Source organism: Marmota flaviventris, chromosome 1 (assembly GCF_047511675.1).
Source record: "Marmota flaviventris isolate mMarFla1 chromosome 1, mMarFla1.hap1, whole genome shotgun sequence".
Lineage (NCBI taxonomy): Eukaryota > Metazoa > Chordata > Mammalia > Rodentia > Sciuridae > Marmota > Marmota flaviventris.
In genome coordinates, this window is record NC_092498.1 from 89111778 (window position 1) to 89329835 (window position 218058).

At 44.0% G+C, this 218058-nt stretch overlaps 3 protein-coding genes and 1 non-coding gene across 6 annotated transcripts; 1 reads left to right on the forward strand and 3 right to left on the reverse strand.

The window, feature by feature from the left end:
* Positions 1 to 16428: 16428 nt before the first annotated feature.
* On the reverse strand, positions 16429 to 24316 carry Ggct (gamma-glutamylcyclotransferase). Its single transcript, XM_027939689.2, has 4 exons — positions 24056 to 24316; positions 20400 to 20545; positions 18881 to 19016; positions 16429 to 17514 (listed from the first exon to the last, which is right to left on the reverse strand). Exons 1-4 carry the CDS (start codon positions 24194 to 24196, stop codon positions 17365 to 17367), a joined length of 573 nt encoding a protein of 190 aa, XP_027795490.1. The 5' UTR covers positions 24197 to 24316; the 3' UTR covers positions 16429 to 17364.
* A 67988-nt stretch (positions 24317 to 92304) lies between these two features.
* On the forward strand, positions 92305 to 133286 carry Gars1 (glycyl-tRNA synthetase 1). Its single transcript, XM_027939627.3, has 17 exons — positions 92305 to 92605; positions 101695 to 101796; positions 102713 to 102815; positions 104204 to 104345; positions 105749 to 105837; positions 106213 to 106289; positions 111728 to 111873; positions 114151 to 114300; positions 118029 to 118191; positions 119043 to 119207; positions 121318 to 121425; positions 122831 to 122976; positions 125645 to 125730; positions 127637 to 127746; positions 130420 to 130513; positions 131181 to 131371; positions 132993 to 133286. The coding sequence occupies exons 1-17, from the start codon at positions 92372 to 92374 to the stop codon at positions 133116 to 133118; spliced, it is 2232 nt and encodes a 743-aa protein (XP_027795428.2). The 5' UTR covers positions 92305 to 92371; the 3' UTR covers positions 133119 to 133286.
* Positions 133287 to 146514: 13228 nt separating this feature from the next.
* Positions 146515 to 193479, reverse strand: Crhr2 (corticotropin releasing hormone receptor 2). 3 transcript variants are annotated; one of them, XM_071608289.1, is made up of 13 exons: positions 193363 to 193479; positions 181807 to 181900; positions 174552 to 174677; positions 163049 to 163134; positions 161474 to 161583; positions 160997 to 161114; positions 159082 to 159235; positions 158369 to 158429; positions 155692 to 155764; positions 149288 to 149373; positions 148941 to 149076; positions 148478 to 148519; positions 146515 to 146750 (listed from the first exon to the last, which is right to left on the reverse strand). In XM_071608289.1, the coding sequence occupies exons 1-13, from the start codon at positions 193444 to 193446 to the stop codon at positions 146610 to 146612; spliced, it is 1311 nt and encodes a 436-aa protein (XP_071464390.1). In that variant the 5' UTR covers positions 193447 to 193479; the 3' UTR covers positions 146515 to 146609. The 3 variants fall into 3 exon arrangements, with proteins under 3 accessions (XP_071464390.1, XP_027795455.2, XP_027795454.2); XM_027939654.2 differs by lacking the exons at positions 181807 to 181900; positions 193363 to 193479 and adding an exon at positions 174838 to 174940 and having other exon boundaries at positions 161474 to 161580; XM_027939653.2 differs by lacking the exons at positions 181807 to 181900; positions 193363 to 193479 and adding an exon at positions 174838 to 174940.
* Positions 193480 to 204684: 11205 nt separating this feature from the next.
* Positions 204685 to 204785, reverse strand: LOC114096243 (small nucleolar RNA U13). Its single transcript, XR_003583390.1, has one exon. It is a non-coding gene; the product is annotated as a small nucleolar RNA U13 (small nucleolar RNA).
* Between the last annotated feature and the right edge of the window lie 13273 nt (positions 204786 to 218058).

Sequence of the window (218058 nt, forward strand, 5' to 3'; positions counted from 1 at the left end):
ACTAATCAGCTGACTTTGAGATTGGAAAATTATGCTGGATTATTGAGATGGGCCCACTGTAATCCCAAGGGTCCACCTAAATGGAAGAAGGAGGCCAATAAGGACCAGAAAAATAGCAGCCTGAGAAGGAACTGGCCAACACTGCTGGCTTTGAAGATAAAGAAAAGGAACTGTGAGCCAAGAACTGCTGTTCTGCTGACACTTTGATTTTAACCCAGGAGACATATTTTGAAAAGCTGACTTTCAGAACCATAAGATAATATTAAAATGTTATAGTTAAAGCTTCATCCTGGGGTTTCATAAACTGATTTCCAGACCACTCACGTATAATCGAATCAAGCCTTTATTGAAGCACACCAGTGGCGGCTGACCAGAACATAAAGCTGTTCCCCTGATCAGCCCCGAACAATTGCAAGGGCGCTCCTTATAAGCCTGAAAACCGCAAAAGGAATGTTGGGGGGTCCAGCCAATGCAAGCAAGCCAGGTTACAGAAGCGGGAGAGTGCAGTCTAGCGGCAGGAAGCCTAACCAATCACAGCCCAGTCACCCCAGTTACAGAAACAGAGCCCCATTAGGTAGTCCCATGTTCTTAAAGGTGTCTATAGCAAAAGGAAAAGAACATCTTGCCCCAGTCATGACCTTTCTACTTGGCATGGTTGTTTTACAGGATGAAGTCATAAAACAAAATGGAGTCACATTTGCTTCTACTATCACAAAAATATTAAATTTATGGTAACTTGGAATAGCAATAAAAAACAAATAACAACAAAAATAGCAATAAAAAACAAGTCCTTAAGTCCTTAGAGGAAGAACGTTCACCTAACATGCATGAGTCACTGGGTTCGATCCTCAGCACCACATAAAGTAAAATAAAGACATTGTGTCCACCAATAAGTATAAAATAAATTTTTAAAAAAGTCCTTAATTTTAACAATATTTATTTTCTAAGTTTTTTTTTAAGTTCTATTTCTAGTTTTCTTGTTTGTTTTGCAGTGGTGGGGATCAAATTCAAGGCCTCATACATGCTAAGCACACCCTATACCACTGAGTTACACTCCAGCCCTATTGTTTGTACTTAATAGTCTCCTGTTCTTTGCTGAATCCATAATTTAAAAAAAATTAACAGCTTATTTCTTTTGGTTTTTTTTTATTTGAGATAATTATAAATTCACATGTAATTCGAAGAAAGAATGCAAATGCATGTACCCTGTTTTCCCCAATGATAACAACATACGGCAAAGCTAGGTATAACAGTACAACCAGAACATGGACATTAATATAGTCAAGATATAAAACATTTCTACCACTACAACCACACACTGCCTTTATACCACTTCAACCCTTCCTTAACCCCTGGCAACTACTAATCTGCTATCTATTTTTATACTTTTGCTATTTCAAGAATGTTAAATACATAGAATCATATATTATGTAATAAGTTTGGGAAAGATTTTTTTTCCACCTAGCATTATTCTATGGAGATTCATCCAGGTCTTTGCATGAATCAATAATTCTTTCCTTTTTATTGTTGATCAGAAATTCCATGGTATGAATTTCCATAGTTCATTTAATCATTCACCCATTCAAAGGACATCTGGGGCTATTTTGAATATTGTTGTTATAAGAATTCATAACATAATGTATGTGTAAACATAAGTTTTCATTTTCCTTGGTTAATACCCAGGGGAGCAACTATCTTCCAGAATGGCTAATTTTACATTTCCACTAGCAACTGGATGAGTAATTATTCTGTAACATTCTCACCAGCATTTGGTGCTGTCAAAATTTTTCATTTTAGCCATTTGGATAGGTGTGTGGTGATAGTGATACATTATTATTGTTTTACTTTCTCGTTGAACATTTTTGCATGTGCTTATTTGCTATCTGTATTATTATTATTATTATTATTATTATTATTATTATTATTACTATTATTTGTACTGGGGATTAAACCCAGGGGTGCTGAGCCACATCTCAGCCCTTTTTATTTTTGATTTTGGGACAGGTCTCACTAAGTTGCTTAGGGCCTCAATCATTTCCTGAGACTGGCCTTGAACTTGTACTTGAACTTATAGTCTTCTGCCTCCCGAGTTGCTGGGATTACAGACATTTGCCTCTACACCTGGCTGTCATCGGTATCTTAAGTGAAGTGTATCTCTTTGTCTCTTGCTTATTTTCTAATTGGATTGTTTGCTTTTTTTTCCCCTGTTGAGTTTTAAGATAAGTTTAAGTTTTCTATAAGTGGTTTGTAAATATTTTCTTCTACTCCTTGCTTATCTTTCCATTCACTTATTACGGCCTTCATAAAGAAAAATATTTTTAATTTTGACATGGTTCACATGTTAGCTTCTCTTCACTGTGACCAAAATACCTGACAAGAACAACTCAAGAGGAGAAAAAGTTTATTTTGGCTCAGAGTTTCAGAGGATCAGTCTGTGGATGGATGACTCCATTGCTGTGGGACCAAGAAGCAGCAGAACATCACGGTGGGAGGGTATGGTGGAATAAAGCTCTTTAGCACATGGAAGCCAGGAATCAGAGAAAGACCTTGAGGAGCCAAGGATAAGATATAAACACCAAAGACCTGCCCCAGTGACCTGCTTCCCCCAGTTATACCCTACCTGCCTATAGTTACCACCCAGTAGTCCTTTCAAATTATTAATCTATCAAATGGATTAAACCACTGATTAGGTTACAGCTCTCAACATCTAATCATGAGCTTTTGGGGGATAGCTTATATCCAAACCATAATACCCCCACCCCTGTGATAAGCTCGTGCCCATATCACGATGCAAAATGCCTTTAGTTAATCTCCAAGAGTTCCCATAGTCTTCACAGTCCCAGCATTTTCCAAAAGTCCAAGTCCAAAGTCTCCTCTGATATGAGCCTCTGTAAAGATCAAAAGCAAGTAACGTGCTTCTATATAACGGCACTGAATAAACATTCCCATTCCAAAGGGAAGAAATAGGGACATAGAAAGAAGGGATGTAAAACTGAAACCCAGCTGAGCAAACAAGTCCTGTAGCTCTATGTTCAGTATCTGGGAAAAATGGTGGTGAGACTGGGGTCCAAAGGACTTGGGAAGCCCTGCCATTATGCCCTTGCTGCTTGCAGCTCACATGGCCTCTCTCTTAGGTTGGCTCTGCTGCATCCAAAAGCTTTCTTTTGCAGACATACGTTCCTCATTACTGGCATCTATTAATCCCAGGAGTCTCCACTGCAGCTTTGACTTCCTTTTTGTAGCTTCATGAATCACCCTCTCTAGGCAGGGATTCTAATCCTGCTACATCTTGCCTGGATTCCCATGCCTTTCTCTGAAATCTTGATAGAAACATGACCCCTTAACTCCGGCATCCTACATTCCTGCAGAACCAGTACCATATGGATGGTGCCAAGGTCTGTTGCTAGCTTGAACAGTAAGTAGCTGGACCCCCTTGTTTGACAGCTGTATCGGTCTCCAAGTACCCGGAAGAGCATGGTGAAACAAATCCTAGAGAAACAACTTCCTATGCACCTGTGTGATAAGGGTGCCTCCATGGTCTCTTAACTGTTTTCCCTTTTATACCCTTAAGCCTGCCATAAATATGGCCATGCTGATTCCTGAGATGCCCTCAAGACATCTGTCCTATTGTCTCTGTGCAAATACTCAACTTCTTTTCAGGAGTTGGTAATCTCTTCAACAACCACAACTTCCTTGGATCCAGTTTTACACATGCTTTTCTGGCCCAACTGCAAGTTTTTTTTTTTTTTTTTTTTTAAAAAGCTTTCTTCTCTGCTTCCTGCCAATTCTCACAATAAATCTGGCTAAAAGCTGTTGGCAATATTGATGCTACTGCCTGAGTGTTGTGCTTTCTTGAACTTTCTTCCACTAGATTACGTAGTCCAACACCTTTAAATTCATACTCACAGAAAGTTTCAGGACAAGGGCAAAATGTAGACAAGTCCTTTGCCAGAATGTAACATAAACGGCCACTGGTTCAAAGCCCAATAGAGTCCTAATTCCCCTCTGAAACCCCATGAGCATGTTACTCTCCGCATTCCTATGGGCTTTCTGGTCTTCTGAGCTCCCATTAGAATCACCCATTTTGCTCTGCTTACAACATTCTAAGCCTTTTCTAGCCTGCATGTCCAAACTTTTCCAAACTCCATCTGCAAAGCAGTTCCAAAAGCTTCTGAACCACATGTCAAGTTAGTCACAGCAACAACTCCCCTCTTGGTACCAATTTGTGGTTGTCAGCTTTTCATTTCTGGGATAAAATACCCAGCAAGAACAATTTCAAGAAGAAAAGGTTTATTTTGGGCTCATGGTTTCAGAGGTTCAGTCAGAGTTGTCTAGCTCTGTCACCATGGGCTCAACGTGAGGCAGAACATCATGGAAGGAGAAAATAGGTCACTGGGGATGTGCTTTTGGGATTATTTATCTTGTCCTTGGCTCCTTGTGCTCTCTCTCTGCTTCATAGCAGTCATGAGCTTAGCAGCTTTCCTCCACCATGCCATTGTACCATATTTTCTCCCTCACCTTGGGCCCAAGGCAGTGGAGCCAGGTGACTATGGACTGTCCTCGGAAACCATGAGCCCAAAATGAAATTTTCCTCCTTTAAGTGGTTCTTGTTGGGCATTTTGGTCACATTGATGAAAAGTGACTTAACACAGTGAATTTCATTAATTTTCCTTTTGATGGATCATACTTTTGGTGTTAAGTCTAAGAACGCTTTGCCAAAATCTAGAACTTAAAAAGATTTTCAAATGTTATTTTGTCCTTAAAGTTTCTACAGTGTAATGTCAGATTTGAATTTTTGATCCACTTTAATTTTTGTAAAAGGCTTGAAACTCAGGTCAAGATTAATGTGTCTTCCCTCCTCCTTACTTACTTGGTTTGAGTGTCCAATCGCTGACTCAGTACCATTTATTGAGACGGTGATCTTTCCTCCATTAAACTGTCTTTGTACCTCTATCTTTGTACAAATATACCAAACTAAGTTTTGGTATATTTGCATGTGTCTTTTTCTGAGTTCTCTATTCTCCTCTATTTATCTATGTTTTTAATCCATTTGCCAATAACATGCAGTCTTAAAATTCAGTATATTGAATTCTCTCATTTTATTCTTTTTAAAAATCGCATTACCTATTTATTCTAGTTTCCTTAACTTTCTATAAAAATTGTAAAACAATAAAAATGCTTTGTTTTTGATAGGAATTTTTTTAATCCTGTATATCTAGTTTGGGGGATGATGAAATCTTTACTATGTTGAGTCATCCAATTCATGAACATTTATATTGCCATTTATTTAGACCTACTTTGATTTCTTTACTGGTATTTTGTAATTTTCAGCATACAAGTCCTATATGTTTTCTAAGATTTACAATGAAGTGTTGTCATTTTTTAAAAACAGCATTTGTATATATTACTTGTAGGAATGTAAAATGGTTTGGCCCATCTAGGAAATTTTGGTGGCTCCTCAAAAACTTAAATATAGGGCTGGGGCAGAGCACTTGTCTAGCATGTGTGAGGCACTGGTTTGATCCTTAGCAGCACATAAAAATAAATTCATAAACAAAGATATTGTGTGTTCCTCTATAACTAAAAAAATTTTTTAAAGTTAATTGTAGAATTACTATATGATTCAACAATTCTACTTCTGAAGATAAACCAAAAATTATTTAAAATAGGTACTCAAATACATGCACATGAGAGTTCACAGGAGCACTATCACAATAGATAAAAAGTGAAAATAGGTCAAATATTCATCAATGGATGAAAAGATAAACAAAATTATACAATACCATAAAACAAATATTATTCAGCTATAAAAACGAATTAAGTACTGATACATGCTACAACATGAATGAATGTCAAGACATAAATGAACGAAGCCATAAAAAGTCACATCTTGTATAATTCCATTTTTATTAACTATATAGAATCATAAATCTATAAAAACAAAGCAAATTGGTGGGTGGCAGGATCTGGAAAGAGAGGGGAATGAGAAATAACTTTCTAATGGGTACATGGTTTCCTTTGGAGGGAGGAAAGTGTGGAAAATATAAAGAGTTAGTTGCACAATGTTATAAAAATATTCAATGCCATTGAGCTGTTCACCTTAACATGATTAGTTTTGTTATGTTAATTTCATTTCAATAAAAATTAATTAGAAAAATAGTAAATTGAACCATATTTTTAATTTCAATGTCCATGTGTTCTAGTATATAGGAAGTACAATGGTTTTTCTTCATTCATCTTGTATCCTGTGACCCAGCCGAACAATTTGGTTCTGGGTTTATTTTAATATAGATTACTTGGAATTTCTGTATAGATAATCATATCAACCCTCTGTAAATAGGAATAGTTTAATTTATTCCTCTCTGATTTGTGTGTTTTTTATTTCCTTTTCTGCCTTGTTGTACTGGCTTCCAAAACTTAAAGCTTGCAGAACTTACAGAACTATGTTAGGTAAAAGTGGTGAGAGAAGACATCCTTGCCTTGTTCCCAAATCCAGGGGAAAGCATTCAGACTTCTATTATTAAGAAGTAATAATATTAGTAAATAATATTAGTGATAGGTATTTTGACAATGCTGTCAAGTTATTCAATTCCTCTCTATTCCTATTTTTTCTGATGCTTTTCTGAATCAATTGATATTTATGACTTTTCTTCTTTTTTTTCTGTTAACACAGTAGCTTACTTTGATGACTTTTCAAGTGTTGAAGTAACATCACATGTCTGAAATAAACTCCACTGGTTATGGTCTGTAATTCTTCTTATGTATTGCTGAATTCTATTTGATAATGTTCTGTTAAGCATTTCCCCCTGCCTTTGTCCATATGGGATTTGTTATTACATATTTGTAAGTACATTCAATATAACAATATAATTTGGCCAATATCACTCCCCAGCACTTCCCTCCTCTCTTCCTACCTTACATCTCTTGGTTCCTTTCTTCTACAGAGCTCTCTTTGATTTTTAGGAGACTTACCCCCCACCTTTCTTTTTGTTTTTCCTCCTAGCTCCTGCATGTGACAGAAAACATGACCCTAAACCTTCTGAATTTGATTTTTTTCACCTAACATGATGGGTCTCTAGTTCCATCCATTTTCCTGCAAATGACATTATTCCATTCTTGTTTATGGCTGAATAAAAATCCATTGTGGGGATGGGGCTGTGGCTCAACGGTAGAGCATGTGTCTCGAATGTGTGAGGCCCTGGGTTTGATCCTCAGCACCACATAAATAAAATAAAAAGGTATTGTGTCCACTTACAACTAAAAAAAAAATTTTTTTTTAAGTCCATTGTGTATATATGCCACATTTTCTTTACTCATTCGTCTGTTGATGAACACCTAGGCTGGTTTTGGAATTTGGCTATTGTGAATTGTTCTGCTATAAACCTGGGTGTGCATGTATCACTATAGGAAGAGAACTTTAATTTTTCAGGATAAATATCACTGAGTAGTACAGCTGGGTCCTATGGTGGTTCCATGCCTAGTCGTTTGAGGAGCCTCCATGCTTATTTCCAAAGCAATTGTATTAATTTACAGTCCCAACAACAGTGTAAATAGTTTCTTTTTCTCCAAATCCTCTCCAGCATTTATTATTATTTCTATACTTGATGACTGCCATTCTGCCTGGTATGAGATGAAATCTCATTGTAATTTTGATTTCCATTTCCCTAATTGCTGATGATGTTGAATATTTTTTCATGTATTTGCTGGTCATGTGTATTTCTTCTTTCGAGAAGTAGCTATTTAATTCATTTGCCCATTTATTAATTAGGTTATTTGATGTTTTGGTGCAAAGTCTTTTGAGCTATTTATATATTCTAGCTATTAATCCTCCATCAGAAGAGTATCCAGCAAAGATTTTTTTTCTCCATTTCTGTGGGTTCTCTCTTCACATTTCTAATTATTTACTTTCCTGTGCAGAAGTATTTTTTTTTAATTTGATGCTGTCTCATTTAATAACTCTTGGTATTGTGTCCTGAGCCTTAGGAGTCTTGTTGAGGAAGTTGTTGCCTGTGCCTAAAAGCTGGAGTGTTGACCCTAAGTTTTCTTCTTGGAGTTGCGTAGTTTCTGGTCTAATTTTGAGGTCTTTGATCCATTTTGATTTTATTTTTGTGCAGGGTGTGATACGGGATTAATTTCATTCTTCTATATGTGGATAACCAGTTGTCCAGCACCTTTTATTTAAAAAGCTGTCTTTTCTTCAATATGTGCTTTGGGCACCTCTGTCAGGATCAAATGACTGTAAATATGTGGCTTTGTCTCTGTCTTTTCTATTCTATACCATTGATCTATGTGTCTGTTTTTTATGCCACTACCATGCAGTTTTTGTTACTACAGCAGTGTATTATAATTTAAAGTTAAGTATTCTGTTTTTTTTTTTCTTAAAATTACTTTGGCTATTCTAGGTTTTTTCTTTTTCTTTTATCCTTCCACATGAATTTTAGGACTGTTTTTTCTAACCCTGTGAAAAATGCCATGGGTATTTTGATAGGGATTGCACTGAATCTGTATATTGCTTTTGGTAGTATGACCATTTTAACAATATTAATTCTGTTTATACATGAACATGGGAGGTCTTTCCATCTCCTGAGGTCGCCTTCAATTTCTTTCTTCTATGTTAGTTTTCATTATAGATATTATAGATGTTATTCACCTCCTTGGTTAGATTTATTCTTAGGTTTGTTTTTTTAGGCTATTGTGAATGGAATTTTTTTTTCCTGATTTCTTTCTCAGTGGATTCATGGTTGGTATATAGGAAAGTTACTGGTCTTTACATATTAGTTTGTAACAGGCTACTTTGCCAAATTTGTTTATTATCTCCAGCAATCTTTTGGTGGCATGGATCTTTTAGGTATAGGATCATATCATTTGTAAACAGTGATAATTTGACTTCTTCCTTTCCTATTGTTATCCCCTTTATTTCCTTCTCTGAGTAATTGCTCTGGCTAGAACTTCTAGCACTATATTAAATAGGAATGGTGAGAATGAACATCCTTGTCTTATCCCAGATTTTAAAGAAAATTCTTCCAGTTTTTCCCCATTTATTATGAGGTCAGTTTGGGATTTTTCATATGTAACCTTTATGATGTTAAGATTAGGTTCCCTCTATGCCTAGTTTTGTCAGTGTTTTATGGGTGCTGAATTTTGTTGATGGCCTTTTCTGTATTTGTTGAGATTACTAAATAATTTTTGTCCTTAATTCTGTTTATGTGATCAGTTGCATTTATTGATTTGCATATATTAAACCATACTTGCATCTCTGGAATAAAACCAACTTAGTCAAAGTGTAAAATTTTCTAAATGTGTTATTGACAAAATTTGCTACAATTTTATTAACTATTTTTGCATCCAAGTTCATCAGGGATAATGGATCTATAGTTCTCTTTCCTCAATTTGTTCTTACCTGGTTTACATACAAGTGTAATTCTAGCTTCATAGAATGAATTTTGTAGTGTTCCATTTGTTTATTTCATGGAATAATTTGAAGAGTAATGGCATTAGTTAGTTTTTAGAGGTTTGATAAAATTCAGCTGAGAATTCATCTGGTCCTGAGTGTTTCTTTGTTGGAAGGCTTTTTATTATGGCTTGTATCCCATAACAAATTATTGGTCTGCTCAGATTTTCTATGTCCTCTTAATTCAGTTTGGCAGACTGTATTTATCTAGGAGCATAGCCATGTCTTCCAGGTTTTCCAATTTATTGGCATATACATTTTCAAAATAGTCTCTAGTGATCCACTGGATTTGTGAGATGTCTGTGGTTATTTCTACTTTTTCATCTCTAATTTTATTAATTCAAATTTTCTCTTTTTCTTTTATTTAGTTTGGCTAAGGGCTTATCAATCTTGTTTATTTTTTCAAAGAATCAACTCTCTGTTTCATTAATCCTTTGTATTATTTTATTATTCTCAGTTTCATTGATTTTGTCTCTGAATTTAATTATTTGTTTCCTTCTACTGGATCTGGAATTGGTTTGTAAAGGGCCTTGAGTTGCATCATTAGGTTGTTTATTTGGGATCTTTTTGATTTTCTTATGTAGGCACTCATAGCTATAAACTTTTCTCTTAGACTTCTTTTATAACATTTCAGAGGTTCTTGTATGTTGTATCACTTTTCTCATTTGAGTCTAAGAATTTTTAAATTTCTTCCTTGACTTTTTTTAATCACCCATTCATTGCTTGAAAGTTTATTGTTCAATCTCCATGTGTTTATATAGTTTCTGTATGGTTTTGTCATGTTGATTTCTAATTTCATTCCATTATGATCTGAGGAATTATATCAGTTTTTTTTAAATATTTTCTTTTTGGTCTAAAATATGGTCTATTTTTGAGAAGGTTCCATGAACTGCTAAGAAGAAAATGTACTGAGATGTTGTAAGATGCCTTATTCCACAGATGTCCATTAACTCCATTTGATTTATAATATCTTTCAGGTCCAAAAAGTCTTTACCAAGTTTATGTCTGGATGACCTATCTAATGGTGAGGGAGGTGTGTTGAAACACTCAGTGTTATTGTACTGGGGTTTATGGAGTTTGTACTGAGAAAGTGAAAGTGATTCTGATTGGCTTGCCTCCAAATGTGACCTGACATTTTTCTCTTGTGGCTTTTAAAATTCTATCTTTGTTCTGTAGGTTAGGCATTTTAATTATAGGATGTCATGCAGAAGTTCTTTTTTAATCTTGTCTGTTTGGGGTTCTGAATGCCTCCTGTATCTGGATGTCCTTCTCATTCTGAAGGTTTGGAATCTTTTTTAATTCACTTCAGCAGCAGAGTTTCTACCCTGTGAACTTGTAGTGTCCTTGTCGTTTCCCAGAACCTCACAGAATAGGGAGAAACAAATAACAGCAACAACCAATGCAAATAATATACAGCATTAAATACTTGGTTCCTACTATTACATCTACAATGTTAATTGCCACAAAACCCAGAAATTATAGGGTCAGCAACTGCCAACAGCAAAAAACAATAAGCATATGAACTATATGTGGCATTAAAACAAAAAAACAGGTGTCAACTGTGTCACCTACAGCAGTAATAACTGCTATAGCATTAATGGCAGGGACAGGAGTTATATACAGCAATTAGTTCTAAAAGATGATAAGAGCACAATTAAGAGAAACTGTAAAAACAGAGCGAGAAATGTGACACAAAGATAGAAAAGAATTTACAATTTCATGAAGTGACCAGAGAATGCAGAAGAGAGGTAGCATGTGATGGTTGTAATAAAGGAGGAGAAAAAAGAGAAGTAACAAAGTGAAGGGAAAGTGAAAAAGAGAACAATAGAATTTGTCAGTTAGAGAATAAAAGAGAGAAAGAGAAAGATATAAATGAAAACAATAAAAACAAAAACAAAATATACTAATGAAAACATCTTGTTGGGTGTGTTGGCACATGCCTGTATTCCCAGCAGCTCAGGAGGCTGAGGCAGAAGGGTCTTGAGTTGAAAGTCAGACTCAGCAAAAGTGTGGTGTTAAGCAACTCAATGAGATGCTGTCTCTAAATAAAATACAAAACAGGGCTGCGGATGTGGCTCAGTGGTTGAGTGCCCCAGAGTTCAATCCCTGGTACCAAAAGAAAAGAAAACCAAAACCAAACCAAATCAAAACAAAACAAAAAACAAACCTTAATCCTCAAAAGACAAAGCAAGAAAAAATAACCACATTTAAAAAATGCTAAAAATGAGAAAAAAGGAACAAATATGTATATATGTCCATGGACCAAACAGCACAGAGAACACACCCACACAAAACAACAAAAACAAAAAGAAAAGATTTTTAATGAAAAATTCAAGAATCCTCTGCATCAAAGTAGATTTTGATGAGAATGGATGGTTACTGTCTATGCCTGTCTTTCTTTCTTTCTTTTTTGAAACTTCATTTTGTTGGCTTTTTTATGTGCTACTGAGGATCAGCGACTCACACATACTAGGTAAGCACTCCACCACTGAGCCACAACCCCAGCCCCTGTTTCTTCTTGAGGTATGTGCTAGAACAAAAACAAGGGGCTGGGGGTTGTTAACCTCTTCCTCTTTTTGTGTTGGAGTGGCCTAAGACTGCAGATGGTTCGAATAATTTTCAGCTTCTCTTCTCCCCAGTATTGACACACCTCCCTGGCTGCCAAGCCATGCAACAGACCTACTGGTCTCTGTCAAGAAGTGGCAGCACAGTGGGTGGAGTGGCAGACTCAGTCCGAGTGGGTTAGAGTGTGGGCAGCAAATACAGCCCTCAGCTGCATGTAGCCAGCTATACAGGTGCAGTGGGCCTAAGGGACTACAAGCCAGCACCAAGGCAACCAATGAATACCAACCTGTCATCCTCCAGTGGCCAGGACTGGGCACAAGTACAAATGCCTACTTCAGCAGCATACTCCATGCAGTGCCTGCAAGCATAGACCATCTGACGCCCTCAACCTCCTGCTTCCTAATCAGCAGCCAGAAAATAGAAGTGGAGCAGAGCTGAATGGAAGTCTATAGGACTCGAGAATTGACCAATAGTGTCAGTACATTTCCAAACCCTAATTAGCATAATTTTGGACCAATAGCAATGACCCACATGTTATATAAACCCTTAGGCTAGCATGCTCTGGGGGAGAAAACCTATCTGGTCCCCTCTTGCACTGCAAGAGTTCTGTTCCTGTTTCTTTTCTTCAATAAGTACTACTCTTACTCTCACTCATCTTGTTCTGTGGATTTCATTTTTGTTCTGTGGATTCACAAGAAGCCTGAAAGAAGAAATTGACAAGTGAACTGCTGGGTCTGCTGCAACATTAGAGGGCTTGGTCCACCATTAAAAGCTGCAACACTTCTCTGCTGTAGAATCCTGCAGCTTGTGCAGATCCCACCCACCAACAGAAGCAAGAATTGAGTCTCATCTCTAAACTCTGGTTTCAAAATGAGGTAGGATGGGATGGGAAGTGCTGTTAGTTGAAGATTTTTCTGCATAGACCCAACTGATGCACTCCCACGGTCCAGTGTCTGCAGAATTCTGAGGGTAGAGTTCCAGCAGGTGAGAGCTTAGGTCTAATCAGGCATTAGGGGCTTTGGTGGGTGGTGTCTGCTCTGGAGAGATTAGATCAACACCCCTCTAGGGCCTGGCAGTTGCCAATCTCTCCTGGGAGTCTGGAATTTTGAAGCTTCCCAAGGATTCTACACATGGGGTGGGGGAGTCAATCCTCCACCCCCTCTGCTGACCATGAACACAGACTTTCTAGGCTTAGTCTTCGAGTGCATTTACACCCAACTCTTTACAGATTCCCAACCTGCTTCAGCTGGTAACACGAGCCACCAGACTCAAAGGTGGGATCAAGCAGATTCGCCTTCACTTTTCTGACTTGAATACTCCTGGGTAAAATATTCTCTCTGTTTGCTCCCATTCTGCTAGATATACCCTAGGCTATACAGAAGCCTGCCAAGATGTTCTAGCCTCTTTGCTCAGATCTTCCAACTCCTGTGACAGCAACTGCAGTATGGCCACCTCAGGATGGCTCCCGCCTCAGCTCTCCATGGCCATCTGGGAAACAGAGGGCCTTTTTCAGGCACTAGTGCACAGTGTACCCTCTAGATCAGCTAAGGGCGGGTTGCTTTTTTGATGTCAGATTTTTTCATACTAAATCTGTTCATTGTGTTTCTGTGTTCTCCCTCCCTCTGTGCTGAACCAGAACCAGTGCCCCTACCAAATCTGCCAGTGTTACCACAACTGGCTTGGCTCCAAGTGCTCTTTCTTCTTTGTTTAATGGAGCCAAATTTTTGAGTCTCTAAGACATGCTGACTGTCCAATATTTTAGTGAAATCCCTCTTTTAACCACCTCACAGAGAAGCAGTATTCCTGTTGCTTGAATCTGGAGTCATGGAGTGACAGGAATGCGGCCTTCATCTAGCCCGCCATCTTGAATCCTCCTGTTAAGGATTTTTGCATCTACATTCATGAAGGATAGTTTAATTGTTTTTGGTATTATCTTTGTATGGCTCTGAAACTCACTTTACCTGATAATAATGCAATCATTTATTCTTTCCTTTGATTAATGCCTGAATCATGTATCCTTTTCCATTATTTTACCTTTAAACTGCTTATAATAGTTGATATATCTTGTAGACAGAATAAGGGTAGGTCATGTTTTTAATCTGCTCTGCCAATTTCTCTTTTAACTGGTATACAATTTATATCCCATGCAATTATTGATATGTTGGGACTAAAGTTCGCCACTTTGTTTTTTGTCTTCAGTTTGTTCTCTCATTTCTTTTTCTATTATACATTTTAGTAATAAAATTTTCACTTGGTTCTTCCTTATATCTTCTATTTCTTCACTGAGGCTGTCTACATTTTCACTTGTTTCAAGCAAGTTCCTTAACACATTTTTCTGTTATCAGTTTTAAATCTTTTTTTTTTCATTGTAGATGGACATAATACTTTTATTCATTTGATTTTATGTGATACTGAGGATCAAACCCAGTGCCCCACACATTGAAGGCAGGCTGCAATACCCTGAGCCACAACCCCAGCCCCAGTTTTAAATCTTTTAACACATAATTCTAACATATTTGTCTTCTTGGTTTTGGCCATCTATGGTTTGTCTTTTTACATTTTAATTTGGGATCTGCTTTTTCTCAGAATGAATGACGTTCAACTGAAACTTGGGCATATTGGAGATTATGAGACTGTGGACTGTATTTAAATCTACTTTTGCGAGTTTACTCTGAAACCACTCCAACAGGGAAGGCAAACAGGTATTGTTACCATCAGATGAGGGTTTAAATCCAAGCTTCCCACATGATTTTCTCTGACACACTGACAGAGGGAGGCTTATTGCTCTGAGGAGGCTCCCTCAAAGGCCTTTTCCTACTACTTTGGTGGTGACAGGTTAGGGTGCCTTGCTTCCAGTTCAGGGGGTATGGAAATCTAAGCTCCCTGCTTGGCCTCTGCTGGCAGAGGTAGAGATGGGAGCCCACATTTTTCTTCTATGATAACTGCAGTTAGAATGCTTATTCTCTAAGTTGTCTTATTAGGTTGTCTCTCTCGGGCCTCTGCCTAGAGATAGCAGGCTTTTCCTGTCATGTGTGTTCACATAGTACTTTTGGGTCACTTTTTCAAACCCAAGTCTGTGACATGAGGGAATTCAGCACCACACTGTCTTGCCTGAGGTCCCTAGCTAGGACTCTGCCTTCTCTCCACTTTTTAGGGTCTTCCCATTATATTTTATATTCACAGATTTTAGTTGCATTTAACTAGTGAAATATGGAACCGTATCTCTACTTCATCCCAGAACTCAAAGTCTCCCTACATACTTTATTGTCTGTTTTTCTGATTTTTTTTTTCAGTTGTAGTTGGACACAATACCTTAATTTTATTTATTTATTTTTTATGTGGTGCTGGGAATTGAACCCAGCACCTCCCACGTGCTAGGTGAGCTCGCTACCTTTGAGCCACAACCCCAGCCTCTGTTTTTGATAATATCTTAAAATCTTGTGGATTTTTAAAAATTTGATTTTTAAACAAATCTCGGTTTTTTTTCTGCTTTTACTTGCAGGAGGCACTGCAGCTATCACTTGGGGACCATAGTAGTTCCTCTTCAAGGGTCCTGGTTTCTCAGATTGTTTTCCTGTCCATTGGCAGGAGTGCTCCGGAGCTGTAGTCCAATTCTGGAGCTGCCTTTGGCATTTGAATCCCAGGACATCAGGGTCACTTCAGTACAGTCTGTTCTTTCAACTCACAGTTCATCTTCCTTCTTTCTGTGGGGAAGGGGCTGGTCCACCTTGAAGATACCCTATGTTTTCTTACAACCCCAGAAACCCTTTTCAAAACTATGGCTTATCCAGGATCTGGTTATTTTGTGGTTAGAGGGTCAAAGTCTCTGGTAGAAAGGGAAATCCAACATATGACATTTGGTGTTACCTTGAAAACAACTGGAAAAAGTGTGCCTCATGAGTATCAGATTTTCGTTAAAAGGCCAGACATGAAGGTCTTGGTGTTAGCATTGTGAATCCTTAGTGGAAGTTGCTATCTTTGGTGAGACAGATTATTAGAGTAATATTCAGGTCTTAGTATCTGTAGCAAAATTGAGCCTTACTGTCACTGGTTTCTGGGTTGCTGACAAACTTGGTCTTCTGGGGAGAAGTTAAACCACAATACTGGAGGGTATACGGAAAACCATGAGGTATGACAGTTATGAATCGCATCTATCTGTGGTCTACAGCTCAACTTCACTACAGAATAATTGCTGCAACCTGAAGGTGATTTGGGCCTTACCTCAAAAGAACAAATCACATTTTATTTTATGTTCCTGTGCCCAGTTCATTTCCATTCAAGTTTAAAAGGACAGCTCACTGCCCACCACACAGACATGAGTTTCTGATAATCAGTATCGCTTAATTTGTGAGTCTTCTTTCCTCATTTATTCAGTAAATAAGTTTAGTGATGTTACCATTTATTTTTTCAATGTTAACTGTTTCTTGAAAAGCCAAAACTCAAATGGTAACTATCCCTGAAACATTCCTTCTTTCATAATCCTGACTCTTCTATTTTAAAATCCTGTTCCAAGAATGGCCATGTACAAACTGAATTCTTTAAATGAGGACAATAATGATTGTTAATATTTATCACCAGGCTTTGACCTAAATTTATTACATGTTTTTACTTGTCCCTCCAAACAATCCTGAAATATTGATTATCCTTACCCTGTGGGTGAAGAAATTCTTTACTCTATGGGTAAGTCACAGAGCATCAAATAAACTAAAGTCTCATAGCTAGAAAGTGGTGGGACTGATCACTGAACCCAGGCTGCTTGGCTCCAGAGTCTGTGCATTTCTCCATGCATATAGACTCCACATGGCCAAGACTGGCTCCAGCATGTATGATGATTTGTCTAACAGCACAATGGAAAGGAGTACTTTGGTAGGGAAAACGGGTTAAACCACCACTACATTTATTCCTCTTAGGACGGTGTCCCATCTTTCTAGTTTCCAAAATTTTATTATCAACTTGCCATTAGTTTGCTTACTCTGATTAAACTGATTTTTTTTTTTTAAAAAAAAAAGCCCAGACAGAGCAGATCAATTCACCAGCACCATCACTGAGCAGAATGTAAATCTATTCTTGTCACAGAGCAAGAGGACACTTAAGATCAACCCAAGACATGAGCTTTAAGTGTCCACAGGAGTACCCACATTTACTTGTCACTCCAGAATTGCATAGTCCCTTTTTGTCTAACTCTTAACCCAGCTGCTTTTTATAGTCTGAAAATATAGAATCACTCAAGTGAGGTACCCCTTCCAAACATTGGTGAAAACAGATGAGACATAGTGATATCCCAGATCCCTGTTCTTAAATGTTACAAATATTTTATATTAGTACACAAAATATTCTTAAATATACTGTTATGTTCTAAAGAGTTTTTGTTCCTCCTTTTTGATAATGTCTTCCATTTCTTCTGAGACCTTTCCTTTATAGTCATTTGGTTCTATTGCTTTTAATCTCTCTTGATACTCCAGTGGCAAACCATTTTCTTTTGCACCCATGCAAATAACCTAGAAATGGTTAAAATAAATAAATAAATGGCTTTTAGTTAGGAATATTATTTTAATTTAGCAGACTACACCTTCTTTTGTATTATAAAAGCCTGAGATATTAGCTTTCAGGTAACTACAGAATAATTATAGAACAAAATTGAGAAATAGCCATTTCTCTCACACAGTAGGAATGAATAGGGAGTTTTCAAAGCTGTTTGAGTCATCTTTGCAGAATGTCAATTTTATGCAATAACATGATTTAACATATTTTTATATTAAGACAAAAAGTTTATTTATATAACCTTTTAAGAAAAAAAATTATAAAAAAAAAAAAAGTAAAGCTTTCGTTTTAATCCCGTTGTCTACTCTTGCTTTGAATTAAAAGGCAACTGTGTCCAGTGGCACTTTCAAGATCCATACCAAGATCCATAATAACTCTAGGATCCATACTAGAACATCCCTGACTAGGTCTGGGAACTATGTTAACCCTCCACAGTGCCGTGTTCTAATTGACCTTGCCAGTAAGCACTTAAACTTGGGTTTCTAAAAAGGCATGTCAGGGTCTCTGCCCCACATTCTTGTCTTATGCTTACAAGGGTGATTTCTCTGATTTTAAAAGGCCCAGTGACTTTTCTTTTTCCATCTAGGGTTAAAAAACAGTTCAGTATTAGGGAATATATTTTTCCCCCAGAAAAATGAATCCTGGTGTTCATGAAACACTGTTTTGTGAAGGGGAAAGAAAAGAAGATTATAAAAACCATGTATAAAATAAATCTATTAAAAATATACTCATTGGGCTAGGGTTATGGCTCCATGGTGGAGCACCTAGGCACTGGGTTCGATTCTCAGCACCACACAAAAACAAATGAATAAAGGTCCATCAATAACTAAAAGTATATTAAAAAAATATAAACTAAAAAAATAAAAATACCCTCATAAGCCGGGCACAGTGGTGACCACCTGTAATCCCAGATACTCAGGAAGCTGAGGCACGAGGACTGCAAGTTCAAGGTCAGCTTCAGCAACTTAGCTGTCTCAAAAAATAAAAAGTGCTAGGATGTAGCACAGTGGCAGAGCACCACTCTGGATTTAGAACCCAGTGCCATAAAAAGGAAAAAAACAAACAAACCCAAAAAATCATATGCTTTTCTACTTTAAAAAAGAAAATACATGTCTAGAATTGTGACTTATATAAATTTATAAAGGCTTTTTTTAATGAACAGTTTCAGAAACAGTTCTATCATTACACATAAATATGCACCATATTCTAAAATTTGCCCATCATTTTTGTAAACACACAAAACCTTAAAAAAAAAAAAAAGATATTCTGTAGTTTATCTCAGTGAAAATTACAAAGGATTCACCAAAAGTCCAAGTAGCTTACCTTTTTATATTGTGGAGATGGGGGAGCAGGCTCATAATTTGTCATCAGATAGCTTCGACAGGTTACTTCTTTCCCTTCTTGAGTTGAAACTTTCACTTCTATTACAACATATATTCCACTTTTAACCCCTTCTTGCCTGAAACCAGAAGAGTGAAATTTCAACCACATGTGACACAGGCAATTTAGGACTTTTAATCAAGTCAGATACAGTATTAACAACTTAACTATACAGATGTAGTTGCTCCCTATGTTGTTAGAAATATAGTGGAACATATAACTACCATCACATCGAAAGGACTTTAGTGTTTCAATTAGAAAGCCTGAGACTTAATATTATAGTTGGCCCAATGTATCCATGGGTTCTGCATCCAGATTCAACCAACCCCAGATTGAAAATATTTTTTTTTTAAATTGGGTCTGAACTAAATATACACAGACTTTTTTCTTGTCATTTCATAAAAAATACAGTATTAAAAACTACTTACATAGCATTTACATTGTATTAGGTATTATAAGTAATCTGCAGTTGATTTAAATTATACAGAAGATGTGCACAGATTGCATGCACATACTCCACCAGTTTTTATAAGCGACTTGAACATTCTTTGATTTTGGAATCTTCAGGAATCCTGGAACCTATCCCTAGAAGTCACCTAAGAACAACTGCAGGTGGTATACTTCCAACAGATCTGTGGTAATCATCTTAGAATATTTGCTTAGATGTACCTATTTCCATTTTTAAACTCCTGAAACATGGTTGTCTAGGCTACAAAAAAATTAACTGAAGTTTTCTGACAGCAGAATATCCATTCAGAGAAGAGCAGAGGGAGTGTGGCTGGTTCTTATGTGAGTTACAGTATCAAGCATGTCAGATAACATGTTCTTCTCAAGGTCCACTCTTTTGACTCGTTCTCTTTGTATTTGCTCTGCCAGGGCTGGAGTGGTAGAGTGCTTGCCTCACATGTGTGAGGCACTGGGTTTGATCCTCAGCACCACATAAAAATGAATACATAAAATAAAGGTATTGTGTCCATCTACAACTAAAAAAAATTCTTTTAAATGCTCTGCCATACAACTCTGAGAGTTCTTATTATAACAAGTATCAAATTTCTAATATGCTGTTAGATGCTTTCACAAATTGCTATTACTGACTGACTCAACTACCATCTTCAAGAATTGTTCTTCAAAAAGTGAATCTACTTGCTTTCAAAAAATCAATAAAAATAGGTAACAATTACAAAAGTCTTTATGCCTTTTCACAATCTGAAACTACAAACATAAATTTTTATAAAAAAAATCAGAGCTCCCATCTTTCTACATAAGAGATTACAAACATCACCCCAAATCTCAACAGAAATGTCATTCTTTAAAACTCACTATTATACCCTTTATGTTGGTTCTAAGTGTAAAGAATACATTTGTAGAATATGGTTTTGAAAACTAACACACAAATACACATGCTTACACACAATTCACTTATGAATCAGTTATTTTAAACTTATAATTAGAAGTCACCTACTCATCCAAAGAATTTAAATTGCTTTTGTTCATTTTCCATACTACTCCCCACACTTCATCGCCAGGACTTTGAAAAATGGTAGCTATACCTCCATGCCACCTCTGACTTGTTTTGCCTTGGAAATTGCCAAAGTCAAGCTTAAAATCCTGCAAAGGAAACCAAAGCGATATAATCAATATCCACTTGAACCCCCATTTCCCTTCTCAAAATAAAAACGATTTACCTTGAACTCCATGCAATTAAAGCATTCAATAAGCTTTAAGTTCCTTCTATATAAAAGCAGCTGTGGAAAATACAGAGATTAACAAAGACACAGATCTGAAGAACTATGTTTTTTTTCATAGTTTCCATTAAAAAAAATGAAACATGCTGAATCAGTACAGGCATCTTAGCATGCAAAAAAGAAAAAAAAAGACTTAAGAAAAAAACCTCATAGCCCCACTACCTTAACACAACCTGCATGCAAATTATTCCCCAGTTTACTTACGTGCACATATATAATTTTACTTAGAGAGAAACAGGTTGATGGCTACATGGGGGTTATACTTTGATGTCTGCAGAGTATCCTAGCAGCCTATATCACTATATTTATCCTAAGGGAACTGGCATGTGAGGGTGATTTGTATACTCAAGACCATTACTCTAATATTCATGAAGTGTATTTATTTATCCACAAAAATCATAGGAGCAGTTAACCATGGAAAGTTATTGGGCACTATAAACTATATTCTGAGCTTTATGTGGACCATCTCCTTTTGTCCCGCAGAAACTTTATTTATACTTATTTTACAGCAAGACAAACTGGCTGAGAAAGACTAGGCAACTTGCCTAAGGTCTCACAACTAATAAGAATGGAGCCACGGTTCTAGTTTAGATGCTTCCATCAGAGATGAGCCATCAGGGGATAAGTCCTGGGGAAGACTGAAAATTCTAACTTGGCTTGCTTGGTCTAGGAAGATTTCTTTCCATCTCTTCAGCAATTCATTCCCTTAATAGTAAAGTGAAAGAGGTTGGAATAGATAATAACCTAAGGTCCTTTCCACATTTATAGTTTATCCCTTTAGCCTATTTTCTCAAAAACTGTGTCACACATTTCGGAAAAAAGGATGGTTCAAATGCCCAGTACCTTCAATTGCCATATGGGTGTTCCAGCGCCAAGCATCCCTGGCGGGTAATCAGAGATCTGATGAAAATTACAACCCACACCAGGAACTGGTCGTCTATTGCTAAATCCAATGGACCATTCTCATTTCTCATCTTGCTCTACTTCTCAGCTGCTTGTGACATGGCTAACCACCCTCACCTGTCTGCCTTCTATTCTCATTTTCAGGCTGTTCCTTGATCTCTTCAATTCCCTTTGCCAACTCCTCCCTGACTACCCTATCTTTAAACACTGGGGTTTCTCAAGATTCAGTATAGGCCGTTTTCTCTATCCATTCAGCAACCTGCCCAAGACAATCTCATCACCTCCAGTGGCTTCAAATACCATCTAAACTTTCAGATTGATTAGACTTTCATACTGATAAACTGATTATCTTTAAACCCAGCCCACCTCTGAGATTCAAAAGTGCTTAGAACAGGGCCTAGTACATAGTATGTAGCTAACAGATGTCCACTAGTACTTTTCTGTTCACTTGGCTTTGGGACAAGCATTTCAAACTCAGCATGTTCAGATTTTTCCCTCCCAAACTTGATCTTCCTCTTCCCTCTGTCATCATCAACATTGGTCTTGTGCAAAAACTCAAGTCCTATCTTCAGACTCAATCACCAAGCGTCAGCAACGTTATCTCCCAAATATCCCTCTAATCTATTCAAATCCATTCAAGGTGGCATTTGGTATCTTTGGCATGAACTAATGTAAAAACTACCTGACCTTCCCACTCTTATCCCCCTTTAAACTCATTTTCCATAGTGACCAGGATGACCTTTCAAAGATCTAAATATGATCTTTCATTTGCTTCCATTCTGCAATGGGTCTTCTCATTGCTTTTGAGATACAGTCTAAAATCTTATTAGGCCTCTGTGGTCCTGTTAGGATGTTGTCCTTTCCTATTCCTCTAGTCCCATGCTTCTTCTTTTCTCAGGTCCTTTGTACATGCTCTTCTATTTTCTCTCCACCTCCCCAATCATTTAGGCCTTAGCTTAAAAGTCACATTTTTTAAAAGGGAGGGCTTTCCTGAACATCCTGGGTAGGACAGGTCCTCTGGTTATATATTCTGTTAGACCTTGAAAGTCTGCATGTGTGTGTATATGTGCTGCTGGAGATTGACCCCAGGGCCTCATGCATGCTAGGCAAGCACATTACCACATACCTACACCCCCAGCCCTGAATATCTCCTTCTTAAGACTGATCATACTCGTAAATGAATAGCTCTTCCTTAATATTACTTCCTTCTGCTCCGATTGTAAGCATTTGAACTCTCTTTCCACATTTGGGATGTTCCATATTTTATGAGTTTGGGGTATGAGGTACCACAGACTGAATACCATTTTTGAAGCTTCAAAAGTAAGGTGGTCAGGCACAGATCTGCAGCCAAGACTTAAGCCAATCAGGACATCCACCTGGGGCTTTGAATTAGAAGCTAATATTCAGGGTGGACAGGGACTCCACCCTAGTGGTGTGAGTTTTGGGAAGTTCTGGGATGCAGTACAGTGGCTGGGTACTGCGCAGGTGGTGATGCAACACACAGCATCCATATTTACAAGTTCAGCAAAGGCGCAACAGTGGCTGCCTGCGCTGGTTCTGTTGTCTATCAGAGGGGGCCGCACCTCCCTTTATGTCTGTCTCTTTTGTCAGCTTTGTACTCCTGCCTTTCTAGTCATTCTGTGAGCTCTCCAGCAGCCTTTCAACACTTTTTTTTCTCTTTTTTTTTGCTTAAATCAGCCTATTTCTGTTGCTTGCAACTAAGAACTCTGACGAGGTTAGCAAAGATCATGCTTGTTTAGCTCAACACTGTCAAAAATGTTTTGCACATAATATGCACCTGTCTCCTATAGATCAGGAGGTCCTCAAAGCAGTAACATTACTCAATTATCTTTGTATCGTCAGCGTTCAGTGCCAGAACAGGTGCTGAATGAATGAAATATACTGTCTCCTAAGGTCCTTTGAAGAACAATGATTTACCAAGGTTGGTTAAAGTTCATCCAGTCACTTGACCTAACTGAACACAGCTGTTAGTATGAAGACAGGGTTCCAACTTTCAGGACCTCCTAGATCAGGAGAGAAAAACGGGTAAATAGATTTTTACAATACCATGTAACAAAACAACTAATTCTCTGTCTCAGGTCAGAGAAGGCTTCTGTAAAGTACCAACTGAATGAGCTCTATGAGGATGTCCCTAAGTGGAGAAGACAGAAGGGGCCAAAGCTATGCAGTGAACAGCAGTGGTGGAAACGTCAAGAGGGAGAAAGCTCAGGGCAGCTTGAGAGGATGCTGCTGCAGGGGTACACAGTCCAACGGGGGTCAAGCACAGGGCCTTGAAAGCAGTGGAGGCGGGATCCAGATCCCCCCAAAATCCGGACGTCCACGCCTCCGAATGAACTGCATTCCTGGCCCATTTTGCCCAGGCATACCCCTCAGGACGCGCCTTCGGGGAGCCTGGTCCTGACGTGTGCACCACCCGCCCGCCGTCGCAGGGGTAGGATGGACCACTGACCTGCAGGCGGGCCACGCAGCAGAACGTGGCCGAGGGGTTTCGGTGGTGGATCCTCTCCGTCAGTAGGTTGCTGCCATAGGCAAAGTACAGAAAACTCTCCTCCTCCTGGCCCACGCCTTCCTCGCAACACGAGCTAGCCATATCTCACCAGACGCCTGCACCGTCCTGGGGGGGCGGAAAGCAGGAGTGCAAGAAGCCCGCAGGAACCTGGCGCTGCTGCCAACGACCAGAAGCCGGTCTCCGCAGCGCTGGCCCCCAGGGGATCGGGAAGACTCCACGCGTGTGCCGAGAGCGGTGGAGCGAGCGCTCTTCTGATTGGCTGCCGTCCCGCCTACGTGAGTCGCTCCCTGTGATTGGCCAAACTCCACCGCTCCCTCTCCGCCCTCCGCGGGGACTCTGAAATGTTTTCTCCTGAGGCGACCCGAAGCTGACTCCTCATTGGATGCGCTCCTCTGATGGTCCCGACCCCTGCTCAAGGCTCCTTCTGATTGGCGGGAGTTTAGTGCGAGTGGCGCCCGCTGAGGGTCGCGGCGCGCAACCCGTTTCCCACCTAGCGGTTGATCCACTCTGCGCTGTGGGAAGCGCTAGTCAGATCCAGTCCAAACGGCGGCCCTGGGTGCTCCCCGATGGCTCCTTCGCCCTGCAGCTTGCTCCCGACTGTCCTCCTGGAGTCGGCGGGACCTTTCTGTTCATCCCGCGGCTTCCCGCACCCAGCCCTGATCATCAACCTGACACCTTTTCTAAGGACGCTCTGCCACCTGAAGAAGGCCCTCTGAATGCTCTGCTCCCTTCCTGGAGGAAGAACGCCTGGGTTCAAATCCCGAGGCTGCCCTTTACTAGCCATGTAACCTTTTAAAATAGGTCATAAAATAAGTTATCTCAAGTAAAAACTTGTGTTAATTTTGAAGTGGGGGGAAAAAAATGAAGAATATGAACTCAAGCCCAGAAGTAATAACTATCCCTAGCACCCGGATGTTGGTTTCTGAATACCACTCATGGTTAAAAGGGGCTCCTGGAGAAATGACTGACGTCAGTTTGGAAGCTGAGAATGGTTAAGTAACGCTTGGAACATTTAGCAGAAAAGAAGAAAAAAAAATGTCCTTTCAAAAGGACAGCCCACTGGCCAAAACTAGAACAAGTGAGCATCAAAGATAACAACAAACTGTAAAATGATTTTAAAAATTAAATGAATAAAAGTCACTTTCCCTGAAAATTAAGCCAAATTAAGGAGGCCGGGAACAATCTTTATTGAAATTTGTAATAGTCACTATTAAACCAATTCTTAATCTGAAAAGTGGTAATTTAAGAAAATAAACATTTAATCTGCCTTTCCAGTAGCAGCTGTTTTTCAGGGTAACCAAGTAGCACCACTTGATGAAGGCGAAGTTCTCTTTAGAAACCTGCTAAGTTAAAAGAATGATAGAAAGTTGTTATTAGGAAATAACTGATTCATGCTAGGGTCATCAATGAAACCATTTGGTGAAGGGCCATAGTGAGTGGGATATTTACACGGTGCCAAATTATCTCTGGAAAAACAACCAACTGTGGAGAAATCTGGTCCCTCCTACCTTATCCCAGATCAATCAGATCACTAACAGTGGACCAGCCTACCATTATGTTTTCTGATGTGTTGCAATATGAAGCTCCAGCATCATCCATGAAATATCATTTCCAAACATCTTTAACCTCTGCATAATCAAGCCTTTAACATCCATCTTTCTGTCTCAGGAACTACCAGCATAGAAGAATCAAATAACATCAAATGCAGAACAATCAGGAAAACCAAGAACAAATGATAGGATACCCTACTGACTCTTTAAGTCATGGTTATGGTGGCTGATAGGGGTAATCCCAGTGAGTTGATGCCAAGGCAGGAGGGACTGTAATTCAAGGCCAGCCTGGGCAACTTGGTGAGACCCTGTATCAAAATGTAAAAAGTGACTGAGGATGTAGCTCAGTGGTAGAGCACCCCTGGGTTCAATCCTAGTGCCATAAACAATAAAAATTTAAAAACGCAAGGCTGAGAACAAGCTGTCATGCTTTATAAAAGATTTAAGAAACTAAACAAACATAACAGTGAGTGCTTGGTTGATTCTGGTTTAACAAAGCAGAAAGAAAAGACATTTGGGGGACAAGGGAAGATATTTCCATTTGAACTGGGTATTGGATGATACCAGACAATTGTTATTAGGTGTGATAATGTTGTCTTATGCTTATGTAGAAAAATGTCTATTTTAAGCATGCATACTGACATATTCAGAATGAAACATTTTAAAATAATTCATAAAAATAGAAATATAAACTGTTAAATTGGGGCTGGAGTTGTGGCTCAGTGGTAAAGTGCTTGCTTGGCATGTGTGAAGCCCTGGATTTGATCCTCAGCACCACATATAAATAAATAAATAATCCACTGACAACTAAAAAAATTTTTTTTAAAAAGTGTTAAATGTTGAATGGAGTGACGTGTATATGGATGTTCACTATATTATTTTTTTCTTATGTCCAAACATATTCATGTTAAAAAGAAATGAAAAATAGGTGATATATTGAAAGCACATGGCTTATAGTGAACCCTTTATAAGCAATAACATTATAATTGTACAATCTGCAAATCTGAAGATTCATATCTTCTTCTACCTCCAGATATCAAGGCAAATCTTGAAACATGTATTTGGTTATTTCAGGGAGAAAATTGCTTTTCTTGGCAAATCATGCTCTATTTCACCAGAAATTATCAAGGTCTCTGCTTTTGGAACACTGTCATTTAAAATGTCCTGATTTTAAAATTGCGTTTGAACATCTAGAATGTATTATTTATTTTAAAAGATTTAATTTCTTGCTCTGTACTTCTTGCTAATTGCTTAATTTCACAGCAGTTGATTTTTCTCAATACTATTTTGCAAAAAAAAAAATCTGAAGTTAAGCATTGATGTTTTATTCAACACTAAAAATCTTTCCTTACCTCAAACATTTATTTAGCTAACCCATGTAGAGTGTACTGTACTGATTCATGTTGACCAGCAAGGGGCAGGGGTAGCAAGGTTAGTTTTATTTTTTTGTTTGTTTTCTCAAACATAACTAAAGCCAGATTAATATTAGCATTCGCCAAGCACTTATTTTTTAATCTTTATTATTCTCATTTGTGTGTGTGGCACTAGGGATTGAACTCAGGGATACTCTACCACTGAACTACATCTCCAGCCTTTTTTATTTTTTATTTCAAGACAGGATCTTATTAAATTGCCTAGTCTGGCTTTGAACTTGGGATCCTCCTGCCTCAGCCTCCACAATTGTTGGGATTACAGGGATGCACCACCACACTCAGCATTGAGCACTAATTAAAAGCACGATCTCGTCTAAATTCTTGTATCAGCTCATTTAATCCTCAAAATAGCCCTATGCAAAATTATGCTATGCTAATATTATCCTCATTTTATAACCAATGAAACTGAGGGAAAGTAAATTAACTAACTTGCCCAGGTTGTAGTTATGACTGAAGCAGAGATTGAGCTATGCAGTCTATCTCTAGAGTCACCACTGGGGGCTACTCCCAGATTTCCCACAGTTGTAAAGCCCTGGTGCTCTAGATGTGAGTGGTTATTAATAACTCAGTTTAAAGTACAATCTTTATGTCATACAAAAGGATATTATGAAATAAGGAGAGTAGCCTTTGATCACTTGATAATCATGATAATGAAGATTTCTTCCAAATGCCATCTCTTAATTTAGTGGTCCTTAAAGTCTTTTTGATTGTATCATTAAATATTTTTTCAGCATTCACAGACACACACAAAAAAACTAATGCACATTAATATAATACACATAGAATAGTATTATATCATAATTATATTTTAATATTAATATGCTAGTATATAAAGTGCATTAGTAATAATCACAAAATAGAAATTTAAAAACAAAAAAAATTTAACTGTCATGTTAATTGTGATAGTTTCATTCAATCATTAGCCAATCTCAAGGAAAATGCACATGTAGGTCAAAGTTAATTGTAAATAATACTGGGTACAAATTCATATTGTAAGTAGTCCTGAAAATTTTCCACATTACGATGACCCTGTCAGATCGTACTAGAACATCATTATCTTTACACCTCAATGACTATGATGAGGCATTAGAAGTCTGAAAAATGTCAGCTCTGTCCTTTTCTTTTTTCTTTATTTGTGCTTACAGATTTAGTAGGAGCTCTCTTCTAGTTCTTTGCAGGAATCTACATGTTTCCATTTTGTGAGAATTAGCTACTTGTCTATAAATCCATTTAACCAAGCATGATGAATGACAATAAATCCCAAGACATGGTAAGTGAAGAAATGAGGGCCAGTGCCATTGTCAACCCTTCCTCCAGAAGAGGCACTGCCATCCCTCCCCCAGGACACTTCATACATCCTATGGGAAAGATAATGATGAACTGATAGATGGTTGTATAGATACAGTAAAGCTGTAGTAGTGTGTATGTTTATTTATTAAGTACAGTAAAGGAAGAGTAACATATAGGTCAGTCAGGGGCAGTAGTATTTTAGTGGAATAGACAGACTATCTTATGAGTCTGTCTCTTAGCTCTGTGAGTTTAGAAAAACAATCTCATTTGTAAATTGCCGCAGTCCTGCTGGCTGCAGCAAAATAACGGGGGGGGGGGGGTGACGAATAACTTGTGTACGTTGATACAGCAGGAGTAGGAGCCATTTATTGCAGGACAGGAGCGGTATTTATACATTCCACACAGCTTATCTAATTAGCATAAACTAGATACATCAATCAACCAATAAGAAATCTCCACACATAATGGCTCGCTGGGGTTACTTCACAAACCACTCCCTCTGGCATTTTGCCAGGCGCCATCCAGACTTGTTTACAGACTCTAACATTTGCCAGGCGCCATCCTGACTTGTTTACAGATTCTAACAGTAAATTCACACTAAGTTGACTTGTCAGAGATGGTTGTACACATCAGAATGCCAATTTGTTGATGTATGATGAAAACTGTATCAGATAAATCATATACTTGTGTTCACAGATCAATGCATTTTCTTCCACTAGGAAAATAAGTCCACATGGGGCATGAGTTTAACAAGGTTGAGCTACAAATGGAGGTCAAGGGGCCAGTGTGGAAGGCAAGTACAAGATGAGTGGAGGTCTGAAATAAGGTAGAGATTTGACAGGGGCAATGTCACAAGGTTCCCTAAAGGCCATGTCAAGGAGTCTGGATTGTGTTCTAAGAGATCAAAAAAAGCTATAGGGGTGTTTTAGGCAGGGATGGGGTCCAAGTTACACTTCAACAGAGTAATTCTATATACTAAGTGGAGAATCGATTCTAAGGAAATAAAAAGGATAGGTGGCAGAGAAACTACTGTGTGAAAGTTTGATAACTTCATTCTTGTGGTCTAGGATCTGTTCCAGGGTCTTGAACATGGCAGGCAAGCGCTCTATCACTGAACTACATTCCCAGTCCATTTTTGCCAACTTTGGATGGTGGCTTGGACTAGGACGCATTTGGAATTCTCTTTTATGGTAAAGCAGAAAACAGAACAGACTTGCTGAAGAATTGGACATGTGATTGATTCCATGTTTGCTTACCAAATAGTCTTCTAACTATAATTTACCTTCTTAGTGGATTTTCCTTCTGAAGAAGAAGGAATCAGGGGACACAAGGATCAGATTTTCCTGCTAATTCTAGCTTTTCTCCCTGAGAATTTGTACCTGGTTCTAAGAGGGTTGAGTTACCCTCTGAACACTTAAATTATAGCTTTTAACACTCCTAGCTAGTCTAGACTTGTGGCTGGAGAGGTGGAGGAAGATGATTCTACTAACATAGGTGAGGAAAACAGACACAGCCAAAGCAGAGAGGAGCTGGAGAAAAAAATCTGAGCACCCACAAGTGCCTGCTCTAGCTGTTTTTTTAAGACCTCTAGCTCCCAAAGCTTTATTAGTCATGCATTATTTAAAATAAATATATAAATATTCATTAGTAAACTAGAGTAGATATCATCGTTGATTACAAATGGTCCTGGGTTACACAGGCAGTATGAAATAAACATTAACTTCCAATAACTACGAGGACATGGGCCCTGCAATTGTTAAGAACACCATTTGCTGCTTAAAACCTAAATGAGTTGCCTCTTACTCAGCTCTCTCCTTCCCACCCCACTTGTAATCAGTCACCAGGCCCCAGGAGGGGGCTGCTCCGTCTGTGTCCGCCCTCCTCTCTCTTCCCACACTCCCAACCCTCTCCCTGGTGTGGTCATCTCACACCTGGATGACTGCAACCAGCTACTCCAGGGCTGGTTCCTCTGACTGGCTATGGAGATGGGAGGGTGCTGAGTAGGGGATGGGAGGTGGCGCTGGCAAGGAGAGAATGTGAATCACAAGAGGCTGGCACAGAGGTGGTTTTGGGGAATGGTGAATAGCTCAATTTGAATACAGTACAGGGTTCATCTTAGGAAATGTGCTACAAGTCTGGAAGGATATTAGCATAGTTTATGAGAGGACATTGAATTATTCTCAAAAAGTTCAGACTATTTGGTGGTCAAAGAAGAGTCAGTTTTAATTTTAAGCAGAGAGGGTCCCTCTTGCCCCTGTGGAAAAGCAATCTTGTGGGTATGTGTTCAGGATGACTTGGGAGAGGGTAAATTGGGGAGATGGCAGGGTGCTGCATACAAGTTCATTACGAGAGGGCAAGGTCATGAAAGTCTGAGCCGGGGCAGGAGTGATGGAATGAAAATGAAAGGCCAGGAGGGAGTGAAGACATTGCTCACTTTGATTTTGTCATGTCCCTTCTTTCTGTTAAAAAACAAATGAACAGGGGCTGGGGTTGTGGCTCAGCGGTAGAGCGCTTGCCTAGCATGTGCAGGGCACTAGGTTCAATCCTCAACACCACATAAAAATAAAATAAAAGATGTCGTTTCCAACTACAACTAAAAAACAAAAACAAACAAACAAACAAAAAACCCTCAAAACCTCTGGAGGCTGACTTTGATTCATCCCTTTACCAAATTCAGGTTCTTGTGCAAGCTCTTTTTATGTAATTCCATTCTGTCTGCCCAGCTGATTTCTCAGTAGATGGCAAACCCTTTGGAAGCAGAGACCACACCTTCTATTTCTATATGCCTATAGTGCTCACCCCAGCACAGAAGAATAATAAGTATTTGCTGATTACCTGAACCAGAGTCAAAATCTCCCTGACTTCACACCGACTCCCAAATCCTTTCGTCTCTAAGAATTTGTTCCTCTTTTCTAGAGTTTGCCTCTCTGTAATGAGAAGGAATTATTCTTTAACTCTGGTTTATGATTTAAAGTTTTACATTAATGCTTTATCACATTCTAAGCAAATTTTATTAGATGTGGTGGTATTCATATTTACAGATCCTTCTATCTGGGGTCTGGTACATGCAGAAAGCCATAATATAGGAAATCAGCGATGTTCTGGAGGTGGGGATGTATTAAAATTCTATTAGGCTGCAATTTCTCAGGATGTTTGATAGATAATCTGTATTCTTGTTTTGAGAGTAACCTTGATAATTGGTTCCAATATAGTTCATTGTGTAGGGCTTAGAAAATAATCTCCTTTTATATCTCTATAACTACATACTTTGAAAAGGTTTGCAGTAAACTTAGCTGTGCTCACCACAGGGAAGGAAAATAAATTGGACAGGTGGGAAGTAGGGAAGCAAGCTGAACAAATGCTTTTGTTTATTTTTTATCCTGTATTTTATTTGTCATACTCTTGAGTATGAATTCTTATCTTCTATTGTTTTAAATATATATATCTATATACACTATATATACATACATATACATGTACACACACTATGAAAATACATATATTATTAAAATTTAGAACAAAAGCCAGGCATGGTAGTGCATGCCTGTTATCCTAGCTACTCAGGAGGCTGAGGGTAGAGGATTGCAAGTTCAAGGCCAGCCTGAGCAACTTAGTCATGATTTGTTTCAAAATAGAATTTTTACAAAAAGCTGTGAATATAATTCAGTGGTAGAGCATTACCTTGCACATATGAGGCCCTGGGTTCCATCTCCAGTACCACCATCACCAAAAAAAAAAAAATTAAAATATTATGGAATTTTTTGTAAACACCACAGAATATACTGTGAGGAGGATAAAGAGAGTAATGGCTAAATTTCCCAAAGAGAAAATAGTTGCATGAGTGCATTATCAAGTTGGTTTGCCTCTCAATATATCAATCAGTAATTAAGGCAGACCCTCGTCAGCGCTGCTGCATGGAAGAGATCTGTTTTACCCTGAGAGGCCTGCAGTTGCAGAATCTCACGTTCAGAATCTGAAAGGCACATTCTCTCTTTGCCCATTGAGATGTCTATGAATGTAAGAACCAGAATTTTCCCAGTTTGGGTTAGGAGAGGAATGCATGCTCCAGGACAATGTGTATATGGTCTAGATCCCACTGCTAACTCCACTGTCACTTCCAGAAGGTCCTGGAAACACAATTCAGCAATCCTATGTCATTACCACGGCCATGTTAGATTGTGATGTACCAGTCTCAAGATTAATACTTGTCCATGTCTGACAAACTGCATCACCATCGTCACATTTATTTCCTTAGCTTATATACTCATGGTATTTACAAAACTTTAAACTCAGTTGAAATTACAATGTAAAAGAAAATTTTTGCTGCATGTATCTATTACTATATTGCTATCTATTGTTAATAATACTCTCTAAACAAAAATTTAGATTTTACTTAAATGAAAAAGCCCCATGCTTCTCTTGAGTATAGACCACATTCTTCTTAGAAATTTAAACTCAGTCAATTCTTAATATCACATATAATAATTAGATAAGAGTCAAGAGCTTTTTAATACCTCCATTAAAAGAATAGATTTGGAATGAGGCCCAGTTGAAGACTTAGAAAATGTTTATGGAAAATGAGAACTACACTTGAGGGTTTCTGCTTAATTAATATGCTTGTGTTTCATGTTGCCAGTGTATTCAATGATATTAATCAATAATTAACTATTCTCAGAGATACAGAGCTTAAATGAAGCACTTTAATTGACTATTTAAAAAAGAAAGTTTGGATGTTTCTGGAGCTTTTCGGAATAGCTGACCCAGTTCTAGTGTTACCTTTTCTCCTTTATTTTCTGCCTTCACATGAATACAAAAGACATCTCTACTTACTGTCTTTGTTAGACTCTTATTGGCAGAGAAGACAACAGAATAACAGAAACGAATGACTCACTGATAATGAGTAGTTCCTCATGGGAGAAGCAAATATGTTTCGTGTAGCAAGAAGAAACTAGCTTCAGCAAGTTATTCTCTCAAAGCTTCTTGAAGAGCTGGGCGTGGTGGCCCACGCCTGTAATCCCAGTGGCTCCGAAGGCTGAGGCGGGAGGATCTCAAATTCAAACCCAGGACTCCTGCAAGGTAGGCGGGCCTGCGACCCACCGGCAGAAGAGGAGCAGCGGCCTGCTGAGAGGCAGAGGCGCCCCCTCCCCCTGCGCCGGCAAGGTAGACGGAACTGTGACCACCCACAGAACAGGCCCAGTGGCCTGCTGAGGGGCAGAGCCGCCCCCCACCCCCCGCGCCTGCCAGGTAGGCAGAACTGTGACCACTGACAGAAAAGGCCCAGTGGCCCGCGGCGGGACAGAGCTTCCAATCACTCCTGCAAGGTAGGCGGGCCTGCAACCCACCGGAAGAAGAGGAGCACCGGCCTGCTGAGAGGCAGAGCCACCCCCCACCCCCCGCGCCTGCCAGGTAGGCGGAACTGTGACCACCGACAGAAAAGGCCCAGTGGCCCGTGGCGGGACAGAGCTTCCAATCACTCCTGCAAGGTAGGCGGGCCTGCGACCCACCGGCAGAAGAGGAGCAGCGGCCTGCTGAGAGGCAGTGTCGCCCCCTCCCCCTGTGCCGGCAAGGTAGACGGAACTGTGACCACCCACAGAACAGGCCCAGGGGCCTGCTGAGGGGCAGAGCCGCCCCCCACCCTCCGCGCCTGCCAGGTAGGCGGAACTGTGACCACCGACAGAAAAGGCCCAGTGGCCCGCGGAGGGGCAGAGCTTCCAATCACTCCTGCAAGGTAGGCGGGCCTGCAACCCACCAGCAGAAGAGGAGCAGCGGCCTGCTGAGAGGCAGAGCCGCCCCCTCCCCCCGCGCCTGCAAGGTAGACGGAACTGTGACCACCATCAGAACAGGCCAGACCTGCAACCGACAGACAGAACAGGCCCAGTGGCCTGAGGAAGTGTAGAGCCGCCCCGCCCCCCGCGCCTGCAAGGTAGGCGGACCTGCGACCCACTGGCAGAACAGCCCCAGAGGCCTGCAGAGGGGCAGTGCCGCTGCCTGCGCCTGCAAAGTAGGCAGAACTGCGACCACCGACAGAACAAGCCTAGCGGCATGCAGAGGGACAGAGCCGCCGCCCGCGCCTGCAAGGTAGGCGGACCTGCTACCAACCGGCAGAGCACGCCCAGTGGCCTGCCGGCGTGGTAGGCACATTGCCCCAATTGGAGGAGGGGCAGAGCCGCCGCCCGCGCCTGCGAGGGAGACGTTGCAACTATACAAGACCAATATAAATATATAGGGGGAAAATTCAATAGCACAACAGTTTCACCAAGTAGAAAGGAACGCGAACAGTATGAAGAGACAAGGAAAGAAAGGACCACAAGCAATGCAGGTCAACTCAACGTTAGAAGAGGTAATAGCTGCAGCAGATGGAATGTCAGATAAAGAATTCAGGATATACATGCTTCAGATGATCTGGAGTCTCAAGGAAGACATCAGACAGCAAAATCAGACAATGAAAGATCACTTCAACAATGAATTACATAAACAAATCCAAGAAGCAAAAGATCAATTATACAGGGAGATAGAGGTTATAAAAAACAAACAAACAGAAATCCTAGAAATGCAGGAAGCAATAAACCAACTTAAAAACTCAATTGAGAATACTACCAGCAGAGTAGAACACTTAGAAGATAGAACATCAGACAATGAAGATAAAGTATTTCAACTTGAAAAGAACATAGACAGCTCAGCAAGACTGTTAAGAAACCATGAGCAGAACATCCAAGAAATATGGGATAACATCAAGAGACCAAATTTAAGAGTCATTGGGATACAGGAAGGGACAGAGTTTCAAACCAAAGGAATGAGCAATCTATTCAATGAAATAATACGAGAAAACTTCCCAGACTTGAAGAATGAGACAGAATCCCAAATCCTAGAAGCCTACAGGACACCGAATGTGCAAAATCATAAGAGACCCACACCTAGACACATTATAATGAAGATGCCCAACATACAGAATAAGGAGAGAATTTTAAAAGCTACAAGAGAAAGGAAGCAGATCACATTTAGGGGTAAGCCAATCAGGATAACAGCTGATCTTTCAACACAGACTCTGAAAGCTAGAAGATCCTGGAATAACATATTTCAAACACTGAAAGAAAATGGGTTCCAACCAAGAATTGTGTTTCCAGCGAAATTAAGCTTCAGGATGGAAGATGAAATTAAAACCTTCCATGATAAACAAAAGTTAAAAGAATTTGCAGCTAGAAAACCATCTCTTCTAAACATCCTTGGCAAAACATTACAGGAAGAGGAAATGGAAAATAACAATGAAAACCAACAGTGGGAGGTAGGACAGTAAAGGGGGGAAAAATAATCAAAGAGGAAAACAAACCATGTTTAGTAACATAAATAAACAAATATGGCTGGAAGAACAACCCATATCTCAATAATAACCCTAAATGTTAATGGCTTAAACTCACCAATCAAGAGACACAGGCTAGTAGAATGGATGACAAAACAAGACCCAACAATATGCTGCCTACAGGAGACGCATTTGATAAGAAAAGACATACATAGGCTGAAGGTGAAAGGTTGGGAAAAATCATATCACTCATATGGACTTCGGAAACAAGCAGGAGTGTCCATACTCATATCAAATAAAATAGATTTCAAGCCAAAGTTAATCAAAAGGGATAAAGAGGGACACTACATACTGCTTAAGGGAACCATACACCAACAAGACATAACAATCATAAATATATATGCCCCAAACAATGGTGCAGCTATGTTCATCAAACAAACTCTTCTCAAGTTCAAGAGTCTAATAGACCAGCATACAATAATCATGGGAGACTTCAACACACCTCTCTCGCCACTGGACAGATCTTCCAAACAAAAGTTGAATAAGGAAACCATAGAACTCAATAACACAATTAATAACCTAGACTTAATTGACATATATAGAATATACCACCCAACATCAAGCAGTTACACTTTTTTCTCAGCAGCACATGGATCCTTCTCAAAAATAGATCATATATTATGTCACAGGGAAACTCTTAGACAATACAAAGGAGTAGAGATAATACCATGCATCCTATCTGATCATAATGGAATGGAACTGAAAATCAACGATAAAAGAAGGAAGGAAAAAGAATACATCACTTGGAGAATGAACTGTGGTTACTGAATGATCAATGGGTTATAGAAGACATCAAGGAGGAAATTAAAAAATTCTTAGAGATTAATGAAAACACTGACACAACATATCGGAATCTATGGGACACATTGAAAGCATTTCTAAGAGGAAAATTCATTGCTTGGAGTTCATTTCTTAAAAAAAGAAAAAACCAACAAATAAATGATCTCATACTTCATCTCAAAATCCTAGAAAAAGAAGAGCAAAACAACAGCAAAAGAAGTAGAAGGCAAGAAATAATTAAAATCAGAGCTGAAATTAATGAAATCGAAACAAAAGAAACAATTGAAAAAATTGACAAAACTAAAAGTTGGTTCTTTGAAAAAATAAACAAAATCGACAGACCCTTAGCCATGCTAGCGAAGAGAAGAAGAGAGAGAACTCAAATTACTAGCATACGGGATGAAAAAGGCAATATCACAACAGACAATTCAGATATACAGAAGATAATCAAAAATTATTTTGAATCCTTATACTCCAATAAATTAGAAGATAGTGAAAGCATCGATAAATTTCTTAAGTCATATGATCTGCCCAGATTGAGTCAGGAGGATATAGACAACCTAAACAGACCAATATCAATTGAGGAAATAGAAGAAACCATCAAAAGACTACCAACTAAGAAAAGCCCAGGACCGGATGGGTATACAGCAGAGTTTTACAAAACCTTTAAAGAGGAACTAATACCAATACTTTTCAAGCTACTTCAGGAAATAGAAAAAGAGGGAGAACTTCCAAATTCATTCTATGAGGCCAACATCACCCTGATACCTAAACCAGACAAAGACACTTCAAAGAAAGAAAACTACAGACCAATATCTCTAATGAACCTAGATGCAAAAATCCTCAATAAAATTCTGGCGAATCGGATACAAAAACATATCAAAAAAATTGTGCACCATGATCAAGTAGGATTCATCCCTGGGATGCAAGGCTGGTTCAATATACGGAAATCAATAAATGTTATTCACCACATCAATAGACTTAAAAATAAGAACCATATGATCATCTCGATAGATGCGGAAAAAGCATTCGACAAAGTACAGCATCCCTTTATGTTCAAAACTCTAGAAAAACTAGGGATAACAGGAACATACCTCAATATTGTAAAAGCAATCTATGCTAAGCCTCAGGCTAGCATCATTCTGAATGGAGAAAAATTGAAGGCATTCCCTCTAAAATCTGGAACAAGACAGGGATGCCCTCTCTCACCACTTCTGTTCAACATAGTTCTCGAAACACTGGCCAGAGCAATTAGACAGACGAAAGAAATTAAAGGCATCAAAATAGGAAAAGAAGAACTTAAATTATCACTATTTGCAGATGACATGATTCTATACCTAGCAGACCCAAAAGGGTCTACAAAGAAACTATTAGAGCTAATAAATGAATTCAGCAAAGTGGCAGGATATAAAATCAACACGCATAAATCAAAGGCATTCCTGTATCAGCAACAAATCCTCTGAAATGGAAATGAGGACAACCACTCCATTCACAATATCTTCAAAAAAAATAAAATACTTGGGAATCAACCTAACAAAAGAGGTGAAAGACTTATACAATGAAAACTACAGAACCCTAAAGAGAGAAATAGAAGAAGATCTTAGAAGATGGAAAAATATACCCTGTTCATGGATAGGCAGAACTAACATCATCAAAATGGCGATATTACCAAAAGTTCTCTATAGGTTTAATGCAATGCCAATCAAAATCCCAATGACATTTCTTGTAGAAATAGAGAAAGCAATCATGAAATTCATATGGAAAAATAAACGACCCAGAATAGCAAAAACAACTCTAAGCAGGAAGTGTGAATCAGGCGGTATAGCGATACCAGACTTCAAACTATACTACAGAGCAATAGTAACAAAAACAGCATGGTACTGGTACCAAAACAGGCGGGTGGACCAATGGTACAGAATAGAGGACACAGAAACAAATCCACAAAACTACAACTACCTTATATTTGATAAAGGGGCTAAAAGCATGCAATGGAGGAAGGATAGCATCTTCAACAAATGGTGCTGGGAAAACTGGAAATCCATATGCAACAAAATGAAACTGAATCCCTTTCTCTTGCCATGCACAAAAGTTAATTCAAAATGGATCAAGGAGCTTGATATCAAATCAGAGACACGCCGTCTGATAGAAGAAAAAGTTGGCTACGATCTACATACTGTGGGGTCGGGCTCCAAATTCCTCAATAGGATACCCATAGCACAAAAGTTAATAACTAGAATCAACAAATGGGACTTACTCAAACTAAAAAGTTTTTTCTCAGCAAAAGAAACAATAAGAGAGGTAAATAGAGAGCCTACATCCTGGGAACAAATCTTTACTCCTCACACTTCAGATAGAGCCCTAATATCCAGAGTATACAAAGAACTCAAAAAATTAGACAATAAGAGAACAAACAACCCAATCAACAAATGGGCCAAGGACCTGAACAGACACTTCTCAGAGGAGGACATACAATCAATCAACAAGTACATGAAAAAATGCTCACCATCTCTAGCAGTCAGAGAAATGCAAATCAAAACCACCCTAAGATACCATCTCACTCCAGTTAGATTGGCAGCCATTATGAAGTCAAACAACAACAAGTGCTGGCGAGGATGTGGGGAAAAGGGTACACTTGTACATTGCTGGTGGGATTGCAAATTGGTGCAGCCAATTTGGAAAGCAGTATGGAGATTTCTTGGAAAGCTGGGAATGGAGCCACCATTTGACCCAGCTATTCCCCTTCTCGGTCTATTCCCTAAAGACCTAAAAAGAGCATGCTACAGGGACACTGCTACATCGATGTTCATAGCAGCACAATTCACAATAGCAAGACTGTGGAACCAACCTAGATGCCCTTCAATAGATGAATGGATAAAAAAAAATGTGGCATTTATACACAATGGAGTATTACTCTGCATTAAAAAATGACAAAATCATAGAATTTACAGGGAAATGGATGGCATTAGAGCAGATTATGCTAAGTGAAGCTAGCCAATCCCTAAAAAACAAATGCCGAATGTCTTCTTTGATATAAGGAGAGTAACTAAGAACAGAGTAGGGTCGAAGAGCATGAGAAGAATATTAACATTAAACAGGGATGAGAGGTAGGAGGGAAAGGGAGAGAGAAGGGAAATTGCATGGAAATGGAAGGAGACCCTCAGAGTTATACAAAAGTACATACAAGAGGAAGTGAGGGGAAAGGGAAAAATAATACAAGGGGGACAAATGAATGTCAGTAGAGGGGGCAGAGAGAGAAGAGGGGAGGGGAGGGGAGGGGGGATAGTAGAGGATAGGAAAGGCAGCAGAACACAACAGACACTAGTATGGCAATATGTAAATCAATGGATGTGTAACTGATGTAATTCTGCAATCTGTATATGGGGTAAAAATGGGAGCTCATAACCCACTTGAATCAAAGTGTGAAATATGATATATCAAGAACTATGTAATGTTTTGAACAGCCAACAATAAAAAATTTAAAAAAAAAAATTCAAACCCAGACTCAGCAATGGCAAGGTGCTAAGCAACTCAGTGAGACCCTGTCTCTAAATAAAATACAAAATAGGGCTGGGGATGTGGTTCAGTGGTCAAGTGCCCCCGAGTTCAATCCCTAGTACAAAAAAAAAAAAAGAGCTTCTTGAAGGTGGTATATTTTATATCTATTAAAAATTATGTCTCAAGCTAACTAAATCATAAATGATTGGAGTTGCCTTAGGATGTCACAAAATTGTTGTGGCAAAAGTTAATTTCTTAAAAAAGCAAAAACAAAACAGAACTTTATTTCTGTGTCTCAGCAATTCCACCTGGGTCTATCTCCAAATGAATTGGGAAAAAAAATGCTCATACACAAATCTTCATAGTAGGTCTATTCACAATAGCCTAAAGGTACAAATGCCTATTGAGGATGAATGAATAAACAAATTATGGTACATAAATACAATGGAATATTATTTAGCCATAAAGGGAATGAAGTCCATCACACTCAAGTCAGAATGGCAATTATCAAGAATACAAGTAACAATAAGTGTTGGCGAGGATGTGGGGAAACAGGTAAACTCATACACTGCTGGTGGGACTACAAATTGGTGCAACCACTATGGAAGGCAGCATGGAGATTCCTCGGAAAACTTGGTATGGAACCACCATTTAACTCAGTTATCCCATTCCTCCGTTTATCAGCCAGTACTGATATGCTCCTTCCCTGGGTCTTCTCCTTTTCTTTCTTCTTTTTATTCTCCTTCTCCTTCTTCTTCTATGACTTTATTTATTGATACCGGAGATTGAACTCAAGGGTGCTTAACCTCTGAGCTACACTCCCAGCCCTTTTTATTTTTTATTTTGGGACAGAGTCTCACTAAGTTTCTTAGGGTCTTGCTGAGTAGCTGAGGTTGGCTTTGAACTTGCAATCCTCCTGCCTCAGCCTCCCAAGTTGCTTGGATTATAGGCTTGTGCCACCATCCTGGGCTGGTCCCCTTCTTACAGTGTCTAGTGCTCCACTAATAATTGAGGTTTTGAGGTTGAGGGCATAGCTCTGTGGTAGATCACTTGCCTAGCATGTACAAAGGTTTTGATTCCCAGAATCACAAACAAAACAACCCCCCCCAAAAAAATTGGGGTGTTTGAAAATAACAGAATTAGGGGTATAGCTCAATGGTAAAGCACATGCATGAGGCCCCGGGTTAGATCCCCTGCACTATAAAAATTAAAACAAAAAAGTTATAACTTGAACAGAAGTATTTCCGAAAGTCTGGCCTGTGGGACATTGGACACACCACATGGTGCTCAGACACAGCTTCTGAAGTCAAATGAGTTAGAATATACAAATATAATCACCCTTGATGTCCATGGGGACTGGTTCTAGGACCCTCTGTAGATACCAAAATTTTCAGAACTCAAGTCTTTTATATAAAATGATGTAGTATTTGAGTACATCCTGCTTATACTTTAAATCACCTGTAGATGACTTATAATACCTAACACAACATAAATGCTCTGCAAACTGTTGTTCTACTATATGTTTATGCAATCATGACAAGAAAATGTCTGTACATGTTTAGTACAGATGGTCTTTTCTCCCCCCGTATAGGTTCCATGAGAGGGGGGTTGAAATCTAGAATGTGGAACCCCCAGATGCACAGGGCCAGCTATCTGCTGTATTTCTTGGAGATTAGTAATGCACGTGGCCATGTGAAGGGACGTAAGGAAGCCTTAAGCAAGAAAACTGGTGGAGTCTGTGGGGCCCCACACTTCAGGGGTCCCACAACCTCCTAGATATGAAAAGCCTAGTAAGGAGCATGTGGGAAATGCTGCTCCGTGTGACGCATTTGGCCTTGATTTAGTTAAGGTGATTTTTCAGTCCTTGAAGAATTATCTTCAATAGGATCCTAAATTATCCCACAAATTGAAACTAAGCTATATATTGTATTTGCTATCGAGAATTCCAAATCTTTGCACTATTCTGTTTTGCCACTGACTGTCTCAGTGGGTGGTAACCTTTTATTACAGGATTGACTCCTACAAGTGGTACACAGTTTTGCTGGTTAAATATTTTGTAATTTGCTGGGCATGGTAGCACCCGCCTGTAATCCCAGCAGCTTGGGAGGCTGAGGCAGGAGGATAGCAAGTTCAAAGCCAGCCTAAGCCAGCCTCAGCAAAAACAAGGTGCTAAGCAACTCAGTGAGACCCTGTCTCTAAATAAAATACAAAATAGGGCTGGGATGTGGCTCAGTGGTCGAGTGCCCCTGAGTTCAATCCCTGGTTCACCACCAGCAAAAACAAACAAACAAACAAAAAAACCTTGTAATCAGTTTGAACCTGTGGTGTTATGTTAAAAATACACACCAACCTCTATACTAGCGGTGCAAAAAGAACCGGATTGCTAGGCCAAGTGTATAAGTGACAGAATCCCAAATTGATTTGGCTCTTTGGCTTTCTCTTCCCACTATTTTTTTTTTTACTTTGTTCCTTTTTGTTTCTTTTATGATTGTCCAAGTAGTTTATAGGTTGAATAGAACAGGTTGGGTAACTTCAGAGAAAGGTACCTAATTAGCATTAGTAATACTGGCAGCTCTTGCTAGACCAGTAGTTTCTTCCAAATGCTTAAGCTTACTCATTAAAACATTTCAGTGAGTGTCAGTATTGATCCACGTTTCTTTTTGCAAATAAAGAGTTCTTTCTGAATTCCAATTTAGAGGAACCTGTTGGCTTCGCAAGCTTGTCTCCCTGGTGTAATGTGATTTTCTGTGCTGTCATGCAATTAAGAATTTTCTCAGTGTACTTAATCACTAGTGAATTGATAGTGACAAATTAGATTACTGTATTTTGCTGTTCCAAGTCCTTCTGCCATTTTGGTTTAGTGTGTACCATGTCTGACGGTTCCCTGAACTGCTCTGAAGTACGAAAAGAACAGTAAACATGGGGAAAATTTAAAAAACAGAAAAAAATAAAGGAAAAAGAACAGTAAACACCAATCTGGTATGGAATGGGGGGTGGTGTGGAGTTCTGAGTTCTCAGGTGTGAGAAAAAGTTAAGAGGTAAAGGAGACCATCTGTAAGGAAAAATATCTTTCCCCTGGTTTAAAAGCAACATTTTACACAAAAAGTAAAAGATTCTCTCAGGAAGAAACTTGGAATATTACCCCCTTTTTTTCTTGAATTAATTTCATCCAATCTGTCAAAATAATCTGTTTTATAGAGTAGTTTTGCATCTAACGTTGCCAACCTATCACTGCTTTGGGAGCAAAAATAAAATTAACATGGATGTAGGGGAAAAGGTACATTCATGCATTGCTGATAACTACTTGTACACAAGTCTTTATAGTGGGTCTGTTCACAACAGCCTAACGGTACAAATGCCTATCAAGGATGAATGGATAAATAAATATGGTACATAAATACAATGGAATATTATTTAGCCATAAAAGGGAATGAAGTCCATCTCACTCCAGTCAGAATGGCAATTATCAAGAATTCAAGAAACAATAATGTTGATGAGAATGTGGGGGAAAAGGTACACTCATACACTGCTGTGCAATCATGTGGAAGGCAGTAAGAAGATTCCTCAGAAAACTTGGAATGGAACCACTATTTGACCCAGTTATCCCACTCCTCAGTATATAACTAAAGGACTTAAAATCAGCATACTACAGTGACGCAGCCACATCAATATTTATAGCAGCTCAATTCACCATAACTAAACTATGGAACCTAGCTAGGTGCCCTTCAACAGATGAATGGGTAAGAAAATGTGGCATATATACACAATGGAATATTCCTCAGCCATAAAGAAGAATGGAATTATGGCATTTGCTGGTAAATGGATGGAGCTAGAGATGATCAGGCTAAGTGAAATAAACTAATCCCCAAAAAACCAAAGGCCTAATGTTCTCTCGGATATGCAGATGCTAACACACAATAAGAGAAGGGGAGAGGAAAGAAGAGAAGTTCACTGGAGTTCAAACAAATGTCACCACCTCTATCAAACCATCCCTAACTTCTAGGTAGATGCAATCCTAAATAATACTTGATTTATTCATTCAGTATTGCACTACATTATTTGTTTACATGCCTCCTTCCCCTACTTGTCTAGGATGCCCGGAGAGGGCAAGAATGATTATTCAACATAGATTTGTTAAGAACTTACTTAGTGCCTCCATTTTGCTCCTCCTAAAGGTCACCACAGTTACTTCCCAACTTTAGTACTGAGTAGGGACTCAAAAAATGAGTTATTAAGTAATTGAATGCCTGAGTAAGTGAAAGTAAAAACCAATAAATAGACCCTATTGTGTAAGGTAAAAATACACCAGTTTTTGCAATCAAGTTTTAGTTCCCCAATTTCCAAGTGGAATCTGTATATGGAGAGGTTAAGCTATGAAGAGGAGCAGGGTTGTCATTCTGCAGGGAGATGCATTGACTCAATTTGTGGTAACTTTAAAGTAACTTTTTAGGAGAGGGCAGTTCTGGTTCCTTTCATGTGCTGGAATTCTACCCTGTTCTGATAAAAAAAAAAAAAAAAAAAAAAAAACAAAACTTAAAATTGATGGCTGGCTGATCCAGAGAAAACTCAGGGCTCTTCTGCTAACAACCAGAGTGGAGAGAGTTGGGGGAGAGAGAGGAGAGGGAGGGAGAGAGGGAAAAAGAGAGAGAGGAGGGGAGGGGAGAGGCTGAGAGGAGAAGGGAGGGGAGACTAATAGACAGACAGACATTGGACCAAAGAGGAAAGAATAATGCCACTTGAGACATTTGAAACACTAGAATTTCTCCTTACTGCGATATGCTTGCTGAGAAAGACACAGGTTTGTTGATTTTTCTCTTATAATACTTCCCTGGTATTCTCTCTCTCTCTCTTCATAAATAATATGGCAGTCTCCATCCAGCTGTTGCAAATCACTGTTGACAGCAGGGAGTACTTTTCCAAGATGCGTCTGAGCATCTTCAGCCCTGAACTCACTCATCAGTAATTTGCCCACACACGCGACCTCTGCATTGGCTCAGACAGACCGCTCTGTCTCTGAATTTCACACTTGGGACCAAGGCTTATTACGCGCAGTCTGATCTAGTTCCATTAGCAACTGTGATCTCTGCAGTTGGGTTTGACATAAAGGAAAGTAGGCTCAAAAGAAAACCATCAATCTTGTCTGTGCCTCTTGTCAATTGCATTTCCTATTTTCTGCATGGCTATTCCAATCCCTTGCCTGTCTCTTCAAGCCACCTCATCAGCAGATAACAACTTCACGTTTAATTTTACAAAGAAAATTGAGACCATAAAGCATTCTCCTTTCCCTCCTTCCCTATCACTCATATCACTCTCTGATTTCCTTTTGCCTTAGAGAAAGAGGGTGTATTAGTTACCTGTTGCTGTGTAACAAATTATCTTCCCAAGTTTAGCAGCTTAAAGGAACTAATTGCATTTATTATCTCACAGTTTCATGAGTAAGGAATTTGGAAGTTGTTTAGTTGGGTGATTCTGGTTCAGAGTCTTTCATGAGGTCCTAGTCAAGATATCAGTGTGGCTGCAATCATCTGAAAACTTGAGGATCAAATCCAAGGTGGCCATTCATGGGGCTGTTGGCAGGAGGCATCAGCATCTCAACTCCTGGGCCTCTTCAGAGGGTTACTTGACATTACCCCTAGATTGAGCAATTCAAAAGAACAAGTGTGGAATAAGTTGCAAAGCCTTTTGTAAATTCAAAGTTGCATATCATCATTTCTGCCATGTTTTATTAGTTAGAGGTGAGTCTGTAAGTAACACCTGCACTTAGGAGAAGGGAATTGGGTTCTATCTTAGGAAGTTTATAAAAAGGGTACCAAAGAATTTAGACATATTTTAGAACCACCACAGAGGGATCCCTCTTCTCTTTCCCAGGTAATTCCTCCACCTGAACTGGATCCTCTCCTTTCCCACCTGGACTTGGCTAATCTATTCCACTGTTTCTCCACTTCTTAACAGGAGATTCTATCCATATGCATTCACTGTGTCGTGGTCACTGTGCCAAGCATTTTATATGGATAATCTCAATACTACGAAACTCCCTAACTTGGGGGACGCTTATCCCATCTTTACAAATGAGAAGACAAAAGCTCATCTCACTTAAGTGAGATGTCCAATGTCACAAGATTGGTGAATAGAAGTTACTATTCAAATTTATCCCTGACGCCATAGCTATGCCCCTCTCTACGGATTTATTTCATACTGTCTCATATGACCTTTAACCTTTACTTCCCTACCAGTTTCTTCTATTAACTTGTCCATCAGCTTCCTGAGTTTCCTTAGTCTTCAAACAGGCTGAATTACCTTCCTATAAATCCTGCCTATCTCAAGCTTCATCACTTCTTCCTATCACCAGAAATTTCCTGCCACAGTGGTCTGCATACCATCCCAACTTCTACACCTCCTATTTGCCTAAACCCACAGCCCTCTAGTTCTAGTGAGATGGATTTCTCTAGGCAAGGTCACTAGAAACAGTAATGATTACATTATTGGGTTGTGATAGGATCATTTAAATGTCATTTTACAGCCTAAGAACTTAATTTAGAAATAATAAAAGAAGAAGACAAATAGTAAAATGTAAGTTCTAATTATGATTCTTAATCTGAAAGTCTTTGGTAGAAACCATCTCTATGTCATAGCATCTTTTTTGGGAGACGGGGGAGGTTACCAGGGATTGAACTCAGGGACGCTCCACCACTGAGCCACCTCCTCAGCCCTATTTTGTATTTTAGAGACAAGGCCTTACTGAATTGCTTAGCACCTTGTTGTTGCTGAGGCCGGCTGACCTCTCGATCCTCCTGCCTCTGGAGCTGCTGGGATTACAGGCGTGCACCACTGCATGCAGCTGTCATATTGTCTTGATCCATTAATTTTTTGAGGAGCTATGAGTTCCCAGAGCTGTGTACATCTAAAAGCATTTCGCTGAGTACCACAGTGATGTATCTCCTGTGGGACTGGATGTCCAAATTGTAGATTCTTTAGCATAACTTTATACTGGGACTCATGAGCTCATGAGAACATGTACATCCTGGAATTTAATACTAATATTTATGGTTAAAAGTACTTAGGGGCTGGGGAAAGAGCCCAATGGTAGATTGATTGCCCTGGGTTTGATCTGCAGCACCAAACACACACACAAAAATATTTGAGATGAATCTTCCAAGGCTGATGTCTTCGAATCCTATTCATGACACCCAATTTCCCAACTTTATATCATGTAAGAATGTGTCCGACGTCTCTTTCAAAGTGTAGCTTGCATCCACTGGCATGTGGCTATGTACACAATACTAGTTTTGACAATAACTGACAATATCAGAATGTAACAAGGAAATTATGTTGGCAAAGGAGTTATTCTTGGCCCCATGGGTCCATATGAATTTCACATGGAGAGAGGTTGAGGTTTCATGGTATACATCACATTATACCATGAAATACATCACATTAGGACAGGGGTAGAACTTTAGGCTAAACAAGATTAAACTCTCCTAAAAATTGGACAGTTTTGATTTGGTTTGGATTGGTTTTGTTTTGGCAGTGCCAGGGATCAAACCCAGGTCCTTGTGCATGCTAGGCAAGCTCTACCACTGAGCTACACCCCCCAGCTCCTGAACACTTGATTTTGATTACATTATTAATTTGTTTTTCTTTCTAGAACATAAGGGATAATGTGGACAGTGAGGTTTCTGTTTTATTTGAAGATTTTTACATAGTTCCCTAAGTATGGTACCTGAAAAATAGTCCCTTCATCCAAGTGGGAGAAAACGTCCAAGTTTTCTTGCTGTCAATTAAAACATCATTTTTTTCAGCAGAAGAAAACCTTTTTCTGTTTGTCATGCTAGTGACTGAGACCAGGGCCTCACACATGCTAGGTAAGCACTCTACCACTGAGCTACATCCCCAGCCCAGAAGAAAGCTATTGTCCCGACCAGAAAAAGTGCAGGCTATTCCTGAAACATATGGAAAGCTTTGTTGTCATTGGGCAATAGAATGAGTCCATTTGTAAGTATTCATGATTCTTGAGATGGGATTCTAAGCCTCACCCCCTACTTTTGTCATTTTTTTCTAGGTTTTGATATTTATGCATAAAGGAAGTTTCAGTCACTTGTTCAGCCATGGGTACAAATTTCTCCACCTCTATTTTTGTATTTTGGACAGATCCATCCTTGGCATGGCAACTATAGCTGCTTCTAGGTAACATTGGTAATAAAGGTCTGAAGATGTACTTAGGAGCCACCAAGTGGCCATCCTGGGAAGTCTAACACCCAAAGCTCCCTAACACATTTCTCCCCAAATTTTTAAATTCATGTATTATAACTATAATACATAATGTACATAATGTTTGGGTTTGTTGTTACCTATTTGTACATGCACACAATATGACAACATAATTTGACCATTATCATTCCCTAGGATTTCCTCTTTCCCTCTCCTCCTCTCTCACCCCATCAGAGTTTGTAAATCACCGTCTTCTCCCTCCTGTATGGTTAGATAATTGTATTGGAATGAGTCCTTCTGGATTGATGAAATCATATTAATTAAATAACTACCATGGGGGAAAGTGGCTGCTCAATTTGCATAGTGGATAGCTAGAGCATTTCCTTTCCTTTCAGAAGTGTAACTTACAGAACGTTCTCCAATTTTAGAAATTATATTGCTTCTTTCAGATGTTGACTTGCCTCTAACAAGTCTTTAGTTCATTGCCCATTTAAAAATTTTGTTTATAGTTTTAGATGTACAGCATACCTTTATTTTATTTATTTATTTTTATGTGGTGCTGAGGCTCAAACCCAGTGCCTTACAAGTGCTAGGCGAGCACTCTGCCACTGAGCCACAGCCCCAGTCCCTTCATTGCCCATTTTTGATTCAAGTGTCCAAGGAAGTCAGACAACAAACCCGTATGCTTTCATACCATGTCTACAATCCTATCTGCTATCAGTGAGCGGTTGTGAATTCTTTTATCTTTAATTGGTGGTATGCTCTTGATGAGAGGCAGAGAGTTCAGAAATTACAACTTATATAGTACAGGATGAACTCGGATTATTTTTGAGATAAGAAACATGAAAAAAATATAATATGTCAAGAGAATGCTAATCAGGACAGGGACTGGCTGGATCTGGGTTGGAGAGGTGCTTGACAATTACATGGGAAGCAATGGGAAAATGTCGAAGATGAGAAGTGGATTTCTACTATGGATGATTTTGAAGCAATAACATTTGAACAGGACGAGGACAGCAAGTGGAAGTAGGATGCCTGCTGAAACACCCACTAGCTTGACTGTCTCTGCCACAACTGTAAACAAGGCAGGTAAACCATCCCAGGTAGGCAATACACTTGTGATGAGTTTTTGGCTTTGGTTTTAGCGCTTTTAAAGCACATCGTGGGCTGGGGTTGTAGCTCACTGGTAGAGCTCTTGCCTAGCACTTGTGAGGCACTGGGTTTGATCTTCAGCACCACATAAAAATAAATAAATAAAGTTTTTATGGAATTTTTTATTTATATATGACAGCAGAATGCATTACAATTTTTATTACATATATAGAGCACAATTTTTCATATCCCTGTTCTATACATAGTATATCCACAACAATTCGTGTCTTCACATCTGTACTTTGGATAGTAATGATCATCACATTCTACCATCATTAATTACCCCATGCCCCCTCCTTTCCCCTCCAACCTCTTTGCCCTATCTAGAGCTTATCTATTCCTCCCATGCTCCTGCTCCCTATCCCACTATGAATCAGCCTCCTTTTATCAAAGAAAACATTCGGCATTTGGGGTTTTGGGGATTGGCTAATTTCACTTAGCATTATCTTCTCTAACTCCATCCATTTACTGCAAATGCCATGATTTTATTCTCTTTTATTGCTGAGTAATATTCCATTGTGTATATATGCCACATTTTTTTTTTATCCATTCATCTATTGAAGGGTATCTAGGTTGGTTCCACAGTTTAGCTATTGTGAATTGTGCAGCTATAAACATTGATGTGACCGTGTCCCTGTAGTATGCTGTTTTTAAGTCCTTTGGATATAGACTGAGGAGAGGGACATCTGGATCAAATGGTGGTTCCATTCCCAATTTTCCAAGAAATCTCCATACTGCTTCCCATATTGGCAGCATCAATTTGCAGTCCCACCAGCAATGAGTGTACCTTTTTCCCCACAGCCTTACCAATACTTATTGTTGTTTGTATGCATAATAGCTACATTCTGACTGGAGAGAGATGAAATCTTAGAGTGGTTTTGATTTGCATTTCTTAGTGATGATGAACATTTTTTCATGTGTTTGTTGATTGATTGTACATCATCTCTGAGAAGTGTCTTTTCAGGTCCTTGGCCCATTTATTGATTGTGTTATTTGTTTTTTTGGTGTTTAGCTTTTTGAGTTCTTTATATACCTTAGTGATTAATGTTCTATCTGATGAGTGAGGGGTAAAAATTTGCTCCCAAGATGTAGGCTCTCTATTCACATCACAGATTGTTTCTTTTGCTGAGAAGAAACTTTTTAGTTTGAGTACATCTCATTTATTGATTCTTGATTTTAATTTTGTGCCACAGGAGTCTTATTAAGGAAGTTGGGGCCTAATCCCATATGATGGAGATTAGGGCCTACTTTTTCTTCTATTAGACTGGTCTTTTTTTAAATCCAATCTGCTGGTCTATGTCTTTTGATTGGTGAGTTTAGGCCATTAACATTTAGGGTTATTATTGAGATATGACTTGTATTCCCAGTCATTTTTGTTTATTTTTGGTATTTAACATGACTTGGTTTCTCCTCTGATTAGATTTTCCTTTAGTGTAATCCCTCCCTCTGCTGATTTTCATCATTGTTTTTCATTTTCTCTTCTTGGAATATTCTGCTGAGGATGTTCTATAGTGCAGGCTTTCTAGTTGTAAATTCTTTTAACTTTTAATTATCATGGAATGTTTTTATTTCATCATCAAATCTAAAGCTTAGTTTTGCTGGATATAAGATTCTTGGTTGGCATCCATTTTCTTTCAGAGCTTGGTATATGTTGTTCCATGATCTCCTGGCTTTGAGGATCTGGGTTGAAAAATCTGCTGAGATACAAGTTGGTCTCTCCCTATATGTGATCTAATTCCTCTCTCTTGCGGCTTTTAAGAGTCTATCCTTATTCTGTATGCTAGGCATTTTCATTATAATGTGTCTTGGTGTATATATGTTGTAATTTTGTACATGTGGTATCCTGTAAGCCTCTTGTATTTGGTTTTCCAATTTGTTCTTCATGCTTGGGAAATTTTCTGACATTATCTCATTGAGAGATTGTGCATTCCTTTGGTTTGAAACTCTGTGCCTTCCTCTATCCCAATAACTCTTAGATTTGGTCTTTTGATGCTGTCCCATAATTCTTGGATGTTCTGTTCATGGTTTCTTACTCTCTTCACTGTGCAATCAACTTTATTTTCCAGATTATACGTTGTCTACATTATCTGACATTCTTTCTTCCAAGTGATCTAGTCTGTTGGTTATGCTTTCTATTGAGTTTTTTATTTGATTTATTGTATCCTTAATTTCAAAGGTTTCTGATTTTTTTTTTCAGGGTCTCTATCTCTCTCTTGAAGTAACCTTTTGCTACCTGTATTTGCTCTCTTATCTCATTGTTGGAGTGATCAATTTTTGCTTGTATTTGCTCATTTAGGTCATTCTTTAATTCACAGATCATTTTAACTATGAACATTCTGCACACCTTCTCTGACACTTCATCAACTTCACTGTCCATGGGTTCTGTTATTATAGTGTCCTGGTTTGTTTGGGGCACTTTCCTCCCTTGTTTTTTCATGCTGTCTATGTGTCTTCCTTTCTTGCAGTGTGGATCTGAGGTATTACAGTTTCTCCCCTATATTCTTATAGTACCCATGTAGATTGTCTGTACCTCACCTTGATATTGGGCTTCCAGGCCCTGCTGGTGTCCCTCAATGGATATTACTGCATCCTGGGTCTGGGACCTGCAGAAAGTCGGAGTGGGTGGATCTGGGCTGCTGGGCTTGACCTCTTTTGTAGTCTACTGGTAGGAAGGGGCGGTCCTGCGCCAAAGTCTAGGCTCTGGAGAGTGTCTGCCCCTCTGGGAAAGGGGTGGACCGGGCCTGCTGTGTGCCGGGCCCTGCAGAGGCCAGTGTGGGTGGATCTGGGCTGCTGGGCTTGACCTCCCACCATAGTCTGCTGGTAGGAAGGGGTGGTCCTGAGCCAAAGGCTAGGCTCTGGCAGGATCCCCCTCGTGGGCTGGTGTAGGCAGTCTGTCTGGATCTCGGCTCTCATGGTAGTGCCTTTTTTTTTTTTTTTTAAGCACATCCTGCTTTTTCTGTACAAACAACTTGAAAGGTACAGCATGGTCAGGTCATCCAAAGTCTGGAGTTGCGTTAATGTCTTCCAGAAAGGAGAAGTCTTATTTAATATCTGGATAGAGGGGCGTTGCATTGAACATGTGTTTAGGTAATTGTTATAGTGATTAAAACATGGAATGAACATGTATCTGTGCATATCTCTAGCATACCTTCCAGGATAAAGGAGTGCTTCCTTCCATGGTAAAGGAAGTTATGCTAGAGATAAGTACAGATGTGTGTTTATTCCATGTAGGGAGACCAATGCTGGTGCTACACAATAACCTTCTGCTGAGGGTCATGATTGCAAGAAATATCTAACAGCTTTGCTATTTTGGTTTTAGAACTTGACTATGGGAAATGCAAAAATTAAAAAAAAAGAATATCAGATAAGTGGACATACATAAAGATAAAAGCATAAGTAAGAGATGTCCAAAGATAAAAAAAAAATCATTATAGTCTTGGTCAGATGGATGGACAATACTTAAAATAAAAATGTCAATAAATAATAATTATTGGGAATCCTAACATTGTAAAAGTGAAGAACTTTTGTGCAAAAATGATTCAGAAGCATGCCAAAACCAAAGAAAAGAGATAGTCAAAGATCAATCATTTTCTGGGCTATCTTTACTATTCATAAATTTTGTTTACTAATTTCCATGCCTTTGTATGTATACGTGCAGACATGCACATAAAGTTCAATGGTACATTAATAGCTTTCTACCTAGCTGAAAATCATACCACATCGATATATCATGCAAAGTAGATAAATACCACATTGAACTCACAGTAATTTATTTGAAATCCAACAAACATATCCATCACCTTACATATTCGAATCTGCATTTACTCTTTTAGTACCCATTTTATTACAGTTTTTAATCAAACAAATTTCGGTTGCCCCTTGGGTAAGGGAAAAGATGGGAAGTAAGTAGCTGTGCTCTGTTGGGCACATGTGCCCAACAACCCACAGACGAGAGCTCTAGGATGAGAGTTCTCATGTGCCACAGGCACCCACAGCGTGTTCAGGCTGTGTGTTATTGACAGAGCAAATGGTAATGTGTGCAAACATTACACAAAAGCATTTGAGCTTCACTTTAATTCACTAACTGATGGTCACTCTCTAAAAAATAAAAACAAGAGTCAAGTGCATATGTGCGCCAGAGGTGGTGGCACATGGCTTGATCCCAGAAACTCAGGAGGCTGAGGCAGGAGGATTGCAAATTCAAGGCTATCCTCAGCAAAATAGTGAGACCAACAAAATAAAATTTACAAAGGGCAGGGGATGCAACTTCTCCAGTGTTTTTTCTTTCTTTCTATTTTTTTAATTGTAGATGGACTTAATACCTTTATTTATTTATTTATTTTTATGCAGTGCTGAGGATGGAACCCAATACCTCATAAGTGTGAGATAAGCATACCACTACTGAGCTACAACCTCAGCCCCTCTCCAGTGTTTTTATAATGAAAAATTTAAAGCATACAGCAATGATAGAAGAATTTTATTGTGAGGTGCATCCTACCCCTTGTTTACTCACATATCTATCCAATGTTCTATTCTATATCCAATGTTCTATTCTTATAAGCATATCAAATTAAGTAGCAGTTATGAGATACTTTCTTCTTAAAAACTTCATCATGCATATCACTGCTAGAATTTGATATTGTCTCAATTTTTTTCTCCTAATTATAGTAAAAACATATTATTTTAAGCTGGGCCTCAAATCCCAGCAACTTGGGAGGCAGAGGCAGGAGAATTGCAAGTTGGAGGCCAGACTGGGCAACTTGGAAAGATTCTATTGCAGAATAAAAAATAAAAGGGGCTGGGGATGTAGGTAAGTTGTAGAGTGTTCCTGGTTGAATCCCCAGTACAGACACAGAAACACACATACACACACACACAAAATGCTATTTTAGCCATTTTTAAGTACACATATAATTCAGTAGCATTAAGTACATTCATATTGGGGTGCAATGGATCTCCAAAACATTTTCATCTTGCAAAACTTCATTTCCATATTATTAAATAGTAATTTCCCATTCCTCCCTTCCTCCAGCTCCTGGCAGCCACCATTCAACTGTCTGTTTCTACAAATTTGACTACTCTAGGTCCTTCATATAAGTGGAATCATACAGTGTGTGTTCGTGATTGGTTGGTTTTACTTAACACAGTATCTTCAAGTTTCACCCATGGTTTAACATGTAAGAGTATTTTCTTCTTTTTAAAAGACTGAACAGGCGGCTGGGGTTATGGCTCTGCAGTAGAGCATTTGCCTAGGACATATGAGGCACTGGGTTTGATTCTCAGCACCACATATAAATAAATAAATAAATAAAGCTATTGTGTCCAACTACAACTAAAAAAATATTTTTAAAAAAAGGCTGAACAGTATTCCATTGACTATGATATTTTTTCTTTTGATATGAGATTTAAATTCAATAAAACAAACAACAACAAAAAACCCTCTTCAGTGTACATTCACGTGTAAGTCTAAATGGGCCTTAAGTGATCCTTATCTTACCCTTCCAGAGGAAGAGTCCAGGCTGAACTCTTTACTCATCTGATTCTTCTACCATGGATTCATTCATTTTCTTCTGGAACTTCATATAGACTCAATAATCGTTGTTTTCTTTCATTAGATGTGTACCAGGCTGGCAAAGCAAAATGTATAAAATACTCAAGCCTCTGCTAAGTGATCATCAATTGAGAAGGAAGGGCACAGGAACTCCTAATTTAGATTTGGTTTAAATCCAAATTCCATTTAAACACAACTTTTTGGCAAAACCTTTCCTTTAAGAATGTGAGTTGCCTTCTCAATTCCGTGATTTCCATGATTATCCCGAGACAACTCATTTTCAAACTGTGCTCCTTGGACACCCTAGAACTTATAAGTTCATGGAGAGGCCAAAGAGGATTTTTAGAAATCTATGATAGGAGTTAAAAATGAATAAAACTTGAGAACCATTCTTCTAAGTCATTGAATGTTAATGATGAAAAGGAATTTTAAAATCATAAGCATCAGACAGTTTCAGTTAGGGAAACTGAGGGCCAGGGAGATCAATTTCCTGAAGTCACCAAGCTGTCATGAGCAGGTTTAAGTTCAGAACATCGGGTTCTTATTTGGCCTTTGATTATCCTAGTGCATCCTCAACGTGATCAGTCTGCTGGGCTGTCAACTGCAGGATTTGCTTGACTTGTTCAAACCCTTCACTACTACTGTGATTCCTCAGTAAAGGCTGTACTAATCCAAGTGCTTATTAAAAACGAGTCATTTCAAATCAGCTTGTAAGATAATTACTTTAATCACAAATAATAATAATGCATGTGATGTTGACCAACTGTAGAGAACATGATTTCAAGGACTCCCTGAAGGGCCTCTGGCAATGAACCTTCTCTTTGGGTACAGACCATTTGCAAAAGCTGCTAAAAGCCCCAAACCGTCCCCAGAAGAGGTACACACTTTCATACACATTTCACCTTGCCAAATAGTTCAAGGGGGATAGAGTCTTCAAAGTCAGAATCTGAGCTCTAGCTTAAATATTTGGGTCTTACAGCATGTATCCAATCCCAAAGATACCCTGGACAGATTTTTTATTTATCTTCAACAGAAGATGCAGATTGCCAAATCTTTATAATTAGAGTTTCCATCTGTCTGATGTACATTTTGTATTTTAAAAATTTTAATCTCAATAATGCAGGTGTAATTAGTGAAATGTAATTCACAAGATTAATGAAATGTAATTAATGCAGAAGTAATTCCTGGCCTCTGGCCCAAGGAAAAAGATACAATGCACAAACCTAATAACAGCAACTTTTTGATTAGTTACTCTGTGCCTCTCTGTAGATTTTTAATGCTGGTCAAATAATTCCTGAAAATGACCAAGTGTATCACATATTGTCACCTACTAGGTATTTAAGATATTTAAACATCAGAAGTAATTTCATAGAAGAAGACATGTTTTTAAGAGTCCAGGAGGGTTGGAGGCATATCTTGGTGTAAGACCCTGGGTTTAATTTCCAGCACTGCCAAAATAAAGAGTATGGGGGGATGTATAACCTGTTTCTTCGAGCCTTACTAAGATGTGGGGAGAGGTGGGGGTCACAGTAGCAATTGTAACTCTTGTTCCCATGTGCCAATGTTAGACTTCCAACTCTTGGAAATTTCTCTCCAAATATTTCTTCCCCATCTCAGAGTTTCTCAGGGTTGGTATTGCAGGAGGGGGTATTCTACACCACCATTTCCACCAGGTGGCAGCACCACATTAGTACGCCTCAGCGTGATGCGCCTCCTGCCAGAGCGACCAAGCTGCCTTTCTCCTCTTGAGCTTCTGTTAAGAGTTCCTAGAGAGCAGTTTTGTGTTTGTTTGTTTGTTTAGGATATGGGATATGACTATTTCATCCCTTTTCTCTCCCAGGTTTCAGACAGTCCTCTGAAAGCCAAATCTGAGTCATGGCCGCTCCTCAGAATTGTCCCTGTAATGACAAAGGCTTTGCTGCTGGTTCTTCTGAGCCCTGGCTGGCTGAGACTTTGAGAACGTGACAGAACTCTAGGGAGCCCAACCTCTGCCACTTACTAGCTTTGCAACGTTGGGCAGATTAACCTCTTAAAGCCTCAGTTTCCTCTTCTATAAAATGGTTATCATGATGGTACCTTCTTCACAGGGCTGATGTGGAGGTTAAATGAGAATCTAGCATGGCCCCTGGCACATGGAATATATTAAATCAATGTTAGTGCTTATTATCACCATATAGACTCACCCCAAAGGCAAAATTGTTACCAGTGGTTGTTCTAGGGGCAGGATCAAAAATGATTTTTAATTTATTCTTTGTTTTTCAAATTCCCTTCAATAAGCATTGTTTTTATAACCATTTAATAAAGCAATTAAAATACAGTAGATTATTGATCTCAGAGTCAGATTGGTGGCGGTGACTTAGGAACAAAGCACCAAGCAGCTCACACGTGCGAAAGAAACATCATTCAGGCGCCATGGAAACACCTGTCAATCAGCAGGATCTCCTGGCCAATCCTGGTCTCAGACAAGTTCCCTGGACCAACTCCAGCGGGACTAGGGACTCTAAAAATCCCTTTTCCTGTCTCTAGCCCTTCCCTTCCTGCCCTAAGGCCCACAAAATCCCAGTCTGGTGGAGCTCCCACGCGGTTTCTCTTCAGACCCTCCTCCTGTCCACTCTGTCGGTCTGATCTAGTTCCACCTGGGAGTGAGTCTCAATAAAGCCTCATTTGTCGATCTTTTTAAATCTGCCTCCTTTAGATGTCACCCCCGTTGCCGGACCTCACACTCAGTTCTTGAGGATTCCCCTGAACATTCCAATATGAGCTCCCCAGGCTGGGCCTGTCTTATCTAATTTAGAATCTTTAACATTCAGCACATCATTCAACACACAGTAGGTAGTCAATACTCATTTCCTGAACAAAATCTCAAAGGTGATTGCTTCAGGTTTCTGTTACTCATTGTAACGGAACATCTTTTTTTCCTTCAAGAACCCTCTTTCCTCACTTAGGTCTAATTTGTAATCCTTTTACCCAATTAATTGGATGCTCTCCAAACTCTCCCTAGCTGAATTCCTTATAGACAGCTCAGTTGGTTTTCGGCAGGTTTCCAGAGAGCCTTTCACTGGAGCCCCAGAATTCATACCAGGAGGGGTAGAATAGGATCCTTGAGCTGAGATCAAATCTTTTCAGTAGCTAAATGAAAATCTAAGGGCCAGGACAGCCTAGATGATATACAGGATTTTGAAAGGAAATAGTTGTTTCTGACATATATCTTATGCAGAAATGCATGGGGAAGAGGGTGAATATATTTGACCATGGGTAAATGGCACAGGGTTACTGAGTAGGAGGACAGGCCCACCACAATATTGCCTAGTGTTTATTCCACAAAAGCAAAAGCGAAATAGAAGAATTAGCCCTTAGGAGTGGTTATAGTTTAGTTCTTTCCTCAGATTCTTATTTTTTGCAATTTTGGGGTGCTGAGGATCAAACCTAGGGCCTCATGCATGCCAGGCCAGTAGTCTACCACTGATCTTCACCACCAGTAGTTTTCTAATTATTGTTATTATCATTTTGTGGTACTGGGGGTGAAAGCTGGGCCTTGTGTATTCTAGGTGAGCACTCTATCAGTGGGCCACATCCAGCCTTTTTAAAAATTGTACTTGGAGCTGGGTGCAGTGGCGCAGGCCTGTAATCCCAGTAGCTCAGGAGGCTGAGGCAGGAGGATACAGAGTTCAAAGCCAGCCTCAAGGGCTGGGGATGTGGCTCAAGAGGTAGCGCGCTTGCCTGGCATGCATGCGGCCCGGGTTCGATCCTCAGCACCACGTGCAAACAAAGATGTTGTGTCCGCCAAAGCCAGCCTCAGCAATGGTGAGTGCTAAGAAACTCAGTGAGACTCTGTCTCTAAATAAAACTCAGTGAGACTCCGTCTCTAAATAAAATATGTACTGATCAGATAATGAAGACCACATCAGCCTAAGGATTCTGAGATTGATTGGATCCTCTTGAGATCACCAGACTAGATGTCATCCCTACATACTTTCCCATACCCACCTCTCCCCATGTTTCCTTTAAAAGAAGAATTAGGAACCCCAAACACATCTCTCACCCACAAGAGCTGAGGATGTGGCTCAGTGGTCAAGTGCCCCTGAGTTCAATACCCAGTACCCACCCCGCAAAATGTACTTTGAGACAGTGTCTTGCTAAGTTGCCCAGGCTGGCCTCCAACTTTCGATCCTCTGCCTCAGCCTATGAGTAGCTGGGACAACAGGTGTATGACACCATGCTGGCTTTTTCCTCATGGTATTAATAGTCAGGAGACTCTCTTTCTAGGGAATTGGAATATGAATGGGAGTCCAAGACGATTATAGCAGAGCCACTCTAAGGTAGAGTCCCTGAGAAACATGGATGTCAACCAGTGAGGTAGGATGGAAGAAATAAGAGGTAGAAAGAAGATAGAAAAGAAAGACAAAGAAATAAGATTTTAATCCAAAATTTTTGCATACTTTTCTCAACCCCCCACTCACTCACCAGTTTCTCTTCCAGCCCTATTGCTCCTAAATTCCTAGGAATTCTGCAAACCTACCTGTGTGCTATTAATTAACCCCCAATAAATAGTTTAAGAGAGATGTATCATCTTAAAAAATTTTTTTAGTTGTAGATGGACACAATACCTTTATTTATTTATTTTTATTTATTCTTATGTGGTGCTGAGGATCTAACCCAGTGCCTCACATGTGCCAGGCAAGTGCTCTACCACTGAGCCCCAGCCCAGCGCCTGAGATACAATATCTTGAGAAACCCATAATTTAGGGGACTTTCCACTGCTGTGTACTGATCAGATAATGAAGACCACGTCAGCCTAAGAATTTTGAGATTGATTGGATCCTCTTGAGATCACCAGACGAGATATCATCCCTACATATGTTCCCATACCCACTTCTCCCTATGTATCCTTTAAAAGAAGAATCAGGAACCCCAAACACATCTCTCACCCACAAGATGGCCTGCATTATCCTTTGAATGTGTTACCTACTTTCCTAAATAAACCTCTGTTAGTGCTTCTGGCTGATGTGTGGTGAGATTCTTTTCCTTTGTGTATGCCAAGAACTCCTCTAGTCCTGAGTTGAGCCCCCATTCTCCTGGGGGAAATTCTTGGACCTTTCTTTGGAGACACCTCTTCTCCCATGACACAAGGGAGAAACAACCCTGTTGAAAATAAAGAATTAGAAAAAATTGTTTAAACAAACAAAAGGTATATGTAGAGGGGAAGCAAAAAACCCCAGTGTTCATTAATGTTTTAAGTGCCCAAGATGGGCTGGGTTCCATTCTGGGACTGGGAAGATGGCGGCCATGCCTGACACTGGCCATACCCCACAGCCCTTGAAAGAATACTATGTTATTTTCAGAAGACTGTCTACATCCAATAACACTCCTTTCATTGCCAAGTCCACCCATAGTCAAGGTATCTGGTGAGCCTCCCCTGATTCCTTCCACTTACAGGCATTAGGTCTTTTGGGCATTGAAACCACCTCCTAAAAAGCAAATTTAAGATTTCCAGTCTCACTCCCATCACCTCCTCCTGGTCCATGTTCCTTGGTAAAACATCTTGGTCAGTGTTATGGATTGAGATGGTTGTGTCCTCCCAAAATTCATATCTTGAAGTTCTAATCCCCAATGTGACTGCATGTTTTGAGATGTCATTAGGGAGTTCATTAAGGTTAAAAGAGTTCATAAGGCCTGGGGGCACCCTGATCTGATAGGACCAGTGTACTTCTAAGAAAAGGGAGAGACAGCAAATAGTCAGGGACGGGGCACACTGGAAAGGCCATGTGAGGACACAAGGAGAAGATAGTCATCCACAGCTAGTAAGAGGGCCCTAGTCTGCCAGCACCTTGACCATGGACTTCAGCTTCCAGAACTGTGAGAATGTGAACGTCAGTTGTTTAAGCTGTTAAGTCCTTGGTACTTTGTTATGCAACCAGAGCAGAAGAATAACAGTTACTGAATATGGCCATCCCCAGTAAGGGATCATTTCCTTTTGGGTCATTTTCTAAGTAATAACCAAAACATTGCTGATGAGGGGTAGAGACTTATATAAATATGTGTTGAAAAATTGGGACTCTACCCTGGCCACTCTGGGCATGGTGCTTCTTTCTTTCCCCTAAAAGCAGTACCAGTCCAGGATGGTGTATGTGCAGCCCCCAGGGGCAGCAGGTGAGGGAAATTTTGAATTTGGCCAAGAATAAATTTGGCCATGAAATATGGTCATGAAGACATTGACCAGTTGGTTGATTGCAATGCTCTGAATCTTCCTGCAGTGGCCCACAGGGCCACTGTCATGGGCTCTCAAATGTTGTGAAAACAGACTTGTTACTCTTGCTGCTGGAGTCACCTAGGCCAGAAGCCCAACTCTGAGGGCCCCTGTAAATCAGGCCCAGCCATTCCCCAACCCACACAAACCAAAGGAAAAAATAATGTAAAAGGCAGGAAAAGAAGATTCATCCATATGTCATGTAGGGAAGACAAGTGATACCCAAGCATCTTAGCCCTGTCTTCAGGGTGCTGACATGAGCTTTCAGTTCAAACAGAGGAAAATTTGGGGTAGGGAGCCAGAGAGGCATGTCTCTGAATTAATTGGTTTAACTATGGTCCAGTTGATCATTGTCTCAGTTCTGGTTCTGCCAGGTGGCTCAGGAGAAGTTCTTAGGGGTGTCTCCATTTTCTGCTCAGATGTTTCTCTATCAGACCTGTGATCCTGGAAAGGGGGTGCAGTTCAGTTAGGGGGGCAGTTTCATCCTGGGTAGATCTGCCTGGGAGGCTCCATTGTTTATGGAAGATATAAGGCGACGGCTGGAGACTTCCAGGGATCTGTAAAAAAAAAACACGGAAAAAGCTGGCAGTTGAATGTCCTTGAAAATCTCGAAAATACCTTGTTTAATCTTGTCTTGGTGTCTTCATCTTGAAGGGGGCAGCTGACCAGCTTCACAAGAACATTCCTTAAATGAGTAGCATAACTGTGTGTAGGGTTGAGCAAGAATCTGACCTCAAGTTCAAGGTAATAAAGGAGACAGATACAAAATGGAGGCAGAGATGTCAAGCTTTATCCTGCTTTCAGTTATTCATTGGGCATCTGCATGTTCAAGTGAGAATCAAAGGCAGCTTCTCTCAGTCCCTGTTATACCCTTACCCTTGAGTCTTATGGGGAAAAATAGAAGGTCTGGGCATGTTGTAGATGGAAGGAAAGATGAAGTCACAGGTACTGGGACAGGATATGACAATTTTGTGATGGGGGGGGGGGTGGTGGAAACAATAGTCCTAGGCTTTGGGGAAGCACACCTTAGACCTGAGAAGTACAAGCTGTGTGGAGGGGTGCAATGAATGCTTCCCTTTCCCGCGAAGTCCTTGAAAATTCACAAGAACATGACAGGGCCTGAACTCTTATACTTGATGCCGTCAATAACTTCCGAACATGCCTCACATCCCAAATTCCCGTACTGTTCAAACACAAGGATGAGAACAGTTCTGTTCTAAACTGAATGATACAATTTCATGCGTTCCTCCTGACACCCAGGTGCACTTGGTTTATGCATTATACAGCAGTCAAGGCTGCAGGAACTAAGTGATACTGTCCATGTGATTTAATGCATTAATCAGGATTCTCCAGAGGAATTGGCTCACAAATTATGAAGGCTGGCAAGTCCAAAATCTACAGAGTGGGCTGGGGGCTGGAGACCTAATGCTGCAGTTCATGTCTGAGGACCATCTGCTACAGAATTCTTTCTTGCTGTGAAAGGTCAGTCTTTTGTTATACTTGGGCCTTCCACTGATTGATACGTTCCAATACTGTTATAGAGGGTGATTTGCTTTACTCAAAGCTCATCGATTTAAATATAAATTTCATCTAAAAACACTACAAAATAACGATAGACCAAATATGTCCATACCGTGGCCTGGTCATGTTGACACATAAAATTAACCATCATATTTACCAAGCCAATTGTGTTGGTTAACTTTTCATTTCTGGGACCAAAATACCTGACAAAAACAACTTAGAGAAGGAAGCATTTTTAATTTTTTTTATTTTTTAAAATTTGTTGAGATGGGCTGGGGTTGTGGCTCAGAGGCAGAGCACTTGCCTAGCATATGTGAGGCACTGGGTTCAAGTCTCAGCATCACATATAAATAAAAAAAGGCCCATCAATAATTAATAAAAATATTTTCAAAAAATTTGTTGAGAGCTTTACTTTGACTCATTGTGTCAGAGGTTTCAGACCCTGGTGGGCTGGCTCCATTGCTCTGGGACTGAGGCAAGGCAGAACATCATGGCGGAAGAACATGTGGCAGAGAAAAGATGATGAGCTCATGGCATCCTGGAAGTAGAGGGGAGAGGAAGGTCCAGGGATAATCCCCAAGGGCATACCTCCAGTGACCTATTTACTCTAATCATGCCCTACCTGCTTACAATTTCCACTACCTTCCAAATGCATTCAGCTATCAATGGATCACTCCAATGATGAGATCAGAGCCCTCACGATCCAATACTTCTCAAAAGCTACTTTGGAACATTGCTACTTTGGAGACTGAATCTTCAACACATGAGATTTTGGGGACATCCCAGATCTGAACCATAGCACCAATGTAATGGTGAACCAAACTTTAACAATAAATCTCAAAGTAGTATAACCTATGCCCCCTTTGAATAGTATATTTGTATGTGAGAAAGAAGGGAACACCATAGAATGTCTTTCATTGGAAATGGAGTTTGGGGGTCCCTTTATTGCCCACTGTAATTACATCAGTGATACCAAATATCAGTCTTTTTAAACGCCCTTGAGTGGGTTGTAACGGACACTAAAATGGCATTAGGTGGCATTGTGACGGTCTGAAATAAGAACTATTAGTCTCCTCAGGGACTTATTCACAGTTGTCTGAACCTGGGACCCTGAAAGACATGGGTGAGATAAGTACTGAAAATCAGCCTTACTGTGTTGTGAAGTCCTGCTATTAGTAGCCTTAATTTCAAGTGCTGTAGGAATCAGATTTGGTTCCAGCCTCTGTTGGTCAGATTAATCTGAGTGGCTGACATGGGAAATTTTATATTTGGCCAAGAATCTCAGGCAGGGCTCATGATGGATTTTTGTGAAGGCAGTCCACCATGGGCCCTGATTGTAATGCTTGGGGATAATAAGAATACAAGGCCCTGCTATTTGCCTGGGCAAAAACAATGTGGTACTGTATACTATGGTATATTACTCATAAAAAGGAATGAAATTCTGATACATGCTACTATATAGATGAAACTTTTTAAAAAATCACATTAAGTGAAATAAGTCAGACACAAAAGTGTAAATAGTGTGTGATTTCACTCATTTGAAGTACCTAGAATTCATAGGAACAGTAGTTGCAATGGACAACCATGGTGAAGCAATATCCCCCCTGCCCAGAGGAAAAGCAAACTTGCTTACCATTAAATGATGAGTGCCCAGGTTCAGTGTTCCTTCACTGCAACACAAACACCATGCATGCCAGCATCTGCCTGAGCCCCTCCACCTTTCCATGGGACTTGGAGGTGTGGGGAACCAACACAGACCAACAGCCTCCCTCATCTGTCTATGTCATGAGTAATAAAAACCTTTGTTTCTGACCCAGACTCATATTTCCCATGCACATCCATGAAAATATTAACAGGCTAACTTATTAAATTGTAAGGTGGGTGAAATCTCAGATCTTTTGCAAATTCTAATGTGCATGACCCAAGCCAATCAGAATCTTCCCTGAGACTGATAGAGGGATTATGGGAAAATGCCAAAATTGTCTCTCTTTATTTATTTTATTAGTTTATATACAACTTGTTGGAAGTTCACTTTATGATTTAATCTTTGGATAAAAAATATTTAGCGGAACTGTTATCAAATTTGAGGAGTAATTAATATAACTGGAGATTAGGATACAATAACTCTTGGGACTGTGTGTTGTTTGATTTGGGGGAAGGAGCAAGAATACTTTCACCTGTAGAAAGCATAGAAGATTTGTTTTTCGTTGTACAGAAGCTCAGATCTGTGTAGGATGGTCAAATGCAAGTAGAGTAGCTAAGGGGTGGACTGTGACAGTTATCAACTCATTGTCTCTGAATTCCAAATCCAGTCTGCCTTGAACAGTTTTGTGATACTGGAATGGGGCCCTGATGTTTCTTTGCCACTAGGCAGGACAGTAAGCACTGTTACCATGTTTAGTGCTGTCACTGGAGGGTGCTTGAGGGACAGGGCTTCCTTTTCGGTCTGGTGTGTCTTTCCTTGTTTCCTGCAGCATTTGATTGGCACATGGAACACCCAGGGGTGCTCCTCCCTCAGTGGGATCAGCAACACACCTAGGGAGTTCAGCCAGCACTTTAGCCAACTCTCCAGCAAATTTAGCAGTGTAACCTCATAGTAGGCTTCTGCCAAGGTTTACTGAAGCCCCAGTGGCTTCCCAGTGAGTCTCCGCAGCACGCTGTGGGTGAAGTCCTAGGGAGTGCCACTGGCTCTTCTCAGAGTTGCTTCTTACTGAGTGAGGTCAGCATCCCTGTGGACGGGTATCCTGATGCTACCAGGCCTCTGTACCTCCACCGACTTCTCTGTGGGCTGCAGCCACACCTTTTCTGTGGAGTCTGAATCTCATCCTTGGAGAGGGCCTTTTCCCAACTGGTTTCTTCCTTGGGTGCTCTGCTTCTGCCCTAACTGTGTCTGCTACCTATGTCCCCTACTCCTGTATATTTTTATTATGGTAAAAACATTATAACATAAAATTTAACATTATTTATTTTAAGTGCACAATCCAGCAGCCTTAAGAACATTTGCAATGTTGTGCAGTCATCACCACTATTTCTAGAACTTTTCCTTCATCCCAAAGAGAAATTCCATATCCATTATATAGTAACTTTCCATTCTCCCCTCTTACCAGCCCCTGGGAATCCCTATTCTACTTTTGCTGGGCACTCTAGGTACTTCATATGAGCGAAATCACACACTATTTACACTTGGGTGTCTGACTTATTTCACTTAACATGTTTTTAAGTTTCATCCATATAATAGCATGTATCAGAATTTCATTCTTTTTTATGAGTAATATTCCATAGTAGTATCACATTTTATTTTATCCATTCATTTCTTTGTGATTTTTTTTTTTTTTTTTTTTTGGTGCCAGGGATTCAACTCAGGGCACTTAACCACTGAGCCACATCCCCAGACCTTTTTATTTTTTATTTAGAGACAGGGTCTCACTAAGTTGCTTAGGGCCTTGCTAAGTTGCTGAGCCTGGCTTTGAACTTGCCATCCTCCTACCTCAGCTTCCCAAGTTTCTGGGATTACAGCATGCTTATGCATTCTTTAGAATTCTCTTTCCCCTGATTGGTTATCCCTCTGTCATGAGTTCTTCATTGTTTCTGTTGTATAGTTCTTGCTTCCTCTGGATCCTCCTGTCTTTGGGAAATGCCTCTCCCTTCTTTGTGCCTTTGATGGGGCCAATCGTGCAACCTTATTTCCTGCCTCATAAATCATATTGCCCTGTCACTCAGGTCACAGTGATGGATCTCTGGGTAGGCACATGACCAACCACTGGCAATCAAGTTTGTCCCTAGGATTGATAGGTGGCTATGGGGGAAATATTCCCACAGGGATGGCCACACTGGGATTCTGGAGGCTACATTCTCAGACACACAGAGGGTGCCCATCTTGTGGAAGAAGAAGGTGAAAAGACCAAGGGAGATGGAAAAGAGAAATGTGGGGTTCCTACAAACCTAAGCAGAGTGAATCATGAAGAGGAGACTAGAATCTAAGGAAGTGACAGCATAAATGAGAAGAGTGAGGAAGAGTAGGCACAAGTGCAGAAGAAACCTCAGGAGACAGAGGCCTCGTGAGATCAGGATATTTTTAAAGAAAGGAGGGGTAGCAGTGGGCTGGGAAATGCCACTGGAGTGGTCAGTAGGCTGCATCAGCCCCACAAAATCAGTGTCAGCTGAGGCCTTGCATGACCTGGCTGGCACCTCTCTGTGCCCATCTCCCACACCCTGGAGACCCCACAATCTGGTCACACTTGCCCTTCACCAAAGCTGTCAGTGTTCAAGCTTCTATTTTCTCACTCCCACCCATAATTCATCCTCTTGGTCAACTCTGGCTGATTCTCCAAAATTCAGCTCATCTCAGCTTTTCAGAGAGGCCCAAGGGGGCAGTTCCTCACTCCCTAAGAGGCCCACTGTCAGCTCCCCGGGCACCCTTTCATGGCATCAAATATCTGATCAAGTATTGCACCGTTTGCTGCACATGTCTGTCTCCTCCTGAAAAACAGGGACTTGAGTTGCTGCTTCTTTGTATTCCAAGCACTTGGCTCAGGGTCTGGCTCTGAAAAGAGCTCCGTGCACACTGTGGGATCAGTGCCTGGAGGGATGCACTGGCTGATCTGATCCTCCTCTTATAGAAAACCTTGATCTGGTTGCCATGGCACTGAGAGAGTGCTGTCTATACCTGCTGTTTTCAGGATGAGCAAATCACATTCAGCTGACCACACACTGGCATCTGGCCAGCAGCATCTGCTGAACCGAGCAGCATGGATGCAGGCCAACCCTGAGATGATAGAGACACCTTTCTAGCTACACAAACCTTTCTTTTCTGTGAGGCTGGGATTGAACCTAGGCCCTTGCCCATGCTAAGCAAACGTTCTGCCACTGAGCTACTCCCCAAGTCCTGCACGGACAATTCTACCCTATTCTTCCTGACAGGTGAACTATGAAAAGACATTAATGAAATCTTGTTTCCATCCCTGGAGGACTTCAAGGGCTCTTCTTTTGTCAGGGTCCCTTTAGCTCTCTTGCCAATTTTCCTCTCCTCTCTTGCATGGTCCTTTCCATCCCCTGGCCTTCTGTCATCCTGAGAGTTTGCAAATCATAGCTTGTGGACCAAATCTGGCACCCTGCTTGTTTTTGTAAGTAAAATTTTATTGGAACTCAGCCATCCTGTGTTAATGAGTTTTTGGTCACTGGGTATCTGAGATGATTGACTTAAAAGCTGATTGGCAGTGGAAGTAAAGCTTCATTTGGGCCTGCAGTTTTGGAGGTTTCAGTACATGGTCACTTGGTTCTGTTGGCCTTTGGGCCTGTGGCAGCACAGTAAATCATGGCAGGAGCACATACTGGAGGAGAATTGTTGACCTCGTGATGACTGGGAAGGAGAGAGAGAGAGAGAGAGAGAGAGAGAGAGAGAGAGAGAGAGAGAGAGAGAGAGAGGAGAGGAAGGGGTCTCTTCAAGGACATGCCTCCAGTGGACTCCCTTCTTCCAACTAGGCCCAATCTCTTAAAGTTCCCACAGTCTCCCCACCAACTGGGGACCATGCCTTTAACACCTATCTGTCAGGGACATTCAAGATCCAAACTATAGCCCATCCCCATACTCTTCTATACTCTTCATGGCTGCTTGGGCTCTGCGACACTAGACCTGTAACAGACACTGTACCTGCTATGCTGGAAGTATTTATTAGCTGGCTGTATTCATCAGCTTTTCGTCACTATGACTAAAATATCAGACACAGGCAATTTGGAAGAGGAGAGGTTTATTTTGGCCCATGGCTTTAGAGGTTTCAGTGCATATTTGGCTGGTCCCATTGTTCTGGGCCTGAGATGAGACAGACCATCATGGCAGAAGGTCACAGTGGAAAAAAGCTGTCAGCTCCTGGCTGCTAGGAAGGAGAAAGGGAGGGAGAGAGGGAGGAGCCAGGGACAAGATATACCCTTCCAGGGCACACCTCCAATGATCTTCCTTCAACAACTTCCCACCTCCAGGGAGGCCATTAAGCTGGTTAATCCACTGATGAGGTCAGGGCTCTCATCTTCCAACCACTTCCCCAAAGTCCCACCTTTGGGCATTGCTGCAGTGGGGATCAAGCCTTTAGGTACACGACTTTTGGTGACATTCCAGATCCAAACCACAACACTTGTCCTGTGAAGAAAAAAAATATTCTGATCCTTGTACTAGAGAAATGAGCACTGTGCTGATTAAAAAAAAAAAATCACAACTAAAAATGGGAAAAGGGAAGGGCAAAGAGCAAGGTTCTTTGACTGTGGTTGTACAGGCTTAAGTGAGACCTAAGGGAAAGTATTTACAAACCAAATAGTAAAAGCTTAAATAAGATAACAGGAGTAAAAGCATAAAAATAAAAATACATCCAGGGCTGGGGCTGGGGCTCAGCAGTAGAGCACTCACCTAGGACATGCAAGGTACTGGGTTCGATCCTCAGCATCACGTAAAAACAAATAAATAAAGTAAAGGTATTGTGTCCAACTACATCTAAAAAAAAAAATTAAAAAAAACTACATCCATGCAAGATAACACTAGAATTAGAAAACTTCCCCAATTTTTAATTTTTTTAAATTTTTAATTGTTTTATTTTTTTGGCTGTGCTGGCATGCCACTGTGGCCTTCATGCATGCTAGGCAAGTGTTCTGCCACCAGCTATACTTCTAGTTCTAAATTTGATTTTTTTAAAAATAAAAGAACACAAATGTGTAGGGAAAAAATCACGGCAGATAAAATATAAAATACTGTGCCAGGAAATGCATTGTATCTGTGTCAATAAAATATGAAAAGGCTCATTAAAAAAAGATTTTGTATTTGACTCACACTATCAGCCTCCTTGGCAGGACCCCCATGTCCCCCACTTTCTTTTGACCTCATCTAGTCAGGGCCCGCTTCTCAACCCCCCCCCCCCCCCCCATTGAAATCATCTTGTCAAGATAACCAACAGTCTCAGAGCTGCCAGCTGTGTGGCTCTATTCCCAGCCTTTGTCTTTCTCAGTCTCAGCATGGGTGACAAAGGTGACAGATCGTTCCCTCCCTCTTGAACCATTTTCTGCACTTGACATTCTGTACAGCATCTCTCCTGGGTTTCTCTTCCTCCCATACTCCTCAGTCTTTGGGCTGAATTCTTTTCTTGACATAATCAAATGTTGGATTGTTCCAGATCTTGTTACCTGAACCCCATCCCTTTTTCCTCCCTCCCCGCCCCTCCTCTTCTCCTCTATCCTCACTTTTTCTCATAGCAACTTCAATCATGCCCTTGGCTTTAATGCATAAGCTGTAGATTCTCAGTCTGAGTCTCAGATTCTGAGGTCTTTCCTGAGCTTCAGACCCATACACCCAACCTTCACCTGGACATTTAACAGACATCTCAAACCTAGTGTGGTCATAGCCAAACCACTGATTTTTCTCCCCTGTATGTTTTCCCTGCAGTCTGTCCCTCCATGGAAGTGGCTCTATCATTTGCCTCTTGGCCTTACAATAGGAGCCATTCTTGAGGCCTCTTTCTTCCACATAGTTTCTCAGTGATTTCTGTTGTCTCGAACTGGGCCACTTTCCACCTGCCCCTCCAATATCAAGGGTCTGAATGATCATCATCTCTGGCCTGAGCTACATAGTAGTCCCGTTAAGTGGCCTCCCTGCCTCCACACTGTCCCCACCCACCACAATCTCCTCTCCAGTCAAACACACAGGAAAACCCAAGAGCCTCATGTGACTCACCAAGTTCTAGAGTTCTGCCCCCTGCTGTCCTCCACCCTTACTTCCCATGACTTCCCCCCTCACCTACCACATTCCAGATACTCATTTCTCTGGAATGTGGTAGGTGAGGGGGGAAGTCATGGGAAGTAAGGGTGGAGGACAGCAGGGGGCAGACGGGACTCTCCTCGTTTTTTCAAGACAGCCAGCAATGTCCTACCTTTGGACTACCTGGAAGAGTCTTTCCTTGAGCTTCCTTTGGCTCAAGTACTTAGCTACATTCATCTCTCTGCTCTTCAGCTGGACCTTCAGCTGCTGTCCCCAAACAATACCTGCCACTCACTCTAACCTGACTCTGCTTCACTTTTTAAATTGGATTTATCATTTTGTGACATTAGATTGTGTTAAACATTTTTATTTGTCTCTCTCCTCTGAAACAGAAATTCCCTAAGGTAGTCACTTTGACTTACTCACTTCAATGGTCTCAAAGTGACTCAGTGCCTGAAAAATAGGAAGTGCTCAATAAATACTTGTTGAATGAATGAACAAATTATTGAATGAATGACAAGACGACCCCTGGTCCTCTCTGACCCTTGATACAGTATTTTCAGTCTTTGGGAATTGGGAACAAGAAACAAAAAAAATCAGGGAACCATGGGAAATCCTGAAATTCTAATTTAGATAAATCTTTCTTCATATACTTTCTTATCTTTCAAAAAATATTCTGTGTGCTTTATAAAAACTGTTACCTATAGTAAAGATTCCAAGAGTGAAAAGCTCCAGTGAGCATTATCGGATAGTATTAGGATAACATAGCATTGGGACCTTCTGGCAAGGTCAACCATCACATGGAATGAGGTGTCCAAATTGCCAGTTTAAGGACTTATTTTGCTTCCAAAATACTGCCACTTATAGGATTTGTATAAGATATACTGTGCACATAAACTCATTAATAGTTTTCATATTTGTAAGAAGTTTCACTGTTAGCAACTGTCAGGGCCAAGAACACACTTAGAATGTGCAATCCCACAAGCCAGACTGGCTTATGAGGACGTAAAAGTGGCTTTTCCACTCATAGTGTGTTCCCAGATGTTCTTAGCCTTGGACTTAGCTTATCTAAGTACCAGTATTTTGTGCTTTTGCTTCCACTTGACATCAGTGAATTCCTTCAATAATGTTTCTTTTTTGACATTAAGTTTATTGTTAAACTTGAATTTCTGCAGAATTTTAGTGCTTTCCCCCATTTTCCTGATATCTGAAGTGATTCTTTTCTTGAGACTCAGGGTTCAGAAAAACATGCATCTCCTGAGAAATTCTGAGAAGTTCTGACACAGAAACACTGTCTAAAAGCAAACTAGCCTTCATTTCAGGCAAGCAGGCTGTTGCAAGCCACAGTTGAGGAACTGAGGCTGTGTTGACGGTGTCGGCTGCATACAGAAAAGAGATTTGGCCTGCAGCTGTCCCAGCATTTCTCACCCTCTGCCACTTTGTGCTCTGTTAAGCCACGTGGACTGGAGATGCAGTGCTTTGGAAAAGGGACCTGGCCGCGATCAGCAGTGTCCCCGCTTCCCCTAACCACCTGGAAAAAATGTGCCTTGTCTTGCACCACACACCAATGGGGAGAGGGACTTCAGGAAAACTAGGACAGAACCTCTAGAATTGGAAGAAAATAGTACTTAAATATGACAGACAATGCAAGAAGGTTTGGAGGAGAAATGACTGGGCTATAGCCTTAACCCAGTCAGTGAATTAATCCCTGATGGGATTAACTGAGTGGTAACTGGAGGCAGGTGGGGTGTGGCTGGAGGAAGCTGTTCATTGGGGATGTGGCTATGGGGTATATATTTGTACCTGGCAAGTGGAGTCTCTCTCTCTCTCCGCTTTCTGATCACCATGTGAGCTGTTTCCCTTTGCCACTCTTCCTCCATGATGTTCTGCTTGAGCCCTGAGGAATGGAGCTGGCCTTCTGTGGACTAAGACCTCTGAAACCGTGAGCCCTCAAATGAACTTTTCCTCCTCTACAGTTGTTCTGGTTGGGTCCTTTTAGTCACAACAGTGAAAAGGCAAACTAAAACACCTACCAAATATCCCTTCCCCTTCCTTCCTTTCCTTTGAACCCCTGATTTTTTTTTTTTTTTCACTAGTATATTTTTTTTTTTATTGTTGGCTGTTCAAAACATTACATAGTTCTTGATATATCATATTTCACAATTTGATTCAAGTGGGTTATGAGCTCCCATTTTTACCCCATATACAGATTGCAGAATCACATCAGTTACACATCCATTGATTTACATATTGCCATACTAGTGTCTGTTGTATTCTGCTGCCTTTCCTATCCTCTACTATCCCCCCTCCCCTCCCCTCCCCTCCCCTCTTCTCTCTCTGCCCCCTCTACTGACATTCGTTTGTCCCCCTTGTATTATTTTTCCCCTTCCCCTCACTTCCTCTTGTATGTACTTTTGTATAACTCTGAGGGTCTCCTTCCGTTTCCATGCATTTTCCCTTCTCTCTCCCTTTCCCTCCCACCTCTCATCCCTGTTTAATGTTAATCTTCTTCTCATGCTCTTCGACCCTACTCTGTTCTTAGTTACTCTCCTTATATCAAAGAAGACATTTGGCATTTGTTTTTTAGGGATTGGCTAGCTTCACTTAGCATAATCTGCTCTAATGCCATCCATTTCCCTGTAAATTCTATGATTTTGTCATTTTTTAATGCAGAGTAATACTCCATTGTGTATAAATGCCACATTTTTTTTATCCATTCATCCATTGAAGGGCATCTAGGTTGGTTCCACAGTCTAGCTATTGTGAATTGTGCTGCTATGAACATCGATGTAGCAGTGTCCCTGTAGCATGCTCTTTTTAGGTCTTTAGGGAATAGACCGAGAAGGGGAATAGCTGGGTCAAATGGTGGCTCCATTCCCATCTTTCCAAGAAATCTCCATACTGCTTTCCAAATTGGCTGCACCAATTTGCAGTCCCACCAGCAATGTACAAGTGTACCCTTTTCCCCACATCCTCGCCAGCACTTGTTGTTGTTTGACTTCATAATGGCTGCCAATCTAACTGGAGTGAGATGGTATCTTAGGGTGGTTTTGATTTGCATTTCTCTGACTGCTAGAGATGGTGAGCATTTTTTCATGTACTTGTTGATTGATTGTATGTCCTCCTCTGAGAAGTGTCTGTTCAGGTCCTTGGCCCATTTGTTGATTGGGTTGTTTGTTCTCTTATTGTCTAATTTTTTGAGTCTTTGTATACTCCTGGATATTAGGGCTCTATCTGAAGTGTGAGGAGTAAAGATTTGTTCCCAGGATGTAGGCTCTCTATTTACCTCTCTTATTGTATCTTTTGCTGAGAAAAAACTTTTTAGTTTGAGTAAGTCCCATTTGTTGATTCTAGTTATTAACTTTTGTGCTATGGGTGTCCTATTGAGGAATTTGGAGCCCGACCCCACAGTATGTAGATCGTAGCCAACTTTTTCTTCTATCAGACGGCGTGTCTCTGATTTGATATCAAGCTCCTTGATCCATTTTGAATTAACTTTTGTGCATGGCGAGAGAAAGGGATTCAGTTTCATTTTGTTGCATATGGATTTCCAGTTTTCCCAGCACCATTTGTTGAAGATGCTATCCTTCCTCCATTGCATGCTTTTAGACCCTTTATCAAATATAAGATAGTTGTAGTTTTGTGGATTGGTTTCTGTGTCCTCTATTCTGTACCATTGGTCCACCCGCCTGTTTTGGTACCAGTACCATGCTGTTTTTGTTACTATTGCTCTGTAATATAGTTTGAAGTCTGGTATCGCTATACAGCCTGACTCACATTTCCTGCTTAGCATTGTTTTTGCTATTCTGGGTCTTTTATTTTTCCATATGAATTTCATGATTGCTTTCTCTATTTCTACAAGAAATGCCGTTAGGATTTTGATTGGCATTGCATTAAACCTATAGAGAACTTTTGGTAATATCGCCATTTTGATGATGTTAGTTCTGCCTATCCATGAACAGGGTATATTTTTCCATCTTCTAAGATCTTCTTCTATTTCTCTCTTTAGGGTTCTGTAGTTTTCATTGTATAAGTCTTTCACCTCTTTTGTTAGGTTGATTCCCAAGTATTTTATTTTTTTTGAAGATATTGTGAATGGAGTGGTTGTCCTCATTTCCATTTCAGAGGATTTGTCGCTGATATACAGGAATGCCTTTGATTTATGCGTGTTGATTTTATATCCTGCCACTTTGCTGAATTCATTTATTAGCTCTAATAGTTTCTTTGTAGACCCTTTTGGGTCTGCTAGGTATAGAATCATGTCATCTGCAAATAGTGATAATTTAAGTTCTTCTTTTCCTATTTTGATACCTTTAATTTCTTTCGTCTGTCTAATTGCTCTGGCCAGTGTTTCGAGAACTATGTTGAACAGAAGTGGTGAGAGAGGGCATCCCTGTCTTGTTCCAGATTTTAGAGGGAATGCCTTCGATTTTTTTCCATTCAGTATGATGCTAGCCTGAGGCTTAGCATAGATTGCTTTTACAATATTGAGGTATGTTCCTGTTATCCCTAGTTTTTCTAGAGTTTTGAACATAAAGGGATGCTGTACTTTGTCGAATGCTTTTTCCGCATCTATCGAGATGATCATATGGTTCTTATTTTTAAGTCTATTGATGTGGTGAATAACATTTATTGATTTCCGTATATTGAACCAGCCTTGCATCCCAGGGATGAATCCTACTTGATCATGGTGCACAATTTTTTTGATATGTTTTTGTATCCGAGTGGCCAGAATTTTATTGAGGATTTTTGCATCTAGGTTCATTAGAGATATTGGTCTGTAGTTTTCTTTCTTTGAAGTGTCTTTGTCTGGTTTAGGTATCAGGGTGATGTTGGCCTCGTAGAATGAATTTGGAAGTTCTCCCTCTTTTTCTATTTCCCGAAGTAGCTTGAAAAGTATTGGTATTAGTTCCTCTTTAAAGGTTTTGTAAAACTCTGCTGTATACCCATCCGGTCCTGGGCTTTTCTTAGTTGGTAGTCTTTTAATGGTTTCTTCTATTTCCTCAATTGATATTGGTCTGTTTAGGTTGTCTATATCCTCCTGACTCAATCTGGGCAGATCATATGACTTAAGAAATTTATCTATGCCTTCACTATCTTCTAATTTATTGGAGTATAAGGATTCAAAATAATTTTTGATTATCTTCTGTATTTCTGAAGTGTCTGTTGTGATATTGCCTCTTTCATCCCGTATGTTAGTGATTTGAGTTCTCTCTCTTCTTCTCTTCGCTAGCATGGCTAAGGGTCTGTCGATTTTGTTTATTTTTTCAAAGAACCAACTTTTAGTTTTGTCAATTTTTTCAATTGTTTCTTTTGTTTCGATTTCATTAATTTCAGCTCTGATTTTAATTATTTCTTGCCTTCTACTTCTTTTGCTGTTGTTTTGCTCTTCTTTTTCTAGGATTTTGAGATGAAGTATGAGATCATTTATTTGTTGGTTTTTTCTTTTTTTAAGGAATGAACTCCAAGCAATGAATTTTCCTCTTAGAACTGCTTTCAATGTGTCCCATAGATTCCGATATGTTGTGTCTGTGTTTTCATTAATCTCTAAGAATTTTTTAATTTCCTCCTTGATGTCTTCTATAACCCACTGATCATTCAGTAACCTATTGTTCATTCTCCAAGTGATGTATTCTTTTTCCTTCCTTCTTTTATCGTTGATTTTCAGTTCCATTCCATTATGATCAGATAGGATGCATGGTATTATCTCTACTCCTTTGTATTGTCTAAGAGTTTCCCTGTGACATAATATATGATCTATTTTTGAGAAGGATCCATGTGCTGCTGAGAAAAAAGTGTAACTGCTTGATGTTGGGTGGTATATTCTATATATGTCAATTAAGTCTAGGTTATTAATTGTGTTATTGAGTTCTATAGTTTCCTTATTCAACTTTTGTTTGGAAGATCTGTCCAGTGGTGATAGAGGTGTGTTGAAGTCTCCCATGATTATTGTATGGTGGTCTATTAGACTCTTGAACTTGAGAAGAGTTTGTTTGATGAACATAGCTGCACCATTGTTTGGGGCATATATATTTATGATTGTTATGTCTTGTTGGTGTATGGTTCCCTTGAGCAGTATGTAGTGTCCCTCTTTATCCCTTTTGATTAACTTTGGCTTAAAATCTATTTTATTTGATATGAGTATGGATACTCCTGCTTGTTTCCGAAGTCCATATGAGTGATATGATTTTTCCCAACCTTTCACCTTCAGCCTATGTATGTCTTTTCTTATCAAATGCGTCTCCTGTAGGCAGCATATTGTTGGGTCTTGTTTTGTGATCCATTCTACTAGCCTGTGTCTCTTGATTGGTGAGTTTAAGCCATTAACATTTAGGGTTATTATTGAGATATGGGTTGTTCTTCCAGCCATATTTGTTTATTTATGTTACTAAACATGGTTTGTTTTCCACTTTGATTATTTTCCCCCCTTTAGTGTCCTACCTCCCACTGTTGGTTTTCATTGTTATTTTCCATTTCCTCTTCCTGTAATGTTTTGCCAAGGATGTTTTGAAGAGATGGTTTTCTAGCTGCAAATTCTTTTAACTTTTGTTTATCGTGGAAGGTTTTAATTTCATCTTCCATCCTGAAGCTTCATTTCGCTGGAAACACAATTCTTGGTTGGAACCCATTTTCTTTCAGTGTTTGAAATATGTTATTCCAGGATCTTCTAGCTTTCAGAGTCTGTGTTGAAAGATCAGCTGTTATCCTGATTGGCTTACCCCTAAATGTGATCTGCTTCCTTTCTCTTGTAGCTTTTAAAATTCTCTCCTTATTCTGTATGTTGGGCATCTTCATTATAATGTGTCTAGGTGTGGGTCTCTTATGATTTTGCACATTCGGCGTCCTATAGGCTTCTAGGATTTGGGGTTCTGTCTCATTCTTCAAGTCTGGGAAGTTTTCTCGAATTATTTCATTGAATAGATTGCTCATTCCTTTGGTTTGAAACTCTGTTCCTTCCTGTATCCCAATGACTCTTAAATTTGGTCTCTTGATGTTATCCCATATTTCTTGGATGTTCTGCTCATGGTTTCTTAACAGTCTTGCTGAGCTGTCTATGTTCTTTTCAAGTTGAAATACTTTATCTTCATTGTCTGATGTTCTATCTTCTAAGTGTTCTACTCTGCTGGTAGTATTCTCAATTGAGTTTTTAAGTTGGCTTATTGCTTCCTGCATTTCTAGGATTTCTGTTTGTTTGTTTTTTATAACCTCTATTTCCCTGTATAGTTGATCTTTTGCTTCTTGGATTTGTTTATGTAATTCATTGTTGAAGTGATCTTTCATTGTCTGATTTTGCTGTCTGATGTCTTCCTTGAGACTCCAGATCATCTGAAGCATGTATATCCTGAATTCTTTATCTGACATTCCATCAGCTGCAGCTATTACCTCTTCTAACGTTGAGTTGACCTGCAATGCTTGTGGTCCTTTCTTTCCTTGTCTCTTCATACTGTTCGCGTTCCTTTCTTCTTGGTGAAACTGTTGTGCTATTGAATTTTCCCCCTATATATTTATATTGGTCTTGTATAGTTGCAAAGTCTCCCTCGCAGGCGCGGGCGGCGGCTCTGCCCCTCCTCCAATTGGGGCAATGTGCCTACCACGCCGGCAGGCCGCTGGGCCTGCTCTGCCAGTCGGTAGCAGGTCCGCCGAACTTGCAGGCGCGGGCGGCGGCTCTGTACCTCTGCGGGCCGCTAGGCTTGTTCTGCCGGTGGTCGCAGTTCTGCCTACTTTGCAGGCGCAGGCAGCAGCACTGCCCCTCTGCAGGCCTCTGGGGCTGTACTGCCAGTGGGTCGCAGGTCCGCCTACTTTGCAGGCGTGGGGGGGGGCGGCTCTACCCTTCCTCAGGCCACTGGGCCTGTTCTGTCTCTCGGTTGCAGGTCTGACCTGTTCTGGTGGTGGTCTCAGTTCCGACTACCTTGCAGGTGCGGGGGGGAGGGGGCGGCTCTGCCTCTCAGCAGGCCGCTGCTCCTCTTCTGCCGGTGGGTCGCAGGCCCGCCTACCTTGCAGGAGTGATTGGAAGCTCTGTCCCGCCGGGGGCCACTGGGCCTTTTCTGTCGGTGGTCACCCTTCCCCTACCTGGCAGGCGAGGGGGGTGGGGGGCGGCTCTGCCCCTCAGCAGGCCGCTGGGCCTGCTCTGTCTTTGGTCCCAGTTCCCTCTACTATGCCAGCGCAGGGGGAGCGGGTGGCTCAGCCTCTCAGCAGGCGGCTGCTCCTCTTCTGCCGGTGGGTCGCAGGCCCGCCTACCTTGCAGGAGTGATTGGAAGCTCTGTCCCGCCGGGGGCCACTGGGCCTTTTCTGTCGGTGGTCACCCTTCCCCTACCTGGCAGGCGAGGGGGGTGGGGGGCGGCTCTGCCCCTCAGCAGGCCGCTGGGCCTGCTCTGTGTCTGGTCCCAGTTCCCTCTACTATGCCGGCGCAGGGGGAGGGGGCGGCTCAGCCTCTCAGCAGGCGGCTGCTCCTCTTCTGCCGGTGGGTCGCAGGCCCGCCTACCTTGCAGGAGTGATTGGAAGCTCTGTCCCGCCGGGGGCCACTGGGCCTTTTCTGTCGGTGGTCACCCTTCCCCTACCTGGCAGGCGAGGGGGGTGGGGGGCGGCTCTGCCCCTCAGCAGGCCGCTGGGCCTGCTCTGTGTCTGGTCCCAGTTCCCTCTACTATGCCGGCGCAGGGGGAGGGGGCGGCTCAGCCTCTCAGCAGGCGGCTGCTCCTCTTCTGCTGGTGGGTCGCAGGCCCGCCTACCTTGCAGGAGTGATTGGAAGCTCTGTCCCGCCGGGGGCCACTGGGCCTTTTCTGTCGGTGGTCACCCTTCCCCTACCTGGCAGGCGAGGGGGGTGGGGGGCGGCTCTGCCCCTCAGCAGGCCGCTGGGCCTGCTCTGTGTCTGGTCCCAGTTCCCTCTACTATGCCGGCGCAGGGGGAGGGGGCGGCTCAGCCTCTCAGCAGGCGGCTGCTCCTCTTCTGCTGGTGGGTCGCAGGCCCGCCTACCTTGCAGGAGTGATTGGAAGCTCTGTCCCGCCGGGGGCCACTGGGCCTTTTCTGTCGGTGGTCACCCTTCCCCTACCTGGCAGGCGAGGGGGGTGGGGGGCGGCTCTGCCCCTCAGCAGGCCGCTGGGCCTGTTCTGTGTTTGGTCCCAGTTCCCTCTACTATGCCGGCGCAGGGGGAGGGGGCGGCTCAGCCTCTCAGCAGGCGGCTGCTCCTCTTCTGCCGGTGGGTCGCAGGCCCGCCTACCTTGCAGGAGTGATTGGAAGCTCTGTCCCGCCGGGGGCCACTGGGCCTTTTCTGTCGGTGGTCACCCTTCCCCTACCTGGCAGGCGAGGGGGGTGGGGGGCGGCTCTGCCCCTCAGCAGGCCGCTGGGCCTGCTCTGTGTTTGGTCCCAGTTCCCTCTACTATGCCGGCGCAGGGGGAGGGGGCGGCTCAGCCTCTCAGCAGGCGGCTGCTCCTCTTCTGCCGGTGGGTCGCAGGCCCGCCTACCTTGCAGGAGTGATTGGAAGCTCTGTCCCGCCGGGGGCCACTGGGCCTTTTCTGTCGGTGGTCACCCTTCCCCTACCTGGCAGGCGAGGGGGGTGGGGGGCGGCTCTGCCCCTCAGCAGGCCGCTGGGCCTGCTCTGTGTCTGGTCCCAGTTCCCTCTACTATCCCCTGATTTTTTTAAAAAGGGAAGGGATAACCATGTACTCAGCTAAAAATCACTTTTCCCATTTGTATTTTTCAAGGTTTTCAGAAAAATGGAATCGAGAAGGAGGCTTTAAGGGATTTGCTCATGTGACTGTGGAGACGTGGGAGTCTGATGTCTGCAAGGCGGGTTGGCAGCTGGAGGCGGAGGGAAGAGTTGACCTTACAGCTGGAGTCTGAAGGCAGGCAAAATTCTCTCCTCAGGAAGGTCAGTCTGTTTCTTAAGGGCTTCAACCGACTGGATGAGGCCCACCCACATTGTGAAGGGTAATGTGCTTTACTCAAACTCTAGTGCTTTCAATGCCTATTTGATCTAAAAAAGACCTTCACAGCAAAGGTCAGATTATATGACCAAATATCTGGGAACAGAGGCTCAGCCATATTGACACATAAAATTGACCATCATAAAATATAACCTAGTCTGGTCAACAAGAGGAGGGCAGCAGTAATGGAGAGGGGTTTCCCCCAGGCCTCAGGCAGAAGGAGTGATGGCCCTGCTACTTCATTCTCACCCTTCATACCTGAAGGATGAGTCTAGAGACTGGCGGTCCATGGTCATCTTGAACTGAGGGAGAAGCATGGAGTAGCTCAAAGAATTCAAGCCTGACACCCTTAAGCCTTGCACCCTTCTGGACTCCCCCGCGTCAGGCTTCTCTTTAGATGAGAAAAACAGAACACCCTGTTCTTGGGCTCTGTTCTTCGTGTGTCTGCTCCTCAGGACCAAACACAGTTCCTAAGTAATTCTGCTTCTTGGCCATCCAGGGCTCTGCAGGGCCTGAGCATTCTCAAACCTGGCCCACTGACTCTGAGACCTTCTGATGCCTCTCTATCAGTGCCCTGCGGGAGCTGGACTTACTTGAAATGGCTCTTGTTTGTTTGCCAAAACCCTCACTGACAGAGGGTATAATCCAGGTGAGAGGGACTGAGATCAGAGTATGGTTTAGGGGTTGAATCATCAAGCATGAGGCTGAGAGTAGGCCACAGCGCGGCTGGACATGAAGGTCATAGAAGTCATGGGTGGTTTTCATGGGTGTACGGTGATCACATGATCAAATTTAAATATAAAAGATTTGAAGTTGATACTACTGTTTCCTCTAGCAGGCAGTTTATCATCCTCACACTGTACCCTGGCACCTGTGGAAGAGTTTTTGATGGTCAAACAATTCATCTTCCTCATTGCTCTCCTGGAGTTGTAATGGTAATAGTAGAGGTATTGAGTTCAGAGCTAGGGAGGTGATGCTCTTGCCTTCTTGACTCTGGTTAGAATGTACACCAGGTATACCATGCCCAGTCCTGGTCTCTGAACCACGTGGGAGAGCTTAACAAACTGCAGCTTATTCAGGTCAAATGACCACCAGGAAACCACATTAATGAGGACATTCTGAGGGAGGTAAGACCAGACAGTTCCCAGGACAGGAGATCAGATGAGATAAGCCAAAGTCTCTATGTGCAAACATCTAAAGCAGAGGGCATCATGGAATTCCAATGGGCCTGGACCACTAGGCCAGACTGGTGGGCCAAAGCTTGTGAAGGCAGGATTTACCCAGCACAAAGAACTTTCTCTAGGTCAGATTTGCTCTGTGTAAACCAGAATCTCAGGGAGGGAAGGAACAGCTCATCCTGGAGGAGTTTGGGAGGAGGCTGAGAAGTCCCCCTCCCTACCCACCCAGAGAAGTATGGAATGAGGAGCATAACTCCAATGCTCCTGGGAACTGGGGCGGCCAAGCTGAAGGCATGCAATTACAAATGAAACCAACAGCAGCAACAACAAACAATGTGCCATCCAAACAAGACCTGCTGCCCAGGGGACCAGCCCTGAGCAAGTCTGCTGTGGGAGGTGGAGTGGAGACAGCCTAGTAACCTCCTAGGGCTGCTGTAGCAAGGTGTGGCTCAACCACAGAAACCAACCAAATCACAAGTCTGGAGCTGCAAGTCCAAGATCCAAATGCCACAGGGCCAGCTCCTCCTCAGGCCTCTAGGGATGGTGCTTCTGGTTTCCGGTAGACCAGGAATTTCCCGGCTTGTGGCAGCCTTGCTCCACTCAGACCCCATCTTTGTGTGATGGGTGGTCACTTTCCCTCTCTATGTGTCCAGATTTCTCTCTTTTTAAAACAATAATAGGCCTTCTGGGTCAGGGGCCCACACCACTCCATTATGTGCTCCTCTTCTTAATTACATCTGTGATGAACATTCCCAAGTAACATCACACTCTGAGGTAATCTTACCTTTTTTTTTTGGGGGGGGGGGGGCACAGTTCAAATGGTAACAGGGAGTCTGAGTCCATGGAGCTGGAGACTTATCAACCTAGGAATAACACCTTGCTTTTTGAAGCTTTTTGTTTATTTGTCTAATTTTGTTTCTCTTGCTTTCCTAGCTTGAATAATTTCCTTCAAACTGGTAAGGCCAGAGAAAATCAGTGTCTTTCAGTATAATATGTAATATTTAGTGACTGACCCACCTTTTCCCTGCAGAAGAAGGAGCTTGGGATGCCTCAGGTGAGAGTGGAAAAGGCTTGGAGGACTTCCCTGGGGTCCCTCTCCAGGGGCAGGGTCTCTTCTGCTTAGAACTCTTTGGCTCGGGGGCAAATTTTCTGCACTGAAGGCCTCTGAATCAGAGCCGTGCCCTGCCTCACAAACGTGGCTTTACGGAGGTGCTGGTTTCTGGGTAGCTGCTCCCCTCTGCTGGACAGAGTGGAACCTGTTCTCTTTCTCACAGATTTTTTTCTCCTTAAGTTGCAAGGAGCAACTAGAGTAGGAAGAGGCCCTCTAGAAGGTCAGCAGGTCCAGCTCCCCTTTGTTCCAATGATATCATGTCCAGAGACTGGTTGTCCCAGAGTAGTGGGATTGGTTGCTGAGAGACCAAAGAAAATATGCAAAGATGGTACATGAAGCCTACGGCTTTATGAAGAAATGCTTACAGGGAAGGTCCAGTGGTGACCAGTCGAACAGTCAGCACCTCCATCCCTTAAGAAATGTCACCTCTCCCTGACAGCATTTTTATCCAGGGGTGGCCAGCTGAATAATATAATGCCCTCAGTTCTGTCCCAGTTGTCACTGACAGAGGGGTTTTACATGTTAGGCTGCAGAAGCAGTGACCTCATCAGCATTAGCTTGCTCATTTTGCTTGTCTGAGCAGCATTCAAGGAGCATCTGTCCTGGAGAACAAGCAAGAGCAGCGTTCTACAGATGACTTTAGCTTGCCCTAATTCCCAGTGTGCATGAGAGAAAGCCAGTGTCCTTCAGTATCATATGTATCTGGACACTCCAGCCCAACTTTGCTTTCCTTGTTCCCTTAACGTGGCTAGGTTTTGGGGAACAGAAAGGGGACAATCAGGTGTTTTGCTTTCCCTCTTTTCTTTAGGGATGATATAGATGGGGAGTCTGGGCCAGAGTAAGGCCGTGTTTAAAGCCAAAAGAACAGAAGAAGGGCTAGAAATGGGCTGCGTTTCCTCTCACACCAGGATCTGGGAAGCATCACTCCCAGGTATGGGCTGGAAGAAAACCAGGGCTGGTTCCTCAGAAGGCAGCACATACTTTACGCTAGAGGACAGACTGGAGAAAGAGAGGGCACAGAAGGGCTGGGCACATAGCTTCTAATAAAGACACCAGAAAGTCAGGAGATTCTGACTCAAGAGAAGGCTAAGCAGGATTAGTCCACCCACTAAGGATAACTTCCCACCTGGCAGGGAAGGTGAATCCAGGTTTGCCCAACTCTATACACCTAGAAAGTCAAGTACAAACAGATTTTTTGCAAACCAGATGATCTTTAGCTTCTCCTGTATTCCAGATGCAGGTTTTGTGGCTTTTACTATCTTCATCATACAAGGTCATGACTGTACAGCAAGTAAGTAGAGTACTATACCCCACATGTCTAATAGCTCAAAAGCAATGAAGGTTAGGTTTTTGCTGTGTCAACAGTTCAAAGAGCTTATCACAAAGGGGAGGGGCAGCATGTTCTGTTCCCCATGGGCCTCTAAGCACCTGGGTCCTGACCTCTTTATCATATATATGGCTTGCAGGTTGCCTTGTCCTCAGGCATCCAACTAGCAGAAAAGCAAAGAGCATGGAGGATGGTAGCTGGGCATTCTTATAAGACAGGCTGGGAAGTGCTGGGGGAATCAAATATCATCATGCTCCATTGGCCAAAGCTCAAAGGGTCAAGAAAGAACAAGAGCCTGGTGCTATAATTCCAACTACTCTTGATGCTGAGGCAGGAGGATTTCAAGATTGAGGACATCTTCAGCAATGTAGTGAGACCCTGTCTCAAAAAAAAAAAAAAAAAAAAAGTAAAAATAGGGCTGGAGATGTTGCTCAATGGTAGAGCTCTTGCCAAGCATGCACTAGCCTCTGGGTTCAATCCCCAGTACTGCAAAACAAAACAAAACAACAATAAACAATTAAGGCCAGCCCTGGTTAGGTGTTGATCTGATGGAAGATGTGAGTCCTCATACTGCAGGGAGACTTGTCAATCCAGGGATCCCTGCTGCTGTTCCATGAGACCCGAAATAGAAATTTTGCCCAAGTGTACCTCCTCCTACAAGATATTCTCTGCCTATTTCTGAGTGCAACAGAGATTTGAGGGCCAAGGGAATGGTCATGCTTGCCAATTTGGGTTCAAGAACTCCCTGCTGGCTTTACAGAACCTTCCTTACACTATGTGTCAGGCTGGTGGGTGTCCAGCCCAACATCTCTCCCTTTCCTTCCTTCAGGGTCACACTTATTGTGTGGTGTGGTGGTTTTCCTGTTTTTTCCCCACATTCTTTCCCTAATATAATCCTTGGCCACTCACTTGCCTTGGTGTCAGCGTCATAGAGGAGCCAGTAGAACACAGGAGGCTACCTCCTGGTGTAAAGGGTCCACTTCATGCTTTAAATATAAAACTTACTGCTTGACAACTGGTGGCTTATTATTGAACTGACCTTTTTTTCCTCTTCCTCTTTTTCTTCCCCTCCCTAACTGCAGACAAATCAACAACTGCCTGTCCATAAGAATAAAGAAACTCTGGACCTAGAAACTGAAGCAATGGCTCTCTTAAGAGTACAAGTTGAGGGGGGTTATGGCTCAGTGATGGAGCACTTGCCTCACACATATGAGGCACTGGGTTCGATCCTCAGCACCACATAAAAATTATATATATATATAAACAAAGGTATTGTGTCCATCTACAACTAAAAAGAATGCAAGTTAAAAATTAATTATACTTACTGATAATGATATTGGAAAACAATCATTTTATCTTCTTTAAAAAGTCCTCTGTTCCCATTGGCAGTTAGAAGTGCAAGCTTTGAGGGCTTACTTCACTATATTTCTCTTTTGCTAGCAAATCAATAAAACTTCCTTTTTCTCAAAACCTTGTCCTCATTATTGGATCAGCCCTGGGGACAAGGACTGAGCTTTCTGTATCACTAGTATTTTGGCTTTCTCCAACTGGTTAGGGTCATCTAGTGCAGATGGTGAATAGGACAATATTTTTAAAGACAAAAGATGCTCAGAGAAAATGCAGAACTCCCTAATTCATGTCTCTACCAATGGGAGACTCCAAAGGATAAAATCTAGAAGAGGATATAATAAAAAATAATGTATGGGCCAAAAAGCAAATAGAAAAATATAAGGAAAAGAGCCACTCCGTGTTAACAAATATGTGCTAGAGAAAGAAAATGACCAAGTCAAACTGGTAGAAGCTTCTGGAAAGGAGAAAGAACAGCAGAGGGAAATAGAGCCCTGGAGGTCCACCCTGCCTGAGGAAGGAGCCTAGGAGAGAGGATGCCTGGCAAGGCCTCCAGTGGGCAGGGATGAGGAAAGGCACCACCTTGGGGGAAAATGGAAGCCGTCTAAAATCTCCTTAGGCCTCGAGTCACTTTAGCAGTGAGCGCAGCTTCAGTTCCAGGATCTGCTGGGGGATCGCTTAGTTGGAACAGATGAGCACCTGAAGGAGAAACTTCCCTTAAAACTAGTTTGACAGGCCTGAGCAATTCGAAGCCAGAGGCCCCCAAAGGAGGCATCGTGGTAAGAACCCCAAAGGCCACACTACCAGGCAGAGCCCACCTTCAAGGAAGCATGAAGGCTCCAGAAACTTAGGGCTTGAAGAAGAAATGGGAATGAAGAGATTTTTTTTCTTTTTTTTTTTTTTTAATGTTCTGGAAGGAAGAGATAGATAGCTTAAATGAAACTGGGTCCCTGGGACTGCTATTATCACAGTGGCCCCACGTGGTAAGAAGCTAACATAGTCTCAGCACAGCTTTCTGAGACAAGAGATGGCCTGGGTCACCTTCAGATGAGTCAAATGGACAGTCCCCCAGTTAACCTCAGGATGGGCTTCCTGCCAGTGGAGCTGCCTATCATAGACCTGGAGGCTAAAATGAGATTGCCTCCAGCCACCCTTCTTCACTGGGTCTCTGTCAGATGCTGTGCTGATCCTCCCTGGTGGGTTCTTGAGCTCTGGGGCTGAAGATTGATTTGATTTTAAATGTGATGGACATGGTATCAGTATTGTGATGCTTTCAGTGCCTTGTGAATTCCAGACTTTTTAAAGAGATGGCATGTGAACGCTGAGTTCAGTTTCTCTGCCCTGAGAATATTATAGCTGCCATTGGAGAAAACCTGCAATGAAGATGCTAAAAGAACCTCTCCATTGTCTAAATACTAAGATGGCCTGTGGCTCAGAATAAGAAATTGAGGTAGGAAGAAATTTTCGACTGAATTTTTCTTTTTATCTTGAAATGGAAAGTGAATTTAATCTTCATTTCCTACTGGGAGTTTCATAATGATTCATTATTTCTATGAAATGTTGGGGTATCTGGTGGCTGTTTTGCATCTGGAATATTCCCCTAAGTCTCCAAGGTTTGGCCTAGAATGCAGTAATGTGGAGGTGGGGATCTTGAAGTGACTAGATCATGAAGGCTATAAACTCTTCAGTGGATTAATCCACTGGTATATTCATAGCTGAATGGACTATTGCAATGTGCTGCAAATAGTATGGGATGGGATCTAGTTGAAGGGAGTAGGCTTTGGGGTTGTGCCCTTGGGCCCTATATCTTGTCCCTCTCTCGGCTTCCTGGCCACCATGAGGTGAGCAGTTCTAGTCTACTATACTCTTCTGCCATCACCTACTGCCTCACTACAGTTTCAGAAACAAGGAAGCCAGTTAACCACAAACTGAACCCTCTGAAACGGGGAGCCATAATAACTTTTGCCTCCTTAACTTTTCTCAGATGTTTTGTCACAGCAATGAAAAGCTGACCAACATATTGGTTTTGTATTATTGGGGCACCCTGATGTCAATTCATCTCATTGTGGAACTCAGATTCTGAGTTCCATCAGACCATTTGGATGGGTATAATCTGGGGTGGAAACAAACTAGAGAGAGCATTTGTAGCCAAGGGTACAGGATCCTTGGAAGTGATTTAATGTATATATGATTTTATGGTATATGATTTTAACCATTTGGCCTTAACTGAAGACTGGCTTTTCCCAGAGGAATTCATTTCCCCACAACCTTCTTGCTGATTGCTGCTCATTCCTGTTACTCTGAGTGCCCTTCTATCCCTGGGCTGTTCTTGAATGCCGTTCCTTGGGCATGGATAAACCCAGCTTCACTGAGGCTCTTGGTTCTTCCAGCTCACGTCAATACCCACTATCTACCAACCTCCTGCTCCCTGCCTGGGTGCTCAGCTTTCTGTCCACTCCCTAACCCATTCCTCATTATACTAGGTGACAACAACATATTCCAGTTAAGGGCCCTACAAACACTCAAGCACCTCTAACTTCAATCTCTTCATCCACATTGACTTCCACTTTTATTTGGGGATCTCAGCTCCTTATCTCTGAGAAGATCCTGACACTTTTCCTCTCATGTTACAAACCTACGAGCCCATGTACAAAGACTTTACAGACAGGTGAAGTAGAAGTGCATTAGGGATCTAGAAGGATAGTTGTTTGGGTTTAGAGAGTTGGGTTTTTAAGGTAATATTTCAGAAATGAGGCAGTTCTGAATAATGACATAGACCAAGATATGGCCCTGAGAATTATCATTAGAGTGGAGTTGGGAGGTCTACCTTTGGGCTATCAATCTTCTCTTTTACCTTCTCCATTGCCCTAAATAACCCTTAATCCTAAATTTACACATCCAAAGGTATGACTCCTAAGTAAAAAAGGTCTACACAAGGAGCTGGGGTGGGGGCCGTGAGAGCAAAGGGGGGACTGTTTTAAAGACTGTTTTTACTTTACCAGAAAATTTATGAGAGAAAAGAGTACTATAAATTTACCAATTAATATGAAGACATTTGAGTTCAGATTATACTTATTGATAAAATGAAACAAGTCATGGAAGTTAATTTCAGCTCTCGGTCTTCCTCCTGTCCTTGTCATATGACCAGCCTCTAAGGTTTTCACTGAGAATTTTACATAGGCTGTGGACCAAACTTTTTCATGTGAAGCAGGTCCCACAACTGCTTGGTTTAAAAAAAAATTTTCCCTCTTATTTAAGTCTCAAAAGGTCAAATTTTCATCACTATGATCAAAATAAGTGCCAAGAACAACTTAGAGGAGAAAAGGTTTATTTGGCTCATGGTTTCAGATCAACAAACTCCATTGCAGAACATCATGGAAGGAACAGCATGGAGGAGGGAAACTGCTCAGCTCATGACAGATGGGAAGAAAGAGAGAAAGAAGGTGGGGGTGAGAGAAAAAGATTGAGAGACAGAGCAAAAGAGAGAAGAAGAGGAGAAGGAGGAGGAGGATGAAGAGAGAAAGAGGAGGAGGAGAGAAGGGGAACAGGGGAGACAGGGGGAATGAGGGAGAGAGGGAGCACTGGAGGAGCCAGAGACCAAACATAACCCCCATGGATGTCTCCAGTGAACTATTTCTACCTGCCTACAGTTACCACCCAGTGGTCCATTCACATTATTAATCCATCAAATGGATTACGTCACTGATGATGTTATAACCCCATAATCTAACCATTGCCTAAAAGCCCCATCTCTGAACCTTGATGTATTGGGAAACATGCTTTCAAAACATGAGCTTTTGGGGGGGATATTTTTAGATCAAAGCCATCACAGGAATTAGCTCTTACATGTTTACATTTTAACTGGCTGAAATAACAAACTAACAAAAGAAAAGAAGGACCTTAATATAAACCAAAAAAGTCACCAGATTCAAAATAGGCAAACAAAATAGGGAGCTAAAAGCCTTTGCATGTTAATCATATTAACTGCAGTTTAAAAATTACCTTAAAGATATTCATAAGAAATGTCCATCAAATAAAATAAAATAAAAATATTAAACTAAGCACTCAGAACCAAAAGTAAGTTCACCAGAAAAAAAGGCCAGAATATGTTACCATGAGCTCAGTTATGTTAAAAAGTGTGGAAGAAATCTCTGTTCAAAATATCAGAGAGGTTATGAAAACCCCTGCTGAAGATATTCCTAGGAATTCCAGAGGAAGTTTACCTTGAGGTTTGAATTAAACCTTCCCAATACTCTCATTCTCTCCTGAGTCCAAAGAATACTAAGGCCAGGAAATGCTAAAAAAGAAAATTATCATTTTTTTCTTTCCATGCATTTATAGCTGAATATTGCCCAGCTTTGGAGAACACAGTCCAATGGGCTATATGTGGGGATCAAATTAACATTTTCTTTTGCTTCAGAAATTACACATGGCTAGAACTGCTGCTTATGTTGCAGCTAGAACTACATCTCAGAAACCGGCCAAACCTAAGAGAATTTCTGTGAGTGGAGATCCCTTATCCTTTCCTAACATCAGGGACCAGAACCCTCATAATGAGGGCAAAACCAAGGCTGCCTTTCAGAAATCAAATATCGGGGTCTGAATATGGTGTCCTATGAAGAGCCATGAAGTTTGGTTATGCATGTGCAGATCACCGATTATTTCAGTTTTTTACCCTCACAATGAAGGCCAAATCACAGGGAATCCAGTCACCTGTGTCAAAGTTAATCATGGAGTAAGATGGCTTCCAAACCCAGAAACAGGCCTCTTGCAAAGTGAAATTGTGCAGTGAAGGTCAGTAGCACTGTGATGGACTCAGAGGTGGTCCATGGGACAAGTGGTAAATTGCTTAGACTTGTCCATAGTTCTCAATAGTGAGGGCAAGAGGCTCATGAGCCCATCTGGATGTGCCCCGGAGGCTCTCCAAATTGTTACCAAAGCAGGCCTATTTCTGCTTGTCCCACAGTATGTCAATCACTGAAACGAGTTTTGTGAAAGAGAAAAAGGTTATATATGGGGAAGCCAAGGGTGTGGATATGAGAAAGCAAGTCTCAAGCCTTATCTTCCCAGGGGTAAGGTTTAGGGGAACTTTTTATGGGACAAAGAAGCAAGGTGATCTGAGGGTATGGGGAAAAGTGATTGAAAGTAAAGAAAACTGAAATAATCGGTGATCTGCACATGCATAACCAAACTTCATGGCTCTTCATAGGACACCATATTCAGAAAATGGCACTATTAGCTGCTCCGAGGGTGGAATTTTTGCCCTCTGATACCAAAAGGTCTGTGGTCTTGTGCAGTCCTGTAATGTTTTAGATATGAAGTGTCCCCCAAGCCTTATGTGTGAGACAGTGCAAGAAAGTTTAGAGATAAAATGGTGGGGTTATGAGAGTATTAACCTAATCAGTGCATTAAACCCCTCCCACATAGGGATTAACTGGGTGGTTACTATAGGCAGGTAGAGTACTGAGGAGGTGGGTCATTGGGTCGTGCCTTTGGGGTATACATTTGTAATTGGTAAGTGGAGAATTCATTCCTGATGTCCTGTCCAGAGCTGCTTTCCTCCGCCACACTCTCCTACCATGAATTCTGTCTCACCTTGGGTCCCAAAGAATGGAGTCAGCCCTCTATGGACTAAACCTCTGAAACCATGAGCCCCCAAATAAACTTTTCCTCCTCTAATTGTCCTTGTCAGGTCTTTTGTTCACAGCAGAGAAAAAGCTGACTAAAACAAGGCCCGAGTGAATATAAACGGATTTAGGCTGCTTTTGTGAAAAGCGGACTCTTTATTTGGGCCTGCAGCTGCCCAATGGGCAACTAAACGCAGGGTAAGGCTTGGTATCTCTGCCTCTACTTTGTATCTTTTTTTTTTTTTTTTTTTTAAACGTGATGCCAGGGATTGAACCCTGGGCCTTGTACATGAAGGCAAGCACTCTACCAACGGAGCTATATCCCCAGCCCTTATCTTCTTCTTTATTACCTTCAGCTCTGCATGTAGGTATATAGGTATATTACTCCTAAATTTACCTATCTTGTCCCCAAGATAAGAGTATTTTCAAAATTTTCCATTGCCAGTTTTCTCAGTGTCCTGTTCCTGACACCTGGAGTGGCACCTAGAAATTTCCATTGTTCTACATCTTTCAGGACAATGGAGCCTAGCAGGTAGATCCACCCAGGATAAGATCGGCCCCCTAAGGGAATTGCACCCCCTTTCCAGGATCACAGGTTTGATAAACATCCTAAACAGCAAATAGAGATAGAGATAATGATCAACCAGACCATAGTTTGATCAAAACTGTTTAATTATGCCTACCTCTCTTACACCCTCCCGATTCTCCCACTATTTAAAAGTAAAGCTTATGTTAGTAGCCCAAAGGTAGGGGTGATATACTTGGTCTCACTTGCCTTCTCAATTTGGTCACATCTATTAAAGTTCCCTTCCTGATTTTCATCATTACTTTTTCCATTCACTTTTTTGGGGTGAGTGGTGGGATCTGATTGGTTGGGACCCTAACATTTGGGGCTCTGGCCTGAGACTCCCATAATATGAAGTGTTGGCGGACCTTAATTCCAGTAAAAATCGAGAAGCACCCGAGCTTGGGCAACATTAAGTGTAAATCCCTATTCGATATGTTTGCAAATCAGTTTAAGGGTCAGGGGACGAAAGAACAGAAAGAGAAGCCTGTATCCAAATAGGTCTGCCTCAGCGTTGGAGTGCGCTGGACTAGCTCTTGCTTTGAAGGTTCTTGTGCGTCTGGGTCTGCAAGTTTCGGGAAGAGCTGTATGCTCCAACGGCCCACCTTACTGGTGTGGCTTCACGCGTTTCTCGGCCCGCTCCCAGCCCTCTCAGTGCTGGGCGGTGAAGAAATCACCTCGCTGGCTCTTCCGGGTTCTGTGTCGAATCTGCTGGCGCGGACCGACGCTGCGGCGCGGGATAGGGAATGTGCGGCTGCGCGCGCGCCACGGCGTTTACGCGGCGATTTCATCATGCTCCAGGTCGGGCCCCACGCGCCGCTTCCGCCGCCGCCCCCTCGGGACCGCCCAGCGCCGCCGGCTCATGCCCTCTCTGCTCCCGGCGCTGTTTAGACCCCTCCGCGCTGCTCTTCTGCTGTCGCTGCCGCCGCTAGCGCTGCGGCCCCCCGTTCGGCCCTCGCCCGCGCCCCGCCGGTCCTTCAGCACGCCCGCCAGCGCCCAGACCTCGGTCCCCGCCGCCGCCGCCTCTCGGAGCAGCATGGACGGCACCGGGGCAGAGGAGGTGCTGGCACCTCTCCGGCTAGCCGTGCGCCAGCAGGTACCGGCGTTTTACGCCCCCTACTAGCCCCCGGCTTTCCTCCGCGGCTCCTCTCCTGCTCATCTTTCCCTCCTCCGCGGCCACCCGCGCCGCGCCGCACCGGGGACTCTGTTCCTTCATCCTCGGGCGTCTTCCTCGCCTCCCCCACTTAGGACCCAAGTCCCGGTGTGTCAGCCACCTTCCTTCCGCGGACCCGCGTCTCCGCTCCTTGGATAACCCCCTCTTCTCCCGACCTGTTCTCCTTTCCCTGCCTGCGTTTGGTGTCTGGGATTTGTGACCCTCAGTTCTCCTCGTTTCCTCCGCGCGTAACCTTAATTTCAGCTTGCCAGGCGCTCTGTGCTCTTTGTGCACCCCGGGTGGTCAGCTTCCTAATTATTTCCCGGGTCAGTGATGAGCGGAAGGTGCGGGTTCTTGCGGTCAGACTCCCTGATCTTCAGGATGCTTTGGATATTGTTTCCTTCTTTTCATCTCTGAAGGAAGCTTCAGTGCTTAGCTAGCCGAATGACCGGCTGAGAAAAGAACAAGAGTGGAGAGACGTGGGTGTAGGGAGGTGTCAAACTTGCTTTTCTAATAACCATGTGAATTCCTCACCCTTTGCTCTTGTCATCTTTTCTGGCGTTTGAAAAGGCCACCTGGAAGCAGCGAGGTTTTAAGATTGGAAACCTGGGAGACTGTGAATGTGTTTAGTTTCTAGATTAAGTCAGCCATCCTTAGTATGGAACATTTTCAATTTCATGTTGCGGAAGGGAGGGGAGGTTTCATGGGCTGGAGGACTTGGGATTTGATACAGGCCTCCTTCTCTTAGAGCACTAGCATGGAGATCAAAATTTCGAGAGGATAAGGAAAAGATGATTTCAGATGATTCTCACATCCAGCTAGGTAAAACCAGAAGCTTGCAGTAGGACCCCGGGGATCTATGACCTACCAGTAGTAAACACCAAACGAGTTTCTCCTGCACTGGCGCCTGATGCAATAATTTGCCTTAGCTTCGGAGGGTGGAACCCCATCTCAGAAATAATTCTTTGGGGTACAACAGCCACAAATTCTTTAAGGTCTGCTACTTTGCAATTTCTGCTTATTTCTGGTCTGAATCTGACTTGTTTTTATTGTCCTTTTATTTTGAAATTTCACTATGGGCTTAATTCCCCCCCCCCCTTTTTTTTATAGGTATCAGAACATTATAAACTTATTCTCTCTTCATCCATCTTCTCCTCCCTAAATGAAATTAGGTGTGGTTCCTTTATCTTTACTATAACTCTTCAATTTTTTTTAATATCCTTTCTTAGAAGAGAGAATACATCTAATTTAGAAAAAAAGCACAACCCAAACCCCTCCCTCTGCCACGTTTGCCTGGAACTGCAGTGCAAATTATCCATCTGTGCTTAGACTGGGTCTAGTTAACTGAAGTAAACTTTGATCATGGAACAGCCTTCCCAGGCTACTCTTATCTTGTGTATTGATTTATGAATTTTGTGTATTGTTTTATGTTGGCTTGATTTTTTTTTTCTGAATGAGTTAATTTGTGTAAGTTGGTTTGGATTCTTTTTCTAATTTTCTAGGACCACACAAAATCAATTAATTGCCTGTAACTTTGAATCATATTGAGACAAGTGCTAGCTGGAAGGAATTTAAAAGTCATCTAATTAACCCCTTCTCCTTTTTTTGCATTTGGGGAAATGAGACACTGTCACCTCTGTTTGTGAAGTTTGTACAGTTAAAGATGAGTGGGCTTTTTAAGGTGCTTAAAGACTGTTTTGGTTAGTGGCATATGTTTCATATAAATCTGCTACTGTGGAAGATGAATGAAGTGAGCCTGTCACTTCAGGAAAACAACAGATAGTATTTGTGCCCAATAATAAAATTTAAAGTTTGAGAAAATTTTAGAATTTTGGGAAATTTGACTTCAAGCTTGGCAGCTTCCCATTATTAGAATCTGACCTTTTTTCCTGTTTTGTTTTTTCAGTACTGGGGATTGAATCTACTACTGAGCTGCATCCTCAGTACTTTTTTTTTTTTAGACAGGATCTAAAATAATTTGCCAACTTTCCCAGGCTGGCTTTGAACTTGCCACCTTCCTGCTTCAGCCTCCCAAATTGCTAGGTTTACAGGCATGAGTTGCAGGACCTGCTTAAATTTTGATGAGGTCTGGGGTTGTAGCTTAGTGGTAGAGTGTTTGCCTGGCACGAGTGAGGGACTAGGTTCAATCCCCAGCACCATATAAAAATAAATAAGTAAAAATAAGTGATATTAACAAATGAGTATTTTTTTAATATTGTAAAATTGGATTAATATTTGGAAGATCTGCATAAGTGATTTAATCAATATTTTCCAAATGACCAGTGAATGCATGATGTTATGAAATCAGGTATCTATCCAAAGGATGCATTCAAAGATAACATTCATGAACTTAATGTAACAGTATGAAAAGTTTAGTTCTATTACTTGGGGGTTAGAAATAACTTAAGCTACTACTTGTCAGAATTTTGATGTACTATCAAAGAAGAATAATCATAGTGAATTCTTTTCACATCTGAAGAAGCTTTTAAAATTCTACTCCCTTTTCTAACTCTGTGTGATTTTCTTATATTATTTACTCAAAATACCACATTGCAAAAGAAATAGACATGAGAGTCTAGCTGTCTTCTATTAAGTTAGAAATTTAGAAATTTGCAAAATTATAAAACTATATTTCTCACTGTTTTGGAAAATAGTTATTTTTCATAACATGCTATTTTTAATGTTTATTAGCATATATTGAGCTTTTATTATTTTAAGTGAATTAATAAGTTTGTAAAAATTTCCATTTTAATTTCTAACACCTGTGCTCCTCTGCTTACAATGGGATTGTGTCCTGATAAACTCATCATAAGTCGAAAATATTGTAAGCTGAAAATGTGTTTGATACACAGCCTCCCTACCCAAGAATATCCTAGCTTAGCAACACAATGTGTTGTGGAGTGTAGATTGTTTACCCTTGTATTCTGTGATTGGGAGCTGCAACTCACTGTTTTTGCCCAGCTTCTTGGCCCAGGAAAAGATAGGAACTCAAAATTTAAAGGACTGTTTCTATTGAATACATATCACTTTTACACCATTGTTAAGTCAAAAAATTCTAAAGTTGAACATCTCAAGTCAAGGGCTGGCTGTATAGTAAATATTGATAAGCAAAAGCTTTTGGGGTCCTCAGTGATTTTAACAGTGAAAAGGGGCTCTGATACTACAAAATTTCACAACCTCTGTTTTAGGAGTATAGAAGTATCTGATTCCTATAAAAAAGACAGACTTGGACTGCTGTCTGCAACAGTCCCCTGAAGCTCCCCTTCCCTCAGCCTTTATTTCCTTTACAGCCTGGGGTTTCCTCCTGCACTGCCACTGTCTCCACTTTCTTGTTTTCCATTCACTCTTGCCCACTGCATTCTGTCTCTGACCTTCTCTAGTGCCCTTGCTTAATACTGCCAAGGGGTACTGATCACACTTTATCCATTTTCAGCATTTAGTTGTTGACCACTCTGCTGCTTCAGTGTATTATCTGGACTGAAAAGGCCACTCAAACTATTTAGGTGGGTGTGGCTTGAAGCCCTAACAAAATAAGTGCTATGAGAAGGACTTTTTTTTTTTTTTTTTAAATCTGTGGTGGAATTTGTCAACATAGAAAAGTTTTGAAGAATTGCTTGATGGGTTTTCTTTATATCCCTGCCTATTTTTGATTAAATACTGGTGGCAGTGTAGCCAGAGTGTAGACTCTGAAGTTATATTTCCAAAGTTTGGATCCTGACTTTGCTGTCATTAGGCAAATGACTTAACTTTTTGTTAGTTCATCATCTACAATATGGAAATGGAGTTTCAAAAGTTAAAATGAGAAGTTTGTGTAAAGTGCTGATAATGCTGCCCAGTATATCCTAAGTACTTGGTGAGATGTTAGGTATTGTTCTGAACTGATGGCTTATTGGATTGCAGGTGATTAGTCGGTTTGATGATATTTTGAATCTCTGTGAGAAAATTGATATCTTCTGAATTTGGTTAGATGATAGAAACGCCTTTTTAAATGATTCTTGAAGGAGGTCTGTAACTGATGGTTTATTGTGTAAATAACATATTAATAGATATGTAGATGTGTGATGTGTTTCAGCACTTAAAATTTTCTTTTAGTTTTTTTTTTTTTTGTAGTACTGGGGTTTGAATTTTGGAGTGCTGTACCACTGAACTATATCCCTAGACCACCCCCTCCCCCGCTTTTTTTTTTTTTTTTTTAATTTTGAGAGAGTTTCTCATTAAGTTGTTCAGGATGGCCTTGAAATTGTGAAACTCCTGCCTCAGCCTCAGGAAAATAATTAGAAACTAGGAATCCTTAAGAACTTTCATTGTATGTCTAGGAAACCTTCAGTTCGTTCGTTTTCTTTCTTTCTTTTTTTTTTTTTTTTTTGGTACTAGGGATTGAACCTAGAGCCATGTCTCCAGCCTTTTATTTGTGTGTGTATTGTTTGTGTGTGTGTGTGTGTATAATATAATATATTTCATTTATTTGGGTGTTTTTTATTTGTTTATATGCAGTGCTGAGGATCAAACCCTAGGTAGCACACATGCCAGGCAAGCACTCTACCACTGAGCCACAACTCTGGCTCCCATACCTCCAGTGCTTTTGTTTTCAGGATTGGGTCATTATAAATCATGATTCTAATCCACTATTGAGAATAATATGAATATTTCTTTTCTTCTCTGGTACACCAGAGGTGGTGAACTCAGTTTAGGACTCATTACTTTCATGCTGTTTCCATGTTGTAGATGGCTTCTGCTTGAACATGTGTGCCTAATTCTGTGCCCAAACCTTAAAAAACAAAAAGTGATTCAGGGTGGTGAATTTAACATTTTTCCTACCTGTTTGCTTGCAGCCTTGTTTGCCAATTCCCTTTGAGAAGCTTGAGGAGGAAATGACACAGAGGGAGTTGAAGAGAGGGACTTGTTTACTTCTTTGACATTCAGAAGGAACTACTACCACCCCTTCAGAGCAAAGGCTCATATAGGCTTCATTTCTCCACCAGAAAGTGGTATTGGTGAACAGGTTCAATCCCCAGTAACACACATACACATTGGTATAAATGTGTACTGAGTTTTGAAAGATAGAGGAAGGGAAAGATCCACTGAGAGAGTGAAGAATAAACCAGTAGTGCTAAATGCTAATTGCTTAGCACTCTTCTAGGTTTAAGTTGTGATTTCAATCAACAAATAGTTGAGTGCCAGTATTGAAGTGGCAGAAATTCTGTCCTAAACAAGCCTACTTTAAGATGACTGTAGAAGCTGTGTGCCCTGGCACATGCTTGTAATCCCAGAGGCTCAGGAGGTTGAGGCAGGAGGATTGTGAGTTCAAAGCCAGCCTCAGCAAAAGTAAGCAACTCAGTGAGACCCTGTCTCTAAATAAAATACAAAATAGAGCTGGGGATGTGTTTCAGTGGTTGAGTGCCCCTTAGTTCAATCCCTGGTACCCCCTGCCCTGCCAAAAAAAAAGATGAGTAGATAAAATTGCATGTAAATAAATAACCTGTAGGGTGATTTCAGGTATTGTAATAGGATACAATGAAGTTAGAAGGTGACTGGGGTTGTTGCTTTAGCCAGAGAGATCAGGATAATAGAATAAAAACTGCAAAATAACAGGCCAGACTAATTTGGATAAGACAAGAGAATGGGGTGTAACTAAATTCATGGCTCTTGACTATATTAGACTCCAGTGTCCTCTTTATACCAAATGTTTTAGAATTTCTCATTTCTGTTCTTTGTGAAATTCATACAAAATATCTACCTAAATTTAATTAAACATATGTGTACAACAAGAATACCAGTCATGATGCTATTGAGGATGTGGAGGAAAACATACATTATTGATAGGACTGCAAATTACTTCAACTACTCTGTAAAGCAGTATGGAGATTCCTTTAAAAAGTAGGAATGGAATCACCACATGAACCAGCCATCCTGCTCCTGGTTGTTTATCTAAGAGGACTAAAAAATACTGTAGCAATATAGCCACCTCAATGTTTAGAGCAGCATAATGCACAAGAGCCGTTATGTGAGCCCAGATTCCTGTGAATAGATGCATGGATTAAGAAAATGTGATATATATACACAATGGTTGTGCCCCTTAGTTCAATCCCTGGTACCCCCCAAAAAAGATGGGTAGATAAAATTGCATGTAAATAAATAAGCCATAGGGTGATTTCAGCCATAAAGAAGAATAAAATTATGGCATTTGCTGGTAAGGATGGAAATGGAAAACTTCATGCTAAATGAAATAAGTCAGACCCAAAAGTCAAGGGTCAAAATTATCTATTATGTGGAAGCTAGAGCAAAATAAGGAAAAAAGGAGGGGTGTATCTGGTATCAGGAAGATAGATCAGTGAGTGGGAGGAGGAGATTGCAAGGGAGGGAGGAGGGATGAGAAAGGAGAGGAAATGCAGAATGAATTTAACAAAATCACATTATATGCATATGTAAGATGCCATAGTGAGTTATACTTTTATGTATAAGTAGAAAGAACCACAAAATGAGCACAAGGAAGATCATCAGAGTAGAGAAAGGAGAACAGGGTGAGGAGAGGATGAGAGGGGATCGAAATGAAATTCCATGCGTGTATAATTTTGTCAAAATGAATCCACCTACTATGGGTTAGAGAATAATCATTGCTCTAATAAAAATATGTACAAATAATGCTATAAATGCAATAAAGTAATATGTATTTTGATATATAAATTCTGGGTGTGACTCCACTGAGAGTTATAATGCAGTAAGCAGATCCTTATACCTGTACATAGATTTACTGTGAATGTAGTTGCTATAAATGTGTACTGATAAGGTAGATTGTTGGTGGCTTAGATACTAGCTGCATTGGTGATATCTTGTGTTTTATTTTTTCAAATAATGAATGACATTTTCCTTGAAGAATGAACAACTGTTTGTAAAATTCTCAAACAAGATAGTCTTCTTTTAAATTACATTTTCTTGCCAGCAACTCAGGAGACTGAGGCAGGAAGATTGCAAGTTCCAGATTAGCTTCAGCTACTCAACAAGAACCTGGGTTCAATCCCCAGTAACACACACACACACACACACACACACACATGCGCGTGCACATTCCTGGAAGATGCAGTGCATCTTAAAACTGTGGAAGGATACTTCTGACGGTTTCTTCACTTCCTGAGCTGGACATTTCTGAAGAGCATGGGCTGTGCAAGAGGGAGACTCATTGGAGGGAGAGAGTCAGTGGGAGCTTAGAAAATGACGCCAGCCCAGGAAAAAAAGTGTGATAACAGGTCCTTCCTTCAAAGGAGCAGGGATTTCAGTGGGAGAAAAGAGGAACAACTTAGTATAGAGGGTAATAAGGACTATATCTGTCCATTCTCCAGGCCTTGAGGAATGTGGGGGGAAAAACAGCCTCTACTTGAGATAGTTTCAAGGGGGAATAATGTCCCCAAGGAGCAATTGTCAGATTGTGATATTTGGAAATGCTTCATAAAAGATGGAGTATAATGTCATTAAGTGCGAAGAAACTCTTTTTGGGTTAGAGAATAATCATTGAAAGTACAAATTAGGAACAGTTACCGAATCAGGGATGGCTTTCTATTTTGAAATAAGGCTTATTAAATGACAGAGAAATAACATGAATTAGGATAACTTGGAGCCAGGCCTCATGTTAGTCTGGATACCTTTAGGTGGGAGATGAACTGTAATCTTGTAGCAACCTAGTTTATTAGGAGCATAAGGGGGAGATTATATTGGAAATTTTAAAGTGAAGGTTACCAGATGTTGAAGCTTAAGAAGGATAACTTGATATATCTTGTTTTGAAAGTAGTAGATTTGTAGCCATTATCAGACAGAACATAGTAGAATGAAATAATTCAGTTTGTAACAAATTGGGTGTGAAGTATCTGTCGCCACACACAATTGAGTTGCTTTTTAGCATAATAACAGCTATTACGTTTTATATTTCTGCTATTAGGTGCTGCAGAATTACTTTATTTAAAGTGTTTCATTTCTTCCTCTTTTTTTTTTCCAACCAGGAATTGAACCCAGGGGCCCTTAACCACTGAGCTACATTTATAGCCCTTTCTTTATTTTTTTATTTTGAGACAGGGTCTTGATAAGTTACTTGGGGCCTCACCAACTTTCTGAGGCTGGCTTTGAGTTTGTGATCCTCCTGCCTCAGCTTCCCAGGCCACTGGATTATATACATTGTCACCACACCCAGCTTCATTGCCTTCTTATAACAATCCAATTAGCAATTATTATCATCTTGATTTTATAGTTGAGGAAGCTCAAAGAAGTTTTCAACTTGCTTGGGATTAAATTCAGTCTTTAACACTTCTTAAATACTCTGTTTTACTACAGCTTGTCTACACGTGGATTTTTGTTTTGTGTATTTGAATTTCTTGTACTTCTTGAATCTGAGAATTCATGTCTTTGAGAAGTTACGGAAAATTTCATAACTATTGTCTTCTCAAATATTACTTCTTAAATAATTTCTTTATTCTGCATTTTGGCTGGATAATTCTTAGACTATTTCTTCTCTGTGACTACTTACCTCTCGTATTTTAAACTGTTTTTTTATACTGTTCTGGGTAATTTCTCTAGTGCTGTCTTCTAGCTCACTAATCTTCTCTTTAGCTCTGTCTGATCTACTATTTGACCTGTTCTGTCAGTTTTCAATTTCAGTGATTCATTTCTGTATGATCTATATGATTTTTTTAAAAACTGCCACCTTCTTTACCCCCTCCCCCATAAAAATCCACCATGTGAGCTCATCTTTGTTAATTTGTCTCTGTATTCTTCAGGATTATAAATACAGAGGGCAGAGACCTTCAGTTATTCATAATGACCTCTTTCATAATAAATACTTTAATTGCATTGTTCTTATACATGTTTTTTTTTCTTTTTTTTTTTTAAGCATGCTTAAAAACACATTCCTTCCAGGGGTGAAGTTCAGTTGTAAGAACACTAAGTGCAAGACCCTGGGTTCCGTTGCCAAGATTGAAAGAAAAAATATTCTAACATATCTTGACTCCTGAAACCAATCCTGAATATAAATTCTGTTTTTTGGCTAGGGAGATCTTGTGCGAAAGCTGAAAGAAGATAAAGCACCCCAAGTGGATGTAGACAAAGCAGTGGCTGAGCTTAAAGCCCGTAAGAGGGTATTGGAAGCAAAGGTGAGTCTTGGGGTGTTAAAATAGGAACATAAGTAGGTATAAGAGTGTTGATCTTTATGTAATCTCTTTGGGTGGGAGAGACCTAGAAAAGTTTCTGAATAAGTGTCACTTGATTTATCTGTTTTATCCAGAATGCCTTTTCCTCCACTACCTTGCAAACTCCTTATCCTTTCAAAGTGTAACTCAAAAGCATCATCTTTTCTACAAAGCCCTCCTGAGCCCTGATTCCCCCCACCTGAACCTGCCTCCCAGACCCTACACTCAATATGCTTCCTGAATTTCCTGAAAAGCATTGTGCTCTTTTTAAATGAAATTTCCTATGTCTAAAAATAATGTTTTTGATCCATCTTGTACCCACCTCAACAGTAAACCTCCCATAGCGAAACTTAGTAGTTTTAAGTTTTTAAGTCTCCAGTTTACAGATCCACTTAAATGTCAGGTATTGCTAATATTGCTTGTCATTATCTACATCTAATCTTAGTTTTATAATCTTGAAAATGATCATGTATGGGCTGGGGATGTGGCTCAAGCGGTAGCGCGCTCACCTGGCATGCGTGCGGCCCGGGTTCGATCCTCAGCACCACATACAAACAAAGATGTTGTGTCCACCGAAAACTAAAAAAAAATAAATATTAAAAAAAATTCTCTCTCTCTCTCTCTGCCTGTCTCTCACTCTCTCTTTAAAAAAAGAAAATGATCATGTATGTTCCTAGATAATTAAGTAAAGGTATCTTTTCTGTTACTAAAAGGGTGGGAGGAAATAAGGCTTCCATTTTTTTTAACTTATCAAAATGTTATCTGTTTGATAAATTTCATATTAAATTTTACAGAGGAGTAAACTAAATTCAGATTTATAGATTCAAATTACCATTCATTTGTACAATCACACACTTAATTTTTTTTTTTCCTTTTACAGGAGCTGGCATTACAGCCCAAAGATGACATTATTGACAGGTCAAAAATGGAAGATACCTTGAAGAGAAGGTTTTTCTATGATCAAGCTTTTGCTATTTATGGAGGTAGGGGATTAATAAAAGAACACTTTTGTGGTTAATGGCTTTAAGCTAAGCTAGCCAGTTGGCCCTTTACAGCTCCCAAGTCTCTACCACATTTTAAGAAGAGTGTATAAATGCACTAATACGTAGATATATCAAATGCTTAATACGTAGGTACCAACAATCTGTATATACTACAAGAATAAAATAGTCTTCAAGAATAAATAGGACAGAGAGAACAAACAAGAGTCATTACACCAAATGGCAACTCTGAACAAACAGAAGTAAAATACCTACGAGCCATGTACTTGATCTGGTAGTGCTGTCTAGCTGTAAGGTGCCTCTCCATGCAAGGGCACTGGATTCTATTCTATTCTATTCTATTCTGTGTTCGAGTGTATGTGTGTGTGAGGATATGTGTAAATGAATGTGTGTTTATGTATGAGTGTGAGTGTAGATGTGTGAGTGTGTTTGCGTGAGTTTGTACTTGTGTGTGTCCGAGCCTATGTGTGAGAATGTTAATATTTTTGTATATGAGGGCAAATGTGTATGTGTGTAGGGGTATGGATGTATATTTTGTGAGTATATATATATGAGTGTATGTATGCGTGTGTATGTGTGAGTGTGTCTGGGTGTATGTGAGTGTATTTGTGCAAGTGTATTTGTGTGGGCATGTGAGTGGGTGTGAGTTGTGTGTTCCTGTGAGTGTGAATGTGTGTATAACTTTGCATGTGTTAATGTGTGTGAGCATGTGTGTGTTCTTTGTGTGCATGCCTATATATGTGTGTGAATGTAAGAGCATGTAAGTTGTAAGCACGTCTGTGCAAGTATGCAGTTGTTTAATAAGTGTGTATGAGTGTAAGTGTGCAAGCATGTTAGTGTGTATTTAAGTATGCAGTTTTGCAAGTGTGTGGGTGTAAGTGTATAAGTACAAATGTGTGAATGTAAACATGTATGCATGTAAGCATGTGAGTGAAAGCATTTATGTGTATGAACACATGTATGCAAGTGTGCGTGCTTGCCAATGTGCAACCATGGAAGTGTGTGTGAGCATACAAGTGTGCAAAAATGTAAGTGTATGTGTGTTCAAGCATGTTGGTGGCTTAGATACCAGCAACAATTACTATGACAGAAAACTATAAACTGTTTTTTGGTCTGCTTTCTGTATATTTTATTGCTTTCAATTTGGAACTAATCCTACTTGAAATTATAAATGTAAAAAATTGTAAATGAACTAAGAAATTTTTAAATTTTACTTCTGTCAGCTGGCTGGAAGGAAGACTTTAAGTATTGAGAGATTTGAACTGTTGACTTTAAAACTTTTTCAAGGGGTATATGTGAAGTCTTATAGGTAGTAGTTTCTCATGTTTCCTTGTTTTTATTTGTTCTGAATAACATCTTGTATTTTACAGGTGTTAGTGGTTTGTATGACTTTGGTCCAGTTGGGTGTGCTTTGAAAAACAATATTATCCAGACCTGGAGACAACACTTTATCCAAGAGGAGCAGATTCTGGAGATTGACTGCACCATGCTCACCCCTGAGCCAGTTTTAAAGTAAGATTCTACTTTGAAGGGGGAAGTTTTTTAACATACATATTTAAGTAACTTTCTCATTACAAAAACCACCCATGTTCGTGTAGAAAATTTGTAAAATACTGAAACAAAGAATATGCTTACCGCTCCGGTAACCATGTTAATTATAACATCATTAGGTTTATCCTTTCACTTTTCTTTCTGTACATTCCTATGTATTTGAGTGTTAGCAGCACATTGGCTTTATCTTATAATGTAAGTGAACATTATTCATGTCACTAAATACTGGTCTGAAGTATGTTTAATGCAGCAGAGTGTTCCGTTTTTATGGATGAGCCATAATTTAGTGCCATATTGTTGGCATGTAAGGTGTTTGTGAATTTTCATGGCATTGAACATACTGATAGATAGATTTTTATGTCTGTCCTTAGTGTAATTTCTTAGGAGTTCTGAGAAAAGGTTTGTATACATTTTCAATAAAATATAGTTTATATTAAAGTTTCAGTGCAGTCCTAACAAAATTATTGAAAGGGCAGGATTTCAGTTACTGTGAAAGAGAAATTTTTACCACTTTGTATCATTGCTATTCATTTAATGTTACATGGCAAAGAGGTAATTTTTTATTATCAAAATCTTTTAAGTTCTTTTAATTTCAGCCAATTATGATAAGAGGAATACCTGATGATAGATCTTTAGATCATAATTGTTGGGAGTGTAGCTCAGTGGTGGAATGTTTGCCTAGTATGTCTTTTAACTACTTGTTCCACTAATAGGAACTGGGTAGTGATAATACCAGTGTCAGCACAGTTTTCAGTGGCAGAAAACTTACCTTAAGATTGTTCTATGCTATGCTATCATTAAGTAACTCTTGGTTAGTAAAACTTCGAATTGTTTTGGCCTTTGCTTAGATCACTAATAATAATGGCATATTATGTACTAATTGATCTTGAAACATAATATAGACTTTCTGGCACTTTGTGCAAAAGTATGACCTAGTTAATATCTTTTTTCATAAGGGAAGGAAGAATTTGGGAGAGGATGAGAATAGATTTGAGGCAGAGTTTCTGTGACATACATTACTATTTCTCATGGATACATTACTATCACTGATATGGGAGCTTCCAACTTTGAGATACACAAGTATGGGTAAACATATTGTAGGGGTATTGTCCTTTGTTTTCAGTGCTGAGAATTGAATCCAGGTCCTGGTGCATGCTAGACAAGTGCTCTACCACTGAGCTATATGTCCTCCATAACATTACATTTTGTGTGTGTGTGGGGGGATGGGCAACAGGGACTAAACTCAGGGTCTTGCATATGATAAACACTCTACCACTTATGGGGGGTCGTCTTATATTGTTATTCTATTTATGTGTATTAATTTGTATGAAAATGACAAATTGGCTTGGCATTTGTTCCTTTAGGACCTCTGGCCATGTAGACAAATTTGCAGACTTCATGGTGAAAGATGTAAAGAACGGAGAATGTTTTCGGGCTGACCATCTGTTAAAAGGTCTGTTTTTTTTTTTTTTATCTCTGTCAAACAGTACTAGTGTTCAAGATAAAGGGTTTAGGTTAAACTATTTTTCTCAAAAATTTTTCCATCAAATTTTTTTATTGGGGCATAAAAACTTAAAAAAGAGTAAAAGGAACAGATCTTAAGTATACAGAGCAAGTTTTAAAAAATTGTATGCAGATAATAGTTTTTCTAATTAGTAAATGAATCTAGATAATAGCTTGACTGTCCCCATAAAAACAGCTATAGGATTCATTTAAATTAAGAACATTATTCTTATATTTGTTTTTTAATTATTCAGCATTGAAACTCAAAATGCATTGTCCCTTTTACCCATTGATTGAAGTTCACATGTCAACACCTCTCTTACAGCTCATTTACAGAAATTGATGTCTGATAAAAAGTGTTCTGCTGAGAAGAAATCAGAGATGGAAAGTGTCTTGGCCCAGGTGAGAACTTTAGAGATGCTATCAGAAATACCTGGCTAGAAGCTGTCTTTCGTTCCGCATGTGATAACTATTGAATTCTACATTGTGCAAACCCTGGACACAGTCGTGAAGAAGCAGAATTTAACTCTGTCCCTAATAACATCTAGGTTTTTGTTTTCTTATCTTTTTGGCTTAAGCCTTTGTTTCAAGCAACACTGACAAGTCAGTGTAAGTAGACATTTAGTTTGTGTCTTCTCTAAAACATGTTTTTGGATTTAAAAGCTAAAAACCAGAAGAGTTACTGGTGATGAATAGTGTTCCGTGTTGGTGTTGCGATTTTGGGGCAGATAACTTCATGAGCACTCCCTTGTCAGCCACCTGATCTGCTTCAGGTTGGTGTCCCTGACTCTGTGCCATTCCTAGAACCTGATGAACAAGACTCCTGCTTTTCTGCCCTTTCCCCAGTTTGCCTGTGGACTTAAAGTATTATAATTATTTAATTTGATGAATTTTAGGGGTGGCAGAAAGACATAGAGATAATTTATTCTGACCTTTTACCAAGTGTAAGAGTTCATTCTATATCAGAAGTGGTCCCTAATCCTTTTTTTGGGTCACAGACCACTTTAAGAATATGATAAGGAAGCTGTTAGTGTATCTCAGTGATAGAGTGCTTGCTTAACATGCCCAAGACCCTGGGTTCAATCCCCAACACTAAAGGTAAAAACAAGTTTAAGGATAGGATGAAAACTGCATCATCATCTTCCTAGGAAGATACGTATAGCTGTTTGTATATGCTGCTCTTTATATCCTCCTCTTTTAGCTGTTCCACTTAAGCAAAGTATGTTGGTCCAAAACCATGTTTGATCATGCGGCTCACTTTTTAAATTTATTTGCTTCATTGGATGAAAAATACACAGCATTTCATTTATATCTATTTTCTTTACATTAATGTATCTGAAGCTAAATCTAGGATGTCCTTACATTTTGCCTTTTACTCTTGGAAGTTACTGGATAACGTTTCTACTATTGCCTTATTTTATTTTTTTAAACATCCTGAGATATCTAGTTTTCCTACATAGAGAAATTCTCTTTAAATTGAAAACTTTCTTAATCTGGCTGATGAATCATCTGCCAATTTATTTCGGTTCTTGTGAAGTGTGTTTTATCCCTTGCTTGAAGCTCATTGCTCTAGTATTATTACTCATGATTTAGAAAATAATTTCTTATATTTTGATGCTGTTATGATCACACATTCATTTTATTTACCCCTTTTCCAAAGGCATGGCCTCTGTTAGAAGAAAGGAAATATGCCTCACATTATTCCCAAGTTCTTCTATTTTCCATTCTGAATTTCAGAGTTGGATTTTTTGTGTATATGTCTTTGAGGGTCTTTGATCTTAGTTTCCAAGTAAATTGTCAAAATAGAGAGACAGTTGATTTGATAAGTAATAGTTTGAACATTGAGTTTCTGTTTCCTGGTCTAGGAGAGCAGTCTGTCTCTTTTATGATTTGCTGTGGGTACATTTGTACACAGCTGTATAATACTCCATGAAAAACAATGGACCTATGGAAAATGGTATAGTACTTAAAAGTGTCCTCAGTAGCTCACTGTTGCTGAGCATAGAATATTGTTTGCTGCATTTATTCATGCCTGATACTCCTTTTCAGCCCTGTGAAGCTTGTTTAAAGGCACTGTGTCTTTCTCTGTGATAGGAAAAGCTCTTCTTCTGTTATGTGTGTAGAACAGCATAGAATTAATTCTTGTTTATTTTTCTTTTCTTTCTTTTTTTTTTTTGGCAGTACTGGAGTTTGGACCCAGGGATGCTCTACCACCAAGCCACATCCCTAGCCACTTTTTAAAAACTTTTTGTGACAGTATCTCATTAAGTTTTGGAGGCTGTCCTCTAACTTGTGATCCTCCTGTTTCAGCCTCCCATGTTGTTGGAATCACAGGTCTATGCCACTGCACCTGGTTCTGTTTATTTTTGCTAATACACCTCTGAATGTTCTAGTTAGTGCTTTTTTTAAAAAAAAAAAAAAACAACAACATTGATGGACCTTTATTTTATTTATTTATTTATATATGGTGCTGAGATTCAAACCCAGTGCCTCACACATACTAGGCAAGTGCTCTACTACTAAGCCACAACTCCAGTCCTAGATAAGTGTTTTTGCCTTAGTAAATACTAATTATTTAAATATCATCAAATATGAATTATTGTTCACATTTTCCTGGCTGCTTGCATTATTATAGTGATGTTAAACATATTTATCAGTTTCTGTAATAGAGGCTTGACCAGGTTTTTGTTTGTTTTGTTTTTGTTTTTTTTAAGAACTTCTTTTTTAGTTGTAGATCGACACAGTACCTTTATTTTGTTTATTTTTTATGTGGTGCTGAGGATCCAATCCAGTACATCATACCTGTTAGGCAAGCGCTGTACCACTGAGTCCCCGCCCCAGCCCTTGACCAGGTATTTGTGGCAAGATATTTAGTGATTTTATGTACTTCAAATGGTTATCACTTCTGTGAGCTTCGGCCATTGATGACCCTGGTCTAGATCCATTAATTGATTAAGAGGTTCCAAATTTTTTTTTTTTTTTTTGGTCATTCTGTTATTATTCTAGATGGCAGAAAATGGGAAAGCATTCTTATTCACTGTTTCTCTGAGATACCATTTGTGAAGAAAAGTGAGAACATGTGCTTGATCCATTTCCACATCTTATTTTAAACTGTTTATTGATTCCCTTGCATCTTTAAAAAATGCACAGTGAGTTCCTGCCTGCCTTCCCTCTTTTCCTTCCTTCCGTGTTATAGATTAAAATATTTGATCTTTTTTAGTCAGTTGGTGTTATTATCTTTACTGATGGTTAAATTGTCCAGTCTTTGGCTATCGGGAGATGTCTGCTGAGTACTTTTGATGTGACCCTGTGGTGGTCTTTGATAACTCCCTTGCTTTTTAGTATGACAACTGTAGGCTCATCTTGTACATTTCCTGTCCCAGACTTGGAACAGGACTGGACCATTTCTCCAAGGGTCTCTGGTCCTTATTAGTGAACATGGTATTAGTTGTTGATTTTAGACCTTTTTGGTGAACTGAGCCAGTGAATTCTTATTTTTTAAAGGTAAGGTCATCATTAATTGATTTGAAACTTCTACTTAAAGATATTATGGTATTTTATTTTATAAATTTTAAATCTCTATTTTCTTTACCCACACCAAAAATACCAGTTCTCTGCAACACAATTATTAATGTTTTATTCCCCACTGTGTACATCAACAGCCTCAGAGTAACAATAATAACACCAGCATCAACAATATGAATATTGAAAACAATATAAAAATTAATTTTATTCTTTCTTTTCAAAGATACACCAGAAGTATTCAGTCAGTACTGCGGTCTAACATGGGTGTTTAAATTCACATGCGGTCATTCTGTGTCATTAGGTCACAAGCTAGATACCCAGTCTGTGTATTTTGTTTTCCTCTCAATTTTTAGGTTTTCATTTTTTTTTAATTTAAGTTTATTTTATAATTATACCAAATCTTTTTAGCACCAAAGTTAAATTTTAAAAGCAAAGTATATTCAAGTAGATATAATGTCTGTTTCTCTTCCCTCTATTTTATTCCCTTCTCACCCTTTATCTTATTCCCTTCTTAACACATAGGTAAGCAGGTTTTAACTTAAAAAAATTTTGGGGGGGCTGGAGTTGTGGCTCACTGGTAGAACAGTTGCCTTGCATGCGTGAGGCACTGGGTTTGATTCTCAGCATCACATACAAATAAATAAAAAAAGGTCCATCAACAACTAAAAAAAAATTAAAAAAAAATTTTAAGCCACATTTAAATAAAGACAGATATGTGTAAACCCCCTTTTTAGGTAGATGATAGGATTCCACATATACTTTACCATGTTTTTTTCACATAACAATATATCCCCATTCTCATAGTAGAATATAGAGGTATTCCTTATTTCATTTTATAGCTGCATAGTTCTGCATTGTGTGCTTGTAGTTTATTTATATCACTAGTTCCCTATTAGTGGACATTTGGGCTATTTCCTCTCTTTACCATTACAGATAGTGTTGCACTGAATAGCTTTGTGCTTATATATGTTTCATGTTTTTACTGTTGCATCTTTGGGATACATTCCTAGAAATGGAATTCCTGGATCAAATGGGAAATGCAAATGCAATTTATTGAAATTTATATCTAATAAATTTCTTTCTGTATCCTCAGAATCTTTTTCTTCCTGATTCTTTTTTCATTATGTCTTTTATTGAAAAGCAGTATGTATTATTGAATTCTCTGGGAAACAGAGATGTTCCTTAAGCTATTTGACTTTCTCTTTAAGTAGGAGGACCAGCTTACATTTGTGGTGTTTGTATCTTGAAGGTCACTCAGGTGACCTTTTTATCTCAGTGATCCAGCTTTCTGGGTAATGGCATGATTTTCTGAATGTTCCTTAGAAGTTGTGTGACAATAGAACCTAGAAGATTTAGTTTTTAAATTGTTCATTCAGTTGTGGAACGTGGTTAGTGCGAGCTGACTTTTTGTGGAGTGGAAATTGAGGGATACAAATAAAACTTCTAATAGTCACCCTTTATTGTGTAGGCACTGTGTATCAGGCCCTGTGCTAAGTGTAACTTTGCATACTTTATTTAATCTTCATGATAACCCTTCATAGTGGGGTAGATTCTGTTCTCTCCATTTTATGGGTAAGCAAATTGAGATTCAGAGAGATTAGGAAAAACTTGATCTTCAGTTACAGACCCGTGAATGGTAGAGTTGGAAGATATGTCCAGCTCTTTCTTACTCCATAGCTTCAGTTCTCATGTCATGAGTTGATTGATTAAATTATTTTATTTTTATTAGGAGATTTTTAAAAAATTTTTTAAAGTATTCTTTTTTATTAGATGATTTGTCATTCATTTGAAATTCTTGAATTGGTGCTCGTACATCGCTTTGACATTGATTGTCTTTGAATATATAGAATGTGCAGTACACTGGAAAATCCAGAGGTGGATCAGGTGCAGCTTCTACCTCTAAGGAGCTTAATACCTAGTGTAAAAAAGGTATAAATACATAAGAAATGAGCTTCTTAAATTTGTTTAGAGTGGTAAAATACAACCTTTAAACTTATTTATGTGATTTTAGATTCTTACCAACCAATAACTATTATAATGAAACAGGAGTTCTATCTGTGTGCCTTTCTTTTTTTTATTGTGAAATGGTGAAGGCATTAGTTTTAGGTCAGTCCCAGAAACGTCTCCATTTTTCTGCTGGTAAATGAAAAGTGTGTAAACTGTTTATGGTTTTAATGTGGATATCCTGAAGTTTAGGTAAATTCTTACGTTCTTGAATTTTGTGTGAGTCGTAGCAATGGATTGAAGAAGTTATAATACTTATGCCTTGTTTTCTTTGTCTTTTGCACTAATTATTGTCTTGATGTGTTCTTTAGCTTGATAACTATGGACAGCAAGAACTTGGAGATCTTTTTGTGAACTATAATGTAAAATCCCCCACTACTGGGAATGATCTGTCCCCACCAGTACCTTTTAATTTAATGTTCAAGACCTTCATTGGACCTGGAGGAAACATGCCTGGGTACGTATCACAGTTTATTTGTGTAACCAAGTTATTAAAATGGCTTGTAATAAAGGTAAATGTCAATGCTGGGAAGGAAAAAATTTGAAGTTATATATAGAAAGTGCAGATGAATATACTGAAGAGAAAAAATGACTGCCATATTCTTAAGTTTTATTTCTTATAATTCTTAATATAATCACTTTCCTTTTTTTAAAACTATAAACATAACAGACTGTGATCTGTTAGTTATAGTTGTATAGGGGAAGGGCAAAGAATGATTGCTGAAGTGTACTTTAGCACAGCTGTCCAGTAGAACTTTCTGCAGCGATGGAGATATTCTAGGTATGTTAGTCACTAGCCATGTATGATTGTTGAGAACTTGAATTGAGACTTGTGCTACTGAGTAATTGAATTTTAAATTTATTTTAATTTGATTGATAGGTATTGGGGATTGAACCCAGGGGTGGTTTATTACTAAGCCACATCCCCAGCCTTTTCTTTGAGATGAGGGTCTCACTCAATTGCTTAGGGTCTTGCCGAGTTGCCAGAGCTGGCCTTAAACTTGGGATCCTGCCTCAGCCTTCAGAGTTACTGGGATTACAGGTGTGTGCCATCACTCCTAATGCTTTTTAATTAAATTTAAATAGGTCTGTTAATGATGTCCTATCATTGAACAGCATAGATATGGCCTATTGATCTGAAAGTAGAAGTTTTTCACAGAATAAACAAATCTGGATAGTTTATAAAGGGATCTGGAATTGGAAGCTTTTTCTCCAGATTTCCAGTCCACTGTTAACAAACACAGCCAATGTTTCATTTCGTAGGGTCAGATATTTTTTCTGTGGATTTGTTTTAGAGTAAAAATAAGTTTTAATTTAATTTTAATTAATTGTGACAAAATGTTCACAGCTTATTCTTTTATAAGATAATAGGATGAGCCAAGCATGGTGGCACATGCCTATAATCTCAGACACTCAGGAGGCTGAGGTTAGAAGATCGAAAGTTTGAGGCCAGACTTAGGCAGTTTAGCAACTTATTTTTAGACCCCCATCTCAAAATAAAGGGATGGGGTTGTAGCTCAGTAGTAAAATGCCCTTGGGTTCAATCCCTAGTACCAAAAAAAGGGAAAAGATGCCAGGATTTGGGATATTTTGTAGAAAGAAGCCAATGGTAAACTTTGCATTTTGATAGTACATAGAGATTTTATAAAATGATGTGTATTCTCTGACCCAGACATTTCGCTCTTGGGAATTCCTAAGGAAATAATTCAAAAGGAAAGGAAACTATGCTTATAAAGAATATATAAAGTGAAAGTATATATAATCTACTTATCCATTAATTTGAGAATGGTTAAGAATTATAATAAAGTAGATCATTTTAATATAATACTTTGCCACTGTTAAATGTAAGATTTTTTTTACAATTATTTAGAAAATAAATAAAAGAAGTAACACATAATTTTATTCACATCATGTATTAATACACACATAAACTGTAGTTAATACTTGGATGAAATCTGTAAAGAACCACAAGAATGAAAAGAGTGGTCATGTACATGAAGAGAGGGTGAAATTTTAGATGTCTTTTTTCCTTGGTCTTGAAGTTGTTTTAATAACACTTATTTGGAAGTAGGCCATTGAGAACACTTTCCTAAAGGGGGTTTTGCATAGAGTATCTTCTGTGAAATTGAGGTGAGGGCAATAATGATAGCATTTTTTTTTAACCGTTTATTTAAAATATGAAGAAATAAATGAAGCCTTTGGCTGAAAACAGAAAATACTGCAGAGGATAAAATAGTATGGGAATCCTTGAAAATGTCCTGGCTTGGTGGGATGATGGATGTGTTTAGCAAACTCTAATGTTAAGCCTTAGCCCATACTGACTTCTTTTTTGATCCCACAGTTATGTTTCATTTTGTGGATTAACAGAGGTTTTATTTTTGGAGGGAACCAAAATTATCCTAATCTATACTTCTATGCAAATGTTTGCTCAAGAGGACATCATCAGAGGTTTTAGGGGCACTGTGAAAGAGGGGGTATTTTGACAACTGGAGTAATCCAATAAAATGACAGTGCTGCAGTGGTCTTGCCATACCAGTTACTTAATCTATTTTCTAATACTTCTATGAGAATATTTGCTACAGAGGAAGATATCTGTTTCTAAAACTTTGTCTTAGGGCCTGTACAGTTTTGTTGTGAAATGGTTTATTTGAGAATTTTGAGATTTATATATAAAATTTCATGTTTGTTATATTATTTTTTTCTTGATAACAGACTGATCCACTTAACTTTTTAGGTATTTGAGGCCAGAAACTGCACAGGGGATTTTCCTGAATTTCAAGCGACTTTTGGAATTCAACCAAGGAAAGTTGCCTTTTGCTGCTGCCCAGATTGGAAACTCTTTTAGAAATGAGATCTCCCCTCGATCCGGACTCATCAGAGTCAGGTACTGCCCTTGACATTGAGTTAGAAGTGAAAGATCGCCATTTTGAAACTATTTTGTGTTAGTACCAATTATGGATTTATTTTTGTCTTCTCTGTGTTCTTTATATTTTGTAATCTCCAAGTGTAATACCTGGGATAATTGGCGGTTTTGAATAATGGAAGTATGTTTGAATGGAAAGGTAAGAGGTGGGAAATAGCTTAAACTTCTTCCTTGCTCCAAGATCATCTTTTTTCCATGTTCATCATATGTTTTGAGGATGTTAAGCTCTTGATTTTCTGAACCAATTGCAGTTTGGGCAGTGCTGCTTTTTGTGGGGGCAGATGGTGTGGAGTTATGACAAGAGGGTCACTCTAGTCCAGTGCAGACAGCTTTGCTGGAGAGTGTTTCAGTAATCAGTTGGTATTATGGATACAACCTCTAGATATTTGGGGAAGCCTTTAACAAACTTACCCACTTGCCTCTGTTCTAAAAATGTGCTTTTGTCCGTTATATCCAGGGATATGTGGGAAGGCATATAGGCACTGTTCACTTCTACTGTTTAGAAATGTGTTTTGACTTAGTTGTTTATGACTTGAGCTTTTAGTGATTTCTATACATTTTCTTCCTGATGTCATCTCTTAGAGTGACTCATTCTATAAAAAAATAGGTTGGAATAGTCATACTGAACTTTTTTAGGCACTGAAACTATTCTCCTAGTCCCAAGGCACCACCCTTTCCTCTCTTCTTACTTGCTGTAATTATAGACATAGCCATAGCCTGTCCCAGCCACTGACTGCAGATCAAAGTACCCAAGGCACCTGCCTGATCTTGTTAGTCCCACGGTGCCGTCTGTGAGGAAATACCTCTACCTGTTAGCCAAACTGTCTTCAGAGCTGTAGTCCCTTCAGACTTGTGGGTTAGAAATGAGAGATGTCATGGAGGATGTATGTACAACCTAAAGAAAGGGGTGGGAAGGGCCCCTTTTAGGTTTTCATGTAGAAAGAGAGGTAATCAGAAATTTAAGGTATTATGAAAATGAAAAATGTGTGAGATTTGAGTCTGTTATTTCCCAAGGTCTGGGTTTTTTTTTTGTTTTTCTTTTTGTCTTTTGGTTTCTCCTGTTCCAATGGTACCCTGACACGTGCACTTCCCCAGTACTTATACTGACCTTGTCTAAATCTAGTGTTTGGGAGAAGAGTCTGGGGCCTATAGAGTGGGAAAACTAGCTCAGAATTGTGTGATCACAGGGGTTAGTGGGAAATGACTAGTGGCTCATTTCCACTTCAAAGTGTCCTGCCTGGTTTTGACTAGTTTGGTTATGCACATCATCAACATCCCCCGTGGGAGCACCAGGATTGGTTTGTTCAGTGTTAAGATTTCTTCTTGATCAGAGTTATCAGGTGATGAGTCTTTCTGTAGCGGTAATTACTTTTTTTTAAAATAATTATTAAAAAAAAAAAAATACTAACTCTTTCAGAAGTATCAGGTTGCTCATCTGAAGCTTTTTAAAATTTTTTGTGTTTGGTTAGTTCTGTCTTCCTGGCTTCTGTATACAGTCTCTAAACTCATGGATAAGAGACAGAGTTGGTCAAATAAATGTTGCCTCCCGTCTGTGAACTAAGGTTGCCTTTTTTTTCCCAAGATAAATAAGGTGATGTTTTTATATGTACACTGAACTGATTACCACAGATAGACTAATTAAAGTCTCTCTCAGGAGACTGGAATACTTCTCACAAGAATAGTTACCTTTATTTTTGTTGTTTTGGCAGTAAGAATACTCAAGATCTATTTTCTTAGCAAATTTTAAGCATTCAAATTAGAAATCCATTGGATTAGACAAAGGGAAACAAAGGGAAGGGAAGTGGGAGGGGAATAGGAAAGACAGAATTAGTTGGTCATAACTTTCCTAGCCCTATATTTGCATATACAATCAGGGTAACTCCACATCATGTGTAACCACAAGAGTGGTTTATTCTTTGTGTATGTGTATATATATATATATATATATATATATATATATATATATATATAGTATATTCTGCCAATATACACTCTACTGTTATGTATAACTAAAAAGAACAAATTTAAAAAAAATTTTAAGCCTTTATTCCCAAACTGAAATTCTAGATAGACGTCCTAAATATGCCATTTTCATAGCACCGTTTTTGCAGCACCTGTTTTGAGGATTCTGAGTAGGGCCTTTAATTTATCTGCCCCACATGAGGATGTGCAGTTCCTGTCAGCCCAGGTACAAACTGTGCAGACAAACACCACATTTGTCCCTCACATTGCTTTGTGCACAGATGTTTGATAGTTGTTCAAAGATGATTAAGACATAGGTGCTACAGGACTAAATAAGGGGTACCATTAAAAAATAAAATTCAAAAAATAAAGCTCTTTTGCAGTGCGTTTCGTGTGTTTTTAGGACCCATTTAAGAATTTTATATTGCTTCTAAAACATCTGAAGTAGTCTTGAAAGTACACCAGTAAATGTGATTTGTTGTTTTTAAAAGAAGAGAGGTTTGATTTTGCCTCATACAATTACCTCCCAGCACCTCATCTCCCCCTGCAATAGCTATTAAATTGCCATTCAGAAAAATCTTTTTGAGAAGCCATTACTTTGTGCATATTTATTTCATCGTTATGCATTGAGCTTGATGTTGTCTTGTTCAATTTTTGTCTGCTGTCCTTTGCCATGAATAACACTTTATTTAAGAAGCTCTTACTCTAAAGAAACCATCTGCATAGTGCCGTTATCATGTGTAGAGCAGTTAAAAGAATAAAAGAAACCAAACAGCTATAAAAGCTAAAGAACCATTTCAGTCCACTTTTAATTTCCCATTCTTTGAAAAGTCAATATTGGTTGCTTCATTTAGAGTGTATTTATAAAGACTTACTGATGCTTTAAGAAAAAACATTTTATTTGGATGTCACTACTCGATATCTCACGTATGTCTGCATGTGTGTGTGTGTGTGTTGGGGGAGATATTAAGAATCAAACCCTGGACCTCTAAACTACTAGGCAAACACTCTACCACTGAGCTACATCCCTAAGTCTTTTTATCTTTTTTTTCAAGACAGGGTCTTTCTTTAGTACCCCAGGCTGGTCTCAATCTTGAGCTCCTGCCTCAGTCTCCAGAATAGCTAGGGTTATAGGCATATACCACCATGGCCAGTTGTAAATTTAAAATTTGTTATTAATCTGCCTTTTAAAAATTGTTTTCAGTTAAAACTAACCCCATCTTTTTGGATTTGGTTAGGTGGAAGAAATCATTATTTGAGAGAAGTTTATGGTTATTTAAAATAGTGAATTAAAAAGTTTAATTTTATTATTAATATTGCTTTTATTTTCAGTGTTAAGGATTAGATCCAGGACCTTGTGCATTCTGAGTACATGCTCTATCACTGAACTACACCCCTAGGCCAGTTTTTAATGCTTTTAAAAATAACCAGGCTGGGGATGTTGCTCAGTGGTAAAGCATTTGCCTAGCATCTGTGAGTCCCTGGGATTGATCCTTAGTTACTTCAAAACAAACAAGCAAACACAATTATGTAGACAAACCCAATCAAAACATTTTTTTGTTCCTTCCCTTAAGAAACCATTTTTTTTTTTTTTTTTTTAATTTTAGTAATAAGCTATTCCTAGAGTCGGGGCCTTTATCAGTATAGAATGCATTTGAAAATAGGGGCCTTGTTTAGTGTTTTTTAGTTAAGCATGCAGATTTTATCCCTTATATTTTTGTTTTCAGAGAATTCACAATGGCAGAAATTGAGCACTTTGTAGATCCCATTGAGAAAGACCATCCCAAGTTCCAGAATGTAGCAGATCTTTACCTTTGTTTGTATTCAGCAAAAGCCCAGGTCAGCGGACAGTCTGCTCGGAAAATGCGCCTAGGAGATGCTGTTGAACAGGTAAGATGCAGGAGTAATTCAGATATTGCCAGTACAGGGTTTGCAGGGCTTACCAAGTTCTTTTTGTACTGGCTGATAAAATATTTTATTTTAGCAGTCATATTTTTATACAGTCATTCATTTTATATTTTGTTTGTTTGCAGTGCTGGGGATCAAACCTAGGGTATTGTGCATGCTAGGCAAGTGCTCAGCCACTGAGCCTTGCTCCAGTCCCTACACAGTATTTGTTTTTATATAGAATTCTTATACAGTATTATCACAATGAGGGAAAAATCACCCGAATATCCCAGTTTCTGAATTGTGGGGCTAAACACACACAAAAAAAGTTTAGCAGAGTGATATTGGGAAATTGAGCTTTGTTTAAATTGTGCCTCACTGATCCACTTTTAACATTCTGTGTAACTGTGAGGGAGATAGATTTTGGTTCAGGAAAGCAAGGCTGCTGGATTCTAAGCTCTTCTGCATTACCCATATCAGTTGGTGATAAGGCCTTGGAGGTAGCAGAATTTCTCTAAATATTCTCCAGGAGATAAGAGGGGGTGAAAAAACAGTAGCTGCTTCCTGGACGACTTGCCTTCAGACCATTGAGCTTCCTGGCCTTGAAAACGTTAAAGTTGAGGCTGGATGATAACTTGCTACCCATTTTGCAGAGAGAATCTCTACAGTGGTGAGAGATGGGGCTAGATGATTTCTAAGATTCTTCCAGTATTAAAATCATAAGATTACATGTATTGAATGGGGTTTGCAGATTTCAATGGGTAGGAATACATTAAAATCCCTTTAAAATGCATTATTAATTTTGTGTATCTTTTTTCTTTCCTTCCTCCATGCTTACTTGCTTATTTATTTAGGGTGTAATTAACAACTCAGTATTAGGCTACTTCATTGGCCGCATCTACCTCTACCTCACGAAGGTTGGAGTATCTCCAGATAAACTTCGCTTCCGGCAGCACATGGAGAACGAAATGGCCCATTATGCCTGTGACTGTTGGGATGCGGAATCTAAAACGTCCTATGTAAGTAGAATGGAATGTTTTTTACTCTGGTTTCCACATTGTTAACTTAAAAAATCTGTTATCACAGTTGTGCTTTGTGGACTTAAAGTCATAATGGAACAAAGAAAAGAGATCTTTTCCTGAACAAAACAGCAAAAGTAGTCTTCTTATGAGGAGCGGGCTGTTCTGTGTCACAGGAGGAGCTGCTTGGAGACACAGATAGCTTCTTCAGACAGATAGAAAAGATTGATGGTGATGGGGCAGTGCTGGTGTGTGTGAGTTTGGTGCTGTCCAGTGTTATTGGTGACCTCTCTGAGTGAAGCTAAGATGGGGTGGCTTCCTGATGTCAGGAATCCCAACAACTGTTAGAAATGCTGGTAGGGTGATTAAAGAAAGTTATAGTACTCTTAGATTAGAGAGCTGTTTGGTAGTTTGAGGAGATATACTAGTAGATTCTCATCTCATTTAAGAACTGCCTTTTCTCTAAAAATTCCGACAAGATGTCTAGGTTACCTCTGCATTGTACCCTCCCATGCTTCAGTATGTGAACATTAGTACTAAACTTAGGAATGAAAGGCATTTGAATATAGAAGATTCTTTCTGTGTTATTGGCAGTGGTAATAAGCTGATATCCAAAACAAGGACCCTGAGAATCTTTTGTCACATCCCTTATTGGATGTTCTTGAGTTCTTCTCTAGAGAGAGGTGGCTTTAGCCTGGGATCATTGGGTTAACCCAGAGTCATGGGTTTTAATTTGTAAACTGGCTTTTTTTTTTTTTTTTAATGGATTCCTTTTTTTTTTTAATTAAAAGTAAAAATAGTCATGTTAAAGTATGATTTCTTTTTACAAGGAAAAAATAATTCTGAAGACTTATACATTGCACGCTTGTCCCCCAAAGGGCTTTGTGTCTCTTCTGTATATTTATAAATTTTTCTATGAAGGCAAACATTTTCTGTGAAGGATCAAGTAGTTAATATTTTTGGTTTGTGGGCCCTGTATGGTCTCTGTTGCATATCTTCTTGTTGTTTTGCAACCTTAGAAATGGTAAATGCCATAAGCTACCAGGCCTTGGTATGTCTGAGTTAGATTTTTTTTCCTCCTCCTTTTTTTTTTAAAAATATTTATTTTTTTTAGTTTTCGGCGGACACAACATCTTTGTATGTGGGGCTGAGGATCGAACCTGGGCCGCACACATGCCAGGCGAGCGCGCTACCGCTTGAGCTACATCCCCTCCTCCTCCTTTTTTTGCAGTACTGGGGATTGAACCCAGTGGTACTCTGCCTCTGTGCTACATCCCCAACCTTTTCTGTGTTGAGACAGGGTCTCAAGTTTTGCTAAGGCTGACCTCAAACTTGCAATCTTCCTGACTCAGCCTCCCAAGTAGCTGGAGTTTAGGCATGTGCCTGCACCTGACTTCTAGATTATAAACACATTTGCATTTATAAGTGCGTAATAATATGCATATCTCTTATAGTGGCTGTTATTGATGTTGTTTTAAATATATTCTTTTTCCTTTGTGGAATTAGGAAAGAATATAATCAGTTAGGTTTTTCTTATCTAATTTTTTTTAGCAAGCTTGCTTGACATATGCCAAAATTTTATGTAGTATCTCAGGAGTATAAGTATCATTAATTTCTTTAATTTTTTTTATTTTCTGGGATTTCTTTTTATTTTCAGATTAAACAACAACAAAAAAATTTTTCCTTTTGTACAAGAGAAGATCATTTTTGTGAGGCTAGTAGGTACTTTGTCCAGAGAGAATAGTGGGTTTTGCCCAACTCATTTTGATACTGATTACAAATTTGAACCAATTCTACATGTTTTGTCTATGCTTACATTTAATTTTGGTAATTAACTCCTAGAATGTATTAGTTTAGCCCATTGTTGAGATAGGGCAATGTAAATCTCTGGAAAATAAAGACTACTTTGTGTACAATATTAGTTATACTTTCTAGATTTGTTAGCTCTGTGAATTGTAAAACTATTCCCGTTTCAAAAATTTATAAAATCAAATTGGAAATTCTATGATTGAATATCCTACAATATTTGAAAAGGGCTTATACTGTGCATGCATTTGTGAACAAACTCAATGTAAGCAATAAATGTTTTTTATCAATTCTGTTGTCTTAGGGCTGGATTGAGATTGTTGGATGTGCTGATCGTTCCTGTTATGACCTCTCCTGTCATGCACGAGCCACCAAAGTCCCTCTAGTTGCTGAAAAACCTCTAAAAGAACCCATATCCTTTCTGGTCACTGCATACTCAGGCTTAAGTGCAAACATCTTGCCAATATATAAGTTCCAGTCTGTACTTCATTCTGTGGGTGAATGGAGAAGTTTTGGAGTTATGGTAGTATTATGGTTTGGATCTGGAGTGTCCCCCAAAGGCTCATGTGTTGAAGGCAGTGCAGTAATATCATATCCAAAGGTAAGGCTTTTAGGAAATGATTGGATTATGAGGACTCTGGCCTCATTAGTGGGTTAACCTATTTGATAGGATAATAATTTTAATGAACTCCTGGGAGGAGGTAGAAACTGTAGGCAGTGGGCATGGTTGGTGGAAGTACGTCATGCTTTTGGGGACTGTATTTTATCACTGGCCTCTTCTTTACTCTCAGAGCAATGGATCGAGTCCATGGACGATAGAATGAAACCTCTGAAACTGTGGACCACGATGAACTTCTCCTTTAAATTGTTTATGTCAGGTGATTTGGTCACAGCAATGAAAAGATGACTAACGTTTGTTTAAACCTGTTAGTTATATTGCCCTCATTGCTTCTTTCCTATTTTCTATACTTGTGGTCTGATACGGAAAGTCAGTATTTGACCTTTAGAAGAAGCACATTCAGAAAAATGCTCTGAACATCTTTCAGAGTGTTGACACATTTTCTGTTTTGTTTGAGGTTACATTTTCCAATACCTAAACCTGTGGACCCCTATGTAGAGTGCATCTGGTAAATAATTGTTCTGTGAAAAGATGATTGCCATTTTATGGTAAATAAAATAATTTAGCTTACATTGTTCGTGTATTAGCAAAATAGAAGTTTTCTTTCTTCCTTTGTGTCTTTCTTTTGTATTCAGGATTGAACTCAGTGGTGTTCTACTTCTGAGCTATGTCCCCAGCCCTTTTTGTTTTATTTTGACAGGGGGTCTTGCTAAGCTGCTGAGGCTAGTCTTGAACTTGTGATTTTCCTTCCTTAGCCTCCCAAATTGCTGGAATTACAGTCGTGTGCCACTGTACCTTGCTATAAGTTTTCTTATCAGAGGCTGAGGATGTGATCTGTGAACTGGTTTCTTAGGGTAGGCCAGTGACGGGAAATAGACCTTGTTGTATTTGGCATTTTAGAAATGAATTAATTGTTACCCAAAGTTTTTGTGTTATGGATTAAATTATATTGCCAATTAGGTATAATATTCCTTTTATCTCAGTATAATTGAAAAATTCTATATTGGTGGTGTTTACTTATTTTTAAGTGAAATTTGTTGAAGTGATTTTGGGGATAGTTGTTTCATTTTGCACTTAAAATCAGCCTACATAGGATCTATACTGGAGAACTGGTGATGTTTTAAGTTAATGACTGACTTCAAGATCATTTTCCATAGTACTGAGGCAGTGTTTTTTGTGATCCTTGACTACTCCATACAAAACAGTTAATGTTGTTCAGTTTGAACCCAATAAGGGAGCAGTTGGTAAAGCGTACAAAAAAGATGCAAAGCTGGTGATGGAGTACCTCGCCATCTGTGATGAATGTTACATTACAGAAATGGAGACACTACTGAATGAGAAAGGGTAAGATTTAAGATGTTCACTTTTCACTGGGCTCCAGTCATATGTCCTCTCTGCCTGGTTCTGAAAATTAGGGTGATATTAGTTTCACAAGAAATGTTTTGCAGGTAAGTGCTGCTTGTGGCTACATTTAAAGAACTGCCTTTGCTAGGATTTTGGCATTATGGCCTGGTAATGATTTGAAATAGATGGTAAAGATCTTTTTCTTTTCTAAAGATTTTCTTAGAGAAGGAGACTTGTCCAAAGTAGTTTCTAAGGAAGGAGTAGAAGTTATAGCTCCTGTCTCAAAAGTAACTGTTCTGTTTTTGGAGAGCTGGAGTTCTTTCTGTGAATTGTTTTAGGCATAAAAATAAAAACAGTAGTGAAGAGTCAGTAAAATCCAACACTAAACAGTGTAAAATTTCCAGTATCTGGCAAGTAATAAAGTTATACACCCAAGAAAGCAGGAAAATATGACTCAATGACGAGGAAAAGTCAGTTAAAACATACAGAAATAACACACATGCTATGATAAATATATAAGGATTTAAAAATAGTTATTGTAAGTACATTTCATGATATAAAGGACATAAAGGGAAACATGAATGTAGTAAATGAGAAGTGAAAATATATGTTAAAAAGAACCAAATGGAGCACCAACAGGTAATATCTCAAATGAAAATTGTGCTGGACAGAATTAACAGTAGATTAAACATCGTAGAAGAAAAATCATTGAACTTAAAGGCATAGCAACAGAAGCTATTCAGAATAAAGTGTAGAAAATAAGAGACTGAAAAAACATCCTGTGAGACAGTATTAGGCAGTTAATATGTGAAATTGAGAGTCACAGAGAGATGGAATATGTAGAAAAAAATATCAGATGAAGCCAGACATGGCCGTGCTTGCCTGTAATCTCAGCAACTGGGGAGGCTGAGGAAGAAGGATCACAAATTTGAGACCAGCTTTAGCAACTTAACAAGACCCTGTCTCAAAAATTAAAAGGGCTGAGGATGTGGTGCACTAGTTAAGCACCCCTGGGTTCAATCTCCAGTACCTTAAAAAAAAAATAGATGATATGGTAGCAGAAACATTTGTAGTCTCTCATAAATGCGCATTTTTTCAGAGTAACTTTAAACATCATTGTATTGTTTTTTGTATAGCCCTCCAGCTAAGAATGGTTTTTGCATTTTCAAAGGGTTTTCTTTAAAGACAAAAAAAAAAAAAAAAAAACCAAAACCAAATCAGATCAGATCAAAACCCTAACAAAAAAACCCCAAATTAGAAAACACAAGAGATCACAATTTGTGCACCCTTCTCATTTAGGCTAAGTGAAAGAATCCTTACACAAAAGATGGTATGTGAAACTCTAGGAAAGACAAATCCAGCTTAGAATGCTGGAATGCAGAAAAGTGAGTGGTTGGTGAGAAGTTGGGAGGACAGATGGGAGAGAGACCCAAGGGAACCTTTGGGGCCTTGGTGGAAGATGAGCATTTGCAAGTTGAAGATAAAATTATCCTTTTTAGTAGAAAGATGTTTAAACATTTCTGTTCTTCTAGAATTAACATCTGTTTATGCTCCATCATCATCAAACCTATCGATATAACACTACTTAGATATCATCCACAACAAGACAGTTTGCTTTTATTGATTCTCAATAATGACCATCTCCTTGCAAATCCTGCCCTTTTAGATAGCTGTTAGCTGTGTAGATAGCTGTTATCTGCATGTACACTGTACAGACACTGTACACACAGAATACCTGTAACAGTGTCTGCAGAGGAGCCTTTAGTGCATGCATTCACAAACTTTAGACAGAATACTAAAACCAGAAGAAATCCCTGAAACCCATGCAGATGAACATGAGATAATCATTGGTAGAAATTAGCAAAATGAAATTGAACCAAAAAAATAAAAGCATTTGTGTGCACTAACTACATAGCTTCAAGGCAACCGCATGAGGGCGCTCTTTCTCAGCACTGAACTGCTCGAAGGCCAGAGAAATCCAAATTGATCTTAGATGAGTGAGAAATACCTTACAAGCTGAAATACAGGTATTGCTTGAGGTGCTTTATAAAGATGAATTCTTGTACCCTGAAACTGAATGGGCATATCTCAGGACATGAACACATGGCAGCCAGTGATTTTTTGGGGGGAAATAATACTTTATATTGACACGTGAAACAATTGTTAAACTTCTTTTAAGCAGATCTTCATTAAGTGTCAGTCTATTTTGGAAATGGTGTGGCAGTTTTAAGACTATTTCTGCAAGACGACAAGCTGGTCTATTTCTGCAAGATGACAAGCTGGTTCATTTTTAACATTTGTTGAGAACAGTGGTCATTTACTAGCAGGCAGGCACATTTTTGACATATCTCTTATTTTTAAAATGATTTTTTTTAAAACGCTGTTATTTATTTAGCCTTGATCTCAAAACCAGAGGAATTTGTCATTAAGTCACTAGTGGAATTTTTAAAGCTAGTCCAATTTGTGAGCATTTCCTCAGAATCCAGTTTGATGTTATTGTTGAGATAATAATTAGGTATTCCTTATGAAATAATATGGATTTCTGGAGAGTTGACCAGGTTCTATCGTACTTAAAATGAGAACAGTTTAGCAGTCTGAAAAACTTTAAATTGAGGCACGAGGTTGCATATTTTAATTAATATATAGTGTGGTTTTTTGTTTTTTGCAGGGAATTCACTATTGAAACGGAAGGGAAAACATTTCAGTTAACAAAAGACATGGTCAGTGTGAAGAGATTCCAGAAAACACTACATGGTAAATTTATGAAAATAGTAAAGAGACAAATATTGCTCCTGAATTAAAAAAAAAAAAAAAAAGTCGTACGACATAATTTTATAGAAATTTTGAAGAGAAAAATTGTGGCATTAGCCACAGCCATAAATTTTGTGACTTTAAGACATTTTTTTTTTAACATAATTGTACTCCCATTTAAAAAATAATGTATAATACTGCCTTTATACTTCCTGTGGCTTGGGGTTCATTTGAAGAATATTTTTGATTAAGTTTCTTTTGTGGGAGTAGTGAGTTTGGGGACTTATTTTAAGGACAATTCCTCTTGTTTTTTAAGAAAAAGAGGGAACTCACATCTGTCACCCTGGGTCATCTTTGGCAAAACAACTTTTTAAAAGGTTGTTGAGGCTAGTGATCTCTCATGCTTTTTTAAAAGCTAAGAAGATTTTATTTGTATGTTTATTTTTTTAAAGAATAAATTCTATGAATTGGGCAGTATTTTGGAATACACATGAAGGATGATGGTGGTTTTTTGAGTGTTTGAAAAACTGCTACTCTGGAGAGAGCAGGCCTCTCTTTCCATGTGTTCATGCCTGCCTTCTTGCCAGGCCTGAGCAAGCAGGTGTGGGAAGAAGCAGGGGCTCCTCATGCTTTGGTGCTTTAGCCATCATCCTGGCAGTTGTTTCAGAGCTGTGGTTCCTTATTAGGCTGCCATGGAAGAGTGGGCAGAAGAATACTGTAATTATATTTCTAAAATATATTCTCAGTCTTTATCACAGACCAAAGAATATCCTAGCTGGGGCACAGTGGCCCATGCCTGTAATCTCAGTGCCTCAGGAGGCTGAGGCAGGAGGACTGTGGTCAAGTGCCCCTGTGTTCAATCCCCTGTAAACCTGCATCACCCCCCACCCCCCCGCAAAAAAAAAGAAAGAAAGAAAATCCTCTCTTTAGAACCCATGAGCTTTTGGTCCTACTTATTATGTCTAAAACATAAATTCCCCATTGTCATAGGTTAACTTTAAACCTTAATGGTACTTGGTGCTTTCTTTTCAAATAGTAGTAATTATTAATTCATCTCTTGGGTTTACCACAGGTGTGTCTGATCTGTGGGAAGTGCCCCGGGGCCCCATAGAATGTGTTCTTTCCATGGGATGCTTCTCCCTGGGCAGGCTCTCTTCCTTTCAGGGCCTCCCGGGGGAGAACTTGGAGATATAATGCCAGTAACTTGGCTCTGAATGAGTTCTCACTAAGATTACAAGCTTAAAAAGTGAAAGATAGGCCATGTTATACTGGTTGCATGTAATAATTGTTTTTATTAATTTTGTCAGTGATGGTGATGGGTTTTTAATTGTGTCAAAGTCTTAATGAAAACTCTTCATTTTTGATGCTTTCTGTAGAGGCAAGGCAGACAGTAGAGTCAGATGGTACTTGCTTTCATTTATAGCTTATTTATTGGGGAAGGAATGCTCCTGTCAAGTTTCATTTTTAATGCTATATGAACAAAGAATTAAATTTTGTGCAGATTTCCTTTACTTCAACTTTTTCCCCCAAAGTGACAATATTCCTACCAGGAAATAGCTTTTTTTTTTTTTTTTTGGTGGTACTAAGGATTGAACCCAAGGGCACTCTACCTCTGTATTACATCCCCAGCCCTTTTAATTTTTTTGAGACAGGGTCTTTATCTGTTGCCAAAGCTGGCCTCAAGCTTGTGATCCTCCTTCCTTAGCCTCCTGAGTAGTTGGGATTATAGGTGTATGCCACTATGCCTGTTGGAAAATGGCTTTTATGAATGTTCTGCTTTTTGCCATGATGTAGAGAGATCAAAATCCATCTAGAGTAGAGATATATGTAGTGCTAAAAATTGTTTAGCGAGGATCCAAAATGTATTATTTGGTATTTGAGAGAATGTCATTGAATTTTTCTTATACAGTGGAAGAAGTTGTTCCAAGTGTAATCGAACCCTCCTTTGGCCTGGGCAGGATCATGTATACTGTATTAGAACATACCTTCCATGTACGAGAGGGAGATGAGCAGAGAACGGTAAGCTGTCCTGTGTGGTGTGCTCTTCCTTTGGAGTGTCAGAAAATAAAACTTATTGAAATACATCAATAAGACAAGAATGATCCATTAGTTATTATTTACTGTCATATGCTAGTGATGTGTGCTCTCATCTTTGTTTAACTCTTTACAAAACAAAGTACTTTCATTCTGAGTTTTAGCATGTGGTTATTCCGGAAGCCATTGTTGTAGTTGCCTGGTGCTCCTAGTTCTAAGAACAAATATGGGTAACTGTATTGCATTGGTGGAGGGAATGGTATTTTCTGGATATACTCATTTTCAGGAAATTGGGAATGATGAGAAATCTCATAGAATTGGACAAAACCACCAAACTGTGTCTATATACTTGTAAAGCATTCAAGGGAACTCTTTTGTTACTGTCTAGGGGTGCTGGGTTCATTGTCTCTATTCAGCAAAGAATTTAAGAACAGGACACAGAGATAGCAAGCAAGAAGTAGATTTGTTGCAAAAGCAACAGATACAGAGATAGACTTCTCCCAAGAGAAGGAGCCCCAGAGCTGGGAATCCTGTGGGGGAAATTTTGGCCTGTTTTTTTAATGGTTTCTAGAATTTCCTCCTTTCCTTATCTCCTCCCTTGTCCACACACTCCTCACTACTATTGATTGGTACCCCCTTTTCCATGCATCTGTTTTTGTTTTACTATTGGATCCTCCGCTTAGGAATACTGGTGTGGAAGTGTCTGTCTGACTGGGTCCCCTGTTTGTGTCCATGAACAGGAAGTTGACCTCATCAGAACACCCTCTCCATGCTCCTTTGTTCTGCCCCTGCCCCTGACCTCCTCACTCACCATCTTTCCCTGACTGCCTGAGTCCTTCTGTATCTCCCTTACTTTCAAATTGCATCAAATTGTCTGGCATACTTTTGGACTAATTATGTAAATTCCTAGGTTCTATTCCATTGATTTCAATTTTTTTAGGCCTGAGACCCAGGGATCTGTGGGATTTTGTGTTGTTAAATAAGAATCACGTACAATTCCAGTGTGTGGGTCTGACAGGCCATAAGTCAGGCAATATCTGGGAGATAGCTTTCCTGGTGTTCAGAGTGGAGATAGATGTTTATGAGAAGTCTCATCAGCTCCCGCAAGTTTAGTTTTGGTTCTGATGCTTTTGAGTCATGGCTCCATGCCTTTCACTTTTATCTTCTCATTCTGCCTTACCTCATCTTTCTCACCTCTGCTCTGCTTGCAGAAATTATATTCCTTTAATTTCTAGGGGGAGGGTTTTAGGCAAACTACTCAGAAGTGGCTTAAAAGGAGAGAGTGTATATATTAAATAAACTGAAAGAAATAGTGTAATTTGCTTGACCATTGTAAAGCTGAGCACGAATGTAATGTTGAACCTCAACTCTGATTCATTCCAGGGCATTTAACCTTGAGGAATAAACTGGTGAGCTGTAGGTGCCAGTGTTTTTAAAAGGTCTGGCACACTATTGTAATATGTAGCTAATAAAGTTGCTCTTTTAATCTCTGCCCTAAAGTTGCATCTTCATTTCCTGACATGAAGGAATAGTTCCTCATTCATTGGGCAGATACTAAGAACCTGGGCCGGGCAGCAGCCATACAAGTGTAAGCCTTGGTTCTTTTTGAGGAATGATGATATGTGTAACTGAGGTATTCTTTTTAGATGTCAAGTTTGCTTCATGCTTTTCCTGATTATTTTTCTAATAAAAAGGGTTTTAAAATATCTTTTAGCTGTTCCTTTGAATCTAACAATATTTATATAACTGGAGCTTTAAAAGACATTTCATAAAGGCTAAATAGGCATAAATTAGTTGCAGTGTTTTATGAATTGCATAGAGTCCCATATTCTCATGAAGAGAAATTTGATTAGGCTATGGGAAGCCAAAAATGTTTCTAAATTATTAGCACCTAGTCTCATGATCCATTTGCCTATAAATTTGGTATTGAAACATTGCTAGTGAAGTTCAAGAAATTATTTCCTATAAAAGCAGGCCTTCTCTCTCAAATTAAATAGAATTATCATATCACAGGATGGAGGAGGAGAGAGAATTCTAGCATTCTGTGATGTGGGCAGCCTTGTTACTGGAGCACAAAGTTCACTTACAGTGGAATATTGGTCATTGCTTGGCATTAAAGTTTAGTTAAGCTTTAATGCCAAAGGGGCGCCAAATAGGAATCTGTGTCATTCTCATTTTGCTCTACTGAGGACTGCACCCACGGGTACTCCAGCACTGACTTGCATCCCTAGACTTTTTAAATTTTTTGAGACAGAGTCTTGCTTATTTGCCTTGACTGGGCTTGAACTTGGTGATCCTCCTACCTTAGCTTCCTGAATTGCTGGGATTACAGATGTGTGCCACTGCTCCAGGAGTTGTCAGTGCAGTGGTCTTGTGAATTAGAGAAAATGGTAGAGATCGGCTTTTAGGTAGAGAAACTAAGGTTCAGAAAGAATTTACCAAGATCACCCAAATTCAAAGCTACAGTGAATTTTTTTGATTCTGGTTCTCCTGTTGTTTCTCTTTATAACACTGTTTTTCATGCCATGTTTTCTGGCATTTCGATAGTGAAATTATGCTTGGACACCCACTGTGTGTAATGTCTTATGGTTTGGGACATTGACATTTAGATATTTATAAACTAATAAGTTTGGATTTATTTCTTTTTAAACCTTCCAGTTCTTCAGTTTCCCCGCTGTGGTTGCTCCATTCAAATGTTCCGTCCTTCCACTGAGCCAAAACCAGGAGTTCATGCCATTTGTCAAGGAATTATGTAAGCAAATCCAATTGGGTAATCTCCATGGGAACACCATCAAGTAGACTAGATTTTGGGAAATGTATCATTTATTTCAATAAAAGTATAGATTGAATAAGCATAAATCTAAGTGATTTAGCTTCTGCTCCTATTTCTAAAAGAATGTGCTTTTCAAGATGTTTTATTCCAGCATTGAGTGAGTCACAGTAGGACTCAAGAGTCAGATTTAGTGGCTTCTCATGAAGCCCTTCTGCTCTCTTCATCAGGCAGCCTGAGTGAAGAGTAGCAGCTCCAATGTATCTACAGCCACTGAGTCCATGGCACTGAACTGGACCCAGGTGTCATCTGATGCTGCCCATGTATTTCAGAGTAGGGAGGCAGAAGAATCCCTTGAACTCCTCAGGGCCATGCATATGAAGGTAGTGGAGTCAGGACCTGCCTTCTGGCCTGGTACCTTGATCAGCCCATACCCCACAGCTGTGTCAGACGTAGATGAGAGGAAACACTTGGACTCCAGCAAGGGGTTTATTCATCATCTTGGATTTTTCTTTCCTTCATAAGTGGAATTTGTTTCTCTCTTGTCTTGATTCTTTTTACAAGTTTCCTGAGCTTGTAAGAAGCATTCAGATGATGTCAGAATTTACTCTCTCATTTTTTTATAATTTATTTTATTTATTTTGGACAGCGGAAGCCCTGACTAGGAATGGTGTGTCTCATAAAGTTGATGATTCCTCTGGGTCAATTGGGAGGCGCTATGCCAGGACTGATGAGATTGGGGTGGCTTTTGGCATCACCATTGACTTCGATACAGTGAATAAAACGCCTCACACTGCAACGCTGAGGGACCGAGACTCCATGCGGCAGATAAGAGCAGAGGTAATTGGTCTTCTTTTTGGCAGTTTAGTCTTAGGAATGAACACTACTTCCTATTGGTGTGAGTTGGATTTCGATGTATTTATGCTCCCTTTCCTTTCTTTTTTTCTTTATAATTTTATTGATAGACTTGTATCAGACAATGCCCAGATCCCCAAATCTGTTTGGCTTAATTATGAAAGTATCCATTAGTACCTCTGTAATATTTTATAGCCATTTAGATTGCTCTGGGCTCATTCTCCATCTATTTGCTTTTATAGTTGTTTGTTTACTAGGTGAGAGAAGTGTGATCCCCAGAAGCTGTTGCCATAGTTTTATTGGCAGGCTTCTGGGGGCTTAGACATTTTTATCTTTATATTTCTATGTTAGTCCATCCGAAACAGAGAGTAATGTTTCAGAATTTTAGTTAATAGAAGGGAATCATGGACTGGGACAAGCACAGAAGGGGAATGAGCATGGTAAGGAAAAGGACAATCAGGCCCACGCCTGTAATCCCAGCGGCTCAGGAGGCTGAGGCAGGAGGATCGCGAGTTCAAAGCCAACTTCAGCAAAAGTGAGACTCTGTCTCTAAATAAAAAAAATACAGAATAGGGCTGGGGATGTGGCTTAATGGTCGAGTACCCCTGAGTTCAATCCCGGTTACCATCCCTCCACGCCCCTACCTCCTGCAAAAAAAAGGGGGAAAGTACAAAGTGGCCACTTTAATGGACAATTGCCTGGCTTAGAACAGGTTTTTAGTTATGTGCTCAGCTTGATAGAGAGTAATGAGGAAAATACAAAACTGCTTTTTTTCCAAAGGAGTTTATGATCTACTTCACATGTCATGGATTTCTAGCTTGTCTTTTTGCAAACAACCAGATTTGGCTACTCAGCACCTGCATTCCCATGTCTGTGGTTCTCAGAGAGTGGTCCCTGGACCAGCAACATCAGTATCACCTGGGAATGCAGTAGATCAGCAGAATCTCTACCCTCAACCTATTAAATCAGAAACAGGAAGTTGTAGAGGGAGAGGAGAAGGCAGGGGAGGTGTTAACAAGCCCTGTACGTGATTCTGATGGCACTCAAGCTTGAGGACCACTGCTGTGTGGCAGCCAGTGTTCACTTACGCCTGAGGAACAGCAGGCTCGCCTGACTCCCTTCAAACATGGTACTTGGTTGACTCTTCTTAATTAAGAGGTCAGATGTTAAGAGCTCCTGTTCTTAGAATTAAATTTAACACACATATTTCTTTCTTTTCTTTCTTTTTTTTTTTTTTTTTTGTGGTGCTAGGGACTGAACACACAGCCTCAGACATGCACATGAAGTCATTTCAATTGAACGTGGAGATTTAGAATAGCGAGAAAGGCCTTGTGGCAGAATCGAGTTATCTAGGGGAGTTCCTGGGCTTTGTGAGCCCGAGGAAGAGCATGAATCCAGACCTGGGAGAAGAGTGAGTGTGATTAAGTAAAGGACTCATGGGGATGACAGGAAACATCATGAAGGCCCAGCTTATAAAAGGACCTTGTCATATCCACGTTGTTTCAGCTCCATACTGTGCACTACCTCCTGATTTCAGGGTAGACCCTCCTTTTGAAAATCTAAGTAAGTTGGTTGCTACTTGGATTTCTTTTTCCTTTTCCCCCAGGTCTCTGAACTGCCCAGTGTTGTCCGCGATCTGGCCAATGGCAGCATCACGTGGGTTGATGTGGAGGCCAGGTATCCTCTTTTTGAAGGGCAAGAAACTGGCAAAAAAGAAACAATCGAGGAATGAGAAAAACCTTGGCAACTTTTGACAGCTTGTTCTAAATAAAAAAATAAAATAATTCTTATCACGTCCACTTTACCAAAACAGCAGCATTGTTATTACTCCCAGGAACTGTATTGTATCCTAGTGACTGCCTGATTTTACCCCCACAATTAAAGTTGAAGGAATTCTGAACAGTTTATAATTCATTGGTCTGTGTTTCCACTTTTTCAACAAAGCTACTTCTCCCATCAGACATGCTTATGGCTTAATATTAGACATGATTAATTTGCTTTAAAAATCAACAGCATAATTTATTGGGATATAATTTACATACATAGATTTAGCCTGTACTAAGTGTAATTCACTGCTGTTTAATAGATTTACAGAGCTGTGCAACTGCCACCTCAATCCAATTTTAGAACATTGCCACCACTCCAAAAACTCACATGCCCATTTACTATCATTTCCCATTCTAGCCGAAGCTCTGAGGAACCACTAATCTACTTTTTGTGTTTATAGATTGGCCTTTTCTATTTTTTCTTTTTCCGACAAAGTGATGCATGGTGCTAGAGACAAGAGTGACTTCTGGAAAAGGCTGAAGTGGGGCTAGACAGCAGGAGCTGTGGGTGGGAGGCCTCAGCGTGCCGGTGTTGGCGTTGGGGCCCTATGTGTGGGTCACGGGAAGTGGTGAGTTGACAGAAACACCCCCTATTTTGAGGTGTGCTTCATTCTTGGCTTCACTGTAGTCCTGGGAACCGTTGGGTTCCTGATGCTAGAGAAGCACCATCTGTCTTGTCCAACTTAGCACTTCTCAACCATCATTGCATCTTGATTCTGGAAGTTTTTTACTTAGTCTTTAAGGTATTTTACTATTATTGTATTTTTGTACAGAACATTCAGAAGGTATGTTTATTTTTAAGGAAAAAAGTCAAGAGGTTGCAAATTTGAGCAGCTCTATATTTGCAGAGTTTGAACCTTATCTAGTAACTAGTATCCTAACTTCCTGCCACAGGTGCTGGGAGGGGAGTGGTGGCCTCCAGAAAGCTTTTCTTTGTCTTGGGTATAAAGAGCAATCAAAGCTGTGATATCTTAGATGCAAAGTAAGAACAGGATTCTTTCTTGCATCTCATCTCTGGTGATGCCTATCACAGTGCTGTACATAGTAGGTTTTTAATAAATAGTCCACGGATGAGTCTTTTGCAGCAATAACTTTTTGATCTAACTCAAGCCTTAGCTAGGCAAATGCTCCATCACCGAGCTACACCCCAGTTTCCAGAGTCTTGAACAAACCTCTGTAGGAAGAAAACTTATTCTTCGTCTATCTGGTGCTTTTATAAACATTCATCATTAAATTAGAAGGAAATGAGATTTTAAGTAAACTGAGTTTTCGTTTTCCAGGATTACCTCTCACCTCACATTTCCTGTCATCAAGCTCATAATGGGGCGCAGAACCCTGTGTTCTCGTGTGGCATTGGGGTTCTTTGCTTCTCCCATGTATTTTCTTCCTTTTACAGTAAGTGCCTCCATAATGAAACAATCACCACAGATTGTTACGAGCTCATTAATGGGGAAGATATATTAAATAGTGAAATTGCCTACCTTGGTTCCTAAAGGGATTGGAACCGAAGCTCTCTTCACTTCTCACTGGCAAACACATTTGTCAGGGGTAGACGCTGAGTGTTAGATCTGCAGGCCCACCACACTCTCTTCCTCCTCTAGGGGGCAGTGCTTGATTCCTCCCAGGAGAACAAGTCTCCAAGGAGATTTCTATCACCAAGTGAGGACTATGGGCTGATAGTGGAGCTTCCTGGTTCTGTCTGTACTGTTCCTGTGTGCCTGATTTCAAGCATAGATGAGGGAAGAGCTGTGTTCTTACATTCTAGATGAAGAAGCTGTTTATACACAAGAATGAACACACACACACATACTTGCATACTTATGCCCAAGCCTAAGATTTTCACCAAGCACAGGTTTGATCCCCTGAGGTCTTTCAAAATTATTTTTGTTTTGTGTCAAACTGGGCTGCTTGAACACAGCTAGGTAAGTAGAGTATCTCAAAAGCTACTCTTACTTCTCACTCCCTGCTCCCCCCCCAAAAAAACAAACAAACAAACACCAAATAGTGATGGGGAAGACTCAGATCCTAATTAGTTTATGTGGAATATATGGAAGTTTCTTTAAGACTTAATTGGACTTGAAGATGTTCAGTCAAATTTCATGTGCAATTATGTCTAGAGAGGGGTGCATATGCCTGGCTCTTGCAGGAATCCAGCACTTTTAATATTGTTTAACAGCTCAAACAGCAAATATAGATGGATATTCCACAAAAGGAATCCATCATCAAGTCATATAGAAATGATCTTACTCATTTCATGAGATGCTACTACAGATATCAAGTGTCCCAAGTACTTTGTGATAAGAACTTGCCAAGTTATTTAAGAAGTCAGGTCATTTACTATCTTCTTGCCAGGATAACCTCGGGGTCAGGGTAATAGTGGTCTTGTGGAATCTAAAAGGACCAGATGATAAATCTGAATTAGGCTTAAATATGGCTGCACTGGAGTGAGCCAAGAGAAGACCACCTGTGACTGCCTGGGCAAGGACAGGAAGCTTAGAGAGCCTGGTCATGCTGCACAGCCTGGCACCAGCATTGTTGCTGATAGTGTATGTGTGAGGCAGGTGTTTTTGGCATTCGGCCAACACTAAAATGAAATTTAGTTGAAGATTCGGTAAGTGAATACATGAATGATATTGCTACTCCTCAAAATTCCCCTCTTGTTGCCTGTTCAATAAGTCTTGGTTATTGGGTTGCCCGTAAGTGGTAATCATGTTAAGACTATGTGGGTGGAATTAATTTCTTCTCCAGAACTTCAGATGTGATTTGAGGGCTTTGCCAGGGTTGGCCTTTGGCCTAACCCTGCTCCCTAAGGGTCTCTTTCTGAGCTAGTGTCATGGTCCTCTCATCTGGTTAGTTTATTATCTTCCTTGAATGTTGAAGGACACACCTTTTTAAACCTGTTACCTCCTTAAAAGATGTTAGTTAGGTCTGTTTTTTCAACCTTGGCTGTGTTAGCTAACTTGAGCTTCTGTAATCCCAAGGCGGGAGGATCACAAGTTCAAAGCCAACATCAGCAACTTAGCGAGGCCCTAAGCAACTTAGAGAGACCCTGTCTCAAAGTTAAAAATATATATATATACAAAAGGACTGGGGATGTGGCTCAGTGATTAAGTGCCCTTGAGTTCAATCCCTGGTACCAAAAAAAAAAAAAAAAAAAAATATCATCTGAGCTTTAAAAAATACTTGTGCCTGGGCTCCACCTCTACCCATGTCTCTGGGTGGATCCAAAGCATCATTTTTTTTTTTTTTAAGTCCCTTAGGAGAGCCACTACTACTATTGTACTAGGGAACTTTCTTGCCGTGGGAAATGCTGGAACTTTCTCTCCTGGCAGAGGTCTTTGAGACTGCAAATTTATAAGAACCTTCCATCCAGTGAGATAGTAAAGCAAAGGGGGCGGGATGATAAGCAGTGGGATTTCCCTGACTGTTAGGGAGTCATGTTCTTGCTGGATGGGGGTTGTGGGGCTGAAGAGCAGAGAGGTACCCTGAGCTCGATGCTGCAAATAAAGCTAGCTGGACTCTAGTCCTGCCTTTCCTGTGTCCAGCTGGGATGGCTACTCTTCATTCTCCATTCCCAAATGCTAGGCCAGGAGGAGGAGCCCTGTTCTCTTTGGGAGCCCAAGTGCTCTACCACCTAGAACCTAAAGCAGAAGGGAGCTTTGTAGTGTTATCTCAGCCGGTGCCAGCATTTGTTAGGTCTTAAACTCAACCACCAATAATTGCACACAAGCAGTTATGCTAACTAAAACAATTTAGACTGATTAAAACCTTTTTTGGCTCATCAAAACTCACTGTTCGGCATCTGAGAGTGAGTTAATTTACAGATTAAGTAGAATGAAATCATGAGTAAGGAAAAATCTCAAAAGATTTAAAACATTAAGAAAAATTGAGCCCAGACTTGCCATTTTCTGGAAAGGAATTGTGAAGCAAGCTTGCCAACGACACACCCCTTCCCTGCTGCATCCAGGCCCTCAGCTCCCCCTGCACCCTGCGTCCAGAATCAGGCTGCTTCTCCCCACCTTCTCCACCATCATCCTGGGCCCAGCCACCATCGTCACCCATCTGGTTTATTGTGAAAGACTTGTCTGTCTCCCGGCTTGTGCCCTTGCCCCTTGAAGATCAATCTTCCACGCAGCAGTGAGTGAGGTAATCCCATTCTCCCCCCAAATTCGGTGGCTTTTATTTCAAAAATAACACCTCCAGGTTCTGCCCCTCTCCTAGACCCCACAAGGCTCACACAGTCCTCCTTCCTGCTCCAGCACCACCACCCATCATTCCCTCATAACTGCTGATTCTTCAGGACCTCAAGGTTCACTGGGTGAGGCCTCCCCAGAGTTGGACCTCAAGTTTCCACAGAGCCCTGAATTTTCCCTCCCTCCATGCACACCGTGAAATGGGCTGCTTATCTCCTTCCTTTTCTTCTCTAGCACCTAACACTTCATAGCATATGGGATGTCTTCTTAAAACAGAATGTAAGTTGTGATGGATGCCATGGCACACACCTGTAATCCCAGTGGCTTGGGAGGCTGAGGCAACAGGATCACGAGTTCAAAGCCAGCCTCAGCCAAAGCAAGATGCTAAGTAACTCAGTGAGACTCTGACTCAATAAAATACAAAGTGGGTCTGGGGATGTGGCTTAGTGAGCTAGTGCCCCTAAGTTCAATTCCTGGTACACTCCCCCCCCCCCCAGAAAAAAACAAAAAACAAAAAAAGTGTAAGTTTCATGAGGACTGAGATTTGGGTCTGTTTTGTGGCTCATGTGACTTTATGAAAGAGATTTCTCCTGCAGGGCAGCTCCCCTACTTTATTGTCAGAATTGGCTTAATTCCAAATGCTCCCCCACACACATACTCCTGTGCATACACAACCCAACCCTGGGCTAAAAACCCAGTTCCCCACTTAGCAAAAGACCTGCGGCCACTGAATGGTTAGGTACCAAGGCAGGTTCTCACACTTAGTGTAGTGGAGCCCTTTTTAAAGGAAACAAAATCTCAACCACCCTACCACCTCTCTCTGCCAGGATACATCAGCAATCTTTGTACTGCCTTTTGATGGACACTCTGAAAAAAATGTTTTGTAACTAGTAAACTATTTTTTAAGGTCATCCTAAAAGTGAAACTACAAAATTAATTTTTTTAAATGTACTAGGGATAGAATTTAGGGACACTCAACCACTGAGCCTCATCCCCAGCCCTACTGTATATTTTATTTAGAGACAGGGTCTTACTGAGTTGCTTAGCGCCTCACTGGCTTTGAACTTGAGATCCTCCTGCCTCAGCCTCCTGAGCCGCTGGAATTACAGGAGTGTGCCACTGTGTCTGGCTAAATTTAAAAATCTTTATAAAACTCGTAGACTCTGAAAGGTTCTAGGTGAAATAACTAAGACTTAAAGAGTTCCAGGGGCAAGAGGTACCCAGAAGATAGCTGATTCCTGGTTATTGGGGCTAGTAGTTCAGGGCTGCACCAGAAGTGGCCCTGTCCCAAGCCCTTCACAGGGTGGTGGGAATATAACATACAATGAGTGTGGCCAGGAGGAGTGCTTGGCCTGGCCTGGAAGGTGAGGCCATCTAGTGCAATGGTGCGCCAGAGAGATGAGCACAGTGGGAAACAGCCTAGGGAGCCACTTCTGCGCCTGTCACAGTGGAGTCCACACCTCCTGAGTGCTGCTGCAGGTCTGGGATGGGACTCAGAAACCTGCTTGAAGTTCCTTACTGCTTCTCAAACAGCAAGGCTTGAGCACCAGCAAATTAGGAAATTCTTATTAGCCAAAAGAGAGCATTTAAATATTCTTTCGAGGCCAGGGACTTTTAAACTTGGGTCCATGGTTTCTTGGAGGATTTCTGTAGAAATGGCATGCACTATTTTATATAAGTCTGTATTTTTCTGGCTTCTGACCATGGGAGGACCTCTTCCTCCAGACCTCTCCTTTATAGGAGTCCCAGTAGCACTGCCACCTCATTCCTTAGGTATAAAGACCTTAACATTCAAGTCTGCAAATTAGGGTTGGGAGGAGGAGTCACCCAGAGTCTGTTTCAATTTGAGGGATGAGATGGATTTGGAAGACACCAGGGCTGGGGTTGCTCATTTGGTTAGGAACTGGGGGAACAATCTCCATAGAGAACATTCTGGAAATTCCCAACTGGGCAAGTGGAAATATAGATTCTTATAAAAAGTATATTGGATTGAGCAGGAAAAATAAAAGGAATAGAGGCCACTGCAAAGGTGTTCATGCCCCCCCCCCCCCCCCGGTGACCTTTCCCCGCAAACTGGAACTTGAGTTGAAAGAAAGAATGATGAGTCTGCACATTTTTCTGCCTTCCGGGGTCCAAAGGTATCTCCCTGGAGATTCATGATGCCAGGTTGTTTATTGAGGGTGGACCTCTGGGAACCAGAGGGGACCTTACTCAGCACCCTGCAGAGATAATTAAGAAGCACAATTACTTTGTTGTATTCACAGCAGAGGCTGAAGGACAGTTTTCTTCCCGGTTGAGAATCGTTAGTTCCTCCCTCCTTTGCTTACTCAATTGCACAACCAGAAGATATTAAGATGGGACTTGGCCTCAGAAGGTTCCTTCTACTTTAATTATCGTCCCAAAGTGCAGTAGCTAACATTTAGAATTTCCTGTGGATATGGCCTCCATTTTCATTTATTCAAACAGCATTTGTGGCCCCTACCATGGGCTCAGATAAATGTGGGGTTTAGGTAGGGTGGTCATAAAATGTGTCATGCAAATCAGGACACCTGAGAGTAAAAGGCGTGCTAGTACCTGCACCAGGACCATAGGTATAAACCCAGGCTAGCTGGAGCCACCCATGTCTGGTCCCACCTTTAAGAACTGGTGAAGGACAGCGTGTATCCTTTGCCCGCAGGAAGTCAGGCTCCAACCAGGCCTGGGGCTCCTCAGGTGAGGTTAGTCTGGGGACACCTGCGGGGGAGTCTGGAGGATAGGTGAAGGCTCTCATGCTCCCAGATGGTTGTGTGTGTGAAGTGAAGAAGAGGGGACACTGGCAACCCAGTGGAGTGGAGGGTGGGGAGGGCGTGGGGGCCAGGTATGGAGCCCGACAATGGGTTTTCCCGCATGCGGAGCTAGTAGTCTGTCTTTCTGGCTAGCACTGGAGTCCAGCCTATGGGTTCGTCTAGGTCTGGGTGGGACAATAGGAAGGCCAGTTTATTCAAAGAGCGTGTCTAGAGTTCCAGTGGGGGTAGAGCTTTTGCTGTGGGCATAAATGATGGCATGTGTCCCCAGGAATAATTCCCAGCCTGGCTCTGGAGCTTGTAAAGATTGCTAGAAAAGCCCTCAAAGGGTCCAGGTCTGCCTGGCGCTGGTAGGAAAGCTCCCTGGAAAGAGCCATTTGGCAGAAGTTTCTGGTGGATCCCAAGGCCACCCAGATGGTGGGCTCTCCCATGAAACTACAGCCCCTGAGGGCAGGGCCTTAAGGCCTGACTGAAGAAACCCGGAGCAAGGTGGGTGCACGCTTGTAATCCCAGGGACTCGGGGGGCTGAGGCAGGAGGATTGCAAGTTCTGGCCAGCCTGGGCCTGGTTAGCAAGACCCTGTCTCAGTGGTAGAATGGTAGAGTTATAGTGGGTTCAATAATCCCCAGTACCCAGAAAATTTAAGAAATTAAAAAAAAAAGAAAAGAAAGAAAAAAGGGAAAGAAAAGGAATTCCCAGCAGGAAATCTGAAGGAAACTCATCTCTGCTGAGCGTAGGGCAGCAATGTCAGCCCGCCTTCCGCCCATTCCACCTGCTACACCTGCTAATTAACATCTCTAAGTGGCACAGCCCCCTCTGGAGATTTAGTGGTGTCTTAGGGGCAGAGCCTGGAAACCCTACTAGGCATATGGATGAGTAAATTTACATGTTTTAAACATGTCTCCTCCTCTCCTGCTACCCTTAGATGTTTCCAAAAAGGTCTCACCTTCACTTTCTGCAGTATACAAGCGTGGGTGTATAATGTAGTGGGAAGAAAAGACAGGGCTGGTGTCCTTTTGTGCCGGCTCCCACACAGATGGCAATCGGAACTGGCGAAGGGTTTGGGAAGCTGGCAGATTCCTAGTTGCCACCGAGCCTGGAAAGACCAACTTCCAAAACTTGTAGCCACCACCACCCTGTTGGCTGCAAGGGAGGTCCAGCAGCCCCCTCAAGAGGCTCTGTGGCTGGAGGGGTCTGGCTTCTTTAGTTCTCTCCTGCACTCCTTCCCCTCAGCCACCAGTTCCACCACGGCATACCTCTTAACCACAGGACTCTCCTGCCCCTGGCTGAAATGTCACTCAAGGACAGGATTCTCCCCAATGCCTCAGGGACCTGCAGCTGCTCTCAGGTGCCCCATGACATGTGAATGGATGGCCTGAGCATGCCCTTCACCAGTCCCTGCACCTGTCCCTCCTGGGACAGCTCCTCCAGCACCTCCTTGCACCTGCTCTCCACCTGCCTGTGGGCCCTGAAGATGCTCAAGATGCAAGAGCAGTCTGTGTGGTGTCCAGGAGCCCCAGGGCCTGGGAGGTAAGTGGTGGGAAGTGGGAGGGCAGTGGAGGACAGTGGAGGGCAATGGAGGGCAGTACAGGCTGTTGTGCCCAGGAGCCCCATCTGGCTTAGCTGCCTTGGGTATGGGCCAGGCAACCCAGACAAAGCAGAGGTCCAAGGACAGGTGCAGGCTGCTGTCTCTCCCTGCACTGTGTCATGCGGAAGTGGACACCAGAGACCCACCCAGCAGGAGCAGAGGCCCAGGTCTCTTTCCTGTTTTCACTTCGTGCTGGTTTCAGAGCCATTTCTTCCCAAGGTTTCTGAGTGTCTTGAAAGAGTGACCTGCCCTTTGCCCATCATTTCCATTGCTGGACCACATGGGTGTCAAATTAATGGACAGTGAATGACAGATGGCTGTGTGTCCATCTGTCTTGGGGTTGATTTGCATGTTTCTGGGAGTCTCCATGCTTTCATTTCATGCACACAGCTCACAGTCACCTGGGCCTCCCTCTGCAGCCGCAGGAGTGTTTGCCTCCACACCAGAGAGCTGTGTGTGTCCATCTCTACGCAGCCTGCATTTTGGGGTCACTTTCGGTCAACGTCTTGGATCCATCTTACATCCATCTTCTCTGATGCTGGCCAGCCATCCTCCATAGAGAACCAGGGCTCTTCTGGCCTCAGGTAGCACCTCCTTCATGGACCCTCCAGGCTCACCTTCCAGTTCTGGCCCCACAGATGCTCATCACTCACCACTCCTGAAGCCATATCTGTGATTTAGTGGCTACCCCAGCAGACACTTTTTGGCCCCACTTTGATGATTGGGGCTGGGGTCAGGGCTCTGTGTGTGTCACTGGGCATGGGACTCGGCTGGAGTGAGGAATCCCCTCATGAACGCAAGTCTTCCCCAGCTTCCTAAACCAGGGTGTGTGGAAGGGTTAACCAAGGAGTCCAAGGGCTCTCAGGGTCTGGTTGCTGGAAGTTCCTTGCTACAAAGGAGAGTCTGCTAATGAGGCTACTTTCCAGGAAGGCCATTCAGCAAGTGACTGCCAGCTCCGAAGCAGACACTAATGAGAACTGGCGTGGCTGCAAAGAGCAGACCCCTAATGAGGATAACCAGTGGGGACCCAGTGAGATGGCCTAATGGCTCCCATGAATGTCAAGGGCAGAGCTCTGTGGGGGCCGTGACCTGGAGTCCAGGTAACAAGGGGGTGCTGTGCTAGGGTGGAATCTCTACCCAACCAGAAAGAGAACAGGACAGAAACTGCTAGAAAAAAGTCTGGAAAATTTAATGCTCTTCATGGTGATGGACTGAGCAGGTCTAGCCTCCTAGCAGAGATCACGACAGGAGGGATAACAAGCCAATGACTGTGTTGAGGAGCACTGATGAGTGACAGGGGAGTGGCACTGAGGCTGACAGTGTCTACTCTGATGAGCATCCAACTCAGTCTCTTCCTCTGAACAGAGCTTTCCAAGTGGCCTTTTGGGCTGAACCATTTGCACCTCTTTTCAAGAGCATCTGTGATGCTAATAGATGTGGTCATCGCTGCACCTCAGGGGGGGTCGGTGTCCAAGAGGTGCTTGAGCTCTGTGTCCTGAGAAAGCAAGGTGGGCATCCTAGCTGCCTCTCCCACCTGACAAGAGAAGCAGGGCTTGTGCCCAGCCTGTCCCACATTAAAACCCTTCACCAGTCGCCCCCAGCCAACACAACCTGAGACACCAGGGTGCGTGGTGAGACACTGAAAGAGCCGGGACCAGGGAAACAAAGGCCACTGTAAGCCTGATCATTTCATGGTTTTTTTTTTTTTTTTTTCAGTCAAATGTAAAAAGGACTTAAGTGGTCAACTGAGAGATCATTTTTGATGACAAGCTGACATGCAATTTGGGGCAAACATCTCAGAAAGATTATAGAAAATTGAGTGGCATTGCTATAGTGTCTGCTTATTTATTTGAAAAGCCTCCTCAGCACACATAGCTAGCAAAAATGAAAAACAGAAAAAAAAAATTGATCTTGAGTTCTAATTCATTCTTGCAGTAAAATTATCCATAGAATCATGAGCAATTGAACTATGGATTTCACTAAGGTGTGTTTTCAATAAATGTTTCTTTTTAGCCTTGACAGTCGCTTATAAAAATGTTCAGTAATTAATGTTGCCCTAATCAATTGTTAGTACATTTTATATATATAAAAAAGTTGTAATACTTATTCTAGAATAGTTTCAAAAACAGAACATTTGATCACAGGAGATTAAGTACTTTATCTTCAATTCAAAAACATATTTTGTGGCAGATAAGTTTGAGAATGTGAGCTACAAGACTTTCGATCATCTGGGAGCAATGGTACAGCCCATAATCCCCACTGCCTGGGAGGCTAAGGCAGGAGGATCAAAAGTTCCAGGCCAGCCTGGGCATCTTAACAAGACCCTGTCTCAAAATAAAATTTAAAATAATAATGAAAGGAAGGAATAAAAGAAAGAAAGAAGTAAGGAAAAGAAGGAATGAAGAAGGATGAAAGAAAGCGCTTCAAAATGTAGCTCGATGGCAGAGTCCTTGTCTAGCATGTATGAGTAATGCAAAAAAGAAACGATTGTTATCCCAGCAGCTCAGGAGGCGGAGGCAGGAGGATTAAGAGTCCAAAGCCAGCCTCAGCAACTTAGTGAGGTCCTAAGCAACTTAGTGAGACCCTGTCTGTAGAACATAGGCTGGAGATGTTGCTCAGTGGTTAACACTACTTTCAACCATGAAAAGTATTGTATCACTATAAAATTCTGTAGGAGCAGAAGGATGAAGATATGAGATAACAGAAGAAATAACGCAGGCTGGGTGGTGGCTCAGTGGTAGAGCGCTTGCCTAGCATATGTGAGGCACTGGGTTTGAACCTCAGCAACACATAAAAATAAATATTAAATAAATCAGGGAGGGCTGGGGCTGTAGCTCAGTGGCAGAGCGCTTGCCTAGCACATGTGCAGCACTGAGTTCAATCCTCAGCACCACATATAAATAAACAAAATAAAGGCATGCTGTTCATCTACAACCACAAAAAAATTTTAAAAATAAACGGGGCGGAGGGGGGGGGGAGAAAGGAAATAGTGTAATTTTTTATCTTTTTTTGCGACACTGGGGATTGAACCCAGGGTCTCACATGCCCTGGGTAAATACTCTGTCACTGGGCTACCCTCCCAGCCCTTTGTGACCTATCTCCCTTAGTCAACGAGTGGCCAGGATTGCAGGTGTGTCACTCTCTCAGGCTGACATCTGTCCCCAGCCATCTGTCCCACTGCAGCCAACCAATTTCCACTTGTTAATGAAGAGCTGGTTCAACTTTCTTTTTCGATGACAGATGAGTTAAAGTTAGAGTTAACAATAGATGGGTGTTAAGTCACTGTGTTGTTAGGTTCCATTTATTGTATTATAAAGTGTTGTGGTAGTTTGATTTTAAAATGTAAATATTTACCAGATGCCAGAAATCACATCCTTTGGATGTTTGAAAACTTACTAAATGCCAAATTAAGAATGTACAAGATGGGATACATATTTTTTCAAAATTTATTTTTGTGGGGGTACCTAGAGAGAAAGCCCTTTCATACCAATAACTCGGCAACTTTTCCCTCTCCTTGATGTCTACCACCTCCCAGAGTGGCCCAGGGATGGAGGCCAACCTGGAAACTGCCCTGTGGGCTGTCACTCATGGGGTCTGAGGGGCCGTGGCTACCCTTCCCTGTGGATTCCAGAACCCTTGCCCTTGGACTGGCCCTGCTGTGGTGGCTGAGTTGTGTGCCTCCTCTTTCTGAATTGGGGCTGGGGACAGATGTCAGCCTGGGAGAGTCACAGGGAAGGATTGGATCTGTAAGCACTTTGACCATGAAGACACGACTCCTACCACAGGTCAGAGAGGCAGGACTACCTGGGTTAGGGCCAGCATCTCCACTACTGAGGGTGGGCATGGCTGTGCCCTGCAGACTCAGCTCCCATCCTTGACCACACCACCTCTCCCATGCCTTCTCACTTGACCTGAAGGAGGCCATTTTCACAGAGTCACGGTTTATTTCTCAGAGAGTAGAGATGTTGTATCGGGGGAGGCTGAAGCCCAGTCTGAGAAGGGGCTGGGGGATTAGTTCCAACCACCAAAGACACAACTTTGGTTTTGACTCTCTCCACCCTGCTCTTTTCCTCCCGCCCCCCCCCCCCCACTCCTGCTCCTCATTCTGTCCACTGTGTGTCTGGTTGGCCTACGCGCATGGCTGCCCTGGTTGCCTATCCCTCTCACCTTCCCCTCCACCCCCAGCAATGAGATGAGAAAAGGTCTCTCCAGGGAGGGACATCAGGCTCAGAAGCTTCCTGAAGCCCCAGGGGCAGGGCGGCTGGGGAGGGAGTAGATGACAGCATGGACAGAGGCAGGGCACGGGGAGGCTTCCCTAGCTGACAGCCCCTGGGATGGGGCCAGCTGAATTGATCTTTAACTCCTTCAGCAGCAGAGGGCGCCCCTGAGTGTGGCGGCGGAAGGCGGTGAGCAGAGGCAACCCATCAACCAGCAGCGGGTACCATGAGTGGGGTAACCAGCGGTGTGACTTGGGTGCAGACCCTTGCCTTCTCTGAGCCTCAGTTTCTTCATCTGTGAATGGAGCTACAGTGCGGATCCAGCAAGAGAGGAGGCAGTGGGCAAATGTTGAATGACATCTGACCCGCTCTTCTCAGGGGGGTGGATCCCTCTTCTCCCTCCTGCGGGAGGCTTGTGGCTTCAGTGGCCCTGGTCCCTTGGAGCCTCTTCCGTGGCTGCACCCTCTCTTTCTTGCCCGGCTGGAGGGCTGGCCTCTTCCCTCCCTTCTCCTATGCCACCAGTGCCTGCACGGCCAGAGGGTCCAGGGAAGAAGACAGAGGAGGGTGGGGAAGCTGCCTCGAGGGTGGAGGATGATGGACAGGTGGGTGACAAGGGGTCACACGGCAGCTGTCTGCTTGATGCTGTGGAAGCTGATCCTTGTGGGTGACGTGGGGATGGACATGGCCCGGGCCACAGGCACTCGGAGAGAGTGATGGTCCTGCCAGCGGTGCCATCTCTTCCTCACAGCTGAGCGCACCTGCAGGGAGGGGAGACTCAGTGGCCCACCAGGCTGCCTTGTCCCCTACCCCCACCCCCTCACAGAGCTGTTAAAGAGGGGGGCAAAACAGAGGTCCTTCCCTGACCCCATTGCCTCCTTGCTGCAGGCTCTCTCTGAGGCTCCCCTGTCACTCTCCTGGAGAAGCCCAGCCGCCCCCCCCAACTTCCTTTGTTCCAAGTTACCCTTCTGAAGTGTCCAGTTTCCTTTGGACACTCTGCCACCCCACTCCTGCTCCCCAGCAACTGAAGAGGAGGCTGTGGCTCAGTGGTAGAGGGCTCGCCTAGCATTGTGAGGCACTGGGTTCACTCCTCAGCACCACATATAAATAAATAAATAAAGGTGCTGTATCATCTACAACTAAAAAAAAAAAAAAGAGCAAACAGAGGCTTTGTAGACCAGCCCCTTCAGCCCCCTGGGCTCTATTCCCTCAGGCCTGGGAGGTGACCCTAGTGCACATGTCCCTGGCTTCCTCCTCCTTAGGAAGGACTGTCACCCCCTCCTCTGCAGTCCTCACCTTCCCTGTGCAGCACAAACTGCCCGAAACAGAAAGAGAACACCTCCATCACCTCCATTTATTTTTAAGCCTGGTCGGACCTGTTCTTGTTTGTACTGAAGGGAAGAATTCTGTCAGATGATCATCTCTTGCATTCTAGTCCAGCACGTGGCTGGAACAGAATCAATGTTACATAAATACATAAATATCCATTATTACGTGGGCATCCTGCCACACGCTTGTAATCCTAGAGATTCATAGAGATTCAGGAGGCTGAGACAGGAGACTCTTCAGTTCAAGGTTCAAGGCGGGCCTCAGAAATTTAGTGAGACCCTGTCTCAAAAAAAAAAAAAAAAAGAAAAGAAAAAAAAAAGATGGGGCTGTAACTCAGTGGGAGAGTGCTCCTGAGTTCAATCTAGTACCAACAAACAAAAATGTCAGTTGCTTGCTTCAGCAGCTCCTTTCCCCTCCGCCCTCCGGACTGCAGGGCCAGAGTGGTCTCTGGCCTGGAGCTGGGTTTCTAGCCTTCACTGCTGGGCTCTGCATCCAGGCCCATCTTTAATGGACCGGCACAGCCTACATAGGTGCCCATCATTCACTGCAGTTGCAGGCCACGTGGCCTCAGGAGGGCGCTTGTGTCCATCTGGGGTATCTGGAAGCTCTCAGGCCTTAGAGTGTGTCTGCAAATCCTCACCCACCACTGCCTGGGTTTGCATCTCCCTGGTGACTCACTTGGATTCTGGGTCTCCTTAGCTAGCCAGGTTTTACCTGCTGCCAGGGACTGCCAGAGTCTACCCAGGTCATGTGTTCTTTTCTGTGGAGGGTGGAGGTTACGGGCTGGTCTCTTTTCATCTGAGTCCATAAAGTAGTGATTGCATAGCGAAGCCTCACCTCTTTCTGGAAGCTTCCTGTCACCACCTCTGCTTTGGCATCGGTATCCCATGAAACCCTGCAGCCTGGGCACCCTATTTTCCTGGCTCCCCAAGGGCATGCATGGGGCCCTGGCATGCTATTCTGGTCTGCATAGTTGACCCTCTAAACTGGCTGCAGGCCCTACAGGAGGAGTCCCTTTCCCCTCCTTCCTCCAGGGCAGAGCCGAGCGGAGCCAAGGACTAGACCTTCCTGAAAGGCTGGGCAGCTTGACTGAAAACACCCCAAAGTGGAGTCTGAGGACCCTGAGAGCCCAGGCTACCCAGAGGGTCCCACTTCGTACCTCTCCATTGAAGAAGCAGTAGAAGACAGATACGAAGAAACCCTAGGAAGGAAGGAGGGAGCAGTCAGGACCTGGCGAGGAAGCACTCTGCCTGGAGGGTGGGGTGGGGGACAGGTTGGGCGGGGGACACCGACCCAGGACCCCAGGGGACAGAGCTGGAGGGGCTGCAGCCCTCCAGTTACAGTATACCAGGTCCAGGCTGAGTGAGGGGTGCTCTCTGGCCTAGAGCTGGGTTTCTGGCCTCCTCAACATTTTGTGTCCTGTCCCAGGGTGTCAGGGTTGGAGCCACCCTGAATCCTCAGAGGAAGTGCTGGAATGCCTGAGCCCTGAGGCGGGGATAATGAGTAAGGCCAGGACTCAGGTCCAAGCTGGCGCCTGGGGCCAGGCGGGTTCTGAGTGTGTGCGCCAATCCCTGTCTCTGAGCATCCAGGTCAGAAGAGCTCCCTGCGGCTGGGGTGCCCACCTGGAAGGACTGCAGGAAGGAGTTGAAGTAGATGAACACAATCTGTGACAGGTCGTCCTCACCAGGATTGACGAAGAAGAGCATGTACGTGATGCCCAGCAGAGGCAGGAGGACCAGGGTGGCCTTCACCGCCTTCCTGGGGGTGAGAGGGTGATGAGAGTCCTGAGTCCGCGCTGCAGGCAGGGCCCCACTCAGGCAGAAGATGGGGCCGCTCTGCCCGTGCTGCTTCTGGGAGACTGAGCAACTCCCTGGGTGAGCACAGAGGGCTCTGCCTGGAGCAGAGGAAGGCCCAGATGACCTCCTCATTTCCCCCCTGCCAGGGTCAAGACACCCAGGTATTCACATACCTGTACTGAATTGTCTCTGATGTGGTGGAGGCTCGTAATTTTGTCATTAGGATTCTGACAATGTTGAACAAAAATACAAAATTGATCTGGAAGGAAGATGGCAGAGAGGGAGAAACAAAGGACCCTGAGTGGGGGCTGAGCTGAGAGGCTCCATCTCCCCCTGGCACCTGCTGAACCCCTGCCTCCTCCCAGGCACACACCCCCGTCACCCAGCACCTGCCCAGGTCCCACAGCCTTTGCTCCTCTCTGGACAGGACATGGAACAGCCTCATGGGCCTGCTCTCTGCCCCCAGCCCCAAGGGAGGAGCATCTAAAGGTGGTGAGCCAGAGCACAGCAGCTGCTCTTCTGCAGACACTTCAGAAAGCTCCCAGCCCCTGCCCCACTCAGGTACCCCACAACAGTCAGGCCTTGCAGTCTGCTTCAGTCCTTGCCTCTCTTGGCCACAGGGTCCCCACTTGTTGACTGAGGGTCTCTGAGTCCCTTGCACTGTCACTGTTCCAGGCTGGCCTGAAGTCTTATCAGCCCCCCTGGGCGGGGGTGCACTGGCCGGATGAAGCGATTCATAACTCTGTGGCCCAGTGGAGGACTGATCTGTCACCACCCTGCACCCTGAGCTGCAGAGCCTTCTTGGCATCCCCAGGTGAGGAAGATGAATGAGCTGCCCGCAGACTCAGAGGCTTCTGGAAGGGCCTCATTCATCTTCATTTTTAGCCCTCCCTCAGCATCAGAGCTATCCCAACCTCTGGCTCCAACTGGCCCATTGGGCTCCTGAGTCAGCTTCCTGCCACGTGAGTCTCCTGTTGGCTGCTCCCTGTGGCTGTGTACTGTCCCTCTGTGTGTTCTGCTGTGGGTGAATAGGTCTGTTTGCTGTGTGCTTGTGTGTGTTTGTCTCAGAGTGTGCCTGTATATGTGGGGACACGGGTGCCCCCGAGTTTCTCTTCATCTGACTCCAGGTGCAAGCAGGTAGGAACAAGTGTGAGCAGCCCCAACCTTGGACCCTTCAGAAAATGCTCCCAGGCCGGAGGGAGATGCATATCAGCCCCACCCACCACGTGTGTGCAGAGTCTCCATCAGGACCATCCATTGCTTCTTGGGCTGGGTCCTTCTAATCTCCCTAGGGTTCAGATCCCATTGGTGGTCATGGGAAGACACCATGGGACTCAGAGTGTCCCCTAAGTTGGAGGGTGGCTCAGGGACAGGAGGGCTAGACCTTCCCTCAGTCCTGGCCAGCTGTTCTCATATCAGTGTGTGGCCTGGTGAGCCCTGGGGAAGGGATCTTGGGGAGGCCTTCCACGAAGGTGCCCATGGCCGGCTGCCTGCTTTTGCTTAAGGAGCACCTAACTTCCAGCTCCTGGGTTTCTGACCCCTTCCCTTGGATAATGGGGCATATGTCACCTTAACAGACGGGTCATTCCTATGTGATACAAAGAAGTTGTTCTTTTCTGATTCTTCCTGACTTCTCTAGAATAGACTGTTGGAATCAAAATATATTCTCATTTTTATCGCATTTCCTTGCATTACATAGTATTGGACTCACTAACTTAATTATCCATACACTCTGGTCCATCCATCTGTTCATTCGTCTGTCTATCCAGTCATTCAGTCAACGAGTGGTCACTGAGCACTTCTTGCCTACAGGGTCCTATTCCTTGTACTGAGGCAAGGGCAGGGCAGGGGTCTAGTGTGGAGCCTCTGGGAGGCAGGACCTGGCCCCTCCTCACGCTAGGCAGGCAGTCAGTGATGCTGGCCCCAACCCTTCTCAGCCAGGTATATGCAGCCTGAGTCCTTCTTTCCTCATGAGCTCATTCCTCAGCCTCCCCCTTTGCAATATCTGCATCAGCCTTCTTCCCTCTCTAGGAAGCCTTCTGACCCCAGCCCCTGCCCAGCTCTCTCGATATCCATTTTTGGACGCCATCTTGCCCTACCTCCACCCCAAAAGAAAACTATCCTAGCTCTTCAGTGAGCACCAACAATTGCACCCTAACTTTGTTTAGCTTGGGTCCAGTACGATTTGATCATGATTTAATTCAGTGAACCAACCCACCACCTGCCAGGTTCTGTGCTGGGCACCAGCAGGGAGAGAGAGGCATATCAGGAAGTAGATAGGTAGACATGGCTCCTGTGGCATCGGGCTTGTGGTCTAGCTGGGGGTGGGAGAGGGTGGGGAGGACTTGCATCTTTCCTAAAGGCTCTGAAAAGCCTGGAGAAGTGGCACATGAAGACAAGGCAGCGTTAGCCAGTGAAGGCGGGGAGAGCGTTCCAGGAAGACAAGGCCAGGAGAGAGCAGGGAAGAGCCAGGACCCTCAATGGCGGCCAGTGTGGCTGCAGGTGCTGCTCTGCTGCAATGGTCAAGAGACCAGCGCAGGAAGGGAGGTGGAATCACCTGGGAGCCAGACAGGAATGGCTACCGTCTTTGGCAGTGAGTCCCTGGAGGACCTCCTACCCAACATGCAGTGTTGGACCACAGCAGCGGAGGGGTGCAGGTGAGACCAGCCACCAGAAGAAGCTTCCCCCGAGGAGCTCTGCTTTGCACAAACTGCCATCTATCCTGACTCTGCCTTGGTGGGTCAGCCCCGACTGGCACCTCTGTTGTCCCTGGAGGACCCACCTGTGCTCCCATGAGGCTCAGTGAGAGTGTGTGCTGGGCTTAGCAGTTGGTGTTGATCATCAGGCTGCCATGTGATCTTCTGATTGGGGGTCTGGACATTTTAGTCCCTATCCTCCTGAGCCAGGACACGCCTGCAGAGGCCTAGCACTCACTAATGTATGCCTAACACCATTCAAGGTACTCTGCCAAGCGCTGCATGACTATTCCTCAATGAGTAACTTTTATAGACAAGTACAATCATTTACTCCTCAGATGCACGAACTGAGGTTCAGAAGGCTAAATAATTCAGCTCTGCCACAGTACTAGCAGGGGATGCTGTCAGGATTTGAGCAGAGGCAATAGGCTTTGGTGGCCTTTTCCTTATACCTACGTCACCGCAAGAAAATGTAGGGCTAAACAGAAGGAACCAGAGACAAGGCGCTGGTACTGCCAGGCTCTGGGACAGAGAATTTCTAATAGGTCCCCACTATAGATCCGAGCTCAGGAAGGCCCTGGGGGTCATCGGCACAGGGTCTTGAACCCCTGGCTCAGGTGCTGGCAGGAGCTGAGGCAGAGCCCCAAGGGCAGCAGTAGGTGTTTGGAGCCCACTAGTCCTCACAGTGATCCTGTGTGGCAGGAACTAGCATTCCTGTGTTACAAGTGGGGATCTGAGGCACCAAGAAGAGATCTCTCCGGATCACATCACAACCTCCAGGGGTGCTCCTGCCCACCTACCACCACCAAGGGCAGATCCAGCTTACTGGTCTCTGAGCCACTGCTGGAAGGTGAAGGCACTATCAAGTCACCATGCTTGCAGGAAGCCCTCTTTGTTCTAAACCTCTGTGTGCAGAGGCAGGGAGGGAGGAAGGCAAAGAGGGAGGAAGGAGGCAGAGAGACACATAGACCCGGTGCCTTGGCTCATCTGTCCTTATGTGGTTTCAGGCTCAATTCCTGCTGTCTTTAAACCCAGGTCAGGAGAGGAGGGCCCAGGGCTTGGGCAAGTCCTCTGCTTGATTCCGTCCTGGTCTCCTGACTTCCTGTGGCTCTGTACCACCTCTCAGGCCTCCCTGCTCATGCTGCCAAGCTCACAGCTCCCTGTTTCAGGCATTCACCAGGAACACACCTGTCTTCCCCCTGTGGCTCTGCAGAGCCTGGTGAATGATTGCAGGGAGTCCCTCAGGATGGAACTTGGAATGCCTCATTAGTCTAGTTCCCCGTCAGTATTATAGGCCTCAGGAGACTGGTCCTCATTGATGTCTCGAGTTTTGCCTTCCTATTGGAATTTTCTAAGCAGGTGGGACCTGGCTGATCCGTGGAGAAATCCCAGACAATCAACTTCCCTTCTCAGCAACTGACTATGCCTGGGATCCAGGGTGTACACTGCAAAAATACCTGGGTGCTTGTTACAAATACAGATAGCCAGTGGCAGGTTGGACCTGGAGTCTGCATTTGGGATAGGGGCAGCAGGGGTGCAGGTGGGAAGTGAGCTGAGCTAGGAGCCATAAGCCACCATCCATGCAGAGCCCAGGCATCACCAGAATGGACCAGTTGTACCACACACTGTAGAAGGCTAGCCTGGACTCTTGGTCACTTTGCAGGGGTCAGTACCTAGTTTGAGGCTTTCTCTAGTGTCATAGGAGATATCTCAGAATGAAAACAGGATGGCCTGGAAATGTGGAGTTTTAGCCCGGCACGATGGCGCATGCCTGTAATCCCAATGGCTCTGGAGGCTGAGACAGGAGGATCATGAATTCAAAGCCAGCCTCAGCAACAGAGTGAGGCACTAAACAATTCAGTGAGACCCTGTCTGTAAATAAAATATGAAAAAGGGCTGGGGATGTGGCTCAGTACTTAAGTGCCCCTGTGTTCAATCTCTGGTACCAAAACAACAACAAAAAAGAAATGCGAGGTGGGGTGTTAATTTCCCAGGGGGAACCTCCATTGAATGAACACTGTTCCAATTTGCATTTATGTGTCCTTAGGCAAGTTGTTTAACCTCTCTGAGCTTCTGCTTCCTCATCTGTCCAGCCAGGATAAGCCACTGTCTTGAGAGTCAGCATGCGTGGAATACTCATGGAAGGCTTTATGCCCTGGGCTGACCTGATGAATGCCACATCCCTTTCCCATGACAACAACCAGCCAGAGTCAGGCTTCCTGCAAATCAACCACCCAATTCACTTCCCAGAATCCAGAAATAAATGAGTGTGTCTTAGCAGCAGAAATGTAGCCAGTGAAGAGGCAGGAATGCCAGGCATATCTCCAACCAAGAGACAGCAGGCAGGAGGTGCATGACAAGAGGAGAGACCTGCCCCAGCCGCACATAGCTCTACCAGCTACGGGTTCAGACTTTGGGCAAATCATTCCACCTCTCTGTGTTTTTGCCTATAAAATGGGGAGCCTAATTCCTACTTCTCTCTTGCATCAAGGATGTGAGGAATGGAGGTCGTGCAGACAGAGTTTGTGGAAGGGCTCAGCTTGGAACCTAGAAGCACCCATCGGTGCAAATAGCTGGGTCCAATAGCAAGGTGGGCATGAAGCCACAGAAGGGGGCATGCTCAGGGAGGCAGGGAGCTGGGTCTTGACACAGCTCACTTTCCTTTGCTTGTGTTTCCTTGTTACCTGGCCAATAGTCCTACAGCAGGGAGCTACCATTGGCCCCGGTCCAGACCAGCCTTTATTGGCTGGGTCCCAGTTCATCAAAAGCGCTATCTCTGCGCAATGGGTCCTCAGCAGCAGGCAGGGAGGGAACAGATCTTGTGTGGTTTCCATTCACACTGAGGGGTGAGTGACTCACGGCATCACTGCATCTCGGAGTCCAAGGACCATCCCCGCCCCCCACTTCTGACAAGGACTTGCTTCCGCCTCTGACGTGAGTGAAGCCCTGACGGTGGAATTTCAGGCAGTGGGTGAGAAAACTTCCTAGTCATCATCAGTTGACAGACATCAAGGACAATCCAAAGAAGGGGTCCAATGAATCCCGGAAGTCATAACAAGGAGGAGAGTAAGGAAATAGAGATAAACAGTAATTGTCTCCATGGTAGACAAAAGAAAGCCCCACTGAGCACCTGCTGTGTACGAGAGGAGGATTGTGCTCTCTCAGAGGGTGCAGTGGCCCTTTAAGGAAGCCAGTACATACTGGAGCCTGAAATTACCGAGCCTGAAATAAGTCTTACGTAAATGCCAATTTCTTATGGGGCTTTTTTATATATTTTTTTTAATGTATGATATATAATGGGTCCTTTTTGCTGCAGCAGCCTCTGCTTAAACTCTATCTTAATTAAAGCTCGTTGTGGATTAAAGATGTGGTGGCAATTATACCTGAGATGCGAATATACTGGCAAAGGGCGGGGAGCTGGACAAGGAACAATTGCTCATTATGCTGCATTTGGGATCTGCCGCTCCATGTTGGGGTGGTGGGCAGCACCCCAGAGGGGGTGGCTGGGGGCAGAGAGGAATGCAGGTCTGGGCTGAACAGAAGCTGCACACCCTACTCTTGCCCCCAGCTGCCTGCTCACCTGGCTGTCTCAGCATTGTACATGGCAAGGGGAAGTCAGATGGGGGGAAGGTACTAGAACTCCACCAGCCAGTCCCTGCCTCCACCCAGAGAAAGAGCTTGAGGTCCAGAGAGGAGCAGAGGTCTCCCCAGAGCCTGAAGAAGGGAGAATTGGGTGGTTCTGGGAACTGCCGTCGTGTGTAGAAGGTACAGGGTTGCCAGGGGCTGCCCAGGTGACATCTTTCCATGCATCTCTGCTTGGGTGGATCCTCTGCTGTCCTCCCAGGGCCCCAGCCCCATCCCATTTCCCACTGAGGACCTACCAGGAGCACGAGGATGATGGGGCCCTGGTAGATGTAGTCAACCAGGTCGCCAGGCTCCTTGCCAAACCAGCACCTGCAAAGATGGGGTGGCAGTGGATGGTCTGCTGAGCTGGGCCAAGGGGGACCGCTCCCAACTTGGAACCAGCTCATCTTCCAGCTTGACCCTTCCTGAGCCCCATCTTCAGGGCTGCTCTTTCCTAGAAAGCCTGTGGACAGCCCCAGCGCCAGCCCCACTGATCACCTGGCCCAGAGCTGTCTTTTCCTCCATGGGATGGGTCTGATCTTCCCAGCCAGACCAAGGGAAAGTCTCCTCCTCAGTCCCCCACTCCATTGCAGACAGCAGGACACAGGGCTGGGCATGCAGGAGCACGGGAATGGGGATCTGGGCTCCCCTCAGTGGCCTAGGACCTATCTGCCCGGTGCCACCTGTTCCCACATTGCTCAGAACCTGCTGCTCTGTGTCCAGACACTCAACTACACAAAGCAACAGATGTGGAGGTGGAGCCTCCTCCTGCCCGAGCTGGGTCTTTCAGGCTTTGAGCTGAGCCTTCTGTACCCAGTGGAAGGAGCCTGCTGCCTGGCTGGCCTCACTGGCTGCCAAGGGCTTGATTTGTTCTCTGGGGATGCTGGTCAGGGAGAGGCTTGAGAGTCCAGAGGAAGGACTGGGCCAGGTCTCAATCTGGCACTGCCAGCAACTACTGGACCTCAGGGAGGGTCCATTGACTTTAGGAAACTATGTCTGTCACAACTTCAGAGGTTATCCTGTGTACACCAGCCTCAGACAGGAACCTCCCCTGCTGCCTGAATTTCTGGTCTCTTTTTGAACACCCCCTTTGACAGGAAGCTCACAACCTACCAAGTCAGACCTAGTCTTGGGCACCTTTTACCTTTATGAGCCTTTCCTAATGTTAAGCTCCTGGAATTCCACCACATCCTTACCCCAACCCCTAAATACTCTGCAGCCCCTGAAATGCGATAGAGACCTGCACACAGAGATTGATGGTCCCCAGGGACCCCTCTCTCAGCTGTTGACAGCTAACTTCTTGGTTGTTCCTTGGCTGGCCTGTGGCAGAGCTATTATCTGGGCCATGGCTCAGTGTACCAGACTCTGATGCAGAGAGGACCCTAGGATAGGTCACTGCACTTAGGAAGAGACTGTGGTGTCAAAAAGCAAGCTCTTATGGAATGGAATAAAATCTTTGCTAGCTACATTGATAGGGGGTTAATATCCGGAATATATAAAGAACTCAAAAAAACATAAAAAAACCCAATCAATAAATGGGAAAATGATCTAAACAGAAATTTCCCCAAAGAAGAAATGAAAATGGACAAGTATATGAAATAATATTTAACATCCTTAGCAATCAGGGAAATACAAATCAAACTACACTGGGATTTTATATCACCCCCGTTAGAATGGAAATCATCAAGAAAACAAATAACAATAATTGTAAATAAGGATGTGGAGGAAAGGTGCACTCACATATTGTTGGTGGGATTGAAAACTGGTATAACCATTTTGGAAAGCAGTATGGAGAGTTCATGAAAGACCAGCAATGGAACCACATGTGACCTAGCTATCTTGTTCCTTGGTATATATCCAAAAGAACTAAAATTCAGCATACTATATAGCAATACATGCATCACAACGTTGATAGTAGCACAACTCACAACAGCCAAGTTATGGAACCAGCTTAGGTGCCCGTTATCAGACAAATGGATAAAGGAAATGTGGTATAGATACACGGTGAAGTTTTACTTGGCCATAAATAAGAATGAAATTATGTCATTTGCTGGTAATGGATGGAACTGGAGACTATCATGCTAAGTGAAATAAGCCAGACTCAAAAAGTCCAGGTTCAAATGTTTTCTCTCATAGGCAGAAGCTAGAGAGAAATAAAGAATTAAAAAGTGGGGGGGGGTGGGATCCCATGAAAATAGAAGGGAGAACAGTGGAGTAGAGAAAGGGGATAGAGAGGGAATGAAGAGGGATGGAAGGGGAGAAACTGTGGAATGACATTGACCAAATTATGCTATGTATGTGAATGAATGTATCACAGTGAATTTTGTTTTTAATGTGTAACTATAATGAACCAGTTGAAAAAACAACAAGTAAATAGAAGGAAGAACAGTAGAGGAAATGAACGGGATCGGGAGAGGGGAGAGAGAGGGGATTGAAATGGACCAAATTATGCTATAGGCATATGAATACATCAAAGTGAACCCCACTACTATAATGCACAAATAACAACATTTAAAAAATCACACACACACACACAAATAAGAGTGAAATAAATACAATTTAAGATAAAACAAAAAAAGTAAGCTCTTGGGGGAACCCCATCAAATGCTCATTGATGCGGCCTTGGATAGAGAGCCTGGAGACCTCGGTCTCATCCACAGATTCTTGGCCAGATCTGCTGCATCCAACTCTGAGGAAGAAGACATCTCTATGGCTGAAAGAGCCACACATACTGGGCACTTCAAGGAACCACAGCTCCTCATGGAATTCAACAAAGGTGCCTTGAAACCCACCATGCAAGCATTCCTGGGAATGAGGATATTTCTTCCAGTCTCAGGACACCAGGAAGGAAAACCTGCCATGGCTACAGCTTGGCCTGAGCCCCAGGCTGACCTGTGCTAACCCACAATCCAAATGGCGGCCCATCCTACTTACTGTTCATTCTCGTAGTAGAGTTTGCCAACTGCCCAGGCGATGATGATGGGGCAGGGGATGCCTGAAAGAAGGACAGACACGTGCTGCAGGGGACACATAGATGGACAGGGACCCTCTTGTAGAATTCAGGGTAGGGGACCACAGGGTTCTGGGACTACATTTCTGCTTTCCCAACTGCAGGCCATCCATGGCCCAGGGATGCCCCATTCCTGGATTACCCCACCTTCTCTCTTCTTCAAGCAGGGAATGATGTGCTTTTGGAGATTTTGTGACAGGAAGGTACAACCATCTAGTTTCTCTCTCTCTTTTCCTTTTTTTCTTTGGAACTGGAAATTAAACCCTGGGTCACTTTATTTGACTGAGATGCCCATAGTCCTTTTTTTTTTTTTTTTTGAGACAGGATCTTGCTAAGTTGCTGAGGGGCTCACTAAGTTGCTAAGGTTGGCCTTGAACTTGAGATCCTCCTGCCTCAGCATTCTGAGTGGCCCGGATTATAGGTGAGTGCTACTGGACCTGGCCAGTTTCTTTTCTGAAGCCAGAGACAAGAGTCTTTGGACTGGTCACTCTGGACAAGGAAGCAGAGCCAGGTGTGGACCATCTTTTGGAGGGACTCCTGGCTTTTTCCTCTGTACCACTGGACCAGGGTGAGGGAAGAGGACCTTTTCAGCAGTGCCCCCTCCCCCATGGGGCCCTGCCACTCCTGGGAGCCTCACACCATCCGATGAAGAGGAAGAGCCATTTGCGCAGATGCTCAGTGGAGTAGGTCATGACAATGGCGGTGTGGAGGTAGCAGCCTTCTACAAACATCCAGAAGAAGTTGGTGACCACAAAGTAGTTGAAGATGGTGGTTATACAGCGGCACCAGACCTGTGCATGGGGCAGGGGTTGTCAGGGACTCCTGGGGCCCAGCAGGGCTGACCTGCCCAGGAAGGACAGCGAGGTGTGGGCCGCCCAAAGTGGGTGGATGGATGTGGCATCAAACCCCACTGAATCTCACTCCAAAAAAGTTAGCACTTCCCCAACTCTTTCACCCTCCCCCTGAGACTGAGGGGCCATTCTCCCTGGTGCCTATGGGTTTAACATCTCCCTACTCCTCTCAATGTCTCTTCTTAATAAGGAAGAGGGGAGCTGGAAGGCTGGAACTGAACTGTGCTGTGTTTTCACCGTCACGTTCCAGGTCACCTTCAATTCACAGCAAGTCAGGCTGGCTCTCGTGTAGGAATGGGATATGAAATTTCATTTGGAAAAAAAAAAAAAAGAAAACCAGTGAGAGAAGAGTCAAGGGAGTGTGGGGAGGAGCTGCAGCCTAGGAGGGTTTCTGCAGAGCCTGTGGCTTGGGAACTTCTGGACTTGGAACCATTGGCACTGGCTCTGGAGGGGGCAAGTCGCTGTGCCTCCCTGAGCTGTAACTGACACTGCCTTAAGGGATGGTAAGAGGAAGTGAAGGGTGGCACAGACAGGCACCAAGGAGGAGTGTTGTGGTTGTGAGTGTGGCTGCTGTTTTGATTTGCCTCCTTGGCAGAAGTGGATTTGTACCTGTCCTTCTGAGCAAGGTGACCCCCACCCCCAGCACCTTGCTGTGCCTAGAGCCACAGAGTAGACCAAACAGAGCCAAGGTCTAGGCCACAGACCTCCAAGCCTGGAAGCCCCGACTTGGTCCTCTTTCTTGTTGACTCAACCCCAGGGCAACTCAGAGCCAAGGTTGGGACATGGAGAATGGTGGGGACAGCAGGCTGGGGTGTGAGCCAGCCCTGGGTCAAGGGAGCACTCAGCTCCTCCCTGTCTGGCTCTGACACCCCTGGATCCTGGATAACCCTCCTGTGCTGAGCAGCTAGCTGCTCTGCTGCTTTGCCCCGTGGTCTCAGCCCTGATCTTTGGCCCATGTAGTGTCTGTCTCCTTCATTGTAGAAAGTCCTGCTTTCTAGGTGGGAGGGTAAAAATTCCCTACTCCGACCCTGGCCTTTTCTGTAAGTGAAGGATGTCTCACTGGTACTAAAGGCATCTGATTAAATTTGTTTGAACTTGACTCAGGGTAAGGTCAAGTTAAGGGTCAAACCGGATTAGTGTCTGCTGAGATTCAGGCCCTCTGAGGAAAAAGTGTGGAGAAGCCTCATGCCTTTTCTCTCATGGGTGTGCTGAGGAGCTGTATTGGCCCCAGTCTAGTCTACAGTTTTATAATGACCTGGACACAGTTGACACAAATCCAGGTGGACACTTAACACAAGGGAAGCCCATGATGTGGAGGCATCATTACAGCACTGACCTGAGAGAGTCACTGAACCTCTCTGGTCTCAGTTTCCACATCTGTGTCAAGGAGGAAATGACCCCTAGCCGTCTCTCATTGGGATTCATTGAGAGAAAGTTCAACAGAGGTTAGTTCTATTCTCTTTTTCTCTAAGGCACCCGAATTCACAAGATGGAGACGGGAATGGAATAAACCAGTCAGGCTTATGCAGCTCCTAAGACCCTGGCCTGGCAGCCCTGGCCCCTGCCTCCCTGGTCCTGGGGGGACAGTGACTGGGGTGGAAGTGAGCTCACGTTTAGTTTTGCGCCTGAGTATCGAGCAGAGAATGGATATCCCCCAGAGCCAGACCCCCAGCCCAGCCCCGGGTCTCCCCGGGCAGTGACCTCATTGCTTTCATGCACTTCGTGGTCGATGAGCTGTAGCAGGAACCACATGACGTTTCGCAGGATGAAGGTGGTGATGAGGTTCCAGTGAATCACGTTCCGCAGGCAGCGGATGCTCCTGTGAGAGGCCCCGGGCAGGGGTCAGCCAGCGTCAGCTGGGGTGAGTCCACCTGGGGTCAGAGCTCAGATGGGGCTGGGACCAGGGTTCAGTGGGGCTCAAGGGTCAGCTGAATCTGAAGTCACCCTAAGGCCAGGTAGAGACCAAGCCTGGAGTAGGGATAGGGCTACCCCAGGAGCCAATTCCCACCATGGAGGCCCTGGTTGGGCCTGCTTGGCATCCCACAGGCCTGCTGATGGTCAGTGCCCAGCACCAGGCCCATCCCTCCTCTGTCAACTGGCTCTAAGGTGCTCAGAGCAGAGGTGAGATGTCCAGGAGAGATGAAGAGGAAGAGAAGGCAGGTTGGGAGGCAGACTTACCTCAGAGCCAGGAAAAGCAGGAAGGCGGCCACCAGGGCTGCCACAGAGACACAGTGGCCCAGGTAGTTGACAACGAGAGCTATGCGGTAGTGCAGGTCATATTTCCTCTGCTGGACAGACAGACAGACAGACACGGGAGACGGGGGCCATGAACATGTGGGGGTGGGCCTGGGTACTCCAGCCATGCCCATCCCTGTGTGTCTTGACCTTGGGGGCAGCAGATGCTCCAAGTGTCACCACCATGCCTCAGTCTCCACGAGCTCACTCCTGTTGGTCTTGGTGGCTCTTGTTATAATTGGCTGTGGCCAGGCCTCCCAACATGCATTTTTTTTAGGGGGGGCACATTTGGATATGGTCTATTCTGAGATATCCCAGAAACATATATACAGATTCAGAAAGAAGAGCCAGATGTGGCTCTATAATGCCACATCTGAGTTGAATCTCTGCTGAGCCCCCAGATGGCTGAGCACCTGAGGGTGAGCTAGTTCATGTCTGGGCCTCAGTTCTGACATCTGTGCATTAGTGTCAACCTGCCTTCCTACCTCAGAAGCAGCGACCTATGGAAAGCCTGGAGATGCCTGGGGATGGGTTTTCCCTGGGTATAGCAAAGAGGGAGTCCAGCATCAACGGAGCATTAGACATTCAAACTGTACGTCAGTCAGTTTGTTGTTATCGTCAGGTACTGGCAATGCTAAACAAAGCCAGTGGACTCCCTCCAGCCAGGGTGAGTCAAGGCCCCACCGCACCCCCACTTCCAGTCACCACTGACTTTTGGCCTCTAAGAATGAAGAAATGAGGACAGAGAGCTGCCCGGGGCTTCTTTCTATCCAAACCTTATGACCCCCTGCCTGCCCCTCTGTGGCCTCACTTCCTCAGGGGAGGCAAATGCTTTTTCCTCTGGAGTGGGACTTCATTTGGGGCAAAAATTCCGCCCCCACTGAGGACTGTGTTGGGTGAGAGAGGAGAGGATGGCGCTGGGATCAGGAGAGAGGCACAGCTTGCTGGGGGTGTGGCTCAGTGATAAAGTGCTTGTCTGTCACGTGGGGGGCCTGGGATCAATGGCTAGCACTATAGTGACCACAGCAAAAACAACAACAACAACAAAAAAAAACAACTCTCTCTAGAGTGATAGTGGAGCAGAGCAGGAGAGGTCCCAGCATAAAGGACCCAGCTTCCTGGGAGATGGGCCTTGTGGGAGGCTACACTTGTTTTCACATGGAGTCACAAAATCAGAATGCCAGATGAGGAAACCGAGGCTCAGGGGAGGAGGAGGGTGTGCAGTCACAGCCTATTAGATGTTGGGGAGCACTGGTCATGTGGTCATTTCCTTTTTGTGTCCCATGCTGCCTTGGCCCAAGCTCTCCTGGAGATGGGACCCCTTGTCCCCCTTCCTGACTCCTACCACAGTGTCACTGAGACAGGGTAGGACAATAGGGATACGGGCATGAGGCACACAAATGAATGGTTGGGCGACACAGAACTGGTTCTGTCACCCTTGGGATCCTCTGTGCTCAACCCTAGTCCTAATACCTATATGAGGACCAGGGTCATGGCAGTTGTGGGGGGTATACTTACCTTGTCATCCAAAATGGGTTCGCACTGTGAATAGTTGATCTTTGAGGCCCACGTCCCGTTGTCTAAGCATTCTCGGTAGGCATTCCCTACAAAAGATTTCAGTCACCAAGAGTCGGGTCACTTCCACGCCTCAAGAACCCTCCCTGGCTGCCTGGTGCCTGCAGGATAAAGTCCACCTTCTTTAGTTTCCCTGGGTCCAGAAATATAAGGCACCTCTGAAAATCTAAGTAAAAGTCGTTTACGTGTAAATTGCACCCAATTGTGAGCAATTTTGTGTCTAAAGGTTTGATGCCTTTAGCAGAATAAATAATGGTCACCCTTCCCTTGGTCACTTTGTATTTATGAGTTCCATAGTTCTTTTCCCCAGTGTGAGCATTTGCATTTTAGCACCAGCTACCAAGGGCATAGCGGGCATAGCGTGTGTTTCCAGGTGCCAGTTCTTCTTCTAAACGCTTCAGAGATGCTTGTACATTCGATCCTCATGACTCCCACCACAGTGTTACTGAGACAGGGTAGGACAATAGGGATACCCTATGAAGTAGGTACTAACACAGAATCCACCCATTCATAGGGAGGAAGCTGGAAAGAGAAGCACAAAGAGATGAAGCTGCTGGCCAAGGACACTGAAAAAAGAAGTCCAACCCAGGTCTGCCTCTGGGCTTTGTATTCGTGACCTTTGGGCTTCTAAGTCAAGGTGAACAGGCCTGAGGGAGATTTGGGCTGTGTTCCTGCCCCTGAGCTGCCGCTGCCTGGGAGAGCACCGTGCCATGTCTCCAAGTGTTCGGGATCCAGCATCCTCCTTAAAGTTGGATTATGGTTCATGAAAAGGCAGCAACGTCTAACGTCCAACGTAGAAAAGTGCACTTGGATTAAAGGGGAAGGCACAAAGGAGGAAAGCTGCTGGTACCTGCCCTTCTCTGGGTCCTAGCTCTGACTACTGTGGGTGGAGGTTTAATGCCTGAGCCACCCCCTGGGGACATCGTGCCCTTAACTTCCAACCAGGAGGGCCTCCTCCCCACTCCAGAGGACCCCCAGAGCCCTTTGTCTGCCTCCGCTCTGCATTACACCATGAGCTGCCTCGCCGCCCCCTCTTGACTGCAATTCTGAACAGTGCATCGTTTGGGGGTGATATGTACCAGGGTTCTGCTCTGGCTAATGGGCAGTTTTTTTGTGTATTTTTTCTTTTTGGCTTATGTTCGATATACAATACAAAGCTAATGAAAATAAATAGCTCACAGAGCACCAAGTCACAGGGCTGGAGGGGGAACCTTAGATTGTATTTGGAAGCAGCAAGTTCTGAAATAATTAAGTTACTTAAAAACCCACTTCCGTTGGGCCGACAGTGAGTTAAAAGCAATGGAATTATTAAGGAGCACTTGCCAGAGAGCAAAAACAACGGGGAGATTCTATTAGCTTAATTATTCTTTAATTTGGTGCTCTGAGCTCTGATTTTTCAAACTCAGGGTTATGGCCAGCCTAGTCCTGCCTCTGGGGCCTGTCAGCGTGAGGCCCGTCTCTGGCTGGTTGAAGGAGTCAGTCAGGGGATTGTCCTGGTCTTATCCTGACCCTTGAGGAGAGGAGACCTGTCCCTCACCCTTGTCCCTGGCAACTGACTCCCAGGTGGTCTTGGACCTCTGATGCACATCTTTCTCACAAACATTCATTCCACATTGTGATTCTGAAGTGGGCAGGAGGTGGGGGGACTGTCTCCACATGTGAGCCAGTGACGTCACTGAAGGAAAGAATAAAGGTATCCTGGCAGATGAGAATAAGGGCAGATCCTTTGTAAGATGCACACTGTCTTTCTGATGGGGGTTTAGAGTCTCTGTGAGGTGCATGAGGGGTGAGATGAAACAGACCCTAATTTGGGTGAGAGCTGAAAGGGCAGAAACAACGATCTTCTTGGAAAGTGCTCATAGGTATCCAGTTTTCCTGAAGTTCAGGGAGAGGTCCCTTCCTTCAGGAAGGCCTCCCTGATTACTCCCATCCCCTTGATTTCTCTCTCCTGAGCACCCTCAGTCCTGTCCACCCCAGCCCCACACTCCAGCCCTTGTCTTGTGACCAGTCAGAGTTGTCCAGGTGTGAATCTGGTCTCTCTGAGAAGTGTGGGGGATCTCTGAAGTCAGGGTTTCAGAATATCTGTTTCCCAAGCATGACATCTCGTGGGGACACTGACTAGGAGTGGGCTTGTGGAAGGGAGTGGGGTCAGGATGGAGAGGCTGCAAAGGGAAGGCTTTTCTGTCCTCCCAACAATGCCTCGAGGCCCCTGAGTGCCATGGATTCTGTCCCTTCCTTTCCTTGCTCTGCAATCCACCTCCTCCTGTCCCTCTCTCAGCACTTTCTCCAGTCCTTTTGCCTGGACAGTCTTTTCTTGCCTCCCTGCTGCTTGTCCTGACCCCTCAACCATGCTGATTCCTGCTTAAAAGCCACAAATAGCTCTTTACTGCTTTAAGAATAAAGTCCAACCTTCTTGACATGATACTCAAGGCCCTCAACACCCAGGCCCACGTCTCCCAGTCTCCCTTGCAGTTGACACTGTGCTAACAGGCCTGGCACAACCCCGCTCTGTGCTGGCCCAGCCTTAAACACCCTCCTGAGTCCCACTCACTACTCACAGCAAACTCCTCTCTCTTGAACCCCAGCTCAAGTGCCACGTCCTCCATGGATCCTTCCCCAAAACCCCAGGTCTAAAGCAATCTTTTCTTTTTTTCCTCTAAGTACCTTCTATATATTCCTACCTCTTGGAACACAGGCCTTCACACTTCATTGTTCTTGAGCCACAATAACACATTTTTGTATCATGATCCAACACACACATACACACAGACACACACACTTGCCTGAAATCCAGTTTCACAGAGTGAAATGTATCTTGGAAACCGCTACAATGTTTTTCTTTCTATTCTGTTCTAATGTATTCTGTTCATTTCATATACAAATGCTGGTCATGACCCACTAAATTGATTTCACAGTCCACTATTGTCCCACAATCCATAGTATGAAAAGCAAAAATCTATTTCAGATAGATTGTCGTAATTCTATGGACTGTGTCTCTTTGGACCTAATCCTTTTCTTTGCTCCCAGACTTGAGATCCCTAGGGACAGACAAATAGGCAGAGACCATACTGAAGTCATTGGATCCCTCATATTGGAGTCATTGGGTCCCCCCTTTCTCAGCAACAAGCCATTGAGTCCCTGTGGGTTGAATTGAACTGGTTTGGATTGGCTGAATCTTGAAAAGCAGGGTCTGAGATGTGGCATGTGGGATGGGAGGGACTTCCCTCTAGGGGCCCAGCCCTGTCTGGGGCTGAGGTTCTGGCTACAGACACTGGGATCCAGAAGACCGGAAGATAGACGTGTCCGCTGCAGCTAATGAGGGCACCGAGCCCTCAGGCACAGCTTTGGATAAAAGAGAGGAAGAGCCCCTCCCCTCAGGAACCACAGGAGGATGGCCATGGAAAGACTGAGGGCAGGTGGCAACGCCAGAACCACGGGGCTGGAGACGAGGTGGGTACTCGTTACCATAACAACACAGGTGCCCCTGCTGAGGATCAATGCTGATGGTGTGCTATGTGGCCTGCCAGGGGCATTAGGTTCTGAATGGTGCAGGCGGGGTCTTCCACAGCAGGGCTCTGTGGTTCAAGGCTCTGTAGTTTAGGTAGCCTGTCCCTATCCCCAGAGTGGCCCTGACCTGTTAAAAGTCCCTGAAGCAACAGGTTCTCCCCCCTGTCAGTTGTTAACACTTTGATAGTAGTTCTTGGTTCAGTGACTCATCAAGGATAGTCCAAAGGCCTGGCTAGGAGATGGGGGTTATAATCTAGACACAGTGTTAACCCTGGCTGGCTAGATGACCATGGCTAAGTCATATCTCTCTTGGCCTCTGTTTGCCGTCTCAGGAAAAGTAAGTAAATTGGTTCCCAATGATGCTATTAGCATCTCAGGTGAGTCAAGTTTTTGGTTGTGTGAGGCTTCCCAATTTACTGAATGCCAATGAACCACCAAGCCATGGCAACTCCAAACATGCCTAAATTACTTTCAAGTGCTCCCTAGATTGGCGCCTCTATCTCTGAGACAGGGACCATGGAAGACAGGGGCTGGGATGAAACAGTTTTGGTGGTAGTTACAGTGGAAACAGTGCAAAGACAGGTGAGGTAGGGAGGAAAGATCAAAGGAAACTGTGGGGAAAGCAGTATGGTCCTTGGCTAATGGAAAGAAAATGGCAAGAAGGGAGATAGAGAGAGAGAAAGTGATGGCAGAGAGGTGGGGAGGGCCAGAAGCAATATTTACTGAAAGAACGAGATCAGCACAGAGGCCCAGAACTTTCAGCACCACGGACAGCAAAACTCTACTGCACCCTGCCCAGAGCAGCCCCAGTTCCTCCAGGTGGTTTCCAAGACTGCTCTAGCCCTCCTGAGGGTCCAGCTGCTCACTTCTGCCTGGCTCACACTGAGCTGCAGCTGTTTTCTTGATGGTCCTGTAAAGAAGTCATGTTTCCCCATCTATCCCAGAGTCTCCCTGGAGCAAGACTTTACCTTTTTCTGCACAAGGTCAAGATCCCTTAAGAGGAAGGCTTGGGTGGCCCCTTCCTTCCTTCCTTCCTTCCTTCCTTCCTTCCATATTCTCTTTCTCCCCCTCCCTCCCTCCCTCCTTCCATCCTTCCTTCCTTCCTTTTTTCCTGGGGATGGAACTCAAGGCCTCATGCATGCTAGGCAAGTGCTCTACCACTGAACTACCTCTCCAGCCTATCTGGTCCTTAAGCAGTAAACAGCTGATCATGCAGTGTCCTCAGGATGGATCATGGCTGATACTGTTACCAAGGTTACTAGGGAATTCAATGAGGGCGAGAGGATCAAGGAAGGCCAAGAGGATAATCTACCATCTTGGGTGCCCAGGCTCCACCAAATTGCATGGTGAAGACAAAGCCGCCACACATATCTCAGGAGGCATCTAGGTCTCCCACATGCCCCTAGAGGATAGGCCAACCTCACTGCCAGAACTCCAGTCACTGAGATATAAATCCATGTTGGGGAGGGGGTGTTAGTCTTAAATACAAAACTTGTGGGCAGCATCCTCCAGATTTTGGGCATGGATACCTTGCCTGTTCCAAGGAAAGCACACTGGAAACTAAGTCAGTGGGCATCTCCTTGGGAATTTAAGAGGGGGAAAGCAATTTCTCCCTCATTTGGTCTGATGGGGCCCAAAGAGGGAAAGAAAGTGACATATGGGAACACCTAACAATGAAGAGACAGAACAAGAGCTCTCTCCCCTGGGACACACTTCCTCCTGCATCATCCTGGAGTCAGTATTTCTGGAGGGAGGAAACTCTTCCTGCTGCACTGTTTTAGCACGTGCAGCTACTGTGCCGCCTTTGCAGGGTCTTGGCCACACAGTATCCATATCATCAGAAGAAAATGCTTTAGGATCCAGATAGCCCACGCTCAGTCCCATTACTGTCTGGAGTTGGAAGGTTCCAGATCCCGCCATCTCCTTGTCTGGCTTGATCTTGACTTTGAGTCACTTTTCTTAACTTTGGTGGGAAAGATTTCCCTGCTAATATCTGCTCCCAGCCTGGCTACCACTGCCTGGACTGGGCAATGATGCTCTGGGGCATGACTAATTGCTTTTCACCCCAACTTAAGAGACCACTGAGGAAGTGTGGCCAGAGTTTGGTGGGGTGGAGGGTCAGGGGCAATGTCATGGTGCCAATATCACATTCCCCTGAGCTTCACAAACAAGTTGTATCTCCCTGAGTTGACATTCCTGCACAGCCCTCACACTACCACAGGCTGACTACGGTTAGCTGGCTCGGGGGTCTACCTTGCACACTCTGTCTTGATCCAATCCTAGCACATTGGAACAGGCAGCTGGTGACGCTCATCCAATCTTAGACCCAGTCTGACCTAGGAGGGGTGCTATGTTGAGAGAGAGACTGAGAATCTACCATTGCCAAACCCAGACTCTAAGTGGGAAAGGCCTCTCATCTGCCTAGGACATCTATGGTTCGGACATTTTTATGACATTTCTTTCATATTATTTGGACACTGTTCTCTGGGCTTTGATGGCCCACTTGGGGCTTCTAGAATGCCCAGCTCTCTATTTTCACTGGGCTTTTCATTCATGATGCCATCCTTGAGTGGGTACAGTGGGTATTACAGTCCACACTTACAGGGGACAGAGGGGAAGCTGAGTCACAAAGGCACTGAGCAATTTAATAAAGACCCAGTTGGGTCCAAGAAAGAGGCCAGAGGGTGGGTGGAGCCAAGCTCACTGCTAGGGATGGCTGGAAGGAAGGAGCCCAGCACAGCAGAGGCTAGAGCATGGGGTAGGCACCTCCTTCCATGAGCTTCTCTCCTGGGAAGGGAGGTGAAGGTGAACAGGGGATCCCTAAGACAGAGGTTTCCCTAAACCAAGAAATGTCATCAAACTCCACCTCTGCCTCACCTCGGACAGAGAAACCAAGGCCCACAGAAGGTGAAAATCCTTCCTATGGGTGACAAGCAGGCAGCAGCATGACCGGCATTAGAATCTTCTTCCAGCCCACAGCTCCTGTGAGATACTGTAGAAGACTCTGGCTGGCAATAGCCTATGCTCTTCCCTCAACACTGGAAGCAGCCCCTAGAAGAGTGAAGAGGCTGTCTCCAGAGCCCTTTGGGGATGAGATCCTTTCAGTCTAGACAGAGAGATGGCCACCTCCCAAGACAATACTCAGAGGCCACAGAGTTGTAGGGGCTCTCAGAGGTGACAGAAGGCCACACCACCCCTCCTTCCCATGTCTGCACTGTTGCAGCCATTCTTGATGTAGCAGGACACACCAGTGCTTTGGCATGTCTCTAGAATGGGGTTCTGCAAAGTACTCCCCAGAGGTTAGGTTAGGTGGAGTGCGCTCTCCTTCCCTGTCCAGTAGATGCCTCATTACAGACGGGACCAGGGGTTCCCAGGAGGGAATGGTAGGAGCCTTAGGTCAAGGAGGCCAAGCCTGCACCTGGAAGTTCTGCCAAGGAAAGTGGGCTTTGTCCCGGAAGGAGGCAGCAGGACCCTTCTTTGCAGTCACAAAGACCATAGGCACAGGCAAAAGAAGGTTCCAGGGCAGAGCAGATAGAATGAGGGATAGAGCAGAGAGGGAAATGGAGGTGCAGTGGGAAGAGAGAAGGAATAGGGAGGGATAGAGGGAAGGAGAGATCTGGAAAGGGACAATCAGGTGGGAAAGAACACAAGAGAGAAACCAAGAATAGATAGATACTCAGACACAGAGACAGGAAGACAGAATGGCATACAGAAACAGAGGGAGACACGAGAGAGACACACTCAGAGATGGGCTCAGGGGCATCTCTGTGGAATGGGGGAGGTCAGAGGAGAACAGAGCATCACTGCTGAGCTAACCCACTTCCCTGCTCCCTACAGACAAGGAGACAGAGGCCCAGGAAGGGGATGGACTTGCCCCAGGTTATACCATGTATGGACCTTCAGGATTGCTTTGGTGACCAGACATTAAAGCTGGGCTCATGGAACCCTAGGTGAAGGCAGAGGCCACTGCCTGCCCCTGAACTGAAGTGCTAAGTCCTCACCTTCCCAGGCTCCCTTGCAGCTAGGGCTTAGGCATGTGACCCAGAGGCCCCTTTTCCTCTACCCAAAACATGCACCTGCTAGAGGGAGTTAGTGAACTGGCGTCTACAAGAGAGACAGAGAAAGTGTCTCCAGTAAGGGCTGCAGGCACTTAAGACCCCAGAGCAGTTGTCCAGCAGGATTGTGACCCAGATGGTGGGATGGGAGGTCAGGGGCAATGTCATGATCTTCTCAAATAAGGTGTATCTCCCTGAGTTGACAGTGGCATGGGGGCACTGGCATGGCCACCTGGGGAGAACAGGGATTCCCTCACTGGCTCTACTCCATCCCATGTTCTTGGATGAGGGCCTCCAATCTGGTTCTCAACCCACTCTGTGATTCCATAAGCTCTTAACAAATTCTTCTCTCTGCTTAACCCAGCAGAGCTTCTGAGCCAGGGAAGCAGCAGAACCTTGGTTAAATCCTTGTTCTGTTATGAGTTAGGTCACTTAACTTCCCCAGGTGTACTATGAGGATAATACTATGTTCCCATCCCTGGAGGGGCATAAGGATTAATGAGCTTGACAACAGTGCAGACATGAAAGCGCATGGTAGTGTGAGCACACTGCAGGGGCACACAGCTACTAATGTGGACTAGCATGGGTGACCTTGCAAGAGTCCCTTCCCTTCCCTGGGCCATTGCTGCACCCAGAGATGGTCTCTGGGTGAGACCAGTCAAAGCTCTGACCCAGCCTCCGAGACTCGCTCATGCACATCCTGAGAACCACCAGATGGCTTCCCTCCACCCGTGGTGCCCTCTGGGGCTGTTCTCCACCCAGCCAGCTGCTTCCTTGGCATCTCTGCTAAGGTGTTCCTTCAGCTTCTCAATGTCAGCACATCTCCCACTGTGCTCAGCAGTCTCCTGTGTGCCTGGGTCATCCGTGCCCCTCCACCTTTCCTTCTCCCACCTTGTTAATTCCAGTGCCTTCTGCTCGACCCCAGGGTACAGCACCCCTTGTCACTCCTTTCCTTCTTGAAGAATGAGTGTCCCCTCTGCTCCTGAACTTGTCCAGGCTCCATCCTGCACTGACAGTGATACTGTGCATCATCAGCTCTCCATTTGCCTCTCTGGTCTGTTTCTTTCTCCACATGATGCTCACTAGTCCCCAGCCACAAAGCACAGTTCCATATCTGGGTCTTTACTCATTTTCCCTGAACTAGATTGACTCTCCTATGCCTATTTGCATTGGCCCAATAAATCCAACCTGACCCTAGAGTTGCAGGTCAGATGGCTGAGTTCCCCCACTTCTCCAGGCCTAGAGGCTTCCTTTGTCCCCTAAGCTTGCCTTCCAAATTCAACATGTCACTCTTGGAAGCAGACTTTCCCCATGGTTAAAAGTGAGGGCTGTGGGTTCCCTGCTTGCACTGGTGCATAGGATTGGTTAGAAGCTTGAACAAGTGACTCCATGTCTCCAGCCTCAGTGTTCTTGTCTGCCATGTGGACATACAAGCAGCGTGTATGGGGAGTGGGATCTTGGGTGCAAAACTCTCTTGGTGGAATCTGGCCCCTGGACAAAGAGCAGCCCTTGATTGTTTTGTGGCAGTTTCTCTGCACTCTGCTGAGCTGAAAGATTTCAGGGACCACCGCCTAAGCTACTCTCCCATCTGGGCAATTCCTGCCCTCCAAGGAATGAGGCTTCGGAGGGGTTTGGTATATGAAGACTGGGGAAGGAAGAGGAGCCCAGACTGCCCTGCAGGCTTCTGACAGGGCTGTTTTGTCTGCATCCTTCTCTAAAGGAAGACAATGAAGGCAAATGGAGAAGGAGGAGGCAGCAGCTGGCTGGCCAGGGCAGGCAGGAAATCAATCAATCACAAACTCGCATTGCCATTAGCTGCCTTGGCTCTTCCCACCTGGGCTGACTGTCTGCTGTCCTCCAGCCCCAGGTACCTGTTAATGGCAATGCCCCCCCACCCCAACCCCATGCTCCTCTCATTCCCTGGGAGTTACAGTGCAGAAAACTCTTTGGTCCAAGTGGAGAAAATTGTTCATTAGACACCAGGGGATAATTGCTACCACATTTATCAACCCCAGTGCCCCAGCCTTTTTTCAGCTTCAAGTTTGACTTGATGTGAATGGTCTGGTATGTGCTGTCCCTATCCTCCTCCCCCTTCCCTCCCCCATCAGGGCTTATCACTGTATATTAGTTTTGTCTGCTGCAATTATGAATGAGGCCTTCAATACAGTGCCAATGCCTTGTGTCATATAATAGGTGTTCAATAAATTGGTTGAATCCTATTGTGCTCATTTCTGCTCTGAAGAGTCCAGACTCTGCCCTTGATACAGGGGGTGGGGTTTCCAGGCTAACTGGGGAGAACAGGAAGTAGGGCAGGCTAGGTGAAGAGCAGAGAGGTAGGGTTCCCTCAGGCTCACAGGCTGTGGGTTGAGAAGTTTCATTTCCAATAGGGAAATGGCCCTGGATGACCCTTAGTTGCTGAGCACAGACTGAATCAGGCACAATGATCTCCATTGCCACATTCCACAAAGCTCACAGAATACACACACAAAAAAAAACAGTCTTGTAACATGAGAACTGGGAGGTCATTTCTCTAGCTTGCATACCTCTTGGGTTGGGGACCTCACTTCCTCCTATAGAGTTCTGTTTTAATGGATAGAAAGCAGGATCTCAGGTGATGCGGAATCCTTCCCCAGAGGTCCCACTACCTCTACCAGTCCCTTCCATTAGGAGCATCTTGCCCTAGATTCCACAGAGTAGGGCTGCTCCCTGGGTCCACCAGAGCCCTCAGCTGGTGCAGCTAGGGGAGTGCAGCTTGGCACCAAAAGCAAGCCTGCTATCTTGCCTTCTAACCATCACTCACCATGAAGGACTTGGAATGCGTGGACAAGCATGTACGCATGCATGCACGCATGCATATGTATATGTGTGGCAACAGAGGAGCTGGGCCACCATTCAGATGTGGACACTCAGGGCTTGATACAATGATTTGAGGAAGGGACTTTAGACAAACAGCCCCCACATCAAGTCGGCTGGGGGGTGCTCTATTGTTGGGGTAAGGCTGGAGATGTGAAGGGTGTTCATTGTGGGCCAGTGATTGCTGCATCTACAGCCGCACAGGGACCTCACATCTGGCTCCCATTAGACCTTCCACAGGGCATAGACATAAGGCAATCGTAGGCACAGATGCGCGTGCACACACACACCCTTCGCCACAACCAGAACCCTCACTGAACACCTCATCTAGAGGTGTTCTTCTTCTGCCACCCTCTTCCTCAGTGTCCAGCCAGCAGTGATTTGCCAGGAGGAAGGAGGGGCAGGCTGTTCTCTCTGGAAGGTGGGGGTGGACCTGATTCAGACCCCATGTATTACCTGGAGCTGCCACACAGGAGTAGTGCTGCCTACTATGCCTGACTCACAGACTTGTGGGCCAGCCTGGGGACATCTGGTTAGGAAAGAGGTGACACTTTGTACCTCTAGCTCCCCTGTCTATGCTCTGTATGATCTCCCTAACATATATGCTCACCCCATCTTTCTTGCCTCCTAACCTCCCCCTCTCTTCTCCAGTAGTGAAGAATCTAATCACCACGGGGGGTGGGGGACACGGTAGAAGGTAGAAGAGCAAGCATATATACGCCCACCGCACCGGCTCCAGGGTCAAGGGAGCATCCTAAAGGAAGAGATGAAGCCTTAGTGGGGAAACTTCAGGTAGCAGTGTAGGAGAGATTTGACCTTAAAAAGGAGGAAATATTCCCTTCTCCCTTTCTTGACTTTTTCCACCCAGAGTCCAGGAATGGTTACTGCCCACAGTTACTGAGGTTGGAAGCTGTGCGATACTGCGCCTTCTGCAGGTTTCCGACACAGGGTCCAGAACCCTCCCCTCTCCCTGAACTGCACTAAAGGGAGGCCGGCGCAGAGCCCGCAGCCAAGGGCCGATGGACACTCACGGGTCGTGTTGTACTTGATACCGTTGAAGTACTCAGGGCACGGCCTCTCCACGAGGGCTCCAGCCGCGCTCCGGGGCCAGCAAGTACCGATCTGATCCAAGGTCGTGTTGCAGTAGGAGTAGGGACCTGGCGACGGGAGAGAGCAGAGCGGATCACAGAGGGGTCGCTGGGGCGCAGGGTGCTGTGAGACTCAGGGCGCCGGGCGCTGAGAGCGCGTGGCCCTGGAGGCACCGAGGGCGCCGGGGAAGGAGCCCGCGCCGCCTCTGTCCTCTCGCCTCCCGCCTACCCTCGGGGTCCAGGGACGGTCCCCAGCCGTCCAAGAGCAGCTCTTCAGCCAGCGCCAGACTGCAGTTGGCCTCCAGCAGGCTGTGGAGCAGTGCCGCGTCCATTGCGTCCCGGAGCTGCGTGTGGAAAGGGAGTGGGAGTGCGCGCCCGGTGTGGCAGCCAAGAGTGGGTGTGAGGGCGAGCGGCCGAGAGAGCGCAGGGTCCAGGTCCCTGCCTGTCCAGCCCTGACTTGTCGGGCAGCCTCCCGCCGCCACCCCAGATTTCCCGGAGCTGCCAAGCCAGGACCTAACCGAAGAGGAGCCGCGGAGTGCGGAGCGGTGGGTCCACCCGCTCGGCCGCGGCCAATGACGGCGCCGGGGGGCGGGGCCGGGGCCGGGACCAGGGCTGGGGCCGGGCGGTTCCCCTGATCGGACTCAGTCTGCAGCCCACTGCCCCGGGTCCTATTTCTCAGGTCCTGGCTCTCTTCCACCAGCAAAGTTCGGAGGAAGCCGGCGGGCTGGCGAGCTTAGGCCTGGGGTGTGGAATGCCCCATCCGAGGAGAATCCCAGGTCCCAGTGCCGCAGGGACAGCAAAAGGCACCCGCCTGTCCAAGGAACCCACTGCAGCCTCCCTAACGGTGGGATAGCTGCCAGCCAAAGTCGGGCGACTCTTTGCCCGAGTTTCTTCTCCATGAGCAAGAACACTAGAACGGGGCGTGGGGCGCACCGTCCACATGCAGATTTGCACCCTTTCTAAGCCGCCATAGCCTCTAAGAAGGAAGTGGACTGGAGGAACCTTGAGGGAAATCGGGAGGCCACTAAAGAGAGTCTAATGAGATCGAGTGTCCTGAATGGACGAAGACCTGTACCAGTGCATTTGAGCTAGAGCTCAACCTGGGAAGGGGGCACTGGAGAGGGAAGGAGGCAGGTGACATTCAGCAGAAGTTAGAAGTCAGGGATAACACCAGGTCTCCCATTTGGCTGACTGAGGGAACACTATTGCCATTTAATGAAAAGGGAAATTCTAGAGGAGAAATTGATTGACGTTAAATGGAAGATTTCAAACACCAGGATATGAGTGGCCCGGGCACCAAAGAATGAAGTGAGAAATGAGAATATGTCTCTTTTCCTCCTGAATTGGACAGAATCACCTGACTGGTGTCTGTACTAGTAGAGGGGGTGGAAATCAGGTCCCACAGCAGATGTGGAAGAGCTAAAATCCTTCATGGGGAATTTGCCCAGGTTTCCTCAGGAGTTGCCTGCTCTTTTGTTGCATCTACACCCCTAGAGAGCTCAAGATGGGCCTGTGGCTCATGCCTGCTCAGTGAACTCAGGCTTGGGAAACAGGGATGTAGGTGTGGCAAGCTCCAACTTAGCCTGGGCTCTGTGCCTCCTCTCACTGCCATTTACCCCAGGTGGGAGTCCAGCCTGTTTTGGGGTTTTGTCCATCATTGAAATCTTCTGAAGGATTTCTCTGGTTTTGAGTTATGAGAGGAAAAGCCTGTGAAAGTGTGTGTGTGTGTGTGTGTGTGTGTGTGTGCGCATTCACAACATGTACCCATGCATGTGGGCATGTGTGTTCTGTATTTCTATCTTTAGAAGGCAGGATAAACTAGGACCTAGTCCCAGCTGAGCTAGAGGTCCCAGGAACTGTCCTATCTCCCTATCTCCATCCTTGACTGGGAACCAAAGGTGCCAGAGAAGCCTGAAACCACCCTGAACCAGTGCCACACCCTGAGCAGGGGAGGTGGAGGGCAGGATAGGCTGCCTCCGTGTATCCAGTCTCACCAGCCTCCTTACTAATGCCGCTGTCACTCCCAGACAGAAGGAGAGAGGGAGAGGGCGAGTGAGCAGTGAGGTCAGGGCTGAGCCCTAGAATCTCTCCAGGGCCTGCCAACTGGCAGGGACAAGGTGCAGAGTATCCAGCCAGGTCTGTTCTCTCCTTAATGGACAGTTAGAGCCTTTGCCTCAGATAGGAGCAGCTGCAGGGACAAAGGCCCTTGGTCTCCATAATAAGCAATGCCAGCAACAGGGGAGGATGGGTTATGTCCTAACTCTAACCTAAAACCTGATCCTAATCCTAGTGCTAGGCAGAGTCCTGTCCCCAGTTCCTGAACTGAGCCTTGCCTCCTGGGGTCCTAAAGAGGCCAGAGTGTGACTGGCTGGGTCAGCCTGTCTTATAGGTAAAGCCTCCTTCATGCATAAAGGAGGGCCACATCACAGCTTGGAGAAGGGACAAAATCAACCATGTTTAAGCAGTGAACTTTGCTTATCATCAGAGTCCCTGCCCAGGGGACACATGTCACAGAAAGTTTTCTGCAGAATAGAGGGTTGGCCTGGGTGACTTGGATTATTCCAAACAAAAGGGCTTAGGCAGCAAGTTTCCTCTGGGAAGTGACCATTTCACTGGATGGGCAGTCAGGGCCTGAGTGCACCTCACAGTACCAAGCTCCTTGGGTTTCCAGGATGTGGGGCCATTTCTTTGTGGGTCTTATTATTAGAGGCACAATTGACTGTTATTCTAGATGAGATAAAGGGAAAACTGGTAGAAATTTTGGAATAAATCAAATTTACAGCTCACTTTAGCATCTGCAAATAGGCAGATGGAAGAAACTGGAAAAAGTCAAAGCTTTCCTCAATTGGGTTAAATCCAACTACACATAAACAAAAACTGGGGACTTTTGACTTGCTAAGGAAGAAGAGGTGGATTGGAAGCCCCTGGGATGGAGGTGTGGATTCTTGGGGTTGTGGGCTGACCGGTTGCAGACCCTGGCCAGGCAATGCAGGGAGAAGTATTTAGGAAGTCTGTGTGTCCCTAGGATGGTGGGGACAGGGAAAAGTGGCAAATAAACTCAAGGTGCTGCAGAAGTGCCCTGTGTGTCATGAACACCTGGGTGAAGCAGGTGCCTCTGGTGCCTGCAGCCCATGTCTTGGCCCACCTCTGATGTCATCTACTATGGTGATGGATGGATGGATGGTTCCAGGCCAGCTTATACACACCTACTACACAGTCCAATACATGGCATCAAATAAGCATGCAGAGCACAACAGAATCCCACATGATGTCACTGTCCACCATCTTGACCATATCACACCCATTCTCCTGTCCATCAAAAATGGGATTTAAGGGGATAGCATATACCCTTGCCTCTCTAGGGGGGCTGTTCTCAGTTAGACCACGTACACAGGAGTCTTTTCAGACAGAACTGGACAAAGTTGTGGGTTTTCCTGGGAGTGATAACTGGGTGTGGAAACTCAGAAGGAGCCTGAAAGTGATCTGCACTTGTCCTGTGGCACCAAGGACTGTGCTCCCAGGTCAGACACCCCCTTCTCCATTCCACCTCACTCCACCTTGGGATATGAGAAATGACATGGTACCTTCATGTCCAACAAGAAGACCAGGATGTGGGACCAGGAAACCCCTCAGGGACCACCCAACCCCACATTTTCATTTTAAGGTGAGAAGCAGGCTCCCCAGAGAGGGAAAAGAGTTCCCTGTCCCCTCCCACTAGGTCATCCTCATATCTGAGCAAGGTCCCTGTCTCTTCCTTATGGAAGTTGAGGAGACCTTTTTAAAAATTATGATCATGTCACTCTTTCTCAGGCATGGCTCTCCAAGGATGACTAGTTCAAAGGCAGCCTCAGCAACTGAGCAAGGCCCTCAGCAACTCAGCCAGACCCTGTCTCTAAATAAAATATAAAAAAGGGCTGTGGGTGTGGCTCAGCGGTTAAGCACCCCTGGGTTCAATCCCTGGCACCCAAAACGAAGAAAAAGAAAAAAGAGTGTCTTCCCATTGCTTTCAAAATGGAGCCATATCTTTGGCATTGTAAAGAAAATTCTTCCTTGCCCTCCTGCTAAATTTGAGGTAACCTTAGGAACACCTTATCACTGCCTAGGACCTTGCTGCCCCTCTGCCCCCTGGCACACGCTATGCCATCTACTCTGACTGTCCTTCAGCTCTGCACTTCAGTCAGCCCAACCCACTCCTTCCCACCCTTCAACACACCTGAGTCTCACCTCCTCTGTCTTGTCTGGGTGGGGCAGCCCTCCCTGGTGCCCCTGTCTGCCAGGCTGGCCTATGTCTCCACAAGGTGCCTAGTTTTCCCTTTGTATCCTCTACCGGCCTGTGCTGTGGCTCTCGGAGGACAGGACTGTTGCTCTTCACTCACTGTCCCCACCATCCATCAGAAAGTCTCAGGCTTGGGCTCAGTGTTCACTGCGGAAAGAACAAATGCCTTGGACACAGAGCTGAGGAAGCAAAACTCTTCCGTTTGACCAAACTTGTGGGTGTGTGTATACATGTCTGTGTGTTGGCCTGGGGAGTTAGTTCAAGGGATCCTTGGGTCCCTATAGACCCTTATTATTATCCATGAGCAGAATACATAAAATGTCTATTATTTTTCAAAAATATATAAATGCTCTGTGATGAAAACAATAGAAACATTAAAAACTGGTCCAGAGTCATAATCACTCTTGTGATTACATGTGGTTTTCATTTCTTTGGACCTCGGGGACATACAATTGAGTTGGTCATAGTCTTTGATTTATGAACACTTGCCAATAGCTCATTCATGGCCTCACTGTATTTTAACTTTGGTCTTTTCCTTTATGGAAGTTTTCAGGTAGTAGTGACAGTAACCGGCCTACCTCTCAGTCCCAAACCGATCATTACCGATCACTTACATACTTATTTATGCACTCCTTCCCTGGAGGGAATGTCCCCTAGAAGGTTGCCTTTATCATTACTGTGGTCTTATTTTTTCCCCCGGTTTTTTTCACATGTACATGTGTCTAAACAACAGTATCTTTGAACTTTATGCTTGTTATTATGAGTTCTCACAATCAATGGACAGTAAAAGGAGGCCACTACCTTGTGGAGATTTAAGAAGGGATTTCCCAGGCCCAGTGGGCATCCTAACAGTTCACACGTTCCCCTCAGGGGCACGTCTATTGAAGGACGGTGCATTCCCATGGTAGCTGCCAGGCAGCGCCAGCAGTGATGTGGTGAATGAATAGTTAATGACATGGGGAAGTGTTCACTCTGAGTTATTGGAGGAAAAGCTGGTTATAAAACAATGAACCCAGTCTTGTCCCAGTTTTGTAAAAATCTGTGTCCTCCCACCAGGTTCATCCTCCTCTCTGAGCAACTCAACTGGGGTCCCTGTTTCCTCCATGTGGAAGACGAGGAGACTTTTAAAAAATTATGATCGTGTCACTCTTTCTCAGGTGTGGCTCCCCAAGGATGACGAGTTCAATGCAAATAAAAACAAACAAAAAGCCCAGCATGAGGCTCTATGGTTCTATAATATTATATAAAAATTCCTGGATCGTGGGATCATGAGCACTTATCATCTTCTTTGATTAATCCCCCCCCCCAATTTTATGTTACAGATGTCTTTTGTCAACAGATGAATGGTATTAGAAGTTGAGCAGGAGGGCCTTGTTTTGGGGATAGGTCAGAACCCTCCTCACTAAACTCAAAGACAGGGAGGACACGGTACCATCATCCAGGGCAACAGCAAAGGGTCTGTGCCACCTGCCCAAGGGAAGGAGAGGGACAGGCAGAGGGGAGGGGAGAAGGCGGTGTGTCCATAGATATCCAGCATTGCTTGAAGGCAGAAGGTCTGGTGAGAGAGGTTGGGGCCATCCTGCAGTGAGGGGCCTCCATTTCCTCTCTGATGGCTGCTGGATTTGACCCTGACTGGGTGTGCCCATGGTCTTTCATTTAACCCTCATGGTAAACCTCTGGGGAAGACTTAGAACCTATTCTAACTGATGAGGAAACTGAGGTTCAGATAGGCTGAATTATATCCCTCCTAAATTCGTTTGTCAAAAGTCTTAAGTCCCCATACCTCAGAATGTGGCCTTTCTGGATATAGGACCTTTAAAGAGATAAAGTAAAATTAACACAATTTGCTTAGTGGGTCCTAATCTAGTAGGATCAGGGTCCATATAGGAAGAGGACATTGGGAACAGACATACACAAAGGGAGGTCTTATAAAGACACACAGAGAAGACAGTCATCTACAAGCCAAGGAGAGGGCTTCACAAAGAACGAACAGAGGCCAACTCCTTAGACTGAGAGGTCCAGCTTCCAGAATTGTAAGAGGATGATTTTTCTGTTAGTCAAGCTAGGCAGTCTGGGATACTTTGTTACATCAGCCCTAAGAAACTAATGCAGATGGGTTAGATGATATGTCAAGGGTCACATCTCTGCTAGGTGGAGGAGCAAGGATCCACCTGGGTCTGCCTGAGCTCAAAATTTCCCCACCTTGAGGAAGCAGAAAGCCAGACTTTCTTCTTGGATGCCAGAGTCAGGCTGCATTTGGATGCGGGAACCCAGTGTTGGCCAGAACTTTTGATCTCGTGTTCTGGCAGCAGCTCCAAGCCAGAGGGGCACCTCCTCCTCACCCCAGCCCTCCTCCTTCCCTCCTGCTCCTTGGGTACAGCCCTGGGAAGGCCAGGACACTGGGTGGGGCCCTAGAGAGATCTCTCCAGAGCCTTGAGAGTCTAGCACACTTCTGAGCTCTGCAGCATCTGTCCCTGACTCTGTGAATCAGCAGCTGTAAAACTCAGAGGTTAGAACTCAAGGCCCAGCGGCTATTTCACAGGTCCTGTTGGGGTGACACCTGTAGCCACGGCAACAGGAGATAGTTTTACACCTTCTGCCAGCCTCGCCTCTCGCCTGAGTTTGAAAGTGGAGGGGTCAATTCCTCCCTGGGCTTCTGAAACCAGCCCAGCCTCCTTCCTTCGGGTGCCCATGGGGGAGCTGGAAGTGAGTCAGGGATGCTCTCAGCCCAGCCTTTCTCAGCAGCAAGAGGCCTGAGGCTCACATGGGGAAGGGGGCCTCCTGAGAGACCCCCAGCAAGACAGAGAGCAGCCCAGGATTGGAAGCTGAGGCTCCATCCACCCCAGAGAACTTTCCTTCCTTAGCCCCGGGGGCCCACCCTCACCTGTGGGTCTACTACCAGGCAGTGGGGGGCACACATACCTGAGAGGTCAGTGAGGGTCTGGACTGCATGGCAGTACTGCTCCAGCAGTGCCCACTGGGGTTGTTCTCTGGGCACCTGGCTTGGCCTGGCTGCCTGTTGGGGGGAAAAGGGATGAGGTCAGAGGCCAGGCACTGGCAGCCATTGATGGTTCTTGTCTGTCACTTGCCCTGATCAGCCACACATCCCTCATTCCTTTTACCTCTACTGTGCAGAGGGGGGAGCTGAAGAGGGGGACAATGAAGACCCCATAGCACAGCGGTGTCCTGACCCAACTTGGAACCCTGGAAAGGCCTTAGAAGTGGTCCGGTGCAGGGTCACCTCTGAAGCAGAAGTCTGCTCTGTCCCTCAGCCCTTGAGCCATCCTCCCCTCCATTGGAAGGGATGTGCCCCTGGGAGAGAACAAAGGCCTTTTTGTCACAAAGCCAGGTGGGGGATGTCCCCTAGTTGTTTATTCCCCAACATTTGCAGATATCTACTATGTGTCCGGCCCTGGCTGAGGGACCTCTCTAGTGTCCTCAGGATGTCCCAGGCCCGGAAGGAATCCCAGACTTAGAACTTGCAGAAAAGAAGTGTATAACTACTTTATTTTCCTGTCTCACAGATAAGCAGACAGTTACAAGGTCATCAGGTTAATATGTGGGAAAGACACCCAACCTGGACTTGGGAAGGTTGCCTGCCTAGAAGAGGTGGCACTTTGAGGCTAGGGGCCACAATGTCAGTTCCTATACTCACCAGGGAACAGACTTGATGGCGGCAACAATGGCAATCCTACCCCAGAGACCCAAACCACCCAGTGTCCCATCAGAGTGGGTGCTGGACATGGAGGGATGATGCAGATGTGGTCCTGTCTGCCCTCCAGGGACCATCGTCTGGTGGGAAAGATGGATTGGTGACCAGCTTCACAGCATTTGAATTTATTGAGGATGGGTGGCCTATGGAACAGGTCATGCTGAGGTGGACTTTGAAGTGTGCGTAGGAGTTCGCCCACCTGATAAGGGAGGTACGAGGAGAGAGCACAGCATTGCAAAGGCAGAGAGGCTGGACAATATGTGGCGAAGGACTGAACGAGAGTGAAATTCTAATCCCGCTCCCCACCCTCCCAAGATCAGGTGTCTACTCTGTGGCCGATGTGCTTGTGAGTCTGCGCACTTGGCTGTGTGACTTTCATGGCCTCTCCACCCGACATTTCTGCCTCTGGGATTCCAGAAGGCACTGCTCTGCCAGAAGGCGGCCCCTCCTCTTTCTCTTGCTGCTCAGATGTTCCCTCCCTGGCAGCTGGGCCGATGTTTGCCCCAGAATGTCCCCATGAGCCAGAGCCCTCAAACATCACGTTCCCCACATCAATCTCAGTCCATTTCCTGTGCTGGGGCTGGAGGCCACATGCTCAGCCTCATCCTGCTGGCCTAGAGCTTCTAATTAATGATCCCACCTGATCAGATGGGCGAGCGCTGTCCACCCCCTCCTGGAGCCCAGGGCGGGGGCGCAGACTGCACCTGTGCTCTGTGGAACACTCGGCCTCAATGCTGGGTGCAAAGGGAGGTGAAGGGAACTTGGGTGCGTGATGCTGTGTGTGCTTAGAAAGTGTGTGTGTGTGTGTGTGTGTGTGTGTGTGTGTGTGTGTGTGTGTTGGTGCTGCAGGGCTGCCTGAGCCATCATCTGGGAGCTCTGACCTCTTGGCTCACAGAACAAACCCTGGGGGGCTGTGGTCTTGCTGTTCACAGGTTGCAGGGGCTGCTGGGAGCTCCTCAGCATCAGCTTCTGGGCATCAGAGAGGCCTTACTGGTCCAGTGGGCCACCTTTCTGGAGCGCAGCAAGCTAGGGCGTGGAGGGGACACTCTGGGCCCTGGGACCTTCCAAGAAGACTTCTCAGGCCCTACTCAGCTGGGTCTAGGGTGAGTGAGGGCCTCAGGGTTGACCCATCACCCGCTTCACAGCCCCATTGGAGAACTGCAGGTAATGCCTCTTTGGGTGGCACAGGTCCCCAGGGACTCCCAGCCTCTCAGGCAATGCTCAACTCAGAAGTGAAGTGTCTGCTGTGGATGCTGGCCCCCAAGGCAGGCCCAGTCTCTGCATCTCAGGGGACAGCTCTCAAAGCCAGCTGCAACATTCCTGGCCCCACCACGCAGGTGCTGCCCTGCTTGACCTCTGTGGGTGGCTTGGCACCTTTTCTGAGTTCACAGGAACGGGCTCATGTTGAGATAGGGGTCTAGGATAAAAAGAGAGATCCACTGAACCTTAAAGGAAATGCCCGTAAGCCATTGAGATGCCGAAGACACAGCTATGAATCTTCAGCAACATGCCTTTGGCCTGTGTCCTTGTGATATGAAAGAGGGCCTGGAAAACAGGCGAAAATTTGTATGGCTCCATCTCCAGTCTGGGCCTGATTACAGGGCCCGTCTATAAATACTGAACCCCAGTCCACAGAGGGGCTTCTCACTCTCCAGATGGCCCGCATTCTCCCTTGAATGTGTATCTACTTCCTAAATGAACCTCTGTCTAGGCCTCTGTCTGGCTCCTGCTGACATTCTGTCGGGTCATGTATGCCAAGAACCACCACAGGTCCTGAGTCGAGTTCCCCTCCCCTCTGGGAACTCCTCTGACCCTTCTTCTGTGATCATGGCCCCTGCCCCAGGACCTGGATGGTTTGGGACTATCTTGCCTCTGATGTTGGGTCTCAAGCTGTGGCCGAGTCTCTTTGCTGACCAAAGCCCTTTGTGGGGGTCATGTGCTTGGCGTCTGATGCCTGCAGTTCCAGCTCAGGCAAATGGATGAGCATATCAGAAAAGGATTCTGGAATGACTCCCAGATCTTGCCTCTGTCTCCTAGAACTTCTCCGCTGGTCCAAAAAGTTGGCACAGTCACAGATTTTTGTTCTCTTTCAGGGGATGGTTGGGTGGATTTGACTCAGTTCAAACCCACAGCATAACCTTCAGGTGACTATTTTGAGCAGAGTCCCTGGTGGTGGTGGAGATGGGTGGGCAGGAAGAAGAGGCCCATTGGATCGTGTCCCCTTAGAAAGCACATGATCTGGAGGATCAGGGAAGACAGAGACATGTCGTGAATAGTTCTACTCCATGTCCTGTGAGTTAAGCTCTCAGAGGGTATAGAGTGCAGAGATCCCTGTGTTCAGGGTTCTGGGGATGCTGCTTCTTAGCTGTGTGGCCCTGGTAAATCTACTTAACTTCTCTGGGCCTTAGTCACCTCATCTTTAACATGGGGATAATACAAACACGGTGTGCATCACATTACTGTATGCCAAGAAAGTGGCACACAGACGGCCTGAGCTGAACAGTGGCTCTCGTCAAGGTCTCGTTGGAGAGCTCAGAGATGGGGGACACATGCCCCATAGCGGGGCACACCATGGCCTAGTTCAAGTCCTTCCCCACTGGAAAGGCTTCCTAGAGACTCCAGGCTCCTCCTTCCCAGTGCTCAGACAGTATGGACCTACACAGGTCCTTGGCACCCCTCTGTCCAGCAGGCCCCTGAAGACCCAGCTTCCACCCACTTACGAGCTCAGTCCTCTGCCCTGTGTGGTGGGTGTGAGGAGGACCAGGAAGGCTCCCTGGACTGGGCATTGGAGCCGAGTCCAAAAGGAGGGAAAGACTCTGGGTGCAGGCAGGACGGAGGGTGGAGAGGAGAGAGTGACTTCAGGGGCAGGAGCTGAGTGGGCACAGGAGGTGCCACAGGGGGAGGAGCGAGTGGGGAGGGAAGCCCTTCCCTCGCCCCTTTATGTAGAGTCGGTGCTTACTGCATGCTGGACACACCTCTAAATGCTTTACAGAAGACAGCTCCTTTTTCATTGGCACAGCCTCTGGGGTAGCTGTAAATAGCTCCATTTTGATGATGAGGCAATGGAGGCCCAGAGAGGTGAAGCCATCTCCCAAGGCCACACAGCAGATAAGGGGCAGAGGCAGGCTTTGAGCCCAAACAGGGTAGGGGATGGGCTGGTCTGATATAGATAGGAATTGCTAGTCTTGGGGAAGAAAGTGAAGGATGAAGCCTGAGAAGCTCTGCTGTTTCGGACAAGTGTCCCCCAAAGGCTCACATGTTGAAGGCTTGTTCCTCAGCTTGTGGCAGGACTGGGAGGTGGTAGGACCTTTAAGAGGTGGAGCCTAGTGGAAGGAAGTTAGGTCATTGGGGCATGCCTTGAGAGAGGAAGTGGATCCCAGTCCCTTCCTGTCTCTTGGCATCCTGATCACCGTCAGGTGAATAGTCCTCCTCTCTTACAAGATCCCACCATGATGTTCTCCCTGTATGTAGGCCCAAAGGCAATGGAACCAGTTGACCATGGACTGAAACCTCCAAAACCTTGAACCAAAAGAAACCTTTCTTCCTTATAATTTGTTTATCTCAGGTAGTTTATCACAGTGAGGGAACACGAACACAGGACTCAGCCCCCAATGGGGTGGCAGTGGTACTCAGGAGGCCACAGTAATAAAAAGCCCCTCTCTTCCCGGGGAGGAGGGTGAGGTTGAGGGTGGGGAGCTTATAGGCAGATCTCTGGGACACAGGATGCAGACCTAGCAAGCTAGGCAGGATCATGCACAGGGGAGATGAGAACTTTGGATTCTGTAACCTCTTAAGCCCCAGTAAGTCCCATTATGATATTGGGATATAAGAAGAAATTCTATTTCTTAGTCGCCAGTTCCTGACACAGGGGTCCTGAAACCCTTGTCGTTTCTTGAGTGACAGGTGCATCTTTCCTTCTAACGAGACAGCTCTTGGTGAGCTCCTGGATGGAGCTGTCACCAAGAAACCAAGCAGTAATTAGAAGCCTGGAACTTTCAGGCTCTGCCACTGAGGAAGCGGGAGGGGCCGGAGACCGAGTTAGGAATCCATCATGCCTGTGTAATAAAGCCTCCCTAGAAGCTGACATTCCTCCTGGATTGGTGAGCACACGGAGATGGCATTCCCAGAAGAGGCAGTGTATCTCTTCATCTATATCCTTTGTCATGCCCTTTATAATAAACTGGGAAATGTAAGTAAATATTCCCCTCAGTTCTGTGAGCTGTTCTTCCCATTCCCGGACCTGAAGATGGGTGGTGGGAGTCTCTGATCTGCAGCCCAAAGGACTTGCAATGGGAGCCTGGGGAGGGAGCAGCCATGGTGGACTGAGCCCTTGGCTGTGGGTCTGCGCTATCTTCGCTGGATAGTGTCAGGTCCAAGCTGGATGGTAGGAAGCCATGGGTGCCCCAGGGAACTGGAGAACTGCGTGGTGTCAGAGTGTGAGAGTGCAGAGACGCCTCAGAGGGCTTTCCTTTTGCCAGTATCCTCTATTCTGATGGGAACGTCTTGGACTTTGGTACTGAGTGGCTCTTTGCTGTCTGGGGGGTCAGAGCCCAGCCTCCACCCCAGTATCTGCCCCATGAAATCTATAGCCCAGGGTCTATATCTGTGTCCATTCCCAGCCCAGAGCCTGGCACATATCAAGTGTTCAACAAATGTTTGTTGACTGACTGACTCGATGGATGAATGAGACCACAGTCCCCTCAGCCAGTAGAGATACCCTACACCCCCAATAAGGGATGTTATGGTTTAGATATGAGGTGTCCCCCAAAGTTCATGTGCAGAAGGTTTAGAGGCAAACTGATTGGGTTATGAGAGCCTTAACCTAATCAGCAGATTGATCTACTGGTGTGGATGAACTGGGTGGCACCTGTAGGCAGGGTGTGGCTGGAGGAGACGGGTCACTGGGACATGCCTTTGGGGTTGATATTTTGTTGTGGTGAGGAGAGCTCCCCGCCCCTCTCTCTCCTTCTCTGCTTCCTGGTTCTGGCCCCTGTGTACCTGCCATGGGAATCCCTGGCCTTAGAACAGGATAGAGGAGCCCCTGGAGAGAGCAGGGAAAAGACAGCAGGCCCGATTCTGGTTGCTCTTCCTCCACGCTGCGCCCTGTTCAGGCAGAACCTGTGCCCCAGGGGCCAGACAGGAGGCCCTCAAGGTGCCACCTCACAGGAGCCAGTGGGTCTGGCCCAGCCTAGTGTTCCCTCCTGGCAACAAACTTCTGTCTAAATATAGCAGTCGGTCTAAGCTGGGGAGATTTACGGGACCACAGTCCTTGGACCAGGCTGCCCCTGACAGGAGGGAACGGGGATGAGCCCTCCCCACTCCTCCCTCTGTTCCCCAAGGTCAGGGAAGGACTCGTTGGAGGGAGAAGCTTCCTCATTCAGAGGTTTTCATTGAGCCTAAGCTCAGTGAGGACTCAGTCAGGGGAAGGAGGAGCAGGTAGCAGGGGGGAGAGAGCGAGGAGTGGAGAAGGAAAGGAAGGAGGAGGAAAAGAGAGGGCAGGGAGGAAGAGGAGGAGAGGGGAGGAGGGAGGGGGGAGAGAGGGCTGAGGAGAGGGTAGGCCCTGGAAGTCGTCTGAAGGGAAGAAGTTTACTTTCTAAAGCATCTGGGCTGGCTTCCAGGAAGGGGAGAATTTACATGTTCCATCCAACTTATAGGATGTGGAACCTGGAGTAAGGACCCCAAGACCCCAGGAGCTTTCCCACCCCTGTGTCACTGCTTGGGCAGGTCCCTGTTCCCAGGATGGCCCACCCCTCCTTCCAACCCCCTCAGCCTCCAAGGCTCCTGGGGAAGCTTCCATGTTCTCCTCCTTCTGCTCTTCTCTTTCCCTCTGAAAGCCCAGGACTCTTCCTCTCCTCTCTGCCCCTCTCCCATACCTGGGCCCAGGAGGGGAAGAAGGGCTGGCACTGGCCATCAGAGGTCCTCAACAAGTCACTTAGGCTAAAACCATCTCCTTAATGATCAACTCATCTTTGCCTAATCGTTACTCTTTGGTTTGTTTTGGCTTCTGTCTGAATGTTCTAAAAATAGCCTAATATTAAAATTAAATTTTGGTTAAGGGAAGAGAATCTGGAATGGGGCTGTCTGATTGGAGTCCTGGCCTTGCCCTTTACCAGCCCAGTGACATTGGGACCTCACCTCAGCTTCTTCTGAAAAATGGGGATAAGGATGGTCTTATCTCTTGGGTTGTTGTGAAGCTGTAGATAGGTGACCCATGTCAGTGACCTGCCGTGTCAGCCATTCAGTAAAACAGACAAAATAAGCTGATTCAAGCGAGCTAGCCTTCCCCCCACCCCCTGCACATTGGAAATGACATCTTAAAAAATTAGAATTCTGAATAAAGTGACTTTAGACAATCCGGCCGAGGAGGCCTTAAAATGTTTGCAATTAGATAAAGTACAAAATGTCAGTGAAGAGGATGCAGAATAGTCCCATTATTTGTAAACCTCTGCAAATTTGAGACTTCCGAGAATACAGAATGAAGTAGGCAGGGCCCTCAGACAAATTAAAAAGAAAGAAAGAAAAAAAAAACCAACAAAACCCAAAACAACAACAAAAAACTTAAACACTAACAAAATGGCAAAAACAGAACAAATTGGTTGATTAGGTTAGAAAACATTCATGAGGGAGTTGAATTTTGGGGAAAAGTCATTAGATGACTTTGCTCTGGCCAGGGTCCCTGAGCACCAGGCTCTGCAGGTCTGCCTGTGTGCTAGGGGGAGGGGAGGGGAGGGCATGCAAGGCCGTGGACTTGGGGCTGAGCTGTCCTGAGCTTCCAGGTTCCCGTGGCTGGCGGCCACTGCCAGGACTTCCCTGAATTCTCTTCTTTCATTGCTGAGCCTTCTGGGGCAGGTGGCCCCAACAGAAGCAAGGCCCTGGGGAAAGCGACCCTGGGGAGGGGATTCCTGTCCAAAGGTGAGGGGCTGGATGAGAGGGATTGATAGGCTCCAGGGGGAGCCTCCACAGAGAGGTGAGCAAGTTGTTGGAAGGGTTAGACTCAGGGCTTTGTGTATCCAGGTTGAGTACCCCTTATCTGAAAAACTTGGGATCAGAAGTATTTCGGATTTTGGAGTTTTTCTGGATTTTGGAATATTTGGACTTTGAGCATCCCTAATCCGAAATCCCAAAAGCCATTTTGCTTAATACATTTTGGATTTGGAACGTTTCATCCGCATGGCAACCTCCATTTCCGATCTGCAGATAACCTCTCCAGTGTTTGAGGAGGGCTTAGCACAGCGCTCAGCATACAGCACAGAGCACAGCTATAGTGCCCTCTCCCAAGCAGCCCCCATAAACCCTCCAGGGGAACCAGGAGCACCAGAATCAAGGCTTGGTGGATTCTACCAGGCTGTGGGATTGTGAACTGGACCACGGTGGCGTCTCCTCTCACAGCGACCAGCTGGCAATTCTACAGTGCCAATCAGACCAGGCGCCTCCTGGGTTTAGAGAGCTCTGCATGCCCCAGCGATACATTTCAGATCCCTTGCTCACTTCCCCAGCCCTCCTCTCCAACAGCTCCTCCACTCCACTCCAGCTGGACCTGTCGCCTCCCACCAGACTCCTGTCAGGGTTCTCACACCTTTATTCACTTTTTCTTAGATCCAATTTCCAGTTTGTAAACACGCACACTATTTCCTTGTTGTTCTTCCTGCCAGGTTTCCTTCTGAGCCAGAACTCCACAAGGGCAGGAGCCATGGGTGGGCTTTCACATCCTGTGTCCCTGAAGTGTGAAGTCCTTGTTAAATGCAGGTTGAATGGGTGAGAAGGCTGGGAGCCAGGCTCCCCCTGGGCTGCCCCTCCCTCCCCACTGACTGTTCCTCTCAGGTTCTCATTTCCCAGCGAGCAGAAATCTCAGAATACTTGGCCAAGGACCCAGAAATAAATCCTATTACCACAAAGGCTCAGGGTGAGGAAGGCTGGGCTTTGGGCAGAGAAACTAAGGTGTAGTTTCTCTCCAGCTGGTTACATGCTAAGTAACTTTGGGCAAGGAAGTAGTTTCTAGCTCAGTCTGAGGTCATCAGGAGATGTGGGGACAGGGCCTGAGCTGACTTGGAAGTCACAGTAGCCTCTGAGGTCTTGGGTTCTGACATCTCCAGAACCCAGGGCACCCTCCCTCCCTCCCACCCCCCCACCAGGCTCTGAAGCAGTGAATGGAAGCTCTCTCACTCTAACAAGCTTGGGCAGCTGCCATCATGACCCCATTCTCTGGACCCCAGCTCTCATGGTGACAGGGGACAGACAGATTAGGATGGTGGGAAAACGAGGTTAAGGGAATAATTGTATAAAATGGGCCCACTGTGCTGACCACCCCCCCACTTGCTTCTTTTCCAAAAAGCAATTTACCTGGCTCAACAAACTACCTGTTAACTGCAGGAGAAACGAAGACCCCAAATAATGTCAATAAAAGGTCCCCAAGTTTCTCTGAGTGGGGAGACTTTTGTGACCCTTTTCAAAGATCAAATCCTGAAACTCGGGAAGATGAGAATAATGAGAATAATTCCTCCTAATCATAAAATCTGTAAGAATCTCTGGTTAGGAATCCAATTAGAACCACTCAGCAGGGGCCAAATTGGCCTAGAGTTGTCAAGACAGTGGGGACTTGGAAGTCTGATGTCATCTTGCTATCAGTCGAGGTGGACCTGAGCAGGACTCTATGGAAACTTCTTTAGGATCTCCAATAAAACAGGAGTGCAGGACAGCCACATGGTCTCTGGCCTGAGAAGACTCACTCTCTCCCTTGAGCATGTCCCCTTTCCCTTTTCCTATCCCTTCATTAAACTTACGCCTGTTACTCTGAGCCATTTGTCTGATTTGATCTTTTTGACTTAATCTCAAGAATCAGGTTAGAGGGCTGGGGATATAGCTCAGTTGGTAGAGTGCTTGCCTTGCATGCGCAAGGCCCTGGGTTCAATCCCCAGCACCATTAAAAAAAAACAAAAAAGAATTGAGTTAGAAAGGGGGGTGTCTTGGCACTGCCTTGCCCTCTCTGAAGGCCCCAGCCCTGTAACAGAGGAAGCCCTATCCTGAGAACACATGGGTAGGAGACTTAAAGCCCGGCACCTCTGCAGGTAGAAGGATAAATGGTGAACCCCACTCTGAAAACTCCTCCTGCTCCAAATGCATTCTGCAGTGTCATTCAAAGGGCCTAACAGAGAGGGGCACATGCCTCTAATACCAGCTAAACCCTGTCTCTAAAGAAATTTTAAAAGAGATGGAGGTTAGCTCAGGGGTTGAGTACTTGCCTAGCATGTGTGAGCCCAAGGGTTCCATCTCTAGTAGCACTATGGCACCAGGTATGGTGGTGCACAGGAGGCTGAGGCAGGAAGATGGCAAGTTCTAAGCCAGCTCCAGCAACTTAGTGAGATCCTGTCTCTAAACAAAATGTGGAAAATAAAGAGTGGGGTGGGGGGACGAGGGATGTGGGATGTGGTTCAGTGGTAAGCACCACTGAGTTCAATCCCAGGTACAAAAAAAAAAAAAAATTAATTCCCCTAGTAGCACTTTGGAAAGAAGAAGAAGAAAGGATGGTAGGCCTGTGTGGACACTGACCCACCTCAGCATGGTACACAACTCCCAGGCCCATTAGGGGACCCCACGAGGACAAGGCCTCTGGCGTTTTCCTGTCTGGCACAACACCATAGCCCGTGTTTTCTGGGTGCCTGCTCCACACCAAGCTCAGTGCCAAACACTTCTCTTGCATTATCTCTACTGTTTCTCAACTAACTTCAGGAAGCACCAATGTCATCCTAATTTTACTGATGAGAAAACTGAGGCGAGGAAAGTTTGGCTTGTCCAAGGTCACACACTCAGGGGCAAAGTAAGAATTTGAAAGGGCTCCTCTAGGGAAAGCCACTTTCCACAGTTGGTAGGTGCTCACTACATGACTGTGGAATGAATAAATTCTCCTCATACATACAGGGACATTGAGAGCCAAGACACTGCCCCTGAGGCTGGTCCCCAGGAGAGCCGGGATAGGAAGAGGCCTCCTGACTTTCAGTCTGGCTCTGTCCCTCTTTGCCCTCTGCCCTATTTTAATGTTGTAGTTCTTCCTGAAAAGTGTGGCGGAGGATAGGTCATCCTTCTTTCTGAGCCTAGGTTTCCTCATCTGTGAAATGGGAAGAGATTCCTCCTGCATGTTTCTGGGAATCCCTCCTTCCTGGTCTCAAGCCGAACTTCCTCAGCTCTTTGTTTTAGCTCCCTCCCTCTTTTCACCCTAGCTCCCTTGGGCTGACCCTGACTCTGACCAGAATGTCGAGGTGGGTGGGATGGGGGAAGCCCAGAGTCTTAATAACCCCTTAGACTGGATTTCTTCTGCCCCTCTGTCCTCTGGCTCATTTGGCATCAGAGGAGGGGTGGGGACAAGGCAGCTGTGGGTGGGTGGGAGGCAGCTCTCTGGTGGTCTGCTGGGGGAAAGGGCCAGATAAACTAGGGTGGAGAAGGACATCAAGGGTCCTGCAGGGGAAGTGAAGGAAGGATCCATGGGGGGAGCAAAGAGAATGGGTTGTGGACAGAGAATTTCTTGTCTTGAAGGACAGGTCCTGGTCACTAGAGTGTGGCCCCAGAACCCTCTCCTCATTCACATGGGCCTGTCTGCATCCTAGCTGGCTAGTTTTATTTGCCCTCCACCTGCCCCCTCAACCAGCCCGAGATCTCCATCCCATCTTGGGTCACAGGGATCGCCAAGAACTGCCCCGTCCCAATAGGGCGAGTGCGGAGCTCCGAGCTCCTGAGGCCACCATGGTGCCCACCCGCTCCCGGCAGGCACTTACTTGGAGCAATGAGAGCAGGCACAGCAGGTAGAGGAGGGGCTGTGGGGCATCAAGGAGACCTGGCAGCCCCGCGGGACCCCCCATGCCGCGCCGAAAGGGTAGGGTCCAGAGCCCGCACTCTCCAGGACAGCAAGTCCCTCCCCGGCCCCTCCTAAGGCTTGTCCCTCAGCTGCTGCTCCCGGAGGCTGAGGTGAGGCCCGGGGCACTGGGGGCATTCTCCACCGCCTCCCCGAGGGTAGGGGTGGCTCCGCCCACGGCCCGCCCCCTCAGGGTTATTTATAGCTGGAGCTGGGCAGCGGTTCCAGCCCCGACAGCCAGGGGACCCAGCTCCCCAACCGTCCGCAGAGCAAGGTAATGCCTTTTGTCTGCCCGCCAGCACTGCCTGGGCGGTAGCTCCCCGCCAAGGGACAGGGAAAGGGAGGAGGGGACCTCAGGCTAAAGTCCCTGCCTGAGAATCGAATGGGGATTCTCCCTGTATCCTCTGGATCAGCACTTCCCAATGCCGCATGCAGATTCCAAGTATCTAGGGAGCTCTGAGCAGTGGCCCAAGCCTAGCGGGACAAGGTGATTTGGACCTAGCTGCCAGGGTAAAGAATAGTCCTGTTCAGATGATATAGGCTTTCCGATTTTGTAACTGCACCGTGGGTAGGTAAGAGCCTCTTCTTGTTATTAGAAACATACGCATTTAGGGTAAAATGAGAGTCATTTTTTGGTGGGGGTGTTAAGGATTGAACCTAGGTCCTCGTGCATGTGAGGCAAGCACTCTACCAACTGAGCTCTGTTTCCAGCCCCCACCTCCAATCATGTTTTTTTAACTTATTTTTCAATGGTTCAGAAACACAGATGCAGAAACATCTGTGGAAGGATAATAAAGCAAATGGGGTCAAATCACTAGTAAATCTGGGCAAAAGGTATATGAATACAATTTGGATCGTTCTCCAACTTTTCTACACCTTTGAAATTATATCCAAATAAAATGCTAAACAACAATGAAACAAAAATCCAAAATATGACTGCAGAAACAACAATGCCAGGCCACCCCCAGAGATTCCCCAATCCCTTGCTTGGGATGACCAGGGGTAAGTGGTGGGGATAGGGGCAAGGCTTCTGGCACCATAAAGCAGATTCAGAACCTCAGGAAGGCTCCCGACAGGTGGCTGGTGCAGGGGTTTAAATGCTTAAGCATCAGTTGCTAGGACCAAGAGGCAAGCATTCCAGGAATGTGATTAGGTGTGGAGAGGTATCACCAGGGTGGTAGAGGCCTTGGAGAACTCAGCTTGAGTTCAAGAACCTCATTTTTTTTTTGTTTTTTTTTTTGCAATGGGAATTGAACACAGGGGCATTTAGCCACTGAGCACATCCCCAGACTCCCCCCACCCCCACCCCAGTTTGGTTTGTTTTTTAGAGACAGGGTCTTGCTGAGTAGCTGAGTTGCTTTGGGCCTCGTTAAGTGGCTGAGGCTAGCTTTGAACTCGTGATCCTCCTGCCTCATCCTCCAGAGTTGCTGGGACTACAGGCTTGCACCATACCCAAGCAGCCTTCTTGACTGCTCTGGCTTCCCCCTCTCTCTGCTCTGAAGTCCTACAGGCCCCAGTCTCACTAGTTTGGACTACTCTGTGGCTGCCCTTCTGTCCACCATGGATGAGTGTGCCCTGTCTTCTTCTCCCATTTTTCTTCTCTCTTCTCTTCAGCATAGAGCTTGGTGCAGGGGAATCTTTGTGGGGGAAACTGAGGAAGAACTGACCAGAACTACTTTTTCATTTGAAGGTGACAGGGTGGAAACCCCATCCCAAGTCCTGGGACAGGAAATGGCTTTACTGACCCCAACCAGATGGGCTTGGTCAGAGAGGGCTCCCTGAAGCAGGTCCTGGGGCTCAGCAGGACTTGGAGGTGGGCCCAGAAAGAGTTGATGAGCCAGCCAAAGGTCAGATAGTTCTGTTGAGCCCACGGGTGGGTCATCTCTTTGGGCTGCCTCACAGTGACAGCAAAGGCTGTGCCCTTAAGGCCAACCTTGAAGCCTGCAGGGGGCACTGAAAGGGTGGGGAGGAGAGCTGGGTGTAGCCATCTGTGATGGGCGTGAGGCAACCCCAGTGTTCGTGCATCTGAGGGGGTGAGGGAGGGGACTTCCTGGGGAAGGTGCTACGGAGCACCTTGAAGGACTTAGACCAATGGACAAGAGCAGGGCGGGGGCTCTATCCCAGCCTGAGGAAGCAAGGAGCTGGGCATGTGCAGGATGGCTTGACTGGGGACCTGGCCCAGGAGACAGTGTAGGGCCCAAAGAGCTGGAGACAGACCAGAAGGAAGTGTGCAGCTGTAGGACAGTCGATGTGGCTTGCACTGCCCTGCACAGCCCAGATCCCTTCCTGTGCAAGCAGTCTGTGTGCCTGTCTTTCAGCTTGGCTGCTATAACAAAATTCTGTACCCCTGGTAGCTTAAATAACAGACTTTATTTCTTACTCTTCTAGAGGCTGGGAAATCCGAAATTAGGCTGCCCCCCACGGTGCAGTGCTCATGAGGGTCCTCTTGGTTTGTAGATAGTGGCCTTTTTGCTATGTCCTCCCATGGCAAGAGGGCCCTGGCCGCTTCCTCTTATTATAAGGGTACCAATCGCATCATGGGGAGCTATTCTTAAGTCCTCATCTAACCTAAATACCCCCCAAAGGCCCCGATTCCAGATACCATCACACTGGGGATTAGGGCTTCAGTATGAATTTGGGGAGGGCATAAACATTCAGTCCTTAGCAGTAGCCTTGACCTGGCTTGCCTTTGCAAATAAATCCCCTCCCCAATCTGGAACTCTCTTGGGAGAGAGAGCTGCTCTCAGGAAACTAGGATTACTTTTTGCACAGTTGAGATCCCAGAGTACTCACTAATTTGTATTCTCCCAGCTCCCCAGGGTCATCCTGAGTAGCCACTGATTGGTGCTTCTTTGCCTGGAGGTGGGACAAACCCCGAGCCTCCCTGAGGGACCAGGCCAGGCTGGGATCTTTCTGCCCTCTGTTCTGTTTCCCGCCTTTACCATATTCTCCTGGGAGTACTTCCTTTACACATCCCCCCATAGGAGCCTCTGAGGAAAGATCTGGGTTTGACCCTATAAATGAAATATGTTAACAACAAAAATAAATAAATAAAAACCCTTGGGCCTCTGTGGTTTCCTCTGGACAGCCCTTTCCACTTTCCCTAGCTTGTTCTGTTAAGATAAAGCCATAGAAAGCACTAGAAGAGTTTGGCATCCCATGACAGAGGAAGGGCAAGAGAGCTAGGGCCTGGGATCTAGAAAGGAGAAGGAGGGAGAAGAGGGGACAAAGACTGTGGACTTAGGTCAGGTGCCAGGAGGGACAGTGGCGGCGAATGGTGATGAGATGACAGTTAGCAACGGTGCTGTCATTATCCTTTGCTGTTCCCATCTTCAGAGAGAGAGAGAGTTCAGGATGCACAGCAGCCTGTGTCAGTGGTACTTGGGGAAGGAGGAGGCGCTGTGGTGGATAAAGGGTTGGGAGAGGTCAGCAGCGGCAGGAAGTAGGAGGCTGGACTGGATGTTGTTTGGTCCCAGAATGGTACTGTCCTTCTGAGAAGTGCTCCATCCTCTAGAATTTCACAGCCCCCCACCCCCCTCATTCCCATAAGGAGCCTGCTGTGGTTTGAATGTTTGCCCCAAATTTCAAGCATTGGAAACTTGATTCCCAGTGCACAGTGTTGAGAGGTTGGGCCTTCGGGGGTGATTGGGTCATGAGGGCAGGGATTAACCCATTTGTGAATTAATGGGTTATTTTAGGGATGGCTTTATTGTAAAAGTGAACTCTTTCCGGCCTGTTTGCTCTGTCTCATTGTGCGATATCCTCTGCCATGTAATCTTGCAGCAAGAAGATCCTCTTCAGATTCTGAAGCCATGCCTGGTTTCAAGTTTTTTTTTTTTCTTTTTTGTTATAGCAACAGAGAATGGACTAAGACAAAACCTTTTTATTTATTGTTTTCTTCATTGACCTCTTTCCCCCATGGGACAAAAAATTTTGTGAGATACTGGGGATTGAACTCAGGGATGCTCTACCACTGAACTGCACCCCCAGTCCCCTCTCCTCCACTTCTTTTAGGGTAGGATAAGCTACTGAGGCTGGCCTTGAATTTATGATCCTCCTGCCTTAGCCTCCCTAGTTGCTAAGATTATAGGCATGCACCATTGGCCTGGCTCCCCTATGAAATTTCAATACTAGATAGATAGACAGACAGACAGACAGAGATCTATTATGTGCTTGGTTGTCTGGAAAGCCATAGTCAGTGTAATATCTAAGAGTGTTCTGCCTCCCATGAATTAATTTTGCTTCCTTGGGAGTGCAGAATCCAACCCTGTGATTTGGTTGGCAGTTGGCTGCTGTGGATTTGCTCAATGCAATTGATGGGGCTGGACCCACTTTGCTGACCACAGTTGGTGGATACAGGAATGGACAGCTGATCTGAAACCACTCAATCAGAGCCCTTTGATGAGATTTCTAATCTTTGCTTTAAAGAGAGAACCTATTCTAGATGGAGAACTAGAGACACCCTGTGTGTTGAGCCAAATAGAGAATCTGAGCTTCTACACAGAGAGGAACAGAGAGCAAAGGAAAGAAGGGTCTGGTGGCCTTTGGGGGTCCGATTCAGCTGGACCTGAAGCCAGCTCTACCTCTACCTTTAGTGAGAAGGCTTTCCAGTAAATCTTCCCTATGCAAGCAAAGCTGCTTCTTTTGCTCATCAATTAAGGAATTCTGACCAACACAAGAGGGATCAGGAATTGAGCATTTGTAGAATTCAGAATAAAAGGTGATCAGAAAAATGTAAGACACCCCATCCCCGTGTCTGGGAACCAGTACTGCTGGTGAGAGCCCAAGCTTTCTGTAAATTCAATGAGGGACTAGTGATTGGGTCATGGTATGTGGCCATGAAAGGAAAGGGTGACTTTGAAGGACTCGAGGACTTAAGGACATTGTTGATCACTCTGAGCAGGGAAGGGACAGGGACAGGGACAGGGCAGCAACATGGTCGTGGTTTGGAGGCAGATCCTGGAGTTAAGGAGGCAGAGTGGGCTAGTATAAGCAGCCCTCCCTGAAGGGAGCCCAGGGACTGAGACTGCTCCAACCAGTGCCTCTGACAGGTGAGGTGTCTGGTCATGCAGAGGGAGCCCTCTCATCCCACCTCAACCTGTGGTTAGGTGACATCCCCAGGTGCATGAAGCTGTGTCCTTGTTTTGGCTGTGTTCACACCAATTGAACCTCAAACTGTAAAGTCTGCTCTGCCATCCAAATTTGGAACAGGCATTGATTTGGCTCATTTTTGATTCCTATTGTTTTCTCTGAGTTCTGTGGACTCGTACTGTGTTTTCTCCCTCTCCCTCTCTCCCAGCTGTCTTCTTCCCCAAATCCTGGTTCAGGGAGGCCAGGTCAACACATTCCCATCTCTAAAGAACAACAAGTCCTCAAGTTTGATTAGTAGAGATTAAGTCAGCCCTGGCGGGCGGGGGGGGGGGGGGGGGGGGGGCGGGGGGGGTTTCTACCTGCCCACAGAGGAGCCCTGAACTTTTGCCTGAGAACAGCTGCAGGGCTCATATTTTCTGGAAGAGTCAGGCTCCAGGGCCGACGGGCACTCAGGCCTGGCTCCAGTAGTTGTGTCTGTGGTTTCACAGCTGCCCCCCTGTTCCATGTGCAGGCTACTCCTAGGAGCAGGTGCCAGAGTCTGGGCCTGGCACAAGTCCCTGGGGGGGTTCAAGGGTGGTGCAGGACAGGCTGCTGCTGGTCCCTGGGGGGAGGCGGCTTGTGAGGATCCCTGGGGTCTGCTCTGTGGGGCCCGCCTGCTCCAGGGGACACTATGGCCTCTGTGACACATGTTCTTGCTCTCTCTACCCTTTTCCTCTCTGACCCCCTACCTGTGAAACGCAGTAAGTTCTCTGTGGCCTCAGAGGGCCACAGAGAGGGGCAAGCAAGAGTGGCTGGCCAATGACAAGCACCGTGAGGGAGGATTGTCATCGTTATAGTCAGGCGTCACTTGATGATGGGGACACATTCTGAGAGACACATCCTTAGGTGATTTTGATTTTGTGAGAACATCACAGAGTGTGACCACACAAAACAAGATGCTACAACATCACTAGGTGATGCAATGTCGTGAGCCCGCCATTGAATGGTTGCTCTGTGGTTGAGACGCATCCACATGTGGCGTGTGAGTGTATTTTATTTCTTTCAGTTCAAAGACAATAAGCACTGAAGGCTGATGATGTGCCAGACCCCACACAAGGCAAGACATGTGTGCCTAGGCTGGAGTAGGCTCTTAGCAAACATTTGTTGAAGGGCTGAATGAATGGGAAGTCGAGTGCTCAGGGAGGAGGGATTTAAGGAACCCTTTGCCTGGTAGGAAAGTTCTAGATGCTTCCACCATATCTACCTTTCCTGGACTCCTGCAAGAGCACTGACTGGAAGGCAAAAGACAGCCTGTACATTGAATTGAATATTATTTTCTTTATTGAGCTACTACTGAGTTCAGGGTACATGGAGGGAAGATACTGTGGCTGTCCCTGCTTGGTGGGGAGACAGACAAATAAGCAAGCAAAGGCTGGGAGAGGGAGTATGGAGTTCCCAGTACCCCCTATCTAGACTGTGGGGTTGGAGACGGTGGGGAAGAGGTTGAGGTTGAGCTCAGTAGGCTGGGGGTGGGGTGGGGTGGGGGGAAGTGTAGGTCATTGCAGATGGAAGGAGGGGCTCAACAGGTGAGCAAGAACTAGCAGGCTCATCACCTGTAGGCGGATTGCAGTCCACCTGGCAGCCTGGCAGGGCTCTCCTCTGCCTCCTTCATTGGCTCTGAGCCTGAACTAGGAGGGAGGATTCCAGTTCTGCCTATTTGCCAGCTGCGAGTCCTTGGAAAACAGGGGTTCACCTGGAACCTTACGTACTTGTCTAAGGATCATCTAAGGATCATCTCCCCCAGGTTATGGACAGGGCTGGAGAAGTTTGGATTGGCAGATGTCTGGGCTCCCTCCCCAGGGCTCCCCTGGTCTCTGCTTGGCCGTGCTCTGTCCCCCAGAACAGACACTCTGATTATCAAGTTGGCGCACTGGAGGGGGGCAGCTCTGCTTTGTTCCCTTGGTCCAAGCCAGCCTGTCAATAATGAGGGATTCCCTGCCTTCCATTCTTTTTCTTCTCTTGTTCTCAGTTCTGAGGATTGAACCCAGGCCCTTGAACTTGCTGGGCAAGAGCTCTACCACTGAGCTACATCCTCAGTCCTTTTAAAAATTTTATTTTGAGACAGAGTCTCTCTACATTGCTCAGGCTGACCTTGAACTTGTGATTTTCCTGCCTTTGCCTCCTGAGTAGTGGGGATTACAGGAATGCACCACCCTGCTGGGATCCTTGCTGCCTGTTCTGAGCTCTTCTGTGTGGTCCTCAGCTGTTCTTGGAACAAGACAAAGCTCTGTAAGGTACAAATGAGGGGATTCAGAGGTTGCCATGGCCATCGCTGGCACCTCCTGGTTCCCCCCTCCCACCTTCCCCTGACACACAGAGGTAATCAGCAGCACTGAAGGCAGAATTCAGCCAGGAACAAAGGCTGAGGCAGGTGCCACACCCTTCAGCTCCACCCAGTGTCCTGTGCAAAAGGGAAGCCATGTCCCCGCTGTGTGGGCTGCTTTCTCCTTGGCCTCCCCATCTGTATCTCTCAGCATGTGCTGACAGCTGTCCTTTGGGATTTAGCTCAAGTTGCTGTGAGCACGCTATCCTGCCTCCCCAGGGGGAGGCTCAGTGACCTCTCTGGGCGTTCGCATGTTCCAGGGAGCACATGTTCTCATGGTCACCTCTGCTCAGAGTTCTAGCTTCTTCTTCTTTATTTATTTATGTACCTGGGGCATTGATCTCAGGGGCATTTAACCACTGAGCCACTTCCCCAGTCCTTTTTCAATTTTATTCAGAGACAAGGTCTCTCGCTAAGTTGCTGAGGCTGGCTTTGAACTTGCAATCCTCCTCTACCTCAGCCTCCTGAGGCTCTGGGATTACAGGCATGTGCCAGCGCACATGGCTGAGTTCCAGCTTCTTGATCCCATGCATGTCCCTTGTGGATGGCTTGCACAGACCCACACATGGAGACCCCCAGCCCCTAACCACAGCAGGGCGTCACCACTCTCGCCTTATGGAAGCTCTGCAAGAGGCTGCCCTCCATCCTCTGCCCCTCACTGGCTGTTCTTGGCCTCTGCAGACTAAGGCTCCACCTGCCCTTGTCTGGGAGTACTGAGACTGGGAGGTGGAGTGGACCTCTTGCACTGCCCATTATGTGGCCACAGTGGCCACTGCAGTCTGATTTCCATTAGGGAGTAATGGGATTGCTCTGGTATTTGAAATGGCTAAATGTGCCACAGGGCCCCAGAGAGGTGGGTGTAAAACTCTTCAGATAATAGCTACTGTGGTTGCTCCTGTCCTCTGTCCTTTGACCCATTGTGATGCCCCTTCAGAGCAACCCTGCCATGTTGTCTTGCCAGACCCTGTTAGTCAAGAGTTCTCCAGAGGAACAGAACCAGTAGGGTACATACCTAAGATAGATTTATGTATTTATTTATTTTTTGGTACTGGGAATTAAACTCAGGGTCACTCGACCACTGAGCCACATCCCCAGCCCTATTTTGCATTTTATTTAGAGACAGAGTCTCACTGAGTTGCTTAGTGCCTCGCTGTTGCTGAGGCTGGCTTTGAACTTGCGATCCTCCTGCCTCAACCTCTGGAGCCACTGAGATTTCAGGCTTGCCCCACCTCACCAGGCTATTTATGTATTTATTTGAGAAATGGGGGTCATGCCATCACAGAGGCTGACAAGTCCAAAATCTACAGGGCAGGCTGGAAATTTGGGTAAAAGTTGATGTGCAGTCTAGAGTCTAAACTCTGTGGGCAGGACAGGCAGGCTGGAAACACAGACAGGGCTTCCATGTGGCAGTCTTGAGGCTGTGTTCCTTCTTCTTTGGGGAAGCCTGAGGCTTTCACCTGATTGCACGAGGCCCATCCATATTATGGAGCACCACCTTTTACTCACTCTCCGGATTTAAGTGCTAATTGCATCTAAAAATTACCTTCACGGTGCTATCTTCATAGGGGTTTGACCAAATAACAGGCCACCATAGCCTTGCTAAGTAGATACCGAGCATTAACCGTGACAAAGCTGCATGTCTGTTTAGCTCACAGGCCTGTGTGTCTGAACCCCAAGTATGGACTCAGGTTGACTTTGCTTGGGAGTCTCCTAGGTCATATGGGCACATGCTGTACTATTAGTTGGGTTGGGGACAGGGTGACCAAACCCTTCTACCACATGGAGCTGAAGCTCGTGTGTCTAGTACATCTGTTATGACAGAATCTAACCACCCTGTTAGACCTTATTAACTCTAAATCATGGGAGTATCAATGATTTCTTCCTTTTTCTTCTGTGCTTTCAGTATTTTCCCAAAAGTTTACAATAACATATATTACTTTTTAATAGAAAATTTTAATTTAAAGATGTAGAAATTGGGACGGGCGTGGTAGCACATGCCTGTAATCTCAGTGGCTCTGGAGGCTGAGGCAGGAGGATTATGAGTTCAAAGTCAGCCTCAGCCTTTTAGTAGGCCCTAAACAACTTAGTGAGACCCTATCTCTAAATAAAATATTTTTTAAAAGGGGCTGGGGATGTGGCTCAGTGGTTAAATGCCCCTGGGTTCAATCCCCAGTACCAAAAATAAAAAATAAAAAGATGTAGAAATTGGGCTTCAGTGGGGGAGGATGGCTTTGGCTTGTCTTGGGGGAAGAGAATGGCTTGCCCTCAACCCTCAGATTGGGGAGTCAGGCTGGGCTGTAAGCAAGGCTACCAGGAGGAGGCCCACAGCCTTCCGAGCCCGGGCCTAGGTCTTTCCCCACCCCACTGTGCCCTTGGTGGTCTCCACCTTTAGCGGCTCTCTGAGGCCAGGGGCTACAAGAAGAGTGGGACTTCTTGGCCTGGAGACTTGGATGCCAGTGAGTGGTAAGAGAGAGGCTATGGGAGATCCACTTCAGGGTCAGATCAGATGCGGAAGGCAAACCCAAGCCAGGCTTCTGCGGAGTCCTGGCAGGTGTCAGAAGAGGCTGGCCTTTCCAGGGCTGGTGGAGGCCGAGCTCTGTAGAATGCTGTGGCCAGCATTTACCAGGGTGTGATGGACCAGCTCTGCTCAGGAACAACTGGAAGAGGCGATGCGGGTTAGTGTCAGGGAACTGCCCTGACTGGTCTGTGACCTCAAGACTGGGAGAGTATTGAGAAGTGATGGGGGTCACGAGGACTGGGACAGTCAGGGAAGGATCCAGGGAACGATTGGTTGCTCAAGAGAAGGGAAAGAAAGTCATGCTTGCTGCTTCATGCCCTGGGAAGGCCAGCACATCACTATTCTTAGGAGGAAGTCTATTTAGTGGGAAAGTTAAATTCTATACCAAACCCTTCACTTCTGCATCCAAATTGCAGGCTTTGTGAGTTACCTGAAAATAGTACTAATTACAGCTCATGCAAATGCAGTCTGGGTCCTTGCTGGGCATGATTCTAATCCCTTTAAGTATATACAATCTGTCTTCCGTCTCCATGGGTTCCACATTCATGGATTCAACCAACCTCAGCTGAAATATATTTGAAAACAAAAATTGCATCTATACCAAACACGCACAGACCTTATTTTTTTTTTACCCCTGTCATTATTCCCTAAACAATATAGCAGAACAACTATTCACATAGCATTTACATTGCATTAGGTATTATAAATAATCTAGAGATGATTTAAAGTACACAGCAGGATTATGTAGTTATATGCAAATAGCTACACCACATTCTACAAGGTACTGCAGAATTCATGGATTTTGGCATCCACAGAGGTCCCTGAACCAATCTCTCCTTGGTACCAAGGGATGAGAGTACTGTGTGGACTTAATTAACCCTCACAAAACCTTACTGTTGTGTGTGTTTTAGGGACGAGGAGACTGAAGCTCAGAGAGGTCAGGTACTGAACCCAGTGTCACAGAGCTTGCATGTGATGGAACTGAGAGTTACACCCCAGAGGTCTGTGCTTTTAAACATCATGCTGTGGTGCCCTTCTGTGGAAAGCGCCACCCAACATCTCTGGTCCTTATAAATATCATTCTTTCTTTCCCAGAGGTTTCTGTGAAAGAACATCCGCCCTCCCCCTGCCCAAATCTCTTTCTGAATTTCAGAGCCAACCTGGGCAGCAGGCACCTGCCCCTTTGGCTGCTCTTATACTGGGAGGCTCTTTGTGAAGGGAGAATTGGAATTTCACTCAAAAGCTTTTTCTTTTCATTTTTCCAACCAAGTTCACGTCAGATGGGGTAATGGTTGATGTTGTAATGAGGTTTGAGGAAAGCACATCTCACAACAGTGTGAAACCCAATCATCATGCTTATGAACTGCAAACAAATTGAGCTTTTTTTTTTTCCCTTAAAAAGGATAGTGCTCTCAAACTGAGTACTGTGGCCATTGATGTAGCCATAATAGAAGGTATTTGTGGGTAGAACTGCATCTCCCTGCACAATTGGCTAATGTTCTCTTTGTCAGGCATACAGAATATTGACAAAGAAGAATCAAATTGTCCTGCATTTCCCCTGGCTTCACAGGAAGAAGGGGAAACTGTTTTTTGAACACAGCATACATACCATCATGTGTCCCCAAATATTGATTCTGCGCAGTGTATCCCATGCACATAGTAGGGGCTCAGTTGAAACTGATGGGTGCAGATTTCCTGGTGAGAATTCTGTCTGCTGCATTCCAGCTGCATGACCTTGGATGAGTAACTTCATTTCTCTGAGTCAAAATTCCCTCTTTAAAGTAGAGCTGGTAATAGCATCTATGGCGGTCCAGATGCTTCTTGATTTACAAGGGGGCCCTGTCCTTATCAACCCATCACAAGGTGAAAATATTGTAAGTTGAAATATAGTAATTCACCCGACACCACAGCTTAGCAACAGAGAGCTCTGTTGGTTGTTTCCCCTTGTGACCACGTGGCTGCCTGGCAGCTAGAGCTCCTGTCACTGATCAGTTTCTCAAGAAAGCTTTGCTAGCCTGGTGTGGTGGTGTGTACACCTGTAATTTCAGTGACACAGGAGGCTGAGACAGGAAGATTGTAAGTTACAAGTCAGCCTGGAAAACTTGATGAGACCCTGTCTCAAAATAAAAGATAAAAAGGTGTCGGGATGGCTGGGCGCGACAACTGACATCTGTAATCCCAGCGGCTCAGGAGGCTGAGGTAGGAGGATCACAAGTTCAAAGCCAGCCTCAGCAAAAGCGAGGTGTTAAGCAACTCAGTGAGACCCTGTCTCTAAATAAAATACAATATGGCTGGGGATGTGGCTCAGTGGTTGAGTGCCCCTGAATTCAATCCCTGATAACTCCCCCTGCAAAAGTGCTGGGATATAGCTCAGGGGTAAAGTTCCCCGGGTTCAATCCCCCGCAATCCCCCACCCCAAATAAACTAAGTATTTTTAGCCTGGGAAAAGATCCAAATTGAAGTATGGTTTCTATTGAAGGTGTGTTGCTTTCACATCATTGTAAAGTCACAAAATCGTAAGCAAAACCATCCTAAGTGGGAGACTGTACCTACTTTGTGGGCTGGTTTCAAGGGTTTCATGCATGTATCCAGACCCAGCAGTGCCTGGCCCATAGCATGCTTTCAAAGCCCAGCTGCTGCTGTGGAAGGTGTTAAGTGGGAAAGTGAGTGGAAAATGTATTTGGGATGGAAGTTCCCCCTTGTCATCCTGTCCTGATGGTTTAGACCAGAAAATGATATCCATTTTTTTTTTGTCCTAGGGATTGAATCCAGGGGTGTTTAACTCTGAGCCATGTCCCCAGCCTTTTTTAATATTTTATTTAGCGACAGGGTCTCACTGAGTTGCGAAGTGCCTTACTAATCTGTTGAGGCTGGCTTTGAACTCGTGATCCTCCTGCCTCAGCCTCCCGAGTTGCTGGGATTATAGGCGTGTGCCACCGCACCTGGCTTTCATTTTTTTTTAATATCTATTTTTTTAATTGTAGGTGGACACAATATCTTTATTTTGTTTTTATGTGGTGCTGAGGATCGAATCCAGTGCCTCACGCATACTAGGCGAGCACTCTACCACTGAGCCACAGTCCCAGCCCTACTTTTTTAAAAAACTGGTATTTTCATTGGATAAAAGACTGGTGATGGTTGGCAAATATACAACAGAGTAAGTTTTTCAAGTGACTTTAGAAAACATCTGGTTTAATGTCCTTTATTTTAGAGGTGGAAACTGAGGCCTGGGGAGGGAAAATGATTTCTTAGGCTCCCAGAGTGAGTCCCTATTCAAGCTGGGAGGTAAGTTCCTCTACACAGGAGACTTCAACACTTCTCCAGATTAATTTCTCTGTGTGACTGTGACCTAATTATAGGCTTGAAAGTCAAAGGACATAGATTGCCTTTGGAAAAAACAACTACTACTCAAGTTGGCAAGCTTGGTACTAAGGCACCTGGATTCACTGCTCAGGAGGGACAGCAGCCTTCAGTTTAACAATCAGGCTTCAGAGCCATGTAGCTAGTTAATCAGGACCCAGGATTGAGGTTCTCACCTTGAATTCTGTCTCTGCCATGGATGCCTGAGCTGCAGGCAATGTGCATTTCCGGATCATTAGAATCATGGTGATGACATTGCAGGAACAAGAGAGCCTTTCTGCCTAGTTCCCAGGGAGGGAAAGTGACACCCAGAAAAATATTTGCCTCTTAGTTAACTAGTGCTGGATTGAAAACCAGACCCAAATTGCTGACTTCCCAACGAGGAATCTACAAGAGACACTATTCTAGTAGGACTCCCATGGATGACTTTCTTTCCCAATAGGAAAGTTTTTAATAATATTTCTGAAAATTTCTCGACTCTGGCCCTTAGAAATATAGACTCTGTAGACACAAGAAAGGGGATCCACCCAGATTTGAGGACTCTAATACAGAGAGGGAGCCAGATGACCCCCTGTGGGGAGAGAGGGTGAGGCTGTTAAGGATCTTTGTCTGACTTGTGCCTGGCCCCAAGAATGAGCGAGAGGGTATAGCCTGGAGCTACTCGAGAAGGACATCTAGACATGTTGCCAGCTTACGAATTTTTGCTTACCAGTCTGCAATAAGTACAGAAATTGAGATTAAGTGTTTAGGTCTTTTTTTTTTTTTTTTAATGGCAAGTGGCAGAAGAGTTTCATGTTTGCTGAATCTAATAAGAAAAATGGAGACATATTGTGTAGATCTTTATGGCTTATTTCATTTTTTCTAGTAATTTATTTTTATGAATTTCTCGGAGTTATTAACCCACAGTTGATTGACAATAACAAGGAAAAAACACTGGTCCTTCACCTTAGATGAAGTTTGAGAAGCTCTGCTGTCTGGTTTTCTTCTCCAGAGACTTGGATGCAATTTATGGTCAAGGCTGCAGCCTGGGCAGCTCTGAATCTCCCAGGAGAGTCTAACAAGCAGCCAGGACTGAGAACCACTGTTGTCCCAGTTCAGCAGCACCAGCATCATCTTGGAATTTCCTAGCCAGCACTCTCAGGCCCACTGAATCGGAAACTCTGGAGTTGGGGCATAGCAATCTACAATTTTAAAAAGTCCTCAAGATCAGGATCTGTTACCTCTCTCACCATTGCTCAGGGCCCTGCCCAGAAGGCATACATGTGCACATTATGATCCAGAGAACATCCAGAACCAAAGCCTAGATCTGCCCGCTCACTGCCCTGTATCCCCTGTTCCCTCCCCTGTGGCACACCACTCACTTTAACCATATCTCTTCTTTATGTCCCTAGAGAGGACAGACTCTCTCTACCTTCTCCTTTCTCTTTGAGAAATCTAGCATTTTTTTTTTTTTAATTTTTTTGGGGGTAGGTACCAGGGGTTGAACTCAGGGGCACTCGACCACTGAGCCACATCCCCAGCCCTATTGTATTTTTGCTTAGCACCTCCTTTTGCTGAGGCTGGCTTTGAACTCGTGATCTTCCTGCCTCAGCTTCCCGAGCTGCTGGGATTACAGGTGTGCACCACCATGCCTGGACCCTATCTGTTTGTTTTTACCCATTCGTCAGTCATTTATAGGTTTATTCAATCATTTGTTGAACCAAAATTTTCTGGGCTCTCTCTGCATGTAGGTGTGGCATGGACACAGGATACAGAGTTGAAGGGAGATGCCCTAGGCCTGTGGGGGGTGCATGGCACCTTTTTCACCCTGCTTCTGGCCCTACCTTCTGGAGGGACTCTAGTAAGTCATGCTAGTGCTCTAATCTACTTAATGGGTGAGGTTTGGTCTAGAGGAGCTCTTAGGGTCCTACCAGAGGCAGTGACCTAGGCTTCCAAAAGAGGGCTGGTGGCTGAGGTCGAAGGCTGGGCCCATGGGCACACAGTTCCATTCAAAGCTAGGGTCCCTCCTCCCAGCTGTCTTCCGACTCTTCTAGCTCCCAAAGACCTGCTCAGTCCTGTTCTACCCTCAGCCTGGATTCTTCTGAGCTATGCCTACCAACTTGAAAGTCCTCAATACTTATTTTAAAAATCATTTTCCAGTTATTTTATATAGCATAAGAAATATACAAATACATGGTCATTATTTTAAAAAACTCAAAATAAAAAAAAAAAGAGACAAACTCCCCTCTTGGTTCTCCCAATATCAACCACCTTCTTGAGAACACCTTTGATCATTTCTTAAGTTTCCACACCTTAAAATTTGCGTTTACATTTGCATATTTTGTTTCCAGTTTTTGTGAGGTTGTTAACATTAATGTCATAATGTTTAGATGTGCTTTTCACTGAACAGCACCTTGGAAACATTTCAGTGCCAACACTGTCGAGATATTATTTTATATGTCATGTGTGCACATGTTATAACATAATACGGCACAAAGTGCCATGTATGCTACTGGCTACCTTGCACACCAGGGCAGGGACACTCTGCCCTTAGTGAGGGAGCTGTGGAATATTCCAGAGTCTCACCATTATAGACAATGCTCCAGGGGATGTTTTCGCATATCACTCTTTGTGTAATGTGCAAATATTTCTCTGGGGTATAAACTCAGAATAACAATTGATGAATTGGAGAATATACACCTTTACATTTTCAGAGATGCTACTAAACAACCCTCCAAATTGCCTGCTCCCTGGTACCTGGGGTCTCCAATACGTCTTGCCCTTTCCTACAGCAATTATTATCAATCTCCATTTTGCCAATGGGATAGGCAGGGTGGTGAATCTGATTCTGGCTCTACTTTGCATTTCCCTGCTTACTGGAGCTTGAGAGTGTTCACATATGGCTATTGGCTATTCATGGAGGAAATGTACATCGAATGAGTTAGGTGCTTGGTAAAGGTACTGATGCAGGAGGAGATCATTGGCTCTGGGCAGATCATTATGTGAGGTTCCAGCAGTGACCTAGTCTAGGAGAGATGTGCTAGGGTACAGGACCTAGCTAGGGTACAGGCAAGGAAAACATTTCTAATGTACAGAATGATAGAGTCACAAAGTCAATCAAAGCCAAACCTGGACCCCTACCTCACTTGATGGGGACTGGCCCTAGCTGAATTTACCTCACTATCAGAACTGTCTCTTGTCTTAACTCGGGAACCCAACAGATGTGGGTAGGAGGATTACAGCTCTTTGGCTACAATTTATTTCTGTTGTCTATTTCTGCAAAATGGACTCTGCAGAACACAGTGGGAAAACAATGACTTCTGTGCTCCTGTTTCTCTATTTTTTGGGAGGACTCCCTGGAGGTAGCTCCATGAGTTGTCTTTTGAGGCTGGAACATTCTAGAAGGCTTGTTCATTCACATGTCTGGAGTGTGGACTGGTATAGTTGGACCAGCTAGATTGTGTGTGGGTATCTCTCTATGTGGCCTCTCCAAGTGGCCAGGTTCAGCCTTCTCAAGCATGAAAATTTCAGGGAAGTGACACTTTTGACGTGGCAGTGTAATGCCAGATTCTGGGACCTCAATAGATCTCCAGGAGTGAAATCCCATGCAATCACACAAGAGTCTTTATTGCAAGCTCGAGCCTGGACTCACCACCATTTCCAACGCAGCGGTCCCAGGGAGTGAGTCCTAGTCCTTTGTCCAGTGAGATTTTATAGGTTTTGGGGGGATACTCTATGTGTCACAACATCACACCATTCCATACCATGGGAAAGTTAAAAAAAAATTCTTAACATTGATTAGCACATTCACTGGCGGGAACAAGTTGGGTAGGGATGATTGGTTAGTACAAGAGGGGGATTCCTTTGAACTGATTGGTTTAAGCCACGAGGGGTGTACGTGCTAAACTACATGGTTTCCCAACATTTTATCAACCACTAAATTACTGGGGGGTCATCTGGTATCCCAGGTATTTTCCCTGTGTCATGATGATTGGTGGTTGCTAAGGGGTTGCTATGGGTCCTCACCTAGCCTAACTGAGTCTGGGACACCTGGCGCTGCAGATCTCTCCTGTTATTTGCAGACAAACAACTCAGCAGGGTGGGTATGTGCCTAGGAGTGTTCTGTGGGTTTTTCCAAGGACAAGGGTCACGCGCCCTTCCTTGGACAGCCTTTGAGGTAGAAGCTGTTTTCAAAATGGAGTCACAGCAGTTTATCAGCAGCTGTCTCCCCCCAGGATGTAAAAGTGGAAGCTGCCATGATCTGGTAGCCCCAGAATGTCAGTGACACATCATTCCATCAACCAACCCAATCACAGTCCCCTGAGGGGAAATAGACTCCACCCCTTGTGTGTGTATGAGGTGTTGTTCAAACCCAGCATGCTGTATTCCAATGACTTGTGAAGCTGAGGCAGGAGAATTGCAAGTTTGAGTCCAGCCTTAGAAAGGCTCTGTCTCAAAAAAGGTCTAAGGATTCAGGTTAGTGGCAAAATGCTCATGGGTTCAACCCATGGTACTAACAACAACAACAACAAAAAAGATCTTGAGGCCTGGAAACAGAATCCACCATGCAGCTCAACTCTCCGAAAGTAAATTAAGAAAAAAGAGAAGAATTTATTATAAGGATAAGGAGTGTCTCCAAGAACCTCAGGTCACGAAATGCCATTGTGGAAAGCCAAGCTGCCCTCCTCCCCTTCCAGGGCATCCTGGTCTCCCTTAGTCTTCTTCCTTCTCTCCTTGCATGCGAGTGGGAGCCCTTGGCAGAGCAAAGCTGTTCACTCATAGCTGAGAAATACAAGAGAAAGAGGAAGAGACCAGGGTCCCGCAATCCCCTCTGAGGACACACCCCAATGACCCAAGACCTTCTACTAGGCCTCACTTCTTGAAGTTTCCATTACCTCCTGATAGCACCTCTGCTTTCCCATGATCTCTATGGGGTTATCAATAAGAACCCTCATGTACTCCAAGCTTTTCTCAATCCCAATTCCGAACCTGAGGTTAGTCCAGCCTGGGCCAGTTGTTTCCCCAGGCTAGGAAAGGGAGGCTCAGAGACATTGAAGGTGCTGCTCACAGCCCAGCCAAGCAGTAGAGCTGGGATCAAGGGTTTCATCCCACCCAGAGTCCCCTTCCAAGCTGCCCTGAGTGCTCACATACCTTGTCCTTCTCCCCCTACCCCCAGCCCCTGTCCATCCTAGACCTTGGGAGCCTCCTCCAGAGCAGTGGCCTCTTCTAGCCTCTCCTGGGGTGGGTAGGCCCGATGAAAAGGGTAGTTCACCTAGAGTGGAGGCCCGGTCACCCCAGCCGACTTTCTGCCTTTGACTGAGCTCTGGCTCCAGTGTGGGTGGAGAACCTGAAGATTTTGAGGGCCCTGTCCATCTTACTGGTGGCCCTGATAAGAAGGCTAGTTAAGGTCTCTGGGATCCAGCTCCTTCCTGGGTGGACTCTCCAGAGCTGCCACTGAGCAGCACCCCTGCCTACTCCTGCGGGGTAGGCAGAACCTAGCTCCACAGCCACTTTCACGGTTTTCTCAGCCCTTTTCCTGAGAGAGGAGGTGGTCTGTCAGGACACCCCTGTGCTGCTGGTCTCCAGACCTTCCTCTTCTCCTCCACAGTCTGGAATGTCCCCTTCCCTTAGCTGCATCTGAGGATGTCCCCCCTGTCCTCCGAAGCTCAGGGCCAAGCCCACAGCCTTCATCATGTCTTCCTCAATTGCCACGAGAACTGTTTCCACCTCTATTTGGACATTTGTCTCCTTTGATTTGGATCACAGGGATTTTTGTGCACCCCAGAACAGCCTCATTGTATCTCATTTATTCATTGAACCAAGAATTTTTTTGCGGGGGGTGGGGTACCAGGGATTGAACCCAGGGACACTTAACCACTGAGCCACATCCCAGCTACCACCAACTTTTGTATTATATTCACAGACTGGGTCTCACTGAGTTGCTCAGGCCCTCACTTGCTGAGTCTGGCTTTGAACTTGTGATCCTCCTGCCTCAGCCTCCTGAGCCACTGGGATTACAGGTGTGTGCCACCATGCCTGGCTGGCCATGCATTAGTTGAGTGCCTACTCTGTAAGCATTGCTGTAGCACTGAGGAACAGAAGGGTCAGTGCCCTCATGGATCTGAGGCTCTGCTCTGGGAGGCAGTGAACAAGATGATGGAGTCAAGTGCATGGTGAGTCACGCAGATGAAGGCCCTAAGGGGCTGAGGAAAGCTGGGAGGGATGTGAGACTGTTGAGCATGGAACAGCATGGAGCAGTTTACAAGTGGGGAGGGGAGACCTCAGAGGTGGAGACATTCCAGCAACTTGAAGGAGTGAGGGATAAAGCTCTGAGGCTCTCTGAGAGGAGACTGGCAGGGAGCAGGTGCCCAGGGCCTGGAGCAGAAGCCATCAGGCATGTTTGAGACACACTGTGGTAAGAGCAGAGTGCCCAACCAGAGAAGGGTAGAAGGTAGGTCAGTGAAGAAATGAGGCCCTGGGGGTCATTGTTAAGGCCACTGGCTTTTACACTTAGTGAGATTTGGCTTCTAGGGCTTGGCATGTTATCTCACTATTATTATTATCTCTGTGTGGCATGACAAGCCACAGAGAAATGAAGTCATTTGTAATAATTATGAATACTGTTTTTACTTTTTTTTATCCATTAAGCAATACATTAAGCACTTTACATAAATAATTTTGTGTAATCCTAAGGTCACTCATTGAATTGGTACTCTCATTATTCCCGTTTTACAAATGAGGAAATTAAGACTCAAGGAGATTTAGCAAATTTCTCAAGGTCAACAGCTAGAAAGTCATTGAATAGAGATTTAGGTAGCCTGACCCCTGAGGCCACACTCTGGATCACCTCTCATGCTTCCTTGAATGAATGACTAGGTGTCCATGGAATCCTTTCCAGCCACAGTGGTCTGCTCCGCTCCAAGAATGGACACGGGGGGTGCATGTCCTCACTTCACTCAGAATCTTTTAGATCATTCATCCATCCCTCCATCCACCATCCCTTGTTAGCTGGCTGGCTGGATAGATGGATGGGTGGATGGAGGGAGGGATGGATGAAGGGATGGATGGAGGAAGGGAGGGATAAGTGGATGGATGGAGGGAGAGATACATGGCTGGCAGGCTGGATGGTGGATGGATGAAGGGATGGATGGATGGATGGAGGGAGGGAGGGATGGATGAATGAATGAATGGATGGATGAGAGATGAAGGGATAGATGGATGGATGGATGGAGAGATGAAGGGATGGATGGATGGACGAATGGATGGCTTGATACATGTATGAAGGGATAGAGGGATAGAGAGATGTAGAGATGGAGGGATGGATGGAGGGAGGGAGAGGGATGGAGGGTTGCAGGGATGAATGGATGGAGGAATGGATGGGTCCCTCCAACCATCCATCCATCCATTCCTCCATCTCTTCATCCTTCCATCCATCCCTCCATCCCTCCATCTCTCCATTTGTCCAGCTTTCACTCTTCCATCCAGCCATTCACCCACTCTTCCTTCCATCATTTCCTCTCTCTTTCCCTCTTTGAATCTACTCACCCGTCCACTCATCCAACTTTTGAGCCTTCACTGAGGCTCCCTGTGACCCCTGACCATACTGAACCAGGGACTTTCAGTTGTTTCCTGTTAGTATTTTCTAATTCCATGGAGAAGGGCAGTAGGAACCTGAGAGGAGCCTCAGATTCTACTCAGCTCTGCCCCATTTTGCACTGTGACTTCACTGGGCCCAGTGTCTCTACCTGTCTTCAGGGGGGCTTATCTGGTGGTTGTCAGTCCCCTAGGTTTCCCTGACTGGAGGGCGAGCTCTGTCCCCATATTGTTTCTGCTGCTTTCTGGTGGGATCTGGGGATGCATCCTTCAGGAGGCCCTGGTGGGAGATGGCCCTTTGTTTTGCTCAAGAAAAGAACTCCTTGTTCTGCAGTTTTGCACGGGGAACCATGAGCCTGTTCTTTGCCAACTTGTTTTGTGTGAGTCCTGGGTGGGGGAACTGCATCCAATGTCATAGAAACCAGGCCCAGTGTGTGTGGGGAATTTGTTTCCAATCCCTGTCTCCACTCCTGCCCAGAGAGCTCAGCCCTGTCCAGGGTCCCTGTGGGTATGGAGTGCTCACCAGGTAGAGATGGGACCTGGTGGAGGTAGGAGCTGCCTCTAGCTGAAGTGGGGGTCCTGCCCACTGGATATGAATGATGGGTTTGTGGTGCAGGTTGACATACCACCCTGGACTCACAGACAGCTCATTGCTTCAACCTGACATTGAAAGCCCAGTTCACATTTTACCTTCCTAGAAGGAAAAATTATAGATGCATGGTCACATACACATCCAGACATGTATGTATGTACACATGTGCATGCACATACAGACACACATGCAAATATATCTGTACTTCTCCGGGCAGGGTGCAGCTGCTCACTCCGCCTAGACCTCTGTACCAGGCTCTGATGTTTGTCATTCCTGGCCTACCCCTCCATGTTCATTTCTAGGCTGACCTGGGCTCTGCCATCTCTTATTGGCTCAGAAACAATCTCTTAGGCCTCTGGTGACCTGTTGCAGGTAGAAGAGTCCTCAACGATGGGCATAGCCTAATCCCAGAACCAGTGAACATCAGGTTACAGGGCAAAGGAAATGAAGGTTGCAGATGGAATTGAGTCTTATATTTTAGTCCATTTGTGCAGCTATAGCAAAATACCCTAGACTGGATCATTTATGAATAAGTGAAATTTATTTCTCACAGCTCTGGGGGCTACAAGTCCAAGATCAAGGCCCTGGCAGGTTCTATGTCTGGTGAGGGCCAGTCTCTGCTTACAAGATGGTGCTTGGTTGCTGCATCTTCTGGAGGGGACAAATGCTCTGTCCTCACATGGTGGAGGTGTGGAAGAGCAAACAGGGCCTAAGCTGAATCTCTCCAGCCCTTTTATAAACTACTGAGTATCCTGCCTGCCTGACTGAATCACTTCCTCAAAGGCCTCACCATCTGACACCACCACAATGGGGATTAAGCTTTAACACATGGATTTTGGAGGTGACACATTTAAGTCATAGCAGTTGCTAATTGTTGACTTGGGAAGAGAGGTCATCTGGATTATCAAGGTGAAGCCATGTAATGGCAAGAATCTTTACAAGTAGAAGAGGAGGCAGGAGAGTGTTTAAGTTAGCTTTTTGTTGCCAAAAGTCCTGATGAGAACAACTTAGAGGAGGATACATTTATTTGGGTTCATGGTTTCAGAGGTTTGGGACATGGTTGGCTGACTCCATAGCTTTGGGCCTGAGGTTAGGCAGAAATCATGGTGGAAGTGTGTGGTGGAGGAAAGCTGCTCACCAAGAGGAAGCAGAGAGTGCCTACCTGCAAGGAGCCAAGGATAATATACTCCCCAAGAGCACGCTCCCAGTGACCTAGCTCTTCCTCCAGCCATACCCTAGCAGCCTACAGTTACTACCCATTCTACCATTAATCCATTCAAATTATTAGTGCATCAAATGGGTCAATCCACTGATTAGGTCACAACCCTCATGATCTAATCAATTCACCTCTGAACTTTTCTGCATTGTCTCACACATAAGCTTCTGGGGGACACCTCATATCCAAATCATAACAAAAAGTGAGAACCAGATAGATGACAGTATGAAAAAGATGAGGCTCAGTGTTCTGACTTCAAAGATGGAGGAAGGGACCATGGGCCCAGGAATGCAAGTGACCTCTGCAAGCTGGAAAGGACAAGGAAGTAAACTTTGCATTAGAGGCTCCAGAAGGAATACAGCCTGCCAACACCTTGATTTTTAGCCAGTGGTCCCATCTGGAACCTCTGACCTCTAGAATGGTAAGGTATGACCTGTGTGGTTTTAAGCCACTAAGTTTGTTTTAATTTGTTACAGCAGCTTTCAGAAACTCATACAGTTGTGCTACTTAATTGGTCCCTCTCTCACTTTACACTCTGACTTATATCCTTGATCACAGGCTGCAGGGATCTTGTCCAGTTAAGGGACAGCCTGTAAAGCCATACTTAACAGCCCTGACTGACTATGAGACCCTGGACATACTCCACTTTCTTTTCTTGTCCTCCATCCCTCTGTCTCTGCAGTTGGGGCTGGGGAGGAGCCCGTCAGCCCAATGTCTCTGGGTACTGGAATTCTTTAGAAGCAGAGCTCAAGTTCTACTGGCATGTTAGAGGAGGGGAACCAGGTGCCACCAGAATAGCAGGTCAGCGAGAGGTCTACCTCCCCAGCCTTGGCCTCAGGCCAGCCTATCTCACAGAGCCTCATTCTTGGGGACTGACTTTTCAGAGTCAGAAGCCACTAGGACTGCTCTTTTCCTGCTTCAAAAAACTCCCTTGAGTGACTCTGTTGGCTGTGAGCCTGGAAGGTGCTGTCCTTCAAAATTGGGAAAACCTTTGGACTTAACACAAAGGATCATAAATCCATCAAAAGACCAGGAAAGGCCCTGGGTCATTACCCACCCCCTCTCCCTACAGCAGAGGTTGAGTACCTGCTCCCCCGCTCTCCATGCGGTCCCTCTAGGCCTCCCCTTGTAGGGCTGCAAACATCTGCATCTTTACAGAGGACTGAGTGACAGTCCATGGGGGAAGGGAGAGAGGCCTACCACTTGCTCCAGCCCCTCGGGGGTCAGGTCCATCCTTAAGGAGCTGTGGTGCACTCTCTGCAGACTGGAGAGCATTGGAGGGAACGGAATGCCAGACACCTGCAAGCCCCAGAGCAAGCTGCCTGGAGGCCGCCTGGCCTGGGTTTGGGGGCACAGGGATAAAGCAGGGTACTGCCTCTTCTGGGCCAGGCAGGAATCATCTTTTTGGGCCCTTAACTGAGCACCCGCACTGCCCAAGGGCTAGGGCCTGTCTGTATCACCTGCTTTGAAACCAGAGCTGGGCTGAAACCCGGTCCCTTCACCTTGAGCCTCAGTCGTAGGATGGGGGTCTGTGAGAAGTCAGTGAGAGGCCCTGTCCCAAGGTTGCTCGGAACAGGAGATTCAGTGTTAGAGATCCTATCCTCACTCCGTGGCTGGCCAGCTGTGTGGCCTGAGGCAAGGTGCCATTTTCTTCTCTATAAGATGGGAGTATCAGCAGATTTACTCATAACACGTGGAGTAAATGAGATCTGGTCATGAGTCCTGAGGGCAGGGCTGAACACACAAGGAGCTCCCAGCAAAGCTCAGGCTGTTTTCTATTAACTGAGCTTCAGTGATTCAGGGGCTTTTCCTCTCAAATGCTTTCCTGGGCAGTTGATTGACTTGGAGCCCCCCTAGGGCACAGAGCAGAAGTCACCCAGAAAAGTCTGTGTGCTTCCCACAAAAGCA

Coding starts and splice junctions, on each gene's coding strand:
- Ggct (XM_027939689.2), bottom strand. CDS start 24,196: ATGGCTAGCTCGTGTTGCGAGGAAGGCGTGGGCCAGGAGGAGGAGAGT. Junction 19,017..20,399: donor AATTTAAATTCTTTGGATGA/GTAGGTGACTTC, acceptor TTCTGGTTTCAG/GCAAGAAGGGGTTAAAAGTG. Junction 17,515..18,880: donor CATCTCCACAATATAAAAAG/GTAAGCTACTTG, acceptor AACCATTTCTAG/GTTATTTGCATGGGTGCAAA.
- Gars1 (XM_027939627.3), top strand. CDS start 92,372: ATGCCCTCTCTGCTCCCGGCGCTGTTTAGACCCCTCCGCGCTGCTCTT. Junction 104,346..105,748: donor ACCCCTGAGCCAGTTTTAAA/GTAAGATTCTAC, acceptor TTGTTCCTTTAG/GACCTCTGGCCATGTAGACA. Junction 125,731..127,636: donor ATTCCAGAAAACACTACATG/GTAAATTTATGA, acceptor TTTCTTATACAG/TGGAAGAAGTTGTTCCAAGT.
- Crhr2 (XM_071608289.1), bottom strand. CDS start 193,446: ATGGGGGGTCCCGCGGGGCTGCCAGGTCTCCTTGATGCCCCACAGCCC. Junction 163,135..174,551: donor TATCAAGTACAACACGACCC/GTGAGTGTCCAT, acceptor AATCTTTTGTAG/GGAATGCCTACCGAGAATGC. Junction 148,520..148,940: donor CCTTCCTGCAGTCCTTCCAG/GTGGGCACCCCA, acceptor CTTCCTTCCTAG/GGTTTCTTCGTATCTGTCTT.